This window comes from Phlebotomus papatasi, chromosome 2, assembly GCF_024763615.1.
Source record: "Phlebotomus papatasi isolate M1 chromosome 2, Ppap_2.1, whole genome shotgun sequence".
Lineage (NCBI taxonomy): Eukaryota > Metazoa > Arthropoda > Insecta > Diptera > Psychodidae > Phlebotomus > Phlebotomus papatasi.
Window position 1 is genome coordinate 101104031 of NC_077223.1, and position 288358 is coordinate 101392388.

General features: G+C 33.2%; 9 protein-coding genes across 20 annotated transcripts in view; 5 read left to right on the plus strand and 4 right to left on the minus strand.

Moving 5' to 3' along the window:
- The window catches only part of LOC129800426 (epidermal growth factor receptor), a 197486-nt gene extending 173552 nt beyond the window's left edge, over window positions 1–23934 (minus strand). The window contains exon 1 of the mRNA XM_055844781.1: window positions 23193–23934. Within this exon, the coding sequence (XP_055700756.1) occupies window positions 23193–23280 (88 nt within the window). The 5' untranslated portion in view covers window positions 23281–23934. The remainder of the gene's footprint in view (window positions 1–23192) is intronic.
- A 14046-nt stretch (window positions 23935–37980) lies between these two features.
- LOC129800431 (protein NDRG3) lies at window positions 37981–105383 on the minus strand. 11 transcript variants are annotated; one of them, XM_055844785.1, is made up of 9 exons: window positions 104896–105056; window positions 81379–81590; window positions 73464–73547; window positions 59738–59931; window positions 59546–59666; window positions 55770–56212; window positions 55385–55497; window positions 52364–52448; window positions 37982–38414 (listed from the first exon to the last, which is right to left on the minus strand). In XM_055844785.1, exons 2-9 carry the CDS (start codon window positions 81582–81584, stop codon window positions 38248–38250), a joined length of 1413 nt encoding a protein of 470 aa, XP_055700760.1. In that variant the 5' UTR covers window positions 81585–81590; window positions 104896–105056; the 3' UTR covers window positions 37982–38247. The 11 variants fall into 11 exon arrangements, with proteins under 11 accessions (XP_055700761.1, XP_055700770.1, XP_055700760.1 ...); XM_055844790.1 differs by lacking the exon at window positions 37982–38414 and adding an exon at window positions 38421–38646; XM_055844787.1 differs by lacking the exon at window positions 37982–38414 and adding an exon at window positions 42405–43122 and having other exon boundaries at window positions 104896–105079.
- LOC129800445 (putative gamma-glutamylcyclotransferase CG2811) lies at window positions 88668–196336 on the plus strand. The gene is made up of 5 exons (XM_055844810.1): window positions 88668–88671; window positions 191650–191684; window positions 192093–192438; window positions 195972–196082; window positions 196159–196336. The coding sequence occupies exons 3-5, from the start codon at window positions 192116–192118 to the stop codon at window positions 196217–196219; spliced, it is 495 nt and encodes a 164-aa protein (XP_055700785.1). The 5' UTR covers window positions 88668–88671; window positions 191650–191684; window positions 192093–192115; the 3' UTR covers window positions 196220–196336.
- LOC129800438 (FK506-binding protein 2) lies at window positions 112347–175141 on the plus strand. Its single transcript, XM_055844804.1, has 5 exons — window positions 112347–112930; window positions 132398–132573; window positions 171920–172008; window positions 172084–172271; window positions 174375–175141. Exons 2-5 carry the CDS (start codon window positions 132398–132400, stop codon window positions 174552–174554), a joined length of 633 nt encoding a protein of 210 aa, XP_055700779.1. The 5' UTR covers window positions 112347–112930; the 3' UTR covers window positions 174555–175141.
- On the plus strand, window positions 177067–182732 carry LOC129800429 (dnaJ homolog subfamily C member 21). The gene is made up of 3 exons (XM_055844784.1): window positions 177067–177693; window positions 181508–182109; window positions 182165–182732. The coding sequence occupies exons 1-3, from the start codon at window positions 177207–177209 to the stop codon at window positions 182624–182626; spliced, it is 1551 nt and encodes a 516-aa protein (XP_055700759.1). The 5' UTR covers window positions 177067–177206; the 3' UTR covers window positions 182627–182732.
- Window positions 182799–192408, minus strand: LOC129800435 (LHFPL tetraspan subfamily member 2a protein). 2 transcript variants are annotated; one of them, XM_055844799.1, is made up of 4 exons: window positions 191771–192408; window positions 191304–191501; window positions 190732–191189; window positions 182799–182881 (listed from the first exon to the last, which is right to left on the minus strand). In XM_055844799.1, exons 2-4 carry the CDS (start codon window positions 191480–191482, stop codon window positions 182829–182831), a joined length of 690 nt encoding a protein of 229 aa, XP_055700774.1. In that variant the 5' UTR covers window positions 191483–191501; window positions 191771–192408; the 3' UTR covers window positions 182799–182828. The 2 variants fall into 2 exon arrangements, with proteins under 2 accessions (XP_055700774.1, XP_055700775.1); XM_055844800.1 differs by lacking the exon at window positions 182799–182881 and having other exon boundaries at window positions 190481–191189.
- Window positions 196337–196766: 430 nt separating the features above from the next.
- Window positions 196767–213927, plus strand: LOC129800439 (troponin C-akin-1 protein-like). The gene is made up of 3 exons (XM_055844805.1): window positions 196767–197113; window positions 200729–201045; window positions 213617–213927. Exons 1-3 carry the CDS (start codon window positions 197099–197101, stop codon window positions 213783–213785), a joined length of 501 nt encoding a protein of 166 aa, XP_055700780.1. The 5' UTR covers window positions 196767–197098; the 3' UTR covers window positions 213786–213927.
- A 37073-nt stretch (window positions 213928–251000) lies between these two features.
- Window positions 251001–252294, minus strand: LOC129800442 (uncharacterized). The gene is made up of 3 exons (XM_055844808.1): window positions 252161–252294; window positions 252020–252093; window positions 251001–251442 (listed from the first exon to the last, which is right to left on the minus strand). The coding sequence occupies exons 1-3, from the start codon at window positions 252176–252178 to the stop codon at window positions 251223–251225; spliced, it is 312 nt and encodes a 103-aa protein (XP_055700783.1). The 5' UTR covers window positions 252179–252294; the 3' UTR covers window positions 251001–251222.
- Window positions 252295–261632: 9338 nt separating this feature from the next.
- LOC129800441 (uncharacterized) lies at window positions 261633–265078 on the plus strand. Its single transcript, XM_055844807.1, has 4 exons — window positions 261633–261865; window positions 261936–262015; window positions 264723–264829; window positions 264903–265078. The coding sequence occupies exons 1-4, from the start codon at window positions 261799–261801 to the stop codon at window positions 264988–264990; spliced, it is 342 nt and encodes a 113-aa protein (XP_055700782.1). The 5' UTR covers window positions 261633–261798; the 3' UTR covers window positions 264991–265078.
- The last annotated feature ends 23280 nt before the right edge of the window (window positions 265079–288358 follow it).

Genomic DNA, 288358 nt, shown 5'->3' on the forward strand with positions numbered 1-288358 from the left:
GTTTTCTCTATCTTGACGACTTAATCGTATTAGGAATTTCTGAAAATCATCATTTGAAAAATCTTAAAACAGTTTTTGAAACTTGCAGAACATTTAATTTAAAATTAAACGCAGATAAATGTAATTTTTTCCGATCTGAAGTCACTTATCTTGGACATAAATGCACTGATAAAGGCATATTGCCCGATGATGCAAAATTTGAAATAATTAAAAATTATCCAAGACCATTTGATAAAGATTCCACAAAAAGGTTTATTGCGTTTTGTAATTATTATAGACGTTTTATACCACTTTTCGCAGAAATCGCGTATCCTTTGAATAAATTAACAAGAAAAAGATATGATTTTCAATGGACAGATGAATGCGAGAAGTCTTATCAAAAATTAAAAACTGCATTACATAGCCCACCAATACTTCAGTATCCTGATTTCAGTAAGCCGTTTATATTAACTACGGATGCTGCAAAGTATGCGGTAGGTGCTATTTTATCACAAAATTTTGAGGGTCATGACTTACCCATTGCTTATGCTTCTCGTGGTTTTACTAAAGCGGAATTAAATAAACCAACTATAGAGAAGGAGCTTTCAGGGATCCATTTTGCAATAAAACATTTTAGACCATATATATACGGCACAAAATTCATTGTTAAAACAGACCATAAGCCATTAACGTATTTATTCTCAATGAAAGATCCAACATCAAAATTGTCTAGAATGCGGCTAGAACTTTCTGAATATGATTTCGAAATTCAATACATTAAAGGAAAAGACAATGTAGGAGCCGACGCATTGTCAAGATTAGATATTTCACATTTTAAAAATCTTGAAACAAAAAATCAAACAATTTTGCGTATGACGACTAGAGCAATGGCACGGCAAACAGAGAATTTACAGAAAAAAGAATTGCAAAGTACATTAAATGAAGAACTAAAGAATGATATAAAAGTATACGAAGCAATTAACAATTTTGAAATTAGAAAGATACCAAGACTGCATTTTAAAATAATATATCAAGAAAGAAATGAGCTCAAATTAAAAATTCAAGTAAGTGTACACAAAAAGAAGCCTGTAAACGCTACAATTCTAATTGTTAATGATTTATCATCCTTAGGTATGATACTATCAAGACTAAATAGTGAGGTCAACAATGTAGGTATTGGAAAGCTTAAACTATCAAGAAATGATGAAATATTTAAATTGTGCACAATAAATGAATTTAAAGAAGCAGGCAATAACATATTGAAAAACGTTAACGTAATAATTGAGCAGTCTATACAAACTATAACCGATTTTGACGAAAAACAAAGGATCCTTAAAGAATTTCACGATGATGTCATTTATGGTGGACATGTAGGACAAAAAAGGATGTATGCTAAAATACGATCTAATTTTTTCTGGAAATACATGTCTAAAGATATTGCGCAATACGTAAGAAATTGTCATGCATGCAAAATAAACAAACCAACTTATAAAACTCGCGAACCTTTAACCAAAACATTGACACCGCAAAAACCTTTTGATGTTATTATAATTGACACAATTGGTCCCTTGCAAAAATCTCAATACAACAATAAGTATGCAGTAACTATTATTTGCGACTTATCTAAATACTTAGTGACGGTACCGATAGAAAATAAGGAAGCAAAAACCATTGCTAAAGCTATTTTTAAGAATTTTATATTAACGTATGGAAATCCAAAAGAAATTCGAACCGATATGGGCACTGAATATCGAAATGAAATTTTGAAAGAATTATGTTCAATGCTCAATATTTCACAAAAATTTACTACACCATACAGACACGAATCTGTAGGATCTATCGAAAGAAGCCATAGAACATTAAACGAATATTTAAGATCTTACATAAGTAGTGATAGTGACAATTGGGATGAATACTTAGCTTATTTCACTTATTGTTATAATACTACACCAAGTGAAATAATTTCAAACTATTCTCCTTTTGAATTAGTATTCAATAAGCAACCGTATTTCATTCAAAACTTATTTAATAAAATAGATCCTATATATAACATAGAAAATTATGCTAAGGAAGCTAAGTACCGACTACAAATCGCGTATAAAAGGACTAGAGAATGTCTTGAAAAATATAAAAATAGAAATAAGGAAAACTACGACACTAAGCTAAACCCTTTAAAATTAAGTTGTGGTGACAAAGTTTTGATTACAAATGAAGCAAGACATAAACTTGATCCATTGTATCAAGGACCTTTTATAGTTAAGGAAGTAATAGAACCGAATGTTATTATAACGAATCCAAAAACACTATCTGAAACAACTATTCATAAAAATAGAGTAAGAAAATATATACAATAATACAATATAACCAATATAAAACATATACAATATATACAATACTTTCAATAATATATTACAAATTACTTTAGAGATAATTGGGGAATAAAATTAAAAAAAAAAATGACTATCCATTGAACTATTTAAAAAAAAAAACTAAATTTGAAATAATGAAAATTCAAAATTGTAAAGTAAAGAAATTCAAAATTCAAAATTTATGAGAAAAAAAGTGTATTGCCACACACTTTCTAAAAAGGGGAGGTGTATGGAGTAAATCATACATTTAATATTCACAGTGTAGCGATTGATTGAAAAATGCTGAATAGCAAATACTGTATTATATTTTGCACTGATTTTGGAAAAATAAAGGAGTTATGTTGGAGAAGTCAAACAATGCGTTTCACTGAAAGCGATGGATACGATATAGTGACCTTTTTTCACTGGCGAACACCGGAAAGTCCCTCTCAAATATTTAGGTATTGTTCTTACTTTGAATGCATTTATTAATTTATTATTTATAAACCTTTTTAATTGTCTTTTTTTAACTGAATGTGTCGTAATAATGATTTTACTGAACTGATTTTGAAAATGCAAGAGATGCATGAAGGGTGTTTAAGTACTTAATGGCGCTATTACAGTGAAAGTTGTTTTTAGCACTTTACTGTTCTCAAGTGCGTCTGCATTATCGACTTTGCTATGTGTTGGTTTCTATCTCTACTATTTTCCCTGGTCTATGCCGTGCTTTAAAACCACCAAACAGTTTTGACAAGAACAAGTCGACTATGCGACTAGCAACAGTAAAATGCTATAAGAAACGTGTTCATTTTTATGTGTTTTTAGAACTTTATTGCTCTTAAGTAATTCTACATAATCGACCGTATTGTTTCCTGTCACGACTATTTGGTGATTTCAGATCACGACGAGGACTGGGGAAAACAATCGTGACAGGAACTAACTAATAGCACCGTAATCTTTCTCGTGAACGTTTTTTTGCACTTTACTGTTCTCAAGTGCTTCTGCATTATCGACTTTTCTTTCTGTTGGTTCCTATTTTGACTATTTTCATCAGTTCTCGTTGTATTCCTAACCTCGAAATAGTCGTGATAGGATTCAACAAGCTGATAATGTAGGAGCAATTGAGAACAGTAAAATGCTAAAAAATATATTCATTTTCCATTGGAAAAGTACCATCACTGAGAAAAAAAGGGTGCGATTAACTTTTTTTCCTCATAACTTTAACACTTTTTAGGGGTAAAAATATATCAACATTTTTTAATGTTAATTTTACACCTTTTTAAGTGTAAAATTAACATGACAAAGGGTAACTTTAACCCCCAATACACCTAAAAAGGGTAATATTAACACCGATTTTGGATCAATACTGCAGGGTAAAATTAACATTTCCGGAATGTTATTTTAACTTTTTCGGATTTCTTTCAGTGATAAGATCTTTCTAGAACAAGTCGACTTTATAAAACTTGCACCAGAGGCGCTATAGTCACATGAGAATGTTACAGTAAACATGAAAAATTGTACATTAAAGCAACTTCACATGGGAATGTTCAGAAAAAAAACATAAATTTTAACACGAGATCTTTTACGTCTTGTAGATAATTATACTTGGGTATGTTTTGTTTATATCAATATTTAAATCACTGGATTATTTATCAACCTGCTCATTATTTTTAACATAGACCTGTTCAAAAAAAAAAACAACCATTGATTAGGCCTATTATAACAGTGACTTGGCAATTAAGTGAGAAATTTTTCAGAAAAAGACACGAAATAGAAGCATAAAGTGATAGATTTTATTTAAATGAGGAATACATTGAGATGCGAAATAATTAAATGTCTTTCAATTTATGATCATTTCCTGAGATTTCTTGCAAGAAGCAACTCTTTAAGAGCCGCTTCCTTATCAGTGCGGTGCTTTTTCTGAAGACTGAGAGCGAGTGTCTGTAATCTCAAGTGTCTTCGGAAGCAATAAAAAGACCAAATGGTGATCTGGCGAGAGGCTGCATCTCAAAATAGGCTTTCCTTTGGAGAAACAATGATGGAAATCCAAGAAATTTGTGAAAGAAAATCTCCCGAAAAGGGGAAAATTACACCAAAACGGATCTCTTTGAGGTTTTTGCCTGGAAAAAGCGAAGGCAACAAATGTGGGCGTCCCTTTGAGGGTGCGAAGATCACAGGGGCTAATTTTAATCATTGACACCCAATGCTACTTCTGAGGACTTTAGGGATAAGGTGAAAAATCCACCCCTGAAAATTTCCCACAATCTCAGGAGAGAGATCTCCAGAGATTTTGAGATGCATCTTGCGCACCATCAGTCACTTGAGGAGGGCACAAAAGATGATGGTGGTGCAGACAATTCCGTCCAGACAAGACAGATGAAAGTCCCGAGGGAAAAAGGACCTTCTTTTGCACTTCACAGAATCCATGAAATTTGAGATGAGCCCAATCTCTCTCCCTTCTCAGAAGTGTTTAACCAGCAGGTTTATTATTTTTTTTTGCCCGGGGCGTCTTTTCTCTTCCATCCTGAGAGCCTTTCGATATGGGAGGATTGGAGTTTTATTTCACGACAATTTCAATTCAATTTGATGAGGCTTTTGTCCTGGAATTTCAGTGATGATCTTATTTGATCATCAAGCAAACAGAGCAACGTCTTGAGAATATTGGGACCTTGATCAAGACGCTTTTTTAGATGAAAATACGAAGAATCCAAAGGAAAACGAGCATTTTCAATATAGGGGAGGGTGGAGCAGTATCACATAGCTTAATCTGTTGTCGTAAAACTTTTATAAAATAATGTTAGTGGTATACAAAGTAAGTTTATTCCAATAGAATTTTTTGAGTATTGACTGAATTCTCTAAAAATTTTATTTTTTTATGGCAAAAAACAAATGGTCAGTAAAAAGTCAAAAGTGGTCAGCAGAAAATCAAATTTAATCAGCAAATTATTCGAAATAATCAGCAAAAATCAGCAAATTTTTAGTTTCGTCTTTTGGGGCAAAGGGAAATTTTCTGTATTTTGGGAAACTTTTAGTTTCGTCCTTTGGGATAAGGGTGTTTTGGGAAGTTAGCAGTATCGCCTGTCGGGACGAAGGGAAATTTTTTGTTTTTGGGAGGTTTCTAGTTTTGTCCTTCAGGGCAAAGGGAACTTTTCTGTTTTTGGGAGGTTTCTAGTTTCGTCCTTCAGGGCAAAGGGAAATTTTCTGTTTTTGGGAAATTTTTAGTTTCGTCATTTAGGGCCAAGGGAAATTTCTGTATTTTGGGAAATTTTTAGTTTCGTCCTGTGGGACAAGGGTGTTTTGGGAAGTTAACAGTATCGCCTATCAGGACGAAAGGAAATTTTCTGTTTTTGGGAGGTTTTTAGTTTCGTCCTTTGGGGCAAAGGGAAATTTTCTGTTTTGCGAAATTTTTAGTTTCGTCATTTTTTCGTCGTTTTTAATTTTTTACTGACCGATTTTTATATTTTACTGACCACTTTTAATTTTTTACTGATCATCTTTTACTTTTTACTGATCATGTTTAATTTTTTGCTGACCACTTTTAATTTTTTATTGACCGCTTTTAATAAAGTACTGCTCTTTTTTAATTTTTTATTGATCTTTTTAAACTTTTTGCTGTCTTTTTTTATTTTTTGCTGACCATTTTTTTATTTTTTACTGATCATTTCGATTTTTTTGCTGACCGAATTTGACTTTTTACTGCTCGTTTATTCAATGCCTTTTTTTTATTAAATCATGGACGTGTTCCCCAGCATCCTATCTTGGTAATACTTCAAAGTTATTCTTAAGGAACACGCAGCCCTTAAAAAATTTTGCTATCTATTTATCTAAATAACATAATGATTAAACAAATCAATTCCATAAATTCGTTAAATTTTGACATTGAAAAGAATTGATAGAGAATGACATATTTTGAGTTGTCATCGCAGCTGTCACCATGACATAATTTTGAATAATTTTCCGTTATGTAATTGTTTTATTTTTATATAAAAATACGAATTAAATTTCTTTTCGTCTTGAGACAACAAAGTTTTTGCGTAATATTTTGATGTAGTCTTTGTTAAATAGGTAAACATTAAATTCTTCAAAAGAATCCCGAAAAAACATAAGTTAGAAGCCTTCTTGAGTGGATTCCAAACAGAAGGACCCTCCCTAGACCCTTTTTAAGATAAACAGAGACGAATCCAGTGAATGCAAAGTGGTAGTGTAATCTGTGACAGAGAATCAAAATGCTCTTTATTTCCTCATCAAGTTGCTCCTCTCTGCAAGGGAGGTTGGATATCCATTAAGGTCTAATCCTTTTGCTGTTGCACCCTCTTTGAGCTACCTGAACAATCACACAAAACCTCGCCACGTTGTCCTTTTGAGGGTCTCCTCGTCTCTCTTTCATTCTGGCAATCTCTGTTCCAAGTTCCCTAACATTACCAGGGACTGCCTCTGGTCTCTTGAGATGCCACTCGACATTTTACTATCCCTCAAGTGTCCAAATGAGACGTACAAGAAAAAACAATCAAACAGGTAAAAGAACATAAAATACGACAACCACTTGCTGATTCAGTTCCACAAAACTTTGATAAGGGCTGTTTGCTCTAGGACAAAACTCTCAATTTCACATAATTGTCAGCGAAAAACTTCAAGGACTGTATTTGGTTTTAAAATTCAAAAGACTTTTCTTGGTTTCTTTTTAAAATATTCAAGTGCGTGCCATAAAACCATTCAGCGAGTTTTTTTCTTCTGAAAATTATGAACTTGAGGCAAAAATTGGGCTTCTTGAGGAAGTGGCCACAGGATGGAAAAATAACTCATAGACGCCAGGGTTATTAGGAGGGATAGTTCAACAAATATTCCAGTGATTTTTTGGCAAAAATACGGATTTGTCTGTTTGAGGAATATTTTGAGATGGCAGAAAAAAAACCACGCAGGAAATCATTAGAGAAACTCAGGTGTTAGAAGAAACACTTTGATCACCTGGTGACACGCAAAATTTATATCTTTTGCTAAAGATTAGAAAAACTTGATCACTGATCAAATACAGTTCAATGCGAAAACTTGTGAAGCAGGGAATGAACAAATAGGGGAAAGTGAGGCACCTTTGAAATTGGACTTTTTTCTCCTATTTCAAAATGGAAATGAGTCTTATCATATTGCAATTAAGCTTCACAACTGTAGTGGAGCTAAATTATATCATGATAAGATCCAGTTTTTTTTTAAACTGCCCCAGTTCCAAAATGCCCCACTCCCCCCTAAATACTTCACTATTAATCGAAAGATTTTCCGCTGATTTGGACAGAGATTTAAATGAAGCAGTTGATATTATTTAAGAAAAATAGGCAAGCTTTTCTATCGCATCGGTTTCATCAAAAGGTCGGGCAATCAATAATAAGACGGTGGGGGACGTTATTACACACAGTGTATATTGAAAATAATTATGTAAAAAATTACCAAAATTCCATATTAGGGGAAAGTGCCCATGCTTGATACCATTTGAAGCTTCGTAATGACTGAATTTTTCCTATGTTTCTCAATAAATGTGACTCCGCAATATATTTTAAAAACTGACCACTTTCTCATAGTTTTTAAAATATGGTCGCGATGAGTCACATATATATTGTGAAACATAGAAAATTTAGTCATTACGAAGCTGCCAATGGTATCAATTATGGGCACTTTCCCCTACCTAGTTATAAATTTTTATTTATACAAAAAAATATTTAGTAAAATTATTCCAGTATAATCCCAAAACAGTTCGTAAAAATTTGTACTTTTTCACAAGCATTGTCTGTAATAAAATCACCTGAATAGTAACACTTTTTGTTATTTAAAAAACTATTTTTTGTAAATGTTTGTGAACACACAGAAAATTGTTCGTCGAAAAATTTTCCTTTTGTTTGTACGAACATTTACGAACAAATGTTTGTTAAACAGAAAAATGCTCGTCAAGTTATTGTGTTACAAACAATGTTTATAAAATTAGTTGTACTATTTACGAAAACTTCGTAAGTCCCAAGTGAGAATTCACAAACATTTACAAACAATTTTACGAAATATTTCTCTATCTGTGTATTGTGAACAATTCATTTAGAAATTAACAAATTATTTGTTAAGAAGACTAATTTATTTGTCACATACAGGAAAAAACTATTTCGTAAAATTGTTTGTAAATGTTTGTGAATTACTACCGAGAACTTACAAAAAGTTCGTAAATCGTGAAATGTGATAAACTAAAAAGTTCGTGAAAATTTGGACCTTTTTCGCAAACATTGTTCGTAACATGCTCATTCAAGGACAATGTGTTGTTGTTTACAAACATTTGTTCGTAAATATTCGCAAACACACGGAAATTTTTTTGTCAAATTTTGTCATTTGTTTGTAAACTTTGGCATATAAACAAAAATATACGAAAAAATATTTGTAAAAGAACAAAAAAACTCGTCAGGTCATCATTCAACGAACAATATTTGTAAAAAAAATGACAAACTTTTACAAATTTTTTTAAAAACGTTTCGTAAATTTCCAGTGGGAATTCACAAATATTTACGAACAATTTTTACGAAGTAGTTTTTTTGTGCATAGAATTCAAACGTTAGTTTAAAAAGTACAATCTATTGTCCTGATTATACTTTCTGCCACTATTCCTAATGCCATTGTATAAATGAGCAGTAAAAAGTTAAAATTGAGCAGTAACCTTGGCAGTAACAAAAAAATTTGAAACGATGATATTATCGTCCAAATTATAGCAAATCGAAAATAAAGGGGCTTTTCATTCTATCTACAACAATTTTAGATGGTAAATATACAAATTAGACCCGTTTTTCTAAAGATTTAAGTTTTTTACTGACCATAATTACATATTTACTGCTCATTTTTAATTTTTTACTGCCCATTTTGAATTTTTTACTGCTTGTTTGTTTTTTGCCATTCCTAATTAGAGGTTTTTACACAACTACTTTCAATAAGCTCCCTAATTTAAAATTTAATTTAACATTTCAGTTTTGTAATGTTTTACAAACACTGTTGACGAGCATTTTTCTCTTTTACAAACATTTATTCGTACATTTTTATTTGTCTGACGAAAGGTTGCGAACGAATATGAAAATTTTACGAACAATTTTTGTGTATTTACCAGGATTTACGAATAAAATTATAAAACAACAAAAAATGCTCGTTGATTGCTCGTGTTATGAACAATGTTCGTGAAAATATTAACAAATAATTTGTCATTACGAAAGTCTATGTAATTTTGTTTATTTATTTTAGTCAAAAATTTGTGAATTTAAGCACCAATGAACTTTTTTCGTTCCCTGGAATCAAAAAATTACAAAAAAGCTCCGTATTCGAGCTTAAATTGATTGTAACGCCTGTAGTCCAGGCAATACCTATTTTTTTATTTAAATGGAAGAGCATATAACACTTTAACCCTTTAACGACGAGACACTTTTTACGGAACGAAAATCAACAATAAAAATTAAACTGAGAAACATAATCAATGATAAGTCTTATATTTTGGAAAGTCCAACAGAGTCTGATTCGATGTATTTTGTGCTTCTATGAACGATAGGGACAAAAATAGTCCAAAAAATTAAGTAATTTTTCTGACAATATCAATGAATAATATTTTTCGCTTTAATGAAAAATATTGCGTATGAGTATTGTAGTTTTTATTGCCAAAAGGGTTTTGCTTATAAAAAATTGGAAGTATAAAAAATAAATAAAATAAATAATGAATTTGAGATTTTAAAAATTCGCCATTTTTGAGCATAAATATTTACTACATAGCAAATAGCTAGAGACTTGCAAAAAATATTCTACATTCTTTCAACCTTCTACTTTACAATTACGTACAGACAAAAGAAAAAAATAACTTTAGGTAGTTAGGAAAAATTATTTTCTTTATGGGACACCGGTCACCGGTGTTCCAATCGTCCTTAAAGGGTTAAAACTGATGAGGTTTGTGAGGCCGGCACCAGAGGCGCTGCAGTCTCATATAATATCAAAAGTTAATGGAAATATGCTTATTAATACATTTCACAATTAACAAAGGTCTTTGGCAAACATGGTCAGAGCGTGCCCAAGAAACAATTTTCTCTTAATATAGTCTTATAGAATTCCTTAAGTAAGGCACTATAGAACAAAAAATCTTTTTATTTACTTATAGCGCTCTTGGTTCCATCACTGAGATTACTATAAGTAAAGTGGCGCACTCTTAAGGATCTTAAGAGCTTCTATAGGAATTTCAACAGAAAATTCGCACTTAAAGTCTTTTAAAAGTGCACTAAAAGACTTGTTTCATACTTGGTTCTATAAGGCAGCTATTTTGCTTCTTGGGTGTGCTCTCATAGCTCAGTGGTTTAGAGTACTCGCCTAGACAGTAAGGAGTTCTGTGTTCAAGCCTAGGTAGGGGCAGGAGTTTTTCCTGTCACTACTTTGGAATAAATTGGGAATTGGATGTCACATGATCTCTTTTATTTCAAAGGTTGTCCAATTCAAAGGTGGTTCAGTTCCCCCTAATTTAGCCTTGAGTTAGATTTGTGATTCTACGGCCACTGCCGTCTTAGCGTTGATAAGCAACCTACTACGGAGTAAAACGGACATAAATTAAAATTTGTTTTAATTATGTTGAATGAATAGTAAAAAGCACATGTTAATTTTCTACTGTTCGAAATACTACTGTATCTTTGACAAACAATATTCAAAAGTACAAAGTAACTTAACTTTTTTTAATATTCGTTTTTATTGAATGTATTTTAATAAGAACAGATAACCTCATTTTCTAAAACAATAAAAAATCCTCAAGATTATTCATTAAAACTCCATGATTGATAGTTTTCTCTATATTCTCCCATATTTAATGAAAAATAATGCAAAAAAAAACCCTCACTGTAAATTCACCGAAACACAAAAATAGCTTTTCACTTAAGAGATCACTCTGCAAAAAAAGCCCCACCATGAAATTGTGGGTGATCTTAATGACTTTGGCTTCTTAAAACATTGGATGAGATTTCTTATGATTAATCACACGAATAAATCAATCTGAAATATACCAGATTTTTTAGATATGGGAAAGAATGAGATTCTTAAGATACCTTTGGCCAAAAGGAGATGGTACCATGTGTTCAAAATTCATTTGCAATGGTCTCTGATAGACACTGAATGATCTTCCTGAGAGAAGAATTGCAACATCCCAGGAACTTGATGCAAAAGAGATGGGCACAAAAAAAAGTTCATCAATGGATGATGGTGGAATATAATTGAGGGAGAGAAAAAGCAGCAGGAAGCCTTAAAGAGCCAATTCCCACACATCTGGTCAGAAATTCTTCTCTTCCCCTGAAGATTCCTTTTCGTGGATACAAAAGGCCATGGGATTCCACCCTGAAAGGACTTGCAGTTTTTTGCGATCTTCCTTTTTTTTCGAGAGCAAAAGAAAAATCCATGTAGCCAAAAATCATGTTTACTGCCAAACAGTCTCAACAATGATGCAATGCGTTTCTTTTCGGATTCTTATTTCATGATTTCCAGGATGGAAATTGACACAATTGATGCCTGGATTAAATTGAGAACTTCTGTGAGTGGCCTTCAAGGGTCACCTGAACAGAATTCTTGTCCTCCCTGAGGCGATCACCGAATCTCGTTTGCCGCAATCAAGAACCCGTTGGCCAAAGGGCTCTTCTTAATTTTTTTTTTAAATATTGGCAATTTTGCAGGCGGAGAGAAAGGTTTCGGCCACATCAGAAGTTCACATTGATTTTTCTTCATGTTCGATCTCGCTTGATCATTAAGTGGATCTTGCAGGAGGTCTCGGAGACAAAAAGCGGGGTAATTTTCTCCAAGAGATCGATCAAATTGGTCCAAGTGGATCGCGAGAAGTGATTTTTACCTTGTTTGGGAAGTGATCGTGAACAAATAGAAATCAAAGGGTAAATGAGTTGAGTGACTTTCTGAATTGATCATTTCTTGAGATACAGTATACAGTACACTCTCGCTAATTCGGCTCTTTTAAAATCGGGGTACATTTTAATTCGGGCGGCAGATAAATTCGAAAAAAGTTTGTTGACATTTTCCAAATTCGGTTATTATTATCAAATGAAGCAAATATGCTCAAATTCGTCATGATTTGTTTTAGTTTTCATGTGATTTTGCATTATTAAGAAGTTTTCATGAAATTGATAATAGCAATGAGCATGCAAAATCAATATGAGAAATGCAGATAAACAAAAAATCGTTGTATTTCAAACAATTTGACGCCCGAATTTCTCTCTAATTCGGTTGACATTTCAGTCCCAAATGCCCGAATTTGAGAGAGTGTACTGTATGCCTGTTGATTATTAAATGTAAATGACATTTTGTTTAATTTATAAATTAAATTATATTTAAAAAAATAGGTTTTCGAAGAAAAGTTGTCAAAGTGTCCTAGCTTTGCAGAATCTTGTATCTCATGAGATAGAGGTCCTCAAAAATTTTTGAACATCCCAAATTCGCATTGAAAAATCAAAGAAGGAGTGAATTGTGTTGGTAAGTCCTAGATATTTCTTAAAGCATATCCGAAAATGGAAGAAATTGCTGGAGCCAAATTCAAAATTAAATCTCATTTTATTTAAATCGAATTAGAATTAGGCTCTCCAGAATGGATGAAAGTTAGTCTTCGAAAATTCAATGTTGGACATGTTTTCGAACAGACGTATCATGAACACTGTGGTACCTTGACAGGTTTATATATATATATATGATTTAACATTTGAAGAGTTTATGAATGTGACAGAACGAGAGCAAGGAATAAATATAGTTAAAAGATAATATTGGTTTATTATTAATCATTTCCCTGGAATTAGAGGATATCACCTTGTGGCGTGAGTACCACAAACACAATGAACGAAATGTTCACCTGAGCTTAATCGTAGAGGCCGTTTTCGAAATAATCCAGAACACATAGTTTTGGATGGACGAAATGAAGTCAAGATCAAAAGTCGATATCTCTTACCGTTTAAAATCTGCCCTGATAACAAGCTTTCGAACAAAAACAAGAGAAATATTAAAGAAAGACAAATTAATTACGACTAGGGGAGATTGGGGCATAAAGTTCAAATCGAAAAATTCAAAATTCAATATCTTCCAAGGTTAAGAAGATAGCGGCTCAATTTTTTCTATAGATAGCCTCCATAGATATTCTTCAATGTCGTAAGTTTCTTAGATTTCGAACAATGAATTTAGAAAATAAAAAATATCGAAATTTTTAGCCCTATTTTTGAAATATTCTCCTTGCAGAAGATAACAATTATTACCTACTTATTTTCCAAAATTGATGCACTGGTGAATATTTCCTAAATAATTTGGATTTCTTGAATACGAACCCGCTATCTATTTTAGAATTTCAAAAAAGTTTCTTTTTCTCCAAAAATCCTTGTATTAAAAATGACCACTTGGGGTAAAAAGTAACAAAAGGTATACAGCAAAAAGGAACAAAAAATCGAAGCAATTTCTGATGTCTCACGACGAAAAGAAACTTTTGTGTGTTTTTTTTTCTAAAATAGCTTGAAAACCGCTTTCCTCGTTTTCTCACTTTTCTCGCAGAGAAAACGGTGTTTTACAAAGATGTAGATGAATAAATTCTGTATGAAAATATGTCCTCTAGGTATTTTTTCAAATTTATGGAAGCCCGTAATGAAGCGAATCAAAATTTGCCCCAGCATTTTTGAGAATGGTCACAAAATTACCTTTTAGAAATCGGCTTGATAAACGTGTTTCCTTACCAAATATTACTTTCACAAAGTTGTAGAGCGGAAAATTTCCTATAAAACTGCGCTAAATTTGAAATTTTGAAACGCTCGAGTAGCTTGTAAAAAAATGAAATATCCGTTTTGTGACTTTTTGCCCCAGTCTCCCCTATAGATTCATTGCTAGTTGAAACTGATACAGCCGGTATGGAAATTTCAAGATCTGTCCAAAAAATCCAAATTTAAATAAATCGGTTAAGAAACAGGCCCTTCACACTGATTTGAATTTTGACTTTCGAAAATTTGAAGTTGAGAATTTTTCGATAATAGGCGTCTTTACGAAACTAAATCGAAATTTAACAAAATCAGTTGGAAATTTGGTCTTCCAGTAGGGGAATTCTGTAATTTTCGTGGCATTGCATGAGTTCGAAACCTGACAATGCCATTCGAGCCTTTTCTGTCATATCATATGAGTTCGAAAATGCAATTCATTGAATTTTTAATGAAATCCCTTTACTTGATGAATTTAGGAAAATACAGTACGTCTTGGTTGATTTGTTTAACAACATTCATTGTTATTTGAATTGCCAGAAATCTTAAATATGTGACTTCTGACAATGCCACGTGAGCTGAAATGGCAATGTCACGGCTACAGAATCGCATTTTTGAAAAAGCTCTCCTAAGATTCGAACCCAATTTGTCATATAGTATTGCCAGAGGGTTACAGAATTCCCCTCCAGAGCAGTCAAACTTTAATCTTCGAAAATTTCATGTGAACGATGTGAACAATTTTTTCGGTCATAGATGTCTAATGGCCATAGGTATCTAAATGAAAAAAATCGTTGATGTGTTTTCTAAATAAATAAAAAAAATGTTTTTGAAGGATTAAGATAGGTAGGGGAAAAAGCTAGAAACGTCATGAGACAATTTTAACTTATGAAGAGATCGTCGAAAAGTGGAATTCGATATTGCTTGCGGTACAGTAGAGTCTCGTTATAGTCCATATTTGGTTTCAGATTTGACACTTGGGTCGCACTATAGTCCATGTAATTTTTTAAAATTATCAACGACTTTTAGTATTGAAATTGCTCGACGGCTTCCACTTTCTTTGCGATTGTGGTACTTGTCCTTGCTCTCTTCATTATGGATCACAATTATCACAACTACTTAATAAAGTTTGCCAAAAATATTAAAATAATTATGCTTGTTGCGTACAAAAAACATAACCTAACATAAAATCAGTGTTTTGAAATCAACGGTCGATAAATTGTGGACTATAGAGCGATGGCCTATAGCGAGACTCTACTGTATTAGTAATTTTGTGAAATTCAAATTCAAATTGTGCTATTCAATTTTTTTCTGTGCATAATAAGATCACTATTAGATCACCATTAGAGTTCGATCAGCTTAAAATGCGAACGCTTTCGCCCTCTATTTGCTATCCAACAAGTAGATTTTCATGTTTCACTATCTTGGGGAGAGACCTAAAGTCGAATTTCTCGATTTTCAATCCAAACACTAAAATTCACTCCACACGAGATCAGCGATCGCAAGAGTTGCTTTGGAAAGAGACTTGGAGGGAGGGACGATGAGGTCTTTGGTCCATTTGTTGGCTGCTGCTGCAGCTTCCCATGAATGAAAAAGCCTCTCCACAGACTCCGTCTTGGATCAAAAGATTGACTCTGTGTTGGGCTGCGATTTCTTTGAAGCCATCTCTTGTATTGGGCTCCGGACTGTTGGTGTGCAGAGAGCAAACAGGTTTCTGATTGAATTTCACACAGAGTTGTCCATAAACGATGGCATCACCTTTTTCTACCATTCATTTTTCTTACCGTGATCGCGCACCTGAAACCTTGGATGGATTTATATTTCGTGCATACACTCACAACTATTGGCATTCCATTCACTCCTCCACAAATTTCCAAACAAATCAGCACCTCTTTGTTCCTTATCAGTTGGATGTGTGAATTCAAAAAATTCAAATTTCAAAAAAGGAAAAAAAATACTGATAAGATAAACTACGTCACGGAACACTAATCACTCTGAGACAGACTTTTCTTGTGGCCTCTCGCCTCATTCACACTCTCTAATCATCTGCGTGACAATCTCCAAGATCCTTCCCACAGCATAATCCATGGTGCAACAAAAAAAGCAATCCCAAAAGAGCTGGGAAACGCCTCACGATCTCTGAGCTCAAGAACGTGAAAGAAATCCTCAATTTGACAATCTCACATTTGAATTCTCCTCAGACGGTCGTCTGATGCTTCTGGGAGATTACACAAGCCCCAATCGACGTCTTAAGTCCATCAGGATGGGCTTAAATAAAGCGATCAAGAGGACCAGACCCAAAGTCTCAAATTCCAAGAATGCATTATAATGTTCGGGGATTTTTTCCGGATTAAATGCAGCTTGGCATAAAAATTTCAGTTATGGAGGGGGCTTTTTATGATCGTAAGTGCGATCAGCCAAATCGAGGGAAAGATCGCAAGATCGCGAATTTTTAATAAGTATTTTTATATATTAACATGCAAAGAGGAAACTAACTATTAATTATATATCAAAATCTTTAAAAAAGCCAGATTATTTTTCGAAAAAATAGTACAAAAGAATAAAAAAAAAACATCCTAAGTCGTTATAATTTATGGATCAAAACTGAATAGAAGACTCAAACGAGCTAGAAGAGCACATGAGAATAGAATTAGAGAATTATGTAAAATACAAATAAATAATAAATATTTGAAAGGAATTCAAAAATTCCATAGATTTCGGACGATGAAGAAAATGGTTTGTGATCTTAAGTATTGAAGATCATCACGGTCGAGGAGACGAACTTAATGGTACCGGTACATCCTTTAGATAAGAAAAAGTTTCATGAAATCTAAATTTAAAACCTTTTCTTTCTCAAACGTTTGAATTGAATTTATTGTGAAGTACAAAAGAAGAAGAAGAGTGTGAATTCAATAGGATAGACATATGCTGAATTTTTGAGAAAGAAAGAGATCTGAATTTTGATTTCATGAAATTTTTCTAATCTAAAAAATATGTTAGAGCCCTAAAACCTCTGGCACACCTTTTAGCTCGGTATAATTTCATGAAATCAAAATTCTTTATTTCTCAAAAGATTTGCATAAGTCTGTTCCAATCTTTCAGTCTCAAAATTGGACTGAACTATATTTAATTTGTTGTGATACTTAAAAGAAGAAGAAGAGTGCGAAAGAGTAGGATAGACATAAGAAAAGCTTTTAAAAAGGAAAGGGATGTGAATTTTGACTATATGAAATCTTCCTAATCTAATAGGTGTGCCAGAGCCATAAAAATGTAAATTAAAATTTATGCCTCTGGCACAACTTTTAGCTTGGTATAATTTCATGAAATCAAAATTCGCATCTGTTTCTTTCTCAAAAGTGGATTGAACTAAATTGAATTTCTTATGATGTACAGAAGAAGAAGAAGATTACGGATGTGGATTTCGATTACAGGAAATTTTCCTGATCTAAAAGGTGTGCCGAAGCCATTAGGTTCAATAAACAGGAGATAAATAAAAATAAAGGATATATAAGAAATATTTGCAATATAATGGCTCCTGAACATCTTCTAGATTAGGAAAATTTCATGAAGACAAAATTCACATTCTTTTCTTTCCCACGAGTTTTACAAGAGTCTAAGTCACTTTCTTGCACTATTTTTTTCTATTTATCACAACAAATTCAACATAATTCTATTTATTTTCGAGACCAAATGAATGGGATAGACATATGCAAAACGTTTGATAAAGATAGGCATGTGAATTTTGATCTCAATGAGTTTTCTATCCTAAAAGATGTACAGGAGTCAGAAAGATTTAACTTAAATATGTAAAAATCCTTTTTAAGACCATAGAAAGAGATTTAGAAAAAACTACTGATTACTTCTGGAAACCTTAATCGATGTACCCAATTTGTTAACAATTCAGAATTCGGCTCCCAAGAAATGCAAAGCACCAGAAACCTGACATTTTCGAGCACCGAAAGCTCTGGGAAATAAAAGTTTTTTTTTTATTCTGGCCTGAACTTTCCCATCCGACGATCACCGGATTATTGTTTTTGGTAAATTACGTCTGTCCCTTATCCCATACCAAATCGATGAATTTTAGTTCAACCATCGTAAAATGAAATCAATCTGTAGAATTATAAATTAGTGGAAAATTGAAAAGTTTAGAAGTGATTTCAGATCCTTAGACCTCAAATATACTCAGGCTTATCCTCGATATTATTTAGCTTGTACAATTAATCTGTGACTCTACCTAAACTGAAATCTACTTTAAGCATTCGATGAAGAATCAGAAATTCTTTGCACAAATTTCCTTTCTTAAATATTTTTGAGGATTAAGTCTACTTCATTCTATTGAAATTGTGTCTTTGGGTTTTTAATCAAGGATAAAATTTGTTTGTCTCTTTCTATCAAATTGAAATTGAATTTTCTTGTCAAAAATAAAAAGTATGCAAAATCCTGCAGATATTCTATGGCAACCCTAATCGATGAATCGTGTTTTGACAGCTGCGATACTAAAATTAACTCAATAAATTCCATAGTAATGAAGAAAAAGACAAATGAAATTGTACATAACTTACTGCTTCCTGATGACTAACTAAACTAAGCGTTTCTTGTACGAAAACTAAAGTTCAGCAGTGTTTTTAATAAATTTGTGAGCAAGAAAATTTGACAGATTTAAATTAACATTCATCTGACAAATGAATTTTATTGAAATTGAAATTCTCTAGATTGTAAAACTTTCGTTGAATTAAAAATTGAACGAAAGAGTTTGACAGCGTGAGATTCTGCAGTCATCTATTGATTTCGAATTTCGACGAGTTTTCGATTAATTTTATGTATGATAAAGATGGCTATAAAATATTCCTTTAATTCTGAGATAAATCGCATCTTAAAAGTCGATTTGTGTTTTTCGATAGAAATCTTTAATTAAATAAAATATTTAAAAGAATTTCTGCCATTTGGAGGTTTAAAAGTTCACTGTGTGCCAACCATGCCTACATTCCCCTAAAATTTTAATGCTGAATTTTATAATTTTATTTGATAATTTACTATTGTATGGTAAATTTTATATAGGGTAGAGTCAGTACTTTTCGCCACCATTAAGCTTTAGGGGCCTCGTAAGGTGTGATATTTTTGTCAGACTAAAATGATTTTTTGTATAAAGATACTTTGAAGCAATATCTATCTATATAACTAGGATACGTCTCGAAAATTTTAGAGAATCTCATTAAAAAATATGCATTTTCCCCAATTATTCTTGTTTCAGTACTTTTCGCCACCTGTTTTAAAACGAATTTCAATTAATTAAGAGACGTAATAACGTATCGGGATATTAGAACAGAACATGTTATGAGTGTTGAAATGCTACTTTTTCTTAAATGCCTTAAATTAGTTGTTTTATATTAGGTGGCGAAAAAGTGCTTACAGTGGGTGTCAAAAGTTTGTTACGGCTTGTATTTTCAGGAAACCAAGTGGAAAAAAAGATAGAAAAAAATACTTTTTAAAATTTTTCTTTTTGCAAATTGGTTGCCTGTCATCCGTAGATCTTATATATGTATTTTATAAATTATCATAAATCTTATTTCATATGAAAAATAATTGTTTGCCAAATGTTGATTATTTTTTTGCGTCAAAAGTTTGTTACGTCTATTGGAAATGTATAGAATTTCCATTCTATAAGACCTCTTAAAGGTGAGAGACAAAAGACGGTTGGATTTTGAACATGCATGGAGGGAGAGAGAAAGAGGAAAAAGTGGTGAATAAGATCAGCTGGAAAGTAGGGGAAATGAGCGGGATCTTTGGCATTACGTAAGACTTGATTTTTGTAAAGAGACGTGAGGAGAAAAGTTATCAGTTTATTTAGTGAATTTTTATAAAAATATTAACTTTAAAATACAGAAAAACGACAGTGACGTAGAGTTAAACTGTGTTCAGTCTAATAGTGGAGAAGTTGGTGTAAATAAATAATTGGTGAAGGTGATAATTGTGTTTTTCTGCTGTGGTGCACTTGGTGAAGGGCATTAGGCGGTCATCAAGGAAAATTCTTCTGGAAAAGCCAGCCGCCTACGTTCCGGATCACTTGAATACATTTAATAAAGGAATATATATTTCCAGGTACGTGAATATCACAAACGGTAGAAGGAAGCCCAAGAAACACACAGTCCCTGACAGATTTATAACACCACAATATATTTATAGGTAAACTGGGCAGGAAGAAGAGGGTATTAGATATCACAGAATCCTATCACAGAGAAATTATTGTTTACCACAGGTAATTCTCCACAGGAAAAATACCTCAAAAAGATGAAATGCGTGCGACTAACATCTTTTAATCCAGTTATATTTTAAAGTTATGTCATTTAATAAGAAAATAGTACATTCGCACTTTTTTTAAATTTTCAGTGGTTAATATATGCATATAAACAAAATGATAAATAATAAGAAATAAAATGATTTTTGTTAATTTAAAATTTAGGCCAAAATAGCAAGTTTCAAAAACTTAAAAGAAGAGAAATTGTTCAGAAACACTCCCGGAATAAATCTGCGTCATAAATTTTCGGTATGAATGGAAAATCTCTACAGGATGCACATAAAATCGCCAAAATTCATTGTGATAAAATATAAGTACATGTGGAAAATGCTACTGGCCAGACACAGGGTTTGACTCAGAAGGTTTATAACTGCATTGTAAGTATCTCTGATAGTGACCCCATGATATCTGTTCCAAAAATTCAGAGTCAGTTGGTTACCGAAGGCATACAGGTCGCTACTGTTACAAAAGTCAATATGAAATTCCAAAAGATCGTGAGAATGTTTGAATGGTCCTTAAAATTTTACGGGTAGGCAAGACTAATGTGGATAAAATGTTGCAAATTAACTTTTTAACGTGTTTTAAGTAGAAATACAACTTTTTAATCATATTGGACTTGCTTACCCATGAAATCCCGTAAGTCAGTCAACCATTCTCGACATTTTTTTCAATTTCATCTTGATTTTAGTAATAGTAGCGACCTGTATGCCTTCGGTAATCAACTGACTCTGAATTTATGGAACAGATATCATGGGGTCACTATCAGAGATACTTATAATACAGTTATAAACCATCTGAATCAAACCCTGTGTCTGGCCAGTAGTGTTTTCCACATATACTTATATTTTTTCAACATAAATTTTGACCATTTTATGTACATCCTGTAGGGATTTTCCATTCATACCGAAAATTTATGACGCAGATTCATTCCGGGAGTGTTTCTGAACAATTTCTCTTTTTTTAAATTTTTGTAACTTGCTATTTTGGCCTAAATTTTAAATTAACAAAAAAACATTTTGTTTCTTATTATTTATCATTTTGTTTATATGCATATATTGACCATTGAAAATTTTAAAAATGTGTGAATGTACAATTTTCTTATCAAATGACATAACTTTAAAATATAACTGCATTAAAAGAAGTTAGTTGCACGCATTTCATCTTTTTGAGGTACTTTTCCAATTGACGTAACAAACTTTTGACGCAAAAAAAAATCAACATTTGGTAAACAATTATTTTTCATATGAAATAAGATTTATGATAATTTATAAAATACATATATAAGATCTACGGATGACAGGCAACCAATTTGCAAAAGGAAAAATTTTAAAAAGTATTTTTTTCTATCTTTTTTCCACCTGGTTTCCCAAACATACAAGCCGTAACAAACTTTTGACACCCACTGTACATGGCGAAAAGGGCTGACTCTACCCTAAAAAGTATTTTTAGTAGGAGGAAGTGGGGCACCTTTGAAATTGGGATTTTTCTCCAGTGTTTAAGTGGAACTGAGGAACATCATAATGTAATTTAGCTTTTCAATCTGTTTGTACAGCTAAATTATATCACTATAAGGCTCAATTTTATTCGAAAATGGATGAAAAATCCCAATTTCAAAGGTATCCCACCTTCAGAGGTGCCTCACTTTCCCCTATTATGTTGCATTAACAACAAATTGGTTGTTATGCTTTTGATATTTGCGCCATTTACAGAGTTAACCTTTCAGAAAAATTATATTAAAATGACAAGTAGTTTTAGTACAGTTGCTGATACAAGCCAAGATATTCTTATCAATCAATTTTATAAAGTACAACGTTGTTTTTATCAATTGTTTGTTGTTGTATCCTCCTTTTTATGATTTTTGGGTTTAAATTGTTTCTGAACTTAATAACTACTATCTATTTAGATGTATATACCTTTTTTATAAATTGTTTTTCTTAACTAAAGCATGATATAATCGATATATTACAGTTACGGCAATAGTCCATTTAAGCGACGATGTCTTTATCATTTAATTTAATTCAGTAAATCTCTAACAGTTTCTCTCTTATCAGAAAAATGATCTCTCAAATAACTGAAGATCAGTGATCGTAACAAAAACTTTCTTTCACCAAGTAAATCTCTTATCTATGAAATTGTTTAATGAACTTCCATCGAAAAAACAAACAAATTGATTTTAGAACAAATAATTTCACAAAACCAGTCAAACGACAAGTTTTTTATTAGTTTCTTTTGTTTCTTCCCAGCGAAGCGTACGACAAAACTCTCAAAGATCCTTCACCTCTTATCAAGTTAGGAGTATTTATGAGATTTTTAGAAAAATAAATCAAGGCTTTATCTCAGAATACTAAATGTAGTTTAAAAAATTACGATGCTCTGGCAAGATCGTGATGAAGATGCCAGAAAAAAAATCGCAAGAGTAAGCAGTTAAAAAATTGCTGATCATAAATAACTCGGCTTATCACATTTAACAAGAATTTTTAGGAGTCTCACAAATAGACGTGATTTGAGAAAGTTCTCAGAAATATTCCACGATCACAAACGTGACTTTTTGCGCCAAAAAAACATTTGTTATAAAATGTCAAGATGGGTGGGAAACACCTCCAAGTTCGGAGGCAAATGTCTCAAATTGATCTTTGGAATGAATTCTGATTATTCAGGGAATTTGTTGAGCATTCATGAGCTGAAATATCAGAAGTGGGATCAGTGATCTTTCCACTACAGCGTCGCAATCTTGGCACTTGTCCAGCGATCTCGGGATCGAATGCAAATTGCTTGGGCATTGGGTTTTTCTTTTGGCGGGAAAATGTATCCTCTTACCTTTCATATCCTGCTCCTCAATGAAAGCCGCACATTTTCCAGCAACGAGAAAAATCGCCAAAACGCAGAGTGATCGGTAATCCGTCATTTTATCTCCGGTTTTGGTCGTTTGGCTAATTCTCCCCAAAACACCTGAACTTTCTCTATCGCACCGATATTTCGTAATTTTGCACAGAAACCTTTTATTTAACTACTTTTTTTTCCAAGTGAAAACTTGCACTATTGACACTCAAGTGGCACAATACACAACACACGCAAAAAGCACATTTTACAGCCACTATAAATCTTTTCAAGATCGCTCTACACTATGTTTTATTATTCACAATATTATCTTGCAATTGTTACTAAAAAAAAAAACTAAATATAATAAAAAAAACACATAGGCACCTTTTCTATCTCCAATTCTTTTTTTTATTTCTCCCTTTCTTGTTCACTCTCTCACGGAAAGTTTGGTGAGAAGTTTTCTGGATGGAACAAAAAGTAGAACTCTTTTCTCGATCACAACACACCCAAAGAAATAATCCACTATTATTTCATCTTTTCCAGAACAGATGAAGTAGTTTCTCTGTAGGTCAGAAAATTCACTTGGATGTCAGGTGGATTGATAAAATCCTCCGTGGATTTTTCGCACTTGCACAGAAATTGCACCAAACGCGCTTTACCACTGAAGAATTGGTAAACAAAAACACGAGATGGACAACAAAGAAGAACAACTCACGCAGCTCAGAGACCAACAACGAATGACGGCATCGCGCCAAGTAACAAGTGCGCCAACCCCGCATTTCAGGGACTGCAGCGCCGAAGCTTTCACCAGCGGTGGTTATCGGTACTTAAACAGAAGCTTTCAACCAAAAACTTCTGCTTTATCTTTCAAGTTTTATAGACGTTGGATTCAAAACTTTTTTATAACTTTGATCTACAGATATAAAAGATTTACAAAGTCTCCAAAAAGCTGTTAATAAGTCATTGTATTCTGGGAGATCAGTAGGGGAAAGCGAACTACCTTCGAACGGCTCAAGTTTCGGACAATTCAATTTTTACAACACATTGAAAGAAATGATTTGCGCGAAGCATAAAGCATCCGAAGGTAGCGCGCTTTCCCCTAATGGCTGCTGATGAGCTGATTTAGACTAATAAATCAGTAAGAAGTTCATACTCGACTTTGAATTCAAAAAGATGACTTCCATTTTGTATATCATAAAAGATTACTGGAAACAGTTCTGAATGATCACAAAACTCTTCAAAAAGCTGCTAAACAGTTATCTTGTTCAAGAAAATCACTCAGCTAACAAATAAAGTACTTATTAAGTACTTAATAAGTACTTAATTTAATGTTATTGCAATCCACTAATTTTAAATACCGTAGCATAGTAAGCGAAATTAAAATAGGAACATAAGTAGTCTGTAGGTTCCATCCATTTAACGCTTTAACTCTTTCGTCTCTTTTGGGACTGTAGTACCCAAAGAAGCATATGCATATTCTATGAAAAACAATGTTTTTTAATTATTCAGAACTGATAAAAATCCGATTCTTGTGGATGATTACAAACTATAAGGATGTCCAAATGTAAGATATTTTTTGTAGGACCTCAATTAATTCCTGAGCTTAGATATTTTTGATTAAAAATCGTGAAATTGGCTTGCAGCATATGCTGCGGTCCGGAAAGAGTTAAGGACGATTGGAACACCGGTGTCCCATAAAGAAAATAATTTTTCCTGACTACCCAAAGTTATTTTTTTTCTTATGTCTGTACATAATAGTAAAATTAAAGGTTTAATTAATCTAGAATATTTTTTGCAAGTCTCTAGCTATTTGATATGTAGTAAATATTTAAGCTTAAAAATGACGAATTTTTAAATTCTGATATTGAAAAATGATGTTAATTATTTTTTATACTTCCAATTTTTGTTAAGCAAAACCGTTTTGGAAAAAGAAACTACAATACTCAAACGTAATATTTTTCATTAATCCTCTAGCAGTGTTTTCTTTAATATCCAAAAAAAGGAGTTAAATAATTTTGTCTAGGGTAATTAATGGTCCACTGAATTAAAAAAAAACCATCCATTCTTTATTATCTCTTTCCGTTTGGGCGCCAGGCAAGAAAAGGTAAAGACCGCCTCCAGGCGGTCATATCCGTTTAAGGCATAAAAAGACTGAAATATTTTAATTGAAAAATAGTGAACAAATAGTAAAATAAATTAATTTTAAACGTTTTTTATGGATGATAAATGATAATTTTTAGGAAAAAAAACGTTTATAATTTTTATATTTAGACGTTAATGAAGCTCAAAGTGTTTCAATAATACTGATTATAAACTAATAGGTCGCAGGCTAGGTATGAAAACGTCACCTTCTTGTATAATTTGAAGGTCCTTTGAAATACATTGCTCATCTTCTGGTTTTATTTCACGATCTGGGACAGTAAAGGACGAATTAGGGAACTCATCATCACTGTTGAAGTCTGTTTCTTTATCAATTTCGATTAATTCGCAGAAATCGACCATTTTACTCATTCTGGATAGTCTTCGTGTAATCTCAATTGTTTTCCATGATTAATATATTGCAAAATAATAATATATTATACTAGAACAAACAAAACAATTAAATAAAAAATCTGTAATTTTTGAAAATTTTACCCTTGAACGGATAAGACCGCCCACAGGCGGTCTTCCTTTTTTTCTTCTAAAACTCTTACTTCTAGTTTTTTTCACACTTCTCAATTGAAATATACAAACTAGAAGAACATATCTTTCAGGAAATAAGATTCTTATTACTACAGTTAGATTACTTTAAAACAATCTTTTTTGCACTTGAAAACGCAAAATGTCGCGAGCGACATTTTGTTGTTTTTTTTCTCTGACCTGTCACACATAAAGTGAAGATTGTAAGCAAACGAAAGGTCAAAATGAGTTCAGCTTCAGAAAATAAGTTAGTAAGACTATAACTGAGGACACTGTAGGTATTTCAACTTCAAATAAGTAATATTATCGCAGTAAATGCGATTTATAGAATGACCGCCTGCAGGCGGTCTTACCCGTTAGAGGGTTAAATCGAAAAATATTATTCATTGGTATTGTCAGAAAAAATACTTAAATTTTGGGCTATTTTTGTCCCTATCGTTCATAGAGGCACAAAATACACAGAATCAGATTCTATTGGACTTTCCAAGGTTAGATGTAAGACTTATCATTCATTATATTTCTCAGTTTAATTTTTATTGTTGCTTTTCAGTCCATAAAAAGTGTCTCGTCGTTAAAGGGTTAATATTTTTTGTGTAATATAAGCTTATTCAGTAATACTAGGTCTTCAGCTTGAAATCCGCCGTTGTTTTGATAATAGAGACTTAAACCAGTGATAAGCTCAGATAAGCTTATGGTAGCTGAGATTCTTTACAGGCGACCTTGAAATACTTGTAAGTCGAAATGTTTGCAACTCGGAATGTTTGAAAATTTGATTGTGAGTTGAATTTTGGGGGTTATGAATCGCGTCGAGTAAACTGTTCTCGACGGTCGAAATGGATAAAATTGGCTAGACGCGATTCTTTACCGCCAAAATTCAGTTCACAAATGAATTTTCACGCATTCCGAGTTGCAAGCACCCCTAGTTGCACGCATTTCGAGGTCACCTGTAAAAAATCTCAGCTACCATAAGCTTATCTGGGCTTAACAATGGTTTTTCTATTTTAAATGGTTTGAGTTGGGAAGGCCACCAAAAGAAAAAAAGTTCATTGAAATCGGTTAATAAATAGTAGGTGAGATTGTTAAGAATCTCACCTAATATTAGAGATAGAGTCCGGTCCATTTGAATATAGTAAGAGTCGAGGTACAGTGGGTTGGTGTAGAGTAGGATGGGATCTATCGTCAGAAAATCTTGATTTCAGATACAGTATATACTAAAATTTTGTCAAAATCGCTTCAGAAACACCAAAAATGCCGTCCGGTCAATCCAGTCATGACATTTTTGCTTATAACTCGGGTCAGGGAACATCGAGCGAGGAGTGCGACACACCGTTAAAAAGGTCTCGACCTCAGCTACAACATACTAAGATTTAAAGAAAAAGCATCGTCTAGTTTTTGAAAAATTCGAGATCGATTAATCAAAAATCGATTTTTCGAATAATCGAAGCTTCGATTATATTGTATGAAATTGGGGTATCATAAGGGTTGTAGTACTCCACGAGAGCTTACCAAAACACTAACAGCTGAATGTTGAAACAAAGAATAACTTCAGTTGAACCTCAGATTAGCGTTAATCTAAAGTTAAAATTAAGCTAGGTTTAAATATTTTTTCGTATGCAGAAACGTGGAATAGTGCTTTGGCGTAAGCTGTTTTTGTCATACGGCAACCCCATATTTTGGCTTTTCTGGCATGCCAGAAAATGTCAATTCGTCAATGTTTTCGTTAGATTTACCAAGATTCCACGGCTGTTTTTCGTTATTTGGTAATCTTGAACCACCAGACTTGCTAAAAAATCTCTAAAATAAACTCCCGCGACTCCTACTTCAGTGGCGACTCATTGAAGTTTCATATGGTGGATGTTTCTTTTTATTTTAGGCAAAATTGGCTTTTTAAGAAGCTGTAAATAGAGTGAAAGCCTTATTTATTTTCATTAAATCCACTAAAGTGCAGTTTATATCAATTTGGTATCATTTAACAGTATTTTCGAGAAGAATTTACGGATAGATGTGGACAGGTTTATTCCATCTTTAAGCCAAAAATTATACCTCCGAAATCAGGGGTCTAATTTTTGGCTTAAACGTTAATCCACTGTTTAAATTTATTCTATTTTTCGTTCAAACATTAGAAAACGGTGGATTATCTTCGAATTATCTTTATACTTCGATTCAACATTCAGCTGTAAAATTTTTCGCATTCCGATAATTAGATCCGGAGATATGGCCATTTGAAAATTCAATTTTTGCTCCTTATAGCCCGGCTCAGGGGGCGCGAAGAACCTTTAGTTTGGTACTGATCGAAAGGTCTTAGCCCCAGCTATAACATACTACAATTTGAGATCGATCGATGCCATAGGGGTTGAGTAATTGAGAAACAAAATTTAGGGATGTTCCAAAATGGAGGAAGGGGGGGAATGGATCTGACATCATCTATTTCTAGCCGCCCATCGACATTTAGCCTGTGCCGGAAACCGCTTGTCGATAATTCTTTCCGTTCTCTCTCCAGAAGTGGTTGTACTACGGATGGACGGACGGACGGACGGACGGACGGGACGTCCACGAAAATCGATTTTTAGCACATACATTGACTGAGAAAAAAAGAGGGTGCGATTAACTTTTTTTCCTCATAACTTTAACACTTTTTAGGTGTAAAAATATATCAACATTTTATTTATTTTACACATTTTTAAGGGTAAAATTAACATGAAAAAGGGTAACTTTTACCTCCAATACACCTAAAAAGGGTAATATGTACACCGATTTTGGATCGATACAGCAGGGTACAATTAACATTTCCGGAATGTTATTTTAATTTTTTAGGATTTCTCTTACTTAGTGTATGATTTTCGTGATCTATACGTGTGAAAAGGTGTAAATCCAAAATTTGGGCCCGATCTGACGAGGTCGGATTTCACCTGTGACCCCTGTAACCTGAAAAGTTGAAGTTGTAAAGTATATCAGCTAAAAATGGAATTATATGCATTGGCATAGGTTGCATTAATAGCTTTCAAATTAATAATGTATATCATGAGATTTTAATGTTCTTTTCAATAAGTGTGTCATTAATTTACATAACTGCATAAAGAGGTATGATCTCAGTAAGGCAACCAGCTCCTGAAATATTTATCGTCAGTCCAATAATATCAACACAATCGAGGCTCATGTAACAAAGATAATAAAAAGACAATGTAACAAGGATTAATAAGGTGAAAACATTTTTTTACCAAAACTAAAGCACTTGAAATGAATCCAGGTTAATTTGAAATGCATTCCACAGCAAGTGATAAAAGTCTCTGATGTCGTTAATTATGCAAAACTTTACAGCTTTCCCGATGAATCTACCTGCAGGAATTCAAATAAAAGACTATCAACAGTTTTCTGATCAACAATCGTTTTTATGTCTTTTTTTTTTCATCGCATAAAATATTTAAATATTTTATATTAGCAGCTTGCATTGCGCAGTGATGTTCATTGTATGTTTTACACAATTATTTGTTTTTCGATTAGTTTATCTCACTTTTACAAAAATAAATCATACAAATTGATCTAAAAAGTGTGAGTGTTATGTTTTTTTTTCTTTTACAATTTTATTTTCATTAAAACCAAAAGCAAACAGAGAGATTTTTTAGCATCATTTTAACCTCTCTTCCTTGTCTTTTTTATTTATTTATTTTTGTATTTTTTTTTAATAATCTTGTGAGTGTGGAAATGAGGCACAAAGTGAGGAAAATCTTGGCGTAAATGGTTTAAATTTTATCATCAAAAAATCAACTTTACCTGTTTATCACAATTTTTTATCAGTTGGTTTTTTGCTTCGTGTTTAGTTAATTCCAAATCTCTATTGCTCAAATTTGTAAAGTATTTCTTTTAAGGAGACTAAAACTAGGAGAATTTAATGAAAAAATTCAAAGCTACACTAAATAATTTCTAGAGGTCTTCTTTTATTTTATTATTTTTTTCTTTGGTAAATATTTTCTTTTAGCTGCAAGAACAAAATGTCTCTCAATTTAGGGGCAACGCACAGGAGGTTTTGTTTTGTAAACATTTGTGAAAAGTGTTTATGAGAGGAAGCGATATAACAAGAACTAGATGTCGCTGACGCTTGGTGAACTGTCAAAATTTTTGCTTTTCTGCTAAACAAATGTCATTTTGCGTAACACATATCGGTACAAGAGCATAGTAACTTATGTTTTGTAAATGCTTTTTAACTAAAATTAAGTTTCGCTTTCTCTCCGTGAACTGTCAAAATCTTGTTTGCAGAACAAATGTCATTCTGCATAGCTCATTATGGCGTAAGCACAATAAGTTTTGCTTTGTATATTTTGCTTGAATTGCATATAAGAAAGAGCGAGACTGCGAGACAACTAGAACTAAACTTTCCTTGTTCATTGTGAAATGTCAGATTTGTTTACAAACAAATGTCATTCTGTATAGCTCATTGTGGCTTAAGCACAATAGCTTTTGTCTTGCAAATATGTCTTTGGAATTGCATTTGAGGGAGCGAGACAACTAGAAATAGTTTTTCTCCATGAACTGTCAAGATTTTGTTTCCAAGACAATTGTCATTCTGGTCAATTAAGGTGTAAGCACATTTACTTCTGCTTTCTGAATATTTCTTCGAAATTGCATCTTAAAGAGAGCGAGACAATTAGACCAGATTTCGCTTGTTCTCGATCAAATGTCAAAACTATTCAGAAAACAAATGTCATTCTCCTTACATAATTACCATGTAAGCAAGGTAATTTTTATTTTGCAAATGTTTTCGAAATTACATCAGAAAGAGAGCGAGACAAAAACTAGACTTGGCTTGTTTTATGCCCAACGCACAATAACTTTTGTTTACTAAACATTTTTTTTGACGTTTCAGTGAGAGTGAATGAAACATAGATTTAGTCATCTCGTTCATTCTCATGGGAAATTTTGAAAACATGTTTACAAACAAAAGTTATTGTGCGCTGGTCATTATACGGAATGCCAGTTTTGTTTACAAAACAAATGTCATTCTACATTGCTTATTATGGCGTAAACAGAATAACTTTTGCTTCGCAAATATGTTTTCGGGATTGCATCTGGAAAAGATCTGTCAAAATTTTTCTTACAAAATAAGTATCATTCTGCAAAGCCTAATTTGGCGCACGAATTTAACTTTTGTTTAGTAAATGTTTCAGAAATTGCATTTAAGAAAGAGCGAGACAACTAGTAGACTTCGCTTCTTATCCTTGAAATGTCAGACCTATTCACAAAACAAATGTCATTCTTCATATCTCATTATGACGCAAGCACAATGACTTTTATTTCTAAATTATGTCTTCGACTTGGACCTGTCAAAGAGCAAGTGGGCTGGGACAAATCTCACTTTCAACGTGAAATGTCAAAGTTGTTGACAAAACTAATGTCACATTGTGTAGTTTATGAAGCCATACACTGAGAAAAAAAGAGGGTGCGATTAACTTTTTTTCCTCATAACTTTAACACTTTTTAGGTGTAAAAATATATCAACATTTTTTAATGTTAATTTTACACCTTTTTAAGGATAAAATTAACATGAAAAAGGTTAACTTTAACCCCCAATGCACCTAAAAAGGGTAATATTTACACCGATTTTGGATCTATTGCAGGGTAAAATTAACATTTCCGGAATGTTATTTTAACTTTTTCGAATTTCTCTCACTGTATGCCCATTATTTTTTCCACGCAAACATAATTTTGACATTTCACAGAAAATGAGCGACATCTATTGCTAAGTTATTACGTTCACTGAAATCAGCTAATTCAGTACCTCGTTGACAAAACAAAATCAGTTGTGCGTTCACCATTAGATTACAATTTCTTTATTTGTTTGTTGTAGCAAGAATACTTCATTATCTAACCATTTAATAAGTACATTTTGTTTCTAATCAAATACTCTACGTCCTGCCATTTAAAATGCTTCAATGATGCATGAGGCCATTTATTTACTACTTATTTAACTTAATTTTCTTATTTCCTCCACCATCTCCTTAGGGCGTTAGTAATATTAGGGTTTTTTTTTTATATCAGAACATGTAAAGCTCTACGGGATTTTTCTTTCATTCACTAAAATTTCATTGTTTTATAGTTTTGTTTTCAATGTTTCTCTTTTCTAAATATTGTTTTGTTATTTTAACTATTCATTTATCATTTTATTTTACGTGATTTTGGTTTTTTTTAAACAAGAATTTTTCGTGTGAATTTTTTATTTTTTTCTAAAACAATTTTGGGATAAATTGGAATTTTTGCAATACAAATTCATCTTTAAAATGTGTCAACAATGAATTCATATGTCATTTATTCTGGCAGTTGAATTGTCATTTTCCCCGTCCAAAATATGTCATTTGCTAGTGCTCATCTAAATTTATCCTCAATTTAAGCATTTGTTTTTCATCTTTGACGCTTTATCCTGAAAATCGTTGAATTTATGCCACTACTTTGACATTCAATGTCACATTAGAATATTTATTCTCACTCTATAATTTTCTTTTTAAGTAAAATGTTGCATTTTATTTGCATTGCAAAAATATCTTAATCTGGCTCTTTTCATTCACCCCTTTCCCTGAAACTTCTCAGGAAATCTCCCTTCTGAAGGTCATCAAAGGTCATCCCACCAGTTATATTGTCTACCTAAGTCACACTAAGATGTGTTTCAATTTGATATTTGTCTCAGCATCATCGCATTCGCAAATTATAAACATCTACACAATAAAAAATAAAATGATATGAACGTAAGGTCCTTATCTATATTAACAACCTTTTGCAGCATAAATTTCTTTGTTTAACTTCTCTTTTTGTGTCCAAACAGGCAAAATAGGAACTCGACTTCGTGCTCACTTTGAACATGTTCTTCTTCACTATATTTAAACTTAAACCTTTCCTCTGTGCCTCTGAGACCAATCCAGGGGTTTAATTTTTTTTCTGATATGTTTCTTAATAACCTCCCTTTCGTGGACTTTTGTTGCTCAAATTGCTCAAAGTGACTAAAGTTCCTTCTGAGAATAAACTTTTATTGGTTAACTGTTAAGGTATGCTCAAGTTCTCGAGGCTTTCCATATTTGACATTTAAGGTTATGTTCCACCTAACCTAAAACTGAACTAAATTGATAAATTTTGCAATTGTATGGAATTTTAACCTGAAATAACCTCACAAAATTTCTTTTTTCACACTGAATCAAATACTAATCAGACAAAAACTTTAAAAAAAAACCTTAAGCTTAGGAATTTTATTTCTTTTTTTTTTGGAATTGGAAAGTTTCAGTGGTTAGAAATGAGACAGTGGGCCTTATTTAGCTTAGCCCTCTAAACTCTTTTGTTTAGCCGATAAAATCCAATTATAAAAATTTTAGGTTATGTTTATCCTAAAAAAATTCATATATGTGGAATTTCATTTTATTTTTTCAACTTGAGAAAGGTTTTTAATCCTAACCTCAAACATAAAACAATATTTTGAAAAGGAAGAGGCTCTTAAATTCACTTTTAAAATTATTTTGACAATTTGTGTTACAAAATTGCGAATACTAATGTAGTATTTATGTCAAATCTTTATCAAATGCAAAAAGGACTTTGAAATCCCAGAAAAAAAAGCAAATCAAATTTTTTTTTTTGGAATTGTAAAGTTCCAGAGGTTAGAAATAAAACAGTGTGCCTTATTAAGCTTAGTCCTCCAAGCTCTTTTATTTAGCCGATAAAATTCAATTATAAAAGTTTTAGGTTATGTTTATCCTAAAAAAATTTACATATGTGGAATTTCATTTTATTTTTTCAGCTTCAGAAAGGTTTTTGGATCCTAACCTCAAACATAAAACAATATTTTGAAAAGTGAGAGGCTCTTAAATTCTTTTTTAAAATTATTTTGACAATTTGTGTCACAAAACTGCGAATACTAATGTAATATTTATGTCAAAACTTTATCAAATGCAAAAAGGACTTTGAAATCCCAGGAAAAAGCCAATCAAATTATTTTACAATTTAAAACTCTTGAAATTAAATAAAGACTGGCATCTCTGTGCTGTTTTCTTTTGAAATTCACATCATATGTCGGAAATATTTCAGGTTATGGTTAACATAACCACAAATTTGCATGAAATTCTCTTTGTAGAGCGAGATAAGAGAATCAGGCTCAAAATACTAAATCCTCAAGCGCTTTTTTTCTGTGTGAAGTGGCGTTATTGTCAAACAAAATAAATTAGGGTTGTTTTTTGAGGTTATATTTAATAAAATCTTACTTTTCGAATTTAATTGTTCACCCAATTAGAACCGAATTAGATTAGTTTTTCTAATTCCCAAAATTAATACTTAAATTTGGAATAGGGGAAAGCATGATACCTTCGGACGACTGAAGCTTCAAATAACTAATTTTTTCCAACACGTTTTTAATAAGTTGATCCATTGTAATATTGTTAATTAATACCTAATTCAGAGCCTCAAGTATCCCGAAAAAAGCCATTTAGCTTTCCCCTAATCTTGTTATAGTTACGTTCAACATAACCTGACACTATTAACTAATCTTTTTTGGCTAATAAGAAGATTAGACCCAATAACAAGGATAATCGTTCTTTTATTCGGTTAAAAGGTAACGTACGATTGGCTAATTGTAAATTTAAAAAACAAATCCCGAAAATGTTAACGAAAATCAAGAAATAATGAAATTTGTTAATTTCAGTAATTAGGAATCCAAATCCCTCTCCAATGAGGCCGTTTATAACGAGGAATTAAGTTGAGATTAATCGCAATTTTGTTAAAATGAATTTAATTTGATCTATTTATTTTTTTGACAATGTAATCTTTGTACTCTGGGACGCAATAGTTGAGAAAACAAAAATTCCTAACCTCACAAGAAGTATAGTCTAAATTTTATGTAAAACGACGTAATTAGATTTAAATGCTGGATCGATCCAACCTCAAATTAAAACAGCGCGAACAGAAAGTCCATTTGTACACTGAGAAAAAATGGGGTGCGATTAATTTTTTTTCCTCATAATTTTAACACTGTTTAGGTGTAAAAATATATCAACATTTTTTAATGTTAATCTTACACCTTTTTAGGGTAAAATTAACATGAAAAAGAGTAACTTTAACCCCTAATACACTTAAAAAGAGTAATATTAACACCGATTTCGGATCAATAATGCAGGATAAAATAAACATTTCCGGAATGTTATTTTAACTTTTTCGGATTTCTCTCAGTCAGTGTACTTTCTAACTAAATTGAGACTATAATTCCGTAAAACTCATTGGATGGAATTAGATTGCACAGTAGACTCTCACTCAATCGGCTCTTTTTCAATCGGGCGAAAAATTTTGTTGACAATTTTCATGTTTAATTATGAAGCTAATTCACTCAAATTCGCTGTAGTTCTTCCTATTTTATCGTGATTCTTTATAATTGAGCGGTTTTTGTGGAATTTACAAAGGCTTTAACGCCCAAATCTATCGATAAACCGGATGATATTTTGCCCCAAATGCCCAATTGAGAGAGAGTCTACTGTATTCAATCTGTCATAATTGTCCCAAAAATTTTCGTACTGCTAAATATAATTTGGATTATTTCCCGGCGGGACCAAAATACACAGTTCACATGACATACAATGTATTTACGAATTATTCGTGGAGGAAAAATACATAGTTACACATGTATTATGTATTTGATGAGGACTTGTCATTCAAAAATACAAGTTCACTCACATACACAGTATAAACTACGTATTTCTGTACTGAGAGTACATAGTTGTACGAAAACTCCGTATAAACTACGTACTTGTAACTGCAAAATTACTTTCAACACACACATACAGACGCACACGACCAAATGGCGACCAAACAAACTTGTCACATGCACCTGCCGTTTTTATTTCCAAATATTAACGAAATTATAGAAGTCACAAGGATTTTAATATATTTTATTTAACCAGAGGCAACGATTGAACAATTTAGATAATCACAAAGTATCGTGTAAAAAAATATTTTGCAAAAACACTCACAGAATGGAATAAAAACACACGTATTTTAGGTTTGCAACTTCTTTAATATTTTCACTTCACTATTTTCTACAGATAACACAGCGTCGCATAATTATTATATTATTATAATCACTGAAATTATTAATAATTGCAACACATAATTTGTAAACAGAATATTTCCCAATGGAAAATATTTCCCGTTGTCAAAACAGCTGACAACACGCCTGCCAACAGCATTTTCTGTCATACGGGGTTTTTATTATATTTACGATGTATGTAGTACTGCGTATTTACTCTGTAAGAGATAATACTTCACACGGACACACTCACACCAAAGCACACTTCGGGTCTCATTTGGTACAAATAGTACTGAGTAAAATGTATGGGCGTACATGATGATACTGAGTATTCGTACAACGTATATACACAGTTTATACGTAGTTTGGTCCCGCCGGGTTTTTGATATTTGTCTAACTTGATTTAATATCGTTTATTTTTAGCGGAATGACATTTTTTATGAGGTTAGAAGCGTAAGGAGCATTATTTTAAACTTCTGAATGGAATTTTAATTTAATTTTTAGTAACCTTGTGTGAAATCTTGACTGAATTATCTCAAATTATAATCAAAAAAATATTTTACACGGTTTTCTGACTATTTTATTTCACCTTAATGTATAGTCTATCATCAGAATTACCTCATTTATATTATATTATATTTATTTATATTTATAGAAATATTTGAATATAAGATTAGGTTTTATTCTTGGCCTTCTCTTTTTAACCTTTTCGGCTTTTATTTGTTTGAATGGAGCTGTAAAAAGTCCGAAACATAGTTTGTTTTCGTCACTTCGCCGCCTAAAACCATAAAGTGAGGTTAGATTGAATGTCAAATGTTACTCTGAGTTCCCTTTCGCGGGCTCCGAACATTTTTTTGGGACAAGTGGGACAGGCTTAATTCAATCCAATTCAATACAAGGGGCACAGTATTGGACATGCCGTTTACATAGACCAAAATAAAGTACAGTACGGTTCCTCAAATTTGAACTTTTCAATTTGAACGATGGTTGAATTCAAAATGTAAAATTTGAGGTTATATGAAGAAAATTTTGCGTGGAGCCTGAATTAGAATCATTTTCTCTAATGTTTCCTCAATATTATCGTATTATATTAACTTCCTCAACAAATTCCATTTGGTTTCACAATGAATTACATTGATATACTCTCTAAAGTTATTATTCTTAATTTAGGGAAAGTGCATTTCACATGAATTCCGTTACATTTTTGGAAATATTGTTCAAATTTGAGGAGTGAGAAATGTCATCTATACCCCACAAATGTTTACACAGAAAAATGGAAAATTCTTTAACAGAAACACCCAGGAATTTAATGAATTTTATGGAATTTGAATTTAATGGAATTGAATGCCAATGCCCTAATTCTAAATCCTTGAGCATTTAGTTTTAGTTGCAATTTGCAAATCTGTAGACATTTTTCATTTTCCAGCTAATGTTGAACTTAAGTTCCCGATCTCTTAACTTGAAAGAGCTAAGGATTCTAGCCCATTTCTTTCGCTCAGAGCTTCTAAACTTAAGCGCCACTGGGATTCACGTCCAATTTAAGTTCCCAGGATCTTATATATTCTTAAATTTAGAGTCAAAATTTTTCTGTGTGTTCAAATTTGAGGAACTCTACTGTAAATCCCAATCTATTGGTTCGATGAAAATGGTCTCTATGGCTTTATTCTCCAATTTCACAAAAAGAATTAAGTCAGTTAGAGGTTAGAATCTGATGCTTTGGATCTAAACTCCAATTCAATTTCAAAATCTTTTAATTTGTTTCTTAAAGTTATTTTAAAGTTTGGTTTATTTAAAATTTTGAGGTTATGTTTAGCAAATTTAGCGTTACATGATAGAATGAACTCTTTTTTGACGAAATAACAGAATTAGACCCATTGAAACATAGTCTCTTACTAAACTAAGAAATTATTCACAAGTCTGAGATTATGATGAACATAACCTTAAAAAACTATTTAGATTTTTAATTTTTTTTAACTATTTTTAAGTTTTCCAAAATCATAATTGGAATCAAACATTCTTACTTTGTATTTATGAAATACTAATTCATTTTCAACTTTTGAGGTTAGGAACATAATCGTTCTGAGATTCGGAATTTAGATCTATTCACACAACTAACTTTAATATACCAGCAAGAATTTCTATGCCATCTAAACTTTGCAATCCTTACCTTCGAGAACTTGAGCGTGTGCCCTAAAAACTTCCTTCTTCGTGAACTTAAATAAAAGAGGTTAGGATGCACAAGGCAAATTAGTGTATAATGAGGAGGCGTACAGTGCGGAATTTGCGCTTCGTCCAGTTACGGCTGCGCACTTTGGACGCCTGAGCGAATCTCTAGCAGGACACGAAGGGGTTCTCCGTGATGCGAATCTCCTTTCCATTGCCATTGAGGCATCCCTGGACTACGTGGGCGTCACTGTAGATGTCGTTGTTGTTGCTGACGCTGCTTCCGGTGCGGCTTCGGAGCCACCGAAGCGCCGGAGTCGCAATGAGCGGAGATGCTGATCCAATACCATTTTGGTTAGACATTAGTGTTCGTTGAATGGTGGTCAGAAGATGGTTGTGTTGGCGAGTGGGTGGTGGGCGGTGAATGAAGAAAGCGTGTGTATTTTTTTGGGGAGGTGGTTTTATTTTTCTTTTTTTTTGCAAACTTTTTTTAGAAGATGATTTTTTTTATTTTTGTTTTTTTGTCTTGTGGAATGATTTTTCGGCTTTTTGTCTTTTAAATTTTCTCTGTGGTCGCGCGTGGTGAGTCGACGAGAATATGTACAAAAAGAAAACCCTGTTTTAACAATCTCATCAACATTCTCATCAACTCTGCTGGACAGCAGAGTGGATTTTCTCTTCTAAGCCTAGAATCACACACAAAGAGCCATTAAGCTGATGATGAGCCACTTTCACACAAATTTTGTACAGTGAGAGCACAATATTTGAAAAAAAAAACAGATGGCAGAAATAATGAAAATGGTCAAATTTACTAATAAATAGTTAAAATTACTATTTTCAGTTTCTTTGTTTAATTTGTCTATATTTATTGCAAATCATCTAAAAATCACCAGAAACAAGATTTCTTTACAGTTTATTCATTTCACATTTGTTCCCAAAAAAATTATACTGATTTACAAAAAACAAATTAATTTTAACGAAAAACTATAAAAATAACATAATTCCACTCAATAAATTGAGCGCTAATGTTTTTTTTTTGACCAAATTTAGGTTAATATCTTTTACTAATTTCATTTTTACCTATAATTAGTAAATTAAGGTCCATCTTCTAAAGTTTTGCATTAACTTTTACCTTTCAACCGAAATATTGTAGGAAAAATGTTTAACGAACAAAAACAAGGGAAAAATTAAAGTTTTGGTGGGGATGGATCCTTAGCTCAGTAGGCAAACTCGACACAATATTTTAATACTGTTAAACAAACTCAAATGGAGTATTTTGATCCTTTAATTTAACATGTATTTAATTTAAGATGTAATTATCTATTTAAATTTTTTTCAAACATTATTTTTGGGAAATATATTTATTTCCACCCTAAAAACCAAAATTCTATTATATTTCTAAAAATACTTAGAATAAAAAATCAAAATGTCGATTTTTTATGTTGGTATAAAAGGAAATTATGGTCTACGTATGAGATTTTTTTCGACATTTCTTTTTTTGTTGAGTTTCTTTAAGGTCTAATTGGTGGAATTATACTTATTTCCACCACTGTATAATTTTTGAGATTCAAAATCTCTATAACATTGAAAATAATTATCTTCCAAGTATAATAGTCACAGGGAAGGTAGAATGTATAAAGAAGTATTCAAAAAGCGAGTAAAACGAATTTTGTAAAAGAATCGAGGTGTTCGGCTTAGGGTAAGGGCTCATAATTTTGTCCAGTTTCTTATTTTGGACACTTTGAGGATAAAATTGGACACTAAAAATAAATTGATTAAAATTATGGATTTTTGTTCCAATATTTGATGAATAATGAATTCCATCTAAATATTTGTTCTTTTTGGAAGATTTTAACACTAAATACGTTAAATTTTGAATAAGATTCGAGTTGAAACGCTTTGTTGAAAATTCATTGTGAACAATTCCTTACGAGAAATATGACAGAACTTTGTGTTTACTTCAGTCTTATTTAGCTGTGGTGAAGTACTAACAATGTTTCTTCGCTTTTTCGAGTGATATTATTGAATATTCATGGAATATTGTGTTGATTCACGTTAGTGGTGATTTGTACATTTGACCTGAAGTGAGATTTGCCTTGTGAATTAGATTTTTCGTGTGAAAAATGGGAAATTTTCTAAGACATTCACCAGTGAGGTGCTACTCCTTATTTTGGACAGGTGTTTTTCTCACGAAATTTCATGAAGTTTTAACTTTTGTGATGACTAGGTCGTACAAATGCCTGGAGAAACAAAGAAGCATCATCTCTACGAACGAGATGTAGTAAGAAAAGCCTTAAAAGGCTCCCGGAAAGGCCAGGGAATGAGCGCATCCGCGAGTACTTGAATTACCGAAGTCAACTCACTTTAATGAATGATATGGAAAGTTTCCGGGCTTCTTGTGACATTCTACGGTTCCCTTACATGAACAGGAAGAGGACTTGGTAAGATTGGTTCATCAAATGAAGAACAATGGGAATAATTTTGAGGCGGATTAGATGTCCAAATTTACAGTCAAGTTGTCCAAATTAATAACCAAGTTGTCCAAAATTCGAGTCAAATTCACCTCTACATTTCAATTCATTTTTAAACGTATTGAAACTGATTTTAGTAAAAACAAAGACAATAAACCCTTGCCAAGTTTCTAAACAGCCTTTCTGAAAGAGAGTAACAAAAAAAATAGTATTGAAAATATCGCACTTCAAACTTGGAACATCGATGCTTATAAGCAGACTGTACAAAATTATGAGCCTTTACCCTATATTCTGAGTCGTCGATTTCTTACAGAGAGTGGTCGAACTTTGACCTTTAAAAACTCAAAATGCAGAAATTTGCGGTCATATCCAAAAAAATTTGAAAACGTTTGGGTAAATACCGAGAAAACCCCAAAAAAGCTTGGTTTTGGAGTATATGGAGTATATAGAGTTTTTTTATTGGGGGGTCACCGAAGACCGCTACTAGATATCTTTTACCGTTTATAACTCCATTATTAGTTATATAAATAATTTATTATTTTAGATAACATCTTTTTGGACAAGAAAAAGTCTTTTTGATTTGAGAAGAAGGCAATCCTCTTATGAACATCGGAAGAACTTAATATAAATAAAAAAATATTAGTAGGGTAAGTGTGTCAAATTCCGGCCTGCTTGCAATTTCGGCCACCTTTTTTGTTCCTCGAATTTCCATGAACTTTTATATTTTACGTACTCTAGAGATTATACAATGCAAAAGAATAACAAAAAATGCAGGTTCGACAAACGAGAAAAACGTGATAAAGGCATTGGAAGAATTCCGGAAGGGCAAGGAACTATGAGAATGAAGGTGGCCGAAATAGGGCACCAAAGCTATGTCTATATTTTTATTCATTTTGAAATGTATTACGAATGATTTTAGAGTAAATCAAGACGGTAAACTCTTTACAAGGTTCCAAGAAACACTCTTTCAGAAGAAAGAATAAAAAAAGTCAATTTGAATTTAAAATATTACATTTCAAACTTAAGACTTTGACGCTTTCCTGCAACTATGCCGAAATTTGACACACTTACTCTACTATTCTTAGAAAATTAATTCAAAATATCTTTTCTAGTAACTTTTAGTATTTCTGTTTTTAAACATAAAATTCAATGTTAATTATTGTACTTGTATTATATGTACTTATTCTTTTCTTTTGCATTTATTTTTCTAAAAAAAAAATAGCTAATTTCAATATTTTTCAAAAAAGAAGTTAAATTGACTAGGAAAATAGTAAGAAAGATTAGGCATTAGCTAGACCTTAGTCTTAAATTCAAATTTATTAGTAATCTGCATTAACTTCTTGCTTTCTACTATAATAAATAAATATTTAAATGTATTAGGAAAATAGTAAAAATTACTACGTAATGACTCAACTTCAAATTAAAACGTAAGTCCTAAATTGAATCAAAATTGAGTTATTTCGACAATTTTCCTAAATAAAATCAACTTTCCAAAAATTTTCCAAATTTTCTGAATATTTCTCTCACTGTTCAAATTTTCAAATTGAATTCGCATGAAAGAACCACACAAATCTATGAACCTGTCTTCTCTCTGACTGCGATTGATGACAATGAAGCGATGATAGAATCAAAAAATGGATGATAAAAATCCAACAGAAAGAATGACACCTCCTTCTATCTTCAACCCCAAAAATATCCTGATGATCATTCCTTGGAAATATTCCTTTCAATTTGTCGTGAATTTTGCAGTGTTCAGTGTGAAAACTAAAAAATAGCAAATAAACAACCAGAAAAAAAAACAGAAAACCAAACCAAAAAATGTAAATTTCAAGCGTGCTAAAATAAAAGATGGCGTTTTCAAACGGATTCAGTTTAATTCATCCAATCAGAATTTTGTTTTTTTTTTTGTTTTTTTGATATGAAATTTTAGAATTTGGGTTACAGAAAAATTTTTATTCTACTTTGGCTTATTTTCTAAACTGTTCCCGTTTGCATAACTCTTGGATTAATTTTTTTTGAGCATTTCCTAGAAACTAATCACACATTTAACTTAAAAACTAGAATTATACATACAAAAATAAATTTGCCAGCAATAAACAACAATTATTATTAAAATATTGCGATAAAATACAAATTGTGATATTTTTCAATATTGTTTTTTCGTTACCAATATTACTCTATAATACATTTCTAAATAAAAAAATATAATAATAATATTAAACAATGTGTTAAATGCTCTTTGCTAAATTCTGAAATTTAACTTTAATTTTTTTTTAGTGTAGACAGGAAGAGTGTGTAAATAATCCTAGAAAAAATACATTTTGAGAAAAGCACATTTAAATAACACAAAAAAAGAACTAAATAAAAAAAGAAGAGTAAAACTATTCGTAAAAATCCAATAATTTGGTATACGTATGATTTATCACCTAAATCTAATGCACTAATCTCTAAAAAAGAAAATTTTCTTTTCTTCTTTTTTTCAAATTTCATTTTTTGCTTTTTCAACAAGACAGTCAGGCCGTTAAGCTCTCTATGGTGGCGGCTCTAGCTAACTTTTGCAATGCTCCAACAGCTATAAAAAGAAATAAATAAAATTGTGTGTGTGAAAAATAAATTATAATCACAATTTATTGATCACTTTGCAAACTTGTGCCTCAATTTAGTTACTTCTTTTTCTGCTTTTTGTTGCTATTTTCTTCAGAAAAAGAAGTTCCTCAAAAAACGTTCATGCCAATCAAAAATGTGTCCAAATTGTAAAAAACGTTCCTATGTTTTTTTTTCTAAAAAAGCTTGTGACTAAAACATAAGCGCACGTTGGAAAGCTTAACACTTGAGGAAGAGGTAATATTCAATCTAAAATTAAAAAAGCACAGAAATTTTTAAATATTTAATGGCGCTGGCACACCTTTTCAATTTAGTGAAATTCAATCGATTGAAATTTTACCTCTTACTCTTTCAAACTGAGATCAGATATGTTTGTCTCTTTTTGTCGAATGAAAATTGAAATTTCAATTTCATTTTCAATTTCAATTTGAAATTTCATTTGACAGAAAGAATCAGCTGTATCTGATTTCAGTTTGAAAGAGTAAGAGATAAAATTTCCATCGATTGAATTTCACTCAATTGAAAAGGTGTGCCCGCGCCATAACAATTTAGATTGATAATTTTGCTTTCATGATAATTGCTGAATTTTGAAGTTCTTTTTATTTACCTTTAAAAAGTCCCTGGACGTAACCTTAATATTCTTTTTTCAAGCTTAATGCTTCAAACTCACTAAGAAAGATTTTTGTTTAAATTTTGTTTATTGGTGTTAGATTTACCGGGGCAAGAGTATACTAGACCTAACCCTAATTTCCTACGAATTTTGATTTGAGCATACGATTACGGGTTTTCCGATTAACGGTCAAAAGATGATGCTCAATAAAAGTTAATCTTAATGATATATTAATAAATGTTTAATAAAATAGAAAGAAGCGTTACGTATAAATATACTTAGTATTTTACGGTCTAAAAGTGTTTGGTTTCAGTTGAATTGAATCATCAGATGAATGTCAGATCCGCTAAGGAACAATACAAGGAGGAAATCCTTAAAATCAGATAAGGATTCTCCAGAATCATTAGTACTCTTCCTAAAAATCTAGACCTGTGCTCGTTAAAAATCGTGTAATATCGGAAATTTTGTGTTGATAATTTTAATGGAAATTACAGATAGCCATACACTGAGAGAAATCCGAAAACTTTGAAATTATGTTAGAGCCAAGGGGTTACTCAAGTTTGGAATACCGACACAATTTTCCGTTAGAATCCATAGAATCCACGGAATTATTCGTAAGATTGTGACGGAATCTGAAATGACATTCCTTCAAGAACCACTGGAATCAAATTAAATGGAAATGGAATTACTAGAATTAAATGGAATCACAGAATCATTCTTTCCTAAAACTCAGCGATAAATAATTCTAAACCAAAGTACCTTACAGATTTCTATGAATTTTTTTTTTATTTTCCAAAGAAGATAAATAAATGAACATTTTTCACATTTTCAATTTAGACAGCAATCGTAGAATGTCTCATTCGAAAAGAAATACGATTTCTCCAGTAGCGGATACAAGATAAAAAATCCAGTCAGCAAATTCGGTTAAGGCGGACCCCAGGGATATCAAGAACAAAATCGTGAACGGTGAGACACTACATTTTGTCATAAGTTCAGTATTCTATATATAGATTGAGGTCCTCGCTCATTATTTAGTAGGATTGATAAGAGGCTCTGTTTAGAGTCAAGGGTGCAACGAGAATTTTAGTAACTGCCCTTTTACTATTGGAGAACTATCCCCAAAAGAAATCGGTTTTCGAATGCAAAGAACATGAGTTTTCTCAAAAATTTGAAAAAATAAACCCAATTATTAAGACTTGAGCTTATCAAAAAATCAATAAAAGGAAAAAGGACTTACGACCTGTTTTTCGAGGAAATCACTATGCCGATTTATACGATTTTGTCGGATTTAGACAAGGTTTTAAATCTGAAAAATTCCTTCCAGGATCTCTAAAAATTCTATTTTGAAGATCTTTAAAATTAGACGTCGCGTAAAGCCTTTGTATATTTTATCGTTTTTTATCTTTTATTGATTTATAATCCAAATTAAGTTATTTTAAGTATTTTGGAAAGTTCAGAAAATCTAACAACAAATATATCAAAACAGTAGAAAGAAACATCTTGTGTGAAAATTACATAATGGTGAAATAAATCTTGGTGTTTTTGAATTAATTTAAGTTTTATACTGTCATGTTTTTATTTTTTAGTAGGGGAAAGTGCCCATGCTTGATACCATTGGAAGCTTCGTAATAACTAAATTTTCTATGTAATATAATATGTGACTCATCGCAAATATATTTCAAAAACTATGGGAAAGTTGCCAGTTTTTAAAATAAATTGCGAAGTCCAGTTTATTGAGAAACATAGGAAAAATTTAGTCATTACGAAGCTTCCAATGGTATCAAGCATGGACACTTTCCCCTATTTAATTTTTAATGCTTAATTTTAGAATTGAACAGAAATTTTAATTTTTAAATTAGATAGAATTAAGCGTACAAATGCGAAACACTTAAAAAAACGGTTCGTAGGTTTGGGGGGGGTACCTTTGGGGTAGGGGCCCCGTCAATATTTCCTCTTTGCTACCCTCTACATCCGTTACTGGATTTTTCCGCGATAAACTTCAAAAATCGGAGATAAGTACTAATTGCAGTAAAATATTGCAGTCTCTTTTGAAGCGACGAATTGTGACAGAATGAAAAATTTAATTTTCTCCAAAAACAAACGAAATTTATCGTATTAACCAAAATCTGAAATTCGACAAATTCGAAGATATCGGGGATAAACAGAATCACAGAATGGAATAATTGAGAATCACAGAATTCCGAATTGAATTATTAAGAGAATTACACATTTGGAATCACTAGAATTACATTGGAATCACATGGAATAAACGGAATATGGACAGAAATTTTCGATCTTGAGTAACCCCTTGATTAAAGCGTAACATAAATTCTGAAATTTTGGTCTCGATTAAACTTTTTCTTTGAAATTTTTTCTCTTTTTAATTAAGAATGAAATAAACAAATAAATGATAACGAGGCATATGAATTTACCCGAAAACAGTTATTCTTTGTACAGTCGTCCTGGAAACGAATAATATTTTAAATGGGCGTGGCCAAATTTTCTAAACTGCGCTATTTTTTATATTTCCCGTCTGAAACCAAAACTTCAAAGGTAGTTTTATTCCTAGAATTTCTCGGTATCTTTTACACAACAATAATATTCAATTCATTTGGCCATATATTTTTCAGGAGGTGTGGCTTAAATTCCTTTTTAGCGAATTTATTAAAGTACGCCACTGTGTTTCAGCCAATATAGGACGTTTAATCCGTAATAAGATTACGAATGAAAAACAAATCACAGTTTAATTTTGCAATGATATAAATGTCAATGTGATGAAATTGAAACAAAATAAATCCAGCAATTATCTTATCGATCATTTCTTATAGTTGTAAATCAAATATTGTGATATATTTGTTTTTAGATTTTGCAGCTCAAATGTCGTCATCTTCTGTCCAATGTTTATTGAGCTATTTCTAGACAATTAACACAATTAACCTGTATTTCTCTTCCTCAAATTGTGCTAAAAAATTTCCAATAACTTCAAAATTTAGTTCATGCTGAAATTCTCTACAATATACTAAGAAACATGTTGCATAACTTTTGAATAAAATTGTGTCTTTCCTGTACATACCATTGGATTCTCAAAGGCACTAAAAATTCGTTCACAAACTTAAGCTTTTTTGTGTGTTATTTTTCCAATTTGATTGTCCGTGGAAAAGTGTTTAAAAAAAAGAAGTATAAGATAAAAAGGAATGTTGCTGTTTGTGCCAAAAAGCTGTGTCTTTCCTTCATTTTATTTGCCAAAAATTCAGCATTTTCACGTGCTTTTGGTTCTTGCTGAAGGCATTTTGTTGTGAAAAAGAATTAACAAATGCGCATGTTAATAAAGAAATAAGAAAAGGCGGAAAAAATAAGAGAAAAAATGTATGAAAACGACTTTTAACCAACTTCAATATTTATTCAATTATCAGTTTTGTTTTTTTCTCTGTCTTTGATTATTTGAAAGCAATAAATATCTCTCATCTTTACATGGTAATGACAAAATTGATTAATATAGTTTTTTTTCTATTTTCTTAAATATTTTCCTCTGAACATTGTCAATAATTATTGTTTTTTTTTCAAGTTTTACTTTTTCTCTTGCTTCTTTTAAATTTTAAATATCTCACTCAACTACGCTGTTTTGGTAAATATTCTTTCTCTCTTTGACTGTAAAAAAATAATGCAAAAAGAAAAGGAATTTTGAGAAATAAAATGCGAAAAAAATATTGATGAAAACTACAAGCATTTCATGAAAAAATTTCAATGAAATGTAAAGTGTACCTAATTATTTTTTTTCATCCAATTAATCTTACAATTTGGTCAATTTTTTGATTGCATTATTTCCTTGCAAATTCTTCATCAATTTAGGTAAAGCTTTCAAGCCAAAAGTGCTTCAAAATATCTTCAAAAATTCATCGAATTTTCTCTTTCAATCTCTTTTATATTTTTGCAAAAGGCAAATAAAAGTGCTTTAAAAAAAGAAAGATAGAAATAAGAAAAGGAAAATAGAAGAAAAAATTGAGTGACACAAAAGAATTTCTTAGTAAAACGCTCTGTGCAAAATACAATAAAATAACTTTTGCATTCTGTAGCAAAAGCTTCTTTTTTTTATATTAAACGTGCTTCAATCGAATTGTTCGCGTTATCTTTTTATTTAATGCTGATTTCTCCAGAAAATATCTCTCTTCGTTCACTCCTTTTGTTCTCTCACATTCAACAATCATTAACAATGCAACAATGACCGATATTCTTCTCATAAAATATTATTGAGCTTCTTATAAAGTGGGGTTATATTTCTTGAAAGCTTTCTCTGGAACTTCTCTTATTTATATTTTTTGCTAACTAGTAGTGTTTTTCAGGGATTTATTCCACAATATTGCAATCCTTGCAACTTCAATTCATTTTTGCAATGTGAAAAGTTTAAAGAGACATTTGAAACTTTATAAATTTACGATATTCCCTCTTAATTTAGAGGCTAACGAGCTTTCGGTTTTGAAGCTTGGGGCAAAATCGCATTGACAGTAAAATGCTCACCGTTACCGTCAAAGCCTGATCGTATTTCGTTAATTTACGCATTTTCATTGCAATTCTTACGCAAATTCTAAATTACCGTTTTACCTTGTTTCATACTCGGTGGTACTAGGTGAAAATTGAAAAGAATTTTCACCTAATACCACCGAGTATGAAACAAGGTAAAACGGTAATTGAGAATTTGCGTAAGAATTGCAATGAAAATGCGTAAATTAACGAAATACGGTGAGCATTTTACTGTTAATGTGATTCTACCCTTAACCTGAAAATTTGAACTTTTGAAAGTGGCAAAAAATCCTCGCGAATAGGCCAAACTTTTGCAAATAATCCTGAATTTTATTTTAAAATTTAATATATTAAATTTTAAAATTTAAAATTTTGAACCTTATAGAAAAAAAACAGTGGAAATGTTGTTAAAAGCGACAAAAATCCAATTTTTGCGGATGATTACAAATTATAAGAATATCCGAACGTAGGTTATTTTTTGTAGGAGCCCGATTAATTTCTGAGCGAAGATAGTTTTTCAATCAAAAAGAGTGGCAAAGCATCCCAAGCTTTGCAAATTGATCGATCTTGTGGCTTAGGGCCTTGGCAAACCTGAGGATTAGCCGAGTGACGGCTTAGCGTAATTATATTCGAAATAATGGTTAAACTACTTTTCCATCATTTTCCACTAAGTCGTGCTTTGACTTAAGTCGTAAGTCTGTCAAGGGCCTTAGGTGCTATACTAACGACTGCCAACTATACGGTGCTATACGGCTGCCAACCGATTTAAACCTATTCATAAATCACTCAAAAGATACCCCAAAAAGGTTCAAGAATAGTCTCGAGAATAGAAGAATTCATTACCGGTTCACAACGGATTTGAACCGATTTATAAATCACTCAAAACGCTGCATAAAATACACCTTTGAAATAATATATTTGGTGAAAATTTATTATCGATTAAGAAGCGGTTCATTACCGGTTCATAACCGATTGTTATCGGTTTAGTCAAGATGGTCAAATTTGGGGTTATCTTTAAGGTCTTGAAGTTTCTAATTCGATTACGTCCGTCCAAATCGACAATGAATCGGTAAAGCATCGTTACAATTTTTTAAAGTTAAATTAAGGTGAACAATTTTTTAAAATACCTTTTTTCTTGATCAATTTTCAGCTTCAAGATTGTTTTATGATGATTTATAGACATTTTAAACTGGATATTGAACCAATATGCTCCAAAAAAAATTGCAAAAAGAATGTTTACACAGAAGCTCTTCTTGGAAGTTTTAGCAGCTCGCTTGGAAATCCAATACACTTACAACGAACCCAAAAATGATAAAAATCGTTAAAGAAATACTCTCTCTAGAGCTTGTTTTTTAACCGTGCTATCACACTAGGATTTTTTCAATTTGTAAATTCAATTTAATTTTCAGATGAATTGTTCCCATGCGTTATTTTGCATTAAAAATCATTTGAATTGATGGATTTTCGCTTATTTATTGATATGAACTAATATTTGGCCCATAAAAACATGTTTTAACATGCTAAAATAGCATAAATGTCGTTGCTTAAATTAATTTTGAATTCAGCAAATTAAAATGTTAAAATTTGCTCATTCATTTCAATTTTATTACAGTTAAACAAGCAGTCTTTTGAGGAAAATTGTTCTCATTAAATTTATTCAATTCATGAGAGTCTCTTCATGAACCACTTTGCCTATAACCCTTTCTTCTGGTTTTGGAGATTATTTTTCATAACAGATAAGTGACTTATAACACATTTTAAGTTCTATCACGCATTTTTCGAAGGCATTCACAATCAAAAATCCCGCGGCTCTATTTAAAATTGAGCAAATTTCTTGCAACATGTGTCCTGGCTGTGAGAATTTTAAAGTAAATTCTAGAAATCTTTTAATGCTCAATTGGCTCAATTGAATTCAAAATTAAATTGTGAAAATCCTAGTGTGATAGGAACGTAATGGCGCTGGCACACCTTTTCAATTGAGTAAAATTCAATCGATTGATATTTTACCCATTACTCTTTCAAACTGAAATCAGATACAGCTGTCTCTTTCTGTCAAATGAAATTTCAAATTGAAATTGAAAATTAAATTGAAATTTCAATTTTCATTCGACAGAAAGAGACAAACATATCTTATTTAAGTTTGAAAGAGTAAGAGGTAAAATTCCAATCGATTGAATTTCACTAAATTGAAAATGTGTGCCAGCGCCATAACCTTTGAATTTTAAAAACAATTAGGAATGATGTAACGGTATTTTCGTGTAAGAACGAAATGTCCACCTGAATGATTTCCCAAACGTATCGGAAAATGAAAAAAAGAACATGATTTCGATGGGGAATGGAAGGGTCAGTGGAAATGAGGGTTCTGTTAACGATCCTTGGGACGACTTATGGGGGGGGGGGGGGGCGCGCCTTAGGTTCCGAGTTGCTATCTGTAATCGTTTGGCCTCTAGAGCTGGCGACATCCGTACGGACAGACAGACAGACGGACAAACAGAGTAACATTTCTCAGAAATCGTCTGGAAGGTGGAAATTTTGGAGGATGGAAAAATGGAACTTTTTGTGGAGTTCGAGCACTAAAAATGGTGAAAAGCACTAAAAGCCAATTCTACGATTTTTATCAAAAACATCTCAGCTCCTAAATTAATCGGATTCCTGAAAAAAAATCCTAGATTTGGGCGCCCTTATAGTCTGTAAATTATCCAAAAAGATTTTTCCAAAAGAGTTCAAAAGATTCAAAAGAATTAACTTGATCGTTCCTGAGTTTGTCTTTAAGAATTGATTTTTTAAATCTTTTTCCTCCTTTTTCCGTTTTCAGAAAAAAATTTTCAATGAAATTCTATTTTAAAAGACCGGGAAATAACTTTACGATTTTATTATTCGTTTTTTGATATAGATAATAGACCTTCAAGCTTTTATTTTAAATAATCTTCAAATCACTTAATCTTTTCGTCTATCAGAATTTACGGTTTTATAGCATTACGATTGTGCGATTGAAATTGTTTGGAATTAGATCAAAAAATGATAATCTGATACTAAAAACTTATGGCTCCGGCACACCTTTTAGATCGGTTCAATTTCATAAAATCAAAATTCGCGTCCCTTCTTTCTAAAAAGATTTGCATTAGTCTATCAGACTCTTTCGGATACAAAATTCGTTTGAACTAAATTTAATTTTGTGTCACGTTCAAAAAAAGAAGAGTCTGGAAGAGTAAGTAGACGAAATTTAACGATTTTGTGCCTTAAAATAGAATAGATAGAATAGATTTTACTTTGACTTATGACTCATGAAGCGGTCCGTCATAGATCCCAACTAGCTATCTATGATCGTTTTGCTCTAGACCCGGTGACCGTAAGGTGAACAGACTGACACAAAGCGTAGGATTATTAGTATAGAAATTACGTGGAAACATTGCTTATTCGGTGCAGTGTGAGCAATAAAACTTTTAGGTAATTATATAGAACGTTAAAGGCTAAAAACGTTTTAAGATATTACGTATTTAATTCCGATTATAGGCTCAAAGAAACACCTATACGGCGGGGAACACTTGTTGGCAGTTCTGTTTAATATTTTTTTTACGAAAAGAAAAAAATGATCGTTTGACAGATGTTCACTTATGGGGGGTCACTGAAAGCCAAACTCGATATTTTCTACCGTTTGGCCTCTATACCTCTGGGAAATATATTGATCAAATTTCATTGGAATTAAAAATATTGTACAATTCCCAAATTCACTTTTCACTTTGCAAAATTAGAATTACCGAAGTTGCAGTCGTGGAATAAATCCCAAATATTTCGAATTGATTAGTATTTCCTTTTTTCAGCAGAGTATAAGATGAATAAAAAAGATGAATAATGTAATTATTTCGATAGATGTGTCTCTCCTGTCAATGAATTCTCTCTTGCACTATTTTATACACACATTATGGAAAAAAAATCGAGAAGTAATGATTTCTGACTATTGATTTCTCTGGCTAAAATACTGTTTGACATGAATTTCCTTTTGGCGATTTTTTTTTTGGAATTATTATAGCATTCTTTCTCAGCGCTTAATTTATCATCTACAGACAATTTTAACACTTACCATAGCCTTCACCCTGAAGGAAAAGCCTGAAAGCTTCGGCCAATTTTCCCGGTTGCTCCTCAAGGACCATTGCACAATCTTGAATCTGTTCCGGTGAAAAGATGAGAAAAAAAAGGAAAAAATATAATGAAAAAGTCACAGACAAAGTTTCCCGAGTTGTAGAAAATATTCTGCAAAAATTCTTTAGAACATTGTGATGACTAGGAACGAGTATCTCCTTTTATCTCAGAAACGCAGGAAAATGCATTTTGCAAATTATCCATTTTCTAGAGCAACTTAAATTAGAATTTCTCTCTAGATACAAAAGCACATCAAGGAGCAGAGAAGGATATAATATTTCTACTCCGTAATGTTTTACAACGCAAAGCTATTTCGTTATTCTCCTTCAGCAATCTCTCTCCTCTTCAAGAGATGCAACAAATTAAAGAGCGATTCACAGCTTTGATAACATTATTATCTTCATAGAAATAAATACATTTAAAATTAGTTGAAACCCAAATGAAAATTCTATGCAACAAAATAATGTTGGGATTCTGGTTTGAAATGAAATTATAAATCAAAAGTACCTTGAGTTTCTGTATATACAAAATTAAAATAAATTCAAATTCTGAATTTTAACAGGATTTTAGCTAAAAGGTCCACAGTAAATAAATGCTTCTGATAAGGAGCATAATAGGAAGCCAGTGAATCCCAAAAAGTATTCCCGAATACCAAGAATCTCAAACAATTTTTTTACGAATCCCAAATATACTTTAGTCGTATTTTTGGCTCCCAAAAGATAGATAAATTTTCAAAGTTGAATCCCAAAAATAAAGCTCTACGAATCCCAAGGATAGTTAAGACGGATTTTCAAATGCCAATATTACTTCAAAAGTATTTACACAGCCCAAGCATCCAAAAAACAATTTTTTGACGAAACCCAAGGATACTTGGCACGTATTTGCGAGTCCCAAGATTACTTAATATGTATTTGTGGATCCATAGAATTCCAAACAAGTTTTTTACCCTTTTTACCAATCCCAAAGTTACTTTAGATTTAGATGTATTTGAAAGTTCCAAGAATTCTTTAAATTTGAAAAATCCGAGTTTTCTAAACAACACTTTTACAAATACCAAAGCTATTTTAGACCTTATTGTGAATCCCAAAATTTCTTGATAAGTATTTGTAGTTCCAGAGAATCGCAAACATTTTTTTTACCAATCCCAAAGCTACAGTCAATCTGCTTGCGAATCTCAAGTTTATTTAAATTTTTGCAGTTGCATAATCTAAAAAAACGAATCCCAGAGGTGCAATATACGTGTTTGTTAATCCCAAGATTATTTCAAAAATATTTGCAAAGCCTAAGCATCCTAAACATTTTTTTTTGCGAAAAACAAAGATATTTTAGACGCGTCTTGAAACCCAAGAATACTTTAAAAGTATTTTCAAAGCATGAGAATCTCGAACAAGGATACCTTAGAAGTATTTGCGTATCCTAAGATTACCTCAAAAGTATTTGCAAAGTCTCTAAGGATCCCAAATATTTAATTTATGAATCCCAAGGATACTTTAGACGTATTTATGAATATCAAGATTACTTCAAAAGTAATTGGAAACCCCGAGAATCCCAAACAATTTTTTACGAATCCCTAGGATACTTTAGACATATTTACGAATACCAAGATTACTTCAAAAGTATTTGCATCCCTGAGAAACAAAAACAAAATTTTAAAAATCCCAATGATACTTTTGACGTATTTGCGAATCCCAAGATTATTTTAAAAGTAATTGGAAACCCCTAGAATCCAAAAAAAAACTTTTAGGAATTCCAAGAATACTTTAAAAGCATTTTCCTTACATTGCTGCAAAAGTATTTGTGAAGCCAGAGAATCCCATATATTTTTTTACGAATCCCAATCACACTTTTCACGTATTTGTGAATCCCAAGTTTACTTTAAGATACTTTGTGGAGCTAGAGAATCCCAATCCCAAAATATTAACGAATCCTAAAGCTGCTGTAGAGATTTGCGAATCCCAAAAAGTCTTTGCAAAATCTGAAAATCCCAAGTAAATTTTAAATTTATTTGCGAATCCCAATATTACTTGACAAAATTGCAAAATAAAAAAATGAATCCTAAGGATACTTTAGACGTATTTGCGAATCCCAAGATTATTTTGAAAGTAATTGGAAGCCCCGAGAATCCCCATTTTTTTACGAATCCCAAGGAAACTTTAGACGTGTTTGCGAATTCCAAGATTATTTTAAAAGTAATTGGAAACCCCGAGAATCCCAAAAAAACTTTTACAAATCCCAAGGATACTTTAAAAGCATTTTCTGTACATTGCTGCAAAAGTATTTGTTAAGCCAGAGAATCCCATATATTTTTGTACGAATCCCAATCACACTTTTGACGTATTTGAGAATCCCAAGATTACTTTAAAATAATTTGTGGAGCTAGTGAATCCCAATCCCAAAATATTAACGAATCTCGAGGCTGCTGTAGAGATTTGCGAATCCCAAAAAGTTTTTGCAAAATCTGAAAATCCCAAGTACACTTTAAATATATTTGCGAATCCCAGTATTATTTGACAAAATTTCAAAATAAAAATATAAAAAAAAAAGAATCCCAAGGATACTTTAGACGTATTTTGCGAATCCCAAGACTACTTCAGAAGTATTTATCAATCCCAAAAAATATTTGTCAATCCCAGTAATAATTACAGAAGAATAATTTAATAAAATATTCTTGAAATTCGATAGCTGTAATCCCTTTGCCCTGAAATATATGATTCAGTCTCCCCAATATTGTTGTATTGCGTCTCAAATTTTCATTTGAGAATATCTGCAAAGCTTTGTATTTGTGCAAAGAAAATGCTTATTCATTGAATAATTTTCTATTGCTTTTCGCACGACAATTATTCACACATGATTGAAAAAGTTTTGGGGAAGGTGTTTTTGGCTCTATAAAAGGGACAATTGCGCCTCCGCAGAAGCTTTTGTTGTTCTAAAAATAACTCTGAAAACTGTGTAAATTACTCACTTTCATCCAACTGGAATTTGTGGGATCGAGACGTCCATTGAGAGTCACAGTGTCGTCCACATGAGGAGAAAGGGCTCCAGTAATGTTAATGACCGGCATTTTAAGCGTTGTATCTGAAAGGAATTGGGAAAATATTTTTGGTTTTTGAGATGGTTCTGTTTTTCGAAGTATTTTGATTATATAAGGGTGCAGCGCCTCTGGTGTTGGTTTTAGAAACTTGACTGGTTTGTGAGAATTGTAGGTAATTCGAAGACCTTTAATTTTTGCATAGTGAAGAATAAAATCGGTTCGATAGATTAGGAGCTACGATCACATAAATATCAAAATTTGGAAAAAACGAAACGAGCAAAGTGCAGAGTAATGTTCGGAAAGTTCCAGAACTTACTATTTTGTGGAGTCCCAGATGGAGTGCGTGCGATATTGAGGTCTGTCCGGTGGATGTAGGCGTAAATCCACATGCCCAGATTCGTGGGATTAATAGAGCGTTCAAAGTGATTTTTGTACATTTGCACGAGATCGTGATTGCGCTCCTCGAGATTCCGGCCAAAGTGATGCCACATCAGGTAGTCCACGACACTCTGTGTCATACCCTTGGTGCGCAGGAAGCGCGCATTGAACGTCTGGTAGCCCCATTCGATCCATCCAGCAGCTGTCGACACACAATTTATGAGACACAGAGCGCCCACTTTTTCCGGATTGGCCAGTGCAAAGCGAGCCAGAATATTCCCACCAGCTCCCACCCCAAATCCAATCACCGACTTCAGACCAAAATGCGACAGCACAAATAGCAACTGAGCCGCTAACTCCTCCATGGTCGGATAGACGTAGCTGGTGACGAGGAGAGACAAGATTTATTAGTCCCTCAATCTCTACCGCGCCAATTCATCATGCAGAGAAAAACTCTCTTTTAGCAATTTTCTCTGATTTGCAGACAAGAAATAATAAAATGCTTTCAACGGACAGCAACTCCATGAGAGGGAGAAATGTATCTGATGGCTAATAAGTATACGGAAACAGAAAGTTTTCCTATTTCCACTTGATAAATTAACTATTAGACAGCTCCAAGAGTCATGTTAATATCACAAAATATAGAAAACATCACGTACAGCATGACGAAAATTGGGATAATGGAGAAGTGCTTAACAAAAGTTAACAAAATTATTTTAGGAAAGATGCTGTATTAATTCAAACAGTGCGAAAAAATACAACTGGAGAAATATAACCTTATAAATGAATTCTTTTGAAAATTAATTTTAGGCCACGCCCACTTCTGAAATTGGCTGTAATTCTTAAGCACTTTATATTTAAAGGAGATAAACTAGATATATTTCAAGGAATCCAAAATGGTCACCACAATTCCAGTATTGAGAGCGCTTAACTCTTTCATCTCATTTGGGACTCTGGGTACCCATGGAAACAACAATTTTTTTTAGTCTATCTAGAAACGATAAAAATCCGATTCTTCTGGATAATTACAAACTATAAGGATGTCCAAATCTAGGATATTTTTTGCAGGATCCTAATTAACTCCTGAGCTCAGATATTTTTGGTCAAAAATCATGAATTTTCGTTTTTCTGCTTCCTTGCAGATATTGTGACTTTTTTGATATTTCTAGGCCAGAATAAGGAAAAACCTCTCGGGGCCAATAAGTATGATAACTAACAATTACAGATTACATAAATTCGAAAAACAATTTTTTCATAAATTTTCAAAAAACTTGTTCAAACTTTATGGGTACTCTCGTCCCTAAAAATCTAGAGATCAAATGTAAGGTTATCCCGCCATTTCCTTTTTGACACCAACCTTGTAACAAAATTCCAAGCGGGAGCGACATTTTGGCCAATATGGCCGATGATTTTGACATTTGGCAGCGAGGGAGATTGTTTTCAGGAAAGTTTTTCCTATTTTTCCTGATTTTGGTGAATTCTGATTTTCCAGGAAGTGTCTTAGGCTTTTGAGAAAGCTTAATGTGTCTACAATAACATCGTGTTGAAAGAAATGTGTTTAAAAGTGTTATGTGTAAAATATTATGAGGAATCTGTTGACAAGTAGGAGCTGGGAGTCTTTTTTAGCACTTCCTGGACATTCCATAAGATACTGGTCAATAATTCAACTTTCTTTTTCAAAGAATTTTTTTGTTCGTTTTAAAGGGAAGCTTTTCTATCGTCTTCGGGAATTGTGAACTAATTCTATCACATTAAAAGTATTATCAATAAGATATTGTAAAAAAATCATATTAAAAATTATTTTATTTATAAATTATAATTGCGCAAAAACAGATAAATTTATAGATAAATCGGCACTGAAGAAAAAAATCGGTATTTAATTTAAGGAGATTATTGTGAAAACTATTATGAACTACTTTCACTCTTTTCACCATTTTCCCACCCTGTAGGAAAAATCACTGACAATCAACCTTATTCCCGAGGGACGTCATAGCTTTTTCTCGTAAGTGGCGCTGGCAACTGTTCTCAATTTGTAATTCTCAAACTTCTGGGAAAGATGTTTAGTTAAATTGATCAAAAACTCAGTTTCGCTTAAGCTTACAAAAATAGTGTAACTTTCATAAAGAACCTAGCAAAATTTTATTGTTTATTCACGTGGAGAATATAGCCAAATTTCAGGAAAAATTTGCAATTTCGTATGAAAAGAAACGGAGCTTCAGGGATAATTTCCATGATACTTTTCCATTTTTTTTTAAATTGTATTGAGTGAAAGCTTGAAAATAAAAATTGAGAACAGTTGACAGCGCCATCTACCGTTTTTTTTTTTGATAGTGGCTTGCCAGCTTAGTGAATTCTGATTGATTTACTTGGTTTTATTTCACTGTAACAATACACAGACGTACAAATAATTCAGTTCTTTTGAATTGTTCAGCCATATTGAATAAACATTCAATTTAATCGATGAAAATCTTTGACAATATTTTGCATAAATTTTCGAAGAAATATCGGAAATATCTCTCCAAAGGTTTTCACTCAAAGTTAGCAACTAGCAAATTTAAAGTGAATATTTACTCATTTTTTTAAAGTGAAAATACTTATTGCCAAATTTGAGGGAAATTTGCAACTCCACATAAAAATGGAGCTTTAGATTATTTTCATGTTTCTTTGATAATTTGTTTCAATTTTCACGAGCAAAAACTTGAAAATAACAAATTGAGAACAGCTTCCAGCGCTATCTATTGGGTTTTCTTTTGATAGTGGCTTTCTAGATAAGTAAATTCTGATTGAATTATTTGTTTGTATTTCAAAAAATAAGTTAGTTCTTTCAAGATAAAAAGAAAAAGATAGTATGTGCAGTGCGAGAAAGGTACTATCGGTGGAATTCGACTTGTTCAGTAGACCAATTCTGAACCTTACTTCTAAACAAGCCCCAAGAAAAATTCTCTAGACACTCACATTATTTATATGCCCTTCACTGTTCTCATTTTGAATATAAAGGTATTAGGGTCGAATGAAAACCTCTTCGACAGGGAACTCCTATTGACACTTTTGTCAAAATCTTGAAATTTATTTAAAGTAATCTAAAAATGTAAATAATATGGCGTATTTTTATTATTCTACGTTTTACCTCAGAAGCTCTAAAAATTTTCAGAATCGAAAATTGAGAACAGTTAGTAGCGCCACTTACGGGAGGAAACAGTGTCCTCAAGCGGTGAAAAATTGAAATTAATCTTATTTCAAGGAAGGTGAACTGATAGTGAATGTCGACTTGATTTATCTCAGGACAGAATGTCCTTCCGGCGAACGTCAGTTTTTGAATGAAACCCAAAAGTTAAACCCGAAATGTACCAGAGCTTTCAACACATATCGCCAGTGACTGTTGAAGGAATATTTACGTTTTTTCTCTTTTACTTATTTTCTATTAAAAAAAATGTCAGTATCAGTCGATTTTCAGAATTGTTTAGTTGCAATGAAATGAAAACAATTTTTAAAATCGCAAAACAATTCAAAATGATAATAAAGAATGCATTAATGTTTCTGTTCTTCTTCCAAAAACTTAATATTTTTCGATATTTACTGCATGAAAAATTTTCAAAGTAATAAACATTCAGAATTCATGAATTGTCCTCAAAGAGTTTTCAACAAAATTCAATTGAAACTCCTTCAAATCCATGAGAAAGCCAACGCCCAAACTTAAAAGCAAATAAAACTTACTCTTCAGGAAGTGTCGGAGCACCTTCTTCCTGTCCTGGAGCCGTAACATGATAGACACAGAAATTCTCCAAAAGTCCCCTCATTGTCGGATAGTTGAAGAATCCCGCAAAGCTAGACAAGTCTGTGGGAGACAAATTTCAAATTAGATTTTGGTGAAAAACCATCAGAGAAAGTTTGTCGATGGAATCTCACAGTTGAGTCCAAGATCGTGGTACGTGAGGATGGCCGGCTTTGTTGGGTCGCCCTGAATAGCCACGAGGATGTCTCCCTTGTCCGTGGGAACGCGTCTCATGTCACAGGTGCCCCCTATCGAACCGCGCGAATTGGGAAATTGCAACTGGACGGAACGCAACTCAATGTCATCCATTGGGTCCACTGGCATAGCTCTACATTGTCCAACATTGAACAAAAAGAATTAACGATCATTAGCGAAACTCTAATTAAATTTAACAAAATTCTAAAAATAAAATCAAAACGCAAAAGGAAACAAGAAATTAAAAGGTTTTCTTCTTCATTTATTTCCAGCAATTATTTTCTCTACAAATTGTTTCATTTCTCTCCAATTAATAACTTCAAATTGAAAAAAAAAACACAACACTTGGGGGTAGAATTAATAAAAACTAAGGATATTTCTACCATTTCTCTCATCCCAATTGTATTATTCTAACATTTGAACTAATGAAAGTGGAGTTTACACTGTAGCGTTTCATTGTTTTCTAGCCATCTGATAAATCCATATGTCGTGCTCTGGAACTTTTGATGAGCTTCATCCGCTTTCCCGTTTTATTTTTCCAACTATTTTCTCCCCCAAGAGTCCAATTACTTGAAAAACTTCCCCCTTATATCCCTATCAATTTTTTATGTTACTCAAGTGATAGTCTTTTATTGCCATCTGGCGGACATATTTAATTTTAATTTATATCTGAGACACAAACCTCAAATAATCCCTACGTTCTATTAACGTAGCATACCGTATATGAGGGTGACGTTTCTCCTCCATGTCTGTAATTTTGACACTTAAAGATGGCCTTCATCGAACGAATATGGTAGATAGGATCGGTGAAGACCGTTTTTAAGTGCTATGCAACTACGGTAAGTCATCTTATTCGTAGGTTTGATTATTCCGCAGGTTTAATTATAAAAAAAATCGTTATCTTATGTTCACCGGTTAACTAGCGTAGTAAGACTATTAATAAACCAGCCAAAATACTGACTAAAATTGCGTAAAGACGAAAAATAGTTCCTCAACTAAGTATCAAATCATTTTCGCCGATTTTCACTTACAATAATGCAGACACCAGGCTGAGTATGTGGTATTTTTCTTCTTTAGGATGCACTGCCCTCTATCGTGACTATTACAGACATTTACAGCACTTAACACAGACAGACCTATGGCTTTATCCTTTAAGTACGAAATATTAGAAACGGTCTGACAGAAATATCACGTCATTTTACATTGGGTACTTGAACACAAGAGGTCCAGCGGGCAACAAGAGCGCGGAACGTTTAGCAGTAGCCGAAGCAAGAACAGAATTCTTGGGTTCTGAACTTCCTAGGAACTTATTTAGGAACAGGTGGATTTATTAAAACTTCCTCAAACGGTTTGAATCCCAACAAAAGATTTTCACGTTTCCGTGGTAGACGTAGGAGATACTTGTTGGTGATACCGAAAATTTCTAACCTTTTAACCGTTCTGAATAGAATGATCATCCATTGTAATATAATTTGCAGAGGATATAATGAAACTGAGGAGACGGTCACTTACTTTGTGTACGACTGCCCTAGAATGTGTAATGGTGCTATTCCAATGAAAAAGTGACCATGTTTTTTAGCACATTACTGTTCTCAAGTACTAAAATAGACCATGACTGTTCCCATACGTCTTTTCAAGGAAAATAATGAGTAGAGAATATTAATGCTGTTCTCCGAATTTTCACCATTGAGCATTCACGGGAAAACTCATGGAAAACCTGGGAAAACCCAGGGTCGATCACAATGCCATTGACATTAATTGAAATAACATGTAGGAACAGTCATGGTCTTTTTAGTACTTGAAAACAGTAATGTGCTAAAAAACATGGTCATTTTTTCATTGGAATAGCATCATAATACCAGATCATAATACTACTGGTAAAGGGGTGCTATCTGATGAAGACCTATAAAGTATAAAGCCACCCTTTTTACTAACATTTGTCCAGAATTATGCCTTTAAAAACAGGATGGTTAATTGGGGATGCATATTGGGCTCAAATAGGGGCCTAGATCCTGCGTTCGTGTAAGGTGCCATCCTCACTATAATCCGAACTTATCTAGCCCGAAAGTCAAAACATTTTAAAACAAATTCAAACTTGTACTAGTGTATTAAAAAATGTGTTTCTCAAATCAATTCATTGCAGTTACATCAAGTACCTAGCTATTCAAGGTATGTGTCTTGGCTAATCATTAATAGCATATTTTTTGGTTATTTTCTTTTCATTTAGAGTGCTTTCAAATGAAGTTCAGATAGACAATTTTAATGATATATAATAAAGAAGTTGCAGTCATTAAATTGGTCATTTACAAGTTATAACCAAAACACGTGATAGTCTTTTTGGTTTGTGTCTCAGGTTATTGTTGCTAAATCAATCCACCAGATGGCTAGATGATCACTATCTCATTTAATACACAATGCCAATTATTAAAAATAAAATCTTCCAAGACGCATCAAACTTCGCATGCAGATTCAATGATCAAAGAATTAAATCACTCAAAACGTTTCTCAACAGAACGCATTTCTCGTCATCAAAGTCAAAGAATAGTGTTCAGAACAATACAAAATTAATTATTTTCACTCTTTTCATTTTTCTTCCTTTCATAGCAAAGAAATTGTTCAAAAGCACATGCAAATTTTGCAATTTAACTTTCCGTCTGTGAGAACAATCACTTAATCTTACGTGAAGTTTTATTGTAAAATTTCTGGTAATTTGAAGTGAAAAAAACTAAAGTTTGATTTGAAGTGAATTTGTTGGGAAAATTTTGCAGGAGGAATAACTCGAGGGGAACACATTTTCAATGATTTTTCAATCACATCCTGCCTTCAATTTTTATTCTTTCGCCGTATTAAACATAAAAATGTGGTAAAGCGCTGCAACTTTGCAGAGTGGTAGAGCACAAGAGATTTATTGGAAGAAATTTAGGTAAAAAAAAAATTGATTTTTATTTAATTTCCAGAAAATCAAATGTGAATTGAAGGGAAAATTCGTCTTTTGGATATCGGACAGTTCAAAATGGCCTTTCAGGGCTTAATTTCCAAGTATATCACCTTAAATTTGAAGTTTTTCACTTAAGCCTATACTTCGGGGGAGGTAACACATTATGACGGAGTATATAAAGTACTGTCTGCCGTACGTTTTGGTATCTTGTGGTGGCTTTCTCTGTGAATGAGAGTAGCATCTTCTGAGGGTACAACAACCCTGTCAACCTTTAGATCAGGCATGTGCAAAAACCGTTTGAAACCGAATAAACGTCAAAATAAGTTTGTTCATGTAGCGTTTTGACCATTGACGTACAAGTTTCATTTGACGTTTGTTCGGTTTCAAACGGTTCTTGCACGCCTCTGCTTTAGATCCTTGACAGGTCTAGGGTTTCTTATAATGCCGATGCAATTGGATAGGTGGACAGACGTAATCCAATGGCGACAAAATCGACTTATTACCGAACAGATTCCAGGAAGACCCCAAAACCCTATCTTTAACCGTTTGACCTCTATAAATATCATGAAAAAATGGACAAATATAGCAACGTCAGAGGCACTAAAAAGTTTTAGATTTAGGAAAAAGAGGGATTATTTATACATATTGCTCTTTCTCTGTAGTAGAGTTCGAGCAATAAAACCGACAATTGTGGCACGTGAGAGAAAGCTTTTTTTCCTTTTTTTCTTTTGCCATTTTCTCGTCCGATGCTCCATTTTCACACACATGACGACACACTGGCGGGTTTCTATAGGAACCAACTGAGGTATACAAAACACACACCCTCATTTTTCCAACCCCCATGAGAGGAGAGCTTAGAACAGACGAGAAGGTACAAGAATTTATCGCTTAAGCTGGTTTAAGCTCAATTTCATGATAAAGCTCCTCTCCCTTAGGCTTTTTTCGCAATGAATCCTGGGAGCTATGGATGATACACACCCATAATTGCAGGGACTTTACATTTTTCCAGGAATTTAGCAATTTGTTGCTGGCGGAAAAATTATAAGAGTTTCACATCAATTCACATGTGCATGACACTGTTCTCCCTTGAGACTCAATTACGAAGGTTACATATATGTAGAAATTATTAGATTGACTCCACATCCAGCATATTATGCAATTTTCTCACACTCGCATTCACCCAGCTATTTTACTCACGTCAACATCAAAAGGGGAGACACTCCAGTCAATTAATGCAATTTTCCATCTTCGTGCGGAAGACCATGTGAGGAAAATCTCCCAAAGGAACTAACCCCTCGCCCGTCATCGATGACCCATTTTTCCATCTCCAAATAGCATATTATTGGGAAAAACATTCAACAGGATTTTCCCCCAAACCCATCCTCGGAAAAATTCTACCTAAAAAAACATTTACTACATTTCAATCTCCTCGCTGAAAATACCATCGAAAGGTCTATCAGGAAGATTCACTCATTATTTTCCGCGCAATTTTGCAGGAAATTGAAAATTATTTTGAGAAATAATTTCAAACGAGGAAATTATGGTAAAATTTTCATGTCAGAGAAATAAGTGGAGTTGTATCTCAACTCAAGAAATGTCACCTAAACTTTTTGGCACAAGGAAAAAAAATAATAAAACTTTCTTGACATACTTTTACAAAATAAATTTTTCCATTATTATATTGAGTTTATTTGGAAACTTTTAGATTTTTTAGATTCTTTTTTATAAAATAAATTTTCTTGTCAAATTATTAGAATAAAGGACAATACTTCGCTTAAAACTGGATAGCATCATACTTATGACAGTTACAGGTTATGTTACCGGTATTACCCGTAACCAACCATTAATTTTTTCGAATCCGAAATTTTGAATATTAAAGGCAAATAATCCTTTAAAAATGTTGAAGAATCAGTTAAATGGCTTTTTATTCGAGACCTTTGGAAACTCGTCTAAAACTCCAATCTGAAACCTGTATACGGGAACCTGGGGAATTCGTAAACAGTGATATTTTTATGCTTACATTGGCCTCAATTCTTAGACCAAGATCAAGATCAAGATCAAGAAAATTCCAAGATTTTGGTATTCTGAAATCAAAAAATCAAGATCAAGATGTCAAATCTATCAAATGTTTTGGAATCTTGAAATCCAAGACACAAACCTTGTGGATATCAAGATTTGCAATTCTAGAACCAATATTTTAAGATTTCAAGACGTCAAATTTCTTGTTTTCTTGAAATAATTTTCAAGATACTAACAATTTGAAGAATTTCATATGGAAATGACTATTGATGAGGAGTATTTCTATAAGAGATGGTACAAAAAGAAAATTACTTTGAAAAATGCTGTATTTCACCTTGTAATTTAATCGAAATGGTACGGATTTCTAGATGTACATATCGAAGTACACCACCCTGAGGATATCTGCAAAATAATCACATCTTGCATAAGCATTTCTTGGTTTATCAGAGGTCACAAGTTTGGTTTGCACTTCCTGTACTCCTGTTTATGTACTCTCATTTATTCTTCAATACGTCCTCTAATTTATATGACGAAATTTCAACAAATTCAACAGAGAAATGAAGATATTTGTCAGAAGTGACGTTCCGTTAACCGTGTAAACAGACGGAATTTCCACGGGAATTCCCACGAGCAAATGGTAAATTTGCTATACAAGCGCCCTCTGCAAAAGTGCACGAAACTGCCCGAATGTCTTGAAATATTTTGAATTTCAAATGGAAATTTTCCGTTGGAGGGTGAAATATTCAATTTTCTAAAATGGAAAAAAGCTATCTCCCTCGAGATAGCTTTTTGCTTCCGGAGAATTCCGAAAATTTAATTTGGAGTGTTTTTAAGCAAATAATATATGAAAAACATGTAAAATCTCCTGTAGTGATCAAAACATTGATTTTAAAAGCAAATTTGAAATCGAATAATAATACTATAATAATTTTGAAAGGATTAGTGTTTCTGGATTAAATTAAATATTCATCAATAACATTTCAGAAGAGGTTTAAATGATTGGAAAGGCAGATTCAAAATTTATCTTTTTCAATAAATCCCATTATTAAAAAATGTAAAGAATATAATAATGTAGATAAGGAAATACAAAGAATAGTAAGAACTATCGAAGTTCACTGATGAAAATTATAGCCAGAAACCATATAAACTGCCTTTTCGGATATAAAATATTACTTCAATATTTTTTATTGTTTACTTTTTTTGGAAATAAAATTTTAAAATATTTTACAGTCTTCTTGTATTTTAAAACAATTTGTATTCAATTATTATACAATTAACTAATTTTTGTAAACATCTCTGTTCCGAATGAATTGACTGCTTGGTCACCCAAGGATATTTTATACATTTTCTTCCAAAACTTTATAAAATTTTTAATTATCAGCACTACAATTAAACGAAAATTAATCAATAGGTCCTATCAGCAAAGATATCCAAAGCCTGTCGTTGATTTATCTAAATTAATTGGGGGTTTTTGACAAGATATTTACGCTATAACAACGTTTCTAATCATTTCTCGAGAAATTTTAAAAGATTTTCCATGAAATGTATTAATAGATAATATTACTAATATCCTTGTGGTATAATAAAGCCACTTTAATAAAATAAAGTACGTAAAATATCTTCTAAATACACATTCCGTTATTTATATTCGGAAAAAACAAAATTTGAAATTCAAATCTTCGGAGCATTTTTGTGTTGCGCTTGAAGTCCACCAGAGGCGCATAGAGCGGATGGTAAAAATTTGACAGTTCAATATGGGAATTTCCATCCGGAATTCCCATCCGGAATGGAAAATCTCATGGGAATTCCCGTGGGAATTCCGTCTGTTTACACGGTAGTGTGGAAAATCTTGAAATCTTGGTTCTTAGCTAAGACATTTTAAGTTCCATAATTACTTCGCGTCAGAATACGAAATCTTGATTTTGGAAATATTTCACAGCTTGAAATTTTGATCTTGATTTTGGTCTCAGAATTGAGGCCATTATTTGGATTTATAGCAATCATTTCTTTAGTGGTCAGGCATCCTTACAGTATCTACACTGAGAAAAAAAGAGGGTGCGATTCTTTTTTTCCTCGTAACTGTAAAATAAACATGAAAAAGGGTAACTTTTACTCCCAATACACCTAAAAAGGGTAATATTTACACCGATTTCGGATCAATAATGCATTGTAAAATTAACATTTCCGGAATGTTATTTTAACTTTTTCGGATTTCTCTTCATATATGAATTCATAAAGGTCTTGTCCTTTAAAGTCTAATATCTGATTAAAAAAAGTTAAAGTGTTTACAATTGCGCCATGTGTACTACTTCCCAGTTCCTCTTGACTACATTAGCCTGAAGCCTGTATAACGGAACATTTTGTTTGATATTAAAAATTATAGAACCCGTCAGATCAGGGTGAGGAAGTTTAGCGTGAAGTCCCTCAGAAATACCTAGCTATGAGGAGCATATAAGGCCTTGACGGTAAGATCTAAACGGTAGGCCTTAATTAAGGTCTGGTTTGTTTTCAACGTACCGTAGATGCGAGTGACTTTGTCCTCCGTGAATGATTTTCCCTCCTACTGTTCGTTAGCTTTTTTTTTAATTCCAATGTTTAAGAATTACGAACAGGAGGAGTCAAAATCACCCACGGAGAACAAAGTCACCCGCATCTGCGGCACATAAATGGCGGACGAACTAAGTGGTCTCATGCACTTCTTGATTTTATTTCGGAATATAGCAGAAATATTTAAAGTTACAAGGACATGGAATGAATGGCTTTGAATATTCGAATTCTTAGAAATGAACACACACAGCGGCTTACTTCATAGTGGATATATGTTGCTCACATGAAGTATACGGGCAAATGTAAAAGTCACTATAGCTCAACACTCATCCCGTGCAGAGCACCGTGAAGGATTTTCGAGGCAGGATATGTTGAAAACTAAGTCCGTAATACGGGCTTCAGACCTAAGACTTAGCCATATGGCTTAACTGTTGTAATTCCTTATAAATCAAGATATTTCGGAAAATTTAACTTAAGATTGGATTATTAAGGACTAATGACCTATTAGATTCTAAAAAGGCAAAAAAATTGGTTGCCATTTAGGATTCTGAGGTCTTCGAAAACTGGGCTAAACCTCTAGTCTGAAGTAGTACTAAACTTTAAATTCCGGGATTCATGATTGGAATTAAAGGATATCCTTTTGGTAAACAAACAACATAAAAATTACAATTCATTTCGTCAGAAAAATTTCCCTTCAATTTCTCTGTTATTTCAACTAAAATCGCATTGCGCTCTTTAAAGTAATTATTCATGTTCTAAGAATTATTCCACCCTTGACGAATGACAGGAAAAACAATGGGAAACTGCAGAGATTTATACAAATTACTGCACTTGTGACTGCAACCACACTTAATTTCATCTCTCATGGAAGTGCAAAAAACTGGGCCAATGACATTTTTGCAACTCTTCACTGTACTAAAAGTGTCATCTTTCAGAATTTATTAAAGTACCACCCCGAGTGTTGGTTTCCAGGGAAGTTGAAGTATCAAAATCGATATTGAAATTTTCCGATCGGGTAGCAATTAATAAAGTTAGGGAGGGAATTGGGGACAAAAGGAGTATCTTGTAGCAATCTCTCCTCACTTTCCTATCTGAATTATTTATCGTCGAAAATTATTGGGAGGTAATTGACACCCACTTTGGGTCTATTAATGTTTCGCCTGCAGGTTATTCTCAATCTTGAGAGAGAACATAAATCATTGACCGTTGATAGGAAGGAATGGTGGCGAAGACACTATGAGGACATTATAACACAATTTGTATTTTTTTCCCTTGAGATAAAAATGATCTTCCTTGAATCTTCCAGATAAACAAATTGAATTTTATTTCCCATTGAGTTTAATTATCAATGAAGAAAATGGAGAAAATTCAGACATTTTCCACAAAACTTTGCTCTTTTCATCCAGGAAAATTGGCACAAATTCACTTCAATTATTTTTTTTTTTCACTTCTCATCCAATTGGGTCGATTAAGTTATTTTTTGGACAAATTTATTAGCTTAAACTTTGTCCAAAAACTCACAAATATACTCTTTTTTTAATAGAATTACAGTGAACTTTCGAGAACTTTTGCTTTGTAAACATGTTTTCGGAAATTCTCATGAGAATGAGCGAGATGGCTATAGATGTCACTCTTCCTAACTAAATGTCAATGTGTTTACAAAAATAAATAACTCTACGTTGATTACCGTTTATGCACAACGCACAGATGTTTTTGTTCTGTCAACATGTTTTTGGCATTCAAATGAGACAGAGTGAAACAATTATACAGTAGACTCTCTCTCAATTGGGCATTTGGGGCGAAATGTCATCCGGTTTATCGATAGATTTGGGCGTCAAAGCCTTTGTAAATTCCACAAAAAGCGCTCAATTTATAAAGGATCATGATAAAATAGGAAGAACTACAGCGACTTTGAGCAAATTTGCTTCATAATGAAACGTGAAAATTGTCTACAAAATTTTCCGCCCGATTGAAAAAGAGTCGATTGAGTAAGACTCTACTGTATAGTCATCTTGCTCACTCTTGTAGATAATTTTGAAAATATTATATAATTGGAATACATAAATTATAGTGTTTACGGCATTCTTAGCAACAGAAAATCGCTGTTGTAAGCAATTGTTTGACATTTAATCAGGAGAGAGCAAAAGCTAACTCTTGCCATCTCGCTCACTCTCATAAGCAACTTCAAAAACGTGTTTCCAAAACAAAATCCATTGTGTATACCCCATTACATTTCAAAAGCTAAACATATTTGTTTTTCAAAAATGCACCAGTAAAATAATAACACGCAATTAAATTTTCTCACTCTGTTATCACTCTTTGATGAAAAAAATTATACATATTTTTTCACCCCATCATATTAAATAAATAATGAGTTGGTAAAAAAAGAATTTACTACGAGTTTGTTGTTAGTGGTTTGGGTGTGATGTGAATGATTCTATCAAGTCACGCACTTTTCTTGTGGACAATAATTATGCTTTATTTGATCAGGTTGAGAGCTGAATTACATTTGAAAAATATAAATAAATAAAAGTCATCACTAAAGAGGGTATCATGCAATATATACTATATACCTAAATGGTTTAAAATACTTTGATAAATTCATTACATACAACCAATTGTCGCTATTCTAGGTATTTCAATAACATCTTTCCTGCTATTTTAAGCATGATTAATTGAATTTCGCTTATTAATCAGAAAAAAAATTATTGACATGATTGGTTGAAATATTTTGTGGTTCGTGCCTTCGCTAATTCGTAAAACTGACAGTCAGGAAGTTGAAAGGCTCCGAAACGCTGCTTTTTACTGAATTATTTCACAAATACTAATATTTTATCTCTGTTTAAGTCTCATTCGTTCCCACAATAGAAATGATGAATTTACAATCTTCCCATTCACAACTCAAGTTCAATTTTCCTAAAGTGTCTTGGATATAAGGTAAATGGAACTCCATTTGCAAAAAAATCCGTTGATGTTTGAAGAATTCGAACTGAATTTCGAATTAAAAAACTATATTTGTGCAGAAGGTTGGATAATTTATGAAGTACCACACTGAATTGTTAAAATAACTATACTCTCATCATTCATAAATAGAGCTTGAAAAATTCGAAGATCTGTTTGAAAAACCAAAAAGAGACATTCTTACTTCTTGATACTTTCGTAAATTGGCTGAAATACATCCTCTTCGAATTTCGAAGTCTTAAGCGTCGAAAGGTGTTGGTCTTTACTTTGTTATGCCGCAAAACACAAAGCAACGACTTTTACTGCTTCTGTCCCATTATTTAATTACTCCATAATCACTGAGTAACTCTTTTGCGAGCTTTTTAAAGTGATGCTTCACAAATTTTCCCTCCCTTGTGCGAAATTTTGAAACTGAGTTTAAATTCTTCGAAACCAACGACTTTTTGTGCAAATAGAGTTCCATTTATCTTTTATCCAAGACACTATTTGAGAATCAATCTCTACTTGTGTTTACACAAAATAGATGATTTCGCTAGACCATTCGAAATTCGAACAATAAGTATTTCAGTCACTACGTGGACGAAACGAGAACTAAAAATGTCTCTTTTCAGCGCTCGGAACCGATCTTTGAATTTTTTAACACCAACTGTGAATGAAGCAAATAGTGCATATAAAAAGCCTTAAAATCCGAAAGCTCAGATAAAAATTGTTGTCTTAAAAATGGTTTCTAATATGGCTTTAGTAAACCGAAATATTTCGAAATTCATTGTGTTATCAACCAGCGAGTCTGGGGAAATTTCCCCTTGCGGTTTGTGTCTAAATAAATCTCTCAAGTCAACTGTTATAATACTCAAGTACAAGTACAAGTACCTATGATAGAGTTACCAAAAGATATGAATATCCCTAATCCCTGATCTCCCTGAGCTTTCACCTGTGGAGAGTATCTAAAGTACCTGTGGAGAGGAAGAACCTTTAATTATCCGAAATAAAGTCAACTGTTTCCTTCCTTTCTTCCTTGCTCAAAGACTAGCTTTCAACAATAAGTAACCTTAATTCAATAAATCACTAGAATCAAATTTTAAATTGACTTCAATATGGGCTTTCCTTTTTGCATGAAATTCTCGTGGCATCTCTGGGAATTTGCGAAAAATAAGAAGAATGATGGCGGTTTATATTCAATATGGTGGTTCGTGTTGCCCGATGGCATCTGCTTCGGGGTTTTTTCGCTAGGGGCGTTTCGCGTTGTAACTTAACCTTAGCAGAATCAGCTGTTTTGTGTTATTTAAGAACATGAATAGGGTAAATTAAGCTAATTCAAAACCTGCTCCAAATGGAAATTTTTCGCTACTCCAAATGGAAACGTCATGGTTTTCATTATAAATACAGTACTAAATTATTATATTTATATATTTTCTATACCACAATTTCATTATTTAGTTAATTTTGCTCCAAATAAAGCGAAAATCCATTCATATTCACAAATCTTAATTTGTTAATTTCTCAGAAAAATTAAAAGTGTACCTTTTCACCATCGAATTTTTCATCGATCGACCATTTTTTCAAATGAAAAACACAATGAGGTGACTGTTGTTTATTCGTTTTGTTTAAAATTTATGTCATATTTCTGGCTAGTTTTATTTAAATTAAGTGCTAATCTTTATTGTTAACGGCACGTGAAGTTTTCAAATGAAATAATTACCTATTTCGTGAACAAAAAGGGTTTTTCTGAAGTATCTGCAAATGCTTCAATAGGAAACCCCGGAAATATGATTTTTTTGGAAAGATTTTTTTATTGTTTTAGGTGAGAAAGGAGAAAAGACCAGGAATAAGAACAAATCCTGCATTCAAGAGCAACTCAACAAGGTTTTGGAAGCCTTTCGTCGAGGTTTCACTTACATTGTTTGTCTCCAATTAGAAACTTTCCTTTGTCTCCATTTGGATTAATATATTTCCAATAGAAGCATTTTGCGCTCGCGTATTTTTCTTGTATTTAAGAAGTTTTCAAATTATATCTAAAGAATTTTCACTAAACAGTAACATTCTAGAAGAGTCAAGGAGCAAATTTATGTAATTCTCTTTAGAAAAAATATGAACTTATTGTGTTGAATCTTCTGTCAAAGTTAAAGCGTCTGGAAATGGTTTTGAATTAGGACATTTACCCTAGTTTGTTTTTTTTTCTCTAGAAGCTTTGAAAATATCAAGTGTCTCAGTGAATTCTTATTTAGGAAATAATTTTCCGAATTATGTCATAGCTTTAGTTTTCGTTTAAGAATGGAGAGCTTACGTCTGTAACGTCTGTAAGACGTCTTGTCTTAGCCAAGATTCACTTGGGAGTATTATAACAGTTGACGGGAAGATTTTATCTGAGAAACAATCCACAATGGGGAATTTCACGAGACCTTGGAGCATTGTAGAATTATAAGACACAGACCAAGAAGACAGAACAAGTCGAGAAAAAATCAAGATTTTAAATGTTTGTGATGAAAATAAAATGTCATATCTGTCAAATTGTTCGGAATCCTCTTCAAGACACAAACCCCTAAACGTTTCTCCGAAAATTTCATTCCACAAAATGTCCCCAACAAATTATGTTATTATATTTTTTAAATTATAAGCAAAATTCTATCGGTAACACCTAGAATAGCAGCTTATATCTAAAATTTACTTGTGATTTTCAAATTTTCTTTTGCAGATTTTTTTTCCAATTATTACGTTAGTTGACTATTAATCAAAAGGCAGGTAATGGTCTAAAAAAGGCTCTCTAAGTTGGTGATTGTGTCATTTATATAACAAATTATCTAAATGGAATTAAAAGGTAAAAATACTTCAATACTAATAACCAAAGGCAATTCAACATAGTAAATGCACCAATAAATATTTTTCCCAATGCTACATTTAATTGGAATGTGTCCAAATTTTGGGCATTTATTGCAATATTTTTGCCTATGTTACGATCAATTACAATGTGTCCAAATCTTCGACAGTTGTTGCAAAATCAATAAGAACTTGTGTTTTATTGTCCATAAAGAATTTTTCACCTTTTTTGTCAAATATGATAGATCACTTTCCAATATCTTATCGAATATTGCTATCACAGATTTTCAAGATTATCAATTGATTGTTTTTCAAATTTTATTTTTCACTAAAAATAGGCAAAATCCTGTCAAGGTCAGCAAGATCTTATGTTTAGATTTTCTTACCCCAGAAGACGTGCCTCTTCGGCAGTGTGAGTTGGAGCGGATGGCATCCTGTTGTTCGTTGGTCGACCACTTTTGTCTCGGTCTCTGCAAAAAATATCACTAAACATGCAGGCAAAACACGCAAGATTTTTTTATCTTTCTCAAAAAAAATAATTAAAAAATAAAAAGATATTAAGAAATCAGGGGAAATATTACAATTATTGTTTTTTTCCTTTACATAAAATTAGGTTTAAAAAAAAAGTTTTAATCTGTACAGAGAATAGAGAATCCTTCTCAATCTTTTGAATTTTTCTTTTCGACAGAGAAAGACAATTAGTTACATAAATAATAACATAAATTAGAATACCATCAAAATAAAACATAAATCAACAGCAACTCTACATGTTATATCGAGTTAGATATCTCAATATTAAATTACAGGTTTTAGGAGTAAATTTCTTGGAATAAATGAAATGCTACCCCAAACTTAAACTTTCCCATTTAATTGTGAAATATCGTGAAAATTTTCTTTACAACAACTTATACTAATAATGGCATTGTGGCCACAAAAGGATTAGGAAGAGAAAGCCAAAAGTGGCACAATTTTATTTTACCCAGATTCAGCCATTTTCAAACATAAAACTCTCACGCAAACTTATATGGAATAGGAATTTGATTTGTTCCACTTTCAAGATATTCACTTGAAGTCTCTTTTTCTTTTGTTGCTCACTTGAGAAAATTCTAGTTTAATCCAGGAATATAATCCAAACTACTTTGACTCATTGAAACTGAGACTATTTATCACAATTACGCGTGGATTGAAACCAAAGATTAACTGGGAGACACCAAAACACAAAATTAACAAAAAAAAAGCTGGATGAGAAAAGAAGTACGACAAATTGATTAAGAAGTCGACGCCCAACTGAAGACGATTTTACGGATTTTATCAGTGCAAACTCGAGGGTTTTCTTATCGAAAACGATATTTTTTGCCACTGGTATTCCCTCTAAGTTGATTTTTCAATTTTATTGCATACAGTGGGAGGAATGAATGTAGAGACTTTTGCATTAATTCGGTGGTAACACTATCGATCAACCTCTCACTTCTTGAACAATGAATAAAACACCAATACATAAGACACAATGACTTAAAATTGCAATGGGTCTTGGAAAAGCTATTGAGTTTTATAAATTTAATGAAAACCCGGGTAGGTGTCTATGCTAAAATATAAAAAAAACAATCAATTTTCTTAGATTGATAAATCGGATAAATCTCAATATTCCATAAATTAAGTTAAAAATTTTAGCTATGCAGAACAAAAATACTTCAACAATTAAGATTTAAAAGAACAATCGTATTAAGCGGAGACACTTGGACTGTGCCATAAAAACTATCAATCACAATTCCTTTTTCCGTCACCAAAAACTTCTTTCATTTTGACTCTTTGCAAAAAAGTGACTAAGCTACTTTTTTTGAGCAAAAATACAAGAATCATCCACTAGCCCGTCAATTGTCTTTCATATATTTTTATAGTAATTAAATTATAGCATACTTATTATGTCTTTGCTAAATAATCGATTGATATACAAACGGATTTTTACTGTTCACGAGTTTTCATTTTCTTCTTAATTGAGAAAAAGAAGTATTAGAGCAGTTGCACTGCTGTGCAACTGAATGTTTTTCACATATTATAGCACATTTATGTCTCTGCTAACTCTTCGATCAATATCCATATAGAATTTTACTTTCATTTGTGTATCTTTACTACTTTATTCTTGGGGAAAAGAAATACAAAAGCCGAATGTTAACATTGTTGCAACTTACTGTCTTGCATGGAATATTATGGAACATTTTTATGGCACAACTGACTTACAAATAATTTTATAGCACATTTGAATCTCTACTAATTTTTCGATCAATATACATATAGATTGTTACTTTTTTTCCGTATCTATTCTATGTTCTTCTTTTGGGCAAGAAATGCAGGAACCCAATGGTTCTGGTGCAATTTATTATCTTGCATCGATTTTTATAGCACATTTATTGTGGCTTGGCTAACTATACGATTGATAATCATACAGTACCAATGGGGTTTTTCTTAATAGAGGGAAAAACCTTCACAACAGTTCGACTCTAGCGTAACTGATAGTTTTATATCAATTTTTATAGCACATTTTTGTCTTGGATAATTCTCCTTCTTTGTTTTTTTTTCTTGGAAAAATTGAATGCAAAAACCGAATGTTGCTAGTGCAACTAACTGTTGTTTTGTACATCAATTTTTATGGCACATTTATTGTGCCATAAAAATTATTGTGCCATTGTGTTCAGAATAAGACTGCAAAAAGAGCACTGGTGTTAAAAGGAGTCAGTCTTGTCCCGATTATGGAAAAAGGAGCATAGATTCTCTGAGTGCTGGGCTCTAAGACGAAAATATATCATCGGTGACATAGTCTATGTTAGTGTTCTATGTCGAATTTTATGGCACAATTTTTGTAATTGGGCTAACCATCTAATAATAATTTTTTCTCGTTTATTTACTTATTTTCTAATATGAAATAGAAATAGAAGAAATGGCACCGCTGTCAAGATTTCTCTTGTCTCAATTTTTATGGCACATTTTTTGTGTCTCAGCTGATTATACAATTAATAAGTAAACCGATTTTGTGCAACTTCCGTGATTTTCACGTATTATTTTTATTCAAGATCTCTGCATTTGAGATCAAAAAGACAATAAAAAGAAAAGAATGAACGTAATTGAGAAATTTGGAAAAAGATAAAAATTTGTGAAAAGAGCTAAAGTTTTAAATAAACTATGTGTTTCTTCTCTTACATCTATAGAAGAAGTCTTTCCAAGAACTTTTTTATTGAAATCCAACTTATAGAACTTGAACCTCTCAACTTTGGAAAAACAAATAAATAAAAAATAATAGTATTATAAATTGTCATCCTTGAATAAGAAAATCGTTCTTTAAAGTAAAAGGTCAAGCTTCAAATTCAATTAATAAGGACAATTGAAAATTTGCAATAAATGCAATAATTAAGATTTTTCAATGCTACAATAAATTCGAATGTGTTCAAATTTTGAGCAATTATTGCAGTATTTTTTCTTAAGTTACAATAAAAATCAATGTGTCCAACTGTTTGACAGTCATTGCAAAATCATAATTTTTTTTTTTAAATAATTTTTACTAATCTCAATAATTAGTTTTCAAACAATTTCCCTTTAATACTCAAATTAGATGTTTCATTTATGGTGTTCTTGAAACTATGTCATCGACTGTGTTACCCCATTGAGTCAGTAAAATGTTAGCCAACATTGCGATTAATTTTATCACGAGCTCAATTTTTCTCTCCATCCCTTTGCCTCCCACTTCAGCAATGTTGACAATTCTCCATCAATTTGTTCCACAATTCACCTCAACATCACGAAACAACCACAAATACCGTCAAACATTAGCTTTCATATCTAATGATGAAAAACACGAGCCTTTTTTGATTAAATATCGAAGAAAATATTGGAAGTGAAAAGCGCGATATGGTCTTTCATCGTCTCTCGGCGAAATGCTCGATTTTTTTGCGATAAGATTCCTCAGGTAACCATGGTTATATTAGCAATAACAATATACTCCAATATAATTGTATATTTTTGGCCGTTTATATAGTGTAATGTTTGTGTTTGAAACCAACGTAGAGGAAAAAATTAAAAAAAAAAGAATTCCGTGTGACCAACGCAAATTGATACAGTAAGCAATTTAGAAGAAAAATCATGCGATAAAAGCCACAAATGAAGCATATTCTGAAGCACACAAAAGCCAATTTCACAATATTTCTTCTTTCAATAGAAAAAATTATTCATTTGAAAATCTCAATGTGGCACTTTTAAATCAAGAATTTTTTTTTCATGTGTCTTGCAGAAAAAACTCAATTTCATATCCAATAGAACAATTTTTATTGCCAATTGTGCATGCATTGTCAAAAAAATATACAAGCATAATTTTGGTCTATTTTACAAGCAAGGCGAGTAATGAGATTCATACATCTTTTTTTTCTGGAGAAGTAATTCACAGAGAGTAAAAGACATTTTCTTCCTCAAGATCATGAATTTTTCATTTAGTCAAGTGGATGCGAAATGTTTCAGCGAAAATTGCCAATAAAAATTTACTCTAAATGCGGTAATAAATAACCTTCAAATACAATTCGTTTGGTTTTTCTGCAATTTGAAATTTCCTGTAAGTTATTTATGGTCAATGGAATAAATACAAATAAACCCTGGACAGTTTGTACTTGTCTTTCATTGCGCAACACGAAATATTGATATTAGATCTAACACTGAATATTAATTAAAATGCGTTGTTGGAGTGTCTGATTAACCGATGAGATAAATTGAAAAAAAAATACTTTTCTTTATTCTTGAATATCTATTTTTAGAAAGACTGAAATGGGAATAGAGGTATTTTACTTTGAAACCGAAGAATCAATATAAAATTATTTAAAAGTATGAATTAATTCTGACTACAAACTGACAGATGGCATTATGACAGCTTTATTTAAATCGGGCAATACTTTTCTAATGTCATCGTGGAGCGCCTACATCGCTATCAATAGGCTTAAAATGACATTATACAGGGTGCATTAATTGAACTGCAACTTTTGAAAAATCATCCTTGGAATGAATAATAGCCCTGTGTTAATCCATGAACCCATCCCTCACTGCCCGAAAATGAGATTCTGGCATGTGAGCCCATTCAGGATGAAGGGCTGCCTTCAGCGGATTGACACTCTGGTATTTTTTAGTCATGGCATTGACCAAAAAAATGCACTTTTTGGAGAAGTCAAGAGAATTTGCATTCGCTGATCGTGTGGGCCAACGTCTGCTCGAAATCAACAACGAAACGTTGTTTTTTAGCCAATCCTCTTTGACTAACGATTTCAGTAATGTTCTACAGTAGACTCTCTCACAATCGGGCATATGGGGCAAAATGTCATCAAAATTATCGATAGATTTGGGCGTTAAAGTCATTGAAAATTCCACAAAAAAGCGCTAAATTATAAAGAATTATGATAAAATAAAAAGAACCATAGCGAATTTCAGAAAATTTGCTTCATAATTAAACGTGAAAATTGTGAAGACATTCTTTCGCCTGACTGAAAATGAGTCGATTGAGCGAGAATATACTGTATAGGTAGGGTATCTGACGGATTATAGTGGATTCAGATCTTTCGGTTTTCGTCAGGGATAGCTTCTTTTCCACAATTAAAAACTCAATTTTTTCTCTAAAGCAGAGGTGTGCAAGAACCGGTAAAAACCGAATAAACGTCAAAATAAGTTCGTTCTGGTAGCGTTGTGACCATTGACGTACATGCTTCATTTGACGTTTATTCGGTTTCAACGGTCCTTGAACGCCTCTGCTCTAAAGCTTTCGACCCTGACCAAGGGAACCCTTAAGCCCAAAATAGACACAAGGATCGGCTAAGAGATCAGTCTGAAAAATGAGGATTGCTCTCGATACACACACGGATCAGCCCATAATTTGGAGGATCAGGCTGATCTTCTAAATTCATGAAGTCCAGTGAAATTACGGGGATTCAGCGACATCAGCGCCAGTGTTGAAAATAAAAAGCTTCACTTTGGGTGCTTTTCTAAATGTCAATTGGGTGAAAAAACATGGAGGGTAATGGTACGAAATATCGTAAAATCTCAAAATGAATTAAGATTGGAGTAAAGTTTGTTTGTTAGTTTATTTTGTAATCTTAAGAATTGCCAGTTCGTATTGGGAAGATTTTTTTTTGAATATTATCCCTAAAAAAAAAACGTTTCTTGAACGACAAATTTTATTGAAAACTCGATAAAATCTTCACATAACCAGCTGTTTTTCTTTTTTAGGAAATTCTCTTTGATCAATTTTTGGGTCGATTTAGAAAGGTTTAATCAATTGTACAAAAACGTTGTTATAGATCTGATTGAATGGTTTTTCTTAAAAAACATTGCATTTTCTTGAAAATAATACACCAAAAGGAATATTTTTATGCCGAAAATAGGCACAGGCTGATCTTCGAGAATACTCAGCTCGAAAAATTTAGCGGTAAAAGATCAGCCCAAACTATCATACACTGAGGATTTAGAATCAAGAATTAGCGTTTTTTGCGTAAATTTCGATTAAATGTGCTCACTTTGAATGATGAAATACTTCTTAAGTGCAATATCATTGAAATTTTTGTACTTTGACCTTCCCATTACTCCAAACGTCATGCATTTTAAGATTTTGCGACATTGTATACCATTCTCCATGTTTTGTCATCCAAATGACATTTCGAAAAGTACCCAAAAACACCCAAAGTGAAGCTTTTCATTTTCAACACTGGCGCTGATGGCGCCTAATCCTCTTAAGTTCACTTAGACCTCATGAATTTAGAAGATCAGCCTGATCCTCCAAATTTTGGGCTGATCTGTGTCTATTTTGGGCTTTATGGCATACACATTAGTAGAATTTTTTTTAAAAAACTGCCTTTTTAAAGAAAATTTCCCCTATCCTTATAGGCAGAAACGTCAGAATTTTTTTTAAAAAAAAGGAATTTTTAAAAAAAAAAATTCTGCTAGTGTGTAGACGCCAGATTAAAAAGGCTTTAGACTTAGCTCGTATAAATCGACATAAATTCTATTATAATCCGATTTTGATTATCGTAGATGCGGGAGACTTTGAATTTAGGGAGTCATTTTGCACCAGTGTTTTTCGTAAACTTTTGTAAGGATGATCTTTAGACCATCCTTAAGTGTCCTAATGCTCACTGGACCAACCTTAAGTTCTAGAATTAAAGCAAAGCTTGTGAAAATCAGTGGTTCAAAGTCACAAAGTGGTTCGAATATCTGTTAAACTTTTTGATTTTATCTTCAATGAGTAAATAATAGTTTTTTTTTGTTTAAGAAAAAGGGATTTAAAGTACCTTGAATCCTTTAAAACTTCCTTTCAAAAGGAAAATAACAAGTTTTCGGTTCCAAACATATTTTATAAGTTAAAATTATTTGTTAAGATAAGGACATATTCACCTAAAATTCTCTAAATAAAACATTTCTAAAAAATGAGCTTTCTTGATGGATATTCCTATGAGTTTTAAAACCCAATTTAAATAAACAAATTTTATTTGAAGGCATTGACAGTATATAAAAGTTAAGTTGTAGTTAGTTTAGGTTTTCTAGGCTATAAAAACTAATTAATACTCGGTTTTCTCTTCTAAAATACAAATTTTATGCTGACTATCTAAAAATTTCTTTAAAAGGTTTCTCTAAAAGTGTAATACAGGAGTCCTTTTCTCAAAAGTCATAAAACTTAATATCTTTAAAATCGAATTTCGAATCATAAAACTCTTTTAAGTCTGTTTACTTTAATTTTCCCGCCAATTCACAGAACATCGAGTCATAAAATACAATCTCGAGTTCCACTGGATATTTTTGCAATGAAGGATATTTTTTTATTGCAAATTTTAAAAGGTTACCAATTGTCATAAACATTTCTTTTCATTTAGCGTCCAAAAAAGTAAAATTTGATATCTTTTTCTCTCTGTGAACAATTCACGCAAAGCTTTCAAAGTCTGACCTGTTGAAAAACTCCATCACCTTCGGGGGAAATTGGATGAAAAAAATACCAAAGCTTTAAAACACATTTTCAGGGAATCTCTCTGAAATTTTCCCTAATGAGATTCTCTAAAATTAAGAAAATTCCTGAGTTTTATTGGCTCTCTTGAATTTTCATTTGAAAAATTCTGCAGTAACTTAGGAATTTTCTGCGTTAGAACAAGTAAAAGCAGGGCATCAGTGACGTTATGGAGATTTATCACCTTCACCGAACACGCCCTTCTACAATATTCTCAATGACCTGGGATGGAAAGGAAGTGGCGGAAAAGCTGAAGAGATTAGAGGTTACAATTGAGTAACACTTACCTGGCACTCACGATACTGATGGTTGTTGGTGATTTGGAGTTGAGCAAGGGTGCATCTGGATGCCCCGAGCTCCCAATCGCCTGCCCAATAGCCCGCTTCACGGACTCAAGCACCGACTGAGCCCCCGAAGTTGGCTCCGTCGTGGCATTGTAAACGGACCTGGGTCCATTCTCCAGTGACACATAACCCCCCTCAGATTGGGGCATCTTTTTCTATCACAACACCCAATCAATTTTTACACGAAATCGCCCACGGAGAATTGGCATTTTGGATGATTGACCAAATTTTCATAAAAAAGAACATAAAAAAAAGAAATAAAGAAAAATTATAAGAATAACTTATATTTTTTCTATTTATCAAAAAACAAAAGAAAAAATAATTTCAGAGAAAAGGAACAAACAAATCCCAACACCATTTCGGATGAACTTTGCAATGTCCTAACTCTTTATCAATTTATTTTTTTCCAAAAAGTCTGAAGTAGAGGATTTTAGGTCACGCCTATTTTGAAAGGTAATGCTGTTAATTAAAATAAACCTTTTTATAATTCTCATACTTTTAGAGAGAATTTCTGCCGAAGCAAACAGCTGGATTAATTTCGTTTATGATTGGGTTAATTAGTGTCTCACTCGCCACACCCTTACAAATAAGCCACGCCCCTCGACAAAATTCACAAACTAAACACTGTCTAGTGCCTTGCTAAATTAAATCAAAATAGCCAAACCCCTTAATAAAACCAACAAACATTTTTCCTTAACACTTTTAGTAAATCTTCGAGTTCAGAATAGAAGAATTGATACAAGTGGGCGTGGCTTCTGAAATAGCGGAGTAACACAAACATTTTTTTCACTCAATTTAAAATAACTTGCCAGGGACTTTTAAGAGTTTAATGGAATATCTTTTAATTTAAACAACCAGGCTCCCGGGTAGCTAGTTTTTTCTCTAAAGAGATATAGGACTTTAAGTTCGGAACAGAAAAATTGATACAAGTGGGCGTGGCTTCTGAAATATCGGAGTAACACAAATTTTTTTTCACCAAGTTTAAAAAAACTTGCCAGGGACTTTTAAGAGTTTAATGGAATATGTTTTAATTTAAACAACCAGGCTCTCGGGGAGGTAGTTTTTTTCTCTAAATAGGTATAGGACTTTAAGCCCTGCCCTCTACGGAATTTGTATGAGTAAAACCAGAGAAAGAGTATTTTAACCGTTTGGTTCTGGAATAGATTAGTCACTAACGCTAAGACGGCAGTGGACGCAAATACCATGCTGGATTTTTCTCCAAAAAATCTCGTTTCAAATAAATAAACTTTTCATTAGATAGATAGATATATAAATATCTTCATCAAAAATGCTTTCGAAGTACATAGTTTCGTTTTAACCCATTCAGTCAATGTACCAGAAATACTTGAGATAGAATGTTCATATTTTGGGATTAGTTTCCTACAAATTAATAGATGAATTTTTTGAAAATAATTTTTTTTATCTATTTTATGGGGGCGCGGGGAGCCCCTGTCAAACACACGTCTTAACGGTCGCTGAATTAAAATTCTGTGCCTTAATTCATTACAAACTCTATTGATTTAGATAGAGTAACTATCCAATAAAACAAATTGACAACTAGAATTCAAATCAGGAAAGAGGATGAAGGCCAATTTTAACAAATTTGACGGGATGTCGAATTTTCCGTTCGCCGTTTTGAGCAAAATGCATGACCCTCCGCGAAGTAAGAAAACAATAATAAAATGTATTTTCATCTCTGTCGGACCATTTTTCCCAAGTAATTGAAGAACTAAAGTTACTAAAAATCCATTCCTGAAAGCAATTCGGATAAAAGTTGCCCAGAAATAAATCATCTAAAATCACTCAATTTGCGTATAATGTATAATACCATGGTAAGGAATAAGTGAATGAGATCCAGTATAGTTTTTAGTGTCCGCCGTCGTCTTAGCGTTGGAGACCAACCTCCAGAGCAAAACGGTGGAAAAACTCTATCTCAGGTTAAACAGTAATAAAAACAGATATTTTCTAACTTTATTCAACTGTACCTTAAAAAGGGGCGTGGCCTAAAATTATTGATAAGCAAACTTTTCCCATGTGGTTTAATTATATCTTTTCCAAAAAAATTAATCTTTCAAAAATCGTGGACATTGTAAAGCAATCCCTGAATTTCTTCTGTGGAATTCTTACAAAATAAACACTTCAGGACAGAACTGATAAATAATACAAAGTAGCAATAAATTATGATAAAAACAAAAAATGAAAAAAATAAATTTAAAAAATGGTTTTTGATAATGAAATATCTTCATAGCAATCCCTAAATGTGATCGTATATTCTTATGAAATATTAATTTCAATAATTTTTAGTTAGGAATATTTATTTTTTGTTTTTTTTTTTATAATTAATATTTCTATTAAATAATTTTTGTTTTTTTTAATTATTATTTATGTGACTTTTTAGATATGTTTTGTTGTGTTTAAATAAGTGTTTTTTATGTGGTTTAAGTAATTAAATTCTAAACCAATTGTGTCTAAAACAATTTTAAACTAAAACAAAATATTTTTAGAAAATAAAAGAAAATACTTTTCTTCCACAAAAAACATAGAAATTAATGTACGAAGATTGCGTGAAATGTGAGTGAAATGTTACGAATCAGCAAACTAATTTATCCAAAAATTCTCTACTAAAAAAATCTATATGCAGTAATTAAAAAACATTTCTTCACTGAACAATTACACAACAATAAAGCCATAAAAGTTGAAATAATATTTACAAGAGAAAAGTGAATTTCTTCCTCTTTTCTCAGACAAACATTCTCTAAAGTCTCAAGAACAAACACACAAGAGCTAAAGAGAAAAAAACCAAAAATGGAAAACTCTCAAATACTATGTACAGAAAGAAAATGGTAATATATAATGAATTTAATAAGATGGAAATTTTCCTCAATTTTCTTGCTTTTCTCCTCTCTCTATCTTTTGTTATCTCAACTATATAATTTACTATGATATCTCTTTTCTCTATAGATATATATTGACCAGACAACAATCAAAAAGTACCAATATAGAAATGTTAATAATCTCAAGTAATATTTCCACAAGAGAACACTCAAAATACAGCCACATTTGTGATAGAGGCACAAATAACACACATCCAAATCTAATAAGAATGTACACAGGAAACATTATATTATTTTTGGGATGGGAAAAAGTGGGTGGTGGTGGTGTGGAAAATGGTGTAAAATCGATATTTTTTCATTAAAGACAGCCCACGACTCTCCGGAAGCCCCATATCGAATTTGGCGCGAAACACAAACCATCAAATCACACGTATCGGCAACGCAAAAAATTAACCATATACTATAGATATATTTTTATTATAGTCAGAAGTACAAAAAAAAACGACATGAGAAAAATCTGTCCGATAAGGGTGGAAAATACAGACGGAAAAACCATAAAGAAGATGACACAAGTTCTTTTTTAACTTTCTTCCCTTAATGACATTTTTCATCGCAGATCATCGTAAGACTTGAAAACAAGTCACGACCTCTTCCAAATGGTACATCTTACCAGGAGGATAGAAGGACGGTCACAAAGTTCGCAAGGTGGAGAATTGAGAAACTCAATGCAGAAATACCAAAACTTTTTAACTTTCTCCCAAAGATGCTCTCTAACCAGAAATTATCCCCAAAAAAGTTTTCAATAAAATATGGTAAAAACATAATTTTATAAATTTATTCATATGGCCCTATGGGGGCTAAGAAATTGAGATTTCAGAAGTATTTGCTACACCGTGTTTAGGGGTGACAAAGTGACCTAGACTTTGCGGAATACTCAAATTCGAGACTTCTATGCTACGTCGAAGCATCAAGCTTTAACACATTCAAGGCAATTTAACCAGTTCATCTCTGCTGTGGTATCGCTGCACTATCGGTTTATAGTCTGTTGAAACGATATACGAAGTTTCGGAGATTTAAAAAAGTTTTAAGTGATAACCTGAACTTGCCCTAATCGCCCTAATGGCCTCTACACACTAGAGAAAATTATGTCCATATTGAAGAGTTTTAACGTCTCTACACTGTAGATAAATTTATGTCAATATTGAAGATTATCTCCTGCACGAGCGTAGGGAATTTGCTTCAATATGGACATAAATAGCTCTAGTGTGTAGAGGCCATAATGCCCTAAGCGCGTCTGTCCACCGCGCACAGAGATGTCCTTTTCGCGCCATTCTCCAAAAAAGAAGAAGCGACTCACTGTGGCACGAGTTTCGTGAATTATCTATAGGGTCGGAGGAACGCCTGTTCGACAGGGAACCCCTATTCACACTTTTGTTAAAATGTTGAAAATTATTAATTGTATCTAGTAAAATGTAAGTTACTATAACGTTTTTCTGTAATATACTTTTTATTACAAACAGAGATGTTCAAAATTCATATCCCAAATGGTACGGAGTAGGGTGTCAATAGGTGCTGACACGAGTTCTTAAAATGTCAATAGACGTTCCTTTCACCCTACTCCCTCTCAAGTATCTTTAAAAATCGTTGAATCCATTGAATCCAATGATTAATCCTCAAGTCTGACGAGATCATTACAATCTTTTAATCCTATATTTTGGCTAATCCTTAGGTATGTCATAGGCATAAACCAAAATATGAGTTAAATCACGGTTATCTCGCATTGAACGCAATAAGTCAGGTTAAAATAAGAAGTGCTGAAACGCAATAAATTGCTGAATTAGAAGATAACACGAGATACACCGTGATAAATCTAATTGCGATGAATTTGGATTAAATTTTTAATTGCGACTTCCCGAGCATATTTTTAGCACAAAGCATGGACTTTGTAAAGCAAAATTCTTACATTAGATGCTCATATCAATCCTCATTAATTAATATGATAAAAATGCTATTGATCTGTTCTCATCTCAAACTTACGCATAAACTTCTCAGGTTTAAAAATTTATTCATAAAAAATATTTGTGCGTATTTCATTATGCCCAGTGCACAAAATACGTTTCGTTTTGTAATTCCTAGATTTAGAGTTCATTCACTCTCATTGAAATGCTAAAAACATGTAAAATATTAAATACATGTTATTATGCGTAAGGCGTAATGCCTAATGCCCAAAGCACAATAAGTTTTGTTTTCTAAACATGTTTTCTGAACTGCCTATAAGAGAGAGCGAGATGACTAGATTTAGATCTCATTCACTCTCACTGAAATGTCAAAAACATGTTTGCAAATAAACTTTTGTTTTGTAAACATATTTTTGACATTTCAATCTGAGTGAAGAAAAGAGAGATCTAGTCATCTCCCTCGCTCTCATAGGAAATTTTGAAAACAGGTTCACTAACAAGAGTTATTGTGCGCTAGGCATAATGCCTAAGACACAATAACCAATAACTTTTGTTTTGTAAACATGTTTTTGATATTGCAATTAAGGTAAATGAAATCTAGATCTAGTCATCTCGCTCACTTCTACAGATAATTTTGAAAACATGGAAATATATAAACATGTTTTCAAAATTTCCTGTGAGCAAGGTGACTAGACTTATATTTCATTCTGTCCCTTTTAAATACCAAAAAATATATTTACAAAAGAAAAGCTACTTTGCCCTGGTCATTATGCCCAGTGCACAATAACTTTTGTTTTATCAATACTTTTTTAGTTTTCAAGTTGTCAATGAGAGTGAATGAAATCTCGATAGTTATCTCTGTCACTCTCATAGAGAAATTTGAAAACATGTTTAAAAATAAAAATTATCGTACTTTGGGCATAATGACCAGCGCACAATAAGTTTTGTTTGTAAACATGTTTTCAAAATTTCCCATGAAAATGAGCGAGATGACTAGATTTAGATCTCACTCACTCTCATTGAAATGTCAAAAACATGTTAACAAAACAAAAAATAGTGTGCGTTGGGAATTATACGTCACGCACAATAAATTCTCAATTTGCAAAATGTATCTGATATTTTAGTAAACATCAAATCTACTCATTTCGCGCACTCTTATAAAAGTAATGTGCCCAACGCACAATAACTTTTGTTTGTAAACATGTTTTTAAAATTGCCTATGTGAGTGAGCGAGATGACTAGGTCGAGATTTCATTCACTCTCATTGAAATGTCAAAAACATGTTTACAAAACAAAAGTTATTGTGCGCTAGGCATAATTCTACAAACATGTTTACAAAACAAAAGCTATTGTGTGTAGCTCATAAGCCATTTTCTGCTCAAAAGGTCTCTTTGAATGCAATGAACAAGAAAATTATTAGAACTTCAAAAGTTTCAGAGTGTCTGTTCTTGAACTTTTAACAATGGGACTTTTCTATATAATTCCTTTTTGCCACAAAAATGCCCAATGATAGCAATAAATTTCATTTAAAACCTCCCCTTTTCATATAATAAATTTTCCACACAAAATTCTTCATTGTATTTTGAGGCCGTTTATTGATTAGTATCTTCAACATATTTTCAAGTTCTTCAGTGTGGTTAGTGAATTCTTTTGCTTGGCCATGCTCTTGAAAATTTGCCTGAGTGCCGAATCGATGAATTATTTGGACTATTTTTTAAATTTTCGACCACAAAATTGTGGTGCATTTTGTCGCAAGATAAAAAGAAAATTGTACTATTTTTTAAGGTGAAAGTACTACGTGAGTACAGTTTGAGAATCTCTGTTAAATTGAAACTGGAATCATAAAATCGAGAGAGAAAAGAGACCTATCTCAATATTTACAATGTAGATTGGGGAGACTCTATCTCAATTTGCCACCCACACGAGTAGATTTTATTTTTAACACTAATTGAATTTTTCTCAGCACAAGTTAATATCTGTGTCGCACTTTATCCAATTTAAAGAGACAAGAATACACAAATAGGAGCAAAACAAGGCAAAAGAGGAAATTCATCATTCATAAAACATTTCTCCGCACAACTAAAGGGTTTCTTATTGAGTCACATCCTCTCTGGCCAAATTCTGAATATTTTAACATCTAATGATAAAATTCTCTTGATTTTCAGCTTGAGTTGTTTGGTGTACAATCTTTTGCGTCTTCAGTTTGAAAAATTTTCCCATTCAACACAAACACGTATGCCAAAGACAATCGTGTCGTTACCAGTAAAATCAAGCTGATATTTTGCAGATTAAACTGGATTGATACAAAAATATCCAGATGCAGTAGTTCACTAACACTATTTGGATCTTTCTCCATGTCTCAAGTCTAAAGTTTATCGAGCTGCTTAGTAAGTCATTTAAAGATTTATTTTCTCCAATTAGAGTTCTCTAATTCGCTTGAAAGGAAAGAAAAGAAAGAGAAGTAAGTTGGAAAGTTTAACCAATATCACAATGTAAAACTTATTGTCAAATCAAAATAATACAAACTTTTACCGATTTTAGCGTAATTCATACTTTTGGAATAGATATTGAAATCATTTACAAAGAGGCGCTTTCTGGTCAGTATTAGCTTTGAAACATTCTTAAACTTATTTAAAGTAAAATCAAATTTATATTTCCCTTGAATTCCGAAAAATTAAAAAATAATCGTCGTAAACTTTCACTGGAAATGAATTTACTATGATTATCTTGTGCATTGAGAGTAGCACGATTATCGTTTACGACAATTAAGACGCTAAGATCAAGATGGGACTATCGCATAGGGTAAGATGGGGTAATTTCAGGGGGGGGGGAACAAGTATATCCAGAGAGTGAACCATAAGTGGCAGATTGCCAAGATCACGCTGATCGGCATCCAAAGTGAACCGTAAGGGGCAGACCTGTTTACCCCCTGGAAAATTCGGATTTATGCCTATTTTGGAATCTTGGGATTTTCTCACTGCTTCAGATAGTCAAAGAGAAAAAGAGAACTACGAAGAAGTACAAGACTTTACATTTAAGAGTACTTCTTCGTTGCTTCTCCCTTTTGCAATCTAAAACTGTTAGGAAATCTCAAAGGTCCAAATTAGACATTGTTCCAAATTACCCCATCTTACCCTATACGTTGAAAATTTTACTTTCAGATGAAAGTTGATTTTACTATAATTTTCCAACTAAAAATCAACTTGAATATGTTACATAGCTTTTACTGAATCAAATAATTTAATAATAAAATAATATTTTCAATTTCAGTTACAACAACCTGAACAAACTTATTTTGACGTTTATTTGGTTTCAAACGGTTCTTGCACACCCCTGCTCTAAGGAGAAAACGGTAGGAGGAATAAACATGCGGTTTTTGGTTAAGTTCATGTATCGTCCGGATGCGGGAGGTCACTGTTGTTAAATCTAGGCCCTCAGTCGCGTTCTGACAAAATAATAACTTCTCAATTTTAATTACTGCACGATCATAGCTCTAATGGCTATGAGTCTGGATTAAATTTTAGTAAATCCAATCTGATAGTCTGACCAGTCCTAATATTCAAAACCGGTTTACTAACAATGTAAACAAAAAGCTTTGTGGTACCGTAAGTACGGGTGACTTTGACAGGAGGGGGTCACGTATGCTTTTCTTTAATTCTAGTGTTTAAGACCGGTTCTCACCGATCAGACATGAAAGATTGGATCGGTAAAGATCATCCTTAAGTTCTAGAAGTAAAGAAAACCTTGCGAACAGGAAAGTGGCAAAGTCACCCGTACTTACTGTATTCAGCAAGTAATAGAAATGTATCTCAAAAGCGATTAGGGTAAAGTGATATAATTTGGAATTAGTGTTACAAGTTGGACAATACGCCGGTACAAGTTGGACATGGCTTTTTTCTTGATAAATACAGTACAAAATTTAATTTAAGCACAAGGAACCAAATTATAAAACTAAAGCATTAAAAATATAAAAATAAAAATGAAGTACTAAATTTATCAAGACAAAAAGCCCTGTCCAAATTGTACCATTGTCCAAATTGTACCACTTGCGGTACTAGAATTTCCGAGTAAGATTTTTAGAAAACACCAAAATAAAAATAAAAGCCAAAATGATAACAATTATGCATATTGACCATTATCCAAGTTATTAGAGCCAAAGTTCACAGAATTCGAAAACGCTGAATCGTTTTAATGAATTGAAACAAAACCTTAAAAGTACTGTGACTTTCCAGAAAAAATCAAAATTTCCGGCTTAGAGCTAATAGGCTTTTTATCATATAAACTAATTTAGAAAACATGAACATTATTCAACGAATTAAAATTGTACTTGATTCGTTCTAAAGGTTGGTTATCACCCCTAAAGCGGTCATCAGACTGGAGGTTTAACCCAGTTCCCGTAAGTCTCAAAATCCTAAAAAGCGTGCAATTTAATTGCTTTTTGAGAGCCTAATAGGTTATTTCTCTTTAATAATCCAATCCTAAGTTAAATTTTCCCAAAAATCATGATTGATAAGAAATTAGAACAGATAAACCATTTGCCTAAGCCTTAGGTCTGAAGCCCGTATAAAGCGGTCTTCAGAGGTTTAGCCCAGTTCCTTAAAGGCTCAAAATTTTAAATAAAAATCATTTTAATTGGTTCTTCAGAATTAAATAGATCATTTGCCCTTAATGATCCAATCCTAATTCATGATTTTCCTAAAAACCTGACTGATAAGAAATTAGAGAAGTTGAGGTACATGACTAAGACCTTGAGGTACATGATTAAGCAAAAGTAACAATGTATTATCCTACCTCAATTTTGTACATATACCATTTTTTTCTCATTTATTACAAATATGTATTCCAATTAATTCTTTTGTGTTCCTACGTCAAAAATGTGTTTGCCAGTGTAATGGCTTGGGAAAGAAGATTAATTGCCTCGAATGATAACCACCCACGAGCTTAAGATAGAACCCAAGATGTCTCTCGGAAATGCTTTGGAGCTAATCTTCTGTGCAGAATTGAATTAAATGTCATGTCATTTGGGTTGATTTTGATGCTACGTCTTTGGACACACCATCAACAACTGTTAATGTTCTCCTCATTGGATTATTATTGTCCCCAAGTGGCTCGAGAGAAAGACAAAGTGGCGCAATAAATATTATTCCTCATGTAAATTGCGTAGAACGAAAAAAATAACAATTTATCCAGACACTGCTGACCCATCTCTAAATCCTCCAACAAACCCATCCAAGATTAATGTCCAAATATCTCTAAATTGACTCATGCTGAGCAACTAAAAATCACAGGTGAGTGCGAAATAGTGACGCAATCGACTCAACTTTCTGCATTTACCAAATACTCGCGAAATAGCCAAACCTCGAGGCACCACAGAAAAAAAAATCGATCAATTTCACAATTTTTCATAGGTTTTCAAAAGCACGTTTTACTGATTTTTTTATCTCTCTTTTCGTTGGATTTTACGGTTGGAATTTATCTTTTGACGTCTAGACGCTCTTTTGGGGCGTGTTACAGCATTAAAACACAGAGAAAAACATACAATTTTCCCACAAGTGTCGGGGATACTTTATGTTTTCAAAAGTGGCTTTTAGAGTTAAGTCTCCAACCCTTTTGTCAGTTTAATTCGCAATTTGTCGACATCCCATTAATTTGTGGCACATTAACAGCAAGTGTTCTACTTAGAAAAGGACAACCTAACAGAAAAATGCTTGGTTTTATTGCTTGCTGGACCAGCCCTATATAATCAGGCGATTTATGGATGTGTCTCATCATGGAAAAACGTATAATCAAGAATAGCAATATAGTTCAACATTTCTCATTTTAAGACGTTGGGGACATTTAAAAGAGAGACATAATTCTGGTTAATAATAATAATAAGGTTTCGGTTATAGCCCTATATACACAAAGGATTAAATTTCAAATGTCTTATTAACAAATAACAAAGGGTTACCATATGAATTGCACTTATTCTAATTAAATAAGTTATGAATTTCCGAACTTAATTTAATTTTTAAGTCACATAACGTGATTTTTATTGGTTTAATAAGTTTAAAAAATAATTAAAATGATATAATTTATCTGTGAAATTTGCAGACTTGAGCTTTACAGTTGATACCAGTAATTAAGTTCGTATTATGTTTTACCGTAGTGTCACATATAAGATTAATATTAATATTAAGAAAAGCCTGAGAGAGAGGTATATAGTATGCAAAATTTCATGTGGAAAATCACGTAGGGGAGACCGGGGAGGTTTGGGACACTTTTTCATGTTTTGACTTTGAGACACTATTAACTAACCACGATAGTGTATTACAATTTTATGCGGTCTATAGGATACTTATGAGTATTGACTTTATAAAAAGTACTTGATAGAACTTGGAAAACAACTCAGTTTTCTTTGGAGAAAATAAAACATTTAACTTGACGCTTTGTCCCAAACCTCCCCGATGTGGGGCAGTATGGGACGCAAAAGGGGATGTTTGGGACGCATTTTTTCTCGCATAATTTGTATTACTGGAACACGTTAATTAATTTTAAATAACAGATTAAAAATATTTCTGATAGAATAAAAATGTTTCATCTTTTATTTACACTTAGAAATTAATATCAATTTTATTTGTACAGTAGAGTCATTTATTGTCAATCAATTATTTAAAGTATTTTCTTCTTATTTTCCATCTACCTTTCTTTTCTTTTTTTATTCTAAATATTGCAATTATGATTATCAAATTCCTCAGGCGAATAGATTTTCTTGCAACTCTTAGTTTTGAACCCATTGATGGATTCCTGTTTGATTTTACGACAACTGCATTGTACCTGTTTTCTCATTATTCCTCTGAATTATATCTCACCTTGCCTTTTCTGGAGAACTTGTTCGAGAAATTTTCGAAAAAAATAGTTTTTAACTAGATTGGGCAAAGATCGAATATCCTCCGAGAAGGAATTATTGATTCCCAAGACATTGATGGTTTAATTGTCCCTGTAGTTAGAGAAATCTGCTCCACTGATAAACTTTGCACAAGAGGGAGATTTCCAGTAGAAACTGGGCATTACTCTTCATTTTGACAATAAAAAATTGCATACCACCTACAATCTTGTCGAAAATCAATGTCCCATTCATCCCCTTTCAAGTGTCCCAAACATCCCCATGTGTAGTTTTGGTATTTAAAACCTTTATGTAAAAAACAAGAGCGTATAATCTCTGAAACTTTTATAAAAATATGTTCCCAGATTACACTGCTACCTAATGAGATAAAAAGGTTTTGATTATATATCGCTGATATAAAATACAAAGTGGAAAATTGAGACGTCAAAATATACGATTTTTATCATTTTTTTTAAAAAAAATTTATGGAATTAAAACAATAAAACTGAGGATATCCATTATTTTAGTCAAGATACATCTTAATATTGCCTACGATACAGTAATGGTTAAATCCCATTTATTTCAAAAATTAATTGAAAAAATCGCCTTGTCCCACACTACTCCTGTCCCAAACCTCCCCTATGTTAGAAAGAGTACACTCTATTGGAGTAATACGATGAGTAAGATATTACTGTTCGTATTAATTGCTTTCTGAATCGTATTACAGGCAATTCGAGCAATTTTCCATGCGTTCCAACTGTGATTCGGTCAGTTTTCGAGAGAAACGCGAGAGAGAGGCATCATAAAATACTTGCTATCTTTTTTTGCCATACTCGCAGTTCAGAAAGTATTAATCTTAATATTGATCTTATATGTGACATGGTCATTAGTCTACTGTGCCACAATATTTCTACGAAATTTTGCAATTAGGTTGCTCAAAATTCATTACAATAGTGTAAAATAAATTTTAAAAAAACAAATAATGACAAATAATTGTGATATAGGACTTTTTGATAACCCTAAACACTCACAATTAGGCTCAAGTGTCTGAGCTAACGAAAACATTTATTTAGAATTTTCTAGTTTTCTTGAAAACGGCAAAGTTGGACAGAACAATAGAAATCACTAAAGGTCTAATAAAATAAGAAAAAAATAGCAGAGTTCTTCTATGAGATTATCGTGCTTACGGTTTTTGGTATGTGTGCCTTGGCTAATATTTTTTCGGTTTTAAGAGACAATAAATATGAGGAAAAATTGAAGAAAATTCCCACAATAAAAGAAAATAATAATGAATAAATTTACTATTTGTTTCTGGAAAGTAAATCGCAAAATCAAAAAATTAGGAATATCATTTTTTTTTTCATTTTCCTATTGTACCACTCTATCCCCACCAAAACCATGTTTTTTTTTTGTTTTTCTCAACATTGGCCCAGGAATTTTCAATTATTTTCTGATATGTTTTAGAAATAGTCATCCGTACATTTCGTCCATACAATCCTATAACCACAATGGCCAAAAAAATCTCTATTTTGATTTTTTTAAGATCAAATCATAACCACTCTGGAAGACTCATTTTTCAACAGATTTACTTAATTTTGGAATTTTTTTAACGGTCTTGAAATTTTCAATTCGGCTACATCAGTCTTAAAACTAAACTTACCAAGACCTGGTCAAATTAACCGGTTTAAAAACTTTTTAAAATTAACACATATTTAAACGGTACAATCTCGCTATTAAACTTTATGTTCAAATTTTCAAATGTTCAAATTTTATTTTTTATTCTCTTTTACAAGAAAAATTTGTTGAGTATCCTGCCCTACCGAAGTCTGTCATTTGACCGAGCGCGTTAAGAAAAACGGTTAAAAACGGTCGGTAATTTTAATGTTAATCGGTAATGAATCGGTAAAGTACTGGTAATTGATTCAGTTTTCTTGGATATTTTTTTTATTTGATCTTATGGTTTTCCCCAAGCTAGACGTCAAATGGTAGGAGATACTGACTTCCAATCTTCAGTGACCCTTCACCCATAAGCGAACATTATTTCGGATAGACTTTCTTCCTTTTTTCCTTAACAAATTAGCGTAAATTTCAAGTATACACTTAGAAGTATTTCTGTAAGTCGTTGGGACTTTAAGTGCATCTTTTTACTGAAAAAAAACGTTACCGTTTCGGATTTACACCTTTTACAAATTCTTTTTATTCATAATGAAGAGGTCATAAAATGGCTCTCAATTTTTTATTTTAAAAAAATAAAAAAATTCTTTAGAGTTCTGAAGAATACTATGTATTGAATTCCATTCTAAGTAGGTACAACTACAATACAGTCAATAAATCTATGAATAATTCATTTAGATTTCCACTGAAGCACGAAGAAGAAAAAACCTTGGAGAAATACAGCAAAATAATGTCACAATTTAATTGATATTTTGACGCACAATCGTGAGAAATATTCAATTCAATTGAGATCAATTTAATCCAGTTACTAATATTTTAAGCGTCTAAATAAAAACACAGAATCTGACCCATACATTCAATCAAATTGCAGATGAATCATTAATGAGCGATTTCCAGAAACGCAAAAGAAAAGCATTAGCACCCAGCGAGAAATTTTTCTCAGAACTCATTCAGTGTAATTGGCCAGTTGAAATGAATTTTCCATGGGAAGATAAACAAAGAAAGGGATTGAGAAAAGCTTAAGGGAGCATTTTTCAGGATTTCTCTGCTCATCTTAGCAGAAATTCCCATGGAATCCTTTATAAGAAGTCTCTGATTATACAGATAAAGTTGCAAAAAAAAATGATGATTTTAGCTCGAAAAAAAAAGCACTCAAGCAAAAGAAGCTTAAAAGTCCTCAGACGAGTTCACCAGGAACTTTTCTTCGAGTTTTATTATTTTAAATTAGGATGATAAGGCAAAATTTGAATAAAACCTCTGAATAATTTTCGGATTAATTGCTCCAAATTAGATAAATTATTTTTAAAAGAAAAGGTTATAATGAAAAGTAAAAGTTTTTCTCCGAAAACTCTAAAAATTATGCAACAAAGCTAAACTATCTCTTATTATATATATATATTTTTTAAATAATTAAACATTTTTTCCTAACCTCAAATTTGTTTAACATTTTAATAGCTCAAGTTTGAAAAGTATTTTGATCGCTAAAAAATGTATAAGTTAAAAATAAGATCGTTTTATCGCTAAACTTTCGAAATAAGCTTTCTTGTAAGACTCTTAGCGATTTTAAAAGCTTTAATTAATACAAAACCGTCCAATAGTTTATGTTTATTTCAACCTAACCTCTTTTTTCTTTGGCAATTGATAATACAGAAATTAACATGAATTTCCAATAAGCCTATAGAACGTCTCAGCAAATATTAGCATTGGGAAATCTTAGTTTATTCCAGAAACTTATAAATCCACAAAACCACAGCATAAAAAAATTACATACATTAGCTTGAACTTAGATAAATATTTGAAGAAATAATCTATCGTCTCAAAATCCTTACCAAATGGCATGAATTCATTGTATTCAAATCAGAACAAACCCAATTTAAAAGTAATCATATTTTATGTCGTGGAACTGGGATATTGGAAGGCAAAACCGAATCAATGACCTGTTACATAATATAAATTTTGATGTTATGCATTGTTAGCTTCTAAGCTGGATAACTCCACAATATTCTTCATGTCTGTCGTGAAGAGACATTTTGTCAAAGACATTTTAGGATCAAGCTTTATCCTACACTCAGAAAAGGGCAGTTCTAACTTTGTATGGGATTTGCAAAAATACAGCTCTTGTCTGTAAGAATATTTTAAGAGCCGAATCAACCTAAACATGTCGTGCTTTGAATTAAGAGCTGTGCTCTAAAACATATCAACTAAGAGCTGGCGTATCTTGAGCGAAATATCATCTCACTAGAAAATTTCCAGTGGCTTTCAGTGCTGTCAAATGGCAGACAAAATAATTTACAGTGCAATTAATTCGTAAAGTGGTGATTGTTTTCGCGAGTTTTATTAATAAAATTATAGTGAAAATTGTGGGGGAAGCCTTTACGAGTAGTGAAGTGTCTTGTGGTTCAAAAAAATACAGTGCCGACAAGAATTATGTGAAAATTAGGTGAATTATTGATCGAAAAATACAAAAATATTTTTTTCTGAAAAACAAAACATTGTGACTCACAAGCTCACTCGAGCCTCTGGAGTGTTGTGCAACAGTGATTTTTTATTTAAAAATGTTATATAGTGAAAAATTTAAAAGATTTTTGCGAGATGATTCCGGTGAAAAAAAATTGTAAACATGTCGGGCATCTCGCTCATCGATAGTCGGATGGAAAAAAATCTTCCTAAATGTGAGTTTTGATTTAGACAAAAAGGGATGAATTTCGTTTAGATTTTAGTAAAAAAAATTAGGGAATGTGAAATACAATAGATTAAAAATGTATACAGTGATACTTCAATAAAAAAACGTGAAATTCAATTGCGTTTATTATTTGTGAGTGTACGTCAATATTGTTGCGATACAGCAAAGAAAATCTGATACAGGAATCAAAGCTCGTTATGCTTTGCTCCAAGATCTGCTCGGTGCTTAAAATTCCTTCAGAGACATTTTTTTTAATCTTTGAAAATTCAAACACTGTACGTTCTTGAGCCAAAGCATGTTTTAAAAAAAAATGCTTTCGTTCAAGTAAAATAGTCTTTAACCCAAGACACAAATGCCCGTTCTTATTTCAAGAGCTAAATTAAGAGCTGTTTCTACAGAGCTCTTTTCTGAGTGTATTATGTGAATTATTATGTCATAAATTATTTTACAGAGTTATGCTACATAGTATTTTCTTTTACACCAGGTTGTTTATTAAAGCCCTCAGGATGATTAAGATATGATTGAAAAGTAAATATTTTCTAATCATCCCAAATTATTTATTTATTCTTTGCTTTATAAATGAATATTTAATTGAAAATCAATATATTGAGAGACAGATATTAATGACTAGACGTCCCTATAAATAAGTATACTGAAAATAAGAACAATTTCAGAAAAAAAATATTGGAAGAAAACCCTTCAATTCCAAGGCTCTTGAAGCTAGGCAATTGCGAATTTCGGAACAAGATAGGTATTTGGTTTTCTAAAACCGATTAAATGTTCTAAAAAACGTTCATATTTGTTTTTTTATGAATCTGTGTAACATGAAATAGCATTGAAGAGTTATAGTCTTCAGATCAAAAATTTAGCCATATGGGTTAGTTCATCTAATTACTTATGAGGGCAAATTTACCAAGATTTTGTGGCTTAGAATTGGATATTAAGGGCAAATCTAGAATTTCAGAACCTTCGGAAACTGAGATAAAGCTTCAGTCCAAAACTCATATTAAAACAATTTATCATTTGTTCATTTGAAAGTTAATTTGTATCATTAGAGTTAACATGTCTTCTTTTTAGTATACACCAGAAAGTACTCAAAGAAATCTTTGTTCTAAAAATCAGAAGTAGTTTATGATGGTATAACATGAATATCTCTTGACAAAAAGTTCCTTAATGCCCTAGACAGACTTACGGCTTAAGCCGAGAGACGGCTTAACGTAATTTATAATAAAATTAATTATTATACTATAGTCCAATCAGTTTCCGACTAACTAAGTTGTTTTTCGGCTAGAGCTGACAGACGGATTAGTCAGAAACCAAAGGAAATTTAATCTATTCATTATTTTGATTATAATTAAGTTAAGCCGTCTCTTGGCTTAAGTCGTAAGTGTGTCTAGGGCATAACACTCCAAATATTTTTAGTACCTAGAGTTTTTTCCTTGAATGGTCTAAAACGATCTGTAACTTGACCATTTATTGTCATAAAATCCAGAATTAAGATGAAAAAGAAACATTTCGTATTTCAATGGATAAGGAAACAGATTTTGTTTTAGTGCTAAAATCATGATGTTATTCCAATCAAAAAATAAAAGGGAAAACCTTTTTCCTGAAGATTTTTTCAGTACATGACTGATGTTATGTACTAGTCAAAGCCAAGCCTAAGCTATTCGAAAATCAAGAGGAAGTCTAAAATGAATGTTCACATATTAGCCACTTTAGCGCTTAATTTATCCGTTCATATCAAACTTTTAATATTTTCGAAACTTCAATCATTAACAAGAGTTCGCAAACGTTTGCTGTAAAAAGCAAATTTTGTGGCATTTTAGGATGAAATTCACGTTTGAATTTCAGTTTCATTTAAATAAATGTGGTTTTCACTCATTTATTCACTTTTGTGCAAACAGCCGTTGAAATTTTCGAAATTTCAAAGGGTTTATAGGTATATAGGTTGTCTCTGACATCTCTGACAAAAACAAAAAAAAACATTTTTTGGCTTATAGAAAGTTATTTTGTCCTCTAAGTAGTCGGAAATTTTGGTCTTTATTTTTGGGACACCGGTGTCCCCTTTCGTCCTTAAAGGGATAAATCTGAACAGGACAGGGCTCTCAAATCTTCACGTAACTTGACGTAAGGATTATCCTCAGACGTTTTTTTCTATTTCCCTCTGTCGCATATTCCCTACCGTCTCTACCCCTTAAAAACTATGTATTACTGCTCGAACTCAAAGAGAGATCAGCCCCCCAATTCCGATGGCCGTCACGAAATTTATCCAGATTTTTCGGGAAGGTGGTTGTGTGTGTGAAGCCGCTTCAGCTCATATTTTGTGCACTTTTGAGCAAATTATTCACATTTAAACACAGAAACACTCTTTATGAGATGAAAATTATTGTAATTTGATTTACTAAAACATTAAATTCGAGAAAAACTAGAGAAAAATCCGTGAAATTCAACGCTTGTTCAATGAGGCTGTCATTTCTCAATCTTGCCATTGCTCTCGCTCGCACTCTCTCGTTTACTCTTTAATTGCGGGATATTTTCAAAATCATTTCCGTTACATAGCCGGCTTCATCAAATCACTCAAATTTTAATTTCTTTGTTACAAGTGTGGTCCAAGCCAACAAAATAATTTTTTTAAATGATTTTTCCATATGAATTTATTAATGCCTTGGGCATTTAATAAACAACTTCGTTATGAACTATAATACCTAAAGTTTTTTTCTAAAACACAGTGCAATAAAATGAAATCCTTTCTTGTGGGGGATGCAAGTGGATGAGTACTTTTGTTTTTCTTTTGGTGTTTCATGAACATGTTCTCCCAAGACATTTATGGAGGAATATCACGTCAAATTTCTGAGATATCTTTAGGTAAAAATTCTCAAGAAATTAATAAACTTGCTTGTTTAAACTCGTATTTATCTCAATAATTGTACATTACAGAACGTTGGTGTCCAGAATCCAGAAATGATTTTTGCAGGAGAATTCAAGGAAAAATTCCCTAGAACAAACTAATTTCCTATCATTTAATTTTTCTTGTAATTTTCTCGATTTTTCTCATAAATCCTTGAATATTCTTCAAACTTATAAATAAGATAGGACAACTTGTGTCCTTCGCGAAAATATTTCCTTGAAGAAAGAGCTGAGGCCACTGAATATCATAGGATGGGAAGGAAGAGATAATGTTAACATCATCGTAAAACATGAACACAATAATCTATTAAAATATGAATATTATGTCTTTGGATTATAAATCTTTTCTTCCTAGAGATTTCGGTGCCCTGCGCAGCGTACCTTCTTCATTGGTCGAAAATGTCAGGTCTCTGGGGATTTGTCTTTCTTGGGGCCAAAGGGATGTCTTCATTGGGTACATGCGGTACATGGGTCCTGAATCACACACTCCACGAACAATTTTACGGCGATATTTTACTTTTTACAAATAAGTTACTTAATGAGTTAAGCAAAACTTAGTTAGTAGCCAAGAAAGATTTTTATTTCATTTTGTTTAACTTGTGTAGTAACTAGTAATCTTATTTGTAAAAAGTAAAATATCGCTGTAAAATTGTTCGTGGAGTGTGTGTTTCAGGACCCATGTACCCAATGAAGTCATCCCTTTGGCCCCCAAGAAAGACAAAATCCCAGAAACCTGACATTTTCGACCCGTGAAGAAGGTCCGCAGGGAACCGAAAAAGCTCTGAGAAGAAATGTTTTTTTTTATTCTGGGCTGAAATGTTCCATTCAACGACCATCAGGTTATTGTTGTTAATAAATTGTTACACCGGTCCCTTACCCTTAAGTTCTCCGTGTTTATGATCTTCAGAGAACTTAGCTCTTTTTTCGAGAATATTTTCGTGAAAAAGACAAGTAGTCTTGCGCAATCCTTTTCGGGGATTCGAAGGATATTCAGGGATTTATGAAGAAAATGAAGAAAATTATAGAAAAAATTAAAATTGAAAATTAATTAGTTTAAAAATGTAGTTCTAGGGAAATCTTCTTTGAATTTTTTTTTTGACAAATCGTTTCTGGACAACACCATCCTACTCGCTATTGAAATAACATGGATTTAATCAAATACTTTCACCCATTTCTTGAGAATTTCCACATTAAGATATTTTAGAATGTTGAAGTGATGGACTATAAGTATCTTTGTGGGTTCTGGAGACACCAAGAAATCCCAAAGTATTCATCGATAATTATTTCAATTTTTCCTCGTGGACATTAAATTTATGTAATTATATATTACATAAAATTAATAGAACCAATTTTAACAAAAAAATTTGAGCACTAAATCGTGAAATTTTCACTTAAAATGCATCTATTTTGCCATCTCATGACCTCCAGGAGCTCGCGAGATAAAATTCGCGGGATATTCAAAATAACAGCCATTATTCCGCTTTTTGTGCACTACTACACATGCCATCCCGCTGAAAGCGCCACACTCTTTATCTGTGCCCACTCATACAGAGTGAAGACTCTGTGTATGATGTATATTTCTATTTCGCAAAATCGGGAAAATTTTGGCGGGATAGCAATGTGACGGCGTCAGAATTGCATCACAGGTATATAATCCACGTTTTTTCAAGTTGCGACACGGATAGAGGCCAAGCGTTATGAGATATCGGCTTCCAATATTAGATGACAGAAAATTATAATGTTGACTCCATAAGTCAACATTATCTTGGTCAGTTTTTTTTCCTTTTTTTAGTTCATTTCGAAAATTGCTCCTATGATTTCTTTAATTTTTGGATATATTTTGAAGGTGGTCCAGATTTTCGTCCCTACATACCTGTGACCTAAAGAAATTGTCATCTTATATGTATGACAGAGAAATTTTAACCACTCTGAAGGGTTTACACTCGGCTTTTCGTTATCCGGCACTTCGATATCCGGGTGACAGCTGCCAAACACTGGCGGTTAACGTATTGAAAACGTTTTTCAAGAAACATGCAGTTTGTTCAATGTGGATTAAAGTGTTATTTTTATTTTATATAAAAAAATTAATGATGAAGAAAATTCTGTTGTTCTTCGACAGAACCGTTGACCAGATTCAAAAAAACCTAAATGTCAATTTATCCCCACGTCAGCCGGATAACGAAGAGCAGAGTATATTTTTCAACTGGTTTGGTTAAATTTGGGTTTATAGTAGAGCCTCGCTATAGGCTATATTTGGTTCCAGATTTGACACTTGGGTCACACTATAGTCCATGTAATTTTTAAAATTATCAACGACTTTCATGTCTCCGGCATACCTTTTAGATCTGGAAAATTTCATGAATTCAAAATTCGAAGCCCTTTCTTTCTCATATTCTTTGCATATGTCTTTTTCATTCTCTTGCACTCCTCTTCTTCTTTTAAACATCACACCAAATTCAATTTCGTTCAATCGAATTTGGTATGCGAAAGAATGAGGTGGTCATATACAAAACATGTGAGAAAGAAAGGGATGCGAATTTCGTCTTCATGAAATTTTCCTGGTCTAAAAGGTGTGCCGGAGCCATTAGTATTGAAATTGCTCAACGGCTCCCACTTTCTTTGCGATTGTGGTACTTGTCCTCGCTCTCTTCATTATGGATCACAATTATCACAACTACTCAATAAAGTTTGCCAAAAATATTAAAATAATTATGACAACATTGCATGGCGCGTACTAAAAAACATAACCTAACTTAAAATCAGTGTTTTGGAATCAACGGTCGATAAATTGTGGACTATAGAGCGATGGCCTATAGCGGGGTTCTACTGTATTTTGGAAAAGTTTTGAAATTAGTAATAAATCGGTAAAGTATCCGTAAATGATTTATCTTACTCGAATTTACTTTTTTACCTGTTCGTATGCTTGTAACTCATGCCAGAACATTCTAAAACGCTCACTTCTTTAACAATTTTCGATTTTGGAATACTTTTATGATTTATGAATAAATTTAATCGGTAGCAAACCAATAATAAACAAAAAATGAGACTACTAGATGATTCACGGAGAGGTCTATTTTGTGAGTTTGAGAATTCCGCAAAGTTGGGACGCTTTGACATCTCTTTTCTCAGGTTTGTAGGAATCCAGGATATTTTTTTTTCATTTTTTCAGTGAATATTTAAGCTCAAAGTGAGGCATTGTACACTAAGAGAACTTAAGACCTTTGACAGTTTCATACCGGTCTGAAAATGTGTAGTTTTTCGCAATTCAGCACAGTAAATTGTTTTTGAGGAATATAAATCATGCAGGTTATGCATCTCAAAATATTATTAGGTTAGAGAAAAACATAACCTAACATTTCAAGATAACCTCTTTGGCAATCAAAAGAAAGTTTTTAAATAGAGATCTTAAAGTATAATTGAACATCGCTGTATAACAGTTCAAAGGGTTCAAAAAGGTTCAAAGCTAATCATTCTACCTCCTACTTATAATACCATTTCTTTACTTAGAACATCGAGGAGAAGAGTAATAACCAATTATTTTAATTACTCCATTATTGCTTATACCAGTCAAAAGTCTATTTTAAGGGCGAGTGATTCCATTAACCAAATACTTTCTTCCCATCCCCAAAAGCATAAATTTATTTATATTAGAAGCTTTTAGCAAAAACTAATTTAAAGCTCAACCTAAGCTTCAAGTGCTTTTTCCCAGAAGTTTGTTTCGGTAATGCTGCAATTTGTGGCATTTTTGAGGTGTTTTGGGCCAAAATCCCTCCGATTACCATCCGGAAATTCGATGCCTTAATGTGAATTAGGTGCAATTAAATTCTCATCCCTAATGAGGCTTTTATTGCGTGCTCAAATTCCTCCACTTTGGAGCCAATTTAATCCAAACATCAATGCAATTGCTTCAAGGTTCTGGGAAAGCTCTTCTGAGTATTTTTTCTGGAGCTATTTTTTGGGAAGTTAGGGGGAGTATGAGGAAGTTTTACTGGAAATGTCCCAGAGGCATTTCCCAGAACTTCTGGGGGGAGGATACCCATTCCCGGGGGAAAGACCCAGTACAAGAGACAAAGGCTTGAGAGGACGGATTTGAAGGCTTTTCAGGGAGGTTTTCTGGCGGTGACAGTGAGTATCGATTGAGTGGTATTCAGTGGTCGATGATGGAGAGCAGAAAGACAATAAGTCAACGCCAGAAAGCTCCCTGAAGTGACCCTTTGTGAAAAATCAATAATCAATGCAGAAGACTTTTCATGGCGCGCTCCACAACTGCAAGTTCCGCGGAAAATAGGGAAAAATACAAAGAAATTTTCCACACCACCATTCCGGAATTAAATCAAAGGACACTCAGAGAGTTCCTGAACAATTTGGATGGGATTGCAGGACAGTGTTTTGTGGAAAATGTGGGAAAAATTGAGGCTGAAAAACTCAACATTGGCAACATTGATCCACAGAAAAGGGAGGGTATTAAAAAAAAAGGAGGGCAAAATTTCCTCCTTCTGTTTTTTTCCTCACTACATCAATGATTTTCCAGGCACATACCTTTGTTAATCTCCTGGAAAATAGTTCACGTGCTAATCAAGAAGGGCCACAATCACTTTTCACCACAAATTTTCACTTTTTTCACACCCGGAGGACTCGCTTTTCACTTCCACTTCGCACGGAATTCGATTACAATTTAATTACGTGAGTAAAAAATTCTGACAGTAGATACCTTTGATTTTATTTCCCGGGATAGGGCGCTGCGATCGGGCACAGCGACATCTGTCTGCTAACATTATACTCACCCATTTTCAGCAGTTTTCCCGCCAAATTGCTCCATATCTCGCCTATTTCCTCTTTTATTCTCCTCACAAAACTTTTTGCACAAGTTCCAGCAATTTTCATTCAATTTGGCACTTTAAGTTACAAGATTTCATTAATTGTACCAGCATCTTGCTTTTTTCATCCAATAGTTTCACTATCACAAAATAACCTTCAGTAAAAAATACTACAGTTTCAGTTGTCTCGTCTTTTGTGAATAAAATACCAAAGTAAACTCAATGTAAACTGGAAAAATTGTAATTGTACTATTTTAGGAGCTAAATTGCACGTTTTTTAAGACTCACTTGAATAAATAAAACAGATGAAAAGACACGATAGCAAAAAATTGTTTACTCTAATAAAATTAACAAGCAGGAGAAAAAACGGAAGTTTTTTGTAAATGTTTAGTTTAGTCGTCTTAATGAGTTAAGAAAATTTTCCAGAGTCTGGGAAAAAGAAAGTTGTTGTATATACTAAAATTTTAATAATAATATTAAAGATTTCAAAATGTAATTGAAATTATGTTTTCAATTTAAAGCAGAGGTTTGCAAGAACCGTTTGAAACTGAACAAATGTCAAATGAAACTTGTACGTCAACGGTCAAAACGCTATCTGAACAAACTTATTTTGACGTTTTTTCGGTTTCAAACGATTTTTGCACACCTCTGATTTAAAGAAATCTCATTTACTTCACGTATGTTAATGTAATTTAATACATAGCGTGAAATATTTAAAGAAATTTTGAAAATAAACATAAGATGTTGCATGAAACAGTCTTCAGTTTAAAGATTAAGGGGTTACGTGAGTTACGAAAACTAAAAAACAACATATTTTCTCTAAATCAGAGGTGTGCAAGAAACCGTTGAAACCGAATTAACGTCAAATGAAACATGTACGTCAATGGTCAAAACGCTACTACAACAAACTTATTTTGACGTTAATTCGGTTTCAACGGTTTCTTGCACACCTCTGCTCTAAATTATCTGAAACTTAAAAAATATATTTAATTCATGCTCTTAAGTACATCAAATTTAATATTTAAAGTTTCATTTAAAAATTTTAAAAATTCTGGCATTGGTTCCTGATTTTCAAAGAGCTTTAAAAAAGAATCAGAAAAGCAAAACCATTAAACTACTCGGAAAAAAAATGTCTTGTTAAACGAATAAATGAATTTTGTTGAAATGTTGTCAAAAGGATGTTATTTATCAATTTGACAAAACTTTTTCTCGCATTTTATATGAAAAAACACCCTTTTGACAAACTTTTAACAATATCCAGTTGGCCGCCGATTTGACAAAATTTTTCCATATTCTGTATAGAAGAACATCCTTTTTACAAACTTGTCTTGTTAATTTGACAAAACATTTTTTTTTTCAGAATAGTACCAAATCAAAGGATTTTTGAAAAAAAAATGAAATTTGGATTTTTAGGAGTATTTAATACAAAAAAATATTTTCAACGTATTTTACACCACGTTTCGTACAGTAAAATAAATTGTAATCAAGGTAACATAAAATTCTTCGTTCAAGTACGACTTTACGCATCAGCTAACACGAATTATTCAGATTTTTAACTTCAGATTAACTAATTGTAAGTTAATCTGAAGTAAGTGGCTCCGTGAGAGTCAACCATGAGGCCACGAATGGAAAAATAGCGCCGACCTAGAGCTAAAACCGACAGATTAGACACAATTCGACCAGATATCGGCAGATCGGCATGAAATTGGCATAAGACCGGCAGATTGACACATGATTGGCAAATCGGTGCCTTTTTTGGGTAAAATCGACAACAGAAATCGACCGTAATCGGAACTGTTATATACCCCTTGATTAAATTTGTTTTACATTGAAAGGAAAATGTGTAAAGACTCACGTAACCCCTTAACCCTTTAAGGACGATTGGGTCACCGGTGACCCAAAAATGAATTTTTCTTACGATCTTCTAAAGTTATGCTTTGCTTTAAAAAGTAAGAAAAACTGATTTTTTCTGACCCCTGATTTTTGACCTTCTCGTCCTTAAAGATTTAAGAGCCTAAGTACCTTTCTCAATATCAAAATTACCTATTTTTCTTAATATATTTTAAGAGATTCTGTTATCATTGATAAATTGAAGGTGGTACAATTTTGTACAAAAATTGATAACTTAATTTTAATTTAATATTAATTAAATTTAATATCTAATTAGGTAAATTTGTAATGAAGTTATTAAGAACCTAGAACTGAAAAAAGTTAACAAAAAAATCCTTAAAGTAGAAGATTCCACATTGTACGTAAAAAATATGCAAAACACTATTTTACAAAATTTAATCATCCTGATGTATCGAGAAAATTTTAAAAATACACAAAAAAATGATCTCCAGAGTGTTTATTGGTGTTAACTCTTTCGCGTCATTAGGGTCACATATGACCCGGGGAAAAAACAATTTCTTTTGACTATTTACATTAATTGAAATCTATCGGTTTGTGCACGACATCATAATAGAAGGATGTAAGATTCTTGGCTAATTTTCTCAAGACTCCAGATATTCAGGAAAAGAAAATATTTGAGATCAAAAATCACTAATTTCGAACTTTGTGAAATGACTTTTCTTTTTCAAAATTTTTTATATTAATTTATTTTTTTTCAGCAAAAAGTTCTTTAGAAACACAAAATAGAATATCCAAAGATTGTATATTACATATTTTGATATAATAAACTACTCTCAATTTTCCAGGAAAGCGTGTAGAATTTTCCGGGTCATATATGACCCTATAGTCCCCAAGGGTAACAGTGTTTTCGTCCCAAACCTATATAGCGAAATGTAGTTGGGACATTGTTTTTCTTTGTGAAATGCAGGTGGGACATCTTGCTCCTGGACATTTCATCTTATATCTGATGAATTATAACATATTTTGCAATATTTTAGAGTGTTATGCAAGCGTCTCATATTGTGCAATTGTATTGTGTGTGAATAAATATGTGGATAAGTTTATTTTTGCCAAATACCACTCAAAATATTGTGACAATGACTGTTCAAAGGATTACCAGGAAGATTCCTTGAACACCAGGAGTACAGTGTTCATCAAGACAATCCAGTTTGCCATGGTTTTGGCCAAATTAATGACTTCAAGCAAAAAAAAAAACTCTTAAAAAGCCCGTGATATAGATTTTGAAAATGGTTTGTACACTTCCCTTGAGGACAATAGGGTCATATATGACCCGGAGTTTTCCGAGTTTCCACGCAATGGAATTTTTTTTTCCTCTCTGAACTATTATATTTGATCATAAAGCATTAGGAAAAACTCAATTTTACATGAATTCATCTGCTGAATAAAAGTGTGACGCGAAAGAGTTAAATTCAAAATGTGAATAAGTGACTCTGTCAATGTGAACCGTGAGGCCACGAATGGAAAAATAGCGCCGACCTAGAGCTAAAAACGACAGATTAGACACAATTTGACCAAAGACCGGCAGATCGACATGAAATTGGCATATGACCGGCAGATTGACACATGATCGGCAAATCGGTGCCATTTTTAGAAGAAATGGACACCAGAAATCGACCGTAATCGGAACTGTTATCTACCCCTTTATTAAATTTGTTTTTCATTGAAAGGGAAATGTGTAATGACTCACGTAACCCCTTAAGAGCCTAAGTACCTTTCTCAATATCAATAATTACCTATTTTTCTTAATATATTTTGAGAGATTCTGTTTTCATTAATAAATTAAAGGTGGTACAATTTTGTACAAAAATTAATAACTTAATTTTAATTTAATATTAATTGAATTTAATATCTTCCTTTTTTATTCACAGACCCTTGTATTCAAAATTTTAGGTAAATTTGTAATGAAGTGATTAAGAACCTAGAACTGAAAAAAAGTTCAAATAAAAAAACTCCTTAATCATCCTGATTTATCGAGAAAATTTTAAAAATTCACAAAAAAAATTATCTCCAGAGTGTTTATTGGTGTTAAGTCTATTATTTCTCTTATTTTGCACCATAAGAAAATTTTTCCTAAACTGTTAGATGGAACTATTTACGCTTACATTTTGAGACACTTTCACTAACTCACTTTGTTGGAAGATGATTTCATACTGAATCTAATGGACAGGTACAAATATCACTCCAACATAAATAAATTGAAATTTTCACTAATTTAGTTACTTTAAAATTGAAAATTATAGAGAAGGGGAAACTGAAGAAATTGAATAAGTGTTCAGTTACTTTTAAATATTGCCCAAAAATATTTGTTTCAGAATCAAATGCGGAATTTGAATGACAAAAAGTGTTAAATAAATTAATTGACTTAATGAAATATATATTAAAAACTTGTCCCAATAGGGGAAAGAGTACTACCTTCAGACGACTTAAGCTTCGAAAATTCATGTTTTCAATATGGTTTTGATTGATTTTGTACATCATCATCATTATCATTTTCTACCGCTTATCTTCATTGGGGTCGCAGAAGGACATCTAGTTTAGCAACTCACACCTGTCCAATCCTCCGCCATTCAGGGAGATGTTCAGGTCCGATCTCAAGGTGCTCAAAAGCCAGATCCTGAATTTATTTTTTAAAATTTGAACCAGTTTGACTCAGATTTTTCACAAAGTCGACTCATTGAATAGAAACAAAAACATTTTTTAAATTAAATTATCATTATTAACATTATCTGAGTTATGTGCAGGGTCCTCTATGCAAGAAAATGCCAATTTTTTAATAAAGTTTTGAGAAAATCTTGAAAACGTGGCTTTTAATAGCAAACCAGTCTCCGGAAAATTTAAATTTGTAGAAAAAAAACTTTAGAAAAAGCTTTTTTTGTGCACAAAATTTTCTGTCTAATTCATCTAATTCTATAATACCCCAAAAAAATAGAGAAATCCTCAAAATGCCTCCCAAATCGCAGAAGTGCGGAATATAGTACCCATTTCTGAAAACGTAGTCTCATTGTTTTGACTACTTCAAAAAGTAAATTCCTCGTCCTTCGTTCAACGAATCAATCCGTTTTCTAAATGCCTGAACATTTTCACAAATAACATAAATTTTTAAAATTTATCAAATTTAAAATATAAACAAGAGTTTTTATTAAAAAAAATAGCTAATCGCATTTTCAACACTTTAAAAATTATTGCCACAAACATATTGAAATAAATTTCATAATAGATATTTTAGTTATCAAAAAACTATAAGAAAATTAGTGCAATACTATTATACTATTGAAAATTCTGTAGTTTCATTTTCATGCAATTTTTTATAAAGTCAGTAGTAGAACTTCTTAGTCAATGCTTTTAATAAATACGGAGCTTCGATATTGTTTGAAGGCTGATACACATTGGGAAACAATTTTCTAAATATATTTTTTTTTTCAAAAAAAATATTTTCTGTCGTGCTATGTACAGGCGCAAATATCAATCGTTTTTTTCTTTTTGAGAAGGCAATTTTTGACGAAAATTGCTTCCAACGTGTAAATGCTATTAGTAACATAAAGCTTTTAGAACATCCTTGACAAGACGTAGAAAAAATGTCGTTTGATGTAAACTCGTTATAAAGGGCCCTACCCTCCCCTATCTAATACGAGATGAAAAACAAGAAGATGTATGAAGAGCCAACCTTAATGACTCCGGCACTCCTTTTAGATCACGGAAATTTCACAAAGTCAAAATTTGCATCCCTTTCTTTCTTAAAAAGCTTTGCATCTATCCTACTCTTTAGCACTCTTCTTCTTCTTTTGAACATCACACCAAATTAAATTTAGTTCAAAGCAATTTTGAGACCGAAAGACCAGGATAAACTTATGCAAATCTTTTGAGAAAGAAAGAAAAGTAAATTTTGATTACATAAAATTCAAGTTAGAAGATTTGCCGAGAAATGGCGCTGGCACACCTTTTAGATCAAGAGAATTTCTTGAAATAAAAATTAACACCCTTTTTCTTCTCAAATTGTTTGCATTAGTCTATCCTACTCTTTCGCACTCTTCTTTTTCTTTTGAGCATTATACACCAAATTAAATTCAGTTCAGTCCAATTTCGACACCGAATGAGTGGGACAGACCAATGCAATTCTTCTTCTGAAGAAATGGAAGTGAATTTTTACTTTATCAAACTTTCCTGATCAAAAAGGTGCACCGGACCCATAACTATCTAATTTTGTGATTGAACTTTGATTTTGGTTTTATGATGCAATTGACTTTTTCGTATGATCCAAAATCATTAAAATCGTGTAAAAAATTTGGGATTGATGCTAAAGAGATCAATTTACTAAAAAAAATCTATCACTTTTTAAATAAAAATCGGTTTTATGTGGCATCTTTAGAACCATTTTCGCATATTTCAAAAATTATTAAAATTCAAAGTAATTGCGTGATATTTTGATCAATTTTCGAATTCGTCAAAATTTGATTAATAAACTATCTATAACGCAAGACAAAACCCAGGACTTTGAAATTGTTGATAAATATTTCAGTGTATTATTTTAATAACTTTTCACTTTAATCCACCCAGTTTCTTTTATCACTGATTCTAAATACTTCTGTTAAAATCACTCTCACTGGTATCCAAAGAAGAACTGAAGCTTTTCACGATGCTGAACCACCGAGATTTTCCACTGAACTGATCGTTCTGCTTGATTGCACGATAGAAGAACGCGTCACCCACATTTTAATCAAGCACAAAAGAAAACTCATTAGGTAGCTATTTATTTAACAAAACGCCATTTAAACACGTTCACTGTACTGCATTGGATATTTCGTGTCGTAAACACACGTTTTAGTCGTTCTACCACAATAGGGAACATTTTAGAAAGGGGACTGGAATATACAGAGTCAATTGAAATGGAGCATTTATATTAATTTTTAACAATTCAGCTGCTCTAAATAATCTTTTCAATTTGTACGCGAAGTAATTGAGAGGAATTTATGCAGAAAATTATCTCTGGAGATGGAGACGCCTGGTTTTGGAAAGCTTTTTGTAACGTATTATTCATTTCAAATTGGATTTAGGAGCTTTCATGAACTTTTAGGTTGATCGTCTGTCTCATTCTCGCTTGGAGGAGAAGGAGAAAAAATCTACAGAGAATGAGCCAATCTCTCTTATTTACGTGGTCATCACGTGATACTTTGGAGAGTTTTAATACTGTCTCTTTCTTTTTCATAAAGTGTAGTATGAAGTTATGTCAAGAGAGGGAGATGGATAGATGACACCTGTTGCTTCACTGAAGTGATGTTTTCAAAGTGAAAGTTGATTTTTCCAACAAAACGACATTTTTAAGGAAATTTAGGACACTTTTCTCGACTGATTGGGAAAGGTTTTAGATTATACTTCCAGGAAATAGCGAAAACCTACGTAAACAGAAAGGGAAAAGGATAAAAAATCATCAAGTAGGGGAAATTCAACGTGGCGGTGAAATATATATCCGTCTCTCTTCAGTTTTCAATGAACCTCGAAGAGGAAAAGAGTCAGCATGATTTTCTCTTTCTATCTCTCCAAATGTTTTCCTTTCTCAAAATCTCTAATACCATCAATGGACGCGTGGAATCAGCGTAAATTTTCATAAGAGTGCGAAAGAGAAAGAAGAAAAAATCGCCGTTTGTGGAGAGTCTTCTCTCATAGCGCGATAATTTTGAAATCAGTTTTTTCGCGGACTCGAAGGAAAACGGGTGCTCTTGACAAAATCGGCTCTTCTGAAGTGAAAAATCTTGTGTGAAAATTCTCAGAGATTTTCCCACAATTTCTCAAAAAAAAAAGACAGATCAAGTAAAAGAAAATAAAGTCTGTGTAATTTGTTAGTGTTTAAGGTTAGTGCATTTTCTTTCTCTTTCCCTGATTTTCACCTCTTTCATACTTTTTTTTAGTTGCATTTAATACACCTACAGCAATTGAAGTTTTGTCGAGTGAAACTATCGTTTAATGAATTTATTAGCATTACAATGAGGGCTTAACGTTTAGATAAAAACCAGTCCAAGTTCAACAGTCAGCAATATCTCATTGTGATGACGATGGCAGTTTTTGGGTTGCCCAAAAAGAAAACGGTCAAAGAACCGATCATTTGCTTGTGGCGCGATCTTTCGTCACAAGATCGGCACGATCGTTGGAAAATTGCACAAGACGGAATGCGGTTTTTCCTCCCACTTCTTACTTCTGCGACACGCGTAATTTTCTGTAGATGCTCGCGCATCTTATATCGGACGATGATCTTGGGGCGTCTATTAACATTCACCGCGTCCAATTGAACTTTCCTTTTGTCCAAATAGATAAAATAGCATTTTCTGCAAGTGCTTTGACGACTGAGGTGAAATGTTATTTGCAATAGTGTGAAAAGGAATTATTAATTCATCAACAAATCATTCCAATCACTGAGCAGAACTGTGAGATAATAAAAGTTTAGCTAATTTTGATATAAAATTGAATAAAAACTAATTAGGTCATCTGATATAAAATCTCATCAAACATTAATTTGATTCTCATAATTCTCTATTTCCACCCTTAAATTGAAATTTTACTCTTTAAAATAGACCAAAAATTCAACAGACACATTTTTCCGTTACGTCAATGTCAAGTTCAAATTAATGTCAATGATCCCAGCAAAATACCTAAAAAAACATGCGAAAGGCTATCAGATGGCTCAAATATTTAAACTCATGAAATATTTGACTAGTGTCAACTGAAATTTAACCGTGGATAAGAAAGTCTTAAAGAAAGTGATGAAGTGGACTTGATTGCGAACAAAGTGGTGACGTTTCCTACCCATGTCACGTAAAATATTTACTTCACTTAGGTTCATCTGATTGCGCCTTTAAATGTCTTAAAATAACTTTCTACAAAATGTTATTGCAACTACTGAATTTGCGTGAAATCTCACTTAAAATTTTACAAGCCTACCGTGTTTTAATGTAATACTGAAAAATAAAATATTTTGAAATGTGAGGTTAGATTGAAATACGAAAAAGGATTTCACAATTAGTAAAGACGAAAAATAATTAGACTAGAAATAAATAGTATGACTTTTACTTTAAAAATTAGCGACATTTTTGTGGAAAATGTACTGATTTTTTTTTTCAAAACGATGGTTAAGGTTATCAAAATTTGTACTAGGTTCTATAATGATAATATTGCAATATTATCTTTCCATTCACTTATCTTGCCAACAAAATTTGTTTTAATGCTCCTTATTCTCTTTCCTTTTGTCAAGAGGTTAGTTTTTATTTTAGGTTATGTTAGGCATAACCTAAAAAATTTAAGAAAAGAGCAATGACAGATTAAATACCATACGAGAAAAGAGATTTCTCGACTTAACCGTGCATTTGATAGCTATTGAATATCGCAGAGATCTGTGTATTTGAAATTCCTTTACATTATGAATCCGGATGCAATTTCTATAAATAATCCACTATAAAAGAAGACGTCCTGATTGAAGAATTTGCTACGATAAAAATTTGTTAATTTGTTATGGTTACAATTAGAATTCATGTTTTACAAATTCATCCTCTGTGGTTATATTTTGTTTAGTCCTTCAGTCTTTTTCATACTTTAGTCTATACATAAGCTAGGATAAGTGTATCAAATTCCGGCCAGCTTGCAATTCCGGCCACCTTTTTTGTTCCTTGAATTTCCATGAACTTTTAGATTTTATGTACTCTAGAGATTATACAATGCAAAAGAATAATAAAAAATGTAGATTCGACAAACGAGATGACGTGAAAAAGATATTGGAAGAATTCCCGAAGGGCAAGGAACTATGAGAATGAAGGTGGCCGAAATAGGGCACCAAAGCTATGTCTATATTTTTATTCATTTTAAAATGTATTAAGAATGATTTTAGAGTAAATAAAGAAGGTAATCTCTTTACAAGGTTCCAAGCAACACTCTTTCAGAAGAAAGAATTAAAAAAATCAATTTCTATTAAAGATATTACACTTTAAACTTGAGACTTTGACGCTTGTATGCAACTATGCCGAAATTTAACACAATTACCCTATATAAAATTTTAAATCAAATTTTTTACCATATTAATTCCATGTTTTAAATTATGCTACTTCTTTGTTATTCTCTAAATGTCCGCGCAATTATTATTTGTATTTTAAATAACTTGATTACTTTTTAACGTAAAAACTTCTGTGAAATTAGGTTTTTTTTTGAAAATTCTAAGATTTTAGTGGTGATGATGAAAATTAGCTTGGCAATCTTGCTCTCTCTTTTTAACTGGCTTAGCCCCAATGAAATGCAAAACATATTGTTAAACCAAAACACACAACCAGAGAAAGGACATTTCCACCGTTTGGTCCTGGAGGTTAGAATCAACGCTAAGACGCCGGTAGACGGATCGGGGTGGGACAGGTTAAGAATGAGATGGAATGAATTCAAATAAAATAAAATCAATTCAGTTCAATTAAAAAACTCAAAACCTGAATTTTTATGACATTCTTTTATAAAGATTTTTCTCTGAAATTTATTTTTTGTAGATTTTTGACAGAGAACTGTCAAAAGAATTGTCAATATATAATATTTAAAATTTTATAAATATTTCAGAAATTTAAAATAACATTGATAAATTTCAAATATAGCATTAAAAAATGCAAAAGTAACTTTGAACGTCTCAATTAAAATAAAATTCAGGGCAAAAGTTTTGGATTATAGTATGGTAGGGTAACTGGATCGTTTTCCGAAGAGTACTACTTAAACGCTTGTTTTTGGACTGATGAAATTCTTTTTTACTTCTTCTACATCCATAGAATTATTCACTCTTTCATTCAGAAACACAATATAAAAAAATTATCAAAAATATTAAAGAAAATTTATAAACTAATGATAATACTGAAGTAAGTCAGCATGCACTAACTGGGTCGCCTTTTCGCTAATTCACTTTTAATTAAACCTTTGGATTTAAAATATACTTTTTTTCACAGGGAAAAACCAATAAATGTGTTCAATAAACTAGCTCTCGTCGATTACACTCACTTATTTAATGGATAAAAATATTATTTTTGCTTTTTCTCAAACTTGAATAGTCATATTATGTTACTGTGGTGACTAATCCACTTAAAATAAAAATAAAAATATTATTTTAAATGGATTAGTCATAAACGATCCAGATAGCGAAGCGAAGCGCCCGGATTAGCACACTTGACTATAATAAAAAAATTATTTGACGGCAAGAAAGGGTGGGGTAGTTTCATGCACGTAAATTATTTCTCAAGCCTCATTTGTTAAACGTATACAAACAAACCATCCTGGCTAGCACTTTAAGTATTTATTAAGAACATAGGGGAATGTTGGCATGGTTCGAATAGAGTGAACCTTCAAACAACGCAAATTTTCTCTTTGTTTGCAAAGAGTTAGTTCGTCATTTCTTGACCATAAGATGCATCACTATTAAGCTCATGAAACAAGATAAAAAATGGTAGATCAGCTCTTTGCAAACAAAGAGAAAATTCGCATCGTTTGAAGGTTCACTCTGTGCGAACCATGCCTACATTCCCCTAATAGTTATCAACACAATGATTTAATTTTGAGAAGTTGCACAATATCCGACTATTAAAAAAAATTAAAATGACACAAACGTCAACACTTTTTGACAATGGGCGCAACCAAAATGTCATGAATCAACCTTAACACTAAGTACTAAATTCTGGTTTTTGTATAAGTCCTTAATTATGCAGTTTGTATTAAGAATATGAAGAGCACTTTTATGAAGTACTTAATTAAGGTCTGACTGAAACCTTTTTAAGTAGTTACTCTAATATCCATAAAACGTATATTTTTGATACGCTAAAAGATGGATCGGCGCTATTGATTTCAGAGGGATATCTCCAGTTATTTCCAGTAAAAATGTAATCACCCTAAGATGAAAATGTTCTTTTGATTTGCCCAGAGCTTACGATCCTGATGGGGATCATCTTCAGTGGTCAACTAAATTGTATTTCCAGTTAGTTGACCACTGAAAAGGATCCCTATCAGGATCGGAAGCTCTGGGTAAAACCAAAAAAGTGTTTTATCTTAGGGCGTTGATAGACATGATGATTAGCCGAGAGACGTCTTAGCGTAATTATATTCGAACTAATGGTTAAACCATATTTCTATCATTTTCCACTAATTCGCCTCTCGGCTTAAGTCCTAAGTGTGTCAAGGACCTTAGGGTGACTACCTTATCACTGGCAATCACTGGAGGCATTTTTTAAAAATGTTTTTAATAAATTTTACCCATTGTAATATTATATTTCTATACCTAGCCAAGTGTCTAAAATTTATTGAAAATAGCCATGGATTAAACCCCTTAAAACTGTTGAAAAAATTAGTTGTCCGAAGCTTGAATAGTCCGAAGGTAGCGTACTTTCCCTTGGAACAAAAAGCTCATTCTTGTACAATTTTTTTTTAATAAAAATCTTCCATGAGATCTTCTATAAATCCATCAACAATTATTAAATTTTATGCGACCTTATGAAATCATAAATAAAAAAATATACATCAAGGGTTTTAATGGTTTTAATTTCTAAGTCAAGTGCAACATTTTATTGCAACGGCAAATTCATTTAAATTTTACATACCGCCATTAAAAGATGAAAAGCAAGGTGTTTTAAATTTTATATTTAAATTCGTTCCATTAGATAAATCGCAATTGTTATGCTTATTTATTGAGTAATTGTTGCAAAATAATCATTTTAACCGAGGAAAATTAACATAATTCCTATCAAGTGGTGGAAAGTTATTTATACGAATGTTAATCTTCCGCAAAGTCATTCCGTTTGTGTTTGCATTGCATAAAAATTTCTTATCAATTTCCTCACTTCCAACTTCTCTCTCAAAATTTATTTCCATATTTACATTTTTGCAATCAAAGTGTTCTAACCTCTGATGAACTTCTTGATGTTCAAATGCAAAATTCGTCCATCATCTTCCTGAGGGATGTAGGAAATGTTGTAGAGTAAAATTTAACAGGGAAGATCAGGAAGATAGTGCAAAGTTGATTGAGAGCCTTCTAAAGTATCTTGTAAGATTTCGAAATGTACCCGTCGTATCTCCATCAATTCCTTCGACTTTCGATGAAGCATGCCAAAAATTTTTCCCGCCAATCGACTGGCAAATTTGCGTCGATATGGATGGAATAGAAAACTTTCTTTCTGTCGGATGCAAAAAAAAGAACCCAGAAAACCGCACGTCTCATGTGAAATTCATGCATGCGTTGAAATTTTGCTGGGGAAAAGATGTTTTGGAGAGATGGTAAAGTGAGGGCAAAGCCACCAGGCAGCCACAAGATTTCAAGAGTAGCTTCTTCAGCAATATTTTGCAGTGCTCCCCCAAAAACATGAAAAGCAACAAGCATCAAAGGCACAAGACACCAAAGAGTTGGAAGTTTTACTCCTCTGTGCATGGAGAATTGCACAGAAAACTTTCTTCGGAGCACGTAAAAAGTGAAAGCGCAACATAACACCAAAAAATCCCACTGCAAATAAATCGTACTGACTTTTGTGCAGAGATAAAACCTCACTAACATTATGTGAGAGAGATCATTGCTGAAGAAGATTCACTGATTAATTATCTCAGGGGTGGTCTGTGGATTTTCCTCCTGGGGCAAATCCTCCAATCAACCATTTATACCGCTACTAAACTCTCACAGCATCTTAAGTTAGTTCCTCAGCAACACCAAAACCACTGCTCAGCATTAAACTCTTTCGAAGACTTTGCTGAACTGTGCTAAGGCCTCGGGATTGTCGATACTCGTAAACAATTTACCTATATCGAAACTCTCACTTGCAGTCCCGGAAGGAAGGTCAGAAACAAAAGTCCTGAACTTTTTAAAGACACCTCCTCAAGTAAACTTTTCCCCCAACTCATGGCAAATGATTGAGAACTTGTTTGAGTTTTTTTCAAGGTTTCTGCATTTCCGCAATTTTACCTTTCTTATATCAATGCAACAATCGTGTTTTTCGTCAAGCACAAAAACTTGTTGGCTGATCAAACCTAACTAAGCATGACGACAAATATTTCGCTGTGCAAGGGAGAATGGGGCAGTTTCAGGCAGTTGAACCGTCCATCATTCATTTTTTCAAATGATCGAAATTCGTAAAAATACTATAGGGGAATGTTGGCATGGTTCGTACAGAGTGAACCTTCAAACGATGCGAATTTTCTCTTTGTTTGCAAGGAGCTAGTTCATCATTTCTTAACCATAAGATACATCACTATTAAGCTCATGAAACAAGATAAGAAATGGTAGATCGCTCTTTGCAAACAAAGAGAAAATTCGCATCGTTTGAAGGTTCACTCTGTGCGAACCATGCCAACATTCCCCTAGAGTTTCTGAGTGAGAAAATTTTCATGAATTTGACTTTGACTCGTCTGAAAAATTCAAAATTAGGACAGACACCAGCGCCATCCTCGGGAGAAAACAGTGCCCTCATGCGGAGAAAAAGAATATCCGAATCATTATCGGGTTACACTTATCACGAAAACTAATTGGCAAATTAATAGGCCTACACAGTAAAAAAGAGATGGCAAAGCGTCCCAGCTTTGCAGAATGCTCGAACTCACGAGATAGAGCTCACCATGAATTAGCTTTTTGCATAATCTTTTGCAATAACTGAAAATCAAAAAATCGGTACTTAATCGATTCATTACCAATGAAGACCGATGCAGCCGGGTTCTAATTTGCAATACTTTTCTAAAAAATCCAAATTTAACCAAATCGGTTGGAAAATGATCCTTCCAAAGTGGTTGACCTTTGACCTTCAATAATTCAAAATGGCGAATTTTCCGGTCATAGGTATGTTTGGGCGAAATATTTGCCTGAACCAGTTCTAAAACATATCCGAAAATCATTGAAAAAGCTTGGACCAATTTTGAGAAAAATCGAAAAAACTTTATTTTTAGGGAATATCAATTATTAGGGATGTAAAATTATTCAAAAATCGCTACTTAACCGGTTCATTACCGATGAAGACCGATGCAGCCGGGTTCGACATTGCAGTACCTTTCCAAAAGATCTAAATTTAACCAAATCGGTTGAAAAACGGATCCTCCAAAGTGATTGAACTTTGACCTGCAATAATTCAAAATGGCGAATTTTCCGGTCATAGATATGTTTAGACGAAATGTTCGCCAGGACTAGCTCTAAGACATATCCAAAAATCATTGAAAAACCTTGGGCCAATTTATTGAAAAATTGGAAAAACCTCATTTTTGACCTATTTTTGAGTGATAGGGAACGTATGAAAGGGGAGGGGGAAAAATAAAGAGGTTGGGCACGAGATAATGTCATTTGACGAAAGGTCACCGAAGACCGGAAGTCGATATCTCTTACCGTTTAAGCTCCAGAACAGTGCAAAGTTGAAAAAAGTCGATTATATAACTGCTCTCTCTTTGAGTTCGAGCAGTAATTATTTATTTTAAAGTTGTTGAATTTCAAGATGTTGAATTTGATATTGTTGAATTTAAGAATTGTTGAATTTTTATGTGTAAATTCAAAAATTGTTGATTTCTGTTTATTTTTGAATTTTCTTTTCATTTCGAAGATTTTGATTTTTTTTTGCCTTTTTAGACATTTTTATTGGTTTTTCCTGTACTCGGGATGCCCCCTAATGCGAAATGATTACATATGATGCTCGGATCTTTACGATATACTTATTATGCATATAGATATTTGATGTTCTGTATGACTTTTGCCCAATGAAAAGCATCTCGACTGAAGTATAAGTCTTAATTAGAGATTCAACAATTTTTACACAACTTTTGTTTAAAAATTCAACAAATTTGTGATAAAAAGTACCATAAAGTTCACAGTAAAAAAAATTACCACTATTATAGTGTGTAATCTTTCACACCACTATTATAGTGTTAAATTTGGAAAAAATGTTTAATTAAAAATTGTTTAATTTAAAGTTGTTGAATTTCAAGTTGTTGAATTTGGAGTTGGTGAATTTAAAAATTGTTGAATTTTTGTGTGTAAACTCAAAAATTGTTGAATTCTACATATATGTTGAATTTTTGCTTTTTTAGACATATGGAATGTTTTTTGCTGTCTCAGGATCCCCCCTAATGTGAGATGCTTACATCTGATGCTCGAATCTTTACGATATATTTATTATACTTATAAATATTTGATGTTCTATATGACCTTTGCCCATCGAAATGCATTTCGACTGAAGTATAAGTCTTAAATGGAAATTCAACAATTTTTACATAACTTTTGTTTAAAAATTCAACAACTTTTGTTTAAATATTCAACAACTTTGGTTGAAATACACACGGCTTCACACTATAATAGTGTGAAAAATTATACTATAATAGTGTTAATTTTTGATCATGTGACAAAAAATACCATAAAGTTGTGTATTTTTTCACACTATAATAGTGGTAATTTTTAGAATTTTTCAACACTTTTACTGCACAAAAAACATTGTTGAAAATTTTTTTTACCACTATTATAGTAGTAAAATGTCAAAAATTACCACTATAATGGTGTCAAATTTTCAACATTTTCGAATTAAACAATATTGTTGAAAATTTGAAACTATAATAGTGGTAATTTTCAATCACGTGACAAAAAATTACCAAAATGTTGTGTATTTTTTAAACATTTTTAATTTAAACAACTAAAATCGTCGATTTTGCACTATTATAGTAGTAAAATTTTACACATTTTTTTACTGTGTTGTGTATTTTTTCACACTATAATAATGTGAAAAAATGTCATCATACTATAATAGTTGTAATTTTTAGAATTTGTGAAACAGTTTTAAATCACTAAACATTGTTAAAAATTTTTACGATTATTACAGTAAGAAATTTTACACAGATCGCAATTAAATAATTAATTTATCCGATTTCACACTATTATAGTGTTAAAATTTTACACATTTTCAAATTAAACAACGTTGTTGAAAATTTTTCAACTATAATAGTAGTAATTTTCAATCACGTGACAATAAATTACCAAAATGATGTGCATTTTTTAAACATTTTTAAATTAAACAACAAAAATGATCGATTTTGCACTATTATAGTAGTAAAATTTTACACATTTTTTATTGTGTAATTTATTTTAATATCCTTTTATCATCGTCTAGAGACTATGACAAAGCAGAAAGTAAATTAAGGTTCAAAACAATTTCTTTGTTCAATTTTTCCTATATAGGGTAAGTGTGCCAAGTTTCGGCATAGTTGCATGCAAGCGCCAAAGTCTCAAATTTTAAATGCAATATTTTTAATAAAAATTGAATTTTTTGCAAGGGGAAAACAACTCGCGAGTCTGGAACACCTACCAACGTGAATATCGCGAATATTGTCATTTTTTATGAATATTGCGAATATCGCCAATAATTCCTGAATATTGCGAATATCGCGAATATTTCCTGAATATTGCGAATGTTTAGGGAAATATTCGAATATTTTCTTCTTCTCATATAAAATTGAGAATATTTTGTGAATATTGATTCTACGACATGAAATTTTGATCAGTTGTTTGCCCCTTGATTTTTTGTTACTTTTTTATAAGGAGTGTTACTTGGAATCTTTTAGATAGTTTATCGTCTTTATTTTTATTTATGAATAAAATTGTAGACATAGCATTGGTGGCCTATTCTGGCCACCTTCATTCTCATAGTTCCTTGCCCTTACGGAATTCTTTTTTTTTTGTTTTTTTTTTTTTGCATTGTATTTTCTCTACAGTATGCGAAAGCTAAAAATTCATAGAAAATTGGGGAACAAAAAATGTGTGCGGAATTGCAAGCTGGCCGTAATTTGGTACACTTACCCTAAATCATCTTAAATTTTTTAAATGTTTTTTTTTTTAATTTAAATTGGTGAATTGAGCTGTTGCTAGATAAATCTTACTTTTACCGATGAAAGAAAAAACAACTGATTAGTATAATAAATTTAAAAGCTTCGCTTTTATTTAACAAAGCACGGAGAGTAATTTAAAATAAAAAAAATGTTGTTATTGCTAATACAACTGGCGTGATCATAAATTATGTGGTAACAAAAGCGAAGGGTATTTTTTGCAACATCATGATGCCTCTCAAAGAATGCCTCTTGCTTTTATGTTAGTAATCAAATCAAGCTAAAGATAGCAAAAATTGCAACTCTTAAGTAACTTTTATTATCTTTAAAGTTTTTGTTTTCTCAACCTTTTTTAAGCTAAAAAATTCTGCGAAAACTGCAATTCATTCTGCGTGTAATTTTTTGAGCCTAATTTAAGTAGGTTTATCGTGTGAATCAATTACCACTGATTTAATCCCATTTTAGAGTACTAAATGGGGTAATTTATCAAAACGTGAAGAAAGCCTAGTAAACCAAAAAGTGTAAGCTTCTTATTGTATCTTGAAAATGGTTTAGCCTCAGCTTCATGATCCATTGCGCTCAATCGGGTAATTGCTTTGTGTGTAAACAAATCGCTCAATTACGCGATTCACTTACGCGTAAACCAGTAATTGCAACTGTTGTATGCAATTTAACACCACGAACTTCTTGGACAATCCGTGGTGGAAAAGGAGGAAGTACCTTTCGGAAGAAGGTCTTGAAGAATTTTGCGATTAAAAAATTGATAATTAAATCAATTAAGTTGTCTTATCTGGTAATAAGTGCTGATAATTCAACTTGAAAGTGTCTTTAGAGGAAAAGAGTTTCATTTTAAACGTATTCGAGTTTCTGCTCTACTGATTTTTCAGCTCTTTATAATGGTGAATGGATATTTTGTATCAATTTCGATGTTGCTTGAAAAATGGGGCATTAATTCCGACACTCACGTTGAGATAGTAAAATCCACTGATAAAGAGAGGAGCTCTTATCGAGCTCCCATGATAATCAGCACTCTGGCTGATTGGTTTACATTTTATAGTTTATGTTAAGTTAAACTAGTTCAATTCCAGTTGTAAATTTTTATATACTAACCTTAATTAAGATTTAAATTGGATTTTAAAGTGTCCTATTCAAAGGAACATACTTTAATTATGCACTGAAAAAAAATGGGGGTGCGATTAACTTTTTTTCCTCATAATTTTAACACTTTTTAGGTGTAAAAATATGTCAACATATTTTAATGTTAATTTTACACTTTTTTAAAGGTAAAATTAACATGAAAAAGGATAACTTTAACCCCTAATACACATAAAAAGCATAATATTTACACCGATTTCGGATCAATATTGTAGGGTAAAATAAACATTTCCGGAATGTTAATTTACCTTTTTCGGATTTCTCTCAGTGTGATACTATTTAAATAAATAATCACTGAGTGAGAGAAATCCGAAAAAGTTAAAAAAACATTCCGGAAATGTTAATTTTACCCTGCAATATTGATCCGAAATCGGTGTAAATATTATGCTTTTTAGGTGTATTAGGGGTTAAAGTTACCATTTTTCATGTTATTTTGACCCTTAAAAGGTGTAAAGTTAACATTAAAAAATGTTGATATATTTTTACACCTAAAAAGTGTTAAAGCTACGAGGAAAAAAAGTTAATCGCATCCCCATTTCTTTTTCTCAGTGATGAAATGGAAAAATCTACTGAACATTTTTTTAATATATGGCCTGTCCTTATGTGCTTCTGCGTAATTAATTTTTCTTTATTTTGGTTGCTATCTCGACTGTTAGGTGGTTTTGGAGCACGACGACGAGTGGGGAAAACAGTCGTGACAGCAACCAACTTGAAGAAAAGTCGATAACGTAGATGCACATGAGGACGATGGTGTACTAAAAAAATATTCAGTAGAAAGATTTACTCTGTTCATTCTTAATGGGAATAGCACACTTAGAAAAACTTACGTATTGCTGACAAAAGTATAATAAACTTTACAAAGATCTACTTTACTCTTTCTGTATAGTGTTAACGTGAATATTTTTAATAAAATTAACATAGCCAGAAAGGCACTGAAGATCAGCCTCAAATCATTTTACTTACTAGAGAATTACGTTTTATTGACTTAATACATGTAGTAAAATTTAGCTACTTGAGATAAGTAATTATCCCTCCTTTAATGATTCCCTAATGATATTTTTGCCCGCAATCTTAAAGTTATCGATTAATTGGTCTTGAACGCCACAAGGAACTAGCATAAAATAGACGTGAAGTCAGATACATAGCATATATTAAGTCCAAACATGGATTGTTTATACTGGATTTTCACAGACAATCCGGTAGTATGGATCGTCTGATCGATTACTTAAACCGAAAACAATTTTATCTGGTCGGTTAATTTAATTTTAACCGATTTACAAATTTATAAAACCGATTTTGGTAGTTACCGGGATAGAGACTGTGACCCGTTTCTTATAGTAATATTAGCTAATTAAAAAATTTCGTTAACTGATTTTGAGGTTAATATTTGATGACAGTTCTACTTTGATTTTGACAACCCGGCTTAAAAAATCAAATCGTGGGTTATTTTAACCAATTTCATCGGATAGTGGGGATAGTGTTACCTATTATTTTCAATTTTTCCAGAGTTCATCAGAGGATTGTCTTCTTCTCATAACCAGAAAAACTTAATTTTCTCCAAAGCTTTCGACCTTTCGACCCTCGGTATACGTCTTCCTCAGTGGGTTGACCATGTTTTATTATTTTAGAACACATAACACAACTGCGGTAGATGCAATATTCGAAGACAGGTTTACTGATTTCGATGGTAATTACGAATTCGATGGTAATTACAGTTCTCGAATTGATTTCATCGAGAGCAGATCGCGTATCGAAAGAGCTCTCTGAATTCGGTGCGTCCAGTTCGAAAAGTTTGAAAGTTATATCCCATTTTAAACTATCAGTGTTTTTTTTCTTATCGTGTTAAAAAAAAAACTTCTTATAAGATAGTGACTTTTCATGGAAAGTGATCCGGGGCCCAACCCGGGTCCCTCCCAGTCGGTGGGGGAGCCCCCTACACACTTATATCAGCACGGAATTGAGTACAATGGTTATAGAGTACTGGCTACAAAAGAAAATATAAGCGCGCTTTATCTTGGTGGCATAGTCAAGGAGGTTACTACGAAGGAAGAAATTATTGAAATAGTGAAAATTGGGAAAAATAGCGTGGTCATCCATTGCTCTAATTTGGATACGGCAAATCGCATTGTTCAGGAAGAAAAATTTAAAATCGGGGGCTATAACTTGTTTATTCCCCAATACTATATCACAAGTTGCGGTATTATCTTTGATATCGATATTGAGTTCACTGAACTCCAGATCTTTGAGGAGATAGAATGCACCGGTTACAAAGTCTTTAAAGTGGAAAGAGTTAAGAGGAGAGACCCCAATAGAGGCGCCAATGAGTTATGTCCCACAAAACGAATGAAACTATTTTTCCACGGAAAATCTATCCCAAAATTCATTTTTATTAATCGTGTAAGATTGGAATGTGCACCCTTCGTCCAAAGGATCATTCAATGCAGAAATTGCTGGAGGCTTGGTCACGTGAGTTCCTTCTGTCGGGAACGAGATAGAAAATGTCCTCGGTGCTGGGGCAACCATTTGTTAGAAGAGTGCTGTCGTAGTGATAGCAAATGTATTCTTTGCAAGGGAAATCACTGTTCAACAGAAGAGAAATGTCCAGAAAAAATTAGACAAGGAAACATACGATCAGTGATGGCATCTAATAACATGAGCAGAAATGAGGCAGCTATGCTTGTCCCACGGACTAACACAAGAGGGCCATACAATTATCAACCAATTCCTGTTTCAAACTTTTTCAATGCACTCCCCGATAATGAGTTCCCCCCACTCCCTACCACGAGCAAGCAATACTCTGAGTCTCCCAGGGAATTTGACCATACCCGCCCATGAAAAGCCACCCATTCCAACCGTTATTCAAAAAATAAACAAACCTAGGAAATACTCAAGATCATCCTCACGGAGCAGCCAGCGAAAAAGGCTGAACTCTGAAATGTCCGATGAAGAAGCTATTGAGCAAGCCATCATTAGGGCCCAAAAAGAAAGAAAAACCATGATTGTAAGGCAAGATGCTCAAACACCAATCATTAGTAAAAATCAACATACATCACGAACTCAGCCGATTCAAATCCAAAGAGCACAATCACTAAACGAAGATTCACCAGTTCAGAAAACACATGTAGGAATAAAATCTTCTAGTTATATGAATAAAACTCAAGAAAAAGCACACTCCTTGAACAACACGGGGGAGGGAGGCACACCATCAGCCTCTTCCTCTCTGTACAAAAAATTAACAGAAGGAAAAGAAGCTGGAAAGACTACTGATGAAACTTTCCAGTGTTCTATAAACAAACTCATCGATAACAAAATTATCACTCCCGAAGCCAAAACACGGCACGACTAATCGTCTGGTTGGCAAGTACACTACTGTTATTTTTTTTCGCACACTTTACTCTTTTAACGATAACACCAAATCCAAAAACCCATCGGACAGCCTTTTTTTTTGTCTCTCTTTGCAACACCGAGTCACTCTTCTCCTCCTAAATCTACTTTTTTTTGTATATGAATAAGATAATCCAATATAATATCAATGGTTTTTACAATAATTTTGCTGATTTAAATTTACTGGGGAGAGATTATGATCCACTCATTTTTGCACTGCAAGAAACTCATCTCACAAGTCGGAAAACTCCATGTCTTAAGGGGTATCATGTTTTCTGGAGAAATCACCCCTCGAACACCGCAAAGGGGGGCACCGCAATTCTAATAAAAGAGCAAAACTGGGCCAGGGAAATACCCATTCATAGTACCCTAGAGTGCACGGTTATACAAACCAAGATGCGTGGACGATACATAACTCTATGCTCTCTATATTTAAATCCCGGAGAGCGAATCGATTATGCTAAACTGTCAAGTTTAGTGGAGGAATTGCCGACGCCTTTTCTGATTCTAGGCGACTATAATGCTCAGAGTGTGGCATGGGGCTCAAGCACCACAAATACGAGAGGAAGAACTATTGAAAGGTTCATTGAAGAACACAACCTTTTGCTCTTAAATGATGGAAGCTTCACGTATCTCAGTCCGAGTTATGGTACATTCTCTGCAATCGACTTGTCCCTTTGCTCCCCATCCCTCGAACTCACCTTTAATTGGAACGTTGCAAAAGACACTTACAATAGCGATCACTTCCCCGTGATTTTAACCGATTTGGACACAAATTGTAGTATTACGAGACGAAAAAGATGGAAGGAGGACTCAGCAAACTGGCCGGCTTTTCAGCGGCAAATCGCGGGGAAGTTTACCCAATATGCGTCTGCGTCAATTGACGAACAGTTAGATGAGTTTAACAACGGAGTTATTGGCATAGCCCAAAAAACCATTCCGGTGACTAGCACAAACCCCAAGAAAAAATATGTACCATGGTGGTCAAAAGAGATAAAAGATGCCATTAAAAAACGGAGGAGACTATATAGAATCTATAAAAACTATCCCACGCCAGAGAACCTTAGCGCTTTTCGGATTAGTAGGAGTCATGTTAAAAAACTAGTCGTCGAAGCAAAACAAAAATCATGGCAAGATTTCGTCGAGCGAATTGATTCCACCTCAACATCAAAGGAGGTATGGGACAAAATGAGAAAGCTATGCGGACGTTTTAAGGGTTCGGGACCCACAGCGATGATCTCCTCAGAAGGCTTTGTAGCAGACCAAAAGCTTATAGCTGAAACCCTCGCAAAAACTTTTTGCTCGAATTCCGATGATTCTGATCTAAGCGCGGAAAAGCTTGAAACTCGCAATAAACTGTTGTCTTACTCTTTCGCCCCCCAGAATAACCCAACAGAAGCTTTGAATGTGAAGTTTAACTTCTCGGAATTAGTTCATGCCCTTAAGGGCGTCAAGGGGAAATCCACAGGATTAGACAGAATTTCTTATGCGATGCTTAAAAACCTCCCAACTACTGAGCAGAAACACCTCCTTTCACTCTACAATAAAATTTACATGGAGGAGCAGTTTCCAGAGATATGGAAAATGGCCATGGTGATCCCTATAGCAAAACCTGGAAAAGATCCTATGAATCCGTTTAGTTACAGACCAATATCTCTGCTCAGCTGTGTTAGCAAGGTATTGGAAAAGATGGTTGCAAGGCGATTGATATGGTGGCTTGAATCCAACAATCTTTTGCCGGATCACCAGTTCGGTTTCCGAAAATCAAGATCAACCGTGGACAACTTAGCTATATTGCAACATTTTACCGCAAATGCGTTGAACAACGGCGAACACGTGGTATGTGTTAGCTTTGATCTAGAAAAGGCTTACGAGAAAGTATGGCGCATTAATATCACCAATCAGTTAAAGCTTTGGGGAATGAATGGGAAAATGCTCTCTTTTATTGAGAATTTTCTGGTGAATAGACAGTTCGTGGTTGCTGTTGGAGAGTCTCTGTCCGAGGTGCGTACACAGATTAACGGTGTGCCAACAGGTAGCGTCTTGAGCGTGCCCCTTTTTCTGGTTGCGATTTCATCCGCTTCCCAATCACTGTCATTGCATAAGATCGAGCATCTTCTATACGCGGATGATCTCATAGTGTTCGCAAGGGCAAAAACTGGTTCCGAGTTGCAGCACATAATCCAAGAGGCCCTCACCGCTTTGGAGATATGGTCGCGGGAATACGGTTTCAAGTTTTCTTCCGATAAAACAAAGGCTATCCACTTCTGTAGACGAAGAAACTGTCCTGACCCGACCCTCATGCTGAATGGCAGAAGGATCGAATTCTTGCCTCACTTAAAAATTCTGGGTGTTGTCTTCGACAAATATCTGAATTTTAAAAAACATGTGGAAGACCTAAGAATTAACTGTGGGAAAAAATTAAAACTAATTAAAATTCTTAGTAGCACTAGCTGGGGCAGCGATAGGACGCAACTGTTACGCATAACACAGGCCTTAATCGGAAGTACATGTGACTATGCATCCCAAGTGTATGGAACTGCCTCTAGATCCACTCTCAACAAACTGAACAGCACTTTCAACACGGCTGTTAGGCTGTCAATAGGAGCGTTTAAGTCCTCTCCCATAGCAAGTATATATGCAGAAGCGAATGTCCCAACACTCGAGGAGAGAAGGGAACTACAGTTGGTGAGATGGGCTAACCGGGTGAATCATGAACAAAAACACCTGCTGCATAAAGATCTCAAGAGTTGTAGGGAGGGTAGAAAAAGAAGGGTGATTTCTGTGGTGGATCAAGCTCAACAGACGTTTAAGAAATTGCATGTCCCTGAGTATACAAAGAGACTGAACGTGACGCCAACTGTCCCCCCATGGATTTTTAACCAAAAATGCATCGACTCTAGTCTGGCAACCCTTAAAAAAGAAAACACATCTATTGAAGCATACCGTGCACACTTTCTGGAGAAACTACACGACCTTGGCAATGATAGTAGATATTTCTACACGGATGGAGCGAAATACGAGGGAGGCACCGGTTTTGGAGTCTATAGTCCGCATCCTCCATTGGAAATCTCTGTTGGAGTTGATCGGATGACATCCATCTTCACGGCTGAGGCAATGGCAATCGAGCACGCTTTGGATGTTGGCATTCAAGGCTCCCAGTCTTTTGTTATCTTCTCGGACAGTTTGTCCACCCTCCGAGCGGTGGAGAACCCCGAGTGCTCACTTTCTATTCCCACAAGGATTAGATCAATTTTGCATGAGCATCCAGCGGTAACCTTGGTTTGGGTTCCTGGCCACTCCGGAATACCCGGAAACGAAAGGGCGGATAAGCTCGCTAAGCATGGAGCGGACAAAAAGGAGGTCCGATTAACACCAGTCCCCTTATTAGATGCACAAAGGTGTACCAAACAAAGATGGATTTCCCATAGAAAGGAAAAATGGTCCTCCATACCAGGGGATAACAAGTTGAGGAATATAAGTGAGGACCCTGTCTGTATGATCCATCCTCAGCTCTCAAGGAGAAAACAGACTGTCATTACAAGACTGAGAATCGGTCACACAAATATAACCCATTCATACTTAATGGAAGGGGGTTTGCCGCCAATCTGCGACGAGTGCGGATGTCTTTTAACCGTGAAGCATTTGCTTGAGGAGTGCATCAGGTATCAGGAGGAAAGGAATCAAGTTGGTGGAATCTCACTGTACCAAGACTTGGGTACACCCAGTAATTTCCAATCATGTAAAAAAGTACTCAATTTCCTGAAAAAAATTAATATGCTGAAACTCGTGTAAGTTCAAAGGGGCTCTCCGCTGGGGGTTCCTACACAATGTCACAAGTGTACAAGTGCAAAGTGGTGCATATGGCCCTGGCCGCCGCGCGCCCGTGAAGTGATAATGGATGGATAATGGATGGATGGATGGTAATTACAAAACTCCAAACCTATTTAATGCTAAAACGGCTAATGGCCTCTACCATCATTTTCAACCGCTTAACTTCAACTTTCAGAAGGACCGGTTTTAATAATCAATTTCTCGGCTGTTTTGATCGATTGGAATTAACGGTTTAACCGATTTTGATATTAAGTCTGACTATAAACATGTTAAATCAGGTACTAATCGAGTAATTTTATCCATTTGAATACACAGATATTAACAATATTTCAGTCCTGATCAAAGGGCCGGTTACAATAGTAAATTCCTCTTGTATTTTATCCTTCAATTTAGTGACACTTTAACGCTTCATTCGACAACATTTTTCTAGTTAAAGTATTTAGAATTTCATTTGAAGCTTAAATTGCTGAATCTAGTCTCTAACCTAATTCAGTAAATCGATCGCTCAGAATAAGAAACGAATAACTCACAGTAGGCAAATTTTACAGGACAGCGATTTTAAGCTGAGATTTTACATGCAGAGTACACGATTTTTGAGATTTAACTTTGAAAATAATTATCTATCAAGTACAATGAGAAAAAAAGAGGGTGCGATTAACTTTTTTTGCTCATAACTTTAACACCTTTTAGGTGTAAAAATATATCAACATTTTTTAATGTTAATTTTCCACCTTTTTAAGGGTAAAATTAACATGAAAAAGGGTAACTTTAACCCCTAATACACCTAAAAAGGGTAATATTTACACCGATTTTGGATCAATACTTCGGGGTAAAACTAACATTTCCGGAATGTTATTTTAACTTTTTCGGATTTCTCTCAGTGTATAATATTCACAGGGAAGGTAGAGGGTATAAAGAAGTATCCAAAAAGCGAATAAAACGATTTTTACAAAAAATAGAGTTGTTCGACTTATATTCTGAGTCATCGAAATATTCCTCAAAGTTTTAGAATATATATATTAAAATGTTCATTTTATTTAAAATTGTGAGAAATTTAAACAAAGACACATTATTTCAAAATCACATTTCTTTAATGCGAATTTCTCTTTAATTTGCAGATGCTTAAGTCACTAGTTGTCGTATCGTGCCTTGTGGCGGTCATTCGCTGTGATTCAGGTCTCAAAGTTGACGTGGTCAGTGTACCGGAAGTGTGTTCCAACAAGTCGAAAAATGGTGATATGCTCACAATGCACTACACCGGAACCCTCACAGATGGCAAGAAATTCGACTCAAGGTAAGTCCACCGACTTTCCCCATCGTTCTTTGCCTAGAGATCTTTTTTTTTTGTCGTTGCACCCACCTCAATCTCACCTTTTACCAAATTTCACTTTTAACCCATCCATTAAATGTGTTTATCCAATGCGATGGCACTTTTTCAGACGGGCAAATTTCTTTTCTAAAAAAATGTGACTCATCGTCCATTAGTGCAAATCCCCAAAATGTCTCAATTAAATCAGAAAGAAATTGGACAACTAATAATTTAAGAAGAAATTGGCCTGCAAATTAATGATGGCCACATTTCACTTTTCTTTTGAAAATGCAAAAGAAATTTGAATTTTACATAACTTTTCTTCGTTGAACATCATTGAATATTCATTAAAGTTTAGCTAAAATGCAGCTAGATCAACATTTCGTAACAAAATTCATTTATGAAGATGAATGCAGAAAATTGACCCAGTCTTCTGTAGCATATCATTAAAATTCGCTCTTTTTGCGAATAAGACTTTATTAAGTAATAGTTTCTTATACCAGAACTCTTATTTGGATAAAACCATAACACTTTCACAGTTAAGTAAATTTGGGAGCTGTGTTCTAGTTTTTCAAAAATGCATTTGACCCACATTTCCGCTTGGAAAAATTTAAATGAAGAAATTATAGCACTCTCATACTAAAAAAAACTTGGTGAAACGGGTAAAACATTCACAAATTTGGAAGTGAGCGAATTACAATAAAAAGCCAAACAAAAAAATGAAATCGTACTGTGAATAATGAAGGCTATTATACTTAACATACATATTATAATTTAGCACATTACTGTACTAAATCAAATTGTCACTGAAATACGACTTTATAAAAAAAACCGTAATTTAAAATAAAAGCTACAAATAAATTAGCCTCAATTTTGATGGATTTTCTTGATTTAAATAATTTATTGTCCTAAATTCAATATTTTAAATCATTAGATTACCTTACTTATTTTGGCATTAAAGATGACAAATAGTTTGACTTTTCATACCAAAAGACAGCTAAATTCTCGCAACAATAATTTTTTTCATTCCTCATTTAAGCACTTAGTACAGGCATGTACTAAACAATTTCTGTCACAAATTGTCAGTTATTGTTTAACTTTCCATATAAAAGAACACATGAAATCTTCCAACAATGTTAGCACTAAAAGCCTGAGCTAATCATGTAATACAGCCATGTACTAAACCGTGGTATATAAGAAGTTCACAATTAATGTTTAACTTTCCATATCAAAAAACCGTTGAAATCTTCCAACAATAAGAGCATTTCAAGCCTGAGCTAATGATATTATACAGGCATGTACTAAATTATTTACTGTCAGAAATTAACAAATATGGTTCAACTTTCCATACCAAATGGCAGTTGAAATTTGGAACAATAAGAGCATTTAAAGTGTGAGCTAAGCATTTAGCACAGGTATGTACTAAACCCTGTCTAGACAGGAATTGACAAAATTATGGTTTAAATTTTCATTCGCAGTTGACAGACAGTTGAAACATTTTAACAATAAGAGCATTCAAAGTACGAGCTAAACATTTATCAGAGGCATGTACTTACCATTTTCTATCAGAAATTGAAATTGAAAATTATGGTTTAACTTTTCATAACAAAGACAGATGAACTCATGCCACAGATTAAATTCCGAGCTAAGCATTTAGCACAGGAATGAACTAAACTGTGTACTGTAAGAAATAGACAATTATTGTTTGAATTTTCATACCTAAGTACAGTTGAAATCTTCCAACAATAAGAGCACTTAAACTCTGAAATAATTCATTAGAACAAACATGTACTAAACTGTTTTCATAATTGACCATAATTCTTAAAAGTTGCTATGTATGAAGTTGGAGTATAATTAATATGAGCTGCTGTACTAATATTCTAAGTTATGACCAAGTTCTAATTAAAAAATTAAAAAAAAAATATTTAAAAAGATAAAGAAGGATGAGTGAATAACATGTGTCGTTTAAAAAAAACAATATGACTTTAAAAGTATTGGAAGTAATTAAATATACTTATAATAATCAAAATTTAGTACTTTATTGTACGAAATAAATTCGTTTGCATAAATCCGTGAAATTGGAAGCGTACTAAGACAATAAAATTATGAAAAAGTAGTACACACATTCCAAGAACTGTAGATAGTAAATTATCAAATTCGGTTTAATACGTGGTATCATCTTAGTACTAAATAAATATCAGGCAAATTTTCACTACATTATTTTAAAAAAAATCACTCAAGTTCTCTTATAAATACTCCAAGTTAAAATTATTTAATACAAGCATTGCAAATGATTATGTGATTAAGTTTTAATTTAAAATTTATGATCTGGGAAATTAAAATTCCAATGATTTACAATAATAAAATCTTTATTTTTTGCTTACGTTTTAATGCAGAAAACAAAATGAGCATTTTTAATCAACAATTAATTAGGCCAACTGATAAGTTATATTTTATTTTCATAGAATAAGGGTTGAATTATATTAACCTTCAAATCCATCTATTAGCAATGCATTTTATTTTTTTTAATTACAATTTTTATAAATATAACATTATAGGGTTCTAAAGGAAGAGCACCATGGATCGAAATGTTTGAAAGACCTCCTCCGATCTCCATATTTAGTTGAAATTATAAACCTCAGAATACTTTTTGGTATTTTTGTTTTTGCTAATTAGTTTATTAATTGTCTATTTAACTACATACATATATCTGTGCATTTCATTTTTAAATATTTACAATAAAGTAATAAAATCTAGATGTTATTGAACATTTGTACTCTATACTCTGGATCGTTACGTATTTAATCAGGTGTCTCACAGAAAATTGGTCTTATAAAACGGATCAGAGTTAATTCTGTGCATTCTTATGAGAGTTAAATTGTAAAAAGTGGTTGATAATTTTTAAAAATTCATTTTATTTGGAGTAACGATACGGAATTAACCTGACGATCCGAGGAACACAGCCGATCGCTGGTGCTCTTCCCTTACGATTTATGAGCATTTCGTAAGTCTTCAGTGGAAATTCGGACAAAAAATGAAGATTAATTTTACGAGACATTTTTTTCTGTGTAGTATAGAAGGGCAGAAGTGTCTTGGATGAAAGCGGAATGGTGTGTTGTATGAGGTAATTTAATTGATTGTCGATTACTAAATCTCTGACTGTAATCAGATAATCACTGAATTGAATAGACAATCAAAAAGCCAGTTTTGACTAGATATACTCGTATGTTCTTACTTCTGTTATTAGGACATAAAATTAAAATCCTTAAATCCTAGGTTTGCGTCTCGGCTTATTCTTCAATTTAATTTGCATTAAAAGAACCGTTTAGAATCTGTTGACTTTTTGAATAATTCAAAGAGCATTAGCTTAAAAAGGCAACGTTTCTAGCATATTTTTGCTGAGTCGTTCAGCAAAAAATATACTGAACGGTTAGCAGTTCTGGAAGAAAAAGTGCTAACTAAATATATGGAAATGGCACTGCCTCGCGAGGGTCGTTTTAAGTTTAGCAGAGTTTAGCTGAAAATACACATGTTTTCAGCTGAATTAAAATCAGTTAGCATTTAGTGCTCGCTGGGTATGAATAGATTTTTCCGTTTTAGAAGTAGAGTACACTCGTCACTGCAATTGCTTAACCTTGGTACTTCATCTGCGCTGAAGAATGAACTCCCCGAAAGTTAATAATGTTGATGATCAATCTGATGGGTGGTTGAATTATGATTTTGACCATGAGGCCAAAATGATGGGTGGGGGAGGTGGATAAATGCATTGTTTGTTGGGTGTTTTGAGGCTGTTTTTCATGCTTTTCAGCCAATAATGAAACTGCAATGCGTCGATCGCGATAAAGCACTAAAACACCCAGAGACCAACTCTCGCCCATTGTTGGTGCTTCTTGAGCACGAAAGACAATTGAAGATGCTTCTCATTAGAAATCAGGGTGGAAAGAAATTTCTCTTGCCCGAATGACAAATTATACCGCGAGCAACAGTCTTAATTAATGAATTAATTTATCCGTGCGCAATTGCAAGAATATTGCTTTCAGTGAATCAACAGAGTGAATCATTTGTTAATTGTCACCCATGCAGGGCACTGGGGGAGAAAGGCTCAAACCCAAGCATATTTGCGCCATGTAAATATGATATAAGGAAAAAGAGAGAGTTGCAAGACGTAATTTTCCTTGTGCTTCTAAACCCAAGGAAATGTTCAATTAAAAGGAAAACAGTAGCGCGTGGTGCAAACAAACCCAAATGCAGGCCAATTATAATCTTTCGTACAATTAATCAGGCACGTTCCTCGTTAGCGACCATCTCTGTGACCACACCTTCCATTAACCTCTTCCTTTTACACTCTGGGTAAACAATTGTCCATCTCGTTCAATGGATTCACGTTCCTGGCCCCAAATCTCTGGAGATGACACACTATTTGAGACAATGCCATGTTTGAGAAATGAATCCCATGTCTGTGAAGAAAACATACGGAGATGAGAGCTGAAGTGGCCCCAATTGACTACCATCCAACTATTTTTTGTTAAATTGTGCTTTCAACCGTTTTTTGATTTATTCAAGTTGGACATTAGGATGTTTAACTCTTTCCGGACCGCAGCATATGCTGCAAGCCAATTTCACAATTTTTTTTATCAAAAATATTTAAGCTCGGAAATTAATTGAGATCCTACAAAAAATATTTCACATTTGGACATCCTTATAGTATGTAATCATCCACAAAAATCGGATTTTTATTAGTTCTGAATAATTAAAGAACATTGTTTTTCATAGAATATTCATATGCTTCTTTGGGTACTACAGTCTCAAAAGAGACGAAAGAGTTAAATTATTATAAACTTCATACAAAATTTATCACTTACTAAAACTAAACCATTTTATTAAGGGCTTAAGGACTATTCTTAATCTTAAACCAACCGAATTAATTCAAGGTAATGAATAAGATTAAAAATAATAACTTTTGGAACTTAAATTATTGATTAGTTAATTAAGTTAAGTTATACATCATCATCATTAGAACAATGAAAAATGTTAGATTCTGAAAAGATTTTCACAAGTTATTTTAAAAACTTATTGGGATTGATTCTACGCAATTGTAGGACTGGTTTTTAGTAGATGGGATTGATTTTTATCCCCTAATAGCTAAACTCATGGCATTGATTTAAGAAATCTTGAAAATAATTCTTTCGTATTGTGAAAAAGATTTTATAAAATCTTTATATTAATTCTATTTCACTTTGAGATATTCTGGGATTCATTATGGGATTTATTTATCCAACATTACGGGATTGCTCTTTAATATTTTTGGGTATTATTTTAAGGAATGAGTTTGATTTTATCGTATTTTGAAATTAATTTTAGAAAATTCTTATATTAACTCTGCTCCATTTTAAAAGATTCTGGGATTGATTTTGGGACTGATTTTTAGTACATTATAGGATTGTTTTCTATTGTCTTACGGGATTGATAAGATATCTTGAGATTGATTTTGGCATATTTTCAAAAGGATTTTGTAAAATCCTTGTATTAATTATTTTATTGTGAGTCATTCTGGTATTCAATCTTATGGGATTGGTTAAAGGCATGTGATTGATTTCATCGTATTTTGAAATTGATTTTAGGAAGTCTTTCCCTTAATTCAATGCCATTTTCAGTTATTCTAAGATTCATTTTGGGATTGATTTTTAGAACAAAATTAGATTGATTTTGTTGTATATTGAAATTGATTTTAAAAACCGTTGTATTAATTCAATGCCATTTTTATGGATTCTGGGATTAATTTTGAGATTTTATTTTGAAACAATATGGGATTGATTTAAGACACCTTAGGAATGACTTTGTTGCACTTTAAAATTGCTTATAATAAATCTAACACTATTCAATTTTTAGAGATTCTGGTATTCATTTTGGGATCAATTTTTAAAACGGAATGACATTGCTTTGTAATGACTGATGGAATTGTTTTAAAAAAATTTGAGATTGATTTTGTGCATTTAATGAAATCTTTGTACTGATTCTTTCCAATTTTAAAACATTCTGGGACTCATTTTTTGATTACTCTATGATAACATTTATTAGGAAAGGACATCAAAGAATTTTTTCCATCTGATTTTGGGATTGACTTTTTAGATATTCTGCGACTGATTCCATTTTTTTTTTTAAATATTTTTTTCGTAATAATTTTATAAATTGAATCCCACAGATTTTTGAAACATAGTGGGATTCATTTTTATAGTATTTTGAATTTGCTTTTAAATAAAATAACTTGAAAATTATTCAATACCACTTAGGGATTAAGTTTTAAAATCCTGTGGAATCGATTTTAAGGGTATTTTAGAAGTATGGGATTAAAAAAAATAAGATTGTTTTTCCATTATATTGAAATACATTTTATGCAATTATGATATTTATTGTATATCAATTTTGATACATTTTTGGATCTATTATCACCATATTCTGGATTTAAATTTAAGCAAACATATCTTACAACTTATTAATTTTGGGATTAACCAAATTCTTGGACTAATTTTAAAGGTATCTTGAGATTTATTTTTAATATTTATTTTATGCAATAAGTGTATTTTTTGAATCCCACTATGGAACTTTTTTTAATAAAAGAATGGGATTCAATTTTAGAATATTTTGAGGTCCTATATTTAAAAAATTTCTTATAATTTATTCAATCCCCTTGTGGGACTGATGTTTAGAATATATTGGGATTCGTTTTATTCTATTTTGTGAGGTATTTGATACATTCTAAGTTAATTTTGGTATTGATTTTTCTGATATTTTTGATTTGAAATATTGGTATTGATTTTAATTTGTCGGTCAAAAAGAAAAATTAATAATTACATTTGAGAATTTTCAGAATCCTTCAAACCTGAAGAATTGTGAACCCGATGTAATTGTTTATACCTTTACTTAAGTTTAATTCCTAAGCCCCTTACATTAAGGATTTTCTCACAAGAGTTGTTGCATTTGAAAAACTATCTAAAATAGACTTGAGAATGATTTTTCCGGTGATTTGGGCAACAATTGAATTTCAGCGAAAATCCTTTGAGTCGCTTTTCGTCAAATAAATTTTCAATAGCTCCACACAAAGTAGAATTGAAAACGTCGAGGCAACAATTTCCCATGAGATGCGAAAGCTCTCTCTTTTCACAAAAATTGAGAAGAGCTTTTGCTCTGTCTCACAGAAAAAAACAATGATGCTTTTTGGACTAAATGGTCCTGCAAAGTGCATCAAGTGGGGGTGGTTCTTTTTAAATGGTCATATGGCGGGAATTTACATGGAACTCCTTTTTTCCGAGTGTTAAGAGGGCATTATGGGATGATGCCTCTGCTGATACTCCCGGCAGTTTAATTTGAAATTCTCGCAGTCATTCATGGCGCGTCCGCCACAAATCACAATATTCGATACATTCGAAATTGAGCTAGGCTCTTCTTTCGCCAAATGGTAGCCGAAGAGCTCCCGGTGGCCACACTTGAAAGGATCGTTTTGAGGCCAGGAGGTGGCATACGGGTTCAACTTTCCACTTGAGACTCTATCGTTTCCGCGCGTTAATAATTAATGACGGGATTCCCATTCTACACGTCTCACTTTGCAAGAAACGACCACAGAGTTACACTATAGATGAAAGAACAAATAGAAATAGATAAAGAGTGATAAACGTTCTTACAAAAAAGTTTTAAATCAGGTTTAAAACTATTATTTTTCAACTACATATTTAGTATGTGTCTTGGCTAATCATTTTTCAAGTAAAATTTACGAACGTTTCTAGACCAAACTGCTAACTGATATATGGGATTATTCAATCCGGCGATTATTTGGTTATAATCAGATAGCAATGGACAATATTAAATTATCTCGTACAACACACCATTTCCACTTAATCCAAGACACAAGCCTATAGTCACTTTCTCTAATCATGATAATAATAATAAGTTCGTTGACACAATATTCCGTAGAGGAACTAGGCCTTCTCGCAAGTGACATTTATATAGGCATTTACACAGTTATATTCTTTTTGTACAGCAATAAGATTATCCGATTCCGATACCTCGTAAAATCGAATGTAAATTCGAACACCTTTAATGTCGAAAAAGTTCCTGTTAGCAGAATTTTGTTCAAGATGTTTTTGTGCTTATCGTTCCAGAAGTGATTTGGCTTCTTACGGGCCCGAAATTAGCTCTATTTCCCTGATTTACTTCAAACTAGGGTCTCATTTACTATTAAAAATAAAAATTAAATTAGTGAGCAGAGACACACACCAGAAGCGGTCTTCTGTTAACTTCATATCGAGAGTATCGACGATCGAGTTCGAAAATTAGATTCCAGCTGCAATTTTTATTGCTTTAGTTGTCTAATTATTGCACAAGTGTTAATATAAGAGGGCCTTATTAATCGTGATGAGGCTCTAAAAATATTAAATATGTCTTACCCAGAAACGTCAATGGCAAGCGGACTTGCCGACATCAAATCTCCTGCTCCACATCGGGCAGAGGACCACGGACAAACACACGAGTGGAAGGTAGTTTGGATCACCATAAGAGGGCCTGACACTGCGTATAGTGCCAACAGTCATTTCGTCTATCGATAAGTCAATAGATCTATCGATCATTCACATCAGATATTCATAAAATCTAATTATTTAAGCAACATTTTACTTTATATTTCTAAAAATAATTTTCTATATTTTGTTCACAAAAAACTCGAATAATTTAGAAATAAATGAAGTTGTTTAGTTTAGTTATACAGTAGTCTTCTAAATTCGAACACTCGGGGGGTATTTTTAACATTTCTCACCTCCCAAAATTCGAACGATATTTTCAAAACTAACAGAAATTTGTGTGAGATTAAATTTAACTTTGAATTAACTTTGAATCAAATTCCCGTACTTTCTCGCAAGTCTTAGTGGTAACGTACTTCTTTTTCATTTTATAGGATCATAATGTACGCAAACATTCGGAAAGAAGCACATAAATATAATTTTCATTTACCTAGAATACGAACTTTCTAACCTAACCTCACAATTGACATTTTGAATCCAAACGGCGTTCGAATTCGAGAGATTCAGATTTGAGAGACTCTACTGTAGTATTAATGGTGTGTGTCTCGGTTAAATGTTTCGAACATTTCCGTCTTATCATTTTTACAAGCTAAAGGTTTCTTGAATTAAAAATTTTTATCATAAAAGGGACCTATTGGAAATGCATTTCCCGGTTAACATTTCCCAGTTCTTGCTTTGAACGAATCATATAGAAGCGACCGGGGCAGAATAAGTTAAGGATAGAATTAGACATAGAAGTGTTATTGTTCTTAAAAAAAATTGAGCAGAGTACTTTTTATTCAGAGTAATTAAGTAGGGGAAAGTGGTCTGCCTTTGAATGCGGCAGCCTTTGAATGCGGCAGCCTTTGAATATTGTAATTTTTTTCATTTTTCTTTAAAGCATAAATTCTTTTCTATTAACTATTAGATAGCCATTCATAATCCTCACAAGTCATCAAAAAATGCAGACCCTACCTCTTATTTTCTAGGTGTTAGGGCAAAAAACGAAACTGAGCTCTAAACTGTAATTTTGATGTTCCACAATTCATGTGTTTTTTTAATAATCAAAATAATTTTTCGAACAAATCTTCTATTGTGAGTCATAGAAGGTTATTCTTGGATGGTATTTCTCTAAATACATTTTGATTCAGATGAGACAAATTTTGTGGGTGATAAAAGTTTGCAAATATTGCTCTGCAGCAGCCTTTGAATCTTAATGTTGTGTGCCTTTGAATCCTCTCTTTCCATACATTGAAACATCTGACAGCTTCCTGTCCAAGAGCAGAATAGAACTCCTACTTTGGTCTGACGAATGTCATACAAATACTTATAACATGCTATCTTGCTCCAGCCAGGATGTTTCAAACTGACAATTGTCAACTTCAATTGCGTTTTATTACAAATTTTCAAGTGAAAAACAGTGCTTCAGAAAAATGTAAAAAATGTTATTGTATAATGACTTTTGAGTACAGTGGTGGTTTTATTGAGTGCATTAGGGTTCATGCTAATCAATTATGGGCCGTTTAATGTTACAGCCCTAATATTCTCAGTGAAAAATGAAGATTCAAAGGCTGCCTCAACCACATTCAAAGGCAGACCATGCAGGCTGCCTTTGAATATATCGACATCACATTTTCAAGTTCCTCACCAGGAAAAACTGAGGACTTGCTAGTCCAGAATGGGATAAGCATAGAAGCTTAATGAACAAGAGCATTTTTTGGTGTAGTGCAAAATAAAACTCATGTTGTAGTTTACTCTGAAAAAAATCTCAAACTTTGAACATCATTTTTCGTTCAAAGGCAGACCACTTTCCCCTATACCTCCCTATTCATTCGGATTCAAACACGTTTTCCCTAAACGATTCCCTAAAAAATAGGTCAGATTCATTAAAGGAATATGGGAAATATATGAAGTGTTCGAAGCTACAGTATGTGCGAAGCTTCAAACTCTTCCGTCAATGTTTCAAAATTCAAAAGCAATAGATCTCAGTCTATGTTGAAATCAATTCTGGTAATTGAGAAGGCTCTCAGAGTGTGAAACCCTGAAACACATACCGAAATATCGGGCTCACCTCTTCTATAAATCGGGCAAAGAGGCAGAAATGGATGATGGCATAAATACAGAACCCCAAATTCAACCCCTCTCGATTTTACTACCTTGTCTGCGTTGAAATGCCGTGGACCAGGAATCAGTATGCGAAGCACTTCTGTCCCCCACATCTGGATGCAATTTCCAAATTTACTCTGGCCCAGGAAAAAACGAAACTAACTCCAAAAGATAGAGATATTTCTGGGGCGATTGGAGGGAATCAAATGCAGGTCATCAATGAGATGAAAGAATTTGAGAGGATGCTTGAATGATATTTTGGGCTATCAATCCACCGAGTCAGATGGGGCAAAAACAGGGGCAGAAGAGACTCTCAACCAATGGTTTTTCTTGGTGCAAAAGGCTTGAATTTCATCTGAAAATGAGTGGGTGGGCCTTGTGGCCAAAAAAGGGGAAAAAGTGCATGAAATATCGCTCAAGGAGACTCTTTTTATTCCAAGAGTGAGTCAGGTGGAGGGAAAATATCTTTCATGGGGGTTCTTGTGTTTGGAGAAACAAGAAGGAGTATATTGGGTTCTGCCTTGGCGCACAAATAAATAATGCAAAATTGATGTGAATTTTTCATAGCAAGTTGAAAAACACGACGAAACTTGGCGAATAACATGTCCCAGAAGGCAATAAACAGGGACTTGAATAAAAATTCAGAGAGAGAAAAGACTTTTCTCTCTTGTCCTCTTCGGAGTTTTAAGTTTAAATCGAGCTAGGGAAATCAAAAACAAGAAAAAAAAACAGTGTTATTGCCCAGCTTCTATGCATTTCTTCTATGTCTCCATTTCTTCTTGTTTTTTTTTCTTTATTTTTGCTTCATTTTCACCACGAAATTATCGTGACCAAGAGCAATTAGATCATGCGCTTTCTACTCTCTTTGTCGGCACTTTTGTTGCCCAGCGAAATAAAATTGAAACACAAATATCTGTGATCTATTTTAAGTAGAATTTTTCCTGTTACCTACCAGTTTCCAGGTGGAAAACTCTAGAGCACGAGAGACCTCAATGCAATAAGAACTATTTAAAGCAATGTCTGTAATGAGAGCCGAGGTGGCTTGCTGATAATCCTATTAATAGATAGCTAAAATCATTTTAAAAAATCGTTAATCTAGCTAAAACATTAAAAAAATGTGAGATTTTAAAAATTATTCAATGTACTAAAAGTATTTTGAAAACCGTTAAAATTCTATCTTGAAATCAAAAAAATACGTTTATTTTATTTATACATTATACTTATTTGAAAATATAAAAAATGAATTGACAAACAAAATTCAAACCACTCTGAATTAGAATTCTAAAAATTTGCACATTTTTGCGTAAAATTACCGTCAAAAACCTTATTCCAAACTCAGTGAGTAATATGTTCGTCATAAAACAGTATAAAAAATTACTTCACTAATTAAATGATAAAGGATAATCAAAATGACTCTCCTTTCCCACAAGAAAAAGCCGGGATAAAAATAAAATGCCACATAGTGCATTTGACATGCTTCTCTGCCGCTTTTACACAAATTTGACGTACATCCTTAATGATATGACAGTTGAACACTGTTATTTTTTATTGCACAACCTCCATTCATCATTTTCCTCAAATATTCTTCACATTTCCAACAATTCTTTCTAATTTTTAAAAGAAAGCAGTTTCTTTTTGTCATCCGACATTCACTGACAGGAACTATCTGACATGTCCATTGTTTTTCCACGGAAGGTACCTTCAACACTTGAATATTTATGTTTTTTTCCTCAAATATTCTTCACATTTCCAACAATTTTTTCTAATTTTTAAAAGAAAGCAGTTTCTTTTTGTCATCCGACATTCACTGACAGGAACTATCTGACATGTCCATTGTTTTTCCACGGAAGGTACCTTCAACACTTGAATATTTATGTTTTTTTCTTCAAGTTTATTCACCACAAAATCCTTATCACATAGTACTTCAAACTTCAAAGTATGGAATAAGAATACCGCTCTGCCATCTTTGATATTTTACAATGCAGATAAATACTGAAAGCTACTGAAAAGTAGATATTTATAGGGCGAGTCATTCTTAAGTCCTCGGCGGGTTAATCAAAGTAATTTTGACCTCAAAATGACTTTCGTGGTTGAGAGATCACAACTTCGATGGTATGGACATGTTCAACGCATGAATGAAGAAAGATTCCCCAGAAAAGCTATGCAAGCCATTGTGAGGAGACCTCGGCCTCGAGGCAGACCTAGGACAAGGTGGCTGAATCAAATTCAGAATCTTGCCTTGGAACGCCTCGGGATCGAACCCGAACATCTTCCTGAAGTGGCGGAGGACCGACAGGCGTGGGCTGCTAGATTGGATGTCATGGGCCCGCGACCCCAATAGGGATAAGCGGTTGAAAATGAATGAATGAATGAATGACTTTCGTAATAACCGTCGTATTGACGACAGGGTTACGGAAATATTGAGAAGTGAAAATGTCTTGAAGTCTTGAAAATGTCCAAGAAGGAGTACCCGCAACGAATTCCCAATTTTCTTTGTGAGTCCTCATTTGGAGTAGTGGATAGACAGTGTGGACAAAATTTCAGAGACAAATCACAGATTTAACCACTGAGGAATACGCGCTGAAGCGTCGAAAGCTTTGGCAAAGAATTGTGCGTTTTGCTGTCCTGAAAGGATTGCACCCCCTGACGCATCCGGAGGGAGTTCATCTCCTTGAACTTTTTATGCTATCGTCAGTAATCTACCGAAAATGTTCGTAAACTGTTCTTTAATTCTAGTTTTTAAGGATGGTCTTTACTGATCTGATCTACTTTGTCTGATCGGTGAAGATCAGAGAGTCAGTTAGTTTACAATATAACTATTTCAAGTAAAAATAACGTAAAATTGAGGTAAGAAAGAAGCTAAAGCTCGGTCCTACCCTGAGTTATTTGAATGACATTCCAGTAACTTTTCATAGACCCAATTTGCACAGTATAAGTTAATGCCCATGCTTTGTACAATCTCAAGCTTCGGAATGACTAATTTTTTCTATATTTCTAAATAAATTTGACTCCGTAATATATGTTAAAACTGAATACGTTCCCCTAGTTTTTAAAATATGGCTCCGATAAGTCACATTTATTGAGAAACATAAGAAAAATTTAATCATTATGAAGCTTCGGATCCTACGAAGCATGGACGCTTTACCTTATAGTAAGATTTTGCTACTTGGGTTTGATCATTAGGCTAATACAAAGACCGACGCTATTTTCAGTCAGTTGTGAGGTAATTACTACAAGTAAAAATAACGTAATATTACAGTCAGAAAGTACTCAGGTCTACTCCAAGTCATTTCAGTGACGCAAGAATAACGTTTCAACGACCTAATACTGTATTGGAATTTTGCTACTTGGGTTTGAGATTTAGACTAAATGTTTAAGAATTTCCTTTATCCCTTTTACTAATATCTGTGCTAAAAATGGAAATCTATTAGATTTTTTGTTACAATTAAATTTAATCGATTAAAACTTTAGAGAATAAATTTTTGAAATACTATTCTCGGTGATAAAATGTAACTTTTTCTGCAATATTTATATACTGAATGTGTTGGGGAATAATGAGTTAATGCAGAATGGAGTGAACTTTTCTCTGGTTGCACAAAAAATAGGGAAAAAAGTTGAAAGAAAAAAGTTAGTATGAGCACATTTAATAGAATTATCTCGTCCTTTGCCTTTGTGTTCCAATTACTCTGTCACACACTGTATAGTCTCATTGACAATATTTAATTAATCCTGAGATTATTCACCTTTTCGACATGAAGCAAAATATCCTCAGTCGCTGATGGCTCTCATATAGTTCATTTTTGTGTTGGTGCTGGAGCTCTTAATGAATGCCGCTCTTGGGGAAATTTACCGGAAATTAGCTGGAGAATCCTTTGTGGGTGGCACTTTCATTCTGTGCATTCCCTGTGTGTCTGAAATTTAAGACTCTATCTGGTTTAGGTTGAGGAGGAGATTGCATGAAGTGCAGAGAAGATGGGTTAACTTCAATGCTGAAGATGTTTGGGTAAAGTTGCGTAAAAGAGTGGTTTTGTAGGTTCATCCGAGTGGATTCTTCTTTCAGTACGTTGGAAAATTGCACAACCTCGTGCAATTGAGCCAAGCTTGGTGGAGAAAAAGTTGGTATTCGCGCGCCATCCAAAAAGTGATAGCAATTTGACCTCAAAAGACATGAGATAATGTCTCTCAGTAAGTTTAGCCAAGCAAAAGGGGCCTCCAGGTGGCAATTCTGCAAAAACCTGCGTCTTTTGAAGTTTTCCCTACCTCCTTTTCGTCCCCATCACCCGCAGAATTTCCACGGGAACCACCTTGGCACATTTAAAGCTACTTCATTTAACATTTAAGATACCACAGTGCGTTCCACAAAAGACACCTCTATATATTCATTGCAGATCATCCAATAAAAATTCATACAAATGAGTATCACTTTTCTTTTTTCTTTTTTGCAAAACATATCAACTTTTCCCCTTTTTCCCAGGAAAAGACCAATTTTTTTAACACCATCCCGCGACACTGACATCAGGTTTTTCCCTATCCAGGAACGAAGGAAACAAACAAGAGGGAAAATTGAAGGAAAAATGTCACAATTTTTTACCTCCAATTGTTGAGATGTTTTTTCCTTCACGCGGAATTTTCAGCACAAACCTTCACATTAATTCCCAATGGTGATAACTAGGAAATGTTTTCTCGACATCCGGAGACACATTTTCCACTTCTTCTATTGCTCCAACTCTTAAGCGAGAGTATAGCAAACAATCGGTAAATTTCAAACTGCTAAAAAATTAAGAGAATAATAAGAATACTAATAAATATTCAGTTGAATTCAAGAAAACTAATTTCTTAATTCAATAAATATTCACACTTTATTTTTATAATTTCAATTTCACCTGGTGATACTCGGAAATTAATTTTCTCAATATTAATAAAAAGTAGGGTAACGTGTGGTATTTCGGGACACTTTTTAGCACTTTGCAATTTCAAACAGCCTAATAACTTCTCAAATTATTTTTTCTCTGTTGATACAAATATTTATGTTCCTTATTCTATCCAGAATAAGATTCTTACCGAAAAATCTTGAAAAATGCATCATTTTTTATTCAAAATAGCAAAAAATGTAAATAAGTAAGAATGATGTATTTCGGGACAATTGGGTATTTCGGAAGAGACAAAAGTTGCTATTATGCAAATAAATGTCACTGAGCCTGACTATTTACCTTTAGAAGGTCTAAACTTCACTCTTTCATTAAAAAATTGTTTAAATTTCACTTGTAAAGTAGCTTAAATCCAAAAAAAAAAAAAACTCAGCACTGTTTGTGTTGATATCTGCAAAATTAACCACGCTGAAAGTTTTGTAAAAAGTGGAATGTGACACTCACAATTCACGTGTAATTCACGCTTTAAATTAAATAAAATTTCAAAAAATTTTTTTGTTTATCTTATGAGTAAAGAGCTTAAAATTTCACGTAGACCAAAAAAATTATAAGAAAACAAATATTTATAGGATTTTTGATGTGTCCATAAATACCCATATTATGTCCCGAAAAGCATCTTGTCCAGAAATACCACACGTTACCCTAGTTTCGTAGCTTATGGCTCCGGCTCACCTGTTAGATCGGAAAAATTTCATCAAACTTCACATCCCCTTCTTTCTCACATGTTTTGCATATGTCTATCTTATTCTCTCACATTCCAAATTCGATTGAACTAAATTGAATTTGTTATGACGTTTAAAAGAAGAAGAAGAGTGCAAATGACGTGTGCAAAAGCATGCGAGAAGGACAAGAATTTGAATTTAGACTTCTTAAAATTTTCCTATTCTAAAAGGTGTGCCGGCATTAAATACAAATTTTCTGGAACTTGGAACTCCGGACAAAACAATTTAGAATTTGGACAACTTTATTAAAGTTTAACGGGGATCTCGGTGGCGCATTAGGCAAGACCGTTGTGTCTTGGGAGGTGATATCTCTGACTCGACTATCACAGCTGTGAGTTCAAGTCCCGCTCGGTGCAAGCAACTGAATGTCTAGAAAAAGACATTTTTACTGTGATATAACGTAATAAAAATGCACCGCCTCTGACCAAAAACTCCGGGAACTTGGAAGAAAAATCCACATTACGAGGAAGGCGTTCCTGGGCGATCTACGATCAACAGATTCTTCTAACACGGGATATACAACAACTTGATTGAATTGTAAAAGATATATCCTGATACGATTAATAATAATAATTAAAGTTTAACAGAAGTATTTAAAAATTGCATAAAAATACAAAATTATTGTACTGAATTATCGAAGTCCGATCTGTAAAATTCTTTTGTATGGAATTTCGCGTTGTCCGAAATCCTAAATTCCATATGTACATAATTATAGAAATAATTAACTTTTACTTCAAATACTTCCTTGTTCTTAACAGACTCTGAATTTTATTCTTGAATACAAAATTTTAACAACAAGTAAAGTATTCACGCTATTATTCTTTTTTAGGGTTTTTTTTTAATTTCTAATTTTTATTCTTTCACTAAATTCTTCTTAATGCCTTATTAGATGTATTGCTTTTTGATCCCAGATATATTTAAGTAATTTGCCCTAGAACTTCATTCTTGAGATCTGGGGTGATATGATAACTTATTTTCGATAGTATCGACTGTCGATTCTGAAAACTTTAAGCGATATCTGCACTTCCTGTAAGTAATACGGATATTTATTAGCTGTCACATTCTTTTAAAAATGTCACAATGAATGGCTTAGCAGTGCGCAAAAAGTTGACATTCGCTTAATCTAACAGATATAGCTTTATCGATACTATCCTTTCGATAGTGTCGAAAAGTTATCATTCCACCTCTGATTTTTGATTTCTGCATTCGGAATAGTTTTAGAAATTCCATTATCGAGTCACTATCCCAGACGATCTAAAGCCAGTGCTCGTCAGCATCGGAGTTTGACGACATCGTCCACTATGTTCTTTCATCTTATACGGAGAGGCCCCTTCTTCTGATCCTCAGATTTCGTTCAGAGAGGAAAGTACCCATGATTGATACCATTTGAATCTTCGTAATGACTAAATTTGCTATGTTACAGAATATATATGTGAGTCATCCCAACCATATTTTAAAAACTATGGGAAAGTGGCCAGTTTTTAAAATATATTGCGGATTCACGTTCATTGAGAAACATAAGAAAAAATTAGTCATTACGAAGCTTCCAATGGTATCAAGCATGGGCACTTTCCGCTACACTTTGCTGGGCATTCTTTCCTCTAGAATACGATAAATGTGACCGAGCTAGCTTAGCCTTCTCGCCCAGTTGAAGACCGCATTGTTGAGCTCTTTCAGTTTCTAGTTTCGCCCTGGTTCGAAATTCCCCTGTAGTTCCCTCATGAAAAGGCCCGTGAATCCGTTGTAAAATCTGTCTCTCAAAGATCAGTAGGGTAAGATAGGATATCTTGGAACCATGTCTGATTTGGAATTGTAAGATTTCAATACAGTTTTGCCCCTATTACATCCGTCCTGAAAGATGCGTTTCCTCCTGGTCGTCCACAGCTAATACCTTCCCCATCCGTTCCGACTGCTCATCGTTTGCACACAACAGGTCTTGAAAGTACTCTTCCCATCCTTTAAAAATTCCATTCTTTTTTTATTTATAAAAAGATAACTCATTCTATATAAAATTGCTTCATTTTCCTTACTGACTGAATTTGCTAATATGTTACATTCGAACACTCTGCAAATTTCCTCTGCTTTTGTCATTTCGCTTCTGATGAGAAAATTGGGAAATATAAGATAAAAGTTGCTAATTTTCCTGTGAGAAGCACAAAAAGATAAAATTGATATTTGTCACATCCCACTTCCAGAAATTCCACCGGAATTCTCTTCCCCAAAGGCTTCAGGAAAGTGTCTGAAATTGCTTTCCTGGATGTTTTTTTATGGACTTTTAATTCTGACAATCCACAGGGTAAAAGGATACAAGCATTTGTACATGGAGTTCAAATTAAATTTCGTATGGTGTGACTGTAAATATTTGAATATATATATTTTTTAATATCAGGATATTTTATTAAACAAAATTCTTCCCTGCTCGTCTCGAAAAAAAATGTCCAATAGTTCTTAAGACATGGTGATTTCTCAGTAGTTTATCGCAAATATTTTTCATAAATCTTATGTCTCTCTCAGTGATTCACGTTGTGCATTTTCTTGTGGAATAATTCACGATATAAATAGTGAGAAATTGGATTTCCCTCCCCCTTTTTTATAGATGCTCAAAAATCTACCCTGCAGAAAAATCAACCACGTTCTAGTGTCTCCCTCGATAGTGAATTATTGGTGAAAGTGTGTCTGGGTTGATGGTGTGAGAAATAAAATGCACAATTTAAATAAATCCCCAACTCGATGTGATATAAAAACTCATGGGGTGGATTTCTCCTGTATTGATGGGGCGTGAGTTGCACGTGTGAATTGGTGTTTTTGGTGTCAATCTTCACGAGTATTTCATCCTCTAACCCCACTTGGAAAATTCGTGGAAATTCCCATCTTGTTTTGTGTCATAAAATCGACTTGCAAATTGTCGAATCACACTGAATAACCCCTTGACTTATGGCTTGTAACGTTAGTACGCATGTATTTCTTACGCATTTTTTACGCGTATGTAAAAGGAATCAAATATCCTTTAACTGTGTTATCACACTTGCACATTAAAATTTTAATATGATTCACATTAATTGTGGCTGGTGAGAGTCCAAATGTGTAATTTGTGTGTTTGAATCATTTTATATTCAAAATTTGATCTCTTTGTTGATAAAAAGGTAGACTTGGCCCGCAAAATTTGATATAAATTGATTTATAGCATTAATGCGAAAAATTAATGCAATTTTCTCTTTAATTTTTTAATGTGAAAAATATTTATGCTTTAGGTAAATTTAAACTTATTTTTGCAGGCCAAGTCTACTTCTTTATCAATAAATAGAAAAACCCCAAATATTAAGTGACTCAAAGCCACAAATAACATATTTGGACGCTCACAAGCGACAATTAATGTGAATCACATTAAAATTTTAATGTGCAAGTGTAATAACGCCGCAAGGTTATGTTCGTAACGTTCTGTAAATATTTTCTCTTCAGTTCTATTAAAGAATTAAAGATATGAAGAATAATATTCAAGTCAAAAATTATAAAAATCGTACGATGAGAGCCGTAGATATTCTAGATAGCGGATTTTGAGGTTATATTCATAACCATTTAGCAATCAGAATACTATGGAATACTGAAATAAACTAGAGATACAGAATATACATAATAGGACTTCTATTAGACATCTCAAAATATTACTAAAGATTTGAGGTTATGTCCGATGGCGAGCGGATGACGGTAAAAGTTTTATTCTGCTATTACAGGACAAATTACCTTGACAGTGAACGTCTGTATGGTGCTTCAATCCAAAGTTAAAACGCACGTTCTATGTTATAATTGATCCCGAAATAGCAGAATAAGATTTTAAGGTTATGTTTAGAACGTTGCGTAAGATTTTATCACTCTTGTTGCTCTAGGAGGTAAATTTACAAAAATCATAGAGTTTTAATATGTATAAAAACCGGTCATTAGAGCCGAAAAGAAATCAGACGTCAATAAACTGTAATATTCATTGCTATAAACTTTTGAGGTTACGTTTAGAGTGTTTGAGATATAAAGATTCATCTTTAACAGTTCTCTAAAAAATATATAATTAGAGGTTCAACACTTAAAAAGCTTGAACCTATAACATTACACTGTTGCTTAAGAAAGTTTGAAAAACTGGAACGGAATTAATGAAAGAAATACATTTAATAGACTTTTGAGGTTATGTTTAAAAGCTCAGTTTCTTTTTACTCGTTAGAAAGTCTATGAAGAATATTCTGTAGAATCTAACTTTAGTTTAAAAAAAAAATTTGATTCGAGCCATTAATATTTGAGAAGTACAGCTGTAGGCGTATATTTTATATTTTTAAGGTTATGTTTAAATCGTTTTTTTCTATTTGAATGCAGCTTAGAAAGGTCACAATTCAAATATTGCACATCAAATAATGCAAGTAATATTTACTGAAAACTTTCATTTATGTAAAAATAGTTAGATAGAACTGAAGAAATTAATCCTTCCAACTTTTTAGGTTATGTTTATTGTCTCATTTGCTATTTTTTTTCAATAAACAGAATAGTACAATTAAATTACTGTGGGCATTGAATATACATACAGTGAGTGTCAATAGTTTGTTGCCTAATGGATGCTTGAGAAATCAAGTGAAAAAAATGATAGTAAAAAATACTTTTCCAAATTTTTCTTTTTGCAGATGAGTTCCTTGTAATCCGTAGATATTATTTATATTTTTCAAAAAAAATAATTAATTTTATTTCATATCAAAAATAATTGTTTTCCAAAAGTTGGTCATTTTTGAAAAATCAAAAGTTTGTTGCCTCATTTAAAAAACTAATTTAAAATGGTCAAAACATGCAACCAACTTTATGTAAACCGATTACATTTTGGGTTTATGTCATTTGAGAGGCAAATGGTGGGTTTGTAAATTTTTAAAGTTGTCAATGGTAAATATATGTATATAAAAGTGATTATAGAAAACAAGAAATAATCTGTTTTTTGATAATTCATAATTTAGGTTAAAAATGGAAAATTACAAAAAGTTAAAAGGTGGGAAATTGTCCAGAGATACTGCCGGAATGAATCTGCGTCGTTAATTGCCAAATTTAATAGAAAATCACTAAAGGTTATACATAAAATATTCAAATATTATATTAATGAGGTACGAGTACATCTGAAAAACGCTACTGGCACACCTATGGTATTGACTCACAAGGTTGATAACAGCATTGTAAGTATCTCTGATAGTGACCCAATGATGTCTGCTTCATAAATTAAAAGATAGTTGGTTACTGAAGGAACACAGGTCCCTACAGTTACAATAACGAGCTCATATTGAAAGAAAATGGTGAGAATGTTTGGGTGGCTCTCAATATTCCATTGGTAAGCAAGACCAATCTTAATAAAAAGTTGTAAATTTACTTGAAACATATTAAACAAGTAAAACTACAATATTTTATCCAGATTAAACTAGCTAACCAATGAAATATTGAGAGCCACCCAAACATTCTTACCATTTTCTTTCAAAATGTGCTGGTTTTTGTAACTGTAGGGACCTGTGTTCCTTCGGTAACCAACTATCTTTTAATTTATGAACCAGACATCATTAAGTCACTATCAGAGATACTTAAAATGCTGTTATCAACCCTCTGAGTCGATACCCTAGGTGTGCCAGTAGCGTTTTTCAGATGTACTCGTACCTCATTAATATAATATTTGAATATTTTATGTATAACCTTTAGTGATTTTCTATTAAATTTGGCAATTAACGACGCAGATTCATTCCGGCAGTATCTCTGGACAATTTCCCACCTTTTAACTTTTTGTAATTTTCCATTTTTAACCTAAATTATGAATTATCAAAAAACAGATTATTTCTTGTTTTCTATAATCACTTTTATATACATATATTTACCATTGACAACTTTAAAAATTTACAAACCCACCATTTGCCTCTCAAATGACATAAACCCAAAATGTAATCGGTTTACATAAAGTTGGTTGCACGTTTTCACCATTTTAAATTAGTTTTTTAAATGAGGCAACAAACTTTTGATTTTTCAAAAATGACCAACTTTTGGAAAACAATTATTTTTGATATGAAATAAAATTAATTATTTTTTTTGAAAAATATAAATAATATCTACGGATTACAAGGAACTCATCTGCAAAAAGAAAAATTTGGAAAAGTATTTTTTACTATCATTTTTTTTCACTTGATTTCTCAAGCATCCATTAGGCAACAAACTATTGACACTCACTGTATATAGAATAATGTTAAAAATATAGTTGTGTAAACTATTTTTAATTTACGATTAAAGAAACTAATGTTTATTACCAAAAATGTTGGCGTTTATAATACTCAAAATTTACAAAACATAAACATATGATGACAGTTACTCCGGAATCATATCATTTAGATATTTTATACAGTTTTAACCGAATTTAAGAGAAAAGTGTAGTCTTGCGCTTGAATTAAAATGACACGAAATTAATTAAATAAAACATGTGCAGTACATTCACGTTTTTTGAGGTTACATGAAGCACGGAAGAGGCGGAAAGTTTAGACTAAACTTTTAACTCCCTCAAGCCTTAATGTGGCCTAGAAAAATTAAATGAAGAAAAGCAGAGTATATTTTTAACCTATCGGTAATATTTAAAATAGGCGATATTTGAGGTTATGTTCAACTAATTTTCCTTTTTGAGTATCAAAGTAAGGAAAAGTCACTCGAAAATGAAATAAAATACTGTAGTAAAACGAACATTCAGTGAAAATTGCATATTAAACCCAAAAAAATATAAAATGTAGCATCTTCTTTTATTTGTTTTGGTTTTCAAGGTAATGTTCAGCATGTTTCAGAACTTTGTGTGGTCCAAATTTTTGTCCATCAAATGAATCAACAAATTAAACGACTTCTGACTGATATTGTTGGCGGTGTTTGAAGTTATTGTCGACAAGATTTCTCTCCTTTTTTCAGTCAAATCAATGACATTCGAAACAGAGAGTTTGAGGTTATGTTTTCTATATTTTTGCTAAATCTATAATGAAACTAACCATAATTGCAAAATTCATAATTTCTAATTATATCCAGAATTCTTTAAAACATGTTTCTGTTTTCTATTTGTTGATACAACTTAAGAATACAATTCGTTTAATGATACGCAATTTGAATTTTTGAGGTTATGTTTAGAATGTTAGTGACTCCAGCACGACTGTGGATACTCAAAGAGAGTCCTAATGTTCAGTATTCTATAATAAAAAAATAAATAAACCGTTCGTTTAATTATAAAAAAAATCCATAAGAATTAATTACGTCAAAAATTTTTTTACATCAAAAAATATTTCTTGCGTAATTTAACATCAATGTTTATGCACAGAAAAGGACAATTCTTTAGAGGTTTTTTTGAGGAATTTATTGGGAAGTCGCTGAAGAGGTAAATTCATCCCACAATCAGTGAGTTTTTCGTGAGAAAATATCCATTGGGGATGGGGTTTATGGGTTTTTTTGGGGGGAAAAATGTAATACAGATGAGGGCAAACAGAAGGAAAATGATGAGGAGTGAAAGGTCAACAGAAATTTAATTGAATTTGCCGAAGTGTCGGATTAACAGCACAAAAGACAGGAAGATCTCCTACTCTACAATGCGGCTTCTACCCAATTTCCATATGATTTTAGAGGGAAAGTGTATTTTTTCCATTCCCAATGTAACTACACCCCCAGAATCCTCTCGTACCCATTCAGAAAATTTGCCCCACTCAGCAGATAGTTTTCCAGGCTCAGGATACTGCGCCTCCTGCATACTTATGGCGTCTCTCCTTCCGTAGCACCTTATCAAAATTGCATGAAATGTGTGCTATGTAAGAAATACTCCTTGATACTCTTCCCCCCCATCTCTCTCGCAGGATCATAAATAGAGCCTCTGGCAAATATACAGATTTCCTCCTCTGTTTGGCATAAATAACCTCTTTTTCCTGCACTAGATACTTCTTTTTAAAAAATTTGATTTGTGTCCTGAACTCCTCTGGAGTCCATCTCCATGAGAGCTTCTCTTTTTGCCATCTCATCCTATTTTGTCAGGCCATTTCTTGGGGCATCTCTTCTATTACTTCACGATGCAGATGGAAAAGGATCCTCGTAAATTAATCCTTAAAGATAATTTTCACATTTGGTGCCAAGAGGTCCACACATTTTTTTGCAACATGATGAGTTTTCTTCTAGAACTAGAGAAGATAGTGCAGAGTTGAATAATTCATAGATTTATGTTTTTGTTTAGACCAGAGTCCAAATTCACGAGCATAACCAGATAAATTTTTGACTGGTTACTGGTTAACTGGAAAGTGTCTTGGATTAACAGAAAATGGAGTGTTGCAAGAGATAATTGGTTTTGGTCCTGGCTAAATTTTAAATGTACAAGACAATCGACAACCGAAATAGACAGTAGCTAGTAGCCAGCTGTTACTGGTTCCGTTCGAGAATTTGACCGCAGATAGAAAGTTTTGATATGTAAGGTTATGTTAAACCTAACCTCAAAGATACAACACTAAACATATCGTGCTTTAAGTGGGATATTTTTCATTTACTTGCAAATTGTATTGTTAGGTACAATAAATAAACATAGTTTCCTTTTGATCAATAGATTTATTTAGGTTATGTTAAGACTAACCTCAAAAAATTGCTGTCTATCGCCGTTTTAGCATTTGTGACTAATCTTCAGGGCAAAATAGTAGGAAAGCTCTTTCGGAGATTCCAATTCATTCCAATTATAAATAAGCCATAATTAAATAATTAAATACTAAGGCTATAATGTCTTTGATCTATCCAATAAATTATCATATAGGGTAAAGGCCTTGGCAGACCTGAGGATTAGCCGAGAGATGGCTTAGCGTAATTATATCAGAAATAATGGTTAAATTACATTTCCATTATTTTCCACTAATAAGTCGTCACTCGGCTGAAGTCGTAAGTGTGTTTAGGGCATAAGTGTACGAAATTTCGACATAAAATGAAATATTATTAAATGCAATATTATTGAAATATAATATTTATTATAAAAATGGAATTTTGTGTTATTTCTTTTTAAGAAGTGATGCTTGGAACCTTGTAAATATTTTATTTTCTTTGTCTTCCCTAAAATCATTTTAAATATATTTTAAAATGAATAAAAAATAGACATATCTTTGAGTATTATTTCGGACACCTTGATTCTCACAATTCCTTGATCTTCTGGAATTATTCCAAAGTCTTTTTCATATCATCTCGTTCGTCGAAGCAATATTCTTTGTATGCAAAAACTAAAAATTCATAGATATTTGAGCAACAAAAGAGGTGACCAAAACTTCAAACTGGCCGAAATTTGATACACTTACTTTATTATTATTAAATTAAAAATTTTGCTTCTTATAAGGCAAAACTATTATGTAGGACTGTTCGTTTGTATTTCTTCGCAAACATTGTTCGTGATACGGTCATTTGACAAGCATTTTTTGTTCTTTTACAAACCTTTGTTGGTAAATGTTTGTAAATACACAGAAAAATATCTGTAAAACTTTGTCATTTGTTCGTAAGAACAATCAGCAATGTACAAACAAATTTTTGTAAAAGGACAAAACATGCTTGTTAAGTGAAAGTACAAACTTTTACGAACTTTTAAGTGGATTGCAAATTTATAAGACTTTCGTGAGTCCCCAGCAGGAATTGACAAACAATTACGAACAATTTTACAAAGTACTTTCTTCCAGTGTAGTTAAAAATAATCTCTTAATCAATGTATTGAACTAGACACACTTACGGCTTAAGCCGGGAGACGATTTAACGTAAATAATCAAAATGATGAGCTGACTGAATTCCCATCAGTTTTCCACCAACTATACCGTTCCTCGGGTTGAGGTAAGAAACGGATTAGTCAGAAACTGACGGAAAGGTAATCTGATCATTATTTTGATTATAATTAGGGTGAAAGGAACACCTATTAATACTTTGAGAACTCTTGTCAGAACATATTGACACCCTACTCTCTAGAGGAGACTGGGGCAAAAAGTCACAAAACGGATATTTTATTTTTTACAAGCTACTCTAGCACTTCAAAAATTTCTAATTAGCGCAGTTTTATAGGAAATTAACCGCTCTACAACTTTGTGAAAGTAATTTTCTTCTATTTTGTAAGGAAATACGTTTATCGAGCTGATTTCCAAAAGGTAGTTTTGTGACTATTTTCAAAAATGCTGGGACAAATAGTACCAGACATGGGGTATTATCATATTTTGATTCGCTTCATTACGGGCTTCCGTAAATTTGAAAAAATACCTAGAGGACATATTTTTATAGAAAATTTATTCATCTACACCTTTGTAGAACACCATTTTCTCTGCGAGAAAAGTGAGAAAACGAGAAAAGCGCTTTTCAAGCTATTTTAGAAAAAAAAAACACACACACAAAAGACTGCAAATCGTTTGACCAATGCAAACAACAAGCGGCGAGACATGATAATGACGTTTCTTTTCGCCGTGAGACATCAGAAATTGCTTCGCTTTTTTGTTACTTTTTGCTCCATACCTTTTGTTACTTTTTACCCCAAGTGACCATTTTTTTAATAAAAGGATTTCTAGAGAAAAGAATCTTTGTGAAATTCTAAAATAGATACCGGATTCGTATTCAAATAATCCAAATTATTTAGAAAATATTCACCAGTGCATCAATTTTGGAAAATAAGTAGGTAATAATTGTTATATTCTGCAAGGAAAATATTTCAAAAATAGAGCTAAAAATTTCCATATTTTTTATTTTCTAAATTCCTTGTTCGAATTCTAAGAAACTTACGACATTGAAGAGGGTCTATGGAGGCTATGTACGGAAAAAAATTGAGCCGCTATCTTTTTTACCTTGGAAGATATTGAATTCTGAATTTTTCGGTTTGTGACTTTTTGCCCCAGTCTCCCCTACCATTTGGAATTCTAAATTTGAACATTTATCGAAAAGCGTAGATTAACGAAAAAACGCAATATTATTCTACATAGTATTAGATCGGTGGCAGCCAAAATCCCGAATGTTCAAAATCGTGAAAGGGATGAAATTATATGGAGGAAAATGTTCAGAATGATTTCCCACGACACCATGGATTTCCTTTTGCCTCCAGAAGGCGCGGGTGCAATCGTGGGAGTAGCTATGACACTTTTAAGAATTCGGGATTTTGGCTTTCAGGATTTTGGCGTTCGGGATTTTGACCGGGACCCATTATTAGATACAGTAAAATTAATTTCAACATTTTGACAAAAGTATCAATAGGGTTTTTCTGTCGAAGAGGTGTTCATTCGACCTTACGTTAAGCTGTCTCTCGTCTTAAGTCGTAAGTGTGTCTATGGCATAACGTTAAATTTTGAAAAGGATGCAATGAAACTGATTTTATCTTTATCTAGAAGATAGTCCAAAAACCTCTTTCCAAATTCCCAGAGTCGCCTTTCACCCTTTTCTCAGCGGGAGTACGATGTGTTCGCACACTTCCTTAAAATGTCATAAAATATTCAGTGAAATTTTACTTGTTAAATATTCCATTTACAAGTGTGATACACTTTCCTCGTACATTTGTAACCCAGATGCGATTTTAGACTCTATATGAACAATAGACCCATAAAATTCCTGCTAGTTTGAGCGCATTTTCTGCAATTTTCCACTCAATCCCCGAAGATGTCTTCCTCGTGGAAGAGACTCAGTGGTTAGAAGTTCTGATGAGGAATAAGGAGAGGTGGTGGATTCGATTTGGAATGAAAGATGATGGGGATGTTTTATTGCTGTGAAAGGTCATAAAGGAGTCTGCGTTGCTGGGTGAGTTTCCATCTCCCTGGACCCAGAAAAAAGGTAGTAGAGAGCTCCACAAATGCCCGAGAGTGACCCAATATCAATAAAAATATTGCGATATACATGACTTTTTATGCTGGCTTACATTCACGTACAAAAATTTCGTCATCGTTGAGGCCCATAAAAAGCCCAAAACCACGAAAAAATGCATGAATTTTGCCACCTTGAGTAGCGATTCTTGTTTTTGGACTCCTGTTTTATATCCAATGAACTTCATATCCAAATCCACCCCTCGACCAAAGTCAAGGGGAGAGTGAAGAGATAAAGTGAAATTGGTGGAAGTCAAGTTTGATTTATTTATTTCTGAATTGTGCGAATTGTGAATAAAATCCCACAAAATTTCACCCAAAACAGCCGCATTGGAGTCTCGTTGGATGGCATCAATTTTTTTTTTTACCCTGACTCTATCCTCTGCAAAAATGATGGTGGTAAATATGGAAGAATGTGTCTCCATAAAACGTGATACGCACACATTTTATCCCACTCATCCTACCGTCCATCCACCCTCAAAACCATCCCCCATGGGAATTGCTTCCTCAATGCAGGAGACATCCCAAGTCCGGAAGATGCTGCTCTGAGGAGCAAAAAGGAAGCGAAATTTGATGTCTAATTAGATGTTTTAAAAGCCAATTTATGGAAATTGTAATGAAACACCGCACTGGTTTTACATTTCATCCAGGATACTTCCCAGGAGCAGGAAGTGTGTCCAGTTCAGGTGGGAATCATTGAGATCAATTTTAATTAATTCGTCATCATAAAAGTCACTTTTGGCACCTTTTTTAGCCTCTACCTCTCGCACTTTATGAATAAGTAAAAAATTGCTCAACTTTTTGAGCTCGAAGGAGCAACCAATTGGGGTTTTTTAACGCCCCCAGAGAGATTATCAGATAATTTGCTGAAGATTTAAAGAGATATTCAAAACAACGTGTGAACTTCAGAAGAATCTCTGCAAAATTCATCTGAAAGCTGAGAAAAATTGTTGATTTACTGGCACACAGTTGGGAATTTGAATTTAAAAATACGTCGATCGACATTCTAACGGAATGTCGTACGAATGTGACAGTGAATGAGCAAGATGACATCGACACAATTTGTCGATCAATATGAACATAAAATCGAACAAAATGTCGATCAATAAGTGCTAAATTCAGTAAAATACCAGGGCTTGCTTTTTACCAAAGACGTAGATCTGCGCTTCCTAAACTTATATAGCGAAAAATGTGTTCAACCCAGTCCACTTATAGCAATAGATAGGCTGCTCGATAACACTTGTCGATCAAAATTCTAATGTAAATGTCGTTCAACTTCGTCGTTAGTCTTTTGCGAAAAAATGTAAATATTCTACCTGTGCTGGCATTGATCTACTTATAAGGACACACAGAACAATTTCCGTACGATTGTACTAAAGGAATTAATCAAAATTGACGTATAACACTTTGACAGCAAACTTGTCGACATATCGATCAATAAATCCTAAATTCACAGTAAAAAAAACCAGAGCTTTTGCAAGCTTTTTACCTAAAAGACATAAGTCTGTGCATCATAAACTTATCTATCGAAAAATGCGTTCAACCCAAGTCATTAAGTAGTATAATGGATAAAATGCCCGATTAGACTTGTCAGCAGATATTCTGTAAATGTCGTTCAACTTTGTCGTTAGTCATTTGCGACAAAAATATAAATATTCTTCCTATAATGGCATGATTGATCTAGTAAAAATGACACACAGAACGAACTCTGTTCGATAGTACTAAAAATATTAATCAAAATTATTAAACAACACTTTGACAACAAACTTGACGAAATGTCGATCAATGAATCGATCAATCTAAATTCAGTAAAATCTCACTGCTTTTCGTATGCAGAAAATTGTCATCTGACTTGTCGTTTAACTTTTTCAACAAAAGTACTGCAAACAGTAGATTCTGTCAAATTTGGGCATTTGAGACAGAAATGTCACCCGAATTAGAGAGAAAATCGGGCGTCAAATTGACTGAATGGAACGATTTTTTTTCTACATACTCATATTAAGTTTACGCACTTATATTTATGGTAAATTTCACCATGGCAAATTTGAGTACCATATTTGCTTCATTCGAAAACTTGAAAAATGTCGTTTTTCGAAAACTTTTTTTTCAAATTTAACTGCCTCCAGAAATAAAAAGTAGTCCGATCTTAAAAGAGCCGAATTAGCAAAAGTCTATTTTATAAATATTCTTCCCATCTAATGATATTGATCTACTCAAAATTACGAATTCAAAATGAATTTATAGATGATATTAAAAACGAATTCTGTACGATTATACTAAAGGAATTATTCAAAATTGCTATCCGATATTTTGACAGAAAACTTAACGAAATGTCTATCAATAAGTTCCTAAGTCAATTCACTGAAAAGTCTGAGGTTATCTGAGCTTAGCATCAGAAAGCTTATATGTCTGTTCGTAAATGTAACGAACAACCCGGCGGGACCAAAATACACAGTTCACATGACATACAATGTATTTACGACTTATTCGTGGAGGAAAAATACATAGTTACACATGTATTATGTATTTGATGAGGACTTGTCATTCAAAAATACAAGTTCACTCACATACACAGTATAAACTACGTATTTCTGTACTGAGAGTACATATTTGTACGAAAACTCTGTATAAACTACGTACTTGTAACTGCAAAATAACTGTCAACACACACATACAGACGCACACGACCAAATGGCGACCAAACAAACTTGTCACACGCACCTGCCGTTTTTATTTCCAAATATTGACGAAATTATAGAAGTCACAAGGATTTTAATATATTTTATTTAACCAGAGGCAACGATTGAACAATTTAGATAATCACAAAGTATCGTGTAAAAAAAATATTTCGCAAAAACACTCACAGAATGGAATAAAAACACGCGTATTTTAGGTTTGCAACTTCATTAATATTTTCACTTCACTATTTTCTACAGATAACACAGCGTCGCATAATTATTATATTATTATAATCACTGAAATTACTAATAATTGTAACACATAATTTGTAAACAGAATATTCCAATGGAAAATATTTCCCGTTGTCAAAGCAGCTGACAACACGCCTGCCAACAGCATTTTCTGTCATACGGGGTTTTTATTATATTTACGATGTATGTAGTACTACGTATTTACTCTGTAAGAGATAATACTTCACACGGACACATTCACACCAAAGCACACTTCGGGTCTCATTTGGTGCAAATAGTACTGAGTAAAATGTATGGGCGTACATGATGATACTGAGTATTCGTACAACGTATATACACAATTTATACGTAGTTTGGTCCCGCCGGGAACGTACTTATGTAGCTGAGAATGCGTCCAACCAAAACTGTTTGTAGTAATCGATAGATGTCCGATAACGTCGATCTAAATTATACAGAAATATCGTCCATCTTACTCGTTTTTATTTAGCGAAAAAAATGTAAATATTCTGTTTTTATAATAATTAATAATTTATTGTTTTCTTTCCTTTTTCCTTTTTTCTGTTTTTTTTTTCATTTTTTAAATTCTTTTTTCTCGCCACGCAATTGTAAGAGGGTTGTACCCTATTTGTTGTGGATTTTTTGAAATAAATTGAAAATTGAAATAAATTGAAAATAATGGTATAGATCTGCTAACAACGCCACACAGAATGAATTCCGTTCAACTACGCCTATGGTACTTGATCGACATTATCGGACATTTTGAAAGAAAATTGAAGTTCTTAGACCGACAGTGTTTTCTAATGGATAGTAAATTTGTATAATACATGTCGGTATAATACATGCCGCGGTATAATACATGTCGATCAATAACCTGTCATAATATCGTTCAAATTGTCGTCTAATCATGGTGTCGATCTACGAAACAGCACACAAAACGAATTTTCTGAGAAAATGTCGATGAAAATTCCTTGACATTGGCGTACGACATTCTAAAATGTAACTTAACGAAATTTAGTTCGCTATGCTTTATATCCTATATGGTCATTTTGAACTTTCTTAGTAAAAATTCCCTAAATATCTTAATTTATAGTACTAAAGTGACGTAGTATTGTAAGGAGTACACCAAAAAACGCAGCTAAAATGAATCAAGAAATTCTGACATTTTTCTACATTAGTTAAAGAATTTATTAACTGAAAAAGTGTTTGTATAAACTATGTGTTAGGCACATGTCTGTACTAAACATACTCTGTAAAAAGTAGATCTTGTGAAACTCTTACCAAAAAGGATGTTATTAACTCATTTGACAAAATTTTTGCTCACATTTTATTTGGAAAAATATCCCTTTTACAAAATTGGCCGCAGATTTGGCAATACTTTTCGATATTCTGCATGGAAAAACATCCTTTTGACAAACTTGTTTTGCTAATTTGACAAAACTTGTTTCTTAATTTAACGTCTTCTTGGACAACTCAATAATTAAAATTAATAAAAATTGAACCATCATAAAACAATTTGCTATTCATTTATGTTTGTCATATTTACTAAAATTCTTTCTGAACTACAATATTGTGAAAATGTGTAACAATTCACTTGAGACTTAAGAAAATATTCAACACAGTTCTAAATTAAATAAGAATCCCAGCAAATTCTCTTGAAAGCTTGGAGAAAGTTTTCTGATTTATTGCAGAGTTTAAATTTTTTAAAATTCAGCTGTAGTATCAACTTTTATATCTCTTGAATTTTCTGCACCTAAGATGTTTTATTGTTTACGTGCATTTTAACAAAATTAAACCATAACGGTTTACAAAAGTTTAAAAAATTTATCCCACATGTCTCATTTTGTCCCCGACACAATTTTCTTCAATTCTTCTGAGTGACTTTTACCATTATTCTCGTGAAACAATATAAAATGAATTTTTTTATGACCACAAGAAGCATCTTCTCAAAGATTTCTGTTGGAAAGCATGTTTTTTTTTTCAATGCAAGGTGTAGATGACTAATTAGTTAGCATTGAATTCTTTTTGGACTTCTTGGTTGATGACAATCGAAGGTGTGAATTTGTGAGAATTAACAAAAAAAGGCTAACTGTTTTGTAAAGATGCGTTCCGTTTTCTTTTTCTATTAATTAAATAAAATAATCTGAAATATTGTGTTAATAACTTTTAATAATTACTTATGTATTTTACACAAAAGTAATTTATTTCCCCTAGTGGAAAATATGTCGATATTGTGTATTAGTTTGCAATAGGGGAAACTTGGGCAGTAATAAACACGGGGTAGTTGTAAACACTGCGATGTTTTTAATTAAATATTTAATTTCAGAGAACGAGACCGATATAAATTTATAGATAAAAGTATCCCTGTTCCCTGAACAAATAGTCTACCTAACTGTGTTATCACACTTGCACATTAAAATTTTACTATGATTCACATTAATTGTCGCTGGTAAGAGTCCAAATGTATAATTTGTGCGTTTGAATCATTTTATATTCAAAATTTGATCTATTTGTTGATAAAAAGGTAGACTTGGCCCGCAAAATTTGATATAAATTGATTTTTAACGATTAAAGCAAGGGGGAGATATTAGCTTGGAAGTGGTGTACACTGAGGTGGAAGTACTGCGAATGTGGAAGTCTAAAAAAATGAAATGTTTTTTGCTTTTTTTCATTTAATTACAATAAGAAAAATGCCGATAAACATACAGCGCAATTAAAGCTTATCCTGGAAGACTAAAAATATGCCAGTTTTTGTCGCAATTATCGTCAATTCCTCATTAAAATCCTCGTTAAAAAATTCAAATATCATTTCACTAACGCCCTCTGTTGCAATGGAGGAAGCTTAATTGAATGCCTTCCAAATATTTAAATTTAAAATTACGGTTTTCAGTTGAAAAGTATTCGAGTGTAATAAGTAGTCGATTCTTTGAGATGGTTTTGGTACTGAAAACTATCGGTAATAACTAAAACTAAATTACAGGACATTAATTTATCCTACAACTTTCAGAAAAAATTTAAGAATTAAAAAAAACGAAAAATATGGAGACATTAGAATATTTTATTATATTAAAGAAACGAATATTATAAATGAAACTGTTAGCGATTTTTTTTAAACAACATTTGAGTTGCACCGGAATATCAAAACTAACAAACTAGCAATAAAAATAATTTGAAATTTTAAAAAAAGTGATAAAATTAGCTTTGAATAAAGTAATGAGAATTAGAAAAGTTTTGTTTAATTAAAAAAAAGTAGTTAAGTGATGATACACTGTTTGTTTCTATGCGAATTTCTTGATTCATATTTTCTTCTGAGTTCTATTTTTTATTTTACATATTTCTTCTTCGTGAAAAAATGAATTTATTATAACACTGAAGTTTGCAGTGTAATTCCGCATGATTAAGTTTTCCAGATTAATATAGAAAATAAGTCTTTCAATAAAAATTTTTAAAATAGAGATTTTATTTTCAGTTGAATTAAACTGCAATTACGATATCTAAAAGAATGAAAAATCCAACTGTCCAAGAAAATTCAGATTAGATTTTAGTCGTTTCTTTTAAATTCAAACGCCGGAAGTGTTTGGAAATGCTTAGAAGTGCTTAGAAGTGCAAGAAGTGTTGGAAATCACCTATGGCACTTCCGGAAGTGTGGAAGTCTCTGACATTTTCCATACAAATTTAGGAAGTGCTGGAAGTGGTGTACACAATTTTTTGACTAATATTTCCCCCTTGGATTAAAGCGAAAAATTAATGCAATTTTTTCTTTAATTTTTTAATGTGAAAAATATTTATACTTTAGGTAAATTTAAACTTATTTTTGCAGGCCAAGTCCACTTCTTTATCAATTAATAGAAAACCCCAAATATTAAGTGATTCAAAGACACAAATAACATATTTGGACGCTCACAAGCGACAATTAATGTGAATCACATTAAAATTTTAATGTGCAAGTGTGATAACGCCGTAAGACCAAGTAGTGCAAATATAAATTTACAACTACGAACTACCCCATGTTTAATATTGCCCCAGTTTTCTCTGTATTATCTTTGAGCTTTACTTCAAATTGACGGAAGCATAATCGAATATCATTTTAAATAAATGTTATTCCTTATCATTCTTAAAGGCTCAAAAGGAAATGAGCAACATTTATGATAAATTGACAATATATCTCTGCTCAAAAGACTATAGTTGATAACAGAAAGCCTGATCATCAATTCCATAAAAACCCTAACCCCAAGCACTTTCGGATGAACAATTGCAAAGCGCCGTAATTTTTATTTATATTTTTGTGTCACTGTCACTCGAATGTTTCCCTCCAAAATTACCTGTGACAGGTTTATCAGGTGGAAAAAAAGTTGAAAAGGAGTGAGTATCTCTGCAAGAGAAGACACTCGAGATCCGTGGCATTTTCGCCTAAACAATGACAAATTATTGCAGAATTCCGCATTTTGCCATCACTATTCAACATTTTTGTGGATGAAAAGAAGCTCACAGTGGTAGTAAGGAAGAGATAAGAAAAAAATAAAAGAAAGAAATTATGTCAAGTGTAATCCTAGAAATGTTCAACACATGCTGGGAAATTTCATTTTGGCAGAAAGCGCAAAAGAATGGCTTTAAATTTCTCACCCAAGATAAACATGAATCACATTTTCTGAGCAAGTGTTTAAAATTACACGAAGTTTCCGCGAAAATTCGCCCTGAGGTGGTGATTAATGGGTATGCAATGGGGTGAAAATGTACAACAAAAAACCCCTTTTTCTCATTTGATGCTCCAAGACTGAAACATTGGAAATTGAGTGTGAATGATGGGTTTGATTCTTGTGCAATTGTTTCTGTTTTTGCCAATTTTGACCAGAAAATTCTTCAAGGTGTTGCTGGAAGGGGTGAATTGAGGAATTCTCAAGGGAAGATGAAATTTTACAAGAAGCAACGACGAAAAATGAACTTCTGCCCAGGAGTTGATCATTTATTCATTGAGCCACCCATTGGCGGGTGCTGAATGCTCTTTACACAAGCACACACTCGAGTATTCACAAATTTTACACTCATCTCCTGTGTAGGAGTCCTCCATCCCTAGAAATGCAGCACAGAATATTAGGGATGAAGACCAAAAGTCTTCAGTCTGATGTAGAATATTGATGGGAGACTATATGCAATTAGCATTGAATCATTTTAAGTGCATCAAATTTTTGGCGGGAAAATTTTGTAATTCTTTTAGATCGGCAATATGTTCGAAAATCGATCGAATTTTCGTTTGCCGTCATCGAAAAAATGTGGACATTAGATGCGCTCACAACCGGAATTCGATTCTCTACAGAAGTGTCTCTACTGAAAGGTAAATGGTATTCTATTCGCGTAAAAGTTCGTTAATATAGAAAAGGACTAGCAAAATTTTATATTCGAGACACTTCGAAATTCGAACAGGATTAACAAAAAGTTGATATTCGAGACATTTTGGAATTCGAACAGGATTAGCACAAGTTGATATTCAAGTTACTTCGAAATTAGAAAAGGACTAGTAAAAAGTTGATATTCGAGGCACTTCGAAATTCTAACAGGAACAGAACAAAGTTTGATATTCAAGACTCTTCAAAATTCGAGAAGAGCTACAGTAGAGCCCCGCTATAGGCCATCGCTCTATAGTCCACAATTTATCGACCGTTGATTTCAAAACACTGATTTTAAGTTAGGTTATGTTTTTTAATATGAGACATGCAATGTTGTCATAATTATTTTAATATTTTTGGCAAACTTTATTGAGTAGTTGTGATAATTGTGATCATAAAGAGGAGAGCGAGGACAAGTAACACAATCGCAAAGAAAGTGGAAGTCGTCGAGCAATTTCAATACTAAAAGTCGTTGATAATTTAAAAAAAAAATGACATGGACTATAGTGTGACTCAAGTGTCAAATCTTGAACCAAATATGGCCTATAGCGAGGCTCTACTGTAGTAAAAATTGATATTCGAGGCTCTTCGAAATTCGAACAGGACTAGCATAATGTTGATATTCAAGACACTTCCAAATTCAAATAGGACTAACACAAATTGATATTCGAAACATTTCGATATCCTAACAGAACTAGCACTAATTGATATTCGAGACCCTTTGAAATTCGAATAGAACTAGCACAAATTGATACTTGAGGCATTTCGAATTTCGAACAGAAATAAAACAAGGAAACACTTTAGCGATCTCGAACAAAAGAAAATCGAGTAATAAAGATGTCTTTCCTTTGGCTTTCGAAATTTCAAACCGATTTTTGAATATCTTTTGTCCGATCGAAACTCTGGCTATAAGCGCTTGGGTTTCGTTACTTGACGAACATTTAACGACGCCCTGAAACACGTCTTAACGAAGGATCATATCGATGAAACTTTGCGTATTTCACCTAAAGGTGATATTTACGACAACTACTTAGAGTTGTAAATAGACACCTAGACAAACAACTAAACGAAATGTCCTTAGACAGTTTTAAAATCAGAGATTTAACCCCTAGTTTTCGAATCCGAGTATTCACAGCTGGATTTTCCCCCTAGAGAAAAGACATTAGAAAATAAGCTTCGAAAACTAAGCAAAAGACATTCTTAGTGCTCGTTACGTCCGCATGGCTGAAGTATTTCCTGTTTGAATTTTGAAGTGCTTCCAGAGTCAACCTGTTTCAGTTTTCACTTCATTATGGGAAAAACCACAGCAACGAGGCTCATAATATTTCTATTCCTTTACTAAAGCCTTTCTTCATCACTGAGACACTCTTTATAAAATTTTCCTACTGTTTTACTTCATATATTGTGTTGTGTCAAAATTGAATTCGAAAATAAAAATTTTATTTCAATTCTTCGGACTTCAAGAACATTTTGTGCCTTTAGGAAGCTATTTCTCTTTTAGCAGAGACACTTTTCGAAAAACAAGCCTCGGCTGTGAGTATACCGACTGTCTCTTAAGTTCTTAATAATTAGAAAAATTAATAAATATTAAAAATATTAATTGTTCTTTGATTTTCTGTACTCAATATTGCAATTTTGCCTACATAATAATATTTCACAAACGAAAGCAATGAAAATTTGGTTGGCACAATGATATTAGGCGTCGAAATAAATTTTTCACGTGATCGAATAATTTTTTAATGTTTGACATTTGCTTTTAAAAGGCAAATAATTTTTTACATTAGAACTTTTTCTTTAATTCGAATACTACTCCTTTTACGACAAATAGAATAATTCAAACATAATTTAAAGATCGTTACGACATTTTCAATTTTAAATGTCAATGTCATCATCATAATTCAGACTTAGAGTCTAAATTTAGACTTGTGGTGTCTACACACTCTAGAACCAATTTTCGTCAAAAATTGCCTTTTTAAAAAAAAAAATCTGACGTTTCTGCCTACAAGGATAGGGGAAATTTTCTTCAAAAAGGCATTTTTTAAAGAAATTTCTACTGGTGTGTAGAGGCCATTAGAGAGAGACGATAGGTACGTTACGTACCCAACCTACCTATTGATTTTTCAGGCTTCTAAATGTTTACTTATGTATACTCAGCTCTCGGAGGTCCGGATGTCATATGCCAAACATTGATGAAATCCAAAAGTTCTCTCTTCATGACAGCTAAAACTGTCATATTCACTGTCAATGGTCCAGATAACGGAGAGCTGCTAACATTGATCTGTTTGACATTAAATTGAAATATAACAAATTTTTTTAGTATTAAAACAGGGGCGAGCAAAAACCGTTTGAAACTGATTAAACGTCAAAATATTCTGTACATAGCGTTTTTACTATTGCATAGACGTACAAATTTAATTTGACGTTTGTTGGGTTTTAAACGGTTCTTGCTCACCTCTAATTTAAAATATTTCAGTTCTATAACGGTTTTTAATGAAGTTGTTAACAAAACAAAAGGATTTACATTTTTCTATACGAAATCAACAACTAATTCTCATTTTATAAATATTTACAACAATTTAAAACGGTCATAAATTTTCCTTCAAACATTTGTAGACTATGAGTCACATTTTTCCCAAAAATAGTAATAAATAGCCCATCTCTAGAGCTTAATCGTGTGGGAAAAGCTCCTTGTATCCACTTAGTCCAGGTATTTATCGTCCTATGGACGAAATGGTGCACTCCCATTCCATTTTTATTCCACCACCTCGTGCAATTTTCATGCATCTCCCTGGGAAAGTGTTTGAAATTTTATTCGATAGCACCGCAGAAAAGCTTCCCAAATTGACGCTCTTGTGTCCTCCTTTTGCAGCCTCGACCGAGACCAGCCATTCACGTTCCAATTAGGCGCCGGCCAGGTCATCAAGGGCTGGGATCAAGGACTCTTGGACATGTGTGTGGGTAAGTAGCACAAATACCTCTTTCACTCTGAGGCATTTGACTGCAATTCAGGATGTCTCTACTTTGCCACTCCAGGTGAAAAGAGGAAACTCACAATTCCTCCACAATTGGCATATGGAGACCGAGGGGCTGGGAGTGTTATTCCTGGTGGAGCAACACTCATTTTTGACGTAGAACTCATCAATATCGGAGACTCTGCGCCCAGCACCAATGTCTTCAAGGAAATCGACGACAACAAGGACAATCAGCTGAGCCGGGAAGAGGTAATTGAATATGTAGGGAGTATTTCATTTCTTATACCCATCCGGTGGCGGGAAAGCTGTTTTACTTTCGTGAAATGTATGAAAATTTTACTGGCCGCTATATAATCCTACAGTAGACTCTCGCTAATTCGGCTCTTTTAAGATCGGGCTACTTTTTAATTCGGGCAGCGGTTACATTTGAAAAAAGTTTGTTGTCATTTTTCAAGTTTGATTATGATTATCAAATGAATCAAATATGCTCAAATTTGGCATGGTTATCATATCATATGGTTATCATGGCATATGCCCGAATTTGAGAGAGTCTACTGTATTTTGAAAAGAAATTGTCTTGTAGTTTGAGGTTATGTGCAATATAACCTCAAATTAGAGTAACCTCAAAATTAGTAAAATTGATGGAAAACTTTTTAAAATACACATTACTTATGAATTTTAAAGCTCTTGAAAGCATGTTACAAATAGAAAGATTTAATTTTTAAAAGTGAGGTTATGGTCAAGAAATACCTTTAAGGAAATTGGTTCTGAGAAGTCAAGACTTTCTTTTCAATTTTTATATAATTACAAGTAATAAAGGAAACTGATATATTAATTACAAACACTTGGAAGTATTTTCTACATCTTCAAAGTTTTGAAACATTGATAACATAAATTTGTGGTTATGTGAGAGTCTCTGGACGCAAACTTAACCAAATATTTTTTTAATTTTTTGTGTTTAAAATGTGTAGAAAAACTCAGAGTACTCAAATCTTCAATAAAAAATTACAAGAACAGTATATAAAAAAATTAGAGAAATGTTGGCTGACCTTAATATACATCTCTAGGTTATGTTACCTCCTAAGTCTATTCTGAAGTCTACAATTCTTATGTAGGGTATTAGAACTTTTACCAAACTCTTACTTTCATGACTTTTCATACAATTGAGGTTATATAAAATCATTTCAAATTAAACCGTTAGCTTCTATAACCATAAAAATTTTTTTATAGGTTAGGATTACCATTTTATCACTTTTAGCATTCAAATTTTACGGAAATTTACATTAATTGTCTATAATATGCTTCCAATGATGTAACCTTTTCAAGTTTTACTTATTTTAAAGAGTAAAGACCGAACTTAGCCCACAAAAATGTGTTTAAAAAACTTAACCATAGTTTTTGTGGGTCAAATCTGCTTTTTCTGTCTCAATCAAGGGGTGATTCATAAGCAATTAGAGTTACTCGAGTTCCCGGTTCTCCCTAAAATATATAAGGTTTCCGGGTTCTCTGAAAAAATACATGGGTTTCTCGAGAGTTTCCTGAAAAATGTATGAGTTCCCTAGTTTCTCCTTGGATTCCCTGACAAAATGTATGGATTCTCTGGCTAGATAGGCCTGAGTTTTCCGAAAACATTAACCGATTTGGTCTGAATGGAACAATTTTTAGGAATCTACATCATTAAAAGGTCTAAACAAGTAATCGAAGTACCGATTAGCCACAATTTATTGTGAAGTATTTATAGTCACATTTTTTGTGATTTTGAGGTTAAATTTTGATGAGCTTTATAAATGCTTACCAAATTGTCTTATTTTCCTTAATGGCCTCTACACATTGGGAGAAATTTTTGCCAAAAATTGCTTTTTTGAAGGAAATTCCCTGCAGCGTTGTAGGGGGAAACGTCAAATTTCTGTCAAAAACGCAATTTTGGACGAAATTGCTACCAATGTGTAGACGCCTTAAAATTACTTAAATATAAACAAAACTCGCACAATTATGCAAATTTTCGAGGAATTTTAGGTTAGGTTAAACATAACCAAATTTTTCAAATTAAACATTTTAGTATAATTTATACTGCGTTACTAAATCGATTTACCTCTAGAATATTTTTTGTATTTTACAGTGTTTTTGTATCGTTTGCAATGCTTTGAATGTCATAACCTCAAATTTGAAATGTTTAGTTATTTCCAAAGAGATTGCACATTTAAAAAACAAAAAAGCTTCACGCACTTCACAGTTAGCTTTTCATTCATTTCACAAACTCAGAATTGCACGATCTTTTCTATTTTGGGATGAATTCGCACGTAACCTTATCACATGACCGTTTCTAACCTCAAAACTGTTATGGGTTTGCAGGTGAGCGAGTACCTCAAGAGACAGATGACAGCTGTCGATGGACAGGATTCCGAGGAGCTGAAGAGCATGCTGCAGGAGCACGATAAGCTCGTAGAGGAGATCTTCCAGCATGAGGACAAGGACAAGAATGGCTTCATCTCTCACGATGAATTCTCCGGTCCTAAACATGACGAATTATAATTTTCCTCAAGCTCCCATTTATCGAGAGTTTTATTTTAATCACATCACTTTTTGTTACATTTACCATTATTGAAATGAATGTTAATTAGGTATAAAATGTATAAAAAAGTAAGTGAGATGTGCATTCACAATTTTTTTCTCATATTCAAGATATTCTTTTTTTTCGTTTGTATCTACTTAGGACTGGCGAATTTTTTGTTCTCAATTTTGCAAGAAGTTAATCTTTAAGAGAAAGTTAGGCAAAGAAAAAAAGATCCAAGATATTCAAAATGGAATAAATTCTCTCTAGTTGGAGTAACTTATTGTATACTTGATTTGTTGATGTACATATTTATTGAAATAATATACGAATCATGCAAATTAGGTGGTAAATATAGAGATCTTCAGTCTTCTTGTTTTATTGTAATGATTCATCTCTCCCAGAATGAAATGTAAGTGAAACGAAAACATATCAAGATTTTTGTACGCAGAAAAGGAAACAATTAGAAATTTGTGAGCTTTTGTACATGAGAATATTTCTTATCGAGGCAGCAATGTAGAATGATGATAGACAAGTTTTCCAATAAAAATATTTTCAAGTTTCCGAAGATACTTCTTTGCTTCTCTTGTTGTGAGTGTCTATCAGTTGTTCGGCTGAAGTATAGGTCTGATAAAAAATATAAGGTAAGTGCAGTTGAAAGCCAAAGAAAAAGTTTTGCTCTGGAGGTTTGATTACCGACGCTAAGACGGCGATGGACGCTGAAAACTACACGGGATCTCAATAAAACGAAACTGTACTTCGAAAGCATAGTTGATGAATAAATTTATCTAATTTATCTAAATTTATCTAAAACCATCGGAGAGTTATTCATACTTTAAAATTTATAACCATTGCAAGAGAAAAATCTAACGAAAAATTGTTTCACGAAACTTCATGCATCTCGTAAATCCATTTAGAATAGCGCGAAAATTTTATTAAATTAACCAAACATAAAAAAAAAATTGAAAAATCCAAGAAACTCAACGAATCAATAAAAAAAAGCCTTTACGCGCTTCTTAAAACCCCTTTCGTAGTTCCACAAAATTCTAGCAACATGGAAATTTAAGAAAAGTCTTGGAAAAGTTTTGCAGAAAAAAAGATGTGTGATCAGCAATGAAAAAGAATTATCCTGTGAGTTTTTTTTAATAAATAAAATATAATACCACAGAATTCTCTAATTATTTCTTTTAATCCTCTTTAAAACTTTTATTCTAATCTAATTCTATAAAAAAAGAACTTGTATTATATTTTTGAGACGTTTGAACATATTCAACATGTAACGCTTCGTATAACGAAGCGGACATTTGTCATATTGTCTCGCAATCAACCGAATAACAAAGCGGGCACTCTAATTTCCAAATTAAAGAAAAATACCGACTTAAATTAATCTGAGTCAAATAAATTTAATTTTTTTTACTGAAAGGTATGTTTTTAATTAAAAATGTGAAACGAAAAAGGGTACAGTAGACTCTCTCTCAATCGGGAATATGGGGCAAAATGTTATTTTTTTACTTTTTTTTTTAGCAAAAATAGTAACACTTTTTAAAAGAATACGCAACAAACAGTTAGCACTGTGGCTGATAAAACCCACTAATTTTTGAAAAACTCAATAAAATGATCAAAAACATTCGCGAAACTCGAAATACGAGATAAACAATTTCTCCTTAGATCCTTGAATATAGATCTTAAATTACCTGTATTGTAATAAGTGATAAAATAACTAAACAGACCTGTGCTCGTTAAAAGTCGTGTAATATCGGAAATTTTGTGTTGATAATTTTAATGGAAATTACAGATAGCCATACTACGGTAACATTAATCCCGCTCATTTAAGTGAACCATGATAAATATTTTTGCGCCAAAAAGACATAAAAACTCATATAGAAAGAAATTGTCTTCTTGATATCTTTGTCGGAAGACGGATAGCTGTTCACTACACATCCTTTTAATTGAATCTTGCAGAAATACAAATGGAAAGTTCTTAAATCTCGCGCAATTCAATTGTGAGACAGAGATAGAGACACAAATAACTCACTTGATAAACGTCTGGCGGCGCTGCGGTTGCAAAAATCTCTGAAATGCGACAAAATATTTTCTTCTCTATTTTATGCTTCTTAGCAGGTCGTGTCCCTTCTTGTAATATGTACTTTCGCATTCCTTATTAACCAAAATAATGTTGTACTAAAGGATTTTTCTCAAACCTATCCTGAATTTTGATACAGCTCAAAAGGATATGAGTCTTCCAGCTCAAAATTTCATCCCAATGTTTTTGTTGTAATATCGACAATTATTCACAATTAACTCAAATAACTGTATTCAATTAAATTATTAAAAGCATCTTCTTGTGAAAATGACTTAACTTTAAGGAACACAATTTTAAATCAATAGACTTGTCATATTATAATTTTTTTTATAGAAAATAGGAAAATTTCATTAAAATGATAGCCCCGTTATCCAAGACACAGTAGCCAAGACGCAAAATAGTAAGCACGTGCTGACAAACAAATCTCAACATAACCTCCAAAAACATAAAAGTAGAACGAGTGAAAAAATTCATGAGTGCATTAACTCCCATATTCTTGGCATAATCTCAAGAAATTGTGCAACTGACGCGAGAAAGGGCATCCGACGCAATGAAGTGTCACTACGAAGTACTGAATATTGAAAGGTCGGCTGATGAAGGTGAAATAAAGGCTGCATATCGAAAGTTAGCCCTTCGTTGGCATCCGGACAAGAATCTCGACGATCCGGAAGGCGCAAAGGGGCAATTTCAGCTGGTCCAGCAGGCTTATGAGGTGCTTTCTGATCCTCATGAGCGTGCTTGGTATGACAATCATCGGGAGCAAATCCTTCGGGGACGCCAAACTGAATATGAAGACAACTCACTGGATGTCTTCCAGTACTTCACAGCTTCCTGCTACAGAGGCTTTGGGGATGATCCTGGAGGCTTCTATGCTGTCTACGGGGAGGTTTTCGATAAGTTAGCCAGCGAAGAAATTGAATTCCTGGACACTGAGAAAGAGTACGAGGAGATTCCGAAGTTTGGGACTTCCACATCGGACTACGAGGAAACAGCTCATCCCTTCTACGCTTTCTGGCAGAGCTTCTGCACCAAGAAGAGTAAGCTTGGGGGAGTAGCTTATTAGGTGAAATTCTTAACAATCTCAACGCTGGGTCGTCACGAAAGTTCGTAACGATTTTTTATTGTTCGAACTCAAAGAGAGAGCACTATTTGGAGGTCTTTGAAGCTATTCCGAAATCTTGAATAACAACGATAACAACTAAGGGGGAGATATTAGCTTGGAAGTGGTATACACTGAGATGGAAGTACTATACGGAAGTGGAAGTCTCAAAAATGAAATGATTTTTGCGCTTTTCATTTAATTACAGTAAGAAAAGTTCTGGGAATCAAATAGCGCAAACTCAAATTCGATTTTAGTCGTTTCTTTTAAATTCAAACTCCAGAAGTATTTGGAAGTACTTAGAGTGCAGGAAGTGCTGGAAGTCACCTATAACACTTCCGGAAGTGTAGAAGTCTTTGGCGTTTTCCATACAAATTTAGGAAGTGCTGGAAGTGGTGTACATGATTTTTCGACTAATATTTTCGCCTTGATAACAACTCTAAGCAAGAGGAGACTCCGAGTTTCCTGGATAATATATGGGTTCTCTGGATTATCCATGGGTCCCCTGAAAAAAAAAGTAAGAGTTCTCCGTGGGATCCTTAAAAAAATAATTAAGGTTCCCTGCATTCTCCGTGGGTTCCTAGAAAAAATGAATGGGCTTCCTTGGATTCTCCGTGAGTTTCCTGAAAATGGATTCCCTGAATTTTCCGTTAAAGTGTTAAGAAAAAAAAATTAAAAACTCACCAAACTAACGGAAAATTAAATAAATAAAATACCTGACTATTTTATTTAAAAAGGAGAATTTAGAACAATTTAGATTAAAGAAAAATATGCTAAGGAATCATGTTTTATAGATACGTTGTTGGAAACTTATAAATTTTTGCTTTAGCGAGTGTTATTTTCATGGAGCACAAACTTGAGTGGACCAACAAAGTAAAAAACACTTCGATAAATAACTCTCTTTATCCCAGAAAAACCATGTAATTTTTGTCGTGACTTCAAAAACGCTCTGCAGAAATCCTGCGAACTAAAAACGGCTATAGAAAATTACAGATTCAAAAAAACATTTAATACATATTTCTAGGACTAAAACTGAGTTAAAATTTTAAATAAAAAGCAATTTTATGGTTTCTGAACATAAGACAACATTCCAGAATTGCTCGAATTCAGAGTTCATACACATAGTGACTATCCCCAGAGTTTGTTCTAGACAGGCAATTCTCGTGCTTCTTTCCCATCTCCTTATGAAAATGTTGAGAATTTGGGCAGAACGGTGTGAAAAATAAAAAAAAAACTGCTTATTTATTTCTTACAGGCTTCCAGTGAGAAATCCTTAGTCTGAATACTATTATTCAATTTTTACTTCTCTTCAATTTAACCAAAGATCGTTTTGCTTCACGTTTTTTGGACTTTTAACACTGTTTTAACACTGTTTCTGCGAGATATCTGAGGTTAAAAATATTTTATTATTAAGTTTTCTACATTCTCTTTTAAACAATTTTTTTAAATTTATTTTACTAATATAACAAGAATTAGCAACAGATTTTCTGAAATGCATACTTTTATGTATATTTTAACTTTGTTTTGGAAAGATGATTAGAAAATCCTGCATTGATTTTGCAACGCAGAAAACGAGACGAATAGTAAAATTTATTTTTTTTTAGCAACATTTTATTGCAATGTACTGATAACACGCACAGCTCAATCATAAAACAGTTAAAGTTGCGCTTTTAATCACGCACACCTCAATCTTAAAATGTTCACGATTGCGATTAAAAACACGAAGAGCGGAATCATAAAACGGCTAAGAATGCCCTTAAAAACATGCACAGCTGAATCATAAAATGGTCCATATTGCTCTTAAAAAACGCACAGCTTAATCATAAAACGGTCCAGATTGCGCTTAAAAAACGCACAGCTCAATAATAAAACGGTTCAGATTGCGCTTAAAAACACGAACAGCTCAATCAATCATAAAACGGCTTAGTGTTGCGCCTTTAAACTCAAAATTAATATTTAAATTAATCATAGAACTAAAATTGATGCACAGTAACATAGATAAAGTCCTTGACTTGCGATTAGACTAAAAAATTAAATTTTCTAATAATCTTTAAGAAAAACAGTTAAGGATATCAAAAACATACCATAATTTACTGGAAAATTGCGGATTTTTATTTAAGAAATTTCTTTCACGCTTCGCATTTTTATTATTTTTTCAGTCTTTAATGGTCAATTTTTACAAATTTCCAACTGATTCGTATTATTTATAAAATAATTGACTGAATGATGTTAAACCACTCGCTAAATATTATTGCAAAAATAAATAAATAAATTCAATAAATATTCCACCGGTCGACTTAAGGTACCCAGGGTGGTCGAGTCGAGAGGCGGTCGACTCGAGAATACTTTACCTTACATTCAAAACCATGTTTCTTAAATTTTTTAACTCATAAGTTTTCCTGTGTACGAAAAGTGTTGTGACTTGTGGCTTTGATTTGATGTAAAATTCAGTTTAATTATTCAAAAAGAGACGGTTCTAGAACCGGTTCCATGGCTAGGAACCGGTTCCTAAACCCGTGAAAAAGCCTGGCGGGTACCCGGGTATTCAGGAACCGGGTACCCGGTGCTGCGAACACTACCTGGATTCTCCGTGGGTTCCTAGAAAAATAGTTTCCCTGGATTCTCCGTGGGATCCCTGAAGAAATATGTATAGATCCTCTGGATACTCCGTGGGTTCCTAGAAAAAATGTATAGGTTCCCTGGATTCTTTCTCCGTGGGTTCCTAGAAAAAATGAATTGGATTCCCTGGATTCTCCGCGGGTTCCTAGAAAAAATGTATAGGTTCCCTGCATTCTCCACGGGTTCCTTAAAAAAATGTATAGGTTCCCTGGATTCTCCGTGGGTTCCTAGAAAATTATAGGTTCCCTGGATTCTCCGTGAGTTCCTAGAAAAATATAAGTTCCCTGGATTCTACGTGGGTTCCTTGAAAAAATAATTAAGGTTCCTTGGATTCTCCGTGCGTTCTCCTAGAAAAATGTACAGGTTCCCTGTATTCTCTGTAGGTTCCTAGAATAAAAATGTATAGGTTCGCTGGATTCTCTGTGGGTTCCTAGAAAAATATAGGTTCCCTGGATTCTCTGCGGATTCCTTGAAAAAATAATTAAGGTTCCCTGGATTCTCCGTAGGTTCCCTGAAGAAATATACCTAGATTCCCTAGATTCTCCGTGGGTTCCTTGAAAAAATATATAGGTTCCCTGGATTCTCCGTGGGTTCCTAGAAAAAAATGTATAGGTTCCCTGGATTCTCTGCGGGTTCCTTGAAAAAATAATTAATGTTCCCTGGATTCTCCGTGGGTTCCTTGTAAAAAAATACAGGTTTCCAGGATTCTCCATGGGTTCCCTGAAAATATGGAAAGTTTCCCAGGGTTCTCCATGAGCTTCCTTAATGATGTATGGCCTCCCTGGATTCCTAATTGCATCGATGCTCTAAAGATGCGAAGATCTGATGCAACTAAACCAAAAGCCCGCCTTAAAGCCCATGCCCTGCCCATCAAAACCAACAATGATAGAGATCTCTTGCATTCCTAGTACTTTTTCGGAATAAGTTAAAATCCTAAAGCTAACTGAAAATAAAATTGTTATCTAGTCTAAGCTCAATGCGATAATTTTGTTGACAAACCAGCCGGACTTTCAGATTATCCAGCTGAGTTGCCTTTCGCATTAAGAATCTCATCTGGAATAAGTTGATCTTGACTTATCACTAGCTTTTTCCGGATCAGTCTCTGGGCAAGTGCGTTGTTTACTCATTTGCAGGTTACGCCTGGCTATCTCCCCATAACATCTCAGAAATTCGGGACAGACGAATTCTCAAGGCGGTTGAGAAGGAGAACAAAAAAGTGCAGCAAAAAGCGCGGCGAGAGCGCAATGAAGAGATAAGGAATCTCGTGGCCTTCGTTAGAAAGCGCGACAAGCGCGTTCAGGCCTACAGGAAAGTGCTGGAGGAGAGACTGCAGCAGAACCGTGCAAAGCAAGCTGAGAGTCACTTGGAACAGTTGCGAAAGAGAAATCAGGAGATTGCATCGGCGCATCAGAACGCTCAGAAGAGTCAACTTAATTCGGACTACGAGGAACAGCTCAAGATGCTAGAGAAGGCTTATCTGGAGCCAGAAGATGGAGATGACAGCTACGACAGTGACAACGAGGAGGAGGATAGTGATGAACTAGCTTCAGGAGTGGCCGAAGTGAAGATAGAAGCTGAAGAAATTGAGGGAACCAATTGGGATGAATTCTACTGTGTAGCTTGCAATAAGACATTCAAAAATCAGAGTTCTTACAGGAATCACGAGTCATCGAAGAAGCACAGGGAGAATGTCCAGAGAATAAAGCAGGAAGTGCAGGATGATCAGAAAAATCCGGTAAGTCTTTGTGAAGTATGAGTTTTCCTGGCAGTTGCTATAGCAATCCTTACAGAATGGTGATTCAACGGTGAATGGTTTTACTTCGGAATCCGACGAGGAGGAAATAGTAGAGATTAAGACCAAGGCCAAGGGTAACAAGAAGAGGCGGAATCAAAGGGTGATAGCTTTGGGATCTGACAGTGAAAGTGAACTGGATACTTTCGGTAAGTTGTCGGAAACGGAAGAAGATTGGCAGGATACTAGTAGGAAACCCAGAGCTAAACCAAGGGCAACAAAGGGGAAGCAACCTCCAAAGTCCGAAGACGTCAAATCTTCAGATCAACCTGCTCCAGTTCAGCAGGAAACGTCAGAAACCGCTCAAACCTGCGTGACGTGCAATGAGAAGTTCCCTTCCAAGAACAAACTCTTCACGCATCTCAAGAAAACCAACCATGGCGTCTACATCCCCAAAGCTGGCAAGAGCAAAGATCAGCCTCAAAGAAAGGCTGAGAAAGCCAGTAAGAAAAAAGCATAGATTTGTTAGTTTTTTTCTGGATATTTATTCCATGTTATAAAAATTTGTATTTTAAAATAAAAAAATCTTGTAAAAATACAATTAAAATTTGCTCTTACAAAATATATATCTTATATGAGTATTTTTTTCGTGTGAGTAAAGTCGATACAAAAAGCTCTCGAATACATTGGCGGTGTGTTAATTAAAATAATTAATGTCCCACTCACAGTGGACTTAAGTCGCGAGTCTTTGGGGTGAGAAGTACAAAAAGAGATTCTTATTAGAGAGAAATTGTTACATTTATGGCCCTAGGATGCAGGGTTATTCGCAAAATTGGCAACCGACTGGAATAAACAGGGAACTTTCAGACTGCAGAAAGGTTTCCTGCCCGAGTCACTAGGTCAGAGGTGTGCAAGAACCGTTTGAAACCGAAAAAAACGTCAAATAAAGCTTGTTCGTCAATCAATGGTCAAAACGCTACGAGCAAACTTATTTTGACGTTTATTCGGTTTCAACGGTTCTTGCACACCTCTGCACTAGGTCTTTGTACCCATACCAAAAACAGAAGGATCCGGCACCACGATTACGGCTGTAGAAGCCTTCTGAGGCCCTCCTGCACTTCGTGTGCGAACAAATAATCTTGGTAACAGGATTGTCACTGCCAGATATTTAGTCTCTGTACCCAAACCAAAAACAAATACTCCAGAAGCATGGAAGAAACATCTACATTGCGAGTAAGGCGCTCCTGGGCGATCTACGATAAGCAGATGCTTTTCAACACGGGATATACGACATGATTGAATTGTAACAAATATATCCCAATACGATGAATAGTAACCAAAAACATAAGGATCTAGCACCACGATACGACTAGGGGCCTGATCACGAAGAGGAAACACAGAGGGATTCCGCAGGTTGAGCTATGCAAGAAGCCAACCTTTTCCCTCTACGAAGGTACCCATTTCCGACCCGATCTTCTAGCTAAGTACTAGGATGGAGTATTCATGGTGGATGTCACAGTCTGTATCAAAATCAGGTAGAGGAAAATACTCTAGGTTGGACCAGAAATATAAAGTTCAAACTTGATGATTTTTTTTCTGGGAAAATCGAAAATGAATCACAATTTTTATTACACCAAAGATATCTCTAGTTAATTGAGATCCCATGCTTATCTTATTTACCATTCAAAATCCCTTAGTTTCTTTTTACGAGGTAAAAAATAAAAATACTACGTCGATTTGGTCTAAGGCATGGTACAATTTTTGCCTTCGAATGTGACGGTACATGCCTTTGAATCTAGAATTTTCTCTGAAAATATTTCTGTCGAAACACTAAACGATCTATTATTGATTAGCCAGAGGTCTAATACACTCACTCCACCAGAGCCCGGCGCGAGACGCCTTTCGGCGGCGGCGGCTAAACTTCGTTTTACAGTCAGCGGCGGCTGGCGCGCCGGCGCGCCAGCCAAAGCTCTTGGCGGCGACGGCGCCAGGCGCGCCGGTTGTTTTTTCTTCGAATTGCATGCAGAAATTTAAACAAAATCTGCTGTTCTCAAATATTCTGTATTTTTCTCAAGAAAAACCGTTCGTGAAAGCTCTATAAATTATCGCTTTGGGTTTTTTTTTTTAAATTGTTTGACAATTATTTGACAAAGGAAATAATTCTATGAGCTGAAGTGAAGCCTTTCAGAAAAATAACAATGCTCCAACCGTCTTGGAATTCGTCCAGTTATTCATTTTACCGATCGAACTCCACAGACAGAGCGTGACGCTTAGATACTTCTTTTATAATAATTAAGGGATTGTATGGGTCAGAATGGCAAAAACAAAACATTTTGATTACATTTTTGTCAAAAGTATAATTTTTTTTTTTTGAAAAGTATGAATTAAACTCTTAAGCCTCTTAAGCATATAAAAATGCAACTGTTGTACTATATCCCTTGAAATTTTCTTTTAAAAATTTTAAAGATTTAGCCGTTCGGAGTTGGGACCTTGTTTTCGGAGACCTTTTTGAAAAAAGATTTTTTCGGAAGACAAAATTACCGTGACAAGGAAAGTACTCGGGCCATCGGAAGAAATTTCTTTATGAAACTTTGCATATTACTTAATTTTAGAACGACAAATACGATAGTGCAATTTATTGTGTAACCCGTTAGAGGGTGACCTAAAAAATATGTTTTTTAGGGATATCTCGAAAACTACTCTCACGATTGTTGTCATTGTCAGATACGTTTTTTATGTTTTTCCATTAAATTTATGAAATTTTCATGAAATTTATTAAATTTTCGTGAAACATATAAAAATTTACTGTATTAAATTGAATGGTAATGACTGGTTGATATATATCTTGCGAAATGCATTGCACAGATTATGTTTTGTAAATGAAATGAAACTGTACTTTTTAAGTGAACGAGTATGATTATTATGATAATAACATTTATTTTCAATTCAATTCCAAACCATATAAATATTGTCTGGAGTACGATATAATATGCATAAAAATTTTTCACTTTTTAGAAGGTCCGTTGCTATTTTTAGTTATGAAATTTATCTATTTTTAAGGTTTCATCCCTATTTGTTAAATAAAATGGTGCTGAAAACACGCACAGCTCAAGCATCAAACGGGCAAAATTGTGCTTACATCAAGCATGAGCGGGCAGATACTTCGCGTAAAATCACGCACAGCTTAAGCACAAAACGGATAATGATGCGCTTAAAAATCACGCATAGTTTAAGCATAAAACGTTTATTATTCCGCTTAAAAACACAAACAGCTTAACTCTTTAACAACGAGATACTTTCTACGGACTGAAAATCAACAATAAAAATTAAACTGGGAAATATAATCAATGATTAGTCTTACATCTAACCTTGGAAAGTCCAACAGAGTCTGATTCGGTGTATTTTGTGCTTCTATGGACGATAGGGACAAAAATAGCCCAAAAATTTAAGTAATTTTTCTGACAATACCAATGAATTATATTTTTCGCTTTAATGAAAAATATTACGTATGAGTATTGTAGTTTTTAGTAGCGAAAGGGTTTTGCTTAAAAAAAAATTGGAAGTATAAAAAATAAATAAAATCAATTATGAATTTGAGAATTTAAAAATTCACCATTTTTGAGCTTAAATATTTACTACATATCAAATAGCTAGAGACTTTCAAAAAATATTGTAGATTCCTTAAATCTTCTACTTTACAATTATGTACAGACATAAGAAAAAGATAACTTTGGGTAGTCAGGAAAAATTATTTTCTTTATGGGACACCGGTGTTCCAATCGTCCTTAAAGGGTTAAGCATAAAACGGTTAGCGCTTAAAAACACAAACAGCTTAATCACAAAACGGTTGATATTGCGCTTAAAAACACGCACAAATGAAGTACAAAACGGGTGACATTCCGCTTAACACGTACAGCTTGAGCATAAAACGGTTATTGTGCATAAAAACATGCATAGCTCAGACATAAAACGGTTAATATTGCGCTTAAACATACGCACAGCTTAAGCACAAAACGGTTGATATTCCGCTTAAAAGCACGCGCTACTCAATCATGAAACGGATAAAAATTCGCTTAAAATCACTCACAGCTGAATCGTAAAACGAAAAAAACGCTTAAAATCACGCACAGCTCAATCATAAAACGACTAAGAATGCGCTTAAAATCACGTACAGATCAATCATAAAACGGTTACGAATGTGCTTAAAATCACGCACAGCTCAATCGTAAATCGGTTAAAATCACGCACAGCTGAATCGTAAAATGGTTAAAAATTCGCTTAAAATCACGCACATCTCAATAACAAAGGTTAAGATTACGCTTAAAACCGTTCCATGATTGAGCTGTGCGTGATTTTAAGCGCATTCTTATCCGTTTTTCGATTAATCTGTGCGTGATTTTAAGCGCAATCTTAGCCGTTTTACGATTGAGCTGGGCGTGATTTTAAGCGCATTCTTAACCGATTTACGATTGAGCTGTGCGCGATTTTAAGAGCACCCTTAGTCGTTTTATGATTAATCTGTGCGTGATTTTAAGCTCGTTCTTAGCCTTTTTATGATTGAGCTGTGCGTATTTTTAAACGTATTCTTAACCAATTTATGATCGTATTGTGCGTGTTTTAAACACGATTTTGGATAGCGTTTTATGCTTGCCCTGTGCGTATTTTGCAAACGATTCTAGGTATGTTTTTTGCTAGCGCTGTGCGTATTTTACACACGATTTTAGAGAGCGCTTAAAAAATAAAAAAATATATATAAAATTAAAAGAATTATAAAAAAAACTAAAAAAAAGCATCGTGAGAAATTTATGGAAAAGAGTTAGTTTTTTGGTGACAAAAACAAATTGTGGAGCATAGGTTTCAAAAGAAAACGATAATGGAATTTGAGTATATATGAAAACAGGGTCAACAAAAAAACAGTGATAAACCCAGATAAGCTTGTGGTAGCTAAGATTCTTTACAGGTGACCTCGAAATGCGTGCAACTCGGAGTGTTTGCAACTTGGTATGCGTGAAAATTCGATTGTGAGTTGAATTTCGGGGGTAAAGAATCGCGTCAAGTAAACGGTTTTCGTCGGTCGAAATGAATAAAATTGGCTCGACGCGATTCTTTACCCCCAAAATTCAACTCAAACACGCATTTTGAGGTCGCCTGTAAAGAATCTCAGCTACCATAAGCTTATCTGGGCTTATATCACTGGTCATTTTCTATTGTGAATTTAAATAGTCCGAGTGAAAAAGGCGAACAAAAAATCATTGAAATAGGTTAATAAACTTTAAAGATAGAGTCCGGTCCATTTGGATATAGTAAGGGTCGGGGTACAGTGGGTTGCGGTAGAGACGGATGGGACCCATACATCCTTAGGACAGTTTCAAAGTTGCCCCAATTCAAAGTGCCCCATTTCCTATTTAACAATCGTAGAAATTGACATATAAAAAAAGTTGTATTGGAATGCAAAAAGTTTTTTTCGGCGCCTAACGGCGCCGCGCCAAAAACTTTTCAGCGGCGCGCTCGGCGGCGCGCCTCAAAATTTCTCGGCGGCGGCGGCTAAGAAAAAAGCTGGGCGGCGCGCTAAAAACGGCTAAAAGTCGGCGCGCGCCGGGCTCTGCACTCCACTCATTGAAACTATCACAGCAGTGAAAAATGCTAATAAAAAGAATATTTTCCAATTTTTCTGAAATACTGCTATTCCAATAGGAATAAATTGTTGGAAAAGCCATATTATCGATATGACAACCCTAAAGTACGACTGTTAAAAGGGTGATACTTCATGTCATTTTGAAGCTAATAAACTGAGGTTACAGGGGGTCCGTGGTGCAATTGGTATAAGAGCGTTCGGCTCTTGGGCGGTGTGATCCCCGGCTCGACTGTCACAGTTGTGAGTTCGAGTCCCGCCCGGTGCAAATGATTGAAGCGTCTGAATGGACATTTTTCACGAAACATTGTAAACTGAATAATAAATTTGTAAACTGAACAATGTACAAAATGGCAATAAAAGCCTGGTACATCGAAATGAAATAAATAAATAAAAATAAACTGAGGTTAAAAAACATCTGGAAGACCGTATCGCATTGGCCACTAGATCGTTCTTCTCATGTCGACGTTTACTCGGCAAATCTTGGGGTTTCTCGCCGAAAATTACACTATGAATGTATCAAGCCATAGTTAGACCACTGATCTCATATGAAGCTGTAGTATGGTGGCCAAGAATCGAATATAAAAATTCGGCTCTTACTTGCAAGCGTGTTAAACTTGCCTCCGCTACCTCTTTATATAAAGCAGAGGTGTGCAAGAACCGTTGAAACCGAACAAACGTCAAAATAAGTTTGCTCAGGTAGCGTTTTGACCATTGACGAACAAGCTTTATTTGACGTTTTTTCGGTTTCAAACGGTTCTTGCACACCTCTGAAAAGGCTAGAATCATGGATTCATTGGTAAGAAGGCACCCTGACTTAATAAGGGATAATTTCCACCTTGAAAAAATACTGCCTCAAAAGAATGTAAAAGCTATACTACACACGAGAGCTGGGTGGAGAGACCGGGAAGTGGACATCACTGAAACCGACACGGTCGGGCTCTTTACCGCCGGCTCATGAATAGAGTATCATATAGTCAGGAGCTCGGACTTGGCGAGTATGTGTCACTCGACCGGTATAGTACTGTATTCCAGGCTGAGGTCACAGCAATCCTAATTGTCTGACTGAGTCTGACATTTCTGTCAGAAACATAAACTATCTGTGTTCTTGACCAATTCTTCAAGAGTACACTCTAGTGAATTAATACGATGAGTAAGGTATTACTGTTCGTATTAATAGTTTTCTGAATCGTCTGAAACATATTAATTCTAGCACTTCGTGTACTTTTCGATTGTCTATGGTCTTGGTGTTATGCAAAACAGAGTGCAATGGATGATGATATAGCCTCCACTTGAACAGACACTGCTATATTTAGGGAAATTTGTCACTAAAATTTTTGATATTCTCTCCAGTTCCTTTCTGGCTAGGTTTAAATTCTTTTTTCCCTTGGACTTGCAGTTCCACAGATGTGGACTGTTGCGGAATTCTTCAATCACCATCTTCTCCATTTCAATAGTCCACGCTACTTTTTCCATTTTTGTTTGACAGATTACTTGGAGAAAAAAACCTACACGTGCCAACTGTGATTCGGTCAGTTTTCGAGCTATGTAGTGCTGCCAACTTTGTACGTAGAGGGGAAATGCGAGAGAGAGGCAAGATAAAACAATTGCTATCTTTTTTTGCCATTCTCGCAGTTCAGAAAGTATTAATCTTAATATTAATCTTATATGTGACATGGCCATGAAACAAAAAATGGGGGTCAGCCATGAGAGCCTCTAAACCTAACCTTAAATTTTACCTGAGCCTTTAAATCTTGCCCTCTTAGAATCTTCCCCAATTATGGCTTTTTTCCTTGTTTATCAGATATTTTCTAACTTTTAGTTCAAAATCTTCCTCGTAGACGTCCTTCTGAAACTCTGTCATAAATCAAAGCTTATAAATTTCCAGCAAATTATCACTTCTAAATTCTTTGTCCGTCATGATCGAATGCCCACCAAAAACTGGCATCTCTACGTTTTCACCTACATATGGCAATACTAAAACTACAAAATGGCTGCCCCCTTACAATTCTATCAATTTGAATTTGAATCTGCAACAATCTGGCAGCAGAGCTGCTTTACTCTCCATTTTAGGAAATAAGCTGCTCTTCGCTAGTGCTTAAGTGCCAGGAAATGTTTGAAAGCGGTCTCACTGAGATCGGTCTGGTGCCCGGGCATTGTGGTGTTACGCGTAACGAAGAGGTCGATCGCCGAATATCGGAGCGAAGACCAAATTCATCGGTCTGAAGGTCCGTAATCACTACCAGGTCACTTCAACTTCAAGAGACCAAAGCGGTAAAGGAATTCCGTTAAACTTTTCTATTTGAAGAAGATCTATCATAGAAAACGGGAAACGGATGCAAGTTACTTTGCCCCTCTGCTTTTCGTAAGCTTTTCTTTAATTCAAGCACTTAAGGATGACTTAAAGTTACAGGGCCGGCCCAAAAAGAAGCCGGAATTACGGACACTTAACCAGACCGCTGAAAGTATCAGTAGTCCAACCCGGATTCCGTTTTAAAATGAGACATCATAATTCCGGAAAGATAATTATAACTATTAGGAAAACCGACGTATTATCACTTCTTGAGAGTTAATCCGGTGTTCGTCGGGTGGGAGAGGAATAGCACAGAATAAAAGTCTTTTCTTCCCAAAGCTTTCGGTGCACTACGCACCTTCTTCAGTGGTCGAAAATGTCACAATACATCTGGGGCAACGTCTTAATTCGGGACAGAACGGATGTCTTCATTGGGTACAGATATCACGAGTCACACACTTAACAAAAATTCTACAGCGAGAGTCTCCTATTTTTCCTATTTTCTGTCTATAATAAATTTTCTTTTTCTTGGCGCTCTATTCTGGCTTTCTTTGTGCGGGAAACTCGTTTTAAAATGATAGCGCTCAAAATGTTGGACAAAATCTGTTGCCAATTTTAAGAATAACCCTGCTGTATAAGTCACTTATCTCAAACACTGAACACTGTGTGGATCTTCAAAAGAAGAAGACCAGTCGTTCACCAGCTTCTACGCGTCTCCTCACTGATGCACTCATATTGGCAGATTCAGCTTTGAGGCTGATCAAGGCACAGAGGAAGGCCAGGCTCATCCCTGCCACTGCACAGTACAGAGCCCAGCCGATAGTGCAGTCCCCGGGATAGAAGGCTTCTGAATCACCACAGAGCCTAAGAACCCGTTTTGCTCCCCATCCTAAGGGATGCAAAAACAAGGCGACCATGATGGAGATTCCAGCTACGGCCTGAGCTGATCCCGTCATCGTATGGATGCTCTTACCGAGCAAAGATTGACGGCAGCAGGTGATTAGCGTAAGGAAGACCGTAATGGAGAGAATGGAAAGCCCCAGGGAGATGAAGAACATGCAGGCTTTGAACTCTGGTGGATAGACTGAAGGGTCCGTAAAGAAGCCATCGAAGTCAAAAGGCCCACAGTGGTAATGTCCATCGAGCATCATGGTGCATCTGAAGAAGAAGAAGGAATAATTAATATGAATAGGCCTTCCGTTGACAGCCTTTTTAGGATAAAATTTTTAAAAAATTTAAAATATACGTTATCTTTGAATAAAAATGCTTCACCTTGTGTAAATACCTAAGGAAGGACGCCTTTCCTGGGTCGTAAAGTTATTCTTAATCATGAATACTTCCGGACCGATGAGCCATTTAGGAGAGACAGTGGCAGATATCGTCAGCATTCCCGCCACAAGGCTCATGAGGAACCAGAGGAGGCTGCGTCCGGTAATGATAACGTAGCACATCTTGGCCTAAGTGCCGGATCTGTGCGAGATCAAAGGTTACTATATCAGGTTTACTGTATTCCAACTTGACATTTCTCCTGTCAAGGGCAGTAAATCATTCCAATTTACGTGGAGATTAGTTATATTGCCTATCGTTAGTTAAAGTGGAAGTGCTTGAAAGGTTTAGTTTTAGTTCTTTATTCACATAGTGAACATCTACGAGGTAAATTAGTTTCCGAAATAGGGGAGTTTCTTTCTGAACATTGGGGGCTCTAGGGATCCATAGGATGAACCTCCTGGGATACTCACCACAGTCCGAAGGTGTTGAAGACGGAAGAAACCTGAGCAGACTGTTTAATTAAATCCTCCCATTGTGCTGTGTTTCACAATAGACACACCCTAATTCAATTTTTTATTAACATTTTATTGCGCTCGGTGCTTCTTTATTCCTCTCTCTATTTACTCTTATTTGTGCCCAAAGAAAGAAGCAAAAAAAAAGACTGGACATCTGTCAAAGAGCCCCTTTCTGTGTGTGAGAGTGCACGAAAGTCTTCCGAATCTCAATGAAGAGAGTCTTCCCCTTCGGAACGATTTCCCGCCAAAAATAGATAACCGCCTCGATATTTGTTAGCTTTGTTAGATCCTATCGCGAGGATGGCCAGTTCAGCACTGAGGAGGTTCTTTGTGTACGGGACCCTCAAACGCGGGGAACCCAATCATCACGTGCTGACTCGGCCGGAAAATGGCGTCAGCAAATTCGTGGGTTGCGCCGAGACAACCGTGAAACTTCCTCTGGTCATTGGCACTCGCTACAACATTCCATTCTTGCTGAACAAGCGCGGGACTGGACACTTTGTCAGGGGGGAGGTGTATGAGGTGGATGATGCAATGATGGAGAAACTGGATGAACTCGAGGGATACCCAGAGTTCTACGACAGGGAGATTCAGGACATGAAGATCCTGGATGATGGAGAAGGGTAGGTACCATAAAGGCTTTCGCTTAACAATTTCTAAAAAAAGATTAAAGTCGCTGAACTTTGGGAGGTACAAAATAATAAACAAAACTTGAGAAATATTTGCTAAATTAGCACGTCTATTCGTCAAATTATCAAGCTTAGCAGTTTTCGGCAGAAACCAGATAGAATTTTGGTGCAGGAAGATCATTAACCATTTAACGACGAGACACTTTTAACGGACTAAAAATCAACAATAAAAATTAAACTGAGAAACATAATCAATGATAAGTTTTACATCTAACCTTGGAAAGTCCAACAGAGTCTGATTCAGTGTATTTTGTGCTTCTATGAACGATAGGGACAAAAATAACCCAAAAATTTAAGTAATTTTTCTGACAATACCAATGAATAATATTTTTCGCTTTAATGAAAAATATTACGTATGAGTATTGTAGTTTTTATTGCCAAAAGGGTTTTGCTTAAAAAAAATTGCAAGTATAAAAAATAAATAAAATCAATTATGAATTTGAGAATTTAAAAATTCGCCATTTTTTAGCTTAAATATTTAATACATAGCAAATAGCTAGAGACTTGCAAAAAATATTCTAGATTCCTTCAACCTTCTACTGTATAATATGTACAGACATAAGAAAAATATAACTTTAGGTAGTTAGGAAAAATTATTTTCTTTATGGGACACCGGTGTACCAATCGTCCTTAAAGGGTTAAGTGACAGTGCGGCACATTTAAATTGGGGAAGTTTTGAAAATGGGATTTTTCTTCTATTTTTAAATGGAACTAAGCCTTATCATGCTCGAACTCGTGACTTAGACTCTATACATCAAAAGTACTTTCGCATTATTTATCATTCATTAGTTCTCAACCGATTTGAACCGATTTCTAAATCTCTCAGGATATTTCCCAAAGTACACCTCTGGAGTAATTAATTTGAATTTCGTATAAAAATTAGTTATCAGTTATGAATCGGTTCATTACCGATTTATAACCGATTGGAACTGGTTCAGTTTTATAGGAAATTCCAAAACCTTTCCAACAAATCCACACATGATACTATTTAATTGAGTAATACGCTCTCTAGAGCCTTTTTAACCTTTGACCTTGAAAAACCGTTGGCAAAATGTGCGCCTGAATAATTTCTAAAACTTATCTGAAAAAGAAAAAAAATCGTACGACGTGTTTTCAAGCAATCTAAAAAAAAAACGGTTTTGTTTGAAAGATTGTTACCGGTCTAGAAGTCAAACTGTAAGAGATATCGACTTCCGATCTTCGATGACCCCCAATAGGTCGAAATTAGCTAGAAACGATTTTGTCCCCTTTCTCCCTCCGAAGGGCTAAGTTCCGGATGCCCTTAATATATTCGGAGTTAGTTCATTTACTCCCCGATTTACTTTCTATTATTTCAGAATTCATTCAAAGACCAAAATTGATTTTTTTTTATTGTCCAAATTCAAATTTTTCCTACCCAAATTGATAGTTTTACTCTCTGAAATTGAGTTTTATTTACCAAAAGAATTCTCTAACCCAAACTTTCTTCTTTATGGCTCCGGCATATTTTTTAGATCAGGAAAATTTTATGAACTATGTCTTTCTCGTCATTCTCGTCATTCTCGTTCTTTCGAACTCAAAAACTAAATCGATTTTTTGTGATGTTTAAATGAATTAGAAGAATGCAAAAACATAAGATAGACATATACAAAGTGTGTGAAAAAGGAATTCGAATTTCGACTTCATGAAATTTTCCTGATCTAAAAGATTTGCTAGACAAATTAAATTTATTACAGAGAAAGAAATTGATTTGCTTTTTTTTTACACTTTCTAAAACCAGTTCTTAATGACCTTGATCGATTCTTATATTGACCACAAATCGATTTTTACTAACTACATTTCATTTTTCTGATCGTTATGGCTCTGCCACACGTTTTAGATTAGGAAAATTTCATGTAATCAAAATTCATATCCCTTTATTTCTTAAATGTTTTGCTTATGTCTATTCCATTCTTTCGGACTCTTCTTTTACTTTTGAACATCACACCAAATGCAATTTAGTTCAGTCGAATTTTGAGTACGAAAGAATAAGATAGACATATGCAAAATATTTGAGAAAGAAAAGGATGGTAATTTCAATTTCATGAAATTTTCCCGATCTAAAAGGTGTGCCGGAGTCATGGATTTTTTTTAGAGACCTAATTTAAGTTTTTACTGATTAATGGCTGCGGCATTACCTTTTAGATAAGGAAAATTTCATGAAGTCAAGATTCGACTCCATTTCTTTCTCACACGCTTTGCATATGTCTATCTCATTCTCTCGTACTCTTCTTCTTTTAAACATCACACCAAATTCAATTTAGCTCAATCGAATTGGAAGAGCAAAAGAATTAGATAGACAATGCAAAATGTGTGAGAAAGAAAGGGATGCGAATTTCGACTTCACGAAATTTTCCTGATCTAAAAGGAGTGCCGGAGCCATAAGAAATTAATTTGTTTATTTTGTGAAACCACTTTTTACTGAGAAAAATCGAATCTCTGTCTTTCTCACACGTTCTGCATATGATTATCTCATTCTTTCGCATACCAAATTCGATTGAACTAAATTGAATTTGGAGTGATGTTTAAAAGAAGAAGATGAATGCGAAAGAATGTGATAGTCACCTGCAAAACGTGTGAGAAGGAAGGCGATTCAAATTTTGACTTCATGAAATTTTCCTGATCTAAAAGGTGTGCCGGAGCCATTACTGACAAACAAATTAAATGGTTTTCTTTCACCATTTTCAAAATTTAAAACCGTTTTTTACTGGCCTAAATCGAATGTTTTACTTCCCATTTAGACTGACTATACATTTTTCTATTGATCAAAGAGGATTCTTTTACTGACTGAATTTAAATTTTTATTGACCATTTCCATCAAAGTATTGCCAAGCTGCTGTATAGTCCTAAACAACTGGTAACTAAGATGGTTATATGACAAATAAAAAATACATAAAAAATAATACATTTTAATAAATTTATACACTGAGAAAAAAAAGAGGCTGTGATTAACTTTTTTTCGTCATAACTTTAACACTTTTTGAAATAAAATGGTGTAAAATTAACATTAAAAAATGTTGATATATTTTTACACCTAAAAAGTGTTAAAGTTACGAGGAAAAAAAGTTAATCGCACCCTCTTTTTTTCTCAGTGATAGGTATATTATTTTTCATTTGTTTACTTTTAAATTTGTTTCTAAAAACGGAAGAAAGGATTAAATTAATTAAGATTTTTAAATGCAACTGTAGGGGAAAGTACTCTCCCTTCGAACGTTCCTCCTTTCGAATAATGTGAATTTCTTTTATCTTCCTTAAGACACTTATACATAATTATCGCGTAATTATCAATAATTGATGACAATCTAACTAATAATTAATAGGAATGTGTAAGTGTCTTAGGAAAAATAAAAGAAAACTCACATTATTCGAAGGTACGAATGTTCTAAGGGAGAGTACTTTCCTCTAAAGGTTCTTCGGACTTTAAAGCATAAATAATTGTCCCTTTCCAGAAAACTACTCCCTTGCTGGGTCTATCTCATTCGCAACTACCCTGAACACCTCCTCAACTTCGAGATGCTCACCGAATACAAAGACACTCCGGAGAAGAGATACTGCGAAAGGTCTAAGAGAGATCCCAACATCTCTTCCAAAGATGATTTAAACTTCTCCAGGCAATAATCTTGCTTTAATTTCCAGCTACAATGAAAGCACTCCAGAAGATCTGCGCGAAGGTATCCAAACTGACCTGAAGAAGTGAGTTTTCCCGGGATTTTGTTCAGCCATGTGGTTCATCCAATTGGCCTAATTTTTGGGGCATATTATGCTCAAATAGAAGTGGAATGAGAAATTAATTAAAATGCCAATCTGGCCAAAACATTGGTGTTTGTTTGTGTTGGAAAATCCGCTGGTTCGTGTTTGTGAGGCGCTTTATCAGTTGTGCAGAGGGAAAACTTTTGCTATCTGGGACGTTTGTTATCGCGATAATTAAATATATAGCTAAGGAGGGACGTTTTTTGGAGGCTGAAAATTGTCTCCACGGGGTTCAAATGAGATACTCCCATTGATCCCAATTTGACTTTGAGTGATCTCGCCAGCAAAGAGTCACATTTGTTGGGTGATCTAACAAATGTGATCTTCACTGGTTTATTATTTTTCAAATAGCATTTTGGAAGAGGAAAAAAATAAATAAATGGAATTGATAAAAGCGATGTTTTTTTTAGTAATTTCTTATTGGTATTGGACAAAAATTACCAACACAAACCAGAGATTTCTGATGTATTGGTGCTATTTGAGTAGCTTGGCCAGAAAGTTGCTTGCCAAACTCCATTCTCCGGGCTTCATCGCAGTTGATATTCAACACGCAGAGGAGGAGGATTTTTTTCTGGGCATTTGTGAGCCAAGGTCAGCCAAAACACAAACAAGCTGCCAGTAAAATTTAGTCACGGAAAATAACAAAGAGTGATACGTGGTTTGGCCGGAAACTCCCTTAAGATCAGTGGAAGATCACCTCAAGATCAGGGAAAAATCGATCACGATCGTGGAGTGATGTGCTAAGTGGCTGAGAAATCAGTGAAAATTTCTTATCTGGTGCACTGGGAGTTCGTGTTTGAGGTGAAGAAGACGCAAGGAGGCCATTATGTGTAACTACAAGGTAGACGACATCATATATCTTTTACAAAGGGGGAAATATCTTAAGATTTCAAACCGAATTTATTTAAATTTGTTTAAAATTCTTAACACCAATCAAAACTTCCTACATTTTTTGTACTTCTAATACTTCATAAATACAGTAACTATAATTACAAATTAATAATCACGTAATGCATGCGTGAATCTACCCGACCCTCCCCTACAAGTATAGGACTGTCAGTGCCATTACCTGAGGAACCAGGTAAAGTGAATCTCACTGGATATCAAACATCATAGAACAAGTCCTCCACCATTAGATGAATTGAGTATAGAATACCTTCATTTATAATAAAAATAAATTTTAAATTTTTTAAATGCATTTCGGATCGCGTTTTTAACTTAAAATCTTCATTGGTATTGGTTTTGTTCAACAGAATTTACAAAAATAGAATTAAAAATACCAATCCCAATGCAATATCCCATGATAAAATGCAATCCCACATGATTCTAATAATCTTAAAAACATTTAAGGAACCGAAAAATACAAAACCAATTAGTTAAATAAGAGAATGAAATAATGTTTTTTCCTGATCCTCATTCTCTTTAATTAATTGATTTCGTATAATTTTTACCTCTTTTGGGATTCATTCTAAGAAAGTCGGATTGAATTTTACATGCGTATACTGTATTGGGATTATAATATTAAATAATATTAAAAATACCAATAATACCAATACCAATGCAATATGCCATGGTAAAATCCAATCCCACAGTTTCCATAATCTTAAGCAAATTTAAAGAACTCAGAAGTACAAAAAATTCTAGTAAAATAATATAATGAAAGACCACGTTTCTTTGCTTGACTTCTATTTCTGTTGTTTAATTAATTGATTTTATGTTTCGTATTCCTTTGGTTACGCTTTTGGTGTTCAATCCAAGAAAAATCAGGGGGCCAATTCTGAAGTTTACTTGCTATGTAGTAAGAGACTACATAGCTTCGTTGAAATGTCTCTGTGTGTGTGTGAGCCACAGGATGCCGAGCTTTTGCCACTTCACATTTTACTACCTACGAATACAGGCACTAAAACACTTTGGAAAAAAGATGATACCTTATTGAATGTATTTTACAGATTCTAATCGAATTAATAGGTTTTTCCGCGATTAAACTGCACAAAACTGTCTTTTGCAGAGCTGTTGTTTTTCATTTAGTCAACAACGAAAACTCGGCGATGACTGAGACAACTACCGCAATTGACGAAATTCAGTTGCATCTTTTTTTGGGAATGGGTGCATTAATATTGTGGGTGCATTAAATTACCCATTTTCTTCCTTTAAAAGAGAAGTAAAATTGAAATAAAAATAATTCCTTTATTTCCTGCAAAATATTTGTAGTATTTCATGATAAATAATTTAATTTCTGGCTAGGGATAGATAAATTCAAGAACTATTTAACTATACTGCTAATTTGCAATGCTTGCACTAGACTTAGGGAAATTTAGGCATTAAAGCTTGGAAGCTTGCGGGTAATGAGCAAAATATAGAGAAAAATTATTAAAATTCTATTTAAAATGTTTAGCTTTGTTATATTGCATTTTTTTATATCGTCCTTTTCCAACAACTTTAAAAACTAAATTGTTATTTCTAAAGGATTTGCAAATAATACATATTAAATAAACGATATCTCTCCTTTAGAAGCTTATGATTTTTTATTCATTTTTTTAACGCAACTTGAGGGCTTATTATACATTCGATTTATAGTCTTTAATAAAGTCATACATTAATGGGATTAAAGAGCTCTCAAAAAATTGTAAATAGAAATAATTTTTCTAATTTCGTGTGTATTATTTCTTGTGAAATCGCAATTTTTAATAAATTACAAATCTGAGTATTAGTGGTCAAATTTTATTTATACTTTATTTATAAATTATATTTGCATAGGAAAACGAAAAAGATAATAGAAAATATTAAAATTAGGCATTGTTCATAAAAGCTTTTTTTTCTGAAAGACAAAAAGAATATTGTTATAATATTCTAAAGAGATATATAAAAATGTTCTACTAAATATTGTGTTAAGAATATAAGAGTCCTTCAAGCAAATTGTACGAAGCCTGCAAAATTTGAAGTCTTTTCTCAAACTATTTTAGAGTTCTTTTTCTTAAATTGAGTTAAATCTTCTCTTGCAAAAGAATGAGGATACTCTTGCTCACTCTTTGAGTTCGAGCAATAAAATTCATGAGCGGATTTTTTTTTAAGTACGTAACCTTAGCCCAAACGGTTAAAGATAAAAAATTAATCTACCAGTAAAATAGAAAAGAGATTTTAAATTAAAATAACAGCGATACAAAGCTTTAAACGTCAGATATAAAGAAATATTCTAATTTTGAGTGGACCTTCGTATACAAAAAAATGCGATATTAAATAAGTGAAATTTGTGCATAAATTTCACATAACTTTAATTATTTAACATTTTTACATTTACTGAATGTCTTCAACTATATTTAAGACATTTTTGGTCCGATTTCAGAGAAATTTTTGCCATCTAGGCATGTTCAAGAGGTGCCTAGATAGCTTTTAGCTATGTAGTCACCTATCAAGTCAGAGGTTGTCGCGATTTCAATTCGTTAACCATCTTAACGAATTCAGAGACTACAAAATGTGTCTCGACTGCACTCACACACATTCACCAGCAATGTACATGTACAGCTATGTAGTCAGACTAGATATATGTAGTCTGACTAGGTGCGTTCAGAATTTGCCCCCTGATTTTTTCAGGAAATGTGTGACTTAACCCTTTAAGGACGAGAGAGTCAAAAATTTGAAGGTCAGAAAAACTAATTTTCCTGACTTTTTAGTGCAAGACACAACTTTAGATGAACGTAGGAAAAATTTCATTTTTGGGTCACCGGTGACCTAATTGTCCTCAAAGGGTTAAAACTGGCCATTGAAAATATCAGGTCAAATAAATGAAAGGAATATGGCAAAAATATGAAGTGTTCGAAGCCAGGGTGTGTGCTAAGCTTGAAAGCCTTCCCCTACTTCTTCATAATTTCTGTGCAACTAATCTTAATCGCAAATTATCTAAAATCACCAGATACTTCCCCCTTGCATTTCGCATCGCAGAAATCTCCCAAGATGGTTTTATGAATCCACGGGGGCATCTGGAGTGGTCTCACTTGCTAGCTACGTGATGCACATCTTCAGATTGCCCCCAACAAATTCTGCCCCAGTAATCTCTTATCAGGAGATGTATTTGTGGAAATCCAAAGTGAGAGTGTTGCGAGGGTTTCTTATCTCCAAAGACACCGGCTTTCATTTTTTTTAAACTTGAGAGCCAGTTGCTTGGTGTCCGGCTCTGGAACCCAAACGTGGGAGCTTCACTTTCAGCGATCAGTGATGTCACAGAAAATTTGTTATTTAAATTTCAAGAGTCACGTAATACCGATAAACAGCTTTCTTATCAAAAGTTTGTACTTCTTAGCATTTTCCCACTGTTTTATGATTACACGCTTTTTACAAACTATTTTTAAACTTCAAGGCAATAACTTCATAAAATGTAAATGGCATAAACGGTGTCCGTATCACAATAAAACTAGCAAAAAGTTTAATGATTACTCTTAACGATCTTTCGTTAAATTAGGTCGCTCGTTCGGCTCTGCAGAAGCTCTTCGTCTACGGAACGCTGAAGAGGGGTGAACCTAATCATTACTGGTTCAAGAAGTCCAGCAACGGATATGCCAAGTTCGTCTGCAAAGCTGCCACAACCAAGAAGATGCCACTGGTAATCGCCACAAGATACAACATACCCTTCCTGCTGGACAAACCTGGGCATGGGAACTACGTAGCTGGGGAAATCTACGAGGTAGATGACAGGATGATGGAAAAGATTGAAAACCTCGAAGGACGTGATCTTCTCACTCGTGACATTCAAGATATGAACATGGGACTTCAGGAAGGGTTAGTAAAATGAACAATAAGGGCGAATGGGGTAGTTTCACGCATTCAATTCTTTCGAAAATACACATTTTTGGGATAATTAATAAATAGCGTAATAAATTTTCAAATCGCCAATATCCAAGAGAAACTAGCTAGACTTATCAAATATTAAATCTAAGATCTAGAAAGTTGATTGGAAAGATTTCAACTTTCAATTTTGAAATAAAATAAACATTCTAGTGATTTTTGAAAGTTCTGGAAGTCAAAAAGTTGAAACTTTATGTACAATTTATATTCCAATTCACAAAATTTGTCGTTTATGTAAAAACTTACCATATGGCTCGGGCACATCTTTTAGATCAAGAAAATTTCATGAAGTCGAATTTCGGATCCCTTTCTTTATCACATGTTTTGCATAATGTCTATCTCATTCTCTCGAACTCTTCTTCTTCTCTTAAACACCACCCCAAATTCAATTTAGTTCAGTCGAATTTGGTATGCGAAAGAATGAGATAGTCATATGCAAAACATGTGAGAAAGAAAGGGTTTCGAATTTCGACTTCATGAAATTTTCCTGATCTAAAAGGTGTGCGTGTGCTAGAGCTATTATTTTAGAATTTTTGGATAAAATAACATTGTAACGAATAAGAAAAAACAGCTTAGAAACAATTTTCCATTTGGTTTCATGAAATCAAAATTAACATCCCTTTCTTTCTTAAAAGTTTTTCATATGTCTATCGTCTTCTTTTGCACCCTTCTTCTTCTGCTTCTTCTAGAGAATATCACACCAAATTAAATTTATCTCAGTCCAATTTTGAATGCGAAAGAGTAAGATAAATTTACGCAAATCTTTTGAAAAAGAGACGCGAATTTTATTTTTATGAAATTTTACCGATCTAAAACGTGTACCGAAAATTTAGGTTGTTATCTGACCAAAATTGATTTTCTCTGACTCACCTCTTAAAATGCATCAAGAAAATTTCATGAAATCAAAATTCACACCTCTTTCTTCCTCAGACGTTTTGAATTTATCTATCTTATTCTTTCGCACTCTTCTTCTACTTCTTTTGATCATCAAAACAAATTCAATTTACATCAACCAAATTTAAGTGCTAAAATTTTAAAAAGGATAGAACGTTAATAATTTTGATTTAAAATAATTTTATTGGTCTAAAAGACGTGTCGAAGGTACTAATGACTTATTCTGGCGTCACTGACAAAGTTTAACATTTTCTTACGTCACTTGATTTATTAAGGTGCTCACACACCTTTTTAATTTAAAAACTTTCAATTTCATCTCATTGAAATTTATTCATCTATAGACGAATATTAATTTAAAATTGTCAAATTTTATCATTTATAACTCCGGCACACTGTTTAGATCAGGAGAATTTCATGAAGTCGAAATTCGAATCCCTTTCTTGCTCACAGGCTTTGCATATACAATCTCATTCTTTCGCACTCTTTCTCTTCCTTTAAACATCACAACAAATTCAATTTAGCTCAATCGAATTTGGAGCGTGGAAGTATGAGGTAGTCATATTCAAAACGTGCGAGAAAGAAAGGGAAGTATATTTTGATTTCATGAAATTTACTACATCCTTTCTTCTTTCAAAATTAGATTGAACAAAATTCAATTTGAACGGATGTTCAAACGTAGAAGAAGACTGCAAAAGAGTAGGATAGACTTGTGCATACAATTTAAAAACGAGAAGGATGTCAATTTCGATTTCATGAAATTTTCTTGGTCTCTAAAAGGTGTTCTAGTGGCATTAGAAGTTCATTTAAGGTCAGTTTAAATTTTAGTTGTTCTACACAAAAAAGTAAATTAGTCAACAAGGAGTAGTAATTTATATTTTAAAATATACTTTGTTCTTTATTATTGCTTCGAGGCATGTTTTAGATCAGGAAAATTTCATGTGATCAAAATTCACATCACTTCAAGACCGAAGCGATCCTTTACACGATATTTAAGAAATATAAAAGAACATTAGACTTTATAAAAATCAAGACGACTCGGCATAATTTCATGAAATCAAAACTCGCGTCCCTTTCTTTCACAAGAGATTTGAATAAGTCTATACCACTCTTTCGGTCTCAAAATTAGATTGAACTAAATTGAATTTGGTGTGACTTTCAAAAGAAGAAGAAGAGCCCGAAAGAGTGTGATCCGTGATCCAAAAAAGCTCCTTCACTGAATTTTGAAATATATTTTGTTGCATCGTATGAGCATCCCAAAAAGTCCAAAATCCCATTAAATCCAAATTTAATTTCCATCGAAAATCGATTTATGATAACTTTTACTTAAAACCATTTGACAATATCCACAATATCTCATTTTTAATTAGGGTAAAGTTGGACAATGGTACAATTTGGACAGGGCTTTTTGTCTTGATAAACTTAGTACTTCATTTTTATTTATATATTTTTAATGCTTTAGTTTTATAATTTGGTTCCTTGTGCTTAAACACAAATTTTGTACTGTATTTATCAAGAAAAAAGCCATGTCCAACTTGTACTGGCGAATTGTCCACCTTGTAACACTAATTCCAAATTATATCACTTTACCCTAAAATAGGTTTTTTAAAGTGCTTTAAAGTAGTTTTTGATTAAATTTTATCAAAGAGAGCTACAATATCGTTTTAGAAGAGCTTTTAAGGCTGCGTTCATAGGAATGTACATGGTACAAGTTTTGTGTCCCATGGTACAAAAAAGTTCGCTATTCGCAGGCAGCGATGGACTTTTTCCCCTTCTTTCGGTGCACCAAAATGGACTTTTTCGAACAGCGAAGTACTTTTTCGTACATCGCGGTACTTTTTTGTCCATAGGAAGACAAAATGATCCTCTCCATGCTCCTTCAGTGCTCCATGGATGAGACAGTGATCCACGTGATCCTTTTGCACCCGCACTGATGGAAAATAAACAATTTCTTGCTTCCATCGACATTGTGCATGTTCATTTCCCCCAGTCGCAAATTTTTTTTTGACAATTCGAAAAATATCAAACAACCCGGCTGAACTGGTGATATTTGCATGTAATTACAAATGTAATTATTTATGTAATTACTGACTTTTTTCGTGTTGTTTTTTTTAAATCTTTTTAAGTATAAACAATATTTGAGAATAAGAGAGTAAAATTTCGCATTAGACCTGCTCCAAACAGATGTTAATTTACTATTTTATGCACCGATAAATATTTGAATAGTATTTTTGACAAAACGTGTATTTTTATAATAGTTAATTATTTAAATTTAAATTATTTAATAGTTAATTATTTAAATAATAGTTAATTTTTTTAATCCGTAAAAAATATGTTATCTTACACTATGCAATAATTTGACAACATTTTTCTGTCTCACATGTCTCACTCGGTACGTTTGATGGAGTTAAGTCCCCTGATTAAAAATATGATCTTGGTTTTGCTCAATTACGTCACAATTTTTTTATTAATATTTTTATTTTTTTCTGCTTTGCCTTACATTAGAGGAAACTGAGGCACCACCAAGCAGGGGTACCACCAAACACTGTGATTTTTTTAAATAGGTATTACACCTCAGAGAACAAGACCTATATGAAATCATAGATACTATAGGGATGCTTGTTCAGCAAAAGAATTTTCAACATAGTTCACATACTTTAGAAATAAAAATAATTTTTTGTAAAATTGTGAGATTTTGATAATTTTAGTTATTTATTTATCTACCTGGAAAATGAAAATAAAACAAGTTAAGTAAAATTTTACTACACCAGTACTTTCCTACATGTTTTGGGATAATATTTAGGTATTTACTAAAGAAATTAATGTTCACATTTTTTTAAAAGAATATAAAATCCATCACAAAACGGAGTTTGGGGCACCAACATACAGGCAAATTTCTCACAATTGCAGATGTCGCGAGCGTAGCTTGAATGGCAAAATTTTTCCCTCTTTGTTCGATTTCTGAAATTTATATTCATTCATGGAATTTTCATTCAAGACTCAAGAGAAATATAGTTTCAAGATCCCAATTTTGCATTAAATGATTCTTGAATTTTTTTTTACCAAGGATTGACGAATGATTTCTTGATTTTATCACAAATAATCAGAAGAGCGCCCAAAATTTGAACTTTAGGTAAAATGTTTGGCACGATTTTAGTGGTGCTGCTTTCCAGTAGAACTCGAATGTTGTCAAAATGATGAAAAATCCATTGAAAAATGTGTTCGGTGCGCAGTTGTTTAGTTTTTTGCTATTTTAGTCACTCATTCTAAATTTTGCAGTGCTCTTTTGAGCGAAAAATGCATGGTGATATAATTTTCCTTTTTACGGAAAATCGAAGTGCTTCACATCATCCTTGTATACGTTAATATGCAGCCTAAACCTAAGCCTATAACAAGGGGTAAGCAACATTTTTCTAAAATTCACAGTTTTCTTAGGAAATTTAGTCGAAATCGCATCTTTCAAAAGTGTTTGGTGGTACCCTCAGAGTAAATAGGGAGAGGACGCCCGAACAAAAATTTTGTGCCAGTTTTCATATAAAATGATTTTTCCCTCACTCAGTGTAAACTGAGTGAGCACGCCACTGGTTATTTGGGAGATGCTCGATCTCCTAAAATCGCCTTGGGGCTAATATTGTATTTAACTTGAAATACAAAATAGACGATTTTTCATGTCTTACGTTTTCTTAGCAAACTTTTTTTTCGAATCCATGGGTTGTTTTTTACGATAATCGGAATTAATTACAGTATTAATTGATATTAATTTCTAAATTCTAAATTTTCCGATAAGTGAAATTCTCAAATAATTTAATACTAATTCTTTCTAGTTTTTTCGTCCGAATCATAATCAGGTGACTATAAAATTTAAAATGTCGATAAAAAAACAATAGATAATCCTAAGCCTAAATCAGCATATTGGTTGGTGGTGAAATTTTGATGATGAAATAATGTACACCAACTCGGCATAATTTAGTTAGATAATATTTATTTAGTTATAAAAAAATAGTGAATTTTCGTTTTAATAGATTTTATTGCAAAGAGTAATTGATGTTTAGTTTTTTCACATAATTTCAAAATGCAAATTTATGATAAATTTAACTTATGATTAACTTATGATTTAATTTATGATAACAACTCTTGTGAAGTTTCTAAAATTATCGACGTTTTTAATAAAATCCATAATTTGATATTTTTCCCCTATATAATGTAGAACACTTTTAACAGTTTCGTCGAGGTTCCTGAGCGTTGTTGAAATACACAATTTCTCATTCCTCCCCAAAAACTGGTCCATCCATTTCTTCTTCAGCGTCTGACTCCGCCGAAAAAAATTGATCTTTGATTGACCTAAAATATATTCAAATTTTTGCAAATTAAATTTCTTTAAAAGGTTTTAAAAGCCAAAATTGACTGTTTTTATGTGTTTTTGTGTGACTTTTCTAATAAATTGATTTACTTGAAATTTTTAGGGGTTATTACATATGGCTTGAGGAACACAAAAATATTTTTTATTTCAATTTTGAATGCAAAATGGCGACGCGGCAATGTTCGCATTGAGGGTAGAATTTTTTACGTTTTCCGCGACAAACAGTAGAACTGTAGTAAGTAGTCATTTTCATCCAATTGACTAGAAATTGTTGGGGTACCTACCTAGATATATAGCCTAGTACATTGAATTTTTAAGATTGATAAACAATTACATTTATTATAAATAATTAAGTCATTTTTTTAGATGAAAAACTATGAGTTTTTTAAAGGTTCTGCCAAAACTGCAAAAAACAGTATTTCTGAATTATTCTATGTACTTCACTAGAGAATCTGTCTAAGCAGTTACAGATCTGTATAAGCAGATTTATTTAAAAATCACTAAAATCACAAAACACACGCTTCTTTTAAGCGTTCTCCTAGATATAACGCGTTAATTCATAATTTATTATTTATTTATTTAATAAAATTATCTCCGGTAGAGAGTTCATTACTAAAAATGGACTGTGATTAGCATTACAGGCTAAAATTTGTTCTAAATTTTTGGAAAGCGCAAATAGAACTCAACTGTTATTACCGATATTATATTTTTATTGCTCAAATTTTGCAGAATGAGCAATAAAAAGAATATTCTTTTTTATATGTTTGAATATCTGGGTGCTAAATCATTAAAGATAAGAACTTGGGACCTTCGGCGGACCCTCCCATAAGTTGACCCTGGGACCAGTAATATGTTCCTTATTTTTCCCCACCATCAATGTTTTTTTTGGGATTGCTCGAAAACATGTCGTGCGATTTTTTTTTTTCAATTTTGGATTACTTTTAGAGATTACCCAGGCGGACATTCTACCATATACCGTTGAATTATTCCTAATATCGATTTTTCAAGGTCAAAAGTTAAAAAGAGTCTCTTTGGAAAGGTCTTGAACTTTCTGAGAAGACTTAATCGGTTCCAACCGGTTATGAACCGGGTTATATACCGATAACTAATTTTTATGAGAAAATCAATTGTATTAATCCTAAAATATTTTGCGCAATCTTATGGATGATTTAAATTGTAAGTATGGCTCAATGAAAAATAAATTTTGAAATGCCTAAATTTATGAGCATGACACTTTCCTTCATAAATTGGATCTTTGAAAAACTAATTTATGCGATTTTTTAGGGAATAGAATTTCATTTCAAACAGATTTCTTTTGTTATATGTAAGATAAAAAAGCTTAATTCAAAAGTATAATTGAGTTGTTTGCTTAAAAAAACAACTTTTTGTCTCATTGTAGTCTTTGCTTTAAAGTGTTTTGAAGATTTTTAAACATTTCAAGTTTTTGCTTAAAAAAAACTTTTTGTCCCGTAAAAGTTTGCACTACACATAATTTTTTTCTTAAAATTGAAAAAAATCTGTTTAAAATGTGTAAATGAAGTTCTTCACCCTAAAATAGTTTTGCTTCATTTATCTGTAATTAATAAAGTAATTCAAATATCCAAGTTATGGAGAACATTTTCATGCCTATAAATTTCAGGATTTCACAACGTTTTTTTTTATTTGATCCATATTTGAAATCTCACAACAGATTTAAATCACACAAGATCGCCCAAAATAACTCAGGAGTAATACAATTGATTTTCTAATATAAATTAGTTATGGTTTATAAACCGGTTCCTAACCGAACCAGTTCAGTCTTGTCAGAAATCCCAAGACCTCTCCAACAAGCTCAAACATGACAACATTATGTTCATAAATACGCTCTCTAAAGCTTGATCCTGCAAATTCGTTATTAGGAATGATTCAACTGTATTTTCGTGCATGGTCAAATTTCCGCCCGGGTAATATCTAACATATCCAAAATTAAAAAAAATCACACGTTGTGTTTTCGAGCAATCCCCAAAAGAAGGGGGAGAGGAGTGGGGAAATGAAGAGCGTATTAATGGTCCCAGGGTCAATTTACAGGGGTCCCTCGAAGGTCCCAAGTCTCTATCTTTCACCATTTACCATCTAATTTCGATTGACAATAAAACGCGAAAAATAAGAATTTTTTAAGACATGCGTTCCTCAACTTATCAAAGACTAGACCTCAATTTTAGTTCTGAACATTAACAAGAAGTCTTTACAAGAAGTGGTACATAAAACATTTGCCAATAAACTTTCTCTTAATTCCATTTTTTTCCCAAACGACTTCATTCGGAACGGAGTATTATTTTTGGTTTTATTATTGTTTACTATTCTTCTTGTCATTCTTATTGTTAACTAAAAAAAATCATCTGAACTGAAATGTTCTGAAGAAATTTCAGAATTAGTGATCAGAAATCAGAAAACTTTGCTAAAGAAATAAATTAAAATCTATAAATAATCTACTGAATGCTCATTCAAAAACTATAGTGTTATTTTTCTGTTTGCAGGCAGACAAAAGAAACAATTAAAAAATGCATCTACCAATTGGATTGTGCCTTTTATGTAGGTAGTATCTTTTTCTGCCTTTTCTGGATTTTGCAAAAATTAAATCTTTTATATCGAAGTGCATGTTGCAGATTTGGCTTTTACCTATGCCTTTCGAAAAAGCCAATTTGAGAATGGTAATTCACAATTTTTTTTTCTTTAAATTTTTGGGTAGCTGAAAAATCAAAAAACTTTCCGCAATCATTTAAAAAAAATTAATATTTAAAATCAAATAAACAATATTATTCAAATTAATAAAGCCAATATTATTACTGGAATTAAGATTCTAATACCAATAATACATAACTAGAAAGAATCTTGTGAAGCACACTGTTGAATCACACAAAAGTTATGTTGCTCAGGTATCACCAAAAATTGAAAATTTTCGTGACTACGTTACTGGATCACTTCACGGTTTTTTTCACCGATAACTCGTTAAAAAATAGAATTCCGGTCCTGAGAGCCTACCATTTAATAGAGGATTATATCCTCTTCTTATTGTGGAAGAACTTTTTTTTTATGGCGGCCTTTGGTGGGCGGACAATTAAAAAGAATCTTCTTCAGGTACTCACCTGGGAACACTCTCATATATCCCAACACACGAGCTATTTTCACAATTTTTCACACAGCACTTCATTCTAGACTATAGAACAAGAATTCTAACTCTTGTTCTATGGTTCTAGGAGAATTATTCACTGATATTAAACCACACACCAACACGACAAGAAAAAGAAAAACAATGAAAAATTCATTGCTTCAGAACACTTGATTTCATTTCAGTTTTTGAGGTCGCTTCACTGGCTCCTTAGGAAAATGCTCAACTTGTCCCATCCGTAGTATTATATCTATGGTGGTACCCCAGTTTCCCCTATCCTTTATATCTGAGGTTTTCGTGAACTGAAGTTAATAAGTGTGGGTCCGTTGGAAAGGTCATTAGTTGTGTTTCAATTTTGATAATAACAAAAAAAAAACTTTGTAAAACCACTCCTTGAGGGTGTAAAATTAGAGTTTCTCTAAAAATTTTCAAAAAAAATGGTCTTAGAGTGAGGTTGTAAAACTTTGTATAAAACAAACTAAACAAAATATTGAAAATTCATCTACACCAAACGATAGGCATCACTAAGACTACAATTTTTTTCATGCAAGTAAGACATCGCGCTCTGATCACTCTATATGCCTCTTTTGTTGGTTTTTGTCATTTTCCAAAAATATGAAATACATATTATAGATCAAATGTCCCAGAGATTTTTGAAAAATCATTTTGAAACATAATAATAAACATATATAAATGTTGAGATTCATCTTTAAATCGATCGGAGAACCATCAACATAATTTTCATTTACATCCTAAATCAACCCTCATTACGAAGCTCTCAGTTTTCCTTTTAAGAATAAAATTTTTGTTTCTACTTATTTCCATCCATCCGTCTAATACTATTTCTAGTAGAGGTTAATTTTAAATGAAAGTATGGCCTAAAGGGTCTAAAATCATTGAAATATTTATATTTGAGAAATGTTCGTTGAGAAAGTTTAGGGGTTTCTTCTCGCGGCTGAATGTTTATTGGGGATGCAAATGGAAATCATGTTGGTAGTCCCCGATCGATTTAAAGAAGAATCTAAACATTTATGTAAGTTTCACATAAATTTTGTAAGATATTTTCTCAGTTATCTTTAGGGAATTTGCTCAATAATAGATATTTCATATTTTTGGAATATGACAAAACCAACAAATGAGGCATATAGAGTGATCGGAGCACGATATCTTCTATAAACAAAATTGTAGTCCTAAGTGATGCCTATCGTTTGGTTTAGATGAATTTTCATTATTTTGTTTAGTTGATTTTATACAATTTTTTACAACCTCACTCTAAGACCATTTTTTGGTATTTTTTAGAGAAACTCCAATTTTTCACCATGAAGGAGTGATTTTACAAAGTATTTTGTTATTATCAAAATTGAAGCACAAATAATAACTTTTCCAACGGACCCACCCCACACTTATTAAGTTCTGTTTGCTAGAACCTCACATATAAAGGATAATGTAAGGCAAAGCAGACAAAATTTAAAAGCATTAATAAGAAAATTGTGACATGATTAAGGAAAACCAAGACCATATTCTTAATCAGGGGACTCAACTGTATCAAACGTACCGAGTGAGACATGTGAGACAGAAAAAAGTTGTCAATTTGTTGCATAGTTTTAGATTAAATTTTTGTACGGATTTAGATAATTAATTATTAAATTAATTAATTATATAAATAAATAATAATTAAAAAATAAATTTAAATTAAATAATTTAAATACACGTTTTCTTTAAAATACTATCAAAATATTTATCGGTATTTGAAATAGTAAATTAACAGCTTTTGGAGCAGGTTTAATGCGCAATTTTAGCCTATTATTCTCAAGTATTGCTTGTTTTATGAACACTCGTAACTTATTTATTTAAAAAGATTAAAAAAAACACGAAAAAGATCTGTAATTACATATATTATAATAAAACGTGAATATTAGGAATTTAAATAAATATTATTTATTAATATGCATTAAGTACTTATAGAAATATCACCAGTCCAGCCGGGTTGTTTGATATTTTTCGAATTGTCAAAAAAAATTTGCGACTGGGGGAAATGAACATGCACAATGTCGATGGAAGCAAGAAATTGTTTATTTTCCATCAGTGCGGGTGCAAAAGGATCACGTGGATCACTGTCTCATCCATGGAGCACTGAAGGAGCATGGAGAGGATCATTTTGTCTTCCTATGGACAAAAAAGTACCGCGATGTACGAAAAAGTACTTCGCTGTTCGAAAAAGTCCATTGGTGCATCGAAAGGAGGGGAAAAAATCCATCGCTACCTACGACAGAAGGAAAATTTTGTCCATAGTACAAAAAATTTTACTGTGGGAGGGGAAAGTCCATCGGCCCAAGGCATTTGACACCTCAGATTTGCAGTAAATTTTTGTACAACCCCTCTGACCATTGTACTTTTTGGCCAAATTTTTGCATGTCTTCGCGACTTTAATTAATTATTGTGAGGAAACTATAAGCTCAATAATTATGATTTTGGTATCAATGCACTCATGAAGAGTCATAGTTTCATCGTGCACATTTATTTTTTCCCTTCAGGGGACCCCTCGTGATTTCGTACAAAAAAGTCCATGTACATTCCTATGGGATCAGTGTAAGTTGTCTGTCAAGCTTTTTTCTTCTGCCCGAAAGAATCAAAATAGGGTTAGTATTTGGCATTTGGTGAATTTTTGAAAGCAAACTTATAGAAAAGGTTTTGACTTGTAAAGGGCATTTTTTATTGTAATTTTGATCAATTTCCCGATAGTTTCTTTACGATAAAAGTCTTTTTGGTGTCTTTGGAAAGCCTTCAGATTACGAAATTCGAAAGATTCATAAAGATTGGGTTTAAATTGAATTTTTGCACACATAAAAGGACATTCTTAATCTAAATTTCTATCAAAAAAGTCCATTTAAAATGTTTCAGAGGATTTTTGGTAGAGGATGGCTTTGAGCCTTCAAACATACTCTGGTTTCGAACACTTCATATTTTTTCCCATGTTCTGTATCTCTGAATGTTATGAGACTAGGTCAGGACGTCAGGAGGAGGATTCTGTAACGCTCTGGCAATGCCCTACACTGAAAAAAAGAGGGTGCGATTAACTTTTTTTCCTCGTAACTTTAACTGTTTTTAAGTGTAAAAATATATCAAAATTTTTTAATCTTAATTTTACACACTTCTAAGTGTAAAATTAACATGAAAAAGGGTAACTGTAACACATAATACACCTAAAAAGCATTATATTTACACCGATTTCGGATCAATAATGTAGGGTAAAATTAACATTTCCGGAATGTTATTTTAACTTTTTCGGATTTCTCTAGTGTAATGACAAATTGGGTTCGAATCTTAGGAGAGCTTTTTCGAAAATGCGATTCTGTAGGCGTGATATTGCCATTTCAGCTCACGTGGCATTGTCAGAAGTCACATATTCTAAATTTCTGGCAATTCAAATGACAATGAATTTTGATAAACAAATCAACCAAGACGTACTACATTTTCATAAAATCATCAAGTAAAGGGATTTCAGTAAAAAATCAATGAATTGCATTTTCGAACTCATATGATATGACAAGAAAAGCTCGATTGGCATTATCAGGTTTCGAACTCACGCGTGATAATGACATGAAAATTACAGAATTTCCCTACAGGTTCATTAAAGGAATATGGGAAAAATATGAAGTGCTCGAAGCCAGAGTGTGTGCGAATCCTGAAAGCCTTCCCTATCCCAAAAAAAAATGTTTTTTGATATAATGTTATCACATCATCGCAAAAATTCATTGCGTGCCTACAATTGAATTATTAAATAAAAGTAAAAATAATTTAAACTCTTTCATAATTTTATCAATTTATAAATACAATAACCTAGTTTTTATTTTTAAATAGGCATTTTGAAAACATAACGTAATAGACTTTCTTTGGAAATTCAAGCAGATCGCATTCAATTGCTTATATACGGGTGTGTCGGGAGAAGGTGTTTTGCTAATAAGTCTTAATACAGCTATTACCATAAACCTCTTTCCGAATCGATAAATCAGTCTTTCTAATTCGCAATTTCCTGCTGAATTTGAAAATCAAATCATCTTCATTACGAAGAAATTATTCACGCTTCTTCACTTTTTTTTCTGCAGAATCGTACCGTGCTGGGTGTTTCTGCTGAAGAACTACCCAGAGTACCTGGACACCCTGCCCTACCTCTCTGAGTACAAGAACACAGTGAGGCATCCCTATGGACCTCGATCGGAGCGAGAAGAGAAGATTGTGGCAAAGAATGACTTACTTTACAACTTATTCATCTGAAGATGATCTTGTGATCAAAGAAAACGGAGCTTGTCAGCGAAATTGCACTTCAGGAGACCCTCGGTCAGTGTCTCATCTCCCAACTCTGTTGAGTATTTGTTTTGATTGAGAGTCAATGATTAAATTTTTGTATAACAACAAATTATTTATTCAACGTGATTTGGAAACAGTCTAAGATTTGGTGTGAAGTTTTGAGGTATTTTAATTTTTTATAAAAATCTACGGATGTTTATTTGTCCCATCCATGAGATTCGGATGACTCGAAGCCACCATGAGATCCAGATGAACCGAAGCTTCCATGAGATCCGGATGATTCATAACCTCCGAAAGATCCAGATGAGGCAAAGCCTCCATGAGATCCTTGCCATCCACTGGATCCGGAAGAAAAGTCTGAGACTCCAGAGAATCCACCATCATGACCACCATCAGAATGGTGCTCCTCAACGACATGAACTTCCTCGTGCTTGGGTTCATGATGATGAACCTTGACAGGAACAGGGACTGGCACGTGGACAGTCTTGTAGACTGGGACGTGCTTGACTACGGGGTATCCTACTTTCTGAACATGATGATGATGGTGATCATGAGTGAGATATGGCACGTGGATCTTGAAATGAACACTGCAAGAATTCAAGAAAAACATTAGGGATCACTTGTCCAGGGAAGATCAGTAAAATTCGTAACTTACTGTTCCCCCTTTCCACCGGGGTAAGCGCTGACGATCGCAATCATAGACACGACGAGCACAATCTGAAATAAAATTGATTAATTAGCATGGAAATCGGGTTAGTTGGGAAATTATAGCAGAAGATCTTAAGCAGTAACTTTCTAGCACAATACCTTTGTTTATTAAAAATAAATCGCACTAGAATTAGAAATACTCATATTACAGTAGACTCTCGCTAATTCGGCTCTTTGAAGATCGGGCTACTTTATAATTCGGGCGGCAGTTAAATTCGAAAAAAGGTTGTTGACATTTTTCAAGTTCGATTACGATTATCAAATGAAGCAAATACGTTCAAATTTGTCATGATTTGTCTTAGCTTTAATGGGATTTTGCATTATTAAGAGATTTTCATGAAATTTATTATAGCAATCAGCATATAAACTCAATATAAGTATACAGATGAACAAAAAATCGTTGCATTTCAAGCAATTTGCTGCCAGAATTTTTCTCTAATTCGGTTGACATTTCGGTCCCAAATGCCCGAATTTAGGAGAGTCTACTGTATACAGTAAATTGTAGCAGAATACCCATTCACTCAGATAGGAAAATTATGCTAGCACATTATTCCTCTAATATAAAACAAGAGCAATAAGTTTAAAAATTCTAGCAGAAATTCATTTAGTAAAGAATGATTTCTAGCAGCTATATGATCGCCAAAGGAACTTCTTAAAAAAGATATTTAAACAGTTTGTGATCATTAAATTATTTTTCATGTTTATTTATTTTCACAGAAATTCTAGCAGCAGATAATTCAATCCAAAAAAGATAGCGCAACGTTCTTCAAGTGCAAGAAGAATTATCTAGCAGATATTAAAGATAAAAGTTAAGGGAAATTTCGGAATAAAACGAATTTGGAAAGAGTTTCTAATAGATAATTTGTGGATTAAAATTAGAAAATTCTAGCACTGGATACTCAAGCTATTTCAATATCATTCTGTTGCCTCAGGAATTCTAGAACGAGTTAATGTAGAAGATATCCTAGAATAATGTCATTCAATTAAAAGTTTCTCTAGCAGTATATTAGTCAGTTAATTACGACGATAGGGGAATGTAGGCATGGTTCGCACAGAATGAACCTTCAAACGATGTGAATTTTCTCTTTTTTTTGCAAAGAGCTGACTTACCATTTCTCATCTCGATTCATGCGCTTAATAATTATCTATCTTATGATGAAGAAATAACGAACTACCTCTTTCTAAATAAAGAGAACATTTGCGTTGTTTGAAGGTTCACTCTGTGCGAACTATACCAACATTCCCCTACATAATATGTTTTAAATTCTAGCAGAACATTTTTTGGGATATAATAGGTGTTCAACAGAGAAATACTCTGTGAAATTCGACGTTTATACAACTCAGTTTGTGCAAAATTACTCGGTTAGCCCGAAGGTTCTAGCAGTGCAATAATTGATTAGAAAATTCTAAGTTATGATCACGAACACGTCCATTTAGCCCGGAAATTTTTAATGATTCTCATTAAATAGCATGACTGTTCCAGGTTAACAAGAAAGTTCTAATACAAAACTATTCGATTATACTGGAAAGAAGAAAAAAACATATTTCTAGCAGGTTATCAAAAAAATTCTAGCAGTTCATTATTCAATTTACTTGAATATTTTACCAGATTATTCGGTTCCTTAAAAGTTTCTGATTGAGAACTATTCGGATATCTTGGTTATTATAGCAGATTGTATTATAGTACGAAAATTCTAGCAGAAGATCATTCGGCTACTAAAGGGTACTTAGCACAAATTCATTACAGGTTAACCCACTACCACTGCCGAATTATTGTTAAATTAATTCGAAAATTCCAGCAGAAAATCATTCAGTTCTCTCAGATTCTTTAATATAAGATCATTCAGTTACTAAAACAAATTCTAGTACAAAATCATTTGATTATTATCTAAATACTAGTAAATTATAGTTAAAATAACTTGAAATTACCAGGAGAACATTTCTCAAATAGCCAGGAAATTTTAAAACGTTTTCGTTTGAGTCCTACAAAAATTCTAGAAGATCATGCAGTTCAAAGCTATTCAATTATCGCAGAGATTCTAGCACTAAATCACTTGTTTAATATAAAAAATGTTAGCAAACTTTTGTTAAAACATTACCGGAGATTCTAGTAGAAGTTCATGCAGTTACTAAATGATTTCTAGCACTATATCAATAGGATATAGGGGGAAGTGGGATTACTTTGAGCTCTGGTGCTACATTGATATCTGATTTTTCGCCTATCGAGGCTGGTCCTTACAATTATTTTATTTAGATCCACAATTGTTTTGTTTATCCAAATTACAATCATTTTAGAACCCAGTATCCTTTAGAAATATGAGAAAAATCGTATAATAATGTAGCTCCACAACTCAAAGTAGCCCCACCTCCCCCTACTACATGTTCTAGTAGTTCTTTTTAGAGTAACACAGGAAATTATAGTTGGTCATTGCCTTACCGAAGGGGTTTCTAGCATAATATAGTTCGGTCACATTAAAAGTTCTAACATTATATATCTGGTTAACACTAAACCTACCAAGACCCGGTCAAATTGATCGGTTTAAAATTAACACATATTTAAACGGTACAGTGTCGCGCTCAAACTTTATGAATTTCTCAAAATATGCATGTAATATATTTTTCAGTGTTTAAATTTTAATTTTTTGCTATTTTTCAAGACAAATTTGTTGAGTATTCTACCCTACCACGTTTTGTAATTTGACCGAAAAACGACCAAAAACGGTCGGTAGGTTTAATGTAAATTAATATACCTCTAGCAGATCATTGTTAATACCGGTTGTCTAGCAGAAGTTCATGCAGTTACTAGAAGATTTTTAGGATTAGATCAATTAGTTATACCAAAGGTTCTAGCACTAGACCACTTGGTTAGTAATGAACTTCCATCTGATTTTCTTTAAAGTAATACCAGAAATTCTAGCAGAAGATCGCTAAGTTACTATAGGATTTCTAGCACAATATCGTTATGTTAGCTCGGAAGTTCTAGCACTAAGTCACTTGGTTTATAATGAAATTTTAGCAGATCCTTGATAAAGAAACACAGTAAATTCTAGCAGATCATCAAGTTACTGAAAAAATTCTAGCACAATACCGTTCGGTCACATCAAAAGTTCTAATATTAGATATCTGGTTAGTTATATAATTCTAGCAGATCATTGTTAATACCGGATTTCTAGCCGAAGTTCATGCAGTTACTAGAGGATTTTTAGGATTAGATCAATTAGTTATACCAAAGGTTCTAGCACTAGACCACTTGGTTAGTAATGAATTTCCAGCTGATTTTCTTTAAAGTAATACCAGAAATTCTAGCAGAAGATAGTTAGGTAACTGTAGGATTTCTAGTACAATATCGTTATGTTAGCTCAGAAGTTCTAGCACTAAGTCACTTGGTTTAGAATGAAATTTTAGCAGATCCTTGCTAAAGAAACACAGTAAATTCTAGCAGATCATCAAGTTACTGAAAAAATTCTAGCACAATATCGTTCGGTTGGATCAAAAGTTCTAGCAGAATATCACTAAGTTAGTAAGCAAAATATAGCACGAGTTCACTTAAAGTCTATCCTTAAACTTACGGAAATTTTGCTGATAGCCATTTTTAATTAGTTTTTTTGTTTTTTAAAGAAAAGTCAACAAAAGATCACTTGAAGATCACGGATTAAATGCTTGATGAGCTTCTAGCAAAAAACTGATATTTTTCCGAGCACACTTGAGTGCTTTTATATGGAGAAATTTTTGTGAAATGGCACCCCACCAAAAGTCCTCATAATGTCCCTCCTCTCACTCTCATTTCGGTAAAATGCATTAATTGGATTATTCCATAATTTCATATCATCTCAGTTATGTTAGATAATGCTCAACATGGATAATACAGTCAAAAAAAAGAAAAGACTCTTTATATTCACATTGAACAAAGTCCGGAAGTTGACCAGTGTAAATCACTGTGTGATCCAAAAGAGAAGTTCATTTGCAAAATTATATCAATTTCCATGTCCATGTTGAGAAAGTAATCACCATATGGTCAGTAAACTTCTTCCGTGCCGCATTGTGCAATCTTGTGGGCCAAATGACGCAATTTTTATCGACTAGTGATAAAAGTTGCCTTTTATGTTGGGGGACATTAATGTTTTTGGGCCATTTCACCAACATTTTGATCATTTTTGATTTAGTACTTTCACCGCTAAACAAGATCATCAATTTTTTCCTCTGTCCTCTTTATCTTTTCATGCAACAGTTGACATAGTCATTTCTCGGCGAATTAACACACAATTTACTGTGAATAATTTAGTTATTTATTAAATAAACAATGGTAATACAATTTATAAATATTCCTAATATGACGTTTGCTTATGGTTTTTTGGATAGATTTGATGATCATGATCGCGAATGTGTTGATCGAAGACTTGAGATCCATGCTTGAGAATTTTGTGTGATCCTCGGTTATCCAGACCAACTATCATCCTGGATTTCTTCCATTCCTGTGCATCACTGTAATCTTGATCTTTGGTCTGGTGATCGGTAATCTTCTGAACTTGGGAATCCTGAGAATCCTTCAAAGGTTCCTGGGAATGATATTCAGATGATCGTACGGGTTTAAACTCTTCCGCATGATCATAAACTCGATGAGTACTGTAGGGTAGCTCTTCATTGATTTGATGAGCTGTAGGGAGATATTCCCTGGAGTGATCATAAGTCGAATGATCACCGAACCCTTGGTTGCTAACACGACGCAATGTCGTTGTATACAAGTCCTTCCATTGATCATAGATCGGATAACTATTTAACTGATGATCAGTTATTTGGTAAGAAGGTACTGCATGGTAGTGTCCTTGATCCTGGCTTATTTGATACCCTTGAACTGAGTGATCCTGCAGTTGATGACCTAAGCTGTACAGCTGATTGTGACCGTTCTGACCCTGATCCGTCCAATCAGTATTATCCCAGTAATTATTCTCCATCCATTGAGGATACTGGTTCCCATTCCACAAGGATTGATCCTGAGCAATCTGTTGACTTGAAACCCCCGAAGCTTGATGCGACGAGTAATCAGGAATGTAAACTGGTACAGGAACTTGTATTTTCTGGATCACAGGGACTTGAATGGTCTTATAAACCGGGATGTGTTTCACAATAGGAACCTGCTTAACTACAGGGTAGGGCACTGGGATCCTGCTCAAATGATGCTTGTGCACAATGTGATACTTCAATGGCACGTGCAATTTAACCCTGAAACAACACCCATATTAACACAAATCCTAACATATCCCACATCAATTCTTCACCTATTCTTTTGCGGTTGTCCTGCTGACACAAACGTGGCCAGGAACACCAAAAATAATCCCTGAAAAACCAAAATCAATATTCTAAATTTCAAAATTAATATTCAACAAGTTTAAATAACTCACAATTAATTTTGAAGAATACATTTCTAATTCCTATTTTTTTTTAATTCAAGATCACTTAAATTTTTAGATGTCTTCACTGTCAATGCCACAGAGCAACTGTTTATCGGATGATCTTGGGAGGTTCCTTTTATATTCTGCAGCCTATAAAAATATCTCAATCAGACGATGACAAATTATCGAGAGAAAGATGAATTGACCAAAATTTCAAGTCATTAGGATACACTTCACTAATTTATTTTTACTCCACATTGGTCCATTAAAAAGAAGAGTAAGAGATAGTAAAATCTTCTTTATTGGAAAAAGTTCAATGTTAAATTCATTAAAAATTCATGAGAACGCTCAGAACTCTTCAGGAAATAAAGGACAGGAAGGCATTATCAAGATTTCGGGGGTAAAACCAAAAAAACCAGAATTCCGTATAAATTTATTTAGAGTCATACGATCAAGCATACGATTGTCTTCTTACAATTTTATAAAAGAAAATCAGTTAAATAATCTTTAAAACACACTGCATGATAATGATTTAAATTTATTACTGAATTATCTAAGTCCAAATTTTGAAATTAGTTTGTCCAGAATTCTGTATTGACCGAAACTTTGAATTTTATCGAATTTCTATTATTCTAAATCCCAAAAGTGTTTGCAAAAATTCTGTGCAATTGTCCCATAAGACAGGATAATAATTTCGAACAGGTTGCATACCAATCCTTAAACGAAAATGTAATTATTTTGAATAAAAATTGATTTTGTTAACTTTCTTTTTTTTGAATACTGTTGGAACCTTGAAAAGTAGTTTATCATCTGTTTTCTCTACAAAAGAGGAAGTGTTTGTAATTTGGGATAGGGTCCACTGAGAGAAATCCGAAAAAGTTAAAATAACATTCTGGAAATGCTAATTTTACCCTGCAATATTGATCCGAAATCGGTGTAAATATTATGCTTTTTAGGTGTATTATGGGTTAAAGTTATCCTTTTTCATGTTAATTTTACCCTTAAAAAGGTGTAAAATTAACATTAAAAAATGTTGATATATTTTTACGCCTAAAAGTGTTAAAATTATGAGGAAAAAAAGTTAATTGCACTCTCTTTTTTTCTCAGTGTCGATAGGGTGCATACACATAACAATCATAACACAGAAAAAAACGGGGGTGCGATTAACTTTTTTTCGTCATAACTTTAACACTTTTCAGGTGTAAAAATATATCAACATTTTTTAATGTTAATTTTACACCTTTTGAGAGTAAAATCATCATGAAAAAAGAATAACTTTAACCCCTAAAAACCCAAAAATCATAATATTTACACCGATTTCGGATCAATACTGCAGGGTAAAATAAACATTTCCGGAATGTTATTTTAACTTTTTCGGATTTCTCTCAGTGTATAAGCATCATAACACTGAGAAAAAAACGTGATTACGATTAACTTTTTTCCTCATGACTTTAACAATTTTTAGGTGTAAAAATATACCAACATTTTTAATGTTAATTTTACAACTTTTTAAGGGTAAAATTAACCTGAAAAAGAGTAACTTTAACCCCTAATACATCTAAAAAACATAATATTTACACCGATTTCGGATCAATACTGCAGGGTAAAATAAACATTTCCGGAATGTTATTTCAACTTTCTCGGATTTCTCTCAGTGAAGCATCAATATCCTAAGTTTGAAGTGCAATATTTTCAATACAAATTCAAGTTTTTTGTTATTTCCTTTTTAGAAATGTTGTTTGGAACCTTGACAAAAAGTTTATCGCCTTTTCTTTTTAAAAAAGAGATGGCAAAGCGTCCCAGCTTTGCGGAATGCTCGAACTCACGAGATAGAGCTCACCGTGAATTAGCTTTTTGCATAATCTTTTGGAATAACTGATCTACTAGAGATCAAATTGATTCATAAATCATAAAAGCATTTCAAAATCAAAAAATCGGTACTTAACCGATTCATTACCGATGAAGACCGATGCAGCCGGAATCTAATTTGCAATACTATTCTAAAAAATCCAAATTTAACTAAATCGGTTGTAAAATGAGCCTTCCAAAGTGGTTGACCTTTGACATTCAATAATTCAAAATAGCGAATTTTCCGGTCATATGTATGTTTGGACGAAATGTTTGCCAGGACTAGCTCTAAAACATATCCAAAAATCATTTAAAAAGCTTGGGCCAATTTTGAAAAAAATCGAAGAAACTTTACTTTTAGGGAATATCAATTATTAGGGATATAAAATTATTCAGAAATCGGTACTTAACCGGTTCATTACCGATGAAGACCAATGCAGCCGTGTTCTACATTGCAGTGCCTTTCCAAAAAAAATCTAAATTTAACCAAATCGGTTGAAAAATGAGCCTTCCAAAGTGGTTGACCTTTGACCTTCAATAATCTAAAATGGTGAATTTTCCGGTCATAGGTATGTTTGGGCGAAATGTTTGCCTGGATCAGCTCTAAGACATATCCAAAAATCATTGAAAAAGCTTGGGAAGTCGATATCTCTTACCGTTTAAGCTCCAGAATAGTGAGAAGTTGAAAAAAAAGTCGATTATATAACTGCTCTCTCTTTGAGTTCGAGCAGTAAAAATAATGTCAAGATATTTAAAAATGAATAATTATGTAGAGATTCTTTTTGACTGTAATTTTGGACATTTTGTGGTTCATTGATTGATTGTGGATCTAAATAAAATAATTGTAAGGACCAGCTTCATTTAGAAATAGGCGAAAAAGTCGTATAACAATCTATCCCCACAGCTCAAAGTAGTCCCACCTCCCCCTACTAAAAGTCCTTTTGTACAGAATTCTTTTTAAGTACTAATTCTTTTTCTTGACGCCTTGTAAAAAGTAGAATATCGCATGCAGTATATAACCCAATGAAAACATCCCTTTAACCCCCAAGAAAAACATGGTGCGCAGACCACCGAAAGCTCTGTGAAGAAAAGTTTTTTTTTTATTCTGGGCTGAACTTTCCCATCCAACGATCACCGGACTATTGTTTTTGGACCTAGAAAGGGATTAAAATATTTAAGAAATGGGTCAGAAATATTTTATTAAAATTTATTTTATCTCAATAGTGGTACATTGCAGAATGTTAGTGTAAAAGAATGATTTGTAGAAGAGGACTTAAGTAATATTTTTCAAAAACAAACTATATATTCCTGTCTCTTTTTTATTTTTTAGATTGTGCAGAATTTCCATTTAAATCCTTAAAGATCCTTCAAATCCATTGCATTGAAAAACGTGTCTCCTGTTCGGAAATGTTCTTCTTGAAAAAAGAACTAGGGTATATGAATATCATAAGTCCTTTAAAACGGTCCCTGTCAAAATCCCGAAAACCAAAATCACGAATGCTAAAATTCCGAAAGGGACAAGGTCTATAAAGTCAAAATCCCGAATAGGCTAAAATCTCTAAAGCCAAAATCTCGAAAACTCAAAATCCCGTTATTGACCAAAATCCTCTGAAAAGCCAAAATCTCGAAAAGCAAATTTTCAGAATGAGTCGAAATCCTGAAAATTGAAAATCCCGTATCTTCCAAAATCATCGGAAAAGCGTAAATCCGGAATGGGACAAAATTCCGAATGGTTCAAAATCCTCCGAAAAGACAAAATCCCCTTATCCAAAATCCCGAAAAGCAAAAGTTCGGAATGATTCAAAATTCTAAAAATTCAAAATCCCGAATCTTCCAAACTCCTCCGAAATGCCTAAATCCGAGTTTTCGGATGTTTTTTTTTTCATTTAAATTTGCGTCAATTCTTGAATAATTCGTTTAAAGTTTTTAGTAAAAATAATTATGATTCTATGAGTCAGATGTTGGAATTTCGGTCTAAAAACTTTCTTGTTCTTCTTTATGTTTTTATTGGCCGACATTTCGATCCTTGGTTGGGACCTTCTTCAGGGCCTACATACAATTTTAAACATGAATATGATAGTTCAGGAAACACATTTTAAATAGATTTTTTACAAACTGTCATATTCATGTTTAAAATTGTATGTAGGCCCTGAAGAAGGTCCCAACCAAGGATCGAAACGTCGCACAGTGGGGCAGAATAGCCAAAAACCTGGCAAAAAATCGAAATTTTTCTTCTCGAATTTTTGAAAACTAACACCGCCAAATGATAGTTGACTAGTACCCTCACTAAACCCTATACTCCGTTTTTTTCATAGAAGTTATGGTACCTTGAAATATTACACCAAAGTTGACCTTACATTGCGATTTTGTCGATTTTATATGAAAAATAGCATAAATTTGAAGTATGAATATAGTAAAAAAAAATTCCGCAGAATTCCACTTTCTAACAAAAATTATCTTATTCTAGAGGTCTTGTTCTGTCAAAAACCGTCCGTCGTCGGCCAATAAAAACATAAAGAAGAACAAGAAAGTTTTTAGACCGAAATTCCAACATCTGACTCATATCATGCTAACGGTCGACCATCAACATTTAATTAGGATTCTGTTTTAAAAAAAATCTTGGGCTTAAAAATTCTTTTGAAATTTTTGTTTTTTTTTCTTGTTACATATCCGTATTTCAAGGAACAATTTGATCAAATATCGTTCGATTTAAATGATATAAAGAAAATCAAATTTATATTGCATTTCGAGTTTTTTATTCGCTATAAATTTTCCAATATAAAATTATAATGGTCCTAATTAAAATGTCTTCAACTTATTTACTTTAAATTATTGCTTGTGTATTTACAGAGCAGTTTTTAAGCTACTTTTCGAATGTGATACAATATTAATTCTATATAAAATTTCCTAATAAAAAATTGACCTAAGAATTGAGTATATTTACAGGTTTCAATAATGTTATTTGACTAAATTTATTTACTCCAATAACCATCGGTAAAGTGACCGCCTTCATGATTCTGCTCAAGTCCTTGCGTCTTCTGCAATTGCCAAGCATCGTCCTTATGGGAATCCTGGAAGGAGGTGTGGTAGGTATCCTGGAACTGATTGTGACTGGCCTGATGGAATTCATGAGATTCATGATGGGGCTTCTGGTAGACGACAATTGGCACTTTAACGGGAACTGGAACGTGGACAGGAACTTGAACTGGAACGTGAACTGGTACATGCACCTTCTGGACTACAGGAACTGCCACCTTCTGAACCACTGGGACTTCGACAGTTTTGTAGACTGGAACTTCCTTGACAACTGGCACTGGGACAGGAACCTTTTTGACCTGATGGTGATGGATTGTGTGGATTTTGAATGGGACATGGATGATCCTGGAAATTTCAGTTAAATTTTACATTTGAATTTTAAATTAAGAAAAGTAACGTACTTGCGAACATGTTCAACGTTATCCCCGCCAGCTGAAGCAACAGCAACAAGAGCAAGGAATGTGGCCTAAATGGGGCACGATCAAAGGTTAATAATTTTCTTTAGAATCTAACTCAGTAATCTCTAAATGATTCTACCAAAACTCTGAAGGTTTCCATGTTAAGTCCGATGGTTTATTGAGAGATTAGTTCCAAATCACAACTCTGATGCGAGCTTCAAAGGCGACTGATGCCCATCAATCACTCAACGGACTTTTTATACTAACCCAAAAATATCTCCAAAGTATCAATTGATACTTCCAGTGTCTCCATAAACTTCCCCCCAAAAAACAATAAAGAATTTTCCCATTAAAATCACCCAAGAATAACGAATGTCTCCCAACGGATTTCGCTTCATCATTCATTGCTAAATGCACTTTCGCTAAATCTTTACGATTGCTGTGAATTTCATACTCTGATTTCGGTCAAGTTGTTGAACTTGATGATTATGAAATTCCAAGGGAGAATTTTGGCTATCAGTCGGTAGATCATTTAATCCTAGGAACTATATATCATCCAAGATCACCAATGAGGAATGGCTTAAGAATTCAATGGAGAAACTATGGATACATTGTTAAACGCACTTCCTCGCGAGATTGTCGTGCAGATTTGCAATTTTCATTCGATTTTCTTCCGCAAGAAGTGGCCAAGAAGCCGAGTGATCGAGATAACATTCCCACTTTCAATTGCATTCACACCATTCATCACAATCAGGTAAAGAAAGTGCCTACAATGTTACACTGAGCTAAATCTTACACTTACGCATATGCCAAAAACTCGTTTAAATCAAGAAATTTATGATCTTTTCCGACACGAAAGCTAAAATTATCATTCTAATGAATATCATGCAATATCTCTATTTTTAAAGTAAAACTTCCGCAATTATGCATAAAACGTTAAGTAAGATCCCTTGTTCATTTGAATATTCTAATTAAAATAATTCTTAAATCTTTAATTTTTTATCTGAAAAAAATATTTCAGTTTTACTTCATTCTTTAATTGGTTTAAGCTTGAATACTTTGAAGTCAAAGTTTGTTCTGGCCAATCACAGAATACGATTAGATATAAAATTTGATGATGTTGCAAGATCCATTTAAACTGATTTTTTGATAGTTCATCATGGATTGGTCCTTACGATCCTTCCTCAAGACTCTTATTTTTTTATTTTCTTATTATTCCTTATACTGTTCTTAGGAATTGTCCAGTTTGCTTCAGATAGAAACAGTAAAATTTTACTGTTCTGATTCAGAGAAGAAACTTTATGTTTAGTAAATTTACTGTTCCCAAATAAAATGTAAATGTATCTGCTATCAGTAAGGAATACTTTTTTAGAAACAGCAAAACCGTTCTTAGAAACAGTCCAATTCGCTTTATATAACAACGGTGAATTTTTTTCTATGATTATTCCGCTAGAAATTTTATGTTCAGTTTAATAAAACTGTCTCCGTTTTAAAATTTAATTGGTGCTCCAATCAATACCAAAATTTACTCTTTTTAAAATCTGTAAGAAAATTACCTGTTCTCAAACAAAGTTAAAATTTGACTGTTTGCAATAACAGCAAAAAAATTACCCTTCCTGAAAGGAGAAAAAATTAAGAATTTCGGTTTCGGTAATGAAGTTTTAACTTATTTTAATAAGTAATACTGTTCTCAACTAAAATTTGACAATTTCTGTAAAGAGAACCGTGAAAAATTCTATTGCTCTTAGAAGGAATAAAAAGATACTATTGCTGATAGTAATAAAATGTTCTGTTCCCATGTATTTAAAAAAGTTGGAGTTTAATTTAGTATACTTACAAATCAGCAAAAAAATCACTCTTCTTAGAAAGAGTAAAAAGAACTGTTCCCAGAAACCATAAAAATTTTATTGTTCCCAGTGACAGTAAAAACTTTACTTCTCCTGAAACCAGTAGGGGAAAGCGCGCTACTTTCGGACGATTCATGCTTCGCACAAATCATTTTTTTCAATGTGTTAATAAATGAATTTGGCCCATTACAATATTATATTTTAATAGCTAATCCAATGCCTTAAGTTTTCAACGAAGAGTTATAGGTGAAATTCATAAGAACATAGAGAAAAAGTTGAATTGTCCGAAGCTTGAGTCGTTCGAAGGTAGCGCGCTTACCCATAAATGACTGCAATTTCCCTCCTGCTCATAAAATTTTACTTTAGCCTAGCAAGTCTACTGTTCTTAATTGAAATTTAACTATTTTGGTAAAGGGTACAAAATTTTTCTGTTTGCAGAACCAATGAAAAATTACGAAAAAATACCGTTGGTGGCAGTAAAATTTTACTGTTCCCATTTAGGTTAAGAAAGTTCTAGTTCAGTTTAGTAAGTTTTTGTCTCCCATTAAAATTTAACTGTTTCTGCGATAGGTAAAAACGGTAACATTTATTCTTTTTATAAACAGTAAAAAAAATATTTGAAATGTTACTGTTTGCAGTAACAGCAAAAAATATACCCCTTCCTGAGACCAGAAACTTTTAACAGTTTCCGTTCTGTTAATAAAGTTGAAGTATATTTTCGTAAGTAACCTGTTCTACATCAAGATTTATCATTTTCAAAAAAATGATTTTTACAACAGTAATTTTACAAAAATACAGTTCGTGACAGCAATAAAATTTTACTGTTCTCATGCAGATAAGAAAATTTTAGTTTAGTATATGTACTGTTCCCAATTAAAACATAATTGTTTCTGCAAACAGTAAAAAATTTTACAATTCATAAGAACAATAGAAAATTTACTATTCTTAATGAATGAGTAAGACAAATAATCCTTGTAAACACCAGTAAAATCTTACTGTTTCCACATTGTTAAGAAAATTTTAGTTTAATTCATTAAGTCACCTGTTCGTACTTCAAATTTAAACTTAACTCTTTCATCAAATAGTACAAAAATTTTACAGTTTTCAGGAACAGTAAAAGAAACTAATTTAACTTACTCGTTCAAAGGAACAGTTTAATTTTACTGTTCTCATGCTTTAATTAAACTCCTTCTGAGAACAGTTAAAAATTTTGCAGTTCGTAGGAACAGTGAAAATTGTGGGAATGGGAATAAGCCGACCTTAATTGCAATCAACAATAGAGAAATCCGGAAGTCGTCGGGAAGAGACAATCACTCAGGGAAACACATTAACTATCTCCAGAGCTTTCGGCTCGGTCTCCAAGCCTTCATCAGTGGTCAAGTCTTGTAATTTTTCTCTGAGACTCGTTCAGGGTTTTGGTCAGGATTACAACAAGGCATAAGGAGGAACGGGGACACTATTCTTACCAGGGGCCTCTCGACATTTCATTTTTCCATACGTTTTTGCATAGAGACACTGAAGAGTATTGGCAAGTTTTTTTTCTAAAGAGAATTGATTCGTCAGACTGATACATTTTGAAATTGTCCATTAAAAACTATCTAAAAATAAATATTTCATAAGGTTTGCCGAAATAATGCAAGAACTACAAGCAAATTTGTTTAAGGCGCGGTGCAATATCTGCAAAATGTTTACAAGGAAAAGTGAAAAATAGCTTCACTTTTTATTACGCTTGATGGGCCCCTGATTCTTACACTGTCTTTTACAATTTTTGTAAATCTTGGCACAATTTTCAGATCTTCTTCTTCGTCTTGGGTCTTTCTAGTATTTTTTTTCCAGAACCGAAAGCTCTGGAGATATTTGATGTATTTCCCTAAGTGATTGTCTCTTCCCGATGACTTCCGGATTTTCCTATTGTTGAACAATGAAAAATATTACTGTCAATAGAAAGAATTAAGAGAATACCGTTCCTTAGAGCAATACCATTTTACTGTTCGCGTACCGTCAGGACACTTTTAGTTTTAATTTAATAAGTCCATTGTTCCTGTTTCTGCAAAGAGTTAAAATTATCAAAACTGCAGTGAATTCTACAGTTCGTTGGCCATTTTGTATCTCGATCAGTAAATTTGTCTTTTGCTGATTAAATTTATTTGTTTACAAAAGAAAATTGAATTTACTGTTTGCAGGAATAGCGCAATGGTACTGTTCTTAGAAACAGTAAAATTCCACAGTGTTTAGGAACAGTGAAAAATTTCACTGATCGTAGATATAATAAAATTTAATTGTTTTTTATTTATATTTAGAAATTTTCATCCTCTACTTACCTACCCATTTATTTTTTTTATATTGTAGAATTGAATTTCCTTACGGAAATTTAATGTTAATTTCTTTCTGAGTTCATCGATTTCTGAAGAAATGTGAGAAAAAAATTAAAATTAGGCAATAATTTTAGAATAAATGGTTAAATCACTGATTTGAAATTTGAAGTACTGGTCACATTGCCTAGACAAATTATTTAAAATTAAAAAAAAACAGAAACATAGTACTTATGCTCTTTATAAGCATCAATCATAAGTATTTACATAATTGCTCGTAAAAGAATGGTCAATCTGCATGAATTCCAGTCTGCAAATCACTAAAAGTGATCGTGAAAGCTCCCCTTCTTCTGCAAATCATAGAAATTCAGCACCAAGTTTACATTAACTTGACACCAAGTTCGTAAACAATTTGTGACAATAGTCGAAAGCAATTGACTTGTTATACCTTGTCTTATTTATTGCGTTGGAAATCATACCTCATGAATTAGGAATGGAAATTAGTTAATAGTGGAATACAAAAGACATGAAAAAAAGAAATGAATTATTCAACTGCAAAGTGATCAAAACGCCTGAAGGTAGTGTTTTTCTTTTATTTTCACGTCGTATGGCGTGAGTGCTTTTTATTGCTTCTCGCAGAAGAAATTGGTTACAATTGAGAAGATAAATCAGTTTGTGGAATTAACGAGGAATCTCACTGAGCGTGAGAATATTGAACTATGTACAGGTGTGCACGTAGTGCATCATTGGCACTTGACTGTGACTCTCTCTCATGGAGGATCTTGGGCAGACGGGCATCTACCACCATCCACCGTGCCATCCGTCGTAGTGGACATCATGATGATGCACAGGATGGTGGACTTCCTTGTAGACGGGTACTGGCACGTGGACAGTCTTGTAGACTGGAACGTGCTTGATGACAGGATAGGCAACCTTCTCCACATGATGATGATGCACATCGTGGACGTGGTAGGGTACGTGAATTACGACATGTTCACTAAAAAGAGGTAGAAAAAACCATTAGAAATTCAAATTCCTTCTCGGAAATAGTTGAAATCATAAGAAGAACTTTTGCAAAAAAAACTTTTAAAAACAAATTATTACTAATTTGGAATATGACCATGATGGTAGAATAGTCTAATCTCTAATCAGAAGTTTCTTCAATTGGGAACATTTTAATTAAAACTTATTCAATTTATCTGGAGCGCAAAACTTCTAATATAAAGATAGTGTCATAAATACAATTAAAGATTAATAATGTAATTACGTCTACTAAGGAAAAGTTAATGCAATCACTTATATTATAGAGCAGTGATAAATTCTTATTTGAAGCAAATTCTGAATTAGACTCTCTATGAAGTCCAATACTGAAATTTCTCAATTTTAAATAATAAATATTATTAAGTTTTATAGTTTAAATTTTGATAAACCTTAGGAAAAAAATGATCCGGGATTAAATAATTTAAGGAATAAGGCTTAAATAGCTTTGAATAGACTCTTGAGGATACCACTTTTGAGTTCAATTGATTTTTAATATAAAATATTCAATATTCTTAAATGCTATTTAATTACACAATAGTAGAAATTGTTCTTTTCAAGGACTGTAGTCCACTTTTAACTATAAAATAACTTAAAATTCTTGAAGCTTAATTTTTTGATTTTCCAAAAAATTAATGCCCAACGCACAATAACTTTTGTTTGTAAATATGTTTTCAAAATTCCCTATGAGAGTGAACGAGATGACTAGATCTGGGTTTCATTTACTCTCATTGAAATGTCAAAAACATGTTTACAAAACAGAAATTATTGTGCGCTGAGCATAAAAGCCTGGAACAATAAAACTTTTACACGTATTTAATATGTTGTATTTTTTAATTAAAGTAATGTTTTATTTACAAAAATACCATATATTATGAAATTAGTTGAATGACCATGGAGATGATCTCTTAATTTAAAGTGATCGTCTGGACGGTCAAAGGTTCAAATGGACTCAGGCTGATCTTCAAGAATAGGTATTTATAATGTAAAATTTGACAATAAAGATTTATCCCAAACTGTGATACATTGAGGGATTAAAATCATGTATTAGACGTCCCTAGATTAAACTTCCTTTAACCCTTTAAGGACGAGAAGGTAAAAAAAGGTATTAGGAAGATAACCTCCTTTCGGGTACGTTAGGGATGCTAATCCTTTCAGAGACAAAAATATTATTTGAAAAGATCAGCATCCCTGACGTACCCGAAAGGAGGTCATCTCTCTATTGCAATTTACATATTCTTGGTCAGTTATTCTATTGGTGTTTAAAAATCAATTATTCTAGGGATGCAGCTCTCTAATTCAGGTATCAGACTACCGGTTTAGCTCAGTTCTCGAAGGATTCTAGATCTTAAACAATAAGTATTTTTAGTGACTTTTCGCGATCAAGTCGAACGTTTGCTTTTGATAACCAGTTTTAAGTCAAATTTTTCGGAAACGTCCTATCCGTTAAGAATTTACAGAAACTGGGCCATGTTATTTAACCTTAGCTCTGAAGATCGTATAATGCTTTAGACACATTTACGACTTAAGCCGAGAGACGACTTAGTGGAAAATGATGGAAATGTAATTTAACGAATTTAGCCATTATTTCTAATAATGGTTAAACTAACGTTAATCCGTCTCTCGGCTAATCCTCAGGTCTGTCAAGGCCCTAACACACTTTGTAAATTATTGAAAATTTTTCGTTTTGCACATTTTCCCTATGCAGCACTACAATTAAAAAAAATGGTGAATATTTGAATTTTTGGTGTATCATTAGCGATCAGCGTTAGTCACAGGTATAAGTATCAAAATCGGAATCAATACTAGAATCAGCGATAATTTTATCAAGGTATCAGTTGTTTTGAGGACACTTTGCAAATCACTACTACACCATCCTAAATGTATGCCGTATACAACTATTTGCTTCTGAGGTAAGAAGCGCTAAGACGGCGGTGGACAGAGAAAATATTCCCGGATTAAATAGTACGATATGTAACGGACTTTTCTAAAAATAATTATTGCACTAAATCCCTAAATCTAAAGTAATCTAGCAAAACAAAACTGCAATAGTTCAAAAATTAGGTTAAACTTCTAACCTGTCACCAGTATTATAATCATTTTCAAATTGCTACATGCTTTCATTAAACTTTCATATTTATTCCTTTTATTTATGCAAAGATATTGGACAAAAATAATAAAAGACAATAGGATATGTGTCATTTTGCCTCTGAGCTCCACACTGAGAAAAAAAGGCTGCGATTAACTTTTTTTCGTCATAACTTTAACACTTTTCGGGTGTAAAAATATATCAACATTTTTTAATGTTAATTTTACACCTTTTGAGGGTAAAATCAACATGGAAAAAGGGTAACTTTAACCCATAATACACCTAAAAAGTGTAATATTTCCACCGTTTTCAGATCAATAATGCAGGGTAAAATTAACATTTCCAGAATGTTGTTTTGACTTTTTCGGATTTCTCTCAGTGCACAATTAAAGAAACAAAACATAATTCTGGTAACGTTGAGTTAAGTTAGTGTCTGGGATAAACTGGACAATTTTTGTACATCATTAACTATAATTTCTTATTGTATTTTTTTTATTCTTGTTAGCAAAATCTTTGAATTTGAAAAGAAACGGTTACGTTTTAACGGTTTATTTGATTCAATCCTAAGTAAATTTCAAATAAAGTTGTCCTGAGGCTTTGGAAAGGAAAACTGTCGTTCCTTTCTCGACTCTTTGACGCTTTTAGAACACGACAAAGACTAGAGAAATTAGTCGAGACAGGAAGCAACACAAAGAAATGTCGATATTGCAGAAACACTTGAGAACAGCAAAATGCTGAAAAAGACATATTCTTTCCGTATAGAAGTAGATCTTGAAAAATTCGAAAAACTATTTGAAGATCCAAAAAAGAGACTTTCTAACTACTCAATACTTTCGCAAGGTGGCGGAAGTTACATCCTGTTCGAATTTCGAAGTGCTCAAGTGTCAAAATATGACGGTCTTCACATTGTTGTGAGGAAGAAAATAGAGCAACGACGTTTACTGTTCTTGCCCCAGTATTTAATCACTCCATAATCACTGAGTAACTCTTTTGCCAGCTTTTTAGTGTGATATTTGATAAATTTTCCCCACCTTGTTCGAAAATTTAGTATGAAAATTCGAAATTGAATTTGAATTTTCGAACATCAACGACTTTTTGTGCAAATAAAGTTCCATTTACCTTTTATCCAAGACACTATTGGAGAATCAAAATCTACTTCTGTTTGGGCTCATTCGCTTTTCATTGGAAGAGCACATTAACTGTCCATAGTTCCCTTATTGCTTGAACTACCGTCAATTTTGGCGGGAAAATTCATTTAAATTCAAGAGTGCAAGCAATATTGATCAATTATTCGGATATCAAAGTGAAATGACAGTGATCTACTTGCACTTCCATTTTTGGGTCATACCAAACTCTCAACACGCACTTTCAATTTGAAATTCCTCTGCGTCAACGCAAAGTTTGAACCCCTCCTTGTCCTGGGCAAAAGTGTCTCTTTTCTTCCGATACCAAGGTATATTGGAATGAAAATTGAAATTGATCTTGATTGCCTGAAAATGATCTCGTATGATGTGTTCAAGTGCATTTGCCTTTTATTCCGCGATCGGCATAATTAGATTGATAGAAAATGCGGAGAAATTTCCTACAATTTCACTATCAATGTCAATTAAAATCTGCTTAGGTGTTTCCCTTGTATCACCAATTGCCATCTACAAGTGACCACAGGAAAGATATCGAGGAAAAGATCACTTAATCACGTCCAATTATCATGTTAATGGTGAGATAATAAAAGAAATCCGCAAATAAATAATAGTGTCATCGACTTCAAAATGAAAATGCAAGTGGTTTATCTTGAACTGGAAGATTTATAAGAAATTCCACTCTTGTGCAGATATCACAAAACAATTCCTCAGGCATTTTCTTTCACAGTTAAAAGGCACATTTTTGTGAGATGAATACCAAATTGCTTGGGTTCAATGGTTAAAACCGTTTAATTTGCTTAATTGATGGGGGACACTTACTGTTTGGGTTTGAAGAAGATTGGGGCTGGAGCACAAGATGCCAAAGCCAGCATGCAGACCACGAAGATGGTCTAAGGAAGAACAGAGAAAAATCAAATATTAACGACTTTTTTTTGCCTTAAAACACTTAGCACCATCACAAATCACTCTCAATCTTTCACTAAATTAATTCACTTCAATTAATCCACTTACAGCGATCCTCAGGAGGGCCATTGTCTATCTGTTTTGATTTAATTAGCACGATCGTGAATTGAACGCGATTGACTTGTTTAGGTGAGTGATAGTCGATGGAGTGTCTGCTCTGGTTTATATAGAAGCCTCTCCTTCTCATGTCGCGATTATGCGAAACTCGCGACCTGCCACAGCTCTTGAGTCGCCCCTCCTGACCAGTCCCCTCTGAAGATGTCGTAATCCACCTTGTCCATTCACAAAACTCCAGACAATCTGCCAACTTCCTCACGATTCTCTGGCTGAAGTGCAAAAAAGCCCTCGAAGGAAGTCATTATTCCCTTCCGAAGAGACACCATGGCGAAAATTTCTCAAATATTTTAACATTTTTCTTGGTATGTCAATTTCTTTTGATCAATAAGAAATTATATTTCCCTATCGGATATAAAATTTTCCCCCCATAAAACTCTTCCGCATATTAAAATTGATTTAAGTGTTAATTTAAAGTAAAACTGGATATCTGCTAAACATTGCTCAGGTTTTTTGTGGATGATTTCTTCTTCTGAAAATTGCGTAATTCTTTTACTTAATAAAATAGGAGTTTGTCTTGTAAATCACTCCCACGTTTAATCAAATTTGGTAATCAAAATTTTAGTATTCCTATCAACCGGATCAGAATAAATAAAAAAAGCTCACATTGAAGTAATAAAATGCAACTTTAAATATCTTCTTTATAAATTTAAGGGTATAAAATTAGCGGGGGAAAATGGGGAAGTTTCACAACTTACTAAACTGGCTAAAGTAACTAAATCCTGATTATTTCACTTTTGTTTTATCTCTCTGAAGAAGCCTAATATACCTAGACATTAATTAACAATTTAAAAAAAACGTATTTTACAAGGGGGAGATATTAGTCGAAAAATCGTGTACACCACTTCCAGCACTTCCTGAATTTATATGGAAAACGTCAAAGACTTCCACACTTCCGGAAGTGCCATAGGTGCCATTTCCAGCACTTCTGCACTTCTAAGCACTTCCAGGCACTTCCTGGCGTTTGAATTTAAAAGAAAGACTAAAATCTAATGTGAATTTTCTTCAATAGCTGGATTCTTATTCTTGACTTTATTCGATATCGCAATTGCATTTTAATTCAACTGAAAACAGAATCTCAATTTTAATTATTTCTCTAGGATGGTTGAATTTTATAATAAATCTAGAAAAGTTGTTCATGCGGAATTGTTCTGAAAACGCCAGTGATGTAATATAAAATTTATTTTTTCACGAAGAAGAAATATTTCAAAATAAAAAATTGTATAAATGAGTTTCCGAAGTTTTTTCAATATTTCTCGATTTTAGAATTCATGAAATATTAAAATATCTTGAAAATTCCCAAGAATTTCTTTGGTTATTAATTTTTTGAAATAAATGGACAAGAATTCTTGGCAATGCAATTTTGATTTAGGTGTATTATATTTTTTGTAGGATTCATAATTTTTTTTTTTGATAAAACTAAACCATACAAAAATTAAATTTGTTGCAAAAGGTTGAAGAATACATATTATTCAAAATATATTATAAATATTATTTTTTTAAATTTTTGCGAATTTTAATTTGTTTTTGCTTTATTTTTTAATGTCAAATGTGGTTATTGTAAGAATCATGAAATTGTAATAATGGAAAGGGTTTACATTTAGCTTCTACTCAATCCGGGCAACCTCAGCAAAGACAAAAACCAAATTCATTAAAGTCTCTCACTCGATTGGGGAAAAAGAATAACTTTGACTAATTGCCGTTGCGATCGCTAGTGTCACTTCAAGGTTAGCAGAACTCAGCTGAAAATATATTTTTTTTGCTGAATTGAAATTGCTTAGCATTTGGTGCTCGCTGGGTAGTTGAACGATATTTGAATTTTTTGACGATAATTTTGATGAGAAATTTAAGACAATTGCGATAAAAAACAAAATTAATTTAACCCTCAGGACAATTTTTAATTGCGTTGAATGCTCACAAACATTTTTTCTAATGTAATTAAATGAAAAGCGCAAAAATCATTTCATTTTTGAGACTTCCACTTCCGCAGTACTTCCACCTCAGAGTACACCACTATCAAGCTAATATCTCCCCCTTGGTATTTTATGTAGTCATGCTTGTACAAAACTGCCCCCTTACTTCTTATGGAAATTTCCACTGACAAGTCTTACTACATGTAACTTTCAATAAAAAAAAGAATAATTTTAAGGAAGAAATTGCCCTACGTTTGTACCAATTTATTTTTTATTAAATTGTTAATTTTATCGCAAGGCAGGGTGGGGCAGTTACAAATTTCCTGTTTTTCAAATTCTAAATTGAGTTCAGATCAAATTTCGATTTTTTGTAGAATAATATTCAATATTTTTCCTGTTCAATTTTTTCAATTATAAAAATTTGTTTTCTTATCCCTCCGGAATATCTTTTAGATCAAGAAAGTTTCATGGAATCAAAATTTATGTCTTCTTCTTTTTCAAACTTTTGGAATATGTCTGTCCTTCTCTTTTGCACCTTAAATTAGGTAGAAATAAATTGAATTTGGTATGACATTTAAAAGAAGAAGAAGAGTGCGAAAGAACGAGATAGGTATATGTAAAATGTTCTGAGAAAGAAAGGGATGTGAATTTTGATTTCTTGAAATGTTCCTGATCTAAAAAGTGTGCTGAAGCCAATTAGATCTAATTTTAAAGTATGCTAAATAAGTACTATTTTTCACTAATTTTTTTTAGGACAAACTGAGACAAAAACGACTTAGAGTCTTCGGGGAATTTTTTAACATTACTTTCTGATAACATTATTATTTTATATATATGGTCAATTTTTTACAATAATTATTTGCGTATTTTTAACAAATTCTTCATTTGAAAAATTCAAATTTTGCGTGGATTCTACTATATAAAATGATAATAATGATTACAATGATACATTACACAAAGATTTTCACTAATTTTTCTTAAGCCGTTGTGCAAAACAAATTTAAAATTAATCATATTGTAATAAATATAATTTCAAAATTTATTCAAATTAAAATCAAAAGGCAAAAAACAAACGATCACTAAAAAATTCTAAATGGGCAGTAAAATATTAAAAATGATCAGTGAAATATCTAATTATGATCAGTAAAAAACTTAAATCTTTACAAAAATGAGCCTAATTTACATATTTAACATTTAAAATTGTTCCATATAGAGAGAAAAGCCCTTATTTTCCCTTTGCCAAAATTTGGACGATAATATCACTGTTTCAAATTTTTTTTGTTACTGATCAATTTTGACTTTTTACTGCTCATTTATTCAATGCCAAATCAAAATAATAACAAAGTTTAAAGAGAAATTGTTTAGCTTTTTGCTCGGTATAATTTCATGAAGTCAAAATTCGCGTTCCTTTCTTTCTCAGAAAATTTGCAAAAGTCTATCCTATTCTTTGGGTCTCAAAATTGGACTGAACTAAGTTTAATTTGGTTAGATGTTTAAAAGAAGAAGAAGAGTGCAAAAGAGTAGGAAAGATATATGGAAAACTTTTAAGAAAGAAAAGAACGTGAATTTCGACTGTATGAAATTTTCCTGATCTAAATGGTCTGCCAGAGCCATTAATAACTAGATATCTTATCAAAAATATCTAAGTTTTCTTTTTTCATTAATATTTTGCATAAGTTTAGAAGCTTCTGCAGATGTAGAATACCCAGTCTCTTTCCTTTGAATTTCATAATGAGAATTTTAGTAATTTTACCATAAGAAATTAAGTCTTGCATAAGTTTCCTCTCTCTTCCTCTCCCGTTTTCCTAACAAATAATTTTCTGCTAAAATATTTCTCAAGGATCAGAAGCAAGTAACAATTACAACCCACAAACATTCATTTGAAGTTGATTGAAGATCTTGTAGATCTTATAGAGATGCATTTTGCAAAATTATTAATCTTTTATGTCTTTAAGCAACCTCTCACCTTCATGATCATCAAATCAGTCATTATTATCTATCTTTGAATAACTGGAATTTGATCAAAACACGCAACTTTTAAACTGGATTTTGGTTATTTTCGTGGTGAAAAAAAAAACCCACCCACTAATTGGGCAATTGATGACAAACCAGTAATTGAAGTCATCCAATTGCAACATCCACAACAAAATAAGAGGCACAACAAAGTTTAATCAAGGTGACAAGATTTGCAACTGAGCTGCTGGAGCATGGATGGGCTTTTCTTCAGCTCAGCCGAAGATTGTCTTGGAATCCATTCACCTCTTACCCTCAATTTTTCACCAAGTGCTTCCCAATTGCATCAACAAGAAATGCCTCAAATGACGACACAAAATTGTATCAGAGCCTTTTGATTGTGGTTTCTTTTGTCTGGCGATTGCGCAAATGACCCTTTCCAATATCATCCAATTTTCCAGTAATGAAAAAAAAAACTTGAATAAAATATCTGAAAAGCATTTTATGTCGCATTGATTGGATAATCACGGAATGAAAAGTCAGTTGCAGACTAATAAAATGATTTCGATTTGAATGGCTCATAAAACATCTTCAGCCTCCTGAAAATAATTTCCGCGATTCATCTTCTGTAGGCTTAGTCCAATAGTTGCTCCATCAACAAGAAATTGCAAGTGCGTGGTCTTTTAATGCAACAGGTTAGGGGCTACTCGCAGATTGAAAGCCATAATAGGGCTCAAGAAGGTTTAGTAGAGAGTAAAGAAGTATGATCGTGCATAGCAGATCGGCTGATCGGCGCCGATGAGTCCAGATGATCAGCAGCCACAGTGAACCGATCTGCTTACCCCTTGTTAATCGTATTCTGTGCTGATCAGGGTTCGAGTTTCAGAGGCAATCGCGTCAACCAAATGATTTTTCTTTAGTCTAAAAATGAAAAATAATCCACTTAAAAAAAGTCAATTTTAATAGCAAATTGCATAGGGTATATTAAGCTAATTCAGAACCTGCTCCAAATGGAAATTTTTCGCTACTCTAAATGGTAACGTCATTTTTTTCATGATCAATACAGTGCAAAATTATTATATTTATATATTTCCTATACCACAATTTCATTATTTAGTTAATTTTGCTCCAAATAAAGCGAAAATCCATTCTTATTCACAAATTTTAATTTGTCAATTTCTCAGAAAAATTAAAAGTGCACCTTTTCACAATCGATTTTTTCATCGATCGACCATGTTTTCCAATGAAAAACACAATAAAGTGACTGTTGTTTATTCGTTTCATTTAACATTTGTGTCATATTTCTGGCTAATTTTAGTTAAAATAAGTGCTAATCTTTATTGTTAACGGTACGTGAAGTTTTCAAATAAAATAATTACCTATTTCGTGAACAAAAAGGGGTTTTCTGAAGTGTCTGCAAATGCTTCAATAGGAAACCCCGGAAATATGATTTTTAGGAGAGATTTTCTTAATGTTTTAGATGGGAAAGAAGAAAATACCAGGAATAAGAACAAATCCTGCACTCAGGAGCAACTCAACAAGGTTTTGGAAGCCTTTCGTCGCGGTTTCACTTACACTGTTTGTCTCCAATTAGAAACTTTCCCTTGTCTCCATTTGGATTAATGTGTTTCCAATAGAAGCATTTTACGCTCGCGTATATTTCTTGTATTTAAAAAGTTTTCAAATTATATCTAAAGAATTTTCACTAAACAGTAACATTTTAGAAGAGTCAAGGAGCAAATTTATGTAATTCTCTTGAGAAAAAATATAAATTTAATATGTTGAATCTTGTGTCAAAGTTAAAGCGTCTGGAAATGGTTTTGAATTAGGACATTTACCCTATATAAAATATTCTTTTTGCTCACAGAAACTCAAATAACCTGAAAATCAAATCCCAAAAAAAAATAATTTCATACGCGATTAAGGTTTAAAGATAATATTAGCTAAAGATGGGGTAATTTGGAATCATGCCTATTTTGGAATTTTGAGATTTCCTCATTGTTTCAGATGGTCAAGTAGAATAAAAAAACCACGATGGAGTACAAATCTTTACATTCAACAGTATTTTTTCGTTGCTTTTTCTTTTGCCATATAAAACTGATAGGAAATTTCAAATTTGGTTCCGAATTACCCAATCTTACCCTACTATCTTACTAGAGTACTTTCCCCTATTGATAAAATCAATACGTAAAACACAAAAAAAAAGTTAGTCAGTACAAAAATAGTTCTAGTCAGTAAAATTGGTAATTTGGTCGGTAAAAATTGCAAACTGATAAGATATCAATGATGCGAAAGGAGGAGTGGAAATTCTAATTTGTCAGTAAGTTTATTCACAAATTTGGTTAGTCAAGAAAAATTGGATTTTGGCCAGCAAAAAATCATTTCAATCGATTTTGGTCGGTAGAATCTATTTTTGGCAGAGAAAATATCCATTTTGCTTGGAAAATGTTTTAGCCAGTAATGGCTTCTGCAGATTTTTTAGATCAGGAAAATTTTATTAAATTAAAATTTCCATTCTTTACTTCATCAAAATTTTTGAGCATGTCCATCCCTCTCTCTTGCACTCTTTTAGTTCTCAACACTGAGTGAGAGAAATCCGAAAAAGTCAAAATAACATTCCGGAAATGTTAATTTTACCCTGCAGTATTGATCCGAAATCGGTGTAAATATTACCCTTTTTAGGTGTATTGAGGGTTAAAGTTACCCTTCTTTCATGTTGATTTTACCCTTAAAAGGTGTACAATTAACATTAAAAAATGTTGATATATTTTTACACCCGAAAAGTGTTAAAGTTATGACGAAAAAAAGTTAATCGTAGCCTCTTTTTTCTCAGTGAAGGAATTTTCTGCTTGCCTTTTTTTCAAATTTTGATTAAAGTTGTTTTTCCCAACGAGAAAAGGTTGAGTTGCTTTTGGATTGAATCAAAACTTATAACTTTAGGATCACAATTTGAATTAGTGACACATAATTTATCCTCAATAAAATCTTATTCTCTAAATCGAAATGGTTTTCAATGCCTTTGGCATTCTTATTAGATCAAGAGGTTTTCAAAAAACCAAAATTTCTATCACGTTCTTCCTCAAACGTTTTACTTAAGTATGACCGATTCAATCGCACTCAAATTTAAATTTGATTTTGATTTAAGTTTAAGAAATTTAATCTAGATTTGAGTGCCTCAGAACATGATCAAAATTTACAGCACCTTTGGGAAGGAAAAGGTGCACCGTATACAGTGGGTATGTTTCGACTGTGATTCTCTCATGTCTTTAACATAAATGCGTTATTAAGAGTAATACACTCTGGTTGCCCTGGGGCGCATCTGTGAGTATCCCCTCAGCAACGGGTTTTTCTGCATTTGAAATTGATCCCGTCTCAAAATCCATTTAATACCAAGAAGGTCTTTTAGTATGAGATCACGAGGCAATTGGCAACGAGATTGCCACCATCTCACAAAAGTTGCGATTGCATAAGCGAAAGTAAAACTCGCATTTCTCTCATTTCATACGTGGTATGTTTTAAATTTAAAGGTATTTTGTGCATGTACCACTTCTCATCCAGTTGTGCGCTCGGAATCACCAATTTGATCCTCCTCTCTGATTGTTGTATTTTTTCCCGCCAAAAAAAACGTGAGCGATTTCAAGACGCGTGCAGACTTTTTGGCATACTGACAGACATTCGGCGGCATTCCCGCCAAAATCACGCAACAACTGAGATAAGAGCAATATCTGCTGTACGGAAGGCCCTCAGCAATTGATCGTAAATCGAATGCAGAAGCTGACAATCTCATGAGTCTTCCATAACAAGTAACTTCTGCAAGAGTCCTCCTTCATTTGACCACGTGCTGCCACAAAGTGATCTTCTTCGGTGATTTATGATCTCTAGCCAACGATTTGATGTCGCACTTTCTCACGTGACTTTGTCCAATCAACAGATATTGCGAATTCCATAAAATTTTACATCATACGCTATGTAATGAATTTATTTCTGGCATTTTCTAACTGACTTTTACTCAAGTGAAGACGACTGCCAACACCTGGAGACAATTTGACGAGTAGCCAAATAAATTTCTAGATCACAGATTGAGATAAAAGTCATTAATAGGCTCAAAGTGATATCAAGTAACCAATTATGCTGTTGTGATTTTCACACAATCAATTAGCACTTTACGAAATTTAATTTGTTACAATGATTGCAATTTTATGCCTATTAAATTTGTGATCAATACAAATTGATTGCATTTTTGTGAGAAGACGGCAAAGACACCATAAAGGAAGGAATGCCGTTTGAAAGGTTTTATGAGATGCAATATATCTTGTTACAGGAACTTGAGAATTTACTAATAAAGTCAATATTCGTATAGATGATTCAGCTTCGAAGATTATTGATAATATTTCACATAGCACTGAATAGCCGTTTACAGAAAAATCTACATGGTATTTTTATCAAAAATAGTAAATCAATTGCTTTTAATTGTCCAAACAATTCTAGTAGTGAAAGATTTAATGATTGGTCCTTTTACCAGATGGCGTTACTACATAGATTTGAGAGAAGTCTTCAGAGATTTATATTGTTTCACCTTGAGTGACGCAATAGGTAAGACCATTAGGTTTTGGGCGGATGACATCTCTGACTCGACTTTCGGAACTTCGAGTCTCGATAAGTACGAGCAACTGAATGTCAGAAAAAGACATTTTCACTGTGAAAAAAAGTAATAAAATGCACTGCCTCTGCCCAAAAAACTCCGGGAGCGTGGACGATGCATCCACAAAACCAGTAAACAAACAAAATTATGGAAAAGCGTTCCAGGCTTTTGCAAAGTTTTCGAACTCGTAACTCGGGTGCTATATCTCAAAAACACTACTAGTAAATATTAAAGTTTTTTATTAGTTCAATCCAGGGGGTGAATTAGTATAGCCACAGAGAGAACCGCGAATGGAAGATCGCCAGATTGTGCCGATCAGTCTCCGAAATCGTACAGATTCAATTTTATCGCGCTGATCTGTCTCCGACATCGCTTTGTTCGCATGATCAGTCTCCAGGATCGCATTAATTGCGCAATTATAGTCTCCAGAATCACGATGAACGGCACCGATAGTGAACCATGAGTAGCAGACTTGTTCACCTCCTGGTTCAATTAATGAGGAAAGAATAGTGTGTAATGTAATGGGTAATTTCTTTTAAGGGCACTCAATGTGGATCAAGTGGTAGAGCACTCGCTCTATGATGCAAGTGTCCAGGGTTCGAATCTCCTTTATGTCACCAGGAATTTTTCTGGCGTTAAAGGTGTTCGGATTGCATCCAGTGAGCTTCACTGCACTTGATTTCACGTGGCATGGGACTGACAACCCCATCCCATACAAGAAAAATAATAATGAATGTTTAGAAATCCGCTTGCGGAAAGGAATTGTTCCTTCATGGAATGTTGTGCCAGCATTATTGTTATTATTAATTTCTTTTCAAGTTTACCGGTTATAACCGATAAACCGTAAAATATAAACAAAAAATATCCCAAAAACATTTTTTTAAGGGTAGAGGGGGGTGGAAGAAAATGAGGGGTATATTAACAGTCTCAGTGTCGACTTATGAGTAGATCCCTCGAAGGTTGCAAGTCGCTATCTCTAACTACTTGGTCTCCAGAGCTAGCGCCAATTGCAAAAGTCGATACTGCTCCCTCTGTTGATTTCAAGCAGTAACAATAAATATTAATTGTAATATCATTTTATAATACATTATTAAACTTTACTTAAGGATGGTCTTTACGGATCCGATCTACCATGTCTGATTGGTGAAAACCGTTCTTAAACATTATAATTAAAGAAAAGCTTACGAACAGGAGGGTGTCAAAGTCCCGCGCTTAGGGTAATTATAATCAGACTACATTCCCATAAGTTTCCCACTAAGCCGTCTCTCGGCTTAAGCCGTAAATCTGTCTGGGACATTGAACCCACATTATAGGACATCTGAAGACCTTCTTATTGTACATCAAAATTTCCTTGAGAATTGATAGGGAGTGTATCCGGTGTTCGCCAGTGGGAAAAGTGGTCACTCTATGAGGAAAACACTTTTTTGGTCTTGCCCAGAGCTTTCGGTCCCAATATGGACCTTCTTCAGTGGTCGATTAAATTGTGTTTTCGCAGCTTTTCTCGGGGATCGGTCGATTTTTGTTGATTTGGAAAATCATCACCAGGAGGATGTCAGTATGGGGGGTCTTTTCTTGTGAAAATTTCTCACTAATTCTTGTAATATTTAAATAGGTTTGGAAAAATTGTGATGCCACTCTTTATGACGGTTTTTTTTCTTTTTACAAAAAAGAAAAATAAAAGAAAAAAATCAAAAAAGGAAAAAAACGTCATAAAGTGTCGCATCACAATTTTTCCAAACTTATTTAAATATTACAAAAAATAGTGAGAAATTTTCACAAGAAAAGACCCCCTATACTGGTGATGATTTTCCAAACCAACAAAAATCGACCGATCCCCGAGAAAAGCTGCGAAAACACAATTTAATCGACCACTGAAGAAGGTCCATATTGGGACCGAAAGCTCTGGGCAAGACCAAAAAAGTGTTTTCCTCATAGAGTGACCACTTTTCCCACTGGCGAACACCGGATACACTCCCTATCAAGAAAATCGCGCCATTTCCTATTATTAGATTTCCTTGAGAATCTCAACTGGTATAAAATTTATGAAATTAAACTCTCTGACTATGCAAATCCTCAAAATTGTTGTATCTCGAGGAATTTAGGAACAACATAAAAGTCATTACGCACTCCAATCTCTCATCTGAAGACTCTCAACTCTGAAATGCATACTCTGTGGTCTGTTAATCATGGAAGTGCACCAAGTGTCTGCTGTGAGTGTGCCTTTGCTCTCCAGTAGTCTGGCGAGAGTCTTTCCCTGCTGCAATAGCCTCTCGATGGACAGGCAACATGAGCTGGGTGATTGCCTTTCTTGAGCAGACAGCACTGGGCAAGAGAAGTAGCCGGTGAAAGTAGGTTCGAAGCCCAGGCGATGCACAAATGAGATCGTCCAGTGGTGGCTGGGAAAAAGGAAAAGAGCCAAACTAGTTCTAGTTTTCACTTTCATTCATCTGTTATGCCAATCGATTTCCTGCAACCAGCGTCTTAATCCGCCAAATACTTGTTTCATCTGTTCGCGCATGTTTTATGCCATTTGTTTACCACAATTTTTTTGCATCTATCCTCAATCATCAGCCTGTGTCACTCGTTATAAATGATCAAATAGATCAGTGCAATTTTCCGCTCTTGAAGCTTCCTTTTTCGGCATTTTTGTTCGAGAGACACACACAAGAAAGTGCATCATGAATCACGCCCAACCGTTGCAGTTCAAAATATAGATCATGCTTCAGCTTCCGTCACGACCAAAGTGCCGCGATAATGAGCTTCCCGTCCAAAATGAAACTTTTGCGAGATTTGCAACATCGAACGTGAGATAAAATTAATAATTTCCAGAAGATAACTCTCCATTTGGTACTTCAGAAGTGCGTGGCTTTAAATACACCAATTCAGTGCTTTAATTGATACTTTTAAACTATCAATATTGGTATATTTTCTTACACCAAATAATAAGAGAGCTTTACCTTTCTTATTTCTGTTATCTAAATTCTCCTTGGGACTGCAATTAATGCCAAGACGGCGATGGACAAAATCAGATTGAAATAAAAGAATTACTCTAAAAAAAACAAAATTGAGAAAGAATACAATCCCAAACAGTTTTCAAAAATCTCAATTCATTAATCATTCATTATTTAAAATTATACATTGTATCCAAAACTTTATTTAACTTATCTCATGCTAAAATTTTACCAGAATGACTACTTATGTTCACGACTTCGTACATAAGTGCCTTAGTGCAAACAAAACATAATTCATTGAAATTCAAAATTAAATATTTTATCCAATTTTTTATCCAGCTTTTCTCATGATAAGACCGCAATGGTTTGCTGAATATAATTAGTATAAGACCTGTTCTAATTTTCTATGATGAACTTATGGTCATGACTACGTACATAAGTGCCTTGGTGCAAACAAAATATAATTCAATAATATTTAAAATTAAATATTTTATACAATTTTTTATCCAGCTTTTGTCATGGTAAGACCCCAATGGTTTGCTGAATGTAATTAATTAGTATAGGACCTGTCCTAATTTTCTATGATGACTACTTATGTTCATGACTTCGTACATAAGCGCCCTAGTGCAAACAAAACATAATTCATTAATATTTAAAATTAAATATTTTATCCAATTTTTTATCCAGTTTTTCTCATGGTAAGACCCTAATGGTTTGCTGAATATAATTAGTATAGGACCTGTTCTAATTTTCTATGATGACTACTTATGTTCATGACTTCGTACATAAGCGCCCTAGTGCAAACAAAACATAATTCATTAATATTCAAAAAATAAAATATTTCATCCAATTTTTTATCCAACTTTTCTCATGGTAAGACCGGAATGGTTTGCTGAATATAATTAGTACAGGACCTGTTCTAATTTTCTATGATGACTACTTATGGTTATGACTACGTAAATAAGCGCCTTAGTGCAAACAAAAAATAATTCATTAATATTTAAAATTAAATATTTTATCCAATTTTTTATCCAGCTTTTCTCATGGTAAGACCGCAATTTTTTGCTGAATATAATTAGTACAAGACCTGTTCTAATTTTCTTTATTCTCCGCCAGAAATGTTGAAAAGAATTTATAATTAAATTAGTAAACGATTAAATAACAGTTAGAGTGCATTTTGAATTAGATTTTGTGTGATTGATTGCATATGCTTCATATATAATTTTATGTATTTTCTACATATTTCACTTTAATGATTTTTTTATTAATTTAATTGTTCCATCCACGTGTTCGTATCCGTGTGAAAATTATCTCTCAAACTTGAAATGTATTTTATGTTGATGTCCAGGGGCAAAAACTATGCCGTCACATTGCACAATCATTACGGAATTTCGTCTGGGGAGTACGGAAATCAGGTGCTACATCCACTCCTCTCACCCAATGGTCACCTAGGTAAATGACACAAAAGCCCATTTAGGAAGTTCACTTTAGTGACCAGTTTGTCGCATTAAGTGCTATCAAATGCCGCAATTTTGATGCTAAAGAGAGAGTGATTAAGATTGACAGTGCAAAAACGTGCTGAAGAAATTAAATAAGATCAGCTTAAGATCACATTATCCACTTCTTTTGAGAGTGGTCAGAAAAATGTCAACGAGGGCTTTTCTCGAGGCGTTACTCCGGAAAAGCCCAAACATAGCAAAATGGGTTACATGTGATAGACATTTGCATCGCTTAGGATTTATTATGATCTCCTCGATGGACACTTGTTTAGACTTTCTACTTTTGCACCAAATACAAATCGCAAGAGAAACAGCTACTTGCCGTCAATTTATTGCAATCCATAAATTTGTTTATTTGCTGTTGATAGCATAGCGAAAATTCTTAGCACTAAAACCAAAATACTTTAGGCTCAATTGCTTCCGTATTTCCGTAGGTTAGCGTGCAACATGGCACCCTCCTCATTCTTGTGGCAGATTGAGAAAATTGGCAGAAAGATTATAAGGAGATATTTTATGAGATCAGTATGAAGTTTGTTATTTAACTTGAGTGCGGTGAATGCCTTTTTCCTGAGTCGGTTTTACAAGATATAAACAACATGAGACATTCAAAATAAATGGTTCACAACTTATGTAATTATCGCTCGAGATCAATTGAAGAAAAAATATTTAACCAAATATTAAGTAATAATTGAATTAATCATGGAATTGATATTGCTATTGATCGAATGAGCGTGTTTTATGTCCATGAGAGATAAGGCATTGATAAACCCAAACTAACTTATTGTGAATGAGATTGAAAAATTTCAATTTTTCTCTTATTTCCCAAAGCAAAAATTCTATTTTATTAATCAAAGGTAGAAAATGGACATATGAACTTAAATCAGGGTATTGTAGATGAGATTCTTAACTCGGATTGCATGCAAATTCGATTTGGAACTAAAGATAAGAGATATTATACAGCAATTTAAAATCAAATTTCTGAAAAAGTGCAAACAAAATTGTTGTTCTAAGTAGTGCCTATCGTCTGGTGTCAATAAATTTTCAATATTTTGTTTAGTTTATTTTATACAAATTTTTAAAACCTCAGTTTAAGACCATATTTTGGTAATTTTTAGAGAAATTTCATTTTTACACCCAAAAGGAGTGATTTTACAAAGTTTTTCTGATTATTATCAAAATTGAAGCACAACTAATGACCTTTCCAATGCATCCACACTTTTTAAATTCTGTTCACTAGAACCTGAGATATAAAGGATAATATAAGACAAAGCAGAAAAAATATAAGAGTATTAGGGTGGAATCACCACTTCTCGCCAGTGCCCCACTTTTCGCCACCTATATTGAAATCGCTATTTTTCGCGATTTATGAAATAAATGAGCCACAAAGTTATTTGCATTTTTACTGCTGCTACGTATAAAGTCGAAAAATAATAATTATTCATTTTGGATTGACGATTTTGAGCATTTTAAGCAAGTGCATCGAATCCAATATTTCTTACCAAATATATTAAGTGTCATCAAATTTTTATCAAGCAAAATATACCCTTTTGGATAAATAATTTAACTATTGAATATTTAATTACACTTGTGGAATACATGAAACTTGTATTTAGTTAATTAATATTTCATTTTACATTATTTTTATATATAAATGAGGCATGGCGAAACGTGGTAAAATTCTGAAGTTGATTTTACCATCTATTGCCATCTCTTTTTAATAGGCGACGCTAACTTTACTTCGTAGATTCTCAGTTGTCAAATCTTCATTGTTTACCTTTTACAATAGTCCTATAATTTGATTTCTCAAATAAAAGTTAAGAAAAATTATTTAAAGTGAGTAATAATAAGGTGATCATGAGGAAAAAGAAATACTGAATATATTCTTTTCATAACATTGCCTAAAAAATTCGATTTCGGACCTTTTCAAGTGGGTGGCGAGAAGTGGTTACAAAACTGGCGAAAAGTGGTAAAAAGTAGCGACGAAGTAGTTATTTTTGCATTGTTAATAAAAATCAGTTTTTTAAGTAGTTCAGCATTAAATTGTAGGACTATTGTTTTCACGTAACTAGAGCTAATACATCTAAATAACTAATTCCCAGCAAAACTTCGATCTGCAATTCTGCACTTTTGAAATTTTAACGTTTCTTGTCATTCAATCGGATACTTCGTGTGGCTTCGGGATAGTCGTGCGACTTCATGAGCATCGCGAATTTCTTTCGTGTTTTCTAACCATTTCCTTCCCTTTCGTATTTTCTATTATGGTTGATTTAATAATATTGTATTATAACATTATAATAATATTGTAAAAAAAGAAAGTATTCACGTAAAATTGTTGAATAAAAATTGAATTTTAAATAAATTGAAATACATATTTTTATGTAGTTAAAATAATGTTTAGAAACATTAGAAAGGGTAGAAGAAATGTAGAAATCATCTAAATACTCTAAAGAAATTCTGCCGATAATTTTAAAATTTTCTATAGAAATTTTGCAGAAAATTCTGCAGAATTTTCATACAACGATCGGATCCACCTTAGAATAAAATTCTGCTGAAATTCTGCTGATTTTTCGGCAGTTAGTAATTCAAATCTGACGAATTTCTGCAGAATTCTGCAGAATTTGCCGGGTGGGTTTAAGTTATCTTGTAATAAGGGTTCAGAAGTTATAATAAAATGAATCCCTCTTTTTCCTAAACATGGCGATAAGTGGTTACTCCACTCTAATAAAAAAAAAATTGAGACGTGATTGAGCAAAACCATATCCTTAATCAGGGACTCGACTCTATCAAACGTACCACGTGAAACCCCTCAGACGCAAAAAAGTTGTCAATTTGTTGCATAGTGTTTTAGTAGGTCAGATTGTTAAGAATCTCACCTATTACTAACAATTGATGGTTCAATCATTTCTTGGAATCTCTTGGATTTCTTGGAATGTCTGACGGACCTCCTGGTTTAATAGAATTAATAATAATATTAAGTAAATCACTTATTTGCATGGTTTAATGTTTCAGCCTGATCGGACGACAAGAGCTTTTCTAATAAACTCAGCATTAGAGATTATATACAACCCCATATAATCAATTAATAATAGATAGCTTGTACGAGACAAATGTGCGATAATGCTGAATAAATTGCCATTCATGAGATCATGGAGATCACGCAATCATAGTTTTCCCGCCAAAATGTGATCGTGGGTAAGATTGCCTACCTTCAGGGGATTTTAGGGGGAATTGACTGGTTTCATGGTGATCGCATGCGATCTTGACGCGATCATTCGAATGGATCCATCTGAAATTCACTTCCGAACCTTCATCAGTGAACTTGACCTCAAAACACCAAAATTTTTCTGTGTTTTATAAATATATACGAAAGGTATTTTTATTTGTCAATAAAACAGTATATAAACTCTCCCATTTAATGTGGTTGTGGTGAGTGAAAATGATCACACGAAGAACACGAATGGAAGATGCTAGATGAGAGCCCCAGGAAGATCAGAATGAACCAGGTACAATCGATGCTAAGTCTAAGAGAAGTTTTGGAGTGGTTTTGGTGGGTGAATTATTTTAGATGAAGGGATGGAACTTCTTCTTCTTTGGACTGGGATAGTTGTAGCCTCCACGGGATCCTCGATCACCTCGATCTAGCCACTCGTCATCCTCGTCATCGCGGTAGTGCCGATGACTGTGATGCTTCTTGGGTTCTTTCACTGGGATTAGAATCTTCTTCACCAGTGTCTTCGTGATGAAGTGAGTGTGGTGCTTCACGGGCACATGAATGCGGATTCTGGAAGATCGAGGGAAAATGATCATTTTGAATGTGATCGTTAAATTCTCAGTTAAAGTTGGAAGATCAATAAAAATGGATTTAAGAGGTTGTAAATTGTTGTTTTGCAAGAAATAATCTTATTTTGCAGTGATTTTTTATGCAAGATGTTATGTAGTGATCGTATTGATCATACGATAGATTGATCACCATTTGCTTGATAAATGGCTAACGAGCTCAAAATTTGTGGTAGACAAAATCACCAATATCAATCTGAATGAACTTTTTGCATCATTTGAAGTTCAATTGGTGCAAAAAAAACGGCATTGAATGAAAGTAGAAGTGAAAGTTCAGCGTTGGAAAAATGACCAAAGATATTCTTCAGTCTGTCTCAAGTCTCATTAAATTATAATATACATAATTGCATAGTACTATGTTGCAATAAAATGATATGCTGATGCTGCACACAAACGCAGATTAATCTATTCAGTCATCAATTTCACTTCACGATCAATTCCCTTTTTTATTTTTTCTTCTGCGATGTTCGTGACGGTACTTCCTCAGATCCTTATGCAAGATCACCTGGCCATGAACTTACTTGGCATGATCACCAGGAAGTGGGTTACTAGACACAATGACAATGGAGATGAGGAACACCAAGCATAGAAACACCTACAAGAGAAGATCACACAATTATTCCACGATCATGCAATCACAAATATTTCACAGTATTTCTTACAGCACTGATAGAGGCCATTGTCGTGATTTACATATAAAAAAAAATAAATCCCATGGATTAGGAGACACTGATCTTTTCACTTTTGAGGAAGCACCTCGCTTCTGTTTTCACCTGGCAGCTCGAATGGCGTGTGAAGTGGTTCAGATCTGAGCACGACTTAAATATGATCAACAAGTTTTACCAAAGCTGCCATCGGTGGTTCCCTCCAAAGACCATCTGCAGACTTGGAGTGGTTCGTTCTGCTCCAGCAAACGCACGAGTAGGAGAAGCCCCATGATTCACGCTGAAAAGTTTTTCTCCCCAAAAAAAGACTTTTCCTCAATTGCAATTGCGGAAGATCATCTCACTTCAAAAAGATCATCTCGATTCCACCGAAGCATCCCATCGAGATCGATGTTAATCTCCAAAGCCTCTCAATTAACCCACTGAAGATCAATCCACACCAAAATAAAGCATTAATCCATCCCCTCATCTTCAATATTATTTTTCAAATTAACACAAAATAATAAAAATAAAATGGAAAATGATCATCAAATACAAAAATTCACAAAACTTCCAACACTTTCTCTCTCCCATTCTATTGATTTCTTAAGGTATTTTCTCACATGGAAATATCTACAAAAAATGATTAATTAAGCTCTTTTGCCTTTTGTTGGCTCGATTCTCTGACTAAAAATTTCAAATTAGACATGGAGATGAGCATTCAAGTATGGAAATTTGCAAAGATGTCGCTTGAAAGCACAACCTAATGACTGTTTGAAGGCATTCATCTCTAAGTGGGATTTATGAAAATATTTATAGGTCTTCCAGAGTGGGGTATTTCAACAAAGAAATGACCCCTCAATGAGTCAAAACAAAGTGCATACAATTTCATGTTAAATTCAAATGAAGCACGGACTTCATTTGAATTTCAACGTTAAGATTGAAGCACAATAATGAAAAATTTAATTACAAATTTTCAGGAAAATAATTGGTAATCTCAAGAAGTCGTGTTTATGATTTTTTTCAATATGTAACATTGGGAAATTGTTATTAAAAATTTTCTTTATTAAATTATTTAAAACTGTCACCACAAAGTGGGGATATTTCTTCTGAAAGTTGCACAGCCAAAATTCAAATTTGGTCAGTAAAGTCTCTAGCACATCTTTTAGATCGTTAACATTTCATGAAATCAAAATTAACATTTATTTATTTCTCAAATGTTTTGCGTATATCTATCTTCTTCTTTCGCACTCGAAATTCGATTGAACTAAACTTAATTTAGTGTAATATTCAAAAAAAGAAGAGTCCGAAAGAGTGGAATAGATTATATACAAAATGCTTGATAATGGCTCCGGCACACCTTTTAGGTCAGGAAAATTTCATGAAGTCGAAATTCGAGTGTCTTTCTTTCTCATATGTTTTGCAAATGTCTTTCTCATTCTTTCGCACTCTTCATCTTCTTCTAAACATCACAACAAATTCAATTTAGCTCAATCAAATTTAGAAATCGAAAGAATGAGATAGACATAAGTAAAACGTGTGGGAAAGAAAAGGACGTGAATTTTGATTTAAAGAAAATTTCCTGATCTAAAAGGTGTGCCAGAGCCATAAAAAGAGAAATTTTGTAAGCAAAAATACAGAAAAAACACAAATTTGTTTCAATTTGTTCAGATCAAAATTGATTTTTAATGGCCCCGGTACACCTTTTAGAAAAGAAAAATTTCATGAAGTCGAAATTCACATTGTCTTTTTTAAGTTTCGTATAGTCTGTCTTACTCTTTCACAGTCTTCTTCTTTTTTAGAACGTCTCACCAAATTAAATTTAGTTCAGTCCAATTTTAAGTCAGGTAGAGTAGTATAGGCTTATGCAAATCCTTTCAGAAAGAAAAGGATAAGAATTTTGATTTCATGAAATTGCATCAATCTAAAAGATGTGCCTGAGGCATAACGAACCAAAATCAATTTTTCTGACCAAATTTGATATTAATTTTTCAAAATTGATCACTTCTACAAATGTAAAATAATCCGGAAACAGTTAAAAAAAAGGAAATTAATTCAAAAATAGGAAAGCAAAAGCGCTAAGAAAACTGCAAATGTATTCTTGACATTTTTACCGATCAAAATTTATTTTTAACTAAAACCAATCTATTCTGACCAAATTTGATCTTAAATTTATGAAAATTGATTACTTCTACAAACGTAAATTGATTTGTATAATTTTACTAAATTACGATATGTATAATTTTACTAACCAAAATTGATATTATATTGCCAAATAAAATTTTTTACGAGGAAAATTCTATTTTTTATGACCAAAATTAATTTGTTACTGATCAATTTCAATTTTTCTATAGACTATTAAATTTTCAAATTTTTCCAATCAAATTGGATTTTTATGACTCCGAAATACCTTTTAGATCAGGAAAATTTCATGAAATCAAAATTCATATTTCTTATTTGATGTTCAAAAGGAAGAGTGCAAAAGAATTAAATAGACATAATCCATAGCGTATGACAAAGACAAGACAAGGATTTGAATTTCGACCTTGTGAAATTTTCCTGACCTGAAAGATGTGCCGAAATCATTATTAATCAAAATCCATTTTTTCTACTAACGTAAATTAATCGATTAACCAAAATTTACTTTATCCAACGGTATTTGTTTTCATCTTACTGACCAAAGTTGATCTTTTTTACTTATCCAAATTAATTTTTTAATAATAAAAAATAGATTTTCAATTGATCAAAATCAGATTGTTCCTCAACTAAATTTACTATTTTTCCTTGGATTGCCTTGGAATATAATTCGTGTTTGCTATTGACTTCAGTTGATTTTTTAAAGAACAAAATTGATTTTGTACCGACTAAATTTGGTCTTTCATGCCTCTTGCACACCTTTTAGATTGGTAGAATTCCATGAAATCAAAATTCGCATCCCTTTCTTTCTGAAAGGATTTGCATAAGTCTATCTCACTCATTCGGTCTCAAGATTGGACTGAATTAAATTGGATTTTCTGTGACGTTCAAAAAAAGAATAAAAATCTGAGAGGGTGGGATAGACTTATGTAAAGCTTCTAAGAAAGAAAGAGATGTGAATTTCGATTACATAAAATTTTCGTGATCTAAAAGATGTGCCAGAGTCATTACTGAACAAATTTTATTGTGTTAAGTTCAAGATTCATAAATTTTCTCCTAAGGTAAATTGCTTTTTCTCTGACCAAAATTCATTGATTAATTATGGTAATTGGTTTTTTTCATATTAGCCAAAAGTTAATTATTATTGATCAAAAATTTATTTTTTAATTGACCAAAATCAATTTTTGGTGTAATTAATTTTGCTATTTTGCTGATAAAATTTGATAATTTGTAGATCAAAATTCATTTTTTTCTAGTAACGTAACTTTATTTTTTGGTCCAAAATTAAGTTCTTTCAAAATTCGCATTTAATTGACCAAAAATGCTTTTTACCACGACCAAATTTGATTGCAGTTTTACTGAATATTTCAAAATTTTTATTTACTAAACTAATATTTTACAACAAATACCACCTCTTCAAACTTATCCTTATGTTGCAAATGAGCAATTTCTATCGATATAATTCGGTTCAATTGAAATTATGGTTCATTTTTCTATCGTTGACATACCGCGTTCATTTCATTTCGACTCTTAAGTCTAAATCTAAATTCAGAATTAAAATTTTTGAACAAGATTACGATCAAATTACTTTAATATAAGAAAAATTGCTAAAATTTGCAAATGTCGTATGGGAACACTAAAGCTGAATTTCCGTTTGACAGAACGTGATAAAAACATAACCTAAAAGGTGAAAAAAAAAACTAAAATGTGAATAGTTAATTAATTTAGGGAAAAAACTAATGTGCGGTTAAAAAATTAAATTTGAACAATAAAAAAATAAATGCGGTTTGCAAAAAAATTAAAATTAGTTAGCAAAAAATCTACATTAGTCAGTTAAGAAATATAATAATAAATTCGGTGCAATTTATTTTAGACAAAAATATTTATGTTAAAAAAAATTATAATAATATATAATATTTTTTATTAATAAAATAATATTTCATTGTTGAAATTGAAAAACAGATAGCCGATTAGATTAAACTAATTTTGGTATTTTATATAGATTGACGTAACTCTTTTTTGAATGCCAGAATATTCTACTATCAGAGCAGGTTCCACCAAAAATATTATTTTACACCACGCCTCTGTCAGAAATTAAATCCAAATACAGTTTTTTCTTCATTTTCAATGTGTTTAATAGAACGTTAGGTTAGTCCAAATCAATATTTTCAATTCAATCTCTTGTATAATATATAAAGCTCCGCCCATTACAACATAAGCCACGCCCCAATGTTATTTATTCGAATTAGGAATCATCGTACGTACAAATAAGATGAAAGTAATGCAAAAATTATGTTCATACTCAGGCATTCTTTGTAAGTCTTACTGTGTTATCACACTTGCGCATTAAAATTTTAATATGATTCACATTAATTGTCGCTGGTGAGAGTCCAAATATGTTATTTGTGTCTTTGAGTCACTTAATATTTAGGGTTTTTCTATTTATTGATAAAGAAGTGGACTTGGCCTGTAAAAATAAGTTTAAATTTACCTAAAGCACAAATATTTTTCACATTAAATAATCAAAGAGAAAATCGCATTAATTTTTCGCATTAATGCTATAAATCAATTTATATCAAATTTTGCGGGCCAAGTCTACCTTTTTTATCAACAAATAGATCAAATTTTGAATATAAAATGATTCAAACACACAAATTACACATTTGGACTCTCACCAGCGACAATTAATGTAAATCACATTAAAATTTTAATGTGCAAGTGTGATAACGCCGTTATATAGGGTGTAGTCTAAAATGCTCATTGGGTGGAGCTTAATCAAGAAGTTCAATACTACCTCTCCGCAAATATTTCTCACTTCTCTAAAGAGAACTTGTTCGATTTATTATCAATTTCCAAATATGCAAAATATTTTTAATTTTAACATGTAAAAGAATTGTGCCAACCACTTAAGGAAGTTCACAACTTAGTCGTTAAGGGGTTAATGTATACTTTGAGTTAGCCGCAAAAAAATTCAAACATATTCAATTCGCAACATCACCCGAAAAAGATCTCGAGAGAACCTCTTGTTGGCCGTCTTCTCATGTGCTTTTTTTTGTGCATTTGCCCGCGATCTCATGTTTCAAAAAATTCAAAAGAGTTTAATGACTTTGGACAGGTTGGCATACGCAAGTAAAATAGACGCAGTTTCTTCAAATCGCATTCTTCCGCGATTCAAGAAACGCAATCTCAGTAATTGAAGAGGAGGACAGCCCGGAAAAGCGCAACTCTCACTAATCTACTTAATCATTTCTCAGGAATAAAACAAATATCTCTAATTTTCTTTTGACAAAAATCCCAACGACAAAAAGCATTCTTCCAGCAAATAGCAAGGAAGCAAACTCAAAAAAAAGAAATCCTCCGTTGGAGGTAAATCCGCCAAAGTCTTAACTGTTACCTGTCTACTTTTTGCCGTCTGCTTCGATCTCTTTTTGGCGTCCATCAATGGTGACCACGGTGAACCAGGGAGATGAATCTTGGCCAACAAAAACATCTGCAGAACATTCTGCTTCGGCCTGAGAACATCATGAGATGGGGACTTTTTGTGGATCTTTTTCTCTCACACAAATTAATATGTTGCTGAAGCTTTTTTGCGCGCGCTCCGTTTCATTAAAATTGGTTAACCGGTTCTTCATTCTCTCACTGGGATGGAAAAGAACAGTCTTGGGAAAAGACAGAAGGAAAATTGTTCTAGATGCAAGATGAATAATAATCTAATCAATTCGGTTAATTTTAGAACATTTTCCTGATTAAATAAGGCAAAAACTTTGCACAGAAAGAAAAAGAAACAAACAAAATTGTATTTTAAAGAAGATAAAATATCAATAAAGTTAATTTCATAATTTAGACATATACATAGAGTCTTATGAAAAATTCAAATAAGGCCAAAGGTCTTGCAATATTAACCACTATATCATGCATTTTTATCTGTTTAATTGATATTCTTTATCAATTTTACCAATTGAAAATTATCTCGCCTGAAGTGTACAGTTAACTTGCAAATAACTTTTTGACAAAAGATAAACTAAATGAAAAATAATACTCGATTTAAAAAATAAAGAAGTGTTTCATGTAACTTTTAGAGAACGGAAATTAAGAAGTTTTCCCCTTAACCGCAACAACCTTCTTAGATTTTAATATCGTAAATTAAACCTGCTTTGGTAAAACTTTAGATCTTTCATAATAAAAATTCAATATTATATGACCTCGGCACACCTTTTTGATCGGAAAAATTTCATGAAATCAAAATTCGTGTCCCTTTCTTTCTCATAAGATTTGCACATGTCTATCTCATGCTTTCGCACTTCAAATTCGATTAAGCTTAATTCAATTTATTGTGATGACTAAAGGAATAAGAATAAGAAGAGTGCAAAAGAATGAAAGAGACATATGCAAAGCGCGTGAGAAAGAAAGGGATTCGAATATCGTCTTCATGAAATTTTTCTGATCTAAAAGGTGTGCTGGAACCATTATGCCGCTGTTAAACCTTTTAGATCAAGAAAATTTCATAAAATAAAAATTCACATTCCTTTTTTCTCAAACATTTCGAATATATCTATCCTAGTCTTTCACGCCTCAAATTAGATTGAACTAAATTAAATTTGGTTTGTTGGTCATAAGAAGAAGAAGGGTACAAAATTGGGAGAGACTTAAGCAAAACGTTTGAGAATGAAAGGGATGTAATTTTTATAAAATTTTGTCAATAAAAAGTGAAATTTGGTCAGTTAAATCTTCGGATCGATCAATAGAAATATTCGAGTTGAGCAGTAAAAAAATACAAAATGATCAGCAAAAACTTAAAAGTGGTCAGTAAAAAGAAATATGATCAGTAAAAAAATAAAAATAAGCAGTAGAAATATCCGAGTTGATCAGAAAAAAATTAAAAATAAGCAGTCAAAATTAAAAAGTGATCAGCAAAAATTCAAAAATGAGCACTAGAAAATAAAAACTGGTCAATAAAAAAATAAGTGTGCAGTAAAAAATAAAATGTGGTCAGCAACAAATAAAAAGTGGTCAGCAAAAAAATTAGAAGTGGTTAGTAATGAAGGAATCGCACCTCAGTAAGTTGATTTAGGCTTATCACTGGCTCTTTTACTGACGACTTTTATTTTCTAGTGCTCATTTTGATTCTTTTTTGCTGATCAATTTTTATTTTTTACTGACCAGTTTAATTTATTACTGACCAGAATGAATATTTTTTCTGTCTATTTGTAATAATTGCTGCTCATTTTTCATTTTTGGTTGACCGTTTCTTATTTTTTTACTGGTCATTAATTATTAATTAATTATTTAACTGACTTAACTATTTTACTACAAACTTAATTATTTTACTGACCACTTCATTTTTACTGAACAGTTTTTATTTCTTACTGATAATTTTTCATTTTATACTTTTAATTAACTCTTTTTAATTTTTCACTGATCAACTAGAATATTTCTATTGCTCATTTTTAATTTTTTGCTGCATTTTTTTATCTTTTACTGCTCATTTGTAACTTTTTACTGATCAATTTGAATATTTTCACTGCTCATTTTTAATATTTTACTGCTCGTTTTTAATTTTTTACTGTTTTTTTTTATTTTTTTACTGGTCATCTTTTACGTCTCACTGATCATGTTTTACTTTTCATTGACGACTTTTCATTTTTGCTGACCGCTTTTAATAAAACTGCTCTTTTTTAAATTTTTCACTGCCTTTTTTAACTTTTTACAGCCCTTTTTTAATTTTTTACTGACGATTTTTTAAATTTTTACCAATCATTTCGATTTTTTGCTGACAAAATTTGACTCTTTACTGCTCGTTTATTCAATCTCATTTAAAAGCTGTGCCAGCGCCATAAGTAAATAAATTTAGATTCATAAATTTAAATGTTAAAAAGTAACCAAAAAAAAGTCACAAATAGAAAATTAAGAATTTTAGAACTATTCTGGCATTTTAAAAATATTTAAAAACTATTTCTAATTAATTTTGAATCATTAGCAAAGTAAATAGGAATACTTTATCAACTATTTCGATTTTTTCACTGAACGAAAATGTGTATTTATTATTCTGAATTATCGGTTATTAGGTTTCTCCATTATCGACAGCCCTTTGTGTTGGTTCCTGCCTCGACTGTTTTCCCCTGTACTCTTCGTGTCTTAAAAGCATCAAATATTCGTGCCTGAAACCAATATAAAGAAATGTCAAAAGTGCCGAAGCAGTTGAGTGTTAAAAAAAACCAAAAAAAAAACATGTTTATTTTTCATTAGAATAGCACCATAACGCTTTTTCGATTCATTAATTTTAAGCTCAATTAAATTTAAAGTAGATTTTTGTTCTTATCTTATTAATTTACGTTTAAGTTTAATTTAAGTTTAAGTGGTACTGAGCCATATCATAATGTATTTTAGCTTCTCAATCTGTTCACCCAAATTATATCACGATAAGGCTCAATTTTGTTTAAGAACAGGTTAAAAATCCCAATTTTAAAGGTGCCCCACTTGCCTGTACTATTGTATTGACGCCTATTGTGTCTGATTAGCAAAAGAAGCGCTACAATCTCCACATAGATAGATAATTTAAATTTGAAAATTTTCGGTTACAAGATTTCCGTTCATATCCTTGTGATCGATTAATTTTAGTAATCCTCTAATTTAAAGAACATTTTGAATTGATATATAGTCTATTTACGGGCAAATGCTGTAAAATTGAATAAAATACCACTTCATAGAACAGGATAGCCTTGTGTGGTCAGCACCAGAGGCGCTATGATCATTGAATTATTTCGAAAAGAAACCTTGAAATATGACATTTTCATATATAACGTCACTTTCCAGATGAATTTTGTCAATGTTTTCTTAAACAATTTCTCTTTTCTTTGACAAATGCTAGAGACATTCTGCAAAACCGTTTGAAAAATTACCTCATAATTCAAACTTTTTCCCTAAAAGATACATTTTACCATTTTATTAAGTCTTTTGGCCAATTTATTTGAAACCCAGACAAAAACTAATAAGTAGCCATCAATAAAATTCACAGCAAATTACTTTTAAATTCAATGTGGTATTAATTTGAGCAAGTGAGTGTTTAAGAGCTGTACTAAGTGACTTAATTTCCCATTAATGGCCCAAACAATTTTCTTTATTGCTGTTTGAAAGTGGCGTTGGAAGAAAACAAATAAAATGTTAATCCGTACCTTGTAAAACAGTCAAAGGTGTGAAAAAAAATTAAATGAGCGCCAGCATAACGATGAAACATGAAATTTATGTGGATCACGTGCGGAATATTGCAGGAAATCTTACAGCTAGAATTCTCAGCTCTGGAGTCAGAACTTGGGGGTCTGGGTGAGCGCGCGAGATTCACGTTCTGCAGATGAGAGAGCGACAGACAGAATCCCTCAACACAGAGCCACCAGTTCCAGAAGATGCCGTGGACTTGATGGGTTCATCACATGGGATTCGCGCTTAGTTTCAAGTAGATTTCTGTGTCGTCCAAGTCGATCTGCAGCCAGATAAAACTCTCCCAGCTTCTTGTCTTTCTCATCATGCCACTTAAGGAGTTCCTCATCATTGTGATTCTTGTGCAATTTGTCAGCATCACTCAGCAACTTGGTTTGTCACTGTGCCATCGACTTTGTTCATTTCCACTCTTAATTTAACATTGTGATGTGTTTCCGTGCAGGAAAAGCGGAAGTGGAGAATCGTGTGAAACCCTCGAGACTCAGTCAACTCATTCTTCTAGAGTCACCACCGAGATTTTATGTAACTATCATCGATTAAGTATAGTTAATGTGAACGTAGTTTAGTGCAAATTAAGGGGGAGATATTTCCAAAAAATCGAAAAAATATTCAATAGATAATGTGTAAATTTTATTCTTCAAAGTGTCGTCCTTTAAATATTTAACACTTTTAATTTTTTGTGTGAATCTGACTGAATATTTTTTGGCTTTTATTTACACGGAATTGAATGAAAATCCACACAATTTGTCAAAATAACACCCATCGTGTGCAGAAAAGTGATTGTAATCTACACTGAAATGCGTTAATCAATATCGTACGTAATTTAATGGGTACTTTCGCATCAATTACCTTTTATCGGTTCGCAACTGCTTTTAACCGTTCCATAACACTCAGAGATCGTCCAAAATAGATCACAAATGATAAAATTGTAAATATTAGACAAAAATTAGTTAACCAGTTCGTTACTAATTGGTGTCGAAAATTCCAAGACCTTTCCAATAAGCTCAAGCATTATCCCTTCCGGTTGCGAATTACGCTCTCAAGAGCATTTTAAACCTTTGTCTTTGAAAAACCGTTATTAGAAATTATTCAACGGTATTATCGTATATGGACGAAATGTCAGCCTGAGTAATTTCTCATATAAATCAAATCCAGAGGTGGAATGATAACTTTTCGACACTATCGAATCGATAGTATCGATAAATCTATATCTCTCAGATTAAGTGAATATCGACTTTTGACGGATTGTTGGGCCATTCATTGCGACATTCTTAAAAGAATGAGACATAAAATAGATAAACATCTATTTTAGTCACAGGAAGTGCAGTTATCGTTTAAATTTTTCAGAATCGACATTCGATAATATCGAAAATATGTTATCATGTCACCCCAGATTTTAAATTTACCAATGTTACGGATCAAACATCATCAGGTTAAACGAAAATCAAGATAATTTAGGTTATGTTACTAGAAATTTTTTTCAACTTAGGCGCACCTATGTGGCATTTTGTGACACATTTCATTTGCGTCATTAGCCATCAAATTCAGTCAAGTAGTTTTGATGGATCTATGTTCTAAATGTCTTACAGCTCAGTTAGAACTAACCATTTTTAAACAACTGTAATGCTGCAAAACAGTACAACTTTAACAGAGCAGAATCTTCTGTTTTATTTTTCTTTTTTTCATTGAGATTTTATTAAAATGTTTCAGACAAAAGGTGACTCATATTAAAGAACTCTTGTCAATTGTCCGAGAAACGCTTTGCAAAATCCGAGAAACACAAGAATTGCATCTCGAAACTCGAGAAACCCGACACCCTTATCAGTACAAATGGAAAAGAGTTACCCCTTGGTTTCAGAAGGCTTTCGGCCTGATGGAATGTAACATGAGCTGGACAGAAACACTTAATCTTTTTTATTTCCACAATTTTATACTTTTCGATGATGGAAGTCATACGAAACTACGTACAGACGGAAATTTTTACACTGCACTTGGACTTGGATCACAACTTCTGCCGTAATGGTTTAGTGTTTCTGTCCAGCTCATGTTATAGAGCCTGAGAAAGAGCTTTCCTATTGATTGCCCTGGAGGTTGGTCACCAACGCTAAGACGACTATGGCCACTGAACACAACACTGTCACAGTTGATAAAAAAAATATTTATCCATCTACAGAACCAGAGATACGGCATGAATCTTGAACCCTCGCAACTTTTTAGGAACTTTATAGCCTAGACTACAACATTCTCAAATTTAATTAGAATTAGTTCACATGATGTGAATTTTCAGAAACATTTTTTAGACTTTTCACGCTGTCGCAGAACCTACCACCTGTGGTGAATTTTTTAACTGTCATCTGAAAGTTCTCATCGGGCGCACAAATAAAAAAGGGTAGGGGAAAAGAAAATAAGACTGTCCTAGATAATGTTGACTTATAGGGGGGGGGGGGGTCGACGAAAACCGCAAGTCGACATCTCTTACCGTTTAGCCTCTAGCTGTGTCACAAGTTGAAAAAAAGGGATTATATAAGTGATCTATCTTTGAGTTCGGGCAGTAAAAAAATAAGTCAATATGTTAATTAAAACCGGAGATATGGGCCTATCAATTTTTTAACTTTGAGCTCGAGTTAGGAGTCTTCGAGACACTTAAGCACATGGTTCATTACTCATGGGAAAATAATTAATAATAATATAGAGTGCAGCTATATCATACTAAAATTTCAGCCCGATCCAGGCCATAGGCGCGATGCTACTTCACTTAGACCAGAGACGTGCAAGAACCGTTGAAACCGAATAAACGTCAAATAAAACATGTACGTCAATGGTCAAAACGCTACTATAACAAACTTATTTTGACGTTAATTCGGTTTCAATGGTTTTTGCACACCTCTGACTTAGACTATTAAAAAACTCGTTTTAACAATAGCGACCCTAGCGGTGGTTTTACGAACTTTTGATCTTAAAAGGAGATGTGGCATTTCACGAAAACTTTCCAAAAAACTCTCAATTATATTCTGATGATTATAAAAAGCAGAACTAGAGCCAATTGACACTTTCTGGCTCGGGTCATGGGAGTTAATCAAAAGCTCTAAGGCCTATTTTACGAAACAAAATACAATACTAAAATCTTAAGCAGTTATCGACATAAAATAATCAGTTTTTTTTTAATAGATGATTTTCTAAGATATCTCCCCCTTAATTTAAGTATGATAAATCGTTCCCTCCTCTGCAGGATCTCTCGTCAGACTGCGTGGCGAGTGCCAATCTTCATGTGTCCAGCACAAAGTGCCGCTGTTCCGAGTACATTTGCCTGATCAATTACAAGTTCAACAAATTGAGGTGAGTGATGATGGCATGCAAATGAATCTCAAGATGGAAAAATTACAACTGAAAAACTAATTTTTCCCGCCAGATCTCTCCAAACCTGCCATGAATCTTGCTGCAAGAGACAGCGGAAGGTGCTGAAAAGTGGCGTTGTGGAAAAAAATCAATCAACTTGAATATTTTGTAATTACCGAATATCATTTCCCGCTTTTTTCCTCCATTTACAAGAATCGCACAATAATCATCAGTATTACATAAAAAAAATGATGATCACTGTTTCATCTGTGTTTTTTCATGCCATTTGGCCAGGAAGACGCTGATGTTTCTTTTTTTTACCTTCTGCACCTTTGTTGATGGCTGGTTTTTCTGCTCACAACAGTGACAATTGTGTCGGACAAAGAGGCTTTTCTTCGCATATTTTATGCAACTTGATGACTTTGACCTGTTCAATGGGATTCGTCACTCGTATTGATTAATTGCAAGACAGATGGCTTTGTTCCTTCTCTTCCCATTGCGGATGACTCGTGACTTATCCATTGAGATTCATTCAGCATAGCTTTTTGCGACTAGAGAGAGATTGATGAGGAGGTGAAGCTAATACCTTATGGAGCAGAAAGAGATTCACATCATGTGCCCAATTCCAAGGTGAAAAGGGAACAATCGTGAAATGTCTTTCAGGCTATTCTATTTTGATGGGAAAAGAACAAATTTGCCTTTTACGTGATCTCTGGGCAAGTCTCTGGGTTAGGTTGATGATCTTTAGATAAATTACACAATTTTATACTAATGATATTAACTGGATTTTAATTATAATGAAGATATTTGGAAAATTGTACCCACGCAGCACATGTCAGTCACGACAGTGACCGTCATATAACCAGAAACTACCCAGCGAACACCAAATGCTAATCGTTTTCAATTTAGCTGAAAGTAGGGGAAAGTGCCCATGCTTGATACCATTGGAAGTTTCGTAATGAGTAAATTTTCTATGTTTCACAATATATATGTGACACATCACAACCATATTTTAAAAACTATGGAAAAGTGGCAAGTTTTCCGGCAAATATATTCCGAAGTCACGTTTATTGAGAAATATAGGAAAAATTAAGTCATTACGAAGCTTCCAATGGTATCAAGCATGGGTATTTTCCCCTACATTTATTTTCAGCTGTACTGTGCTAACCTAAAAACAACATTCGCGAGGCAGTACCATTTCTATACAATGAGAAAAAAGAGGGTGCGATTAATATTTTTTCCTCAGAAATTTAACACTTTTTATGTGTAAAAATATATCAACATTTTTTAATGTTAATTTTACACCTTTCAAGGGGTAAAAATAACACGAAAAAGGGTAACTTTAACTCCTAAACTCCTAAAAAGCATAATATTTACACCGATTTCGGATCAATACTGCAGGGTAAAATTAACATTTCCGGAATGTTATTTTAACTTTTTCGGATTTCTCTCAATGTATGATTTGCTCTTTTGTTAGAGAACTTCTAACCGGTCAGCATATTTTTGCTGATTTTTTTTTGGTAACGATTGCTGAATCCTCCTCACCTGTTGGGACGTCTTCTTCTTCTCCGCCGGCTGGCTTGGGATTTTGCCACATTCCTGTAGAAAATTGGGTATAGGTAGTATTTCTTACACTCCGCTGCCGCTGGCCCGACTAGAGGCTCTCAGGGACCCTCTGGTTTTTCCTGGTGTTTTCCGCCAATTTGGTAATCGCGTAGTTTAGCGTTCTCCAAGCAAAAGACCAGGGCTTCACTGCTTCACAATCTCCACAGAGCTTGAATCTCTACACTCTTTTTCTCCTGAGGGAGAGAGCGACTACCTAGGCGGACACTTGACCATGTGTGAAAATACCGTTGAACCATTCCTAATAACGGGTTTTCAAGGTCAAAGGTTAAAAAAGACTGTAGGGAGCGCATTTATCAGGCAAATAGAGTCATGCTTGGGCTTGTTGGAAAGGTCTTGGAATTTTCAACAAAACTGAAGAGTTTCCAATCGGTTTTGAACCGGTAATGAACCGATTCATAACCGATAACTAATTTTTATTCGAAATTTAATTATATTAGTCCCAAGTTATTTTGGGCAATGTTTCGAGTGATTTATAAATCCGCTTAAATCAGTTGTGAATCGGTTATTAACCGATAAATAATTTTTGTCCGAAAATCAATTTTATTACTCTTAAAATTATTTTGTAAGATCTTGTGATTTACGATTCGGTTTAAATCAGTTGAGAACCGGTAAACGGTAAATGATATGAAAGTACTTTTGAAAGATAGCATCTAAGTCACGAGTTCGAGCACTTCGTACACCCATGGACACTTTGCCACCCCTTTTCTTTTTCTAATATTAATAAGTCTTTAACGAGACACTCCTCCTGATTTCCTAAAAAAAGTCACAATACTCAATTAAATAAATAAATAAAGTAAGAGGAAGAAAGATAAGAAAAATCAGTAGGTTATTATAACGAAATTCTTACGGTAAAGTATATAATTAGCTATATAATATATTTTGCTATGGAGATTGGACACCACCCAAATAGCAATTTGGAGTAAGATTAACGTTGGATGTATGTATTCTGGATTCCAAAAACGGGTCTTATGACGGTCGTCAGAGAGTCGAATGACGGAAAGTGGGGAATAATTCTGAAATTACCCGCCTACGACTAAAATATGACGTCGATTTCCAGTGAAATTTACATAGAATGTAGTAGAAAACGATGGAAAATGTGAAGAATTGTTGAGAAAATATTGTCTACAGTGGTAATGCAATACAAAGTTGTGAAGTGCACTTAACGTTTTCATTCAAAGTGTGTACGTCGATTTCGTACCTATGCGCTGGAGAAGGACGCCAAATGCATTGTTTTTGGCGCATCATTTTTTGTACGGAAAAATACCGTCATTTGGAGTCGCTTTTGTCACTGCATGGTAGAGTAAATTTTAAAACCGTAAAATAACGATAATATTACTAATTCAATCTTGAGTAATGCTGTGACCAAAATTCGACGCGAATATGACTAATTTTTAAGATTCCAATTAGGAGTAATTTTTTGACCATTTATTAACCAGTCATTTTTGAATCAGAGTAATTTTTTGCGGATTTGGCAACGCTAAGATGACGGTGGACGCTAAAAACTACACGTAACTGCACTATCTATCTAACGTTAATATTACATTTCACTTACGTTATGTTACTAATTTGGTCATATCGGTCATAGAATGTTTCTGGGGATTCTCAAGCTCGCCCATATTAATTGATGTACAATTTTAGCAAAAGAATTTTTTATTAATCAAGGACAAAGCCTTTGAAATTGTTATCTAATTTACTTGTCTCAATATAACCAAATATTATTTTTTTTTTCAATTTATGTTTCTTTATTTCACTTTTGCATTGCCTCTGACATAAACATTAAAAGACGATAATACTTTGGTATTTACATTGAATTTCCCAGAGATTTATGCAAGAATTGACTGTAAAGTTTGCGGAAGTTGAAATGAATTGCAGTGACTGTGACCTTCTTCTGCTGATTGGATACATTTTTATTAGTGCTTAAATCAAATTTATGAAAAAGATAAAAGAATTTAGTTTACAAACCCCTGAAAGTTTGAAACCAAATGCAAAAATATATTCATCTTAAATTTTATTGGTCGGAAAACTTATGCTTAATTAGCAATGCACGTAAGCTGACCTTCGTTGAGAAGACGAGATGGTTTTAGTGGCAAAAAACATCTCGCCAAGTTTAAAGCCAAGTTTACGATAAATCTTCAAGCGATAATTCCCTTCAATTTGATATAAAATTGCTCATTGCGTAAAACTTTTGCTTTCATACTCTGATGGAATCAATTTTCTTTGTACATTATCTTCAATTGCTTTTGTACCATTTGGCGTTGAATAATCACAAAAGCTTCTCTTCATTATCCCGGTTTAACATTTTTAAGAAGCGACAAGCGCAAAAAGCTGCCACCCCAAACGCACATTTTGCGAGATATTGAGTGCCATAAGGGACTGAGGTGGGGTACTAAAGAGGAAGATGCTGAAGACCACAAAACCCATTCAATGTGATTATCGACCAATTTGAGTGGAAGAAAGTTTTTTACCGCATTGCATTACCTCAAGCACTCTTGTCTGATTCTGAGGTCATTGAAACCGATTCAAGATACAAGGTTTTGTTTACAGCCCCGAAGCACCATCTTTCTCTCCTCAAATGCGTTCATGATATTCAATTGTCCGCCAATCTCTGTGCACCGGAAAAAAGTGTTCCGTGGAACAATTGCAGCTGAGATGCAGAAAAGGTGAAAGTGTTTTTATCCGAGACAATGCAACCGGAGGAGAGATCAGCAGATGGGAACTTCTCCACATTCCGCGGATGATCGTGAGCCTGTTACGTCAAATTCATAGCCATGCTCTGTGCTGGTAGTACAAGAACTTGTTCCTCGCTTTGTGGGTTAATTTGCCAATGAAATAATTCACCTCTGTGCCACTCAAGTCCACACATCAATCATCCCAGAAGCAGCTGAAAGGTTACTGGGAATTTTCCATTCCATAGAGATGGATAGGTACTGAAGTAGAGAAATGGATCAAGTACTACACGTTATATTTGCTTTCTGAAATGTTTTCCGTAGATCTGATATAAAGGAATTGAAATTTTCAAAAAGATTGTTAGGAATAGCAATATTTAATTAAATTTTTAAAAATCTAACAATATAATTTGCAAAAAAAAATATACCCAAGTAGTTTTATAGCGGAAAATATTACCGTCTTATGACCATACGCTGGATTCGAAAAAGAGTTCTCTGACGATCATCTGAGCTTTGATTTACGAAAAATTGAGAATTGTATTGTCAGTTGTAGAATTTTTCGTGACAATAACTCTTAAATTCCCCTCTGATGACTTAGAAATGACTTGTCAATTATGATAGTAATTTTGGGTCGAAAGAATCAATTTTGATAAGATTGAATAAGATTGGGCTTTCATACCAAGGCTAGAAAGCCCATTGCAATGAAAATAGCTTATATTGCTGCCCCTTCTATGCCTTTTCGCGATGGAACTTTATGTGTCAAGGGGGAGATTATTAGGGTCGGAAGTGGTGTACAGCTGAAAATGAAGTGCTTGGAAGTCTTTGAAAGTGGGTGTACTCGTATATAAAGTCTTTTCTGTTTAATTCCGTATTTTTCAAACTACGTTACTTTTAGTTGAGAGTTTTAATTCAGGCGGCAAACTGAAAAGGTTTGTTGAAATTTTCAAGTTCGATTAGGGTAAATTAAGCTAATTCAAAACCTGCTCCAAATGGAAATTTTTCGCTACTCCAAATGGAAACGTCATTGTTTTCATGATAAATACAGTACTAAATTATTATATTTATATATTTTCTATACCACAGTTTCATTATTTAGTTAATTTTGCTCCAAATAAAACGAAAATCCACTCATATTCACAAATTTTAATTTGTTAATTTGGCAGAAAAATTAAAAGTGTACCTTTTCACCATCGAATTTTTCATTGATCGACCATGTTTTCCAATGAAAAACACAAAAAAATTACTGTTGTTTACTCGTTTTATTTAAGATTTATGTCATATTTCTGGCTAATTTTTGTTAAATTCAGTGATAACCTTTATTGTTAACGGTACGTGAAGTTTTCAAATGAAATAATTAACTATTTCGTGGATAAAAAGGGTTTCTCTGAAGTGTCTGTAAATGCTTCAATAGGAAACCCCGGAAATATGATTTTTTGGAGAGATTTTCTTATTGTTTTAGATGGGAAAGGAGAAAAGACCAGGAATAAGAACAAATCCTGCACTCAAGAGCAACTCAGCAAGGTTTTGGAAGCCTTTCGTCGCGGTTTCACTTACACTGTTTCTCTCCAATTAGAAACTTTCCCTTGTTTCCATTTGGATTAATTTGTTTCCAATAGAAGCATTTTACACTCGCGTATTTTTCTTGTATTTAAGAAGTTTTCAAATTATATTTAAAGAATTTTCACTAAATAATAACATTCTAGAAGAGTCAAGGAGCAAATTTATGTAATTATCTTCAGAAAAAATATGAATTTAATGTGTTGAATCTTTTGCCAAAGTTAAAGCGTCTGGAAATGGTTTTGAATTAGGACATTTACCCTATGACAATAAATGGAGCAAATACGCTCGAATTTATTATAGCTTTATTTATGTCGTATTTTTTCCGAGAAAAATATTCAGTTGAATAATAATTTTCCTTAATTTTTACAGGAATTTCAAATTCATGTAGTGGCTCGCAAATAATGACATAGATATTGCAGTTGACTTTCAATCAATTTTATATATATATTTTTTCTAATTTATAGTATTCGTGGGACTTTTTCGCGAATGTCGCTAAAGGGTATCCAATAGGTTACCTCCACCGTTTTTTGTTTACCTTTTTGCATATACTGGAAAGATTTTATAGTATTACATCTATTCAATGCCAAAAGTATTCGACAAAAAATAGATTTGTGCTTTTGAGGACTATACAAAGAGGAACGAAAAGGTGCATTTGTAATACTTAATGCTAGACTAATTTTGGAAAGATCTAAGTGATGAACTTCCATTAAAGAAACATTTTGGGGGTTTATTTAGATCTTAGCTCTAAGGATGATTAAAAAGTGGCTTTGAAAATTTAGAAATAAGGATTTATCCTTCGAAATATCAATTCCATTTTAAACGGTCTCTAATATTGATGCCAATATTGTGAGTATCTTAGTCGAAGAAAATTTGTGAATAATGGCTCCGGCACACCTTTTAGATCAGAAAAATTTCATGAAGTCGAAATTCGAATCCCTTTCTTTCTCACATGTTTTCCATATGACTTTCTCATTCTTTCGCACAGCAAATTCGATTGAGCTAAATTGAATTTGGAATGATGTTTAAAAGAAGAAGAAGAGTACAATAGAATGAGATAGACATATTCAAAGCATGTGAGAAAGAAAGGAATTAGAATTTCGACTTCATGAAATTTTCCTGATCTAAAAGGTATGCCGGAGCCTTAACAATTGAAGAGATTGTTAAAATGTTAGAAAACAACAATTAAATCGTATTTCGTTATTTAGAAAATCTGGAATGTGTTTGAAAGCTCAATACATGGGTGCCACATACTTTCACTGAAAGGAATAAGGAGGACTTTATGAATGTGGCCATTTTTCTCATGATATGTTGCAATAAAAAATCTTTTCTGGATTGATTTGCGAAAAGGTAATGAGGAATTAATCTAATACAACAATAGCGAAAAAGATCCTTGAAAAAATAGGCAAGCTTGTTTCAAAAGTTGATTAGCAAACATCAAAAACTTTTCCAAAGAGTGCAAAATGTTTTAATTTTAAAGGATTTTAAAACCAGGGAGAGAATCAAGTTTAATAAAATGTGAAGATACACTTGAAGTGCTGAATTAGTTGTTGCACTTGTACTTTTGGACTCTTAACAGACTTTCCAACCCAGTTTCAATTTACAAATGACAATACATTTTTTTTTAGATATTCAATTTTCCAAAAGTAGCTTCACTGGTCTCTTAGAAAAATTCAAAATATGTTGGTATGTTCATTCATAATATGTTCGTAAAACGCAGATAATATTAAAATATTGAAAGTATGCAAAAATATCTGGCGGTAGAAATTCAAAATATAAGCAAAATGTTTAAAATATGTGTAAAAATTAATTTCTTGAGATTTTTTAAGAATTTTTCTAATTAGATTTTTCATCAGATTAAGTAAATTATTGATTTCTAAGTATGAGAAGTATATGAAGTGCAGGAAGTACTGGAAGTATTGCAACATTTTTGAGAGTGTTGCGAAGTTTTGGAAGTCCGAATGCCTCTTCCATACAAGTTATGGAAGTGTCTGGAAGTTGTGTACATGTACACATTTTCACCCAAATATCTCCCCCTTGTTAGGTGTGGTATTTGAGTAGGGGGAAGTGGGGCGCCTTTGAATGTGGGGCACCTTTGAAATTGGAATTTTTCCCCCATATTTAAGTGGAACTGTGTCATATCATAATGTAATTTAGCTTCTAAATCTGTTTGTGCAGTCAAATTATATCACGATGAGGCTCAATTTTATTTAAAAATAGGTGAAAAATCCCAATTTCAAAGGTGCCCCATTTTCAAAGGTGCCCCACTTCCCCCTATGTTGTGCGATAATACCGCATTACAACAATATAAAACTGTCAAAATTGACTATACTACCCATGTAACCAAATAAGATCGGCATGACGTAACAGGACGGTCAGCATGACGTGAGGACTTGCTAAAATATCGGTCTCATTCTGGTCAGATTACCAAAAACGTGCAATCGCCTCCACGTTTTAATTAATAAAATAGGGGTAAAAACTAAGTAATTTGCTGTGGTCGTAATTAGATAAGAACGACGTAACGACTGACATGTTTCCCATATCATTCGTGTCGTATGACATGAAATGAAGTTTGATGTTATTCGGAGAGGAAATTCGTACGTAAACTCTGTGATAAAAATAAGTTGGATAAGAAAATATATTACAATCTAAAAATCCTGTACTGATCTATTAATCTTGAAAATTATTACGACTCAAAATTTTGCTTCAATGTATCAGAAGTCATTAAAATTTTGTATCCTTTTAATCTCCTTATCTTTGAGTAAAGGTTACTTTAGTGTTCTTCAGATATTAAATTTAGTTGTGTTAGGGTGAAGTAACCACTTATCGCCACTTTTAGGAAAAACTGAAATAAATTTAACTATAAATTTTAAAACCCTTATTAAATAGTAACTTAAATTTGACACAAAGTTACTTTGATATGTTGTCTATTGATATATCAAACTAATACTCCCTCAATTTAACGGTAGATTACTTTAAAAAAAAATTTTATTACAAATTCAAAAATAACCACTTCTCGCCACCTACTTGAAAAGGTTCAAATTCAATTATTTTGGCAAATATTATTAAAAAATATATTCAGCTTTGCTTTTCTTCCTGATATCCTTTTTATTAATCATATTATATGATTTTTCTTCCATTTAACTATAGGTGGCGAGAAGTGGGTCACTGGCGAGAAGTGGTGACACAACCCTACAAGTTATACCCAAGAAGTAATTTTTTCTTAATATTGTCTTTTAGAATTCTCTAATTAAGGCATTATATAAACAAAATTCTTATAATTTGCTTATAGCGCTCTCGATTTCATCTCTGTGACTACTGAAAGTATAGTAGTACAGGTGCACTCTTAAGAAACTTAAGAGATTCCACAGGGATTTCAACGTAGCATTATCATGAGCTTTTTAAAGGTGTATTAAAAGACTTGCGAAAGTCTTGGTTCTAAGGCACCCCTTTTGCTTTTTGGGTATTCTTCAGAAATCTCACCTAATATTCCCTGTTTGGGTTACACCCTGGCTCTAAAGCCTGTATTACAAAATCATCAGCAGTATTAATTTTGAAACTTCTCGCTAGTAATTCAGACCTGCAATATTCTGTAATTTACTCCAATATTATTAACAATTTCATCTCAATTGTCAAACAACTTTCTTAATAAAATCATTGCTAAAACCAGGAACAACTTCTTTGCAATCCCAATTATATTTCTTCATTGAAAGCCAATCAAGCCACTAAAAGAATTAGTCTGCAATGATTACTCTACCAAAAAGAATAAAAATTACCTCGTCATCTATGATTCCACGTTGGACAGAAGTGCTTCGGCGCAGAAAAAGAAGTTGCTGGAGTAGAGCTGTTGTGACCTAAATCCATTGAAGCACCATCAATCAATCGGAGATCAGTGAACTGTGCAAGTTTAAGCCATGAAGCCCGTTTGCATTGTGTGTTCCTTCAGACCTTTGACCGTTCTCGGTCGCTTCCTGGGATTCTCTCCAATCTCCATGACTTGCTCATGTAATTTTCAACCTTGTTCTTTCGTGCCTTCTTGGGGTTGGATTCTTTTATCACTTCTGCAAAATGTTGCCCTGTTCGCTCTAATGTTGGCTAATCTTGTGTACTTCACCCCTGAATGGATTAATAAGCTACTCAATCAGGATGTCCCTTCGACAAAAATAACCACCGGAGTCTTTGTGGCTATTGAGTTCATTCAGTTCTTCTCTGCGGTCATGCTGCTCTTCTTCAACATATTCCAGTGCAAAACCAAGGCAAGATCTCTTGAAAAAATCGCCAGATACCTTCATCATGCTGGACCAGGAGTGGACAGAAGCATCAGTCAAAAGGACGAAGATCTTCTCTTCTGGATGGCAGTTCGACAGTGTTGCACAATTGTCCTTGTGACCATCTGCAACATTTTCTACGTCCTCCTGGTCTTTCCAGGAAAAGATATCTTCTCTGAAAAGAGTTTCTGGCTTACCATTAAATCCTTTGCTAATGGAATTTGCACTGCGATGATCTTAATAGGTGGATTTGAGGTAAGTGAAACAATCGCGGAATCAAAATGTTAATTCATTGGAATTTCATCTGAAACTATACTCTCATTTTCCGCTGGAATGTATATTTTTTTTCGAGAAAATGAAGAAAATATTTTTATTAAACACTTTCGGATTTTACACATTTCTTATCAAGCATAAAGAGAAACCCACCTACTTAATTAACCATTAGACACATTTAATATCCACCTCTTAAAATTATGAATGGTAAACAGAAATTGTGCAATCTCAATTTGTGAGCATCAATTAGATTTATTATACTGATCTACAGAAAATCCGAACAAGAGGAAGTGTTGTTTATTGCCACTTGGGTTGTTATCTTGACATCTGATCAGTAGAGTGGACTAGTTAAAAATTAGAGGGATTATTTAGTATAACAATCAGATTGACAAGATCGAAAAGCATTAAATTTTTAAAAGAATAAATTTCTCAAAAATAAACCGTAGTCTGTACCAATTTAAATATAATATATTCAATAATTTGGGATAAAAATAAACAATAGCTTCAAGAGTAGATTTTTTTATAATAATTACTAAATAAAAGAAAATGATTGTCAACTAATAAGGAAAAAATGCTAAATAGTTTGAATATTTGTTTTTGAAGTACTTAAATCATATCGAGGTTTTTTCCGATATAAGTACACAGAGAAAAAAAATTTAACTTTTTATACAATATGACTTTCTGGTTTTTCATTATATGCATGTTAAAAACAAATATAAATATGTCAGTATGACAAATATGTAGTAGGACTGTTAAGCTTAAGAGAAGTAGGAAGGAGAAGCCCGTCCTCACGAAGACTCTTTTAATCCTTTAACGACGGGACACTTTTTACAGACTGAAAATCAACAATAAAAATTAAACTGAGAAACATAATCAATGATAAGTCTTACATCTAACCTTGGAAAGTCCAACAGAGTCTGATTCGGTGTATTTTGTGCTTCTACGAACGATAGGGACAAAAATAGCCCAAAAATATAAGTAATTTCTTTAACAATACAAATGAATAATATTTTTCGCTTTAATGAGAAATATTATGTATGAGTATTGTAGTTTTAATTGCCAAAAGGGTTTTGCTTAAAAAATATTAGAAGTATAAAAAATAAATAAAATCAATTATGAATTTGAGAATTTAATAATTCGCCATTTTTTAGCTTAAATATTACCTATATATCAAATAGCTACAGACTTCTAAAAAATATTGTAGATTCCTTCAACCTTTTACTTTACAATTATGTACAGACATAAGAATATAATAACTTTGGGTAGTTATGAAAAATTGTTTTCTTTATGGGACACCGGTGTTCCAATCGTCCTTAAAGCGTTAAGACAACGGTGCCAATCACTTAATTTCAATTGAGGTACCTTACCGATGCTATAACTTCAATAAATTCATTGAATAATTACAGAAAAAAAGCAATTGGAATTCTATATGCTTGCAAAAGTATTCTATACGAAAAGACTTCCTATTCAGAATGTTTTGAACTCCAGACGTATTTATTAGACATAGAATTTTGCCATGCAACATTGCAACTTTCACTTTGTACATAGTAAGAAGTACTATATTTATTGTGCATATTCTCATAATAAATAGGAACAGTTCAATGCATAGTTGTTTTATAATAAAGTGAATGCATTAGCTCCATTAGCTAATGTTACATCGCTGTTATCAATCTCAAAATGTTTTTAATCAGTTGCATTAAAAAAAGGATTTTATATTTAATTTAATTTAATTTAATTTACTCCCTGGATTTTGATAATACATTTTAAATATACATTAAGCTGCATTTAGGAAGAAGAACCACTGATAAAGACGATCAATGTGCATTACAATATCTGTTCCTATCCTGATTTTTTAATATGATATATCAATTTTTTAATGTCACAGTCAATAAAACTGATTGTCAAAATAAGAATTGCCATTATATGGATTTGGCACTCAATGGATCAAGTGGTAGAGCACTCGCTCTATGATGCAAGTGTCCCGGGTTCGAATCCCCTTTAGGTCACCAGGAACTTTTCTGGCGTTAAAGGTGTTCGGATTGCATCCAGTGAGCTTCACTGCATTTGATTCCACGGGCATGGGACTGACAACCTCATCCCGTACAAAAAAAATATAATAATGCATGTCTAGAAATGCCCTTGCGGGAAGGCCTTGTTCCTTCATGGAATGTTTTGCCAGCATTATTATTACTATTATTATTATATGGATTGTGCTCCAGTATATTGATACAAAATGGAAATACTACCAACAACGTCTTTGATTTATCCAATAAATTAACATATAGGGTAAGTGTACCAAATTTTGGCATAATTGCAAGCAAGCGCCAGAGTCGTATGTTTGAAATGTAATATTATTTAATACAAATTTAATTTTTTGTCAGTTCTTTTTCATGAGGGATACTTGGAAACTTGAAAATAGTTTATTATTTATTTTTATTTAAAATCATTCTTGATATATTTTAAAATGAATGAAAAAATAGACATAGCTTTGGGCATTATTTCGGCCACCTTGATTCTATCCAATTTATAAGTGTATCAGGGTGTATCGCCCAAGAAGCAAAATAGCTGCCTTATAGAACCAAGTATTAAACAAGTCTTTTAGTGCACTTTTAAAAGCCTTAAAGTGAGAAATTTCTGTTGAAATTCCTATAGAAGCTCTTAAGATTCTTAAGGGTGCGCCACTTTACTTATAGTAATCTCAGTGATGGAACCAAGAGTGTTATAAGCAAATAAAAAGATTTTTTGTTCTATAGTGCCTTACTCAAGGAATTCTACAAGACTATATTAAGAAGAAATGCTTCGTGGGTAGTTCCTTTACCTTCCGTTTCACATCATCTCGTTTGACGAAGCGATATTTATTTTTTGCTTTACAAAAAAAGTGGCCGAAATTGCAAGCTGACCGAAATTTGGTGCACTTAACCTTATTACTACATTAATTGATTTATCAAAATTTCAAAATTTATTTATATCCATTATTGTATTTCAATAGGCATAACACAAGAAAGATCATAATTCACCAAGTTTTCCAATATTCCTTTTCAATTATGCTAAATGAAAACTAATTCACCCGAAGTATATACTCAATTGAAAATTTTTCTCAGAACTTACAAGTAAAATTTAGAAGTTATAAGTTTTATCTTTAATCTTTTAGTGATATGACTTCAATTGACTAGTTTTTACGATTTTAATTTTTTTGTAATATGTAGGTCAGTCTTGTGATGACACTCTTCCGAATTATTATTCGGAATCTCGACGAGCAGCTGAGAGTGATCTTGTGTTCAGCAAATATGAGGGATTCTGACTCCAAAAAAGTCAACATAAGCATTTTCCACCGAATTGTGCGAATTCGCCGATCCCATATGAGGATCATTGATGCCTTGGTGGAGTTTAATAGGAGCGCCAATCCTCAACTGGCCATCCTCACGTGCCTCGTGATGGTCTCAATCGTCCTCAACGCCTACATCATAGGTCAATACGCTTTCAACTCAATCCAAACATCAACTAGAATCGCAATGACGAGTATTAGACTCTTGATAAATGTCACAATCGTCCTCTACATGACTCTGCAAGCCGACCAAGTCCTTCAAATGAATGAACTAATGTTCCGCCTTGTGACATCCGTTCCTACGGTTACTCTAAGCACCGATGAACTCATGCAACTGGAAGTTCTCTCGCAGCAAATCTCCCAGAGTCCGCCCCTGTTTTCTGCATCTGGAATCTTTGACTTCAACGCCGGAATGGTCGCAAAGGTTTGCCAACTCCATGGCGATTTACCTGAAGTTTCATTTTAAATAATCTCACCGTTTCTTGCAGATGTTCAGCACTGTAGTAACATACATTATTGTGGCGCTACAATTTGATATTCGCATCTTCACAGAGTCCATCGAAGCTGCAGCTCGAGAACTCAATTCTACTCTTACTTTTCAAATGATTCAATAAAAATTTTATCGATTTTAATTTGTCTAATTGAGAGGGAAAAACTCAGAATTAATTATTCATAAAGCAATAAGTGTGATGAGTTGCATGTGGACTTGTGGATGTCCCAGAGGATTAATTATTGCTAGTTCTACGATGAAATGGATAAAAAGCAAAAGTGTTTGTGCAGAGTTATCAGGGGACCCCTCAGGTCTTACCGATTGTTTGGCCTTATGCCAATTACGTACAATCATCCAAAAAATAGGACTTTTGAAGGAGAGTTTGGTCAATGCAATTTTCAGGTGTCCAAAGCATGGTCGGTATATTCAGTGATCCTGCTTATTTCATACAATGGATTTTTTCTGATTGATTTCAAAATTAAGGTAAAAGGTCTCTCGTCTTGTGAATTATGTTTAAAATTACTGGTAAATATCAGAGATATTTTTTTTCCATTTTGAAGAAGAAAAATTTAAATCAGTCGTGAATCGACAAAATGTATTAATCCAAGAATTAGAAGAACGGGGTAATATTTCGGACAGTTTGCATACAAAATGCTAATGTTGTGGCTGTAAAGCGTCATATGTTTAATTATAAATTGAATTCTTAATTATAACTTTTTAAAGTGTTTAGGAAAGCGACATTTTTCACTTTTATTTAATCTGAAATAATTCGTATTAGGATAAGTGTGCCAAATTTCGGCATAGTTGCATGCAAGCGACAAAGTCTCAAGTTTGAAATGTAATATTTTTAATAAAAATTGAATATTTTTGTTACTCTTTTATAAGGAGTGTTGCTTGGAACCTTGCAGACAGTTTATCATCTTCATTTTCTCTAAAATCATTCTTAATACATTTTAAAATGAATAGAAATGTAGACATAGCATTGGTGGCCTATTTCGGCCACCTTCATTCTCATAGTTTCTTGCCCTTCCGGAATTCTTTCAATGTCTTTTTCAGATCATGTTGCTCGTCGAAGCGACATTTTTTGTTATTTTTTTTGCATTGTACAATCTCAAGAGAATACAAAAACTAAAAATTCATGGAAATTTCAGGAACAAATAAAGTGGCCGAAATTGCAAGCTGGCCGAAATTTGGCACACTTACCCTCTATTTAAAAATTCATAAAAATGTACTTGTGACACAATTTTAACAAAGTGTTAATAATAGTGCAATATTGAAAATTTTAATTGTTCAACTGCAATCTCCACTCATATAGGGAAACTGTACCAAATTTCGTCCAGCTTACAATTTCGGCCACTTCTCTTGTTCCTGAAATTTCCATCCATTTTTAAATTTATTTTAAAAAAAATATCACTCCGATGAACAAGATGACTTGAAAAACACGAAGAATTCCGAAAGGGCAAGAAATTATGAGAATCAATGTGGCCAAAATATTACCAAAGGCTATATCTATATTTTAATTCATTTTAAAATGTATAAAGAATAATTTTAGGGAAAACAAAGACTAAAAGGTTCCAAGCAGCACTCTCTAAAAAGAAGCAACAAAAAATTCAATTTGTATTAATAATGTTCGATTTCAAACTTAAGACTTTGCTACTTGCACACAACTATGTCGAAATTAGGTACAGTTACCCTGGTTATAAATATTTTCAATAAAGTCGTATGATATAAAATCAAAAACTATCCACTATTGGTATTTTTTACGCTATTATGGTTTAAATTATGAGTAGGTGAAGTTTAAAACAAAAGTTGTTTAATTTCTATTTAAGACGTATACCTCGGTCAAGATGGATTAAGTCGAGCAAAATTCATATTGAACATCAAATTCTCGAATTCATATTACTGTTTTGTTTTGTGAAAACCCGAACTTCACATGTGAGCGTTTTGTATTAAGCGGAACACCAAGTAACGAGTTCAGGAAAAAGCATTGAAAATAAAATATGAGATATTGCAAATTAATTGTGAAAAATTAAAAATTCTAAAATCAAAAGATAGTTTAAGATATAAATATTTCTTTAAAAAAAATCAAACATTTGTGACAGAATAACTGCTCTCTCTTGGAATTTGAGCAATAGAATTATAATAATTTTGAAATCTAATATTTCCAAGTTCAACAATTACCAATTCAACAACTTTAAATAATTTTAAATCAAACGCTTTTGGTAAAATGTTACTTAATAATAATGCTATAATGTTATTCCATATCAAAAGAGAATCTTTCTCCTGAAAATTTTTTTTAGTACACGACTGTTCTAAAACCACTAAACAGTCAAATTACGCAGAAAGATATTAGGTCAGTCATGTACTAAAAAAAATAGTCAAGTAAAAGATTTCCCCTTTTCCTTTTTTTTCTCCTCAACATTTTTCTTAGTACATGACTGTTCTGAAGTTCTTCTAGGGCTTATACATAATTGGTTTTTCTTTTAGTTGGTTCATGTCACTACTGTTTAGTGATTTTGAAACACAACGAGAACAAAGACAAACCGTCGTGACAGATAGATACCAACACAAAGAGAAGTCAGTAACGCGGAAGTCGTGTACTAAAAAAATGTTCAAGAGAAAGATTTTCCCCTTTCCACTTTTAATAAAAATAGCAACATTCCTTAATTTTTTACCTAATAGTATATCGCACAACTTTTAACTCTTTTCGGACCGCAGCATATGCTGCAAGCCAATTTCACCATTTTTTAATCAAAAATATCTGTGCTCAGGAATTAATTGAGGTCCTATAAAAAATATCTTACATTTAGACATCCCTATAGTTTGTAATCATCCACAAGAATCTGATCTTTATTAGTTCTGAATAATTAAAAAAAAACATTGTTTTTCACTAAATATTCATATGCTGCTTTGGGTACTCAGAATCCCAAAAGAGACGAAAGAATTAATAAAGATACTGTATTAAAGGTAGCCGACGGTGTAGCCACTGAGTAAGACACGAGATGTGTCGAAAGCTCTGGTGAAATTGTATGTTTGATTCATAGGATTTGATTAACAGATTCGGACGCTCACCGGATGAACAGATTGTCCTAAAAAACAGCTGTAACAGAGATAGTCCACCGTGTGTGTAATATCGGACATCAAGCTGTTCTAAATTTCTTGCCCATCCGGAACTCTACCAAGGCTTTTCCACAACATCTCGTTCGTAGAGGGGACGTTTTTTTGTTGTGATAAATTGATAAATCTAAAAGTTTATGGAAGTTAGAGAAACTAAATAAGTGGACGATATTAGAAACATAATTTTTCTGATGAATAACTAACAAAATATTACTTTTTACATGAAAAACTTGTTGCACTGGGAAAATTTCACTCTTTTCAGAAATTATCATTGCAATGACAAATTAAAACAGTATTAAATAAATATTAAATAACAAGAATTTAAAATATTTTTTCCCTGGAGCACCACCGAACATGGGGTAGCAGGTAGCATTGAATATTGATCTTTATATTTAATTATGACGAACATTTCTTCAGTGGACAAGCATCCCTATAGTATCTATGAATCAACACAGGTCTCCTTCCCTGAAGTCTAATATCTATTAGATGTAGTTCGGTCAGTTTTGGTTGAACAATCCCCGAAACGTCGTAAAGAGAAAAAAAGGAATAAATCCTAACCAGGTCAAAACCCGTGTTTTATTTCTCATCTAATATCTTTTTTGGAGGCGTGCAAGAACCGTTGAAACCGAATAAACGTCAAATGAAACATGTACGTCAATGGTCAAAATGCTACTATAACAAACTTATTTTGACGTTAATTCGATTTCAACGGTTTTTGCACACCTTTGATCTATTTAGTTAAAATATCGCAGTGAACGATGATACCCTGTGTTCGGTGATGCCTCAGTTTCCCTTATTAGTAATAACACTAATAAGAATAAATTTTAAAAAAAAAACATTATATTCATTGAATATTCAAATATAATTCCTCAATTGCAATTAATTTAGTTGCAGTGTCCGAAGTTACCACAAAGTGGTCGATATTCCAATCTGTCCGAAATATTGCTTCGTTACTCTATCAGATTGTTCATTTTCTTTCTCAAATCGTATAAATCTTTCGTATAGGCGACAAACATCTATGATTCCCTGAGCTTTCTAAATTCGACACTTTACTTCGGCTTTTCAACGCTTCTAGCAATCCTTGGGTTGTACAACACGAGATCCATGGTAGATTCCTTGAATGGCTTAGCTTGTTTCCAGAAGATGGGTCTACTGTGTCAGGATTCTAAGCAGAAGCTTCTCCGCTATTGTCGCTTTGGAATGTTTTTAATCTTCATCCAATTTTTATTGCTCGTTCTTCATGATTTCTATGTGGGAGTTTATAAAGTACATCATGACAAAGCCTACGACAATACCTTCTACAATCTGGTTCACAATCTGCCAACGATCTTTCAATTCATGTTCTGCATAATTTGTTGCATCTACTGGAGGTTGTTTATGTGCTACGATTCCGTAATGGTTAATGCTCTTGAGAAATCATCTATTTATAATGTGAATGAGCAACTTGATCACTCTCCATCCTCCTCAAGTGATTTTTGCTGCCCAGGAACTCATCCGGATGTAGTGAATGGAAAGAACTTGGAGGAAGAACTGGACATCCTTCGACGTCTTCATGAGTCTATCCGGGTGGCTCTAATGAACGCAAATGATGCCTTTAATCCCCAACTAACCTGCTTTATGATCATCGAACTGGGGGTCATAGTAATGCATCTGTATTCAATAATCTTATTCTTTCAACTGGATGTTGAGGACGTGGAGAATCAGGGAATATTCTTCATGGATATTGTCTTCGTTATTGCCCATACCGTCGGTATTATCTTCTTCCTCTACTTTGCACATCAAATCAGAATTACGGTAAGCCTTGGCGAAATAGCCCCAGACTTCCCTATTTTGATATTTGAACACATATTTTACTTTCAGCAAAACGGACCTTTCCAGCAACTTCTCAGGGTGTCCAACAGGAAACTCACTCCGAGAGAATTTCTCCAAGTGAGACTCTTTCAGATCAAACTTGATGCCACTCCAGCACAATTTACATCCGGTCGAATGAGCATCATTGACATTTCACTCTTGGCCCCGGTAAGTGATTGCATCTTTTTCTGGCATAAAACCATCACGAAATTCATGCAATACGACATTTCACTGAGAGGTTTTCTCTCCAGACAAGATGCAAATAGTCCGACAAACTTTTAAGACCTTTCTTGTGATCTTCAGAGCACGAACTTCAAATGTTGTTGGTGATTCAAGGGTTATGTATATTAATATTTTAATTAAGAGATTTTCTTACTTATCTGCCTTATCTGTTTCTAACAATTAGAATTATTTAGTTCAATTGAAATTTAGTTAGGGAAGGATGGGGCAGTTGCAAACAACTCAAGTTTATTTTAAGATTTTTAAAACGTTTGTGAACTTTATTTGAGGGACCAAAATCTGGGTATAAGTAAATTCGGATGATTTTAGCTTCAGAGAGTGATTTTCCCCCTGTTTTTTTGTCAGCTTATTTTTAATTCTAGAACCTAATGCGGTCATCATTCGAGACAGTGAAGACTATCCTTAAGTACTAGACTTAAAGAAAAGCTTACGAACAGCAGGGGGCAAAATCACTCCCGCATCAACGGTAGCTTCTGTTAAACATCGGTTACTTGAATATTAAAATATACAGTAGAGAAAACTGGGGCACCACCAAACACAGGGTAGCACCAAACACTAATTTTTATTTCTAAACTTGTTTGGGTCGTCGTCAAATCGAATGGATTGTATTTTTTTTTTGTAAATGCTTTTTATTTGTCGTCGTCTTACAGCCGGCGAGACACGGCTAATTCCCGAAAAGATCTAGTAGAGCTAATAAGTAAATTGATTAAAAGTCGTCCTAATTGCTAAATAAATCGTCTTTGTCTTTACCTAATAAGACTTCAATCTTGTTCTGGATATCACGTAATATCTATTAAATCCGTCTGTCTCCATTTAATCAACCTATCGCAAAGAAAAGAAATATCCTCTTAGATTCAATAGATAACATAATTTTACACCATTTTCTGCAGAAAATATCTACACCTCTGCTGAAAATCTGCCGAGAAATCTGTAGATATTCCTACGAATTTTATTTGGGCTTGGGACAAAATTCGTCAGAAATTTTTGCAGATTTTCTGACGAACTTCTGTAGATATTTTGCCGATTATCTGTAGATTTTTCTACATTCCAGACTTTCCAGACAGCTGTGTCAGAAAAGATGGAATATTTTTCACTGAAATTTGCAAAATTCAATAGAGTTTATTCTTGGTGATATCAGTGTTTATATAAAATAAAGAATTCTGCGACGCCGTGTTATAAATAGAGAATAGTGAAGTGATATCTTTAAACACAGTGGCGACCTAAATTTCGTGTTTTTTGTATCATTCGATTGGCGATTTTTAAGAAATTAGTATTTTTGCTCGAATCTTTTTAGTTATCTAAAAAGTTTAATCGGTAATGCTTGTTAAGCAGAACATACCATTTTTTTGTGACTTCTACAGTTTCTTGATAAATCAACAATATTTTTGTTGAGACAATGGACACTATGCAGATTTCCAATGCAGAAATTCTGCCGAGAATTTGCAGATTTTCGGCAGATTTTCTACCGAAAATCTACAGATTTCCTCTGAATGTACTAGAATATACTGTTACAATTCAAAAAAACCTCCGAGTAAAATCGGCAGGTAGAGCAATGATTTGACGGGCACAAAATGAAAAGACAGAATGCCGAAAGGGCCTAAATTACAATGCCAAAAAATATTAATTCATAAAATTTCCATCAGATGGCGTTCTCTCCACAACAAAACTACTTGGACTATCGCGACCATTTCTTCAGTGGAAAAGCACCTCTATAATGCCTATAAATTTCTGTAAGTCTTGTCCTCTGAAGTCGAATATCTGATTAAAAAATCACAGTGTTTGGTGGTACCCCGTGTTTAGTGGTGCCCCAGTTTCCCTTATATATTATCGATATATCAAATTACTGGATTATCCTATAATTTTTTAACTTCTAAAGTACGTACGTTCCTAAAACCGCCATAGCTTCTCTTATATTATCTGATCAGTGTCAGAGCTCAAAGTTCCTGAGGTTTAAAAAAAACTTAGAAACTCGACTTAAAGTAGATGCAGGTGACTTTTGTATCCCTGCTACTCATAAGCTTTTCTTTAATTCTAGCACTTACGGATGGCCTTTATCGATCCGATCTATCATGTCCGATTAGTAAGGACCTTCCTTAAATTCCGAACAGACTTACGTCTTAATTCGAATTTGATAGGAATATAGTCTAATTATTATTTTAATTATAATTACGTTAAGCCATCTCTCGACTTAAGCTCTAGGTCTGTCTAGCACATTGGGTGATAGAAATTAAGGAAAAGAATACGAAAAGCAGGGAGCAAAGTCACCCGCATCTACGGTAAATTGGGAGGACCGGACTGGAGTCCAACTGGGAATTGCATAGGATACTCTGGCAGATTATTTATAATCCAATAGATTGACTTCTTATGCCCTAGTCCCACTTACGTTTTAAGTCGAGAAACGGATTAGTCACAAACTGATTGAAAATAAAATAAAATACATGCCCACAAATATGTGAGAAATTGCATTGATACATAATGAGTAAGCAAAGTGACTCTATGAGGTATAATATCTAGAACAACATTGTACAGAAACATTATAACTTTAATCGTTAATATTTATGAAACTCTTTATTAATTAATTAAATAAAACTTCTAATGCGTGTTTTTTTTTTAAATTAAAAAAGAACTACTTCAGTTTGGAAATTATTACTTAAATATAAAGATCTCCCACACAAGATGGAATTAAAGGTCTGATCAAATAGCGATAGCCATAGTCAGGTCTGAACATTACACTGAGACCCAAAATACTAAAATGTTTAACAGTCCATTAAAAAGCTTTCAAAAAGCCAACACCGTGAAACGTTGGGCTTCGGAGAAGTGTTAAAATATTTGAACTTATCAGATTGTGTCTAAGGCCGGCTTCAGACTAGAGGTTTAGCCCAGTTCGCGAATGTCTCAAAATCTTAAATTACGAGCAATTTTATTGCTTTTTAAGAGCCTAATAGGTCATTTGTCCTTAATAATCCAATCCGAAGTAAAGTTTTTTCAAAAAATCGTAATTGACAAAAAAATAGAGTAGTTAAACCATATAGCTAAACCTTAGGTCTGAAGCCCGTATAAGTACCGGGAATTTATTCCTTAACTCATTAAAATACTCGTAGCTAAGCCTTAGGTCTGAGGTCCGTTTTACAGTTTAAGCCGTGAGACGGCTTAGTAGAGAACTGATGGGAATGTAATCTAATAATTATTTTTATTATAATTACATTAAGCAGTCTCACGGCTTAAGTCGTAAGTGTGTCTAGGACATTATCCTGTCTCTTGGCTTAAGCCGTAGGTCTGTCCAGCACATTAACCCTTACAGGGATAGTGTTTCAAATTCAAAGGAAAGGTGTATTGTAGGAGATAATAGGTATGGGGAAGTGGGGCATCTTTAAATTGGGAAATCTTTGAAATAGGGCTTTTTTTTTAAATGGAATTGAGCCTTATCATAATGAAATTTAGTTACACAATTGTCTTTTGTCCCCCTATTGTACATGGCTAATTTTCTTGTTATAACCCAAAGGTGATTTATTACTCCAATCACTGGTCACTAAAAAAAAAAGATATACTCAGCTTCAAGCAGAGATCGATGCGACCTTGTTGATTTCTTTACTTAAAAGGCACCAAAACATCTACATCTACTTGATCTTTCTTTATTGTAACCAATCTATCTCCGAATTGAACCACTTTTAAATGCAGTTGCAATGATAAATTGTAACACTTCAAATTTATATTGAGCGGAACAGACAATCGGTTTTACTTTCTTCATAAATAGTTAATAACCACCGCAAGGCAACCCTTTTCTCATCCTAAGTATCTGGATTTCATTAAAATTCTTCTATCACAACTTAAATATCGTGACTTTAATTATTCTTCTGAGATAAAATTGCCTGTCATATCGGGACAATAAATTTCTTATGTATTGCTTAACTATTTCCTCCTTCTTTGACTTTGTTGACCGGTTTAATTGCTTTTGATGGGTGCTATTTTCATTTCACATTCTCATACAGTCCATTCAATCCATTAAACTAGCATTGAGTTCTTTGAGTGCCCAACTTTAACGACTCATCGTAAGGCGTGAGAGTGAAAGTTTCCGCTAAGATTGGTAGCTTTTGTATCCCATTGCAGATTGCCGGA

Bases quoted from the DNA above. Each gene is read 5' to 3' on its own strand.
- LOC129800431 (XM_055844785.1), bottom strand. From the start codon at position 81,584: ATGCCCCAATCTGAGGGGGGTTATGTGTCACTGGAGAATGGACCCAGG. The intron at 73,548-81,378 runs GTAAGTGTTACT...TATTTTTTGCAG, and splicing joins ATCAGTATCGTGAGTGCCAG to AGACCGAGACAAAAGTGGTC. The intron at 55,498-55,769 runs GTAAGTTCTGGA...AATTCCTTTCAG, and splicing joins ATCTGGGACTCCACAAAATA to ATACAACGCTTAAAATGCCG.
- LOC129800438 (XM_055844804.1), top strand. From the start codon at position 132,398: ATGCTTAAGTCACTAGTTGTCGTATCGTGCCTTGTGGCGGTCATTCGC. The intron at 132,574-171,919 runs GTAAGTCCACCG...CTCCTTTTGCAG, and splicing joins GGCAAGAAATTCGACTCAAG to CCTCGACCGAGACCAGCCAT. The intron at 172,272-174,374 runs GTAATTGAATAT...ATGGGTTTGCAG, and splicing joins ATCAGCTGAGCCGGGAAGAG to GTGAGCGAGTACCTCAAGAG.
- LOC129800429 (XM_055844784.1), top strand. From the start codon at position 177,207: ATGAAGTGTCACTACGAAGTACTGAATATTGAAAGGTCGGCTGATGAA. The intron at 177,694-181,507 runs GTAAGCTTGGGG...ACTCATTTGCAG, and splicing joins GAGCTTCTGCACCAAGAAGA to GTTACGCCTGGCTATCTCCC. The intron at 182,110-182,164 runs GTAAGTCTTTGT...CAATCCTTACAG, and splicing joins AGGATGATCAGAAAAATCCG to AATGGTGATTCAACGGTGAA.
- LOC129800435 (XM_055844799.1), bottom strand. From the start codon at position 191,482: ATGTGCTACGTTATCATTACCGGACGCAGCCTCCTCTGGTTCCTCATG. The intron at 191,190-191,303 runs GTGAAGCATTTT...CTTCTTCTTCAG, and splicing joins TCCTTAGGTATTTACACAAG to ATGCACCATGATGCTCGATG. The intron at 182,882-190,731 runs GTGAACGACTGG...CTCTCTAATAAG, and splicing joins GAGGAGACGCGTAGAAGCTG to AATCTCTTTTTGTACTTCTC.
- LOC129800445 (XM_055844810.1), top strand. From the start codon at position 192,116: ATGGCCAGTTCAGCACTGAGGAGGTTCTTTGTGTACGGGACCCTCAAA. The intron at 192,439-195,971 runs GTAGGTACCATA...GTCCCTTTCCAG, and splicing joins ATCCTGGATGATGGAGAAGG to AAAACTACTCCCTTGCTGGG. The intron at 196,083-196,158 runs GTCTAAGAGAGA...TTTAATTTCCAG, and splicing joins GAGAAGAGATACTGCGAAAG to CTACAATGAAAGCACTCCAG.
- LOC129800439 (XM_055844805.1), top strand. The intron at 201,046-213,616 runs GTTAGTAAAATG...TTTTTTCTGCAG, and splicing joins AACATGGGACTTCAGGAAGG to AATCGTACCGTGCTGGGTGT.
- LOC129800442 (XM_055844808.1), bottom strand. The intron at 251,443-252,019 runs GTAAGTTCATGG...TCGATCTTCCAG, and splicing joins CTTCCTGGTGATCATGCCAA to AATCCGCATTCATGTGCCCG.
- LOC129800441 (XM_055844807.1), top strand. From the start codon at position 261,799: ATGCCACTTAAGGAGTTCCTCATCATTGTGATTCTTGTGCAATTTGTC. The intron at 262,016-264,722 runs GTAACTATCATC...CCTCCTCTGCAG, and splicing joins AGTCACCACCGAGATTTTAT to GATCTCTCGTCAGACTGCGT. The intron at 264,830-264,902 runs GTGAGTGATGAT...TTTTCCCGCCAG, and splicing joins TACAAGTTCAACAAATTGAG to ATCTCTCCAAACCTGCCATG.